This window comes from Schistocerca americana, chromosome 5, assembly GCF_021461395.2.
Source record: "Schistocerca americana isolate TAMUIC-IGC-003095 chromosome 5, iqSchAmer2.1, whole genome shotgun sequence".
NCBI classification, from domain to species: domain Eukaryota; kingdom Metazoa; phylum Arthropoda; class Insecta; order Orthoptera; family Acrididae; genus Schistocerca; species Schistocerca americana.
The window spans coordinates 758781696-759070053 of record NC_060123.1 but is presented as its reverse complement, the minus strand read 5'-3'; positions in this window follow the sequence as shown (position 1 = coordinate 759070053).

Genomic DNA, 288358 nt, shown 5'->3' with positions numbered 1-288358 from the left:
CGTGGTAAGCTGCAATTCTGTCCAATGTCAAAAGTGTTTCTTCACGAATGTGTTGTAGCTTGCCACTCTATTCATGATTTTTGTCCTTACTTGCGCTTTTTTTAGAATCATTTTTAGTAACATATATGCCTTCTGGTACCACACAAACCCTTGGAGCCAAGAAAATAACTCAAATAATTCGGAAATGAAGAAGGAAGTGGATGCAAACAAACATTATGCTTACGACGCATCTGACGTTCACCTTACCTGCCACTTGGAGCGCTAGTGTCGCTCCATCTGTCAAACGGCAACAATTTTTACAGCAGTGAGTGTCGCGACTGTTATATTAGACTGTGGATACATTTTCTAATAGTAATCAATATGCTTTTACTCTCAAAAACAGAAGTAAATTAACATATAATAAGACAAATTATAATAAATTCTGACAAAAATATAAGAAAACATTTACAATTCGGTATCGACAAATACGGTAAAAAAATAACATCTCCCAGATCCATTACAAGGTCTTGGTAGCATAACTATGACTGTGTAGCTAATATCTAAACCCCAGAAAGCACCAAGCTGGTATTCCGAAGGGGGTGTGGAATCTGAGAAACAACCAGTATTCAAGAATATTGCTATCAAAAAGATGTTTTTGGGAGTTAATTTGACAAACTTAACCACGATAGCCTCATGATACTTATTCAAGAAACTGGACTAAGCAATAAATGCTTGTGTGTGAAAAAATAAACGTGTTTGGAGTCCAGTGAACAACATGAGCCATAGGTAGCCTATATGAAATGTGATGTGATATGGCATCTAGGATATTTCGTTTGTTTCAGTGAAATATTTTGAGTGTGTGTTTTGATCATAATATGAAGTTTATTTTTTGTGGCTGGTAGCTTAGACTGTATTGTTTGCTAGGTGTACTTTAAGTCTAGGCCTACTGGAGATTGTGTTCGACTGGGGGAATGCTTGTGACATACAAGATGTATATATGTGTTCATTTACATTGACAGGCTGATCTGTAGACTGGTGTAAACATATATCTAGGATAGGTTGGGTTGGTAGGTCATTCCATAGATACATTTAAGTACCTATGTGAGGCTCCATTTTCGAATTGGGGTCTGGTATTTTCAAGTTTTTAATATATTTGAAGGACTAATAGAAAGAACATCCTGGGCCCAAAACTACCTTTTCTCACAGAGATCCTGTTAGTCCCTAGCATTTTATTTCGCTAACATTTACGTGTTATTAGTTAGGTGAGCAGTTGATCAGTTCTGTGTCTTATATCTCCACCACGTTAAGGGTGTTGTCGTTCATAAGCTTGGTATCACATTTTTAACTAATCCTGTTTTTGGCATTTCAAAGATTGATTTGGACACAACAATTCATAACCAGTTCTTTGTCTTGCCTTTCTCCAACCAGTCAGTTATAGAGAGGTCTGTGGTTTAACATGAACCCTAAAAACAGTGCAGTTTTTATATTAACAGATTGTTGCCAGAGGTTAAAGAGTGATAAATGACAGAAGAAAGGGGTTGTGACATTTTGAAAACTTAAAGTAAGTGCAATTTTAGGGTATGCCTTCTTGGTCACTGTCCACGTTCTCAGACTAACATGTAAAAATCATTTTATGTACTGTGATATCATGTCTTAGAGTTCAAGTTTGTTGTCTAGATAACAATAGGGGGAACAATCTTACACGTGAGGTGACATCAGTGCAAGAATCCAAATATTAAACAATGAAGTTATTAAGGAATTGTTTTATAAAGAAACAGTATGGCTGGTCACTACTGATAGTCAAGTAAGCAAGATCCCAGGAGGCCCTACTGCTGATTAACACTTTTAAAAGTGAAACACTAATCTTATTTTTCAGAACTATTCATTCTTGTCCTCACATCCTGTCTGTCTGCGTGAGGTAGGAACTAAGTTAAGGGGCCATTGGAAGTGTTCTATTCCACCTGTCTCCTTTGACCCATGACATAATGGTGTTGTGTGTGTGTTTTTGAATTGGTTTGTGTTTGTTGAGTTTAACATGTGATATTGGGTTCATTATCACTATGGTAACATGGGTTTATTTGAGTCTGGGTAGCCAGTGCTGCAATGTGGGTTTGGAAATCTTCATTTTTCAGTGATGGTTTTTTATGTGTGTGGCATTTTGTTAGGTTTGATTAGTTTTGTGTGTGTGTGTGTGTGTGTGTGTGTGTGTGTGTACTGGTAGCGGCGGTCAACCTAGGTGATTTTGTTGCATGCTTTTGTTGGTAATAAACTTTTATTTTGGTTTTAATCTGTAGTAATTTTGATGTTCTGTCTGTTTTACATTTATCGTACTTTGGTTGGTTTTAATTGATCTGGTGTATATACAGGTTTTTGCGTTTTCGAGTTGTTGAAGGTTTTGGTTTTTGTGGTGTTTTTTGAGTTATGTTGGTGTGTGAAGTTTACATTGTTTTCATTATTATTATAATATTATTATTATTATTGCTGGTAGGTATTGAGAGCTGCATTTGAGCTACATAGGTCAAGGGAAACGTCTGATTCCACTCTTCAGGTTGTAGCTATTGGTTCCTTGGTATCTGGGCTTCCTTTCAGCTGTATTGGTTCCTTGCTATCTGGGCTTCCTTTCAGCTGTAGAGGTCGAGGGAAACATCTGATTCTGCTTTTCGTGGCACTTAGGCAGTCTAGGGAGTACATGCGCTGATCATGAGAAAAGTACCTATTTTTGAAGGAAACACGTATTTCTGAAGATATAAGCATATATATGCGCTGAATGCCAAAAATTTTTTTATTTCAAAACTTGAGTGTTACAGTCATATCTGACGCGCTCTTCACCAAAAAAGTACTTATTTTTCATTTGGATGCAAAGAAAAAAATCAGTTAACTGTCTCAAAAAATTTTTTTGTATCAAAAATGACATATTGCATATGTATGCACGGAATTTAATTTTTTTTTTTTTCCTCCTCTCTCTCTCTCTCTCTCTCTCTCTCTCTCTCTCTCTCTCTCTCTCTCTCTCTTCTAGAAAGGTGGAATTAATAACAAAATTGTGGAATGGGTTTTCCCCAAAACGTTGACACCAGAGAAATTCCGCCAGGTAGTTATTCAGCATAGCACAGTGAGTTCTGAAAGGCCTTATAGGATTTTTTTCTTTAGCTTTTTGCCAGACTGACTCCATGTGATTTGTGGTTGCGTTTGTAAAGGGATCGAGAAAATAGAAACAGTGAAAGTAATCTTACTTCAATGATAAAATGAAACTACAGAACAACCGCGGGAAATAGGGGGTCTAGCGCAAGGACAACCTAATTTTAACAATACAAAACATCACATCACATCACCCCTAAAAAAAGTCTCACCCTACGACATAATGCTACAGCCACAAAGCCAGCAGGAATCGTACAGTTCACTCGACCTATATAGCTCTAACCAAGCCCACAATACCAAAAAACGAACATCTGCAATAACGAAAATGGCACTTACGCAGTTTAGGGGGTACATGCACTGATCATGAGAAAAATACCTATTTTTGAAGCAAACACATATTCTTAAGATATAAGCATATATATGCACAGAATACCAAAAAAGTACTTATTTTCATTGGAGGTGGGGGGGGGGGGGAAGATTAATTAACTGTCTGCTTTCACCAGCTTATTCATGTTGCTATGCCAATATGCTGCAGACATTTTAATATATTTCTTCACAGAGTTCTTTAGCCATAGGTAATGCTGACAGTTTCATACATCCTTACCATGATAGCTATTGTTGGCTTTGCATATTGTTGCATATGGTATTTGTCCCTGTTGCTCACAGTTATGCATCTTGATCAGTGCGCCCAACAACCTATATTTTTCTGTTGAGGCTGTCCGTTTTGAAGTATCGTATATTACTGCGTGTGTCAAAATGGCGAGAAATTTTCCAGATTTGAGCAATTTGGTAATGGAAGATTTATACCATGTTATGGAGAACACCCGAAGCTCAATACAATGGGCTAGGCAACAAGGTCTTATGAAGAACGATATGGTGTGTGAAAATAGGTATTGTGTTGGATACAACGAGATGAAGCTGGAGAAAACTACAGGGAAAGATGGCGAAATTTGGAGCTGCTCCATTGGCAGGGACTGTAGAAAGAAATGTTCAGTCAGGAAAATGTCATTTTTTGCTGGCAGTCATTTAGACATTTCTAAAATTGTGCAACTGTCTTACATGTGGGTTTTCGAACTCAGTAGGCAAAAGTTTTTAATAAGGGAGCTCAAAATTGGCAGTGAGCACACTGTGTTCGATTGGTGCCAATTTTGTAGAGATATCTGCCATGAATATTTCTTAATTGAGCCAATAGTTTTGGGCGGCCCTGGCCATACCGTTGAAATAGACGAGAGCTGCTTCGTCAGCACCATCGAAGTCATAGGTGCGAGAGCAATGGGTCTTTGGTGGTTATGACGTTGAGACAAAGCAAAGCTTTATGGTTGCTGTGTCACAACGTGATGCTACCCATTTGCTGCCAATTTTGCAACAGTATGTTTTGCTACTGGAAACACAGCAGTTTCTGATTTGTGGCAACGTACAACACCATAGGTAACTTGGGCTACTTGTCGTTGCAGTGTGTGGCTGATTTTGATGAGTGATTTATGTCCAGCATTTTGATGATGTGATAGGTGAAAGCAGACAGTTGGTATTGATAAAAATCAAAATTTCTGTTATGTAAGCTAGGACTAGTGGGCCAGGGAAAAAAGTAACCAGTCGCTCGGTCATTTCAGAAAAAAATTGATATTTGCTGGATGAATTCCCGAATGTTTAATGGGTTTAAAGACATTTTTAAAAAAAATTTATTCTCAACATTTAGAAACAGTGGCTATTTTTTGCTTTTACAGGCATCTGTTTTTATATAAATTATTCAGTACTGAGTTGCCCCAGAAATTTCAAATAAGAATCATTAACTGGACTATAAATTAAAAACCATGATAACCATGCTGAATGTATTCCTTAATATAGGCCCTACTTTTAATGGCTCAAACTTGTTGATTGCAAGCTAAAAAAGCTCATTCTTTAAACTATTTAATTGAATAGATAAAAATTCTACTCGTCAAGCAGCGGCAGAACACATACATAAAAGACAGCTGTAATTAGCAATCTTTTGGAGCCAGTGGCTCCTTCTTCAGGCAGGAGGGTGGAAGGGGAAGTAATCGAGTGAAGGAGAAAGACTGGAGAGGTCTAGGAAAAGGGGTAGATATTGGTTAAGTCACCCAGAACCGCGGGTCAGAGGAGACTTACCGTACGGGATGAGAAGGAAAGACATTACTTACGGCAAGTCTCCTCTGACCCGCTGTTCTGGGTGACTTTCCCGATATCTACCAATTTTCCTAGACGTCTCCAGTTCTCTTCCTTCACCCCTCTTCCGTCTTTTATGTGCGAGTTCTGCTGCCACTTGGTGAGTAGATTTTTTATCTACCCTAATTGTATTTTTCCAAAGTAAGAGTAATTTCTCAGCCTTAATATTTATTGTGCTATTTCACTATACAGTATAACTACTTCTTATAGTGAGAAGCTTACACAAAATGTACACTATTTTAAAAAATTGATTTTTTGAATTTTTTCATTCTTTGACCTACAATATCTTTGTAAGGAGAGCAGATAAAAGTCTGAAAATTACACACTTAATGGATCTTCATGATATCAAACTTAAATTGGAAGTAACAAACAGAAAATATTGTGGGGAAGTGTAATCAAAGACGGCAATTTATTGGCAGTACGAAGGAGATTGCCTACACTACGCTTGTCCGTCCTCTTTTAGAATTCTGCTGCGCGGTGTGGGATCCTTGCCACATAGGACTGACAGAGTACATTGAAAAAGTTCAAAGAAGGGCAGCACATTTTGTATTATTGTGAAATATGAGAGAGAGTGTCACAGAAATGATAATGGATTTGGGCTGGACATAATTAAAAGAAAGGCATTTTTTGTTGCAACAGAATCTTCTCATAAAATTCCAATCACCAACTTTCTCCTCTGAATGTGAAAATATTTTGTTGACACTGACCTACATAGGAAGAAACGATCACCATGATAGAATAAGGGAAATCAGAGCTCGAACGGAAAGATATATGTGTTCCTTCTTTCTGCGCTCTATACGAGATTGGAATAATAGAGAACTGCGAAGGTGGTTCGATGAACCCTCTGCTAGGCACTTAAATGTGATTTGCAGAGTATCCATGTAGATGTAGACAAGCCTGTACAAATCTGTGTGTTGTCATCCCCCTTCCACCAACATCTGTTCACTCACACTTAGTTAATAATGAGCCCTTGAAGTGTGCAGTTGAACAATCGAGTCTCAAAATAATGAGAATAGTTTTTCTAAGTGTTGGTTACTAACCTTGAAAACTCAATAGTGTGTCATTTAATTGCCAAAGTCAGGATAAATTTCTGAAGGACAAAAGCAAACCTTGGCAGTTGATGAATGTATAGTTCTTGCTGACTTTTCTGAAAACTATTCCTTTGTTGTTCAAGTGAAATACAAGGGCACCACTGGGTAAACAAACAGGCCACAGTTTGTCCATTTATGTTCTGTTATAAAGATCCAGATAAACTAGAGTCATAGTTTTTGTGTTGCAAATGATTACTTTGAGCACAAAGCTACAGCAGTGCATGCTTTTCACCTGCAGTTAACAAACTACGTAAAACAGCACGACAGTTCCATAAACAAACTGATGAACTTCTCTGATGGTGCTGCAAGCCAATATAAAAGCAAACAAATATTAATATCTCATTTCTCCAAGAAAAAAAGACCGTTGGCTTGGTGCAGAATAGCACTTTTTTGCATCATGCCCTGGGAAGAGTGAGTGTGATGGCATAAAGGGTACAACAAAGTGAGCTGTCACAAAAGCTAGTCTGCAACGGACCTATGAGAACCAAATCTGGACACGTCAAGAAATGTTCACATTCTGTATAAAGAATAGGTAAAAGGGATTACGTATGTTTCATTAAATGTGAGGAAATACGAGAACTCTATGCCAATGTCTTGGAGGAAAGATTCAAAACTTGTCAGAAGGTTAAAGGCACCTGATCTTTTCATTGTTTTATACCTTAGTCATACAACTTGCTCAACTGTATCACTGTGGAAAACTTGTACCACTGACACTTCAAAGTAAGGACATAGTGGCTTGTGTCTATGACGAACAGTGGTGGATTGCCAAAGTTGGTAACATTGCTCGTCAAAACCAAGATGTGGATGTTACATTTTACCAGCACCAAGAACCCCGTTTAAAAAATTTGAAAAGGATCAATTCGAGAGGCCCGTTAAAAATCATTAAAGGAGTTGTCTTCTCCCCTGGAATTTATGACTGTGACTAGGCGAACATTTAACCCTGTGCCCAACATGAGTGAAGAAATATCTCTGTTGTTCAATAAACAACATAGTAAAAACAAATAAGTTGAGAACGGGATAATGTAATGAATTGTCTCATTTTTTAAAGAGTTATCCTAGATATTTTTAAATTATGTAATTTATACACTGTTTCCATCAGCCCAGATATTGCAAACAGTAAGAAACATATTTTTGACTCGTATTTGAAATTTTTTTGTCCATGGAATCTCAAGGTTGAAATTTATACAGAAGTTTGATATCATAAAGGTCTATTAAATGTGTAATTTTCAGATTTATATCTGGTCCATTAACAAAGATTTGCAGACCAAAGAATGAAAAAATTCAAAACATTTGTTTTTAAAGTGTTTTTAAGTATAAGCTTGTCATAATTGTTTCTCTAAAAAAAAAAAGGTATCTATACTGAGTAGTGTAATACCACAAAATGTATTAAGGCTAAGAAACTACTCTTTGGAAAGATAGTATTAAAAATGGGTTTTTTAAATTTACAACCAACAACTTTGAGACATTAAAAGTGTATTCCCTAATACATTCAGCAGGGTGATCATGGTTTTAATTTATGGTCCAGTGTCTGCTGAAATAAATACCTCTTATATGAAAGGTCTGGCGCAATCCATTACCGAATAATTTAAAAAACCACAGACGCTTATAAAAGTGTAAGAATGCTTGCAGCCTGAAACAAAAATGGCTGCTCTTTCTAAACGATAACCAATAAATGTTTTTAAAAAATATTTTTGAGTCCACCAAACATGAAGGAATTCACCCAGCGAATTCTTTCTACGAGAATGCAGTTGTCTCTCTTTGTAATTTTATTGCTTTCTCAAGTATGTTTCCCTTTGGATACAATTAATTGATAGTTTTATGGTTTGGATGGTGTACGATCTTCCACAGAATGCTTGTATTTATTTAATAGGCACACGTTTCAAAATCCAAATATTAGATCATTATTTCTCTGAAGGAAACATTTTTTCCAGTATAAATCCTAGAGGCAGAATTGTATTGTTTACATTGTGACTGCAGCACTACTCTTCTCTCACCTGTTGTATATAAATATTTCTGGAATAATTTTATCACCTGTTTAACAGGACACTAATGACAGCAGCGGAGAAGCTTGCCGCTGTTCCTGATGTGGATATCGACCCAGAAGGAACATTTAAGTATGTTCTAATAGGTGTCTTTGGTCCAGAGGGTCCTGATGGCAAAGAACCGAGCAAATTAGTGGTCAGTAACTGGTAAACTAATATTTGGTCAACTTTGTGATACATTATTATTTGAGAGACAGTCGTTAGCATCATTTTTCAATTTTCTCAGTTGAATTTTTCTTTTGATGTCGGTGACTTCCAATGGGGAATTGTAGCCTAAGGTTGGTTGTTATCTGCATAACATAGTGTTTCAGTGTTTACTGTTAAATTGGAAGGGAGATGGTGGATGGTGATACAACTGAAAACACACAAAAAATTTTCACTGAAACACTATTGAACTACAGTTGTGGCCCTGTGTGCTATGGTATCTTTGTCAGATAGTGTTGACAGAGGACATGAAAAAGCATTCAAAGAAGAGTAACTTATGTTGTTTTATTGCTAAGAAGGGGGAGTGCGCCATGGACATGCAGGGTGTGTACGACCCGGAAGAGCCGGGGAAAAACCCGGGAAATTTTTCATTGTTTTTGTTTTCAGTTAAATTTGTGTAATTTTGATTGGTAAGAACCAATACTCTAACAAAGGATATTTCTGTGTCTCAATACTGCAGCAATAAAACATGAACAAGAGAAAAAACGAAAATAAAACTTAAATTTCAAGGGAAATGCACCATATACAGCAACAAAACGGTGCTCATACAAGTGTCCGCCAACAGTAAAATGCGTCAAAGGCCTTAGGAAGACTGTGCAATGCTTTGTAACAGCAAATTGCCTCTGCTGAGCGTGACGTCACAACTGTTTACATTAAATTCATTTTAACAGTTACGAGCTCGATCATGCACATGCACAGTTGAGTAGTACCTTCTCCCGCTTCTGGCTACAGAAATTGTTGGCTGTGTAAGCAGTCGCAGCAAGCAGCTAGATGCTACTGGGAAAAATTTTACTGGAGCGCCCAAGCTGCCAGATTTATACATGCGCAGGAGGTCCAAATCTAGGGAGGGGGGGCAAATTCATATTCTTGAGGGGGGGGGGAGGAAACCTTGTTTCACAAAGCGACTCGCATCCAGCGCACGTTAGTTTGTTAGTTTATCTATTATTCATATTACGTTGAAACTCATCCCTGTCAGTTTTTGAACATTTTTAACACATTCTAAGTTGATTTTGAATGAATCGTAAGTTGATTTGTGAATGCGTGCGTAGTGTACATGTTTCCTCTGTCAGTGGAATCTGACAGAGCTGAGCGAAGTAAGGCTGAACGGATGAATGCCAACCGCTGTCTGATTGTGTGGTTGATTGTGTTTGCGAATGATGAGCGTTGTTGTAATTACTAGCGGAATCCATAGATTCAGATTACAGGAGTGGAAATAAACGAATAACAGGTAAGAATGATTACATATTACGTTCTCGGTGTATACAAGAAAATGAAATTTTGCCAAAAAATTTTTGGGCAGATCGCTATACTAGTAAGGGCGAGTTGTACAGTCCACAGCTAGCAGCTACTTTAAGTTTCTAGTTCACCTTTATCTCTCCCCATATATTTTTATCTTTCATTTTCATTTCAACCTCATGTTACACTTTCCACCTTCTAATACCATGTCACCCCCACAAAAAAATGGTCTTTAAATATGTCTGCTTGTGTCTGTATATGTGGTCTTTAAATATGTCTGCTTGTGTCTGTGTATGTGTGGATGGATATGTGTGTGTGCGCGAGTGTATACCCGTCCTTTTTTCCCCCTGAGGTAAGTCTTTCCGCTCCCGGGAGATATATATATATAATTTTTTTTAACGTCCTATCTCAAACGCTCGAGGGGATGGCGGGGTATTGCCCCGGTTCGGAAATATTAGAGATCCGTGACCGATGCGCAGAACAGTCTGAATTACAGTTGGGAAGTGTGTAGTCTCCACGTGACCCATTTTTACATTTAGTGTTTTTGCTGTTTCCTCTTCATTTACTGCTCCCACGTCAAATGAAGACAAAACAGATTTCTGTGGCCGGGAGCTATCAAGTGAATTAAAATACATTCACATAATTATGGAAGGCTAAACTGTGTTATTAGTAGCAGATTTTATTTTATTTCCATCTTTCTGACAGTCAAGCGTTAATTGCCTTTTAGAACAATGAAGTTATTTTTGTTGGTTTGCCAAAGTTATTTTCTTTCATTGATGTTTGCCACTAAGGCAGACAATATAATTGAGACAAAGTGTTTAATTCCACACACTGTGTTTGCTGCATTTCAAGTGCACATTTTCAACTTCTAGCTTATTTGGCATTACGCCATAATAAAGAACCAAATATGAGACAGGACAGTACTGGTACTCCAAGAAAATTTACATCCCAAAAACCACATAGAAAAGCTTAATAACAGGTCGTGGGATTCTGGACATACAAATTTGCGCTTTAAATGTGAACATTTTAGTATGGGTCATGAAATTCTGATTCTCTTGGAGTATCCTCTGATGTCTTGTTTCTTACATAATGTAATATCTTTTATTGTTTCACACGTACGAACATGCGGGCTCCCTACGACATCGTAGCTGCGCTTGCGCAGTGATGCCCGTCATCTGGCGCTCTCTGGCAACTGCAGATACGAACCTATTTCTAACAGGTCGTGGGAAAATATTTCGAATGGTGGGTTGAAAATCGTTACCATCAAAGTACCATTCTAGCAGTTACACCAGAACTATGTGAGATAATATACGATGAATTTCTTAAATCACAAAGTGTTTGACTCTCATTTAAAAATCAACTCTTTGATGATGAGCCATTTAGATGAATTTTGAGCCTGGAAGATCAGACATTTATGTCGTTATTAAAAATTTTACTGGCACCTTTGTGTGATACATCTTAAATTGTAATACGCGCATAAAAGACCAACATTTTATGTGAAAGCTTAGCTTCTCTTGCAGCGTATTAATCTGATAGACCAATATTATATGTGAAGGCTTTGCGTTTCGTTTAGCAACACTATTTACATTAATTTGAACCATTAACTTTTTCTGTTTGTGTGTTCGCGCTACTTAACAGTGATGTTGCTGTTGGTTGACTACATCACGTGTCCTAAGCTCTGAATACCTGCTGTGATCGGCTGGCGAAATCGCGTGAAATGAGCTATGACTAACTTACAAAAGCACATCCCAATCTCAATTTCAATGCTTTGGAAAGTAACATGCGGTGTTTGGTGGAATTAGAGTTCATACTTTCCTAATACAAAAATATGCAGCATACATGTTGCTGCACATCAAAGATCTTTCCAAAATGCGTGTTTTTTTTATTTTTTTCCCTAAAGCGCCAGGACATTCTACGCCCGTGTATAAAACCATAATCAAAGGACTTATAAGTTATACAGTTCCAAGAGAAAATATACCGTCAGTTAACAGGGAAAAAGTATGTTTTCACTTGGGAGAAAGTGTATTTTTGACTGAGAAAACTGGGAATTTTTTTTCCTTGTCCGCGTATACCCTGACATGATATACAAGTTGGGGTGACAGTCATTAAAACAAAGGTGTTTTTTGTTATGATGAGATGTTTTCAGGAAATTTCCTCTGAATGGCAAAATATTTTGTTGGCACCCACGTACATAGGGAGAAATTATTATCGTGATAAAGTAAGAGAAATCAGAGCTCCCACAGAAAGATTTAAATGATATTTTTCCCCAGTGCTGTTGAAGAGTGGAATGTTACAGAAATAGTCTGAAGGCTTTTCGATGAATCCTCTGCCGAACACTTAAGGATACAGGATACTTATAAATGGTGGAAAAATCAAAATTTTTTAAATGACTTTATTAAATTCTATAGTCTTTCCTGATTACATTGATATATACACTGTAGGGTTTGAAATGAAAAAAGACCTATACATACCAAATTTTAAAGTTACGGTCATGTACGAGGTGCGACAATAAAGTAATGAGACTGATTTTCTTTGCAAGGTGTGGCACCCCTGCAGGCTTGCGTAGGCACAATATCTGTGACCTTGGTCTATAAGCCGCTTCTAGTCCAAGCGGCATGTTGAAGCAACTGCTCAGTCACGAGTTGTGCTGTAATAAGTTAACACGTGTTAGTGTCTCTCATCACAGAAATGGAACTGCATAATATTGCGCAACAGTATGCCATTTCTTTTTGCGTTAAATTGAGTGAAAACGCGACGACAACTTACGGTAAGCTTAAGAAGGCTTTTGGAGAGGAGGTTATGTCAAAAGCTCAAGTTTTTGATTGGCATAAAATGTTTAGTGAAGGCAGAACAAATGTTGAAGATGAAGACTGCAGTGGACAACTGTCAACCTCACGGATGGGTGCATGAACTCGTAAAATCTGATAGAAGTTTATCCATGAAAATGATTGCAGGAGAACTGCACATCAATCGAGGAACGGTTCGTCTAATAATAACATTGCTGATAATTGGATTCTGCATCACGATAATGCACTATCCCATACTGCTCTGTCAGTACAGTAATTTCTAACCTCAAAACAAATTTCGGTACTACCAGAGCCACCTTATTCACCAAATATTGCTCCGTGCAACTTTTGTAGTGGATTTGTTGTTGTTGGTGTGGGTATCTTATCTTCTTTGATAAAGGAAGTGGAAAAATGTAAACAATGTGATGGTGTAGGCTGTCTGGAACTAACTGAACAACAAAGTAGCAGGAAGGGTTTAGCGCCAAAATTAGTTGGTCTGTGTAGATCCTGTAATAAATCTACCTCGAAAATGACTTCGAACATTGTGCATAATTCATATGATGTGAATTTGAAGTTCGTGTACGCAATGCGTGCAATAGGAAAAGGAAAAAAAGGCTGCACAAACGTTCTGTCATTTGATTGATCTTCCTCCTCCCAGTAGGTTCAGCAAGTACATAAGAATACTTTTAGGTGCCTTGACGGTTGTGTCTAAAGCATCTATGAAATGTGCAGTAGAAAAAACTGTTAATATTAGTGAAACAAGGGACATTGCTGTTGCACTTGATGGGACATGGCAACATCGAGGACATCGTTCCTTGAATGGTGTTTTAAGTGCTACTTCTGTGGAGAATGGAAAAGTTTTTGATGTTGAGTGCTTATCTATTGCCACACCTGCCATAGTAACACTGAAGGACATATTGAACATCAGTGTTATAATAATTATGATGGTTACAGTAGAGGTATGGAGAGTGATGGAGCTCTAAAATTATTTCAGAGGTCAGTGCCCGTTCATAACCTTAGATATACAAAGTACCTGGGTGATGGGGAATCTAAAGCTTTCAATAAAATTAATGAGTTCAATGTTTATGGTGATAGCTTCGTAACAAAACTGGAGTGTTGTGGACATGTGCAAAAGAGGATGGGTGCTAGATTGAGGAAGCTAAGAAGAGAAATGAAAGGAAAATTGCTATCTGATGGAAAATCTCTGTCTGGCTGAGACAGATTGACAAAAACTGAAATAGACCTCCTTCAGAGGTATTAAGGACTGGCCATTAGACAAACTGCACCTCTGAATGATGATACAGCAATGAGGAAAGCTGTATGGGCCACCTACTTTCATAAGTTGTCCACAGATGACCACACTGTTCATGGACTTTGCCCTAAAGGAGTAGATTCTTAGGTGTGCTTACCAAAAAGCAAAAGAAAGTGGTCAAATATACTATCAAAATATCATAAGCATTATCTTCTTGAGCCTGTTATGAATGAAATAAAACCAAGTTTTAGAGACCTGAGTGGACCCTGTTTTGCTTAGTACCACATTTACTAGAATCTAAGACGCACCTGAAAAATGAGACTCGAAATCCAGGAAAAAAAAATTTCCCGAATCTAAGCCGCACCTGAAATTTGAGACTTGAAATTCAAGGGGAGAGAAAAGTTTTAGGCCGCACCTCCAAATCGAAACAAAGTTGGTCCATTGTAATATGAGACACAATTTAGGTCAAATGAATGACGATACAGCTACAGTAGTTTGGTTCGAGTCGTAAGCTCAGTAGTTAAGCTTTACCTGGTAGCCATTACTATGCGTCAGGCGCTCCGTCCGTATTATACGGGTACCCTTCCTCTTTCGCGTACTTCGTTAGCGAAACAATGGCAAGAGACTGCTATTTACTGTTACCTACACTCCTGCTTTCTTTGAGAATGATCAACAAGAACCAAATAATAGACAGCGTACGATAGAAGATATTCTGAACGGGAGTTTAGCGAAAATTTTTCTCCGTTTGAAAATCTTTGCAGGCACCTCGTTAGTACATTACATTCTGCACTGAAATTAGTCATCTTCGATTTAAAAATCTAGTCAATTGCCGTGCTTCATTTCTGACTGTATCACTATTAGGCATAAGAATAATACAAATATAAATATGGGATGATATCTATATTTTTCCGTGTTTGCTGTTGTCTCACTCTAGTTTCGTAGTTTATTAGGCAGACAGGATTTAAATGAGTTAGCAGCAAACACGAAAGAATACATGGCAAAATGTTTATATTCTAATTATTCTTATGTGAAGAGAATACTGCATGCTATTCACAATTCATAAAAGTTCCTATAAGGAACCATCTCTTCTCACAGTTAGGAAAAAATTCAGAACGTAGAGTTGGCCATATTGACAAACATCCCAAACAGTCTTGCCAGTCGGATTTTCGTAGTGCATTGAAATGCTGCTACATTCAAAGGTGCACAATACGGAATTTGTATTTACTTCGTTGGATAATGTACGAAAATGCAGTGGTCGAAACTCGAGGCGGAGGAAAAACTTGTCTGCCACCCCTTTTTCTTTTTCTTTTTTTTTTTTAATACACTCATGCAGAGGGTTTGGCGCCAGTATTTATCTTTGTGCCTGCAAAGCATGCCTGTGTAGCGCTACGTATATTCGACAGCAGAAGTTAGTTGTGGCGGCACCTACCAACATTTTCCAGAACTTCCGCTTACTTTGCACTCAATTCTAAGCCGCAGGCGGTTTTTTGGATTACAAAAACTGGAAAAGAAGTGCGGCTCAGATTCGAGTAAATACGGTAAATGTCTTCATGGGGGCACTCAGAATACAAATGAAAGTTTCAACCATTCCATACGGGAAAGATTACTCAAGAATGTTTTTGTAGGAATAAATACATTAATAGTTGGTGTACTAGATGGTGTGCTATGTTTCAATGATGGAGTGATAGGAAGGTAGGAAGTCCTGAGAAATTTAGGCATAAAATGTGGCTCTAATATGAAAGATCAATTTCTTCTGTGTGACAGACAACGGGTGCATGAAGCTGAGAGATTCGCTCTTAAAGTTACCAAAGAAGCAAGAAGTGCTAAAAGGAATGCCAAGAGGAAGCTTGAAGATGAAGAAAGGCTGCAGGATGTAGACTATGCTTCAGGAATGTTCTGAGGCACAGTTTAATTGGACTCATATGTTCATTCGCAATTTCCCGCTAGTTGTTTTCTTCAGAATTCAGGTACAAATATTTCCTAAAGTTTATAAAGCATTGCTCTCATTTTTTCTGTAACTTTCGGTAGTCCATACTTATGTAGTAGACCTAAGCTTTATTGCAGAATCAGCTAAATCATAGAAAAAATAACATTTTTACTAGGAAAAAATTATAAATATTAAATGTAAGATGTGATACTTTTTTATCCTTGTAATATACGTAATAGGTGGAATTAAATAGGTCTAGTACCTCAGCCATGTCATGCATGTCTGGTAAAAATTTGGTCTCCTTCAAATGTATAACATTGGATCAAATGGTACCTCAGTTTGAGGAAGAATTTCCTTGTTACTTTTTTTAAATAACTCTAAGCAGGTTCAAAAATATTCAAAATACTTCTAATTTGTTTAGAAAGTGTGATCTATTACCTGATATCAACAAAAAAATCTTAAAACATTTACATTATAAACAGTGCCTGAAAGAAATAGGTGTTGATTTTTACATAATATTGAGCTGGAAAAATGCCGTGTATCCTTAAGTGTGAACTGCCAGATAGCTGTGTAGATTTACACGAGAAATATCGTCTGGTTTGCACTGATGATGTAATGATGTGAGGGGGCTGAATGCATTTTTTTTTTCCAAATTTAATGTGCCATTATCAACAGAATGATTGCATGCAGATCATTATATTGGCGTGTGAGGTTTTGGGATTGACATTTATTTTTTTATCGCGTATCTTGAGACTTTGAGCCAAAGCTCATGGGATGAGGTGGTACCTAGTTTACAGAAAGCTGAATATATAATTTATAAACAAAAAATTACAGAATTAATAAAATATGAAATTAAGAGAAATTAGGATAAATTACATGTTGCATAGAGAAGTTCTCATGTATTGTGAGGGTCTCCTGTGTGGAATTCTAGCATACCACAAGGTAACCTTTGTGTGTGGATTTGAATACTCAGGTGTATCACTCTTTTTTTCTGCCCTGCTGGGAAATTTGGAAAACAAACCCTGGAGAAATCTTGTTTTTTGTCTCAGTAGATGAAACAGTTTGTTTACTGGGATTTCCTGCATCGTCGCTGGCTGGGTGCAGCTTAATACATGCACCGCTTCCCTACTCCCTCATTCTTACTGCTTCTCCACTTCCTACCACTCCCCTCAGCTTGCAGTCAGTGCTGCCACCACTTCTTGCCATTAGCCTAGTAGCTGCCGATGGGTGGCGTGAGGGGTGGTTTGTTTTGATATGATTCTTGGAGATTGTTGACCCAGTGGCTGGAGACAACGGTCATATGTGCACGAGTTGTGTCTGAGTGATTGTGTGAATATGTGTGTGTGTGTTATTTTCCAAGAAAGGCTATGGCCAAAAATTTAGTTGTGAGAGTGTGATTGTCTTTTCTACGTGTCTGTCCATGGTTCAGCGATCATCTTTACGTTGAGTTGCTACCTATCTTCATTAGCATTAATTCTCAGAGTATTTGCACAAATTGATGGATTTATCACCACCATCTCATTTTGTCAACATAATGTCAGTGACTTGTGTAAAGCTGGCCACATGAATGGACTTCCATGATGGGCCAAAACCACAGGCCATTTCTGTGGGTCTCTCTAACGGATTGGGTCTGCCGATTTGAAGCCCATCGTTTCCCAATAATGTGCAAGCCCTGCCCATCGGATCTAGTCTCGCCGATCTGCTCCCAGGCCGGCTCTGTTTGTGTGTGGTATAATGCAGTGGGTTTTCGTGATTTATCCGAGGACTCAGGACTGTGGTGCTCCTCGGCAGGCCAGAGGCCACGGGCGATGGAGTTCAGGAATTGTGACTTTCTCACTGCAAGTACAGTGTGCGGTACATTGTTTTATAAACATTTTATTTATTCTAGTACATTTTGGGGCTTAGAAAATAATTTATACAGGATGTACATATCCTTTTTTTTTTTTTTTTTTTTTTTTTACAAACATTCAGTACGCGAATCATGAGTGACCCGGCAGACATCAATACAATAATCGAATTCGTGCCATACCTGTCCCAGCATGGCATCGTCGATTGTGATATTTGTTTCTCGTATTCTCTCCCGGAGCTCCGCTACATCACGTGGTAGAGACCATACGTACACCGGATCTTAAATGTGTCCCCACAGAAAAAAAGTCACACGGAGTGAGGTCTGGTGATCAGGGAGGCCATTTCATGAAACAGTTGTTCCCTTCTGTAGCACGGCCAGTTCATCGATGTGGCAGCTCCGTATTCAGGTACCCGCAAACTTCACGATGAAAATGGGGGGGAGCCCCATCCTGCTGAAAGATGAACGGAGAGCCCAATTGCATCTGAAGCATCAGCCATTGCTGCAACAAATCCGAGTAGGAATATCCAGTGACAGTTCTCTTGGCGAAGAAGAATGGCCCGTACAGTTTTCGACACAACAAAGCACAAAAAACATTTACATTTAGCGAATCACACCCAAATTCAATGCATTCGTGTGGATGCTTTGCACCCCAGATTCGACAATTATGCCTGTACACTTTCCCATTAGTGTGAAAAGTGGCTTCATTGCTAAAACTTAAGCGATCAAAAATTCCATCCCCGTCCTTATTCAATTGTTGCAACTGTGAACAAAACTCAAAACACTTGTCTTTGTTGTTGTTATTGACCTTCTACCCTAGCTCCAATCTGAATGGTTTCATAGACAACTTCTGTCGCATGACTTGCCACAGTCAGTGGAGCCATTTCGAGTTCATGGGATGCAAGACGCACCAAATTCACTTCACTCACACTGGGATGTCTGCTTCTCTGTGCTGGGCACAAGCAACCCGTCATAATAAATTTGTTGTGCCTTCCTTATTGGTGGTTTCTTACCGTACTTTGTTCTAAACATCCATTGAACAGCTGTAGCAAACACTTTGTTTGTCGAACTCCAACACGCAGAAAGCTCGCTCCGCACCTGAACTTGCAATGTTTATGACTGGTGTTATCGGCAAATCACCAAAGTATGCTGCGGTGGTATACATGAAAAAGAACTTTCAGGGTTTCCTTCAAAAAGACATATGTGTGATATCTGTGCTATGTTTGGTTCTTGTGCAATAAATAATTGAAAGTGTTCCCAGATGTAATGTACACCCTGTATATTAGAAAGTATGAGCGATAGGAAGAACAACTTGTGGCAGTCACAGGCGGTTTGTATGCTATGTACCTGTATATTTTGGCCTGCCTTATATACTACTTTCAATAGGCCTACTTTTTTCTGAGGTTATTTCTGAAATCAGTGTAGGTATTTTAAATCTGTCTTGCGACTCCAAGGAAATGCGTATTTGTGTCACCAAATATGTTTAGTTTTATTGAAATAAAATAACATCAGTGCTCTTCATGGAATATTATATACCATTGTCTTTCTTTCTCCATCTAAAAACTGTTCATTACAAAAGATGCTGACATTAGTACTTAAGATTTTTGCTCATGAGGGGAAGAAATACAGAAGTCCTTACATTTTTTTTGTGAACTTATGTCTTTACTTGCCCTTGAGACCTCGAAATTTGTCAGGGAAAAATGCTAAAACTTGCTGGAAATCAGGGAACGTCACTTGGGGAAACTTGCGGCAACCCTGAATGTTCACAAGCTGGCACTGCAGACCTTGCTGACTGCATTTTTCAGGGATGAGAATATTCTTGCCAAGTGCACAGAATTGCCCCAAACTATAACACCATATGAGATAACAGAGCAAAAGTAAACAAGCTTTTGTGTTTGTGTCCAAGACATAGTGTATAGTGAAGACAGAAGTGTTCATTTTCTGCTTAAGGTGTTGAACATGATACTTCTGAGAGAGCTTTTCATCTATTTTCAGTCTTAAGAATTTAAAATGTCTGTTCGACCAGCTCAGGACAAGACTATTTCTATTTTACAAGAGTTCAGTTGTTGGCAGTGAAGTATTAATCCGTTCTCCAAAAGCCATGTGCTGATGTTGCCAACTACCTTGTCAGCTAGATGATTTACGTTATGTTCAGTGTTTTCCGAGAGAACACATGTCCGAATATACAAAAGCTTTCGTTTGCATTTGCAGTAGGTATGGAAAAAAAAAAAACAGAAGCCCCTGTTTGTGTTTCCTATAGATAGTGGATATAACAACAGCTCCTTTAAGTTATGTTTTCAGATTATTTTTGATGCCACAATTTCCACTCACGTTGCTACTTTTGTGTTTTCTTCTTGCTTAGTACTCTTGATACATTTTGTTGAAAGTTTGACTATGGTTCCTGCTACTAGGTGCGAGGATACAAGTGAGTTGGCTTCCATTCAGACGTCTACGATGAGACGATGGACAGGGTGAAAGGCCTCGGCGTTGATACCGAGTGCACTGGTGGTGGTAGAATACAGCACGACCCCAGTGCCAACGTCATCAAAGCGTACAGCTACTCACAGGTGATACCAAAAGCAGTGAGTTGTAGAAATGACAGTATGTGTCATCTTGAGCTGTTATTCAACTTAATTTTTTACTGTGTGACTGGTTTCAGTTGAAGACCATTTTCAGGCACCTGTTGTATATACATCGTGGATACGGGAAAATTTGGGATGAAAAGAATGTTTGAAAATTATAGTAACAATACAAGCAACACTTACAGAATTTGATTACCAGCAAAAACTATATATATCAAAAGAATACAATGTCAGAAATATAAATTAAATATCCACAAGCATTGTATGTATTGTTACTACAATTTTGAAGTATCCATTTTGCCTGAATTTTTCCTGTTTCCATGCTGTGGGTACAACAGGTCCTCAAAAATGGTCTTTGACCAAAACTGGTTGCATCATAAAAAAAAATATCAACAGCTTAAGATTAAAAGAATCGATTTCTGTGATTTTATCCTTGCTCAAATGGAAACAGATGAATCTTTCATTTCAAAGATTGTGTTTAGTGATGAAGCAACTTTCCACACTAACGGGAAAGTCAACCGTCACAATGTCTGTGTATGGGGCACTGAGAATCCGCGGGAAACAACTCAGTATGAACATGACTCGCCTAAGGTGAACGTTTTCTGTGCCATTTCAGCCAATAAAGATTTTGGTCCCTTTTTCTTCGAAGGTGCTACTGTAACTGGACTACAGTATCTGGAGATCTTACAGAATTGGCTGTTCCCTCAGCTCGAACAAGAAGCACAATAATTCGTATTTCAGCAGGATGGAGCGCCACCACATTGGCACTTATCTGTCTGTAACTACCTGAACGTCAACTACCCCAGGCGATGGATCGGCCGCCAGGCAGCCCGTGACAGAGCACTTCGTCACTGGCCTCCAAGAAGCCCTGATCTTACCCCCTGCGATTTTTTCTTATGGGGGTATGTTAAGGATATGGTGTTTCGGCCACCTCTCCCAGCCACCATTGATGATTTGAAATGAGAAATAACAGCAGCTATCCAAACTGTTACGCCTGATATGCTACAGAGAGTGTGGAACGAGTTGGAGTATCGGGTTGATATTGCTCGAGTGTCTGGAGGGGGCCATATTGAACATCTCTGAACTTGTTTTTGAGTGAAAAAAACCTTTTTAAATACTCTTTGTAATGATGTATAACAGAAGGTTATATTATGTTTCTTTCATTAAATACACATTTTTAAAGTTGTGGTATTCTTTTTGAATCACCCTGTAGAGTTAGTTCTGGCCCAAAAAGCCATTTTAAATGTTTTTAAAGTACAACAAACAGTAGCATTTCTACTGTAATTTGTAAGCCATGATGAACAGTAGCACATAGTGTGAGTTTGCTGCCTTTTTATTTCTGTGGGACCTCGCTATGTGTGTAAACCGAAAAATGGCTTTTCGAGCTGAAACTAGTTGCTTAATTAAAAATATTTTTAGTAACTCTATTATCTTAAGCTGAAAAATATCATTTTCATCCAATGACATTAATAATTTTTGTGTCCTCTTTTTCACTTTTGCCATATGGGTGTGTTCTGAGAAGGTCTATCACATGTTTGTTTCTAAGATTGGTACAGTTGTTTTCTGTCATTAGTTATTGTATGCTGCTTTTGACCACTGAGAATCAAATTTTTCAACTGTTTAATATCAGGATTTAGCAGCAAGTTTTTTTACTCAAGTGTTAAAAGGTGTTGTATCTAACAACTATTTTTCTGATCTTCACAACTATTTTTCTGATCTGAAGATTGCCATGCAGGAACTCAACAAACTAGTTCTGATCTGATTCAAAGACTGCATTCATTTTGTTGGTAGAGACAGTGGGGAGCTGTCCTCTTCAGTCATCATTATCCAGAGGTGAAGCTAGTTTCTTTCAGTAGTGGCTGTCATTATTGACTTCAGTCTTCAAGAGTGTGTCTCAGAAATCATTAAATCAGCAGCAGACTGTTGGTTTATTGCATGAAGAGATTCCAAATACTGCTTTAAATTCACTTCTATCTTAAATTCAGTGCCATTTATGAATGTTTGCTTTTAAACTCCATTGCTACCTCAGTCTAACTGATGTGTGTACAAAAGGAGTGAACAAGTGGCCCTTGTAATATGCCTAGTGTGTTAACAGTGTACACCACTACACATTGTCTATTTTAAAAAATGAATCACTCTGCAGCAACCCAGAATGTCTCAGAATTCCCACACTATGCAGTACAGTATCCAAAGATTGTTATTCTGTGAACAGAAATCCATTGGTGTTAATTAGATGTGTACTGTACTCTCCATTTAATGTACAAAAGCAGTTGTCCAGTAGCAATTCATTGCAAGAGGAGGGACAATTTCCAGTTTTGTTATTTATTTTATTTGCCCATTTAAATAAAGCTGACTTAGGAATTTTCCCTTATGTGGGGACTGTTTGTACTAGATAATGTGTCTGTTTGAAGTTCTATATTTGTATATTTTGCTGTTCATGTCACTTCTGCGTAATTTTTCATTGATTGTATCGATACTTGTTTGAATTCTGATATGTTGTGAAATTTCAAACATTTGGGAATCCCGTGATAAACCAGTACTATTACCGTCAATTGTAGGCTTAAACTAAACTGTGTTCTTTCAAAAATTTTTAGAACAGTATGCCTATCATCCTCATTCAAAATAGTCTGTCTCTTATTTTGTTGTCCAACTATGTGAGAAATAGTTTAGTTTCAGAATTTTGAGATGCCTGCAAAACTATACTTTGTAAGTTAGTGCTACCAGTGTTTTGTATACGTAATTTACGTAGCAAATCAATGCTTTGTGGTTCACAGCTCAGCCAAAGTATACATCACCCCTGAATTTCATTGTATATCGATGCAAATAAATGTGTATTTTTGAGAATTTTCGGAAGTTACCATTGTCCTGTGCATAACCTGTGAGCAGTCGGGGTTTGTGATGTAGTTCCTGTAGCAGATTTTCTGCCAGACATTTTGTGTTACATCTGGTTTTCCCTTAACCCTTTGCTGGCCAAAACTCTATTGGATCTTTTTTTTGCAAACTTTTATACATAAATATGTTACATTGAGTGATAAATTGAATAAAAAGTTGTTTTGAAAAGTTTCAGTTTATTAGAACAAAAACTACAGAAGTCCTCATTTTTGGGACATTGGCCAAATGCGCTATCCAAATTCACAATCTTATTCTCCATGCATAATATTGTAAGAAGCAACACAAACATTAAATAAAGAATATTGTAATGTTATGGAATGTATATTGTACTGGTTGTTACCTATCTCGTTTCTTGATAACTGAATGATGTGGAATCTTACGCGGTATATTGTGGTAGGACCACATTCGCACCACGTGTTTGTAATTGATAATAATATGAGTAGTTCCAGCACAATTTCAGCAAGGCTTATTTATTAGTAGCTGCTGAAAGATTACACACTGCAGATCTCGTTTGTCTAGGGGTTTTGTCTGCAAAACATTACTCTAACAAGCCTGGCCTGGGTTTTCTTCTTGTTTGAAATAAACACTACCGGGTTCGAATTACTTTCGGCTAAAAATAATATTTATTCGTACTCTTTGTTTAGTAACTACAATATTTTCACTTCGAACATTGATACCCTAAAAATGCATTATACTGTACTGGTCACTTAAACACGTCCATCTCCCTCCAATACCGACAAAGAATTGGCGTGCAAGCCAACATGTGCCCGGAAGTTGCAGACATTCCTGCATTCCAGATTCTTTGGTCTTCTGACCTTAATACACTCCAAAGACACATATAAATAAATACATATAAATATACCACATTTATCATCTCAAACAAATCCATTATTTATCATAAAAGAAAATATTCATAAATAAATAAATTAAACACATTGTATGGCAACATAATGAAGTTACCTTAACTCTCTACTGTGGGCATCGTACTTTTCGCATGAGATAAACTTTATCTCTGACAGTTAATTACATTACAATAGCCCACCAGGACTTGCAAGTGTACCTTGGTCCACTTGTCAGTCTGATACAGAAATTGCATCATTGTCTTGGCTTGTATACAACTTTTTATCACAACTGTAGTAAACTGTTTATTCTTTCATCAACCATTGACTTCTTCCTTTGTCTCACAACATAAATACATATGTCGATTTGTTGCCCAGAAATTTACTATAAAATAATACTAAAGTTAAAACATTTTCTCATATTAGAACAAACATAGTACTAACTCCTATATCATCAGTGAGTTTGCAAAAGTATTTCAATTCAACAACACTATTCTCTCATGAGCCTTGTGAATTATGTTATATCAAAATTAAGAGGCAAAATAAGCCAACAAAGTATCTTTATGGGGTTATAAACAGAGCTGAATAAAACCAGTTATGGTGAGCATGATGTAAAACAAAGGCACACTTGCATATACAAGAAAATATATTCTATTAACTATACAATTATTTTTATTTATTTATTTTTTTTTTTTTTTAGCATTATGGTCTATTTAAGTGAATGAACAAATTTCAAAATTTATGAGATTTGCTATTCTCAAACTGTGAGGGTGGGTGACATGTCTTGTCTCCTAGCATCATCAATAAAATAAAATCCCTTATTTATCAAGTTTACATATTTTGCAATTCATTAAATACTGTAAAATTACTTTAAAAAACACATAGGAATCATGAAATCTAATCTTATAATATAATTACGTGACAATCAGTCTAGATACAACATCGTTTTGCATGAGATGTGTTACATGGCATAGTATGGTGACTGCATTTTTTTTCTTTCTTTCTTTACTTCCAGTAAAGTTCTTTCCAGATAAAGGCATGTTTTTAGGCTCAGTTTGCTCTTTTCTCAATATACGGCTTCAAAGAAACAACATTCCTAAGACCAAACAGCTTTCTCGACTTGGGATATACTAATCGGTACGCATTTGGATGGGGTTCTCAATAATCTCAAATGGCCCAATGTAAATGTCAAAGAACTTCTTGAGTTCTGCTGTTAGTAACTTTGATCGTTCGTGGGATTTCACTAAGACATGGTCACCTACTCTGAATGTGGTAGCCTTTATTTTCCTATTATGTCTGCTTTTCCTAGCTTCACCTAGTTTCTTCATGGTTTTCTTTACAATCTCTTCACGTTCTTTCATTGATATTAAGCTACATTGTGGAAAGTCTATTAATTCAGAAATAAGATTTGCTGGTCTGAGGTGAAACATAATTTCATATGGTGAAAACCCAGTAGAGCTATGCTGCAAGCTGTTCATGATATCCTCGAAGTTGTTTACATGGTCGGACCAACTAGGATGTTTGTGACTACAATATGTCCTACAAAGTCTCCCTATTTCTCTCATGTACCTTTCTGCTGGGTTTGAAGATGGGTTGTACACGGATATCAAGATATGTTTTGTGTTAGTTTTTTTCCATGAATGCTTTCCAGTTTTTTGAAACAAATTGTGAACCATTATCAGATAGTATAGCTTTAGGTTTCCCTACACTCTTGAAGTAATCTCTCTCAATTTTTGCAATGATCTGTTTACTTGTAGCTTTTCGCACAGAATAAAGTTTAATTAGTTTGGAAAATACATCAACCATGACGAATATAAAACAATGGCCACCTTTGCTTTTAGGTAAAGGTCCATAAAAGTCTACAGCTACTAAATCTAATGGTTTATCTGGAATGATGTTCTGCATTTCTCCCTGACATGTTCTGTTGCTTACTTTTACTCTTTGACATTTGTCACATGTTGATATTTCGTTCCTCACCTTCTTTACCATGTTATAAAAGTAGATATTTTCTTGTAACTTTTTTTACACATTTCTGTATTCCACAGTGACCATAACTCTCATGGGTGTACTTCATTAATTTGTCTGCCTCACACTCTGGCCAACATAGCTTCCAATTGTCAGAGTCCACATCTGTTCTTCTAAAGAGTGTTCCCTTAAAGACCTTATAGTACTTGTCAAGTTTATCATACCCTCTTTTGCCTAAACAGTCCTTAACCAATTTCCAATTAGGATCGTTATTCTGTCCCCTCCTGATGTTATTGCAAAGTGTCTTTATGAGCTTTTCATCCTGGATTCCCTTCATGTATCTTATTTTAAATTCCTTTTCTTCCTCTTGATCAAACATTTCCTGATCTCCTCCTACTGGTAACCTGGATAAAGCATCAGCTACTACGTTTTCTGATCCCTTAATATACACAATTTCGTAATCAAACTGTTGCATGAACATTGCCCACCTGGTTAATCTACTGTGATATAGTCTACACTCCTGCAAGTAACTTAAAGCTTTGTGGTCTGAATAGACTTTTATCTTGTGTCCTAACAGGTATGTTTTAAATTTTGTAAACGCCCAGTGTACTGCGAGTAATTCTTTTTCTGTGACAGTGTACGTTCTCTCATGTTTAAGTAACATTCTGCTGGCAAATGCAATTGTACAATGAAGATTTTTTTCATTCACAATTTTCTCCTGAAATAGTTCTGCTCCTAGTCCATAATCACTACTGTCAGTGTGAAGACAAAATGGCAAACTAAAATCTGGTCTGTGTAAAAGACTGTTCTTACAAAGGTCATTCTTAATTTTATCAAATGCTTTCTGGCACTCTTCAGACCAATTCCATGGAGTATTTTTTCTAAGTAAGTTGCTTAAACATGTTACATTAAGGCATTGTCCATTTACATATTTTCGATAGAATCCACAGAGTCCGTAGAAAGACTTTAATTGTTTCCGGTTTCTAGGAGATGGAAAGTTTACGATAGATTTTATTTTCTCCGGATCTGCACTTATCCCTTCCTTAGTAATGACATGACCTAAAAATTTTAGTTCTGACACACCAAATTTACATTTTTCCAGTTTTAATGTCATACCACCTCTTCTGAGTTTCTCACACACCTTCTTCAATAACTTCAAATGATCCTCCCAACTTTGATTTGAAACTAATATATCGTCTACATAAATTGTTAATTCTGACACAACTTCTTGGCCAAGTACATAGTCTAGTGCCCTTATAAATTCGGCGACTGATGAGTTTAATCCGAAAGGCACTACACAATACTGGTAACATCTCCCATTGTATAAGAAAGCAGTGTACTTTCTAGAACTAATTGCAAGAGGTACTTGATGAAAACCTGAAGTTAGGTCAAGGCTTGACATAATTTGGATATTTTTAAATTTATATAACAACTCATCGATGTTCTCTGGGTGGTCAGTTTCTCTGTATAAACATTTGTTTAACTGTCTGGAATCTAGTACTAATCTGACTTGTCCATTAGGTTTATTTACAGTGACTAAGGGATTATTATAAGGGCTTATACTCCTCTCAATGATTTCACACACTTCCATCTTTTGCAATTCTTTCTCCACTGCTACCCTTTTCGAGATTGGAATACTGTATGGTTTTGTAAAGAAAGGTTCATGTGGCTTCAACTGTAAAGTACATTGGTATCAAATTACTTTACCTGGTATATTGCTAAATACATCACTATATTCTCACAAAAATAATTTCAAATCTTGTTTCTGGTTCTCAGTTAGTTCTCTAGCCTCGACTACTTTTTCATTTACTAACTTTTCAAACTCTATCTCATCTGTATCGAAATCTGTGACATGGCTTTCAATGTACTCACCTTCTTTTGTAAATTCAATACTGTTCACAGTCTTATTCATACAAAACACATTTGATTGAAGAAGTTTCGTAGTGATGACTTCACCACTTGGTAGAGTCATCATTAATTTCTGCCCTGCCCAATCAAATGCTGCACTTACTTTTGTTATCCAAGACATGCCTAGGATAAAATCCTCTGTGAGATCAGGAATGACGAGACACCCATGTGACCATGATACTCCTTCAATTTCAAAAGTAATAAAAGCCTGACTCCTTATTGATTTACTGTGCTTCCCGGTAGCACCTCTTATTTTAATTCCTACCACAGGTAACTCGACATAATCCTTATTAGTTTTCAGTTTTTTACTTAATGATTCTGATATCCCAGATACTTGACTTCCTGTGTCTACTAAACACTTTCCTTTCCATGATCCTATCTGCACATCAATAAACGGACTGCTTACATCAAAGTCAAATTTTTTGTTAATATTCTCATGTAATAAGTCATCTTCAATTTCACTGAATCCATATCCCTTTCCAGTATCCTTACCTGTATCATTACTACCAGAGTTATATGCTGTTATTACCCTAATTGCATTTTCTTTGGCCTGATTACTATTTCTGAATATTTCATTAAGCCAACTACATTCATTTGTGCTATTGTGTGTCTCTCCTTTATATTTCTGTCTTAACATTTGTGCAATGTGATACTTAATTCTATGCCACCAGTCTGGATACAAAGTTTCACATATATCAAGTGTTACCTTTCTGAAATTTTCATCATCCTTAATGGCACTACTGTTAACCCATAAGTTAAACAAAAATTGCTCACTATCTGACATTTCATCATCTACTCCCCTAATGCTGTTAAGATTACCTGCTGTCAATTCCTTCTCATTTTTCTTCCATGTATTAAGATCAAATAACTCATTGGCTGAAATTCTGGCATCCTTATCATTGAAATTGTCAACTGTGTTCATGTGTACCTCGCTAATTTCATTACTATCCTCTTTTATATTAGTAATCCCTAAAGCTTCCAACTCCTCACTTACACCAATAAAACATCTATCTTCACTACTATCCTCAATTTCCTTTTCTTCCCAATCAACATCACAAAAATTATCATCTTTATCCTCTGCACTCTTACCTTCAGTATGCAGATACACATTTAAATCATCCTTACTAGGTGCTCTTTTCATTCCTAGCCCACCAGACTCTTCCATAAGTTCTCTAATTCCTAATACACTTTGATCATTTGAACAACTATTTTCCAGCAAGGTGCTCCTCTCAGCCCACTCATAGAATGAATCTAAGTTTAAGTCTTCACAGTTTTCTAAGCAATCAGTGTCTTTAAATAACTTACCTTTTGTTTCTGGTTTATTTGTATGTCATATATTATTTGTAACAGATACTACATTAATGGGATAACACTCCTCTTTGAAATAATTACTCATTATGTCACAGGTATCTTTCTGTTTAGTTAGACAGTTTGGGTTGGCCCTTTCCATTTGTGTATAAGTAGCTCCTACCTTGCGGACCGCCAATGGAGCCTCATTCAGTTTTTTAACTCCTGTTCAGTTCTCCCCATACCATTATGACTATTCCACTCCTTTGGTTTATTTCCAAAGTGTCTGTTACCAGATTGGTTATGATTATTTCCATACTGACCTTTGTAATGGAAATTGTGTCCTTGTGATCCCTTGAAGTTGTACTGGTGATTTCTCTTATGAGAATCACTACTTCCAAAATTGTGTGTTTCCTTTTTATCATGTTGTGTGTTTCCCCAAATTGTATGCCCTGTCCTTTGAAAATGGTTTTGACTATGGTGTGGTGGTTTACCCGTTTTCTCAATAATTCTGTCTAGTTTGTCAACATATTTCAAAAACTGATCTATTGTGTCATCTGGACCATAAGCTAACTCCCACTGTAGTTCACATGGTAGCCTCCTTTTGAGTGCATCAATTTGAGTGAGTTCATCAAAAGGTTTGCTTAGGCGAGTGAGTTTCCTTAACTGATTTCTGCAAAATTGCTTCATGCTACGAAATTCATGTTTATAAACAGGTCCATTCAAGAATTCGCTTTTTATTCTTGCCTGTTCTGTCTCTGACCAGAATTTACTTAAGAACCTCTCCTCGAACTCTGCAAAAGACATTCCCTCAGTACAATAATGATTAGTCCATGACAATGCTTCACCTTCTAGAAATCTTTTCACAAATTTAATTTTCAAATTATCATTCATATTTGGAAAAAAGTTATCCTTGCAATGCTGCAGGAAATCTACCGGATGCATACTGCTCTCATCTGAAAAGTTTTGTACTGGAATATTGTACCACAAAGTGCCAATATTGTTCGGCAAACTATTGCTGACCATATTGCTACTAACACTTTCAAGTTTCTTAGTGATGTCATTAATACTACTTTCTAAACTCTTGACTTCATTTTTGTTTATCTGATTATTTACATCTATTTTTTCAGTAATAATTCCTATCTTTTGTTCAAATTTGCTTTCTACTTTAACAATTTTATCGTCTACAAGAGAAATACGCTCAGATACTGTTTCTTCTACATGTTTGATATCTGAATGCACAACTTTAAACGCATTATGGATTTTCTCTCTACCTGTACTTGCTTCAGTTTTCAGATTTTTTACTTTTGCATCTACATTTTTAACTTTTCTCCCGACATAATTGACCTTACCCGTGATCTTAACCATATTACGACTCAAACTGGAAATTTTTGCTTCTACTTTTTGAAAGTGATTGTCATTTTTCTTTTCATATTCTTTGAATTGTTTTTCAAATTTATCACTCATGAGCTTGAGAGTCTGGTCTAACTGAGCAGCGTTGTTTTGCTCCATTTGATCCAAACGAATCTCATTAGCATCGAGTCTGTCTTTAATATTTCCTAACCACTGTCCGTTTTGTCTGTTAGTGTCATCAATTGCCTTAAATTTTCCCTCCATATAATTCATTATTTTTGATAGCATGTCTTTAACTTCATTCTGTCTTTCCGTATGAGTTCTCCATTTGATCCAAACGAATCTCATTAGCATCGAGTCTGTCTTTAATATTTCCTAACCACTGTCCGTTTTGTCTGTTAGTGTCATCAATTGCCTTAAATTTTCCCTCCATATAATTCATTATTTTTGATAGCATGTCTTTAACTTCATTCTGTCTTTCCGTATGAGTTTCAACTTTGTCTACAGGATTCGGACTATTACTGTTGCATTCACTTTCGTATGATAAATTCACATCTGTACTAGCGTTGGCGACACCGTCGTCAATACCTTCGTCTTTTACAATAGTGATCTTTTTACACAGGAATAAACAAAACACAACAAATTTATCTTTTCTAAAGGATACTAAACTATTTTACTCACAGTTTACTTATTTTCTTATAAGGTCTTCTTTGTTGATTGGTGTGTGATGGAATTCACAACACTGAAACACTACACTTGTATGAATATTGCTTTTTTGGTTGCACAACACTTTACACTTTTTTCTTCTTTCGTGACTTATTGCGCCGTTATTCTTGCTCCAGTAACTGCATCCTGTTGTCTTGAAGGTATCAGCATTCGACTTCCTTTGTCTTGAAGGTATCAGCATTTGACTTCCTTTAACATTTTCAGCCAGGATGTACGAATTCTGTCGTTTTCTTCGCAATCTCGGTGGTAGTTCATTTCGGTAACATTTTCAATAATCCCGGACGACGCCACCATATTGTACTGGTTGTTACCTATCTCGTTTCTTGATAACTGAATGATGTGGAATCTTACGCGGTATATTGTGGTAGGACCACTTTCGCACAACGTGTTTGTAATTGATAATAATACGAGTAGTTCCAGCACAATTTCAGCAAGGCTTATTTATTAGTAGCTGCCGAAAGATTACACACTGCAGATCTCGTTTGTCTAGGGGTTTTGTCTGCAAAACATTACTCTAACAAGCCTGGCCTGGGTTTTCTTCTTGTTTGAAATAAACATTACCGGGTTCGAATTACTTTCGGCTAAAAATAATATTTATTCGTACTCTTTGTTTAGTAACTACAATATTTTCACTTCGAACATTGATACCCTAAAAATGCATTATACTGTACTGGTCACTTAAACACGTCCATCTCCCTCCAATACCGACAAAGAAGTGGCGTGCAAGCCAACATGTGCCCGGAAGTTGCAGACATTCCTGCATTCCAGATTCTGTGGTCTTCTGACCTTAATACACTTCAAAGACACATATAAATAAATACCTATAAATATACCACATTTATCATCTCAAACAAATCCATTATTTATCATAAAAGAAAATATTCATAAATAAATAAATTAAACACATTGTATGGCAACATAATGAAGTTACCTTAACTCTCTACTGTGGGCATCGTACTTTTCGCATGAGATAAACTTTATCTCTGACAGTTAATTACATTACAATATTCAGTATGAAATGAAGCAAAACACTTGTCATGTCCACCAACATTGCACCTATCACAAATTTTTGTTGTTTTTTTCTTGCAGTAAGCACATTTCTTCTGTGTTTTACTTGGCACAAAGAAATGATTTCCTGGATCTAGTCGTACATCTGTGCTCACCCGTCCTCCCATCAATTTGCTTCCTTGTGCTCCTCTTTGTTTTGGTACTGATCCTTTTTCCTTTGATAGAAAAAACATCACTATTCTCTGTCGGACATCCAAAAGTAAGAGCTTCTCATTAGAGTTAGCAATTTGGTATGCACGCCATGTGTTTACTATGCAGATATATATCATCTGTGTGAATAATGGCCACCACCATTTCTTTGACCTTATCCTCGTCCTATAAAGTGATATCTGCTTGTCCAGTAGATATATGGCACCCATGTGGGCATTGTATTCTTCAATGATATGTGGCAGTGTAACAGATATTTCCTTTTTTTTGCCCGTGAATATATTTTAGTAGAACTCAAGGAATAATAGTACTGTTATTTGTCACTACACATACTGGTTTGTTGTCACTCCATTTCACAACCAGAACTTCATTCTCTTTGTCAAATATGTAGTCATAGAATCCTCGTTCCTTCCTTTTGCCATTCTTTTCGAGTCAATCAAAGGACATGCATTAGTTCGGATCTCTGTTATTGTTCCTGCAGCTTTCATTTTACTCTTTCCGAGTGTGATCAGTGTGTCAACACTGGTGAAAAAGTTGTCAAAGAAAAGCTTATAATTCGGATACTCTGATTCTGGAATCATGGTGGTTAGTTCATTTATTACCCTTGCACCTAAAGGCTCCTGTTTGTTGTCAGTCTTGCTACAGTATGGTGAAAAATTGTAAAGAAAGCCATTGGAACTTGTAAGACACCAAATTTTATATCCAAATTTGATAGGCTTTTCCCTCAGAAACATTTTAGCTGAATGTTTGCCATAATAATGTACCATTATTTCATCAGTTGAGAGTTCTGAATGAAATACGCCAAATTTACCAAATTCCTATTTCAGCATTTCAAATTATAACCTCAGTTTGTACATCTTGTCGTTTCTGTCTATTTTGGAGTTGTCATTGAGATGAATGAATCTCTTTATTTCCCAAAACCTATTTCTTGACACGGAGTTGAAGACTAAAGGAACACCGACGTCAGGAGCCTGTTCCCAGTACTTATTCTTGTGGGGAAGCTTATGATAACCACTCAGAAGTAGTACGCCAATAAATAATTTTAGTTCTTCTTTGGTTAGCAGAAAATTTATTCTGTTATGTTGGCAAGCATAAATTTCGCTTTGTTCAATAATAGTATCCATTAGTTTCTTAGAAAAAAAAATCCTCAAACACCTGGGGCACTGTGTTATTTGCTAGACATTCTGCATCATAATGTTTGTTGCTCTTCCCTGGTTCACTATTGTTTGTGTACGTTGGTTGACATTTATACCACTTACATATATATTTTTTTGTAGATAACATACCACTTTCTCCTCCACCTCCCAACGCTTTCCTTCTTTTGGCTTCTGGATGTACAACTGTAGCATTAACTTCATCTCAGCTGGTTGTGAGCTCTAAAGTACCGGCGTCATCTTGTACAACAGTACATTTTCGTCAGTGTCTTCTTCATCTGTTATTACATCTGCATTGGGTGGAATAATTGCCAATTCTGTATATCATCTTCATCGTCACTCTCTTGATGGTTCTCTAGTTCTGCTAGAATTTCTTCAAATGTAAGTTCACGTGGCATGTTTTTGTCCTGTTGGAATCGTAAAATTCGAATAGAATATGAAAAAAGCAGATATAAAGAACATAAAATGCAATTCTTCTCTGTATATTATGTGTATACAAGAATAGGGCACATCAACAATAAATGATATTTTTTTATATACACACACACACACACACACACACACACACACACGAAAGGATGTGCGTTTTAAGGGAGAGGGTAAGGAGTCATTCCAATCCCCGGAGCGGAAAGACTTACCTTAGGGGGAAAAAAGAACAGGTTTACACTTGCACACACACCCATATCCAACCACACATACACAGACACAAGCAGACATTTGTAAAGGCAAAGAGATTCGGCAGAGATGTCAGTCAAGGCAGAAGTACAGAGGCAAAAATGATGTTGAAAGACAGGTGAGGTACGAGTGGCGGCAACTTGAAATTAGCGGAGGTTGAGGCCTGGCGGATAACGAGAAGAGAGGATATACTGAAGGGCAAGTTCCCATCTCTGGAGTTCTGACAGGTTGGTGTTAGTGGGAAGTATCCAGATAACCCGGACGGTGTAACACTGTGCCAAGATGTGCTGGCCGTGCACCAAGGCAAGTTTAGCCACAGGGTGATCCTCATTACCAACAAACACTGTCTGCCTGTGTCCATTTCCCCCCTGCGGGTTCGGGGGTTAGAATAGGCCCGCGGTATTCCTGCCTGTCGTAAGAGGCGACTAATAGGAGTCTCAACTGTTTCGGCCTTTAATGTGATGGTCCCCATTAGGGTTTGACCTCCATTTTTCCAAATTCAACAGAAGTAAGAGCCTTTTGGGGAAGGACCCCTTACGTGGTGCACCATCAGTCCTCTGTGCCCTAAGACCTTGGCACTCTTTATCGTCTGGGTGTCGTAACTGCACCCTCCATCCCTCATTTTGGGCATACACACCTGATGGATTGTGTAAGTTACGCCCTTAGTGCATCATCATCTGCACCCACGATCACTGTGGACTACCCATGGCACCCAAAATCCAGCACGGTAGCCAGCCCGTTGTGGTGGGGTCGTCATGTACCCTCTAGGTTGTAGCCCCCTGACAACACAGGGATCGTACTGCCGATGCCTGAACTGCCGCCTCCCCACGTAAGCCTAGGAGTAGATGCCCGTCTCTCCGGGGCATCAGGACTCCCGGCAACGGCCATCCTGCTAGGTGGCCTTTGCTGTGGCTGGGTGCCACCCGTGGGGAGAGCCCCTGGTCGGAGTGGGTGGCATCGGGGCGGATACCCCGCAATGAAATGGGTACAATCTCAATCCGGTGCTCGCACGACCACCAACGTCTCTAAGCGCAATAAAGTAGACTTTAACGCTGTGGCATATAACCCCAAATCGTCCCCTTCCCTAGCCACGCCCTGGGAGGGACGCAGGGCTGCGGACAGACAGGAGCCATATTCACCGCGATATCTTGTGTGCAGCAGAACTGATGGGGATTCATTTTTGGGGACTAAGCCTCTGTTCTTTGTGACCCATCTTGAATATAAGTTCGGGAAAGTGGCCCCTCTTTCCAAAATGCGGAGCGGGGCCATTTTGATACAAGCACCTTCCTCTGCACAGTCAAGGGCGTTGCTCGCCTGTGAGAAGCTTGGTGACATACCTGTTAACATCACTCCCCATAAGTCACTAAATTTGGTCCAGGGGATTATCTTTCATAAAGATCTTCTGCTACCATCTGATGACGAGCTACGGGAGAACCTGGCACGACGAGGTGCACACTTCGTTCGTCGTGTCTTTAGGGGACCCAAGAATAATAGGATCGCTTCCGGTGCTTTCATCCTGGCCTTTGAGGGCAACTGCTTGCCTGAGAAGGTCAAGGTCATGATCTACCGGTGCGATTTCAAGCCCTATGTCCCGCCCCCTATGCGATGCTTCCAGTGCTGGAAATTCGGGCACGTGTCCTCCAGATGCACTGCCAGCCCCACATGTCGCGATTGTGGACGACCTTCGCATCCAAATGCTCCGTGTGCTCCACCTCCCACCTGCGTTAACTGTGGGGAGCATCATTCTCCCTGCTCGCCAGATTGTGCAGTCTACCAACGAGAGCGGAAGATACAAGTAATTAAGACCCTGGACCGTTTAACTTACCAAGAGGCGAGGAAGAAATTAGAATGGCTCAACCCCACACCTATGTTGAGGAGTTATGCTGCTGTAACACTGCAGCCACCAGTTCCTGCAAAGACTCCTTTGACAGTTGGCCCACCGAACAGTCATGTTTCGCCTGCCCCACCACTGGTGGGGGCCACTCTCTCTTCCACTGCTCCCAAAACACACAGTTCGGGAGCAGTGCGCCCCAAGCAACCGAGGACGTCGGTCCCCACCTCTCAGCCGGAGCGGCGACAGCCCTCTCCGGCTTCTCAGCCGGGGAAGCGACAGCTCTCTCCGGCTGCTCAGCCGGAGACGCAACAGCCTCCTCTGGCCTCACTTGTTCGGAAGGGATCCCTTGGGGGAGTCCCTTCCAAGGACTTCCCCAGTGTCTCACAAGACACTAGCCAGTGGCTGAAGAAGCCACCAGCTGCTGGTCGAAGGGCTTCACGCTCTTCCTCTGTTCCTGATAATGCGTCAGGAAAGCCCTCCCAGCATGCCAACCCTCCTCTGAAAGACAAGAGAGAGAAGAGGAAGCTCTCCAAGAAGGATAAGGACCCAGTGGTTCCCGCACCAACACTTCCTGTCAGCTCAGCCTCTGAGGATGAGGTCGAGCTCTTTGCGTCCCCTGATGACCTGGATCTCGCCGTCTCCTCAGAAACGATGGCCGTAGCGACGTCCGTCACTCAGTCGGTGGCAGCATGTGACCCTGCCCAGTAATTTGCCTTTTCAGTGCCTGAATGCCTCTACAGGACACGCTTTGTACAATCCTCCAGTGGAATTGTGGCGGTTATTTTAGCCATCTACCTGAGCTGCGTCAGCTTGTAAGCTTGACACCTGCTTTATGCATTGCTCTCCAGGAAACCTGGTTCCCGGCAATGCGGACCCCTGTCCTCCGTGGATACAGGGGTTATTACTGCAACCGAAGCACTTACAATAGTGTGTCAGGTGGAGCCTGCGTGTATGTCCTTACCTCTGTATATAGTGCTCCTGTGCCCCTTCAAACATCTTTGGAAGCTGTGGCTGTCCGCGTAAGGACTACCCAGGACATAAACGTCTGCAGTGTCTATCTCCCTCCAGGTGGTACAGTCTCCCTGACCGAATTGGCTGCACTTGTCGCCCAACTTGCCACGCCTTTTCTTCTCCTTGGGGATTTTAACGCCCACAATCCCCTGTGGGGTGGATCGAAGATTACTGGCCAAGGCAGAGATGGCGAGAATCTCATCTCCCAACTTGATCTCTGCCTCTTAAACACTGGCGCTGCCACGCATTTCAGTGTGGCGCATGGCACGTTCTCGGCCATAGATCTGTTGTTGTGCAGCCCAGGGCTTTTACCATCGGTCCACTGGAGAGTCCATGATGACTTGTGTGGTAGTGACCATTTTCCCATCTTCCTTTCACTACCCCAGCGTCGATCCCATGAACGCCTGCCTAGGTGGGCATTTAGCAAGGCAAACTGGGAAACATTCTCCTCTGCTGCCACTGTTGCATCTCTCCCCCACAGTACCATCGATGTGGCGGTTGAGACACTGACTGCAGCGATTGTTTCCGCTGCAGAACGTACCATTCCTCGTTCGTTAGGGTGCCCCCGGCAAAAGGCAGTGCCTTGGTGGTCTCCGGAGTTCGCTGAATCCATTAAAGAACGTCGGCGGGCTCTTCAGCGACATAAGTGGCACCCGTCTTTGGAGAACCTCATTTTCTTCAAATGTCTCCGTGCTCAGGCACGGCGGCTCATCAAGAGGCGGAAACAGGAGCGCTGGAAGAGGTTCGTTTCCACCATTGGTTCCCGTACTTCACCCTCCCAGGTGTGGATGAAGATTCGGCGCATCTTTGGAGTGCAGCACTCTACAGGTGTCCCAGGGCTTACCATCAACGGGGCGGTATCCACCGATGCTGATGCAATCGCCGAGCATTTCGCACAGCAGTATGTTCGGGCCTCTGCGTCGGGGAATTACCCGCCTGCGATTCGCGCGCTTAAACGCCAGGAGGAAGGCAAACGGCTTTCTTTTGCTTCTCGCCACCCTGAGACATATAACGCCCCATTTAGTTTGTGGGAGCTCCAAAGCGCCCTGGCACAGTGCCCCGATACGGCCTCTGGGCCAGATGGCATCAACAATCAGATGCTCAAACACCTGTCCCCGGTCTGTCAGCGATGTGTTCTTGCCATCTTCAACCGCATATGGGGCGATGGTGTCTTTCCGTCGCAGTGGCGAGAAAGTACCATCATTCCGGTGCTGAAGCCTGGTAAGGACCCGCTTACTGTGGATAGCTATCGACCCATCAGCTTGACAAATACTCTGTGCAAGCTACTGGAACGTATGGTGAGTCGACGGCTGTGTTGGCTGCTCGAGTCTCGGGGTCTTCTGGCTCAGTGCCAGAGCGGCTTCCGTCAGGGCCGTTCCACCGCCTATACTTTGGTCTTTCTTGAGTCTGCAATCCGCACTGCTTTTTCCAGGCGCCAACACCTTGTCTCCCTCTTTTTCGACCTCTCCAGAGCATATGACACGACGTGGTGGCACCATATACTCGCCACGTTGCACGGATGGGGTCCCCGGGGCTCTCTCCCCATTTTTATTCAGAATTTTTTATCTGTTCGGACATTCCGCGTTTTAATTGGCACATCCCATAGTTCACTTCATATCCAGGAGAATGGCGTTCCACAGGGCTCAGTATTGAGTGTGCCCCTTTTCCTTGTGGCCATAAATGGCCTTGCAGCAGCAGTTGGGTCGTCTGTCTCACCCACGTTATATGCTGATGATTTCTGCATCTTGTTCAGCTCCTCCACCATTAGTGTTGCAGAACGTGGGTTGCAGGGAGCCATACGCAAGGCGCAGGCATGGGCCCTATCTCATGGGTTTCAATTTTCTCCTGCAAAGACTTTTTTTTATGCATTTTTGTCGGTGCCGAACTGTCCATCCCCACCCTGAGCTCTATCTTCAGGATGCCATTCTCAGGGTTGTTGACACTTACCGTTTTCTGGGATTGCTGTTCGATGCCCGGCTTACTTGGCTTCGACATATTCATCAGCTCACGCGTCAGTGCTGGCAGCATCTGAATGCCCTTCGCTGCCTCAGCAACACAACTTGGGGTGCCAATCGTAATACGCTGCTGCAGCTCTACAAAGCCCTTGTGCTGTCCCGGCTTGATTATGGGAGTGTGGCGTATGGCTCAGCGTCGCCCTCAGCATTGCAACTGCTGCACCCCGTTCACCACTGTGGGGTTCGACAGGTGACAGGAGCATTCCGCACCAGCCCTGTGGACAGCATACTTGTGGAGGCAGGTGTACCTCCACTGCGATTGAGGCACCAACATTTACTGGCCGCTTATGCTGCCCATGTTTATAGCTTGCCTGGGCATCCAAACTATCGTCTCCTGTTCCCACAATCGGTCGTCCATCTTCCTGAACGTCGGCCCCGGTCAGGTTGTACGATCGCGGTCCGCGTCAAAGAGCTTCTCTCTGGGCTTAGGGTTTTTACAGTTCCACCTCCTTTCCGGGCCACTTTGCGGACACCCCCATTGTGTGTTCCTCACCCTTGCCTTCGGCTCGACTTGGCACAGGGCCCGAAGGACTCCGTCCCTCCAGAGGCCTTCCGCTGCCGTTTTTATTCCATCTTGGCCACGTATCAGGGCTCTGGCATTGTATACACTGACGGTTCAATGGTTGCTGGTCGTGTCGGATATGCGCTTACTCTAGGGGACCATTCTGAACAACGTTCCTTGCTGGATGGCTGCAGCGTTTACACAGCTGAGCTGGTCGCCATCTTTTGTGCCCTAGAGTATATCCGCTTCTGCTCAGGTGAGTCCTTTGTTATCTGTAGCAATTCCCTGAGCAGTTTACGAGCTCTCGACCAGTATTTCCCTCGTTCTCGTCTGGTGATGGCTGTCCATGAGTCCCTGCATACTCTTGCACGTAACGGCCGCTCTGTGGTCTTTGTGTGGACCCCAGGCCATGTTGGGATCCCCAGCAATGAGAATGTTGACCGCCTGGTGAAAGAGGCCATCAGTAAACCACCTCTGGAGATTGGCCTCCCGGCGACTGATTCGCGGGCACTATTACGCCGCAAAGTTTTCGAATTCTGGGACACTGAATGGCGCGACCTGCCCGTGCCAAACAAACTCCGTCATATCAAGGAGATGACGACTGTTTGGCGGTCATCCCTGCGAGCCACCCGCAGGGACTCAGTCGTCGTTTGTCGGCTCCACATTGGCTACACCCGACTGACGCACAGTTATTTACTGTGTCGTGAGGATCCTCTTATTATGCGTTCAGTTAACTAAGTAGAAATTAGTAATATCTTATCTCAGTGAGGAACTTGAAACTTTCAGGACAGGTCAGGAGCATGTAGAGGTGCTCTTCCTCTACTTGAAAAGAACAGTTGACCACACACTGAGTAGATAGGTTCCTAGTAGAACAGTTCATAATGGGATGGAACCTCCGTGGTATACAGTCACTGTAAAGAAAACGTCTAAAGGAAGAGAGATTACTGCATAATAGGTGTAAAACAAAGTGTAGGATTATAGATTGAGAGACGCTGGATGAAACATGTTTGGCTGTCAAGAGAGCAATGCATGAAGCCTTCAATGGCTACTGTAGCAGAATATTGTCAAATTACATTTCACAAAATCCAAATAAATTCTGGTCGTATGTAAGGGCTGTTAGTGGCACAAAAGTTAGTGTCCAGTCCCTAGCAAGTGAGACAGGAACTGAAATTGAGGGTAGCAAAGTAAAAGCTGAAATTCTGAACTCGATTTTCAAATGTTCCTTTGCAAATAAAAACCCAGGAGAACTGCTCCAATTCAATCCTCGTACACTGAAAAAATGAACGAAATAGGTATTAGTGTCAGTTGTGTTGAGAAACAGTTGAAATCATTAAACAAAGCTCCAGACCCCGATGGAATCGCAGTCAGATTCTATATTGAATTTGTGGCTGAGCTATCCTCTCTTCTCACTGTAATCTATCCAAAAAACCTTACCCAGTTTTTGGAAAAAGTTACAGATCACACCCGTCTACAAGAAGGGTTGTAGGAGTGACAAAACTACCATCCAGTAGCCTTGACATCGATTTGTTGTAGATTCTTAGAAAATATTTTGAGCTCAAACATAATGAGGTATCTCGAACGGAACTACCTTCTCAATATCAACCAGCATGGTTTTCAAAAACATAGATGATATGAAATCCAACTCTCACTTTTCTCACATAACTTGCTGAAAGCATTGGATCAAGGCAACAGGTAGATAGTGTTTTTTGATTTCCTAACAGTATTTGACTCTGTTCCACACCTACACTGACTGTGAAAAGTATGATCATATGGGGTATCAAGTGAAATTCATAACTGGACTGAGGACTTTTTGATAGGAAGGACACAGCATGTTACCTTGGATGGAGAGTCATCATCAGATGTAGAAGTAACTTCAGGTGTGCCCCAGGGAAGTGTGTAAACTATCCCAAGAAAGTGTATTAGCAAAGTTTCAAGAACTGTCTTTAAATGATTACTCTAGGGATATACCACAACCCCCCCCCCTCCCCCCCCCCCCCCCCCCCCCCCCCACATATTGCTCTCACAGGGGTCGTGAAGATAAGATTAGGATGATTACTGCTCACACAGAGGCATTCAGACAAATTCAGACAATCATTCTTCCACGCTCCATACATGAATGAAACAGCAAGAAACCCTGATAACTGGTACAATGGGACTTACCCTGTACCATGCACCTCCTGGTGGATTGCAGATTACAAACATAGATGTGAACTGACAGTCTCTTACATGTGCATGAGGGAAACATCTAATCACCTTTATTTTACCAAGACAAAAATTATGATTTACTAAAGTTTCAAACCTTGACAGGAAATAATGGATTAGGCTGTCCATAAATTATAAACTAACATTATTGTGATGATGGAAAGTGAAACAAATACTAACAAAGAGATAGAGGGGCTGGCCAGTACAGCCAATAGATACACAAAACATAACAGAAAATTTACGTATCCTAGCTTTTGGAACTTTGTTCCTTCATCAGGGAGGAGAGAGGGGAAAGAAGGGGAAGAAGAGAAAGTGGATTCAGTTACTCACAACCCAGGTTATGAAGCAACAGGGTAGAGGTAAACAGGAAGGGTAGCAAAGATGGAGGCATGGGTGTATACTCTACAGTATGTCAACATGTTGCCTTGACCTGTTTGATCACCAGGTCTGGCTCCAAATCAGTGCACACGGGACATCATCGAACAACTCCAGTGTCTCCCAAAAACAGCATTAACCATCCCTGTTTCGATGACAATGTGAAACAGGCATGGAACTTCATCCCACAAACTCATATCCAGCACAATGCATGCATGTTTGCATGCTTACATTTTGGCAGTTACACTGGATTTCAATGTATTAGTGTATCACATTTGCAATGGTGTATCTCGCACTTATATTATCCTGTGATCTTGCAACATTAATCACTTAAATAAGTTACTTAGACATATATGTTCCTGAAATTTCATTACTCTACGTTAATTACTTTTTGGTGTTGCAAATTTTTTTTTTTTTGCAGTGTACATGATGACTGCAATAATACATTATAATGTTTCTCCAGTGGTTTCAACATTAACTTTTTAACAGAAAAGATTTTGCTTACAGTTCATTTTTTAGTTAACATTTCTAAACTTTTTAACAATCCATATTAAAGCTAGCAATAGTAACTATATTAATAATTGCTGCTGTAAACAGTTACACATATGGACATCAGTTTTGAATAATGGGTTTTGAGTGTAAATAATGTTTTATGTGTAAGTGTTTGTATTGATACTTAAAATTAAATGTCATGTAATGAATGTCCAGATACTCATATAAAAAGTTTTGTTGGATCAAGTTATTTACGAACGCGATGTACTGTGTTCTTCCATTAGAGAATGAGACTGTATTGTTTATCGGTTTCATTACAAAATGCTAATAAGCTTTTAGTTAGAAAACCTTCTATAACTAGAATTATTAATATGAGAAAAATAGGAACAGTGAAAGAACGGAAGATCAGTTGCAGAAACAAGAGTAGCTCTGAGTTGAAAGAGTGGTTGCTTTTCCCACACATGTAATTAACTGGCATTATCGCCACTATTAACTTACCATGGTTTCACATCTCATCTGTTCATTGTTCCCCATGTCCTGCCCTTCTGTTCCCCCTTCCTATTAGATCATATATGCCTCTGTTACTGTAATCGGTATGTAAACAATAATTATCACATGACCTTTTTTTGTTACAGGTTGTAATATTTGACATTGCAGCTTTTGAAAATGGAGCAGGATGTTGTGCCCTCTTTCCTATTGGAGTGTTTCTCTGTGATCAGAATTGGAGGCAGACAATTCACTTGAACGTCTCGACGCGCAGGTCACCGAAGTGGCGTCAAATCGAAAGACCTGCACCAGGCGAACGGTCTACCCGACGGGAGGCCCTAGCCACACGACACTTCCATTTTTACTTGAACGTCCATTGCTGTTGTTGATGTCTTTGAATCATGTTGGTTCTTTGTGATTAATAAAAAAATTATACAATCCAATGGTTTCTTCGCCTTGTCTTTAAAAATTCCAGACCTATTGTGCAAACACATATTTTGAGAGTTATGCATCTGAGCCTTTTTGTGGAAAGTGCGTTTCACACATACTTTCAAGATAAATTGAATAATGACCCCCATTTTGTGTGTTGGGGAAGATAATTTGATACAGCTAAATGCATATACGGGTACACACATTTGATCGCGCCTGAGACAAAGTGAGAGTGATTCAAAGGAAGAATTCACTACTTTTTACCTACTTTCTGAATAACTCGTACTTTCGTCAGAAATGTCACACTGCAAAGTTGATTAGGTAAAGGGACAAAAATGAGAGTAAAATATAATTTGAATATCAGAAAAAATAACCACTTAGTTTCCAGAATGAGATTTTCACTCACCACTTAGTGTTTGTGTAATACTTTACGGCAAGCGTAAAATTAATTTTTAAACATTGGGAAATCTGGGATGGAATAACAATAATATGAAATAGGATAGCTTTCTGCTCCCCACCTAGAGAAGACACTGAGTGGCAGACTGGCACATTCAAGGAAGATTTTTAGATATTAGAAAGTATGGGACAGCCCTCATCAAGCAGGTGTGGTGGTGTGAGGCTGGGGTGGGAGCAGGTAAAGGCCTAGATATGTGAGACAGAGAGACTAGCAAAGGTTTAGGTAACGGGGTTTACAGGAGTGAAGAATATGCCGCAGCTAAAGTTTCTAGGTTTCGTTCCTGTGGCCCCACACCTCAATGCCCTCCCCTGCTCCCATTCCAATCTCACACACTGTTACTGTCCCCCTAGTACACTTCTCTCTGTTTGTCCACCTCCACACTCCCAACCAGCAGAGACTCCCTATGCTGAGGTGGGCTCTGTCCATTCGATTACACTCGTAAGATAAAAATAAACATTATGCAGCATGAAAGAATTATCTGTGTGGGATGGAAATATGTAGATGTGATGTACGTGCACACACAAAAAAAAAAAAAAAAAAAAAAAATTACAATGTCAGAAAAATTGATTGATTAATTCAAGATAAAGAGCTTCACAAATTGAGCAAGTTGGTTCACCTCTGACTCTTGAGCAAGCTTGGCATTGATAGATTTGTTGGATGTCCTACTGAGTGACATCAAGCCAAATTCTATCCAAGTGGCGCATTGTATTGTCTAAATCATGAGCTGGTTGGGTGGCCCTGCCCATAATGCCCCAGACATACTCAGTTGGGGAGAGATCCCGTGACCTTGCTGGCAAAGATAAGGTGTGGCAAGTATGAAGACGAATTGTGTGTGGGCAGGCATTATCTTGCTGAAATGTAAGCAAATGATGGCTTGTCATGAAAAGAAACAAAATGGGGTTTATAATATCGTCAACAGATGTCTGTGTTGTAATGGTGACACAGATGACAACCAAAGGGGTCCTGTTATGAAAAGAAATGGCACAGTAGACCATCAGTCCTCGTTTGGCTGTATGGCAGCCAGCAGCCAGGTTGGCATCGCACTGCTATCTGGTGTGCCCCCAGGCACGTCCCTGGTCTGGAATTGCATTGACTGGAATATAATTGGCTTCAGTGATGAATCCCACTATGAACTGAGCCCCAATGATCAGCACAGATGTGTCTGAAGACGCCCCAGACGGTGGGATGCCACCGTGAATGTCACATCCCATACGGTCCAACTACCAGGACTGATGATCTGGGGTGCGATTTCTTTTCCTAACAGATCCCTTTTGGTCAACAGACGACTATGCTGTAGGGGTGGCATGGATGCCCCCCCTACAGCATAGTCGTCTGTTGACAATACTGTACATCCTATTTTGTTTCCCTTCTTGGCAAGCCATACATTGCTTACATTTCAGCAAGATAATGCCTGTCCGCACACAGCTTGTCCTCCTGCTTGCCAAACCCTAGCTTGGCCAGCAAAGTTGCTGGATCTCTCCCCAATTGAGAATGTAAGGAGCATTATGGGCAGGGCCGTTAGACCACCTCGGGATTTTGACTATCTACCGTGACATTTGAATAGAATTTGGCATGATGTCCCTCTGTTGGACATCCAACAACTCTATCAGCCAGAGCCAAGCTTGTATAAGGGCCAGAGGTGGACCATCTCATCCAATTTGTGATGCTCTTTCTCTTGAATAAATCATCCAGTTTTTTCTGAAACTGTAATTATTTTTCTGTCTTCACATGTATGTCACATTTACTGATTTCAGCCCTATTTGGTATTTGGATAATTCCTTCAGTACCTAAGTGTTTTTTTTGAGTATATAGTATCTGACAGTTTTTTTTTTTCAGTATGCTTGTCTGCTGCCCATTGCCTGCTCTAACTGGTGAGTAGCAATCTGTCCTATTTCATATTGTTGGAATTAACTTTTGACACTCAATATTTATGATGCAAGCAAACTGTTATTGCCACTTGACATGATGGTGAATGGTACTCTGTTAGCCATTGGCACAAATGGATTGACATGATAAAACAAGGGTCCACAGCTTTTACAAACTTTTTGGATGTGATAAATACAGCTTACTGCTGTCAATACTTTTGTTAATTACAATATTGATCGTTTGTTATTTTCAAGCATACATGTCAGGTGCCACGACACCTTTGAATTACTGCAAATGGACAAAGATGACCAGACTCATTTCTCTTCAGTAGAAACAACTATTGACAAGAGAAGAAACTTGATGTCATTCAAATCTACTTTTTCATTGGTAGAGATCTTTCACTCATGGGATTAGCAGCAGAGATTAAAAAGAAGCAGCAGCAAACAGATCCAAGGCATCCATTGTTTGGAACTCATGTTCTTCCATCACAACTCCTTATAATAGTATCAGCTCTGGAGAACTAAGTCCCGATTCATTTTCTTGTAACAAAATAGACTGCCATTACCTTGCAGTTAAAAATGGGAAGCTTTACATGAATGTCCTACATGCAGTTTTTTTATACTTGTGCTCTTTGAGTTCCTGTCCTAGAATACATTAAAATATTAAAAAATGTGTAAATTAATCTTTGAAACAATCCAAACCTTTCAATGGAAACCAGGAAAGACTTAGAAACATTATCATTAAAAAAAATCAAGGAAAGGTAATGTAAGGAACAATCAGGGAAAGTCCGCTGTACCTTTCCTGTTGTGTACTGTGTTATTGTTATTCTTAATTTTTTAAAATTTGATAATGGCCATTAAAGACCATGCAGAATAGCAATTGCACATTACTAGAAGCTGCCTTTGCATTCTTCCTCCAACAGCCCGTTGTATTTGCTCAGCGTAGAAGCCTTTAAAGTTGTAACTCTGGTCGGTCTGAGACGCCGCCTAGATTTAATCCAGCCTGTCAAAGATCCCTTTGTCATTCCCCTGAACTATGTCAGAAACTTTAGGGTTCTTTCCAAGAGTATTAAAAATCTGTTTTGTCAACCTGACCTTCAAACTTTCATCTTCCTGACTCGACAGGTGCAGGCAGTATTTCTCGATTTCTGAACAGCTTTTGACTTAGTGCCAGATTGATGCTTATTATCAAAATTGCTACCGTGAGGGGTATCGAGTGAAATTTGTCACTGTAATTGAGGATATTTTGGTAGGAATGACTTACATGTTATCTTGGCTGGGGAGTCATCATCTGATGTAGAAGTAACCTCAGATGTGTCATAGAGAGGTATGTTGTGACCATTGCTGTTCATGTTCATGTACATTAATGACTTTGCAGACAATATTAATAGTAAAGCACTCTCTTCACAGATAGTGCATTTATCTATAATAAAGTGCAGTCTGAAAGAAATTGTACAAACATTCGTCAGATCTTGATAATTTCAAACTTTCTTTTAAATGTTCAGACATGTAAAATCGTGCATTTTGCAAAGTGAAGAAAACGCAGTGTGGTATGACTACAGTATCAGGGTGTCTTGCTTGGATTAAGTCTATTTGTACAATTACCTGGGTGAAGCACTTTGTAGGGATATGAAATGAACAGTCATATGGGCCTACTCAGGGGTAAGGCAGGCGAAAGAGTGAGATTTTTTTTTTGTAGAATACCATAGAAATGCAGTCATTCTACAAATCGTTTGTATGATCCATCCTAGAATATTGCTCAAATGTGTGGGACCTGTATCAAAATGGATTAATGGGGAATTGAACGCATGCAGAGAAGGGCAGATCAAATGGTCACAGGTTTGTTTGACCCAAGGGAGAGTGTCACAGAGATGCTGAAATAACTGAATTGGCAGACGCTTCAGGATAAGATGTACACTATCCTAAGAAAGTATGCTTACCAAAAGACGACTCTAGGAATATGCTACAACCTTGTAACTATTGCTCCCATAGGAACCATGAGGACAATATTAGATTAATTACAGCATGCAGAGAAAGATTTAAATGGTCTTGAAACATGAACAAGCTTTAATATCTGGTACAGTGAGATGTACCCTCTGTCATACTCTTCATAGTGGTTTGCAGAGTGTGGATGAACATGTGGATAGCATCATCAAGAACGCAATCAATGTGTATCTGAAACTTGAGCTTCTCCTAGTGTGTAGTGTCACAAACGTTTTGACATTATTATACATACGTCTGCCACTGGGGCAATCACAGGTAATTTGGCAGTAATATGCAGTGCTAGATTTGTTAAAAGAAAAAAAATAGACTTCTTAACATGTATTTATGGTAAGTAGCACTCTATCATTTCCTATATTTCTAAGTTCCTACCGAGAGTTTCCGTAGTTTGATTTAGACTTCTGAAAAAGTTATAACACTTTTCTGAGCTTTTTAAAAGTGTGAATACAACATTTGCATCTTACCGCTTCAACTAGAGCAAAAGTTCTATTGTACCACATCTCAAAATCTTTGGGTCCAATTTTTTTCGTCATCAGCGGTATACTGTCACAAATCAAGCCTTGGTTATGTGTATTGTTAGATTTTGTTTATTATTATTTATGTGGGGTGCATGAACAATGCAGCTGACGGGGATTCACCTGCTGCAAGTCATAGACTGACCGCTGCTGTGTTCACTGCCTGGGTCAAAGGTGCTGAAAGGATGTGCTCATTGATGCTATGGAGACACTGTTCTGTGTTTTATTTTAACGACAATTATTGTCAGTTTTTTCTTGTTTTGTTTATAAGAAAGGAATGAGGACATCATTAGATCTTTTGAAGAGTACACAACATAAATCACAAAATGTTATTTCTGTATTAGCAAAAAATTGGACTACATTGTATGATAGAGATGAAAAAGAAACCGTGATTAAATTCTTTCTGTGTTAGATTCCTGAACCTGCCGATCTTTGAGAGAGAGAGAGAGAGAGAGAGAGAGAGAGAGAGAGAGAGAGAGAGAGAGAGAGAGAGAGAGAGGGGGGGGGGGGGGGGGATGGGATTTAATTGTATCTCCCCATGCAGCCGTAGCATTTTGGCATGTCGTACATTGGTCAGATCATCAGTAGCTTGGAGGACTCGTATGTAGGACAAAAATCAGCAGCTGTAAAAGGCAGATTTTTTTTCCAACTACAACCAATTCCTCCATTTTACAACAGCATAAATGAATGCAGCTCTTTTTCCCCAAATTTGCTGCTTCAGAGTATTAGTGTCATAATGAAGTCTTTTAAGAATTAGGGGCACAGACAGATTAATAAATACAAACAAAAGCAGGAATATTCAATTTGCTCGAGGCTACCAAATGAAAGAAGAAAGGGGGGTAGGGAGGAGAAAACAAGATCACGTAAGAAAGAAATAAACTGCTGATTGTTTGCATCATTCCTAGACTCAAAACCCTAAGCAAAAGAAACAGTGATGATAGCATTGATTTAAAATGATGTCAGAAAAGACGGCAGCTAATTCTAGGTGATGCTCCATAAAGCCATGGTCTCACGTTGTCAAACCCCTGCAGGATTGTTTGAGGGACAATGATTTGACATTGATTGTTAAGTCAAAAAGGCAATGCATCTTTGACTGAAGAAACAATCAAAAATATATTCTTTTAATGGAATATTTACATTGCAGTGTACTGATCTGAGAAACTTACTGAAAAGAAACATGACTATGTTGAGAAATTTTCATTTTGTATTTTCTTATATTTGTAACCACAGTACATGAAAAAAGTGACACTCGACATTTGAGTTAACTGAAAGATGAAAGATTAGGGTTTCATGCCCTGCCGATCCTTGTCCCCAAACGGGGACAGCCCGCAAACAGAATTCTACCAACTAGCTTGGACTGAAAACATAACACACAAGAATCGTGCCCGTGAGTGTAGATGACACTCGGAATATCACGCAACACGGATACCCGAGGATGGTGTCTATCAGAGCAGATTGCAGATGAAGCACGAAGGCAGAGGGAACGAATTACAGACCTGCTCCATCTGACGGTCAGTCTCAAGTAGCACTTTGTAAAAGCAACAACTAATGTCACCGAAATATGCGAGGAAGACAATGATGTCCGACTGTGCAAAGGACAACTCAGGAATTTCAGCAAACTTCTGGAAAAACCTGAAGAATTAAATTGACAGAAACCTGTTCTGGATTGGTAACTTACAAAATAAAACATTTTCAATCTCTGGACAAGTCACACACAAGAAAGATAATAGGCCTTTAAAAAAGAGGATACCATACAGTGTAAAGCTGAAACATGTAAATTGGTCTGGCCAATATGCTCTACACCTGAGCAAAAATGTCAATGAAGTGGTGCACCTTTTAGGAACTGTTAAAAAAGTGTCATTTTACAACAATGACAACCTGATCCTAGGAGAAAAGAGCTGATACACACTATTTATTTAAGAATGAACACTTCACCTCAACTTTTCACAGCACGGGACTATCAAAAATTGAAACAATAGAGCAACACAGAGGACACTACCACACAGCTGGGGGAGGGCACAGAGAGAGAGAGAGAGTTTAATGACCTACTTACTTACTTTTTACTGGCAACAAGATAAGAGTGCAGGTGGTGTCATATCAAAATTGTAGAGAACATGCACGAGAAAAAGTTTTAACAATAGCAAATTAACGTACTTGCTAGTGCTTATTTTTTGTTTTAAATATCTCTCTCAAACTGATCAGGTATTGGAAAAAGAAAGATAAATATTTTGAATTAAGACTTAAAACAGGATGGAAACGGGTACCATACTGGCCTGAATATAAGATACACCATTTCTACAAAAAATCTCCCATAAAAACTGGGACTTTTATGAATCATAGAAACCTCAACTGTAGTGCTTTTTCTTAAGTTTGAAATGAAACAAAAATATCACTACAGTTTGTAAATCAATTGTTGTGTATGAGGTAGCAATGCAAACATTCTCTTTGTTGCTATCTCATTTAGGTAGTGACTACAGAGGGATCCAGAGAAGTGTAGACATTTTCTGATTGTTATTACCTTTGGAACAAAGTGTTATATGGCTGCAATTTTGAGTGGTAGCATAAACCACTGTTTTCCCAACAGATCTTGTCGTGTGGGTTTCCAGCAGATGACAATGCAGCACTGAATGAAATACAACTATTGTTTGAGCAATGCAAGGCTGTACTGAAACAACAATTTATTGTATTTGGTATAAATTTTAAGCAGACAATACTGTTTAAAATGTGCACAAGGAAAGGTCCTCCGAACAAGAACATCAACCTCCAGGTTCCAGCACTGCTGTATTGCAACATTTTTCTAGATCATCTCAAAAATCTATGAAGCAGGATGTATGGGGAAGTGGGGTAAGCTGATCAAGTGCATGATAAATTCTGAAGACTGCAAAGTGGAAAGTGTACATTCCAAGATTATTTCACACTATGAATGAGGACAACCCGAATCGAAGGATGGAGCACTACGAGTGGTCTGAAGGCATGCTTCACGAAGATGATGGTTTGCAGGGAAGGTTATCTGGCCTAATGAGGCACAATTCAACCTGAATGGTAATGTAAACTGTCATAGCTGCATGTATTGGGCTGCTGAAAATCCTCATGTTCACATGGACAAACATGTTACTTCACATGGTGTTAATGTGTGGTGCGGTCCGTCATAGTATTGTTTCTCTGACCCATTCTTCTTTGAAGGTACATAACTGGTGAGGTGTATCATATGCTGCAAACATTGATTTTATTAGCCATCCGAGAGGTGTTTGGAAACAAAAGATTTTTACCTACAAGACTGTACTCCGCCTCACCACCACAGAGATATCAGATTCTACTTAGATGAAAATCTACCTGGACGACGGATAAGTCGAAGAGGAGCTGTCAAGTGCCCACCAAGGTCACGGGACCTTACAATTCTCGACTTCTACCAATGGGGGACCTCGACAAACAAAGTTTACCAACAGAACCCAGCTACACTGAATGAGATATGAGAAACCATCAAGACATTCTGTGCAGCTACCACACTGGCAACACTGACAGCTGTACTTCAGTCAACAATTCAGCAACATTGATGTTGCTTGGCTGCTAACAGGTGTCACTTTGAACACACAAAATGATCTTCCTCCCATGCAAGAATTTTGACACTATGCCATTTTGTTCCATCAATATTGACTATCAAAGAGAGTCTACATTTTTCTGGACCCCTCTGTATTACCATTCTCACAGTTTCACTATTTTAGACAATGGGACAGGCACAGTTTTTCTCTAACTAAAGAATATAATTTATTCTTCACCAATGAAGCACAACATTGAGAGAAAATTTTGGAATTCCATACAGTTACGTTGCAAATTTCAAACTCACAGTTATTCATCTAACAGATGTGCTTTTTAAAGGTACGGTTCAAGAAATGCTGCACATGCAATGCCCGGGATGTAGCGACGCCACTGTACTTTGGGAGGAGAGTGACAAAAATACTGACAGTGACAAAACAATGAATGTTAGTGAAGTTAAGAGTGTCTTACATGAAAACTGCAACTGAAAGCTTTGTTTTGGTGTGTAATTTATCTACAGTGTACTACAAAAAAAAGTGGTTAAGGGTAAATCACATTTTGAAAAGCTTTTGTAAATGGGCAACTTGACAAATTATTTTTAATTAAGTTTCTCTCTTTTTCGAAATTAAAGGTGCAACTTATATTCAGGCCAATTCGATGTGTATATAATTTATGATAACTACGAACAGACTTTGAAATTTGCCTACGTCACACCAGGTATACTTAACTTATTTCACTGACCCACACAGATGCTCATGTCCGGTGGAAGTCTCCTCTAGTTCCCCCACTTTTGGTCAGAAGCATTATTTCAGATATCACAATGTCATGACTCACAGCTTTGCACATATCGTACACTGCTAAGGCAGACACCGATACAGCAGTGAGAGCTTCCATCTCCACTCCCGTCTGCCCTCTACACTTTGCCGTGCCAGTTATAATCACACAGTTGAGAGCAGAGTCCAGTTCAATGTCCACAGCCACAGAGGAGAAAGATATATTATGACACAGAGGGATAAAACTGGACGTCTGCTTGGACCCCACAATTCCCGCCAGGCGAGCAACGCTAAGTACGTCACCTTTCTTCAGGCCATTTTCTCGTACGAGTTTCATCAGTTCGGGTCCCACAAAAACCTTTGCTCATGCTGTAGCAGTCCGTTCTGTCACCAGCTTCGAACCCATGTCGACCATTTTCGCCCTGCCGGTCCGGTCAACATGAGTCAGACTTCCAGACTGTGCTCCCAAACTGCAGAAACGGCAAGAGAAGACAGAGGGCTGTGCTCTGTGTGTTTGTCTTGTTAGGAGTCCTGCATTGCACATAATGCTTGGGGTACAGGGAAGCAAAAGAAACTGTTTTCTAGATTCAGTCACTACACTCAAATTATGTGACAACAACTGAGACATCTGTGTATCCAACACAAACAGGGGCGAAATGTTGGTGTCTGAGAAGAAGTACTTTTGAAAATCTTGTTTCTGAAGGTTTAACAACTTCCAACTCTGTGCCTTCACGACATCACTACAGCCATCAAGTTCAGTGCCACCTGGAACAAAAATACAAGCTGTAACAAAGAACTCTTCATAATCTGAAAATAGGTTAACTACAAAAGAATTTTTAAGCATTTGTGTTGAAACACCCCCGATTAATTCCTTTACTGGATTTTGGGTAATTTACCGAAGCCACCAAACAGTTAATTATTATGATATATGACCGTGTGCTTAATGGATGAAAGGCTATTGGTTGTTCTGCGAATGCGGCTGTTCTGAGACAGAATAGCTAATGATTGAAAGTTTGTCTATTATTAAGTATCACAAAGGTTGCGATGTACAACTGATATATATTTCCTACTAACACACAAATTCTGAGGCAGTTGCTACCTTTGCCTTACACGTCTAATTGCGGTTATCTCTTTTTACTGATTGCTGATTTTCAGTACTTTGTCACACGCAATGCTGATGGTTAACATTCACAACAATCCTCACTGCAATCCATGGTTGTTGCTGGCCGACGCGGTTGACGTGAAACACGTAATTTGGCACTTGTCACTTTCTGTTTCTTATCACTCGCGAATCGGCGTTAGTGAGAGTCAACCCCACGACGATCAGGGGGACGTGCTCACTCGTCATACTCCAGTGAATTTTACCGTTTACAACTCACTCGACCACCATTCTTCCCCATCTTTCCTGCTCTACTGCTCACTTGACACTCTACCATACTACTGCGCACTCAGCACTAGTCTCACTGCCTACTGCAGCGCTCGACAATCTACTCCTGTCCGCTATCGACCTGGGCGTCGGATACTAGCATCTATGTTTGTGGGATCACGGATCCCTTACAGTGTTCAAGACAAGTTCTTTGAACCTTAATGATCTGTGATGATTCTTTTCTTTCCTAAGCTAAGGTCGAAAATCTGTTTTGTCTGCAGAAGTGTGCAATATGAATATTACATAAAGTTGATAGGAACATCTCACATAAATCTCCTCAGTGGCTGTAGATTTCACAATCTTGCAGGAGTGGATACAAGTGGAGGTCATAGCAATGATGATAACTACCAAACACTTCCCAAACAACATATTATACTGGGGTGCCCTTAAGAAGGCAGCAGTGTGGTGCATTCTGTGCAGAAAGAGATGGGGAATGTTTTATGGTGCTGTCTGTGTGTTCTCTCTCTCTCTCTCTCTCTCTCTCTCTCTTTCTCTCTGTCCCACAACTCACATTTCAGCCACTTCCAACCCTCGTATCTGGCACAGGCCACTGTGTCTGCTTCTGACTCTGCCTAGTAGAATTTATGCAGTCGGAAAGCTATCGCTGTTGCTTTCTAATGTAATACTTGTCATGTTTCCTTTATGCCAGCCATTGTGAACACTAATGGCTAAGTAACCTCACCATACCTAAATGCCTTGTATCGTACACGCACTGCAAAATGCACACTACAGACAGATGTGACAGAATGACACGATGTCTTTATATTTTTTACTTCACCAATTTCCAAATGCACACATAACTTTTGGAGAAGGAGGTAGCGTGGAAACAGAAGTGTGTCAAAAATGCCAAGTTCTTCCAGCAATGACAAGCTACATGTAATAAAGGACACTTTTCAGTTGCTCGTGCTAGGGTCTGCCCACAAGGACATGCTTTTGGTCTGATTGACAACATTCCAGCTGGGTAAAGCTGCACACCACTGGGTTGAACATACCAGCTGTCAACCAGAGATCCGATACAACAACAACAGAAAGAATGACTTCCCGAACACAGTTGGAAATCACTGATAGAAACAGTATTCCCCTCATTCACATGTGTTTGCAGACCTCTGTTCAGTCATAATGTTTATTGAAATAATGATGGTGAGCACACACTTTGACAGAGTTCAACTTGGTTGTTACGTGATTGTTCAGCTTTTTCCTTCTTTCCTCCTCCCTTTTCTCTTCCCAAAATCTTTTCATTCTTTGACTGTGTTCTTGTTTCCTTTGATATGTACATATTTTCTCTGTTTTCTTCCTTTCCTTTACTTCAAGTTTTATGTTCATAATTTTGTTTCTGAATTTGTCTCTTTCATTCATCATTTCCATTCTGATTCCTGCTTGTTTGTAGCCTTCTTCTATTTCTTGAAACCAACTGGTTTTTTTGATTAAGGCATTTACTACATCCTAAATCCCTTTGTGAATCTGTCGCTATTCATTGTGTGTATGTGTCCACAGAATGTCAGTCGGTGTTTTCTGATTGTGACTGAGTCTGCCTCTGTGTTCATATAATTCTCTGGTTGATCTCTTCATTCATATACCATCTCTGTGCACTGCTCCTAAAAATTTTCTGAGGATTTTGCATTGTATTCTTTCTGCTTTGTGGTGCCTGGTCCTCAGATTGTGGTCATTTCTGATGCGAAGAGTGCTTCTGATACTATAACTGTATTGTAGTGCATGTGTTTGCCTTGTACTGAAATGTTTCTTTTATTATAGTGTGTCCATGTCAGTTTGTACACTTTCTGAAGTTCTTTTGTTTGTTCTATGTTTTCTTCCTTCTTTGATCCACCTATTTGTATTGTTACTATTATATTGAATAATTTAATATATTTTTGTGTGTTTATTATTGTTATTAAAATTGTAGATGTCTGTCGTATGCTAACAGCGAGGTTGCTAGCGAGTTGCATTTTTGAGGGAAGCTGGGCGAGGGAGGGTGGAAACAATAACAAATCGTCACTCCCCCCCCAAAATAACCAAACCCTGGATGCCAATACATTTGCTCTGTATAGGTGTTTGTGTCCAGAAGTAAGAGTCAATTTAGCAAAAAAAAAAAGCAAAGGAAAGCTTCATGTTCTGGCCCACATCAAAACCAGATGACCAACCACAGTGTAATCCTCTGCAATGGCATCACAGAAAGCAGAAGGCGGGGGGGGGGGGGGGGGGGGAGGGGGTTACCACACCCTGTTCTGGTCACTGCCAGCTTTCTTGACCTCAGAGTCACTACGCCTCAGTCCAACAGTTCCTCAATAGGCATCACAAGGCTTGGTGCACCTCGTTCCAGTCCTCCCACCAAGGAAAACCACAGGCAGTACTACGGGTGAGTCGCAGCTGAGCAGCTGCCTTCCCCCTGTACCTGCAGTAGCTGCGAGCGAGAGGAAATTTGTGTTACACATACGCTAAAACTGGCGTAGATGCCACAGGACACTCTTTGGAGTGTCACTAACAAGCACACGCTGCTACACACTTGACAGTGCTAGGTGGCCAAGAGTTCTGGTTCAAAGTTCCTACAAATGTGGTTGGAACTTCCCCAGTGTGACTCTCCCATTCTTTAATAGGGTATTTCAGTGTCCGGGTCACGTTCACATTGGACAACACTGTCCAGTACAGGCTGCTGTCTTCCACCCGTGCTCTCTTGCAGTGTGCATTGCATCTTGCACAAGTGAGTCATAAGGACTCCCCTCTTCTTTATGTACACTAAAAAAGTAAAATTGTCTTTTCAGACGAAAAAGTAAAATTGTCTCATATCCACATTCTATCCTTAAAAGTATCCTTATGTCTGGGAGACGGCAGATCCACCAAGCAGATCCCACCCGACGACCCGTAGCAAGACTGCAGCACAAGAGGCAGGAGTGCCATCTGTTCCCTTCGACGTTTCTGTCTTGCTTTGCCACCTATCAGTAAGTGATGAACCAGCTAAATCTGGACTTTGCTGCCACAAATCAAGAAGCAATGGCTCGGAGACAGCATGAGCTCATTGTCCAACTGACGGGTGGAAGCAACACAACAGCAACAGCAACACCAACACCAGTCACACCACCAGTGAATATACTAGAGAGGCCCTCAATATCACCGCAGTAGTCCTCGAGCTGGAAGTGAGAGCTCCGTGGAACAAAGATGGACCTTGGAAGCTGGTGGGTCCAAAATGCAATCAGCAGCAACATACACGAACAACTGAGCCTACTGACTCACACGGCAAATGCAGCGTGCTTTTACCAACACCAGTTCCGAGCATCGGTAATATGAGGGACCATACAAACAATTCTGCAGCACCTCAACTACACAACACTACCCCAGCCGCTACACAGAACACTACACCGACTGGCTTCCCACTGGTCAAAGTACACAATTACACTTGCCTCGGCAAGCTAAACAATACATTTGTAGAATGTCACTCCCCACCATATACCAAACACAAAACTCACAAGGGACCATGTATCACGGTATGTATGCAACAAAACAGATTGCACAAATCTCCTGAAATTCGTCAAAGCTGGGGGAATTGAGTATCATAAATATAGCACCCAAGGGGAAAAAACTCGAATGTACATCGTGAAAGGAGTTGACAAAACAACCCTCAATGACATTCTTCATGGTATAATCACAGCTCTCAGCTGGGACTGTGAGAGCATGAGATGAATTCTGGGATTCATGACACACAGATTGCAGCCAAACTATTTAGTGGAGTTGGACAACGCAGCTTACTCCTGCAACTTTCTGACGCAGATGCTCCTGCTTCACATGGTTGTAGTAGAAATATACACACCTCCGTGTGTCCCCCAACAGTGCCACCACTGCCAGCAGTTTGGCCATGCGGCACCCGATGTGATCTTGCACACGGTGCCGCAAATGCACTGGTAACCGTGTAGCACGACACTTTAAACTTGGTACAACTATCAAATGTACCAAATGTGGAGGGGTCCATGTGCAAACTACAGATGGTGTGCAGCATACAAAGAAGCTCTAAGGTGCAAAAGTGCCAAAGACAGACAAGTGGTAACCAGAACAGCTCCAAGACACTCCCCACCCCCCAACCAGTAAGGTGTGGAATCTCTTTTACTGGCATTGTCAGTGGAAGTGGATGAACTGAGGATGCACAGAGCTCCACAAACTCATGGCACACTCCCACAACAACAGAGCCACAACCCACACATGCAATGCTAGAAACTGCCCCTATACTGACAACACTGCCGGTCCCAGACAACACCAAGTCAACTCTGTCTGGGCCAGATTGTGACACTCGTGATATCACAGAAGACACACCCAAACTAGGGCAACCACAAACACACGAAATGAAACGGAGGTACCCAAAAAACAAAAGAGGGGACACTATCACACCACAACAAATACACCAACAACAGACCAGACAAACATAGGAACACATTCAAAGGAACAATGTAACTGTAACTCACACTCTTGCCCCCCTCACCACAGCAATAACACAGGTGACCCCAGATGAAATACGAACCATGAATAACACACAAGCCAGCCCATCCAGTACACCAACATAAGGACCACCAGCCACCAACACCACCGCCAACACTTTGGCTGACATAACAAACATTCTCACCACAATCAGAGGCATAGTGGAGACACTATTCCCCACTCACGTGGCTTAAGATCCTCTTGAGGCTCTTCATCGTAACACATGCACAAACTCATGACGGCTACACCCAGCCAGTGCATGGCTGCTATACAAACTGCTATCACCACACTGCCCACACTCTTCCATAGATAATACACCACAAAACACAAACAACAATACTTTGACCCAGATGCTATTCTGGAATGCAGATGGGATTGGCAACAAAAGGGCAGAGCTAGCTGCATTTATGGAGGAGAAGGAAATCTGGATTGCTCTCATGAACGAAGCTGAGCTCCAGTCACACAAACAACTACTCTTCCCAAGATATTACATCTACTGTACTGACCACCTGAAGGCACAACTGTGGGTGGAACAGCAATCATCATATATTGAGACAAAGAATACACAATTATTAAGATCCCTGAACCTGAAAGACTAGAAGCCACAGCTGTTAGGGTCAAGTCAACTGAGTGAACACTACATTGATATCGATATACAATTGATGTGGTAACATCATAACAAGCGATATCAGCACAATACTCAACATTGCATAGTGACCAATAGCCACTGGTGATCTTAATGCTAAACACTCTGCTTGGAACTAACAAAGATCAAACACCAATAGCAAAAAAACTATGCGAACATGCACTGCGCCCAAACTACATTACACTAGTGCCAGCTGAGGTGACACTTAAAACAGGGAACAGAGACTAGATGTGATAGGCATTATAGTCACAATCAACATTGAAATTATACATGATTTGGCCTCACCAAACACCTGTAATACTTTACTCGGAAGAAACACACCAGTATGATGAATCTCACAGGATACTGACCAACAAGCGTGTGAATTGGGCATTGTTCAAGGAAATGCTTGAAAAGTCGTATCCCACAAATTCCCAAAATTACACAAAGCAGGAAACTTGTTGAAGCTGTCGAAGCCCTTACCACCGCAGTTCAGGATGCAATAGCATTTACCATTACAGTACTTATACCACAAGAATGCTCAATGGCCCTGCTCCCAGAAATACAGGGGCCGATGTCAATGAGAGATCATCTCGGGAGATACTGACTGTACAAACAGCATATTAGCAGGCTCCAGGGGATCATACAGGCTAAATTAAAACTTTTAAAACCACAAACTGGGACAATACACTCGCAGGGCTGCACACCACATGACCTGGAGTGTGGCAAATAGCTGTCCACTCCACGAAGAAGAAATACTACACACCAAGCTTACAAATACCTTACAGACCAGCATACTCCATGGAGGAGAAGCATGAGCCGATGACCAGAACACTAGCAACATCATTCACACTGAATCTGGCTCCTTCCAATCCAGCACTGCTACTTGAAATGGACCAGGAGGTTACATGGCTTGTAACCCAGCCCAAGTGCAATGTAACAATACATACTGCTACACATGAAATTACACAGGTTATTAAGCACAAAACAGCTAGAAAAGCTCCTGGTCCCAATCACTTTCAAAACCGTGTCACCCAGGAGTTCACGAATAAAGCTATAGAGCATCTCACACATATGACGAATACCATTCTACAATATCAACACTTCCCTGTCCTGATGTTCAGGAAGCCAGGGAAATACCACTCTCTACCACAAAATTACAGAGCCGTTAGCTTGCTGAGCTCCCTGAATAAGATTGTTGAGAAGATGATTCTCAGACATCTTACTATGCACTGCATCACCAATGACTCGCTGAGACTGGAGCAATTTGAATTCAGCAATCACCACTCCACAACACAACAACTCCTCCGTGTAGTAGAACATATTACACACACCCCCAACACCAACAAAGCTACAGGAGCGCTGTTCCTGGTCTTCAGTCATCTACGGCACAATCGTCTCATTCGCAAACTCTGCACTGCTAGTCTCTCCGACGAGCTCATACATCTTACACACTCATATCTCACCCACAGAAGCTTCAACACCGACGTTCAGGGCAAACTGTCAACACAACACAGTATACAAGTGGGAGTTACCCAAGGCAGCATCCAAGGGCCCCTCTTGTTTAATCTCTACGTCAATGACTTTCCAACTGAACAAAACACAATGGCAACCATCTACGCAGATGACACTACCATCCTAGTGCAAGACTGGAAACCATCAGGCATAGTTCGCAACGGCAAACAAAACTGCCTAGCTGGAACGACAGTGTGTTAAAGCAAATGCTGACAAGTGTGAAGCAGTTCTGTTCACTGACAACCATAACAACTGCACAAACATTACGTGTTCTGGCATACCCACAAGCTCTGGAATGAAAATTAAGATCACAAGAGCAAAGAAGGCAGTGAACACACCGTCAGCCAATAGCCCACTGGCAAGGACCACACCACGACGGCGGACGTTTTCCTTTTGTACCGTTTACACTCCATCGTCATCTGCCGTTACCAGGGCAGACGTGATGCAACTTATTGCTCAGCTACCTGCACCATTTTTGTTAACTGGAGACTTTAATGCCCACCATCCCCTTTGGGGCTCTCCAGCATCGTGCCCGAGGGGCTCCTTGTTAGCAGACCTTTTCAACCAGCTCGATCTTGTCTGCCTCAATACTGGCGCCCCTACTTTTCTTTCGGACACATCTCACACCTATTCCCATTTAGACCTCTCTATATGTACTCCCCAACTTGCACGCCGGTTTGAGTGGTATGCACTTTCTGATACATATTCGAGCGACCACTTCCCGTGTGTTATCCATCTCCTGCAGCATACCCCCTCTCCGTGCTTCTCTAATTGGACCATCTCCAAGGCAGACTGGGGGCTCTTCTCTTCCAGGGCGACCTTTCAGGATCAAACCTTTACAAGCTGTGATCGTCAGGTCGCACACCTCACGGAAGTCATTCTCGCTGCTGCTGAATATTCCATCCCTCACCCTCCTTCTTCTCCACGTCGCGTACCGGTCCCCTGGTGGACCGCAGCATGTAGAGACGCTTTACGTGCTCGTCGACGTGCTTTACGCACATTTAAATGCCACCCTACAGTGGCGAATTGTATCAATTATAAATGATTACGTGCTCAGTGTCGTCGTATTATCAAAGAAAGCAAGAAAGCCAGCTGGGCTGCTTTCACAAGCACCTTCAACAGTTTTACTCCTTCTTCTGTTGTCTGGGGTAGCCTGCGCCGGCTATCTGGCACTAAGGTCCACTCACCAGTTTCTGGCTTGAAGGTCGCGAATGACGTCCTTGTGGCCCCTGAGGCTGTCTCCAATGCCTTCGGCCGCTTTTTCGCAGAGGTTTCGAGCTCCGCTCATTACCACCCTGCCTTCCTCCCCCGCAAACAGGCAGAGGAGGCTAGGCCACCTAACTTCCGCTCCTCGAATTGTGAAAGTTATAATGCCCCATTCACCATGCGGGAACTCGAAAACGCACTTGGCCGATCACGGTCCTCTGCTCCAGGGCCAGATTCTATTCATATTCAGATGCTGAAGAACCTTTCTCCTGCGGGTAAAGGTTTTCTTCTTCGTACATACAATCGCATCTGGATTGAGGGACATGTTCCCGCATGCTGGCGCGAGTCTATTGTTGTCCCGATTCCTAAGCCGGGGAAGGACAAGCACTTGCCTTCCAGTTGTCGACCTATCTCGCTTACCAGCTGTGTCTGTAAAGTGATGGAGCGAATGGTTAACTCTCGATTGGTTTGGCTGCTCGAGTCTCGACGCCTACTTACCAATGTACAATGTGGATTTCGTAGGCGCCGCTCTGCTGTTGACCATCTGGTTACCTTGTCGACCTTCATTATGAATAACTTCTTGCGGAAGCGCCCGACCGCGGCTGTGTTCTTTGATTTGGAGAAGGCTTACGACACCTGTTGGAAGGCGGGCATTCTCCGCACCATGCATACATGGGGCCTTCGCGGTCGCCTCCCTCTTTTTATTCGTTCCTTTTTAATGGATCGACAGTTCAGGGTACGTGTGGGTTCTGTCCTGTCCGACACCTTTCGCCAGGAGAATGGGGTGCCACAGGGCTCAGTTTTGAGCGTCGCTCTCTTCGCCATCGCGATCAATCCAATAATGGATTGCCTCCCAGCTGATGTATCAGGCTCCCTTTTCGTGGACGATTTTACCATCTATTGCAGCGCGCAGTGTACACGTGTCCTGGAGTGCTGTCTTCAGCGTTCTCTTGACCGTCTTTACTCCTGGAGTGTCGCCAATGGCTTCCGTTTTTCTGCCGAGAAGACGGTCTGTATTAACTTCTGGCGCTACAAAGAGTTTCTCCCACCGTCCTTACGGCTCGGTCCCGTTGCTCTCCCAATCGTGGAGACAACCAAATTTTTAGGCCTTACATTTGACAGGAAACTTAGCTGGTCTCCACATGTGTCATATTTGGCCGCCCGTTGTACCCGTTCTTTAAATGTCCTCCGTGTTCTCAGTGGTCTGTCGTGGGGAGCGGATCGAACCGTCCTACTTCGTCTATATTGGTCGATCGTCCGCTCCAAGCTGGATTATGGGAGCTTCGTATACTCCTCTGCACGGCCATCCATCTTACACCGCCTCAACTCCATACAACATCGGGGTTTATGACTTGCGATCGGAGCATTTTATACCAGTCCCGTAGAGAGTCTTCATGCTGACGCTGGCGAATTGCCACTCACCTACCGGCGCGATATACTGCTTTGTCGGTATGCCTGTCGGCTACTGTCAATGCCCGACCATCCGTCTTATCGTTCCTTTTTTGACGACTCTCTTGACCGTCAATACGGGTTGTATGTCTCTGCCCTGCTACCCCCTGGAGTTCGCTTTCGTCGCCTCCTTCAACACCTTAATTTTTCACTCCCTGCAACCTTTCGAGTGGGCGAGAGCCGCAAGCCACCTTGGCTCCAGGCTCAGGTCCGCGTTCACCTTGACCTCAGCTCGCTCCCAAAAGAGGTCACCCCCGGTTCGGTCTACCACTCCCGTTTTTTGGAACTTCGTTCGAAGTTCATCGACATGACTTTCATTTATACAGATGGCTCTAAGACCAATGACGGGGTCGGGTGTTCCTTTATTGTCGAGGCACAAAGTTTCAAATACCGGCTCCATGGCCATTGTTCGGTCTTCACAGCTGAGCTCTTTGCCCTCTACCAGGCTGTTCTTTACATCTGCCGCCACCGACATTCTGCTTATGTCATCTGCTCAGATTCCCTGAGCGCCATCCAGAGCCTCAGTGATCCGTACCCGGTTCACCCCTTCGTACACCGGATCCAACGCTCTCTTCAGCAGCTGGTGGACGTCGGTTCTCCAGTTAGCTTTATGTGGGTTCCTGGCCATGTCGGTATCCCTGGGTACGAAGCTGCAGATGCCGCGGCCAAGGCTGCGGTCCTCCAGCCTCGGACAGCTTCTTGTTGCGTCCCTTCGTCCGATTTTAGCAGGGTGATTTGTCGGCGCATCTTATCTCTGTGGCATACCGATTGGGCTGCACTTACCGACGACAAGCTTCGGGCCTTAAAACCTCTTCCCGTGGCTTGGACGTCCTCCTCACGCCCTTCTCGGCGGGAGGAGGTCGTTTTAGCCCGGTTAAGAATTGGACACTGCCGGTTCAGCCATTGCCATCTGCTGACGGCTGCGCCGGCGCCGTTCTGCCCATGTGGGCACTTGCTGACGGTTACACACATTTTAATGTCCTGTCCAGATCTTAACACACTGCGCCTCGATCTTAACCTGCCAAATACTTTCGATGCCATTTTAGCGGATGACCCACGAGCAGCTGCTCGTGTTCTTCGTTTTATCAATTTGACACACCTCGCTAAGGACATTTGATGATGCTGTTTTTTAATCCTATGCCTGTCAGTCTGTCTTTTATCGTGTTTTCCCTTTTAGTTGTTGTGGTGAACTTGTGCCTCGCGGTGCATTCTTAGAGTAGTCAGGGCGCTAATGACCATTGAAGTTGTGCGCCCTAAAACCACAAAAAAAAAAAAAAAAAAAAAAAAAAAAAAAAACACCACGACGGGAGCAGGCCCCTAGACAAAGAGAATATAAGTGCCGCTCCTGCCAGCCTCGGCCACTCAGTATTTGGACAGGATTAGGACAGTATACGGACAGGCCTAGCGCAGAATGCTACAATAACAGTTATTAGTGATCCACAAGCTGTGTGTCAAACTTGCACGAACATTGTATATAGCAAAGGACTCGGATTTATACTGCATGTCGCCTATTGCTTGCGACACCATTGTAAATTCCAGGTTAAGCATTGTCAAGCTTCTTATTTGTAATAAAAACTATTAATGTTGTTTGCTTGAATTGTTGTATAGCATTTTGAGAATGCAGCATCCTTTAGGCACCCTATACGAGATTAGTGGGCAGGACCCCACATTAAGACTGCAGACAAATAACACTACACACACGCCCAATACGTTTCAGTGTGAAAGTCAAATACTTCAGTGACAGGCCAACTGAGCAAATGCAAGGCTCAAACACTGTTACTCTAAGCTCAACAGGTAAAGCACACTGAATAGGATTGTATCGAGGTCCGTGTACATGATACTGATTAGACCCATGATGATGCATGCAGCTGCAGTCTGGGGTTACGTGGCTCTGACCGGCTGTGCCGCCTACAGGTGATACAGAACAAAGTGCACCACAGTCCACACACACTGTCGACCTTCACAGAGAATACTGCCTTGAGACTCACACACAGATATTCAAAAAACTCACCACATGACTGTACAGGAACTTGAGACACTCTGACAATCACTTCATTCTTAACCTGGGAAACTATGACCACAACCACGGATGAAAACACAACTGCTGAAAAACACTTCTATCTAGGGACAATTAATCACTTGTGGACAGCACAAGCTCACAGACAAAATAAACACTGGTGAATCCCTGCATTACAGCAAAACTAAATGGCATTGCCAGCTGCAAATATCTAGCTGACCAACTGTCAATACGGGAAAGCAGTATTGCACACTAAACATAAACATATCCAACCAAACCTCTTTATGGCCAATTGACCACTCATATAACGACCTTGGCATGTTACAAGTACAGATGCTGCAGGTGGCCCAGGAGACACTCAGGAGCACAGCCCAGGAGTACCCCTCCTCAATAGGACTGACACTCGTAAAGAGTGTTTTAAGCTGCGACAATGGTATCGAGCATCGCACGATACCCAAAACTAACGATAACCTCACCCTTGCAGACAGAAAGAAACTGCTACTGCTCTTACTATCTGTCCAGACTATTGCAGAAGTTTTGGTGCTTGCCTCAGCACTTTTCTCCCTCTGCCCTTAAAACTGCTACCTTCTGCTCACTTCTCGACCACTTCTATCGCCTCAAAGTGCCTGTATTAGTGGGTAATCCTACGGACAACATCATGACCCCACATCCTGTGCACTTCTCAATTGTAACGAAGCAAACGGAGGTGATGGTAGAACTTTGGTGATGGTCACTATGTCAGTGTGGGTGTGGAGTAGCTTCGCCCTTTAAAAAAAAGGCATTACCACGAATTGGACCTGGGTCCTCCACATAGCAGCAAGATATGCTAACCTCTGAGCTGCTCAAATGGACAAGAGAGAATTTAGCATTAATTGCAAAGCTTGCAACCATAACAATCACAATATAAATAATTTCCATAGAGAATATGCATTGAAGCTTAGGATTAAGAAAACTGTTTTATATTCAGGTGCAGCACCCTTTTAACATCTGCCAGCCAACATTAGGAGCAATCTGGAAATCCCCAAATATTCAAAATTAAAGCAAAAAATGTTTTATTAGCCAGTCCACCAATAATTTACCTGGATATGTGAATTTACCTACCTGTCCCACCTCAGATACACAACGCACAAACACTTTCTAACAGAAGACCATATTTAGCAATGCAACATATTCTCTAGGAGCAGACAGGAATGGTAGATGGTTTACTCCACAGAGGGAAGCTGGCAGCAGCTTTGGAATGCCTTTTGAAGTGGTGATTCCATCATAATAATAGCCTATGTGCAGGTACGGTTGGTTCTCCACGGAACAGAAACTACTGTACCGGTCCCAACGTGGCGTTGACAGCATAAAGGGCATTGCACAGGAAGGAAGTATATGAATTTATCAGAATAAGTTTAGATGACAGTGTCCTGTGTAAAATTAAATGCCCATTTAGCATGAAGTATTAAATCAAAATAGTGGCAGAGCAGTTTAAGTAGCAGAGCATTGGCTTTTTTTAAGTAGTTGCTTCTCTGTATATTTATAAAAATAAAATGATGTAGAACTGATCCCCTTGAATAATGATTAATGTGAGCAGATTAGTAGTAGATGAAAATGGTTGTTAGTAGTTCAGTGGCACTTCTCACTTACTCGTTTTATGCCCCTGAAGGCTCTCATCGGTGTTGGAGCTGTTGGAATATTACATGTGAATGAATGGCTGAACTCGATAATTTTCAAGGTATTCAGTATTCTTGTACAGTGCATTCAAAACAAAGTTATATAAAAATGAAGAGGGATGTGGACTTCATAAACTGGCTTGACAACAAGCACACAACAAAGCAGTGTGATGTAGTTTACTCAAGCACCTCAGTTTCGCAGGAGACCCTGAGGCAACAAGTACACACATCATGTTTGCTCACTGTTTTTTATTGCCTGTGCTCGAGCACAGTATGAAATGTATTAATTTTTATGGAGTCAGCTATCCGTCCAATTTCCTTCCCCAATCTGGGGCTGCTTCGCATCTCTAATTAATTTGTCGTTAACAGGATGTTAATTGTAATACTCCCTTTAATGAACTCATTTTCAGCAAATTGCTAAGCTGGTAATCTTCCTTTCTGTATTGAATAATAATAGTAACTCTGACATTTACATGAAGAGGCATACCAGCAGTAGCAGTTAGCTGTCTTTTAAACTTCATTTGATGCATCCAGAACATTGGAGATATACTGCAACGTCAGTAGGACATATTTACTGAGAAAAATCATACACGACACACTTGCCTCCACTGAACGCATCCACACCCATTAATGTACAGGCAAAAATCCACAAAACCTAACGTTCTGGAAGTGGAACAAAATGAATAATATTTTTCAAATACAGTGCTTAAAAAAGTTTCACACTGCCCCCACAGCTTGCATACTTTGTTTTTAACCCATTTGTGGGCACATTTTTTGTAGCAGCCCTGTAAAGTTAATTGTTTTGGTATCATTTTAGAAGTGTCAACTACATTTAATTTTTGATTATTTTATTTTTGTGGTTTAGGAGCAAAAAGCTACTGTCTTTAGTAAGCTGTTATGAGTTCCTACTAGATGTGAAAAAAGGAATTTTCTGTTTTTATTTGACTATCTATTTTACAATCCTAGAAACTTCATTTAACACTACATAAAGAAACGAGCTGAGACAAGTCACAATAGCATATATTGCAGAATGAAACAATGTGTTCTGTTGTAACAAGTGACAACAGCACTGATGTCATGACAAACAGACACCAGTTGTTTAGCATATTATCACAAAAAGTGAACCACATCCAGAGGAGGTAAAACATTTTCCCAAGAGCATAGTAAAACAACTAAATTAGTGGTAAGTATGGTCAGTTGGTGGTAAGTATCCTTTCTGCAGTCCAAAAAAAGAAATTAATTTTGTGGTAAGTATATTCCCCTTGTATCATGGAAAAATTACTTTGGTAGTAAGCATACTTCCCAGTGGCCTTCAAAACAACATTATTTGGTGGCACATATAGTAGCAACTGCTTCTGAAAGGAACAAGTGACATTTAATGACAATTAAAAGCTACATTTCATAACAGACAGAAAGTTCAGCTGGTGCAGCAAACTAACATCAGGTGCCACGTGCATACAGAGCTCGTATGATGTGTTCTCAGGAATACAGTAAAGAAATACAGTTGATGGTAAGTACACTTCCCACATACTGTGAAATGGTTAAATCAGGAACTTCTCTCACAATATATCGAGCGAGGTGGCACAGTGGTGAGCTCACTGGACTCACATTCAGGGCGACTAACAGTTAAAGTCCATGCATTACTCTCCTGAGGCAACCTGTTCATCTCAGAGTAGCCCTTTCAACCTACAGCCTCAATTATCTGCTGGATGTATTCCAATCTCTGTTTTCCTCTACAGTTTTTGCTCTCTACAGCTCCATCTAGTCCACCCAGACTTGGGTTTTCTGAGCTTTCTCTAAATCAGTATAGGCAAATGCCGAGATGGTTTCTCTGAAAGGGCACTATAAATAGCCTTCCCATCCTTGAAACAATCAGAGTTTGTGCTCAGACACTAAAGACCTCAATGTTTATGGGACATTAAACACTTATCTTCCTTCATTTCTCCTTTCTCAATATTCTTTTGTCTACCAGAAATCACTAAGTACAACTGACTGTGTAATGTAGGTGAAAGCAAACCTGCACTCTCATTTACTTTAGCAGAGTGCACTGTGTCTCCATTCGTTAATGGGACAGTGTGACTCACGTGGGCTGTACAGTCTGTCGACCTGCTGCAAAGAGGCACTTAAGGCTTTTACTGGTCATAAGAGATATACTTAGCAATAGCTGTGTTTCTTTACTGCATTTATGGGAATACATTGAACCACTTCTGCATGCTCCTGGCATCCAGTGATAGTCCGCTGCACCAGTTTACTTCCTTTTTGTTATGAAATATAGCTTTTAGGGCTGTGAGAAGTATACAGCCCACCAAATAGCAGTGTTTTAATCGCTCTTGGAAAATATGCTTTCCATCAAAATAGTTTCTCAAAATGGTTTGGGAAGTACACTTACTGTATTTACCCGAATCTAAGCTGCACTCGAATGTAAGCCGCACCTGATAAATGAGACTCGAAATCAAGGAAAAAAAAAATTTTCTTGAATCTAAGCCGCACTTGAAATTTGTGACTCGAAATTCAAGGGGGAGAAACGTTTTAGACCACATCTCCAAACCGAAACAAAGTTGGTCCATTGTAATATGAGACAATTTAGGTCGAATGAATGACGATACAGCTACAGTAGTTTGGTGCGTGTGGTAAACTTAGCAGTTAAGCTTTACCACGTAGTCATTGCTATGCGTCAGGCTCTCCATCCGTATTTATACTAGAGAGCCTTTCTCATATGCTTCGTCTGGTTGGAATTGATTGCTTACTTTTCTTTGATCTGATAAGTGCCGTTCTCTTTGTTATAGGTGTTTCCGTCACTCTAAGCTCAAAATGCATTATCGTACTGTGCCATGCATTGTTTGTCACATTCTGATTATGCGTGTTTACGGCCTGTCGCCGCTCATGGGATGGCTTGCTTTTGCGCACGCTACCACCGCTTACAATTTTTAAAAAAAAAGAGAGAGGAATCGTCTCATCAGCGAAACAATGGCAAGAGACCACTATTTGTTGTTACTTACACTGCCGCTTTCTTTGATAATGATCAACAAGAACCATATAATAGACTGCATATGATAGATGTTCCAAACAAAAGTTTAGCGAAAAATTTTCTCCGTTTGAAAATTTTTGCAGACGCCTCTTTAGTGCATTACATTCTGCACAGAAATTAGAGCCATCTTAGGTTTAAAAATCTAGTCAGTTGCTGTGCTTCATTTCTGACTGTATCACTATTCAGCATAGGAATAATACGAATATAAACATGACATGATATATATATTCTTCCGCGTTTGCTGTTGTCTCTCTCTAGTTTTGTAGTTTATTAGGAAGACAGGATTTAAATGAGATAGCAGGAAACACGTAGGAATACATGGCAAAATGTTTACATTCGAATTATTCTTATGGTGAAGAGAATACTGCATGTGATTCACAATTCATAAAAATTGCTATTAACAACCATCTCTTGTCACAGGTGGGACAAAAATTCAGAACGTAGACTTGGCCATATTGACAAACATCCCAAACACTCTTCCAGTTGGATTTTCGTAGTACATTGAAAGGCTGCAACATTCGGAGATGAAGAATACGGAATTTGTATTTACTTTGTTGGATAAAGTATGAAAATGCAGTGGTCGAAACTCGGGGCAGAGAAAAAAGCTCATCTTCCACCCCCCACCCCCGTTTTCTTTTCATTTGTTTACTGACGCAGAGGTTTTGGCGCCAGTATTTATCTTTGTGCCTGCAAAGCATGCCTGTGTAGTGCTACATATATTCAATGGCAGAAGTTAGTTGTGGCAGCACCTACCAACATTTTTCAGAACTGCCGCTTACTTTGCACTTGATTCTAAGCCGCAGGCGGTGTTTTGGATTACAAAAACCGGAAAAAAGTGCAGCTTAGATCCGAGTAAATACGGTATTACTCAATTATGTCTTTTGTGAATCTTGGGAAGCATACTTGCCAATCACTTAGTGGTTTTACAAAGCTTTTGGGAATATATATTACCATCTGTAGATGTACCTGGTATCTTGTGATAGTACACTGTACCAGATGCATAAAAATTGCTACAACAAACAGTTTGTGGCTATTCTAACAGATATACATAAGGCACTACATTCTAAAATATTTGCATCTTTCACTGAAAAGCAAGCAACTAGAGGTAAAGTTCTCTTGCCATTTGTAAAAACAGTTGCAGATCGCGACCTCCGAGTGCTATGAAGAGAAGGTATTGACGCAGTGCTTAAACCAAACTGAAGACCAAAACAGCAGCCATACCCAAGTAAACTGCTATGCAGTAGTTTCAGTGAATTTGACAATGATGTGGCTGCTTTCATTGTGGCCCAGTCATATTGTGGGGTAGAAATACGTTTTGTTTATAACAAGTTGTATACCAATAAAAACATCACACACAGATACTCTTTATAAAATTATTTAATTGGATAGATAAAAAATCTACTCACCAAGCAGTGGCAGAGCACACACATAAAAGACTGTTGTGATAGGCAAGCGTTTGGACCCAGTGACTCCTTCTTCAGGCTGAAGGGTTGCAGGGGAAGCAAGAAGGGTGAAGGAAAAGGACTTGGAGAGGTCTAAGAAAAGGGGTAGATTTTGGGAAAGTTACCCAGAACCGTGGGTCATGGATGACTTACAGTACAGGATGAGAAGGAAAGACTAATTGTTGGGGACTGCATCGGGCAAGATTCGGAAACCTGAGAGCTTAAAGGTGGAAGACAGGGTAATATGCAAGACAGAGATTACTACTAAAACTGTACATGAGTTAATAAGAGTGAGAAGCTAAGTGTATTGTATGCAACAGCTGTTGGTGGGGGCAGTGAAAATAGACAGGAAAGACAATGAAAGATGTAGAAAGCTAAAATGGAGTGAAGCAAAGAGTAATTACAGTGAAGAAAAGCTGAAACAGGAGAAATTAACGTAAATTAAGGCAAGGTGGGTGGTGAGAACCAAGGACACGTAGTGCTAGTTCCCACCTGCGGAGTTCTGAGAAACTGGTGTCTGGCGGAAGAATCCAGGTGGCATGTGTGGTGAAACAAGTGTCGAGGTCACGTATGCCATGTTGTAGAGCATGCCCTGCAACAGGATATTGTGAGTTTCCAGTATATACACTATGCCTATGCCCATTTATCGTAACTGATAATTTGGTGGTAGTCATGCAGATGTAGAAAGCTGAACAGTGTTTACATAATAGCTGGTATATGACATGTGTCGTTTCTATTTTTCGCCTGATCCGCAGTTCTGGGTGACTTTCCCAAAATCTACACCTTTTCCTGGAACTCTCCAGGCCTTTTCCTTTACCCTTCTTTCTTCCCCTTCAATGCTTCTGTCTGGAGGAGCCACTGGCTCCGAAAGCTTGCCAATAACAACAGTCTTTTATGTGTATGTTCTGCTGCCACTTGGTGAATAGATTTTTTATCTATTCAATTAAATAATTTTATCAATAATTTATTGCTTTTGTTGTTATAGTTACTCTTTATAACCTACTTAAAATACATCATGTACCCTCCTCTCCACAATTCTTCGAACACATAGTTTTGCCTTTTGTAAAAAATCACTGCGTTTCTGTATAACATACTTGGAATCAAAGTGTCCAACATCTATTACAATCATAAACAGAAGAAAGAAAGTCATTGTATTTATTGGCAGTATTACGCAATCAAATATTTTGAAAGAGTTCCAGTGGTATAAATTTACAAAATCTTATAAATAAATATATACGTTTATTCTTTAAATCAATTCTTAGCAATAACATAATAGTATAAATTGCAGAATCGATATAGCCAATTTTAATGTAATGACTGCAATACAAATACAAAATAACAGCGGTAAGTTATAACAAATGAGAGAGAGAGAGAGAGAGAGAGAGAGAGAGAGAGAGAGAGAGAGAGGCATTTAGACAATGTTTCATTACAGTGTGAAACTTATTAGAATTAAAATGAAGCCATAGTGAATTATTACATTCCAAAAATAATAATTATTGTGCTCTTTCACCCCAAAATACTACCTTCATTAGGTAATATATACTTTTAATTTCAGAAATTTTTACAACAGCTCTGGACTTCACTGCCTCGATGAATTTATTACATGTGTCAATGAATGAGGGTTGATAACACTGCTTTAGTCATTCAATTGTTCATCATGTGATATTCACAATGTTCTTAATAACTTCTTATGTAAAGTTCTATCATGAAAAAGATAATCTACGTAAGTTTTAAAAGTCGCGAATCTTTAAACAACAACTTGATAATGGGTATATCAGTATTTTGTATACATTCTAGCATTGCTAGATTTACTTTTAAATTTTAAAGTGTATGAGCAGATTGGCAACTTTCCATCCAGAAAATTTGCTGTTGGCAAGACCTCACTACAAAGAAAAATGGTCTTTCCGGAGTCAAATGCTAAAGAATTCATAAATACCAGCATTGTAAGTGATACAAACAGGTATTAAGCAACGGTCATAAATATCGTTCTGCTAGACGAGAAAAAAAGTAGGTAGATGAAAGAGTAAATTGGGTGCAAGGATTGAACATAAACTCACCCAAATTGTAAAGGTTAAAGAAAACAAAAAAAAAACAAGAGGGTCACTGCTCAAGAATTGAGAACTGCCCCCCCCCCCCCCCCTTTCTTTTACAGGCTTGCTTTCACTTTTCAGATGAGACCATGTCCCCCATATGTGAAGAAAATAGCCAATATGTAAAGAGAATTACACTTAAAGAGTTTTCTAGAATGAGACTTTCACTCTGCAGCATAGCGTGCACTGATATGAAACTTCCTGGCAGATTAAAACTGTGTGCTGGACCAAGGCTCAAACTTGGTGATCGTCACCCCAGACCTGTGTTGCCGTTTTTGGAGGTAAATCTCGTATCTGGAAAGAGGAGATGACAGTTAGGGTACTATGGGCGAGCAGCTGCCATCAATTTTTGATGGTGCAGAACCCACAATAGTGGAACTGCTGCCTAGTCCAAAGGCACCTGTTACCAGTCTTACCCCGCAATAGTGTATCGAATCCAGGCGTAATGTCGTAGCTGATAAAAAGTCATATGAGAGATTCCTGTAATCTAGGTGTGACTGCACCAATGCTGCATACAGCCATACCAAACTAGAGTGGACCACACCGCGGTCGGTGTCGCTGAGGCATAGAAGAGCATTCAGGTGCGACCTACATGTCTGCTTTAGTTGACAAAGACGGGGAAGCCATGTCAACTAGGCATCAAAGACCGGTCCTAAAAAACACAATGACAGAAATGCATAACGTAAGTCATGGCAGCCAAAAAATGGATGCTATGAGTGAAAGCCCAGGATTGTGCTTGGTGTATTGCTCCCTGCATTCTGCCTCCAGCAATAGCCGTCGCGGACGAACAGAAAAGATGGGGACACCATATGTCATGCAGCTGCCGCCAGATCATTGCTAGCCACAAAAAGGAGAGCGACACTCAAAACAGAACCTTGTGCAAGCCCCTTCTCCTGCAGACGGGGATGCTACAGGAGGCACCAACCTGTACCCAAAAAGTGAGACATGGAAGAAAGTTCTGGATAAAAATCAGGAGTGGGCCATGGAGTCCCCACTCCTTTAAGGTGGCAAGGACGTTATGGCACCATGTGGTATCATAGGATATATACGCAGATCAATGAAAACTGCAACAAGGAACTGATGCTGAGCAAAAGCTGTTCAGATAGCACACTTCAAGTGGACTAAATTATCTTCAGTAGAGCGCCCTTGGCGAAAAGCACCCTGGATCGAAGCCAAAAGATCCGGGGATTCAAGGACACAATACAGCTTTCGACTAACCATATGTTCAAGTAACTTGCAGGACACTGAGTAAACAGTCTGGACGACAGCTGTCCGTTTGAAGAAGCAATTTATCAGATTTCAAAATTGGAATAATGGCATTTTCTCGCTACTGGGAAGAGAATTCTGCATTGCACCAGGGATGGTTAAAGAAAGGCCAGGTACACTGACGGAAAAATTTGCAACACCAAAAAATAATTAATGTAGAGTAATGAAATACCAGGAATATATTTGTTGAGACAACGTATGTAAAGTGATTAATGTTGCAGGATCAGAAAACAATGTAAGTGTGAGATAAGCCACAGCAAATGTAAAAGTAAATGCTGGTACACTGATGTACACGTGTCATGTGTCAGTTTATGGGATGGAGTTCCATGCCTGTTGCACTTGGTTGACCAATAAAAGGACAGTTAATGATGTTTGTGGATGGGTTGAAGCTGTCATCAGATAATGTCCAATATGTGCTCGATTGGAGGTAGAGCTGGTTATCAAGCAAGCCAAGGCAATATGTTGACACACTATAGCATGTTGGCTTACAACAGCAGTATGTGAGCAAGTGTTATCCTGTAGGAAAACACCTCCTGGAATGCTGTTTGTGAATGGCAGCACAACAGGTCAAATAACCAGACGGACATACAAATTTGCAGTCAGCGTTCGTGGGATTCATACAGACAGTTTTGTCAGTGGAAAAGTGAAAGCCATTGTCGATGCTCCAGGAGTAAAGACAATAAAGACATTGCTGAAGATGCCACTAAGTGAGACAGGTTCATAGAGAACTGCAATAGAAGGCAAAATCGTCAAAAAAAAGGGAGCTGGAGATGCCCAGTGGGAGACAGGCCATTATAGGGTTTATGGTGATAGCAAAGAGAATGACACTCAGAATGGAACCCTGAGACACACCATTTTCCTGGATAAAGGTGTCCGACAAGGCAGACCCTTCATGCACCTCGAAAACTCGGTCTTTTAAAAATGTCTGAGGGAAACAGGGTAGGTGGCCACGGAAGCCCCACATGTGAAGAGTATGGAGGGTACTAGCTCTCTAGCAGGTGTCATAGGCCTTCTCCAAATCGAAAAACACGGCGACAGTCTGGGATTTCTGCAGAAAACCATTCATGACATGGGTGGGCAAAATAATGAGATGGTCAACTGCAGTATGCCGTGTTGAAAGCCACACCGTGCATTCATCAAAAATTGTGAGACTTGAGCCACCATATCATCCGGGCATGAATCATATGTCCCAACACCTTGCGAACACACTGGTAAGAGAGATGGAGTGGTAGCTAGAAGGAAGAGTGTGTGTGTGTGTGTGTGTGTGTGTGTGTGTGTGCAGATGCAATCGAACTGCAGTATTGATCATCTAGACATTGTTGAACTACAGACAACATGCCCTGGATTCCTCTTGTTGACAGCAGAAGAAAGCCGACACTTCTGTAGGACCTCATGGAGCAGGATCCTCTTGCCTCTGTGCCCTGTAGCAGCGAGTTTTTGCAGACTGGCACTCGGCAGCTGCCAAGGTGACACCCCTTTGTATTGTCCTCATCGTGACTGTCCTCCAATGCAACTTTTGCAGCCTTTGATCCAACAAAGAGGATTTATAACTGCTTTTAGAATCGCAGCTTCTACTTGTACTCTGCCTTCAGGAAACAAAATTGCATCCTCACGACTGCTTTGAGCTTTCGCATTTCTTCCTGGTCTGTTTTGACCTTCTGTTCGAGGTTGGCATTCTGTCTCATGGGGAAGTCATGCTGCTCATATGGGATGACATTCATAGTCAACCCATCCATCTCCCTGACTACCAGTCATCAAGCTGTTGCAGTTTGTCTTTTCCTTCCTCACTTGAGTTTTTCCCTTTCTACCATTTACATCCCACCGTCATTCGATGTCACCAGGTTCGATTTCCTCCAGCTTATTGGACAGCTTCCTCGCCGATTTCTGCTGCTTGGGGACTTTAATGCACACCATCCCATTTGGGGCTCTTCCAGAACCTATCCGAGAGGTGCCCTCTTTGCTGCCATTCTTAATCAACTTAACCTTTTCTTCTTTAACACAGAAGCACCCATGTTGCTTTCAGACTCGTCACACACCTATTCCCATTTGGACCTTTCCTTCTTCACTGCCCGTCCTGCACATCATCTTGAACGGTCCGTTCTTTCTGACACCTACTCGAGCGACCATTTCCTGTGTGCTATCCATTTGCTGACTCCTACCCCACCTCCGTGCACATCGAAATGGCAGCACACTAAGGCTGACTGGAGACTTTACTCCTCCCTGGCGACCTTCAACGAACACGATTTCCGCAGTTGTCATGACCAGGTGGAATTTCTTACAAACATTATCCTTACCATCGCAGAACATTCCATTCCTCACACTTCCTCTTTACCATGCTGTGTCCCAGTCCTTTGGTGGACTGAAGCCTGCAGCGATGCAATTCGCATTCTTCGGGATAACCAAAAAGGTAGCTGAACTTCATTCACTAGTTCTTTTAACAGTTTCACCCCCCTTCTACCATCGTGTGCACCAACCTCCGACGGTTCTCTGGAAACAAGATCCATTCCCCAATTTTCGGCCTGACAGTAGCAGACAATATCATCGTGTACCCTATTGCTATCTCCAACACCTTGGGTCGCCATTTTGCAGAAATTTTGAGCTCCTCCCACTATCGTCCTGCCTACCTCTATTGGAAATGAGCAGAGAAGACTCGGGCAATACCCTTCTCTTCTCAGAATCGTGAGTGTTACTGTGCTGCCTTTACTATGAGGAAGCTAGATCACGCTCTCACTTCATCTCAATCCTCCGCCCTGGACCAGACACTGTTAACTTTCAAATGTTGCAGCACCTTTCTCTTGTGGGCAAGCACTTTTTGCTTAATACGTACAACCGGACCTGGGTAGAGGGCATGTTTTCCAGCCACTGTCGTGAAGCAACTGTCATACCCACACCTAAGCCCGGTAAGGACAAACAACTTCCTTCTGGCTATCACCCAATTTGTTTACCCATGTCATGAATGGTTTTCTGTGGAAATCCCAGACTGGCTGTGTTTTTCAATTTGGAGAAAGCCTATGACATTTGTTGGAGGACTAGTATTGTTTGTACTCTCTACACATGGGACCAACTGCCCCATCTCCTTGAGGAACTTTTAAAAGACGAGTTTTCGAAGTACGTATGGGGTCTGCCTCCTCGGACACCTTTATCAAGGAAAATGGTGTACCTCATGGTTCTGTCCTGAGTGTCGTCGTCTTTGCTGTCGCCATTAACACTACAATGGCCTGTCTCCTGCTGGGCATCTCCGGCTCTCTTTTTGTTGATAATTTTGCTATCTACTGCTGCTCTCCATGAACCTGTCTCATTGAGTGGTGTCTTCAGCAATGTCTCGATCATCTTTACTCACGGAGCATCGACAGTGGCTTTCGTTTTTCTACTTACAAAAACATTTGTATGAATTTCTGGCAGCACAGCTGGTTTCTCCCACCATTTCTACATCTTGGGCCTGTTGCTCTTCCATTCATTGAAACTACAAAATTCCTGAGGCTCCTGCTTTATACAAAACTATCTTGGTCCTCCCACTTCATGCTCCCTGCAGCTTTTTCGATGGGTGTGAACCATTCACCATCTTGGCTTCGTGCGGCAGTCCATCTTCACCTTGACCTTCATTCACTTTCTAAAGACACTGCACCAGGCTAGGTCTATTGCCTTCAGTTTCACGACCTATGCATGGAATTTTGCAATAGTATCTTTGTGTACACTGATGGCTCTTTGACTGACCGTGGGGTCGGGTGTGCCTTCAACGTCAACCAACATTTTTTGGTACTGACTTCTGGCACATTGCTCAGTATTTACAGCAGAGCTCTTCACCCTGTATCAGATCATGGAGTACATCTGGTGACATACTCTTTTCAACTGTGTCACTGCTCAGACTCTCTCAGCACCCTTCAAAGCCTCTGTGCACTGTAGACTGTCCGTCCCTTAATGCACCGGTTCCAGGAAAGCTTCCACTTGCTCACTTTTTATGGAGCCACTGTGATGTTTATGTGGGTTCCAGGTCATATCGGTCCAAGAGGTTGGTGACACTGCTGCCAAAGCTGCATTCCTCGTACTTCAGCCCAATAATTCTTGCATTCCCTCTGATGATCTCTTGTAGCTTTCTGTCAGGAGGTGGTGTCACTTTGGCATCGCCACTGGTCCTCCATTCATAGGAATAAGCTCTTGGTTATTAAGCCTCTCCCAGTGGCTTGGACAACCTCCTCTCAGTCCTCCTGCGGCGAGGAGGTCATTTTAACTAGGTTGCATATTGGGCACTGCCTTTTTAGCCATCACCATTTGTTAAGTGGTGCTCCCCCACTACTTTGTGCACATTGCACCCAACTTTTAACTGTCTGCCGTTTCCTGAGGGAATGCCCTTTTTTTTTACCGTTTACATTCCCGTTTGGGTTTGCCACCTGAGTTATTGGCCGTTTTAGTGAACAATGCGTGGGCTGTCGACCGTGTTTTACTTTTTATCAGTTGTAGCAATATGGTGAAGGCCATTTAATTTTTAGTTCTGGGCCTCAATTTCCCTATTGCGTAGTTCGTAGACCTTTCTCCACGTCCCTGTTTATAGCTGTCCTCTCTTCTGTCATTAAACGTTGACATGTAATCATTTTTAACTCCTCTCTTTATCTTTGTGTTTCACAGTTTTGGCATGGACACATATGACCCTAGTTGTTTTTGCGCCCTAAAACAAAATGGGGGAGAAATACAAAGCTCTTACATTCTTTTGTCAACTTATGTCCTTACCTCCCCTTGAGACCTCAAAATTTGTCGGGGAAAAATTCTAAAATGTGTCTGTGGAATCAGAGAAATATCAGGGAATTTCACTTGGAGAAACTTGCGGCAACCCTGATTTCAGGTTTTTATATATGGAAATTATTTTTGCTTCTAGTATTGCAGTTCTGAATTGCTGAGTTCATCTTAAACTAACTCTTGTTATTAATCACAAATACCATTAGGGAATATAACTTCTACAGGCATGTAAGTGTGAGAATCCATGGGTCCCTGAAGAAGCTTTTTCAAGATGTAGAATAAATATTTTTTTCTGCTTAGCTGAAGTACCTCAGAAGATTATGCCATATGAGTAAACTGAGTGAAAGTGTGTTAGCAATCCTTTGTCCAGTTTCATACAGTAAGAGATTTCTAAGCACAAAATGGGCGGAACTAGCTCCTCGGTTAACTGACCCACATGTTGGTCTCACACGTGAGTGGTATCTGCATACCCAGGAACTTAGAACACGGGAGCCTAATTGCCCATTTATCCCTACTTTTGATATTCATATCTGTAAGTCGCTTTTATTTCTTTAGAACTGCACAATACAAGTTTTTAGGCATTAAGCTGGTACCTGTGGATCAGTACAAGCCTGTTCTGTTATTCTCCTGGATGTTTCTGGTATGGATGAGTTTTGATCTTGCATCAATAAGTTTGTGACAGTGCAAAACATTAGAGTTTTTCCAAAGCCCTCCAGTGCCCCAAGTAAATCATTTTTGTGGAATTGGCAGCAAACACTGTGTGCCACACCATATTTTATGTTCTCCCTTTTTGAGTTTAATCTTATTCCTGTCTTATCATTTGTTAATGTGACCTTCCATTTTCTGTAGTTAAAGTACAACTCAATCCATGCAAGGGGAAGACTTTTAATGCCATACTATTTTAGCTTCCCCTCACAAAATTACACTCCTGGAAATTGAAATAAGAACACCATGAATTCATTGTCCCAGGAAGGGGAAACTTTATTGACACATTCCTGGGGTCAGATACATCACATGATCACACTGACAGAACCACAGACACATAGACACAGGCAACAGAGCATGCACAATGTCGGCACTAGTACAGTGTATATCCACCTTTCGCAGCAATGCAGGCTGCTATTCTCCCATGGAGACGATCGTAGAGATGCTGGATGTAGTCCTGTGGAACGGCTTGCCATGCCATTTCCACCTGGCGCCTCAGTTGGATCAGCGTTCGTGCTGGACGTGCAGACCGCGTGAGACGACGCTTCATCCAGTCCCAAACATGCTCAATGGGGGACAGATCCGGAGATCTTGCTGGCCAGGGTAGTTGACTTACACCTTCTAGAGCACGTTGGGTGGCACGGGATACATGCGGACGTGCATTGTCCTGTTGGAACAGCAAGTTCCCTTGCCGGTCTAGGAATGGTAGAACGATGGGTTCGATGGCGGTTTGGATGTACCGTGCACTATTCAGTGTCCCCTCGATGATCACCAGTGGTGTACGGCCAGTGTAGGATATCGCTCCCCACACCATGATGCTGGGTGTTGGCCCTGTGTGCCTCGGTCGTATGCAGTCCTGATTGTGGCGCTCACCTGCACGGCGCCAAACACGCATACGACCATCATTGGCACCAAGGCAGAAGCGACTCTCATCGCTGAAGACGACGCGTCTCCATTCGTCCCTCCATTCACGCCTGTCGCGACACCACTGGAGGCGGGCTGCACGATGTTGGGGCGTGAGCGGAAGACGGCCTAACGGTGTGTGGGACCGTAGCCCAGCTTCATGGAGACGGTTGCGAATGGTCCTCGCCGATACCCCAGGAGCAACAGTGTCCCTAATTTGCTGGGAAGTGGCGGTGCAGTCCCCTACGGCACTGCGTAGGATCCTACGGTCTTGGCGTGCATCTGTGCATCGCTGCGGTCCGGTCCCAGGTCGACGGGCACGTGCACCTTCCGCCTACCACTGGCGACAACATCGATGTACTGTGGAGACCTCACGCCCCACGTGTTGAGCAATTCGGCGGTACGTCCACCCGGCCTCCCGCATGCCCACTATACGCCCTCGCTCAAAGTCCGTCAACTGCACATACGGTTCACGTCCATGCTGTCACGGCATGCTACCAGTGTTAAAGACTGCGATGGAGCTCCGTATGCCACGGCAAACTGGCTGACACTGACGGCGGCGGTGCACAAATGCTGCGCAGCTAGCGCCATTCGACGGCCAACACCGCGGTTCCTGGTGTGTCCGCTGTGCCGTGCGTGTGATCATTGCTTGTACAGCCCTCTCGCAGTGTCCGGAGCAAGTATGGTGGGTGTGACACACCGGTGTCAATGTGTTCTTTTTTCCATTTCCAGGAGTGTATTTAATCTAAACAGTCAAAGGCTTTGGCAAGATGACAGAGGGGATAATTTCCACTATTTAATTCTACTGGAATTGAATTTGTGAGATATTATGTTGGATTCTCAGTATAGAAGCCTTTACAGAAGTCAAACTGTGTTGTTAAAAAGTTATTCTCTGAATGGTGGTTCACCATTCTAAGTGGATTTAGGTTGAAATACTATGCAGAGATGAAGAGGCTTACAAAGGCTGGTGAGATGCACCAAAGCAGTAGTTGGATGAAGACCACAACAGCAGACTTCAACTCAGTTTATTGATGGAAATCCAGCTCTTGCCGAAATTAGCTCTCTCTCTCTCTCTCTCTCTCTCTCTCTCTCTCTCTCTCTCTCTGACACACACACACACACACACACACACACACACACACACACACACACACACACACTCTTCCTTCTAGCTACCACTCCATCTCTCTTACCAGTGTGTTCGCAAGGTGATGGGACATATGATTCATGCCCGGATGATATGGTGGCTCGAGTCTCACAATTTTTGATGAATGCACAGTGTGGCTTTCAACACGGCATACTGCAGTTGACCGTCTCATTATTTTGCCCACCCATGTCATGAATGGTTTTCTGCAGAAATCCCAGACTGTCGCCGTGTTTTTCGATTTGGAGAAGGCCTATGACACCTGCTAGAGAGCTAGTACCCTCCATACTCTTCACATGTGGGGCTTCCGTGACCACCTAACCTGTTTCCTTCAGACATTTTTAAAAGACCGAGTTTTCGAGGTGCATGAAGGGTCTGCCTTGTTGGACACCTTTATCCAGGAAAATGGTGTGTCTCAGGTTTCCATTCTGAGTGTCATTCTCTTTGCTATCGCCATTAACCCTATAATGGCATGTCTCCCACTGGGCATCTCCGGCTCCCTTTTTTTTGATGATTTTGCCTTCTATTGCAGTTCTCTGTGAACCTGTCTCACTTAGTGGCATCTTCAGCAATGCCTTGATTGTCTTTACTCCTGGAGCATCGACAATGGCTTTCACTTTTCCACTGACAAAACTGTCTGTATGAATCCCACGAACGCTGACTGCAAATTTGTATGTCCGTCTGGTTATTTGACCTGTTGTGCTGCCATTCGCAAACAGCATTCCTGGAGGTGTTTTCCTACAGGATAACACTTGCTCACATACTGCTGTTGTAAGCCAACATGCTATAGTGTGTCAACATATTGCCTTGGCTTGCTCGATAACCAGCTCTACCTCCAATCGAGCACATATTGGACATCATCTGATGACAGCTTCAGCGCATCCACAAACATCATTAACTGTCCTTATATTGGCCAACAAAGTGCAACAGGCATGGAACTCCATTCCACAAACTGACACATGACACGTGTACTACAGCGTACCAGAATTTACATTTACATTTGCTGTGGCTTATCTCACACTTACATTGATCCCTGATCCTGCAACATTAATCACTTTACATATGTTGTCTCAACAAATATATTCCTGGTATTTCATTACTCTACATTAATTATTTTTTGGTGTTGCAAATTTTTCCGTCAGTGTACCTGGCCTTTCTTTAACCATCCCTGGTGCAATGCAGAATTTTCTTCCCAGTAGCGAGAAAATGCTGTTATTCCAATTTTGAAATCAGATAAATTGCCTCTTCAAACGGACAGCTGTCATCCAGATTGTTTACTCAGTGTCCTGCAAGTTACTTGAACATATGGTTAGTCGAAGGCTGTATTGTGTCCTTGAATCCCCGGGTCTTTTGGCTTCTATCCAGTGTGCTTTTCGCCAAGGGCGCTCTACTGAAGATAATTTAGTCCACTTGAAGTGTGTTATCTGAACAGCTTTTGCTCAGCATCAGTTCCTTGTTGCAGTTTTCATTGATCTGCATATATATCTTATGATACCACATGGTGCCATAACGTCCTTGCCACCTTAAAGGAGTGGGGCCTCCATGGTCCACTCATGATTTTTATCCAGAACTTTCTTCCATGTCACACTTTTTGGGTACAGGTTGGTGCCTCCTGTAGCATCCCCGTCTGCATTAGAAGGGGCTTGCACAAGGTTCTGTTTTGAGTGCCGCTCTCCTTTATGTGGCTATCAATGATCTGGCGGCAGCTGCATGACATATGGTGTCCCCATCTTTTTTGTTCGTCCGCGACGGCTATTGCTGGAGGCAGAATGCAGGGAGCAATACACTAAGCACAATCCTGCGCTTTCACTCATAGCATCCATTTTTTGGCTGCCATGACCTACGTTATGCATTTCTGCCATTGTGTTTTTTAGGACCGGTCTTTTATGCCTAGTTGACCTGGCTTCCCCGTCTTTGTCAACTAAAGCAGACATGTAGGTCGCACCTGAATGCTCTTCTATGCCTCAGCGACACCGACCGCGGTGTGGTCCACTCTAGTTTGGTATGGCTGAATGCAGCATTGGTGCAGTCACACCTAGATTACAGGAATCTCTCATATGACTTTTTATCAGCTACGACATTACGCCTGGATTCGATACACTATTGCGGGGTAAGACCGGTAACAGGTGCCTTTGGACTAGGCAGCAGTTCCACTATTGTGGGTTCTGCACCATCAAAAATTGATGGCAGCTGCTCGCCCATAGTACCCTAACTGTCATCTCCTCTTTCCAGATACGAGATTTACCTCCGAAAACGGCAACACAGGTCTGGGGTTACGATCACCAAGTTTGAGCCTTGGTCCAGCACACAGTTTTAATCTGCCAGGAAGTTTCATATCAGTGCACGCTATGCTGCAGAGTGAAAGTCTCATTCTAGAAAACTCTTCAACTGTAATTCCCTTTACATATTGGCTATTTTCTTCTTATATGGGGGACATGGTCTCATCTGAGAAGTGAAAGCAAGCCTGTAAAAGAAAGGGGGGTGGGGGCAGTTCTCAATTCTTGAGCAGTGACACTCTTTTTTTTTTTTTTTTTTAAAAAAAAAAGAAAGATCCTTTGTAATTTGGGTGAGTTTATGTTCAATCCTTGCACCCAATTTACTCTTTCATCTACCTACTTTTTTTCTCGTCTAGCAGAACGATATTTATGACCGTTGCTTAATACCTGTTTGTATCACTTACACTGCCGGTATTTATGAATTCTTTAGCATTTGACTCTGGAAAGACCATTTTTCTTTATAGTGAGGTCTTGCCAACAGCAAATTTTCTGGATGGAAAGTTGCCAATCTGCTCATATACTTTAAAATTTAAAAGTAAATCTAGCAATGCTAGAATGTATACAAAATACTGATATACCCATTATCAAGTTGTTGTTTAAAGATTCGCGACTTTTAAAACTTACGTAGATTATCTTTTTCATGATAGAACTTTACATAAGAAGTTATTAAGAACATTGTGAATATCACATGATGAACAATTGAATGACTAAAGCAGTGTTATCAACCCTCATTCATTGACACATGTAATAAATTCATCGAGGCAGTGAAGTCCAGAGCTGTTGTAAAAATTTCTGAAATTAAAAGTATATATTACCTAATGAAGGTAGTATTTTGGGGTGAAAGAGCACAATAATTATTATTTTTGGAATGTAATAATTCACTATGGCTTCATTTTAATTCTAATAAGTTTCACACTGTAATGAAACATTGTCTAAATGCCTCTCTCTCTCTCTCTCTCTCTCTCTCTCTCTCTCTCTCTCTCTCTCTCATTTGTTATAACTTACCGCTGTTATTTTGTATTTGTATTGCAGTCATTACATTAAAATTGGCTATATCGATTCTGCAATTTATACTATTATGTTATTGCTAAGAACTGATTTAAAGAATAAACGTATATATTTATTTATAAGATTTTGTAAATTTATACCACTGGAACTCTTTCAAAATATTTGATTGCGTAATACTGCCAATAAATACAATGACTTTCTTTCTTCTGTTTATGATTGTAATAGATGTTGGACACGTTGATTCCAAGTATGTTATACAGAAACGCAGTGATTTTTTACAAAAGGCAAAACTATGTGTTCGAAGAATTGTGGAGAGGAGGGTACGTGATGTATTTTAAGTAGGTTATAAAGAGTGACTATAACAACAAAAACAATATATTATTTATAAAATTATTTAATTGAATAGATTAAAAATCTACTCACCAAGTGGCAGCAGAACATACACATAAAAGACTGTTATGATTGGCAAGCTTTCGGAGCCAGTGGCTCCTCCAGACAGAAGCATTGAAGGGGAAGAAAGAAGGGTAAAGGAAAAGGCCTGGAGAGTTCCAGGAAAAGGTGTAGATTTTGGGAAAGTCACCCAGAACTGCAGATCAGGCGAAAAATAGAAACGACACATGTCATATACCAGCTATTATGTAAACACTGTTCAGCTTTCTACATCTGCATGACTACCACCAAATTATTAGTTACAATAAATGGGCATAGGCATAGTGTATATACTGGAAACTCACAATATCCTGTTGCAGGGCATGCTCTACAACATGGCATACGTGACCTCGACACTTGTTTCACCACACATGCCACCTGGATTCTTCCGCCAGACACCAGTTTCTCAGAACTCCGCAGGTGGGAACTAGCACTACAACGTGTCCTTGGTTCTCACCACCCACCTCGCTTTAATTTACGTTAATTTCTGCTGTCTCAGCCTTTCTTCACTGCAATTACTCTTTGCTTCACTCCGTTTTAGCTTTCTACATCTTTCATTGTCTTTCCCGTCTATTTTCACTACCCCCTTCCGCAGCTGTTGTATACAATACGCTTAGCTTCTCACTCTTATTAACTCATGTACAGTTTTAGTAGTAATCTCTGTCTTGCATATTACCCTGTCTTCCACCTTTAAGCTCTCAGGTTTCCGAATCTTGCCCGATGCAGTCCCCAACAATTAGTCTTTCCTTCTCATCCTGTACGGTAAGTCACCCATGACCCACGGTTCTGGGTAACTTTCCCAAAATCTACCCCTTTTCTTAGACCTCTCCAGTCCTTTTCCTTCACCCTTCTTGCTTCCCCTGCAACCCTTTAGCCTGAAGGAGGAGTCACTGGCTCCAAACGCTTGCCTATCACAACAGTCTTTTATGTGTGTGTTCTGCCACTGCTTGGCGAGTAGATTTTTTATCTATCCAATTAAATAATTTTATAAAGAGTATCTGTGTGTGATGTTTTTATTGGTATACAACTTGTTATAAACAAAACTTATTTTTACCATTTAATATGTTTCCAGATATTTACCAGTGGGAAAGATGAAATTGGGTTGATTGTACTTGGTTCTGACAAGACACAGACTCTACTTGATTACCCAAATGTGAGTGTGGAATTTCCTCTTGCACTGCCTACATGGCAGATGATACCCTTTGTGGAGAAATCTTTACATGAAAGAGAAATAAAAACAGATTGGATAGATGGTGTTGTTGTTGGCATGCAAGTCTTGAAAGATGAGCTAGAGTAAGTATTTAAAGCTGTCTGTTTCATGACATTCCTGGAACATGTTCCAGAATGTGTGTTACACAAATCACAGCGACATAGTTGTGACTTTATAAATTTGAATCAATATGTTTTTGTAATGAAAAGGAAACAGAAGGCACAATACCTGCAGAAATAGGAAATTTTTTTGTGTGATTTTACTGTATGAATGTTTTTTACAGTTTTTCAGCTCAATAATTAAGGAGGTATTGATACAAGGCTTTGCCAAAAATCAATCTGTCACCTACAATTCCAGCCCTGTCACTGGCATTCCCTATCCCCACAACATGACTGGGCCACCATGAAAGCAGCCACATCATTGTCAAATTCACTGAAACTACTGCATAGCAATTTACTTGAGTATGGCTGCTGTTGTGGTCTTCAGTTTGGTTTAAGCACTGCGTCAATACCTTCTCTTCATAGCACTCGGAGGTCGCGATCTGCGACTGTTTTTACAAATGGCAAGAGAACTTTTCCTCTAGTTGCTTGTTTTTCAGTGAAAGATGCAAATATTTTAGAATGTAGTGCCTTATGTATATCTGTTAGAATAGCCACAAGGTCTGAAAGTTATTTTCAAATGATTGAGCTCTTCTACAGAGTATTGAAATTCACAGATTCTTCCAACCTGGTCCACCAATGTCTTACATACTCCTCTTCCTCCATGGATTGTTTCCAGCATTTGGAGATGAAACATTAGGCAGCAAAACGTGCCTTATAACCAAAATCTAATGAACATATAATTAAATTAACCAAAGATGTAATGTTGCGCTCTCAGGTAAGACTGATCTTGAATGCAAAGCCTAAGTGGAAATTAAATGTACGCTGCAACATTCATCACACTTTTTGTTATTGAAATTATTCACAGTGCCATAGGGAGAACTGAGTTTATGTGTTTTGTAGAGTCAGATACACGCTGTGGTGCAGGGTGCTGTCCGTTATTCTCCTGACTATGATGTGCAGGAATGGTAGTCTTCCTTCTTCTTTGGTCTCCATAGTGAATTTGATTTTGTGGCGTGTGGAGTTCAGATGTACAAAGAAGTCAAGAAGTTTGTCTCTTCCATGAGGCCAGATGACAAGTGTGTTATCCACATAACAGAAGAAGAAGAAGAGGAAGAAGAAGAAGGATTTCCATTTGGATGACATCAGGGCCTCTTCCTCGAAGTGCACCGTAAATATATTCACAATCTCTGGTCAGAGTGGGCTGCCTATTGTGACTCCATCTGTTTGCGGGAGGGGGGTGTGCCACGAGTCAGTGAAGTGGGAAAGCTGACCAAGTAATATGTGTGACGTGTCATACCTCGACCGATATTGAGAACAGAATAAAAAATTCAGAGGCATTACTTTTCAGCACTCCCATGCATATTCTGTATGCAAGATAAGCTTATGGAGCAGGTTTCTCATTCAGAAATTCTATTTCGGTGTTGATTGTTTACACGAAGACCGTGTTAAGCATAATGGAAGAAGGAGAAATGTTTATCAGCATTCCAGATTTGGCAGTGGCAGGCTCATGGTCTGCTGAGACTCTGGTTTATTGTTTCACTATATTGCTGCTTGCATTGCTCAGAATCTCATTTTGTGCGAACATAGAATTGGTAGGTTCAGGAGGGCCATGCTAAATGCCTTGCAGGGCCTCAGTAGTGCCACCCAACTAGCACCTGAGAGGGCAGACAAGTGTTTGCTCATGCGTACGTGATCCTGCAGTGAAGTTGTGTACATTTAGTCAGGAAGTGGGCTTGTATACAGTGAGACAAGTATCCACACAGACAATGTGATGGCATCTGGAGCAGCACAGACTGTCAAGCCCTTAATGCAGCTCTAGAGAGAGGTGAACTGACAGTGGTGCAACTAACAACAATGCCAGACACAGGAATGGCACTGTGTCATCGTATCAGATGAGTCTCGGTTCTGTAACATCGTCACAATTGATGTACTTGTGTGTGGAGGCTCTGATGCCAACAGACCTGGCCAGATTGTACCTGTCATTCCCATGCGGGTCCAGCATGTGATGTGATGGTATGGGGTGCAACTGGATACATGTCACAACCTCTGGTTCACATAGCCAGTAATTTGGACAGCAGCCATTGCATTTGTGTTTTGTTAAGGCCTATCGCTGTGCCGCATTTTCAAGGGCTCCGTGATGTTATCTTTTAACAAGATAATGCAAGACTACACATCACCTGAGCTGTACTGAGCTACCTCGATACAGAGAGTGTTCCACTGTTGCCATATCCAGCATTTTCTTCAAACCTGTCACCTGTGGAGAACATCTGTTCACAGGATGCCAAGAGATGGGTATGCCACCAGTCGCCAGCCACCAGTCGCCAACCACTACAGTTGATGAACTCTGACATATGACATACAGTTGAGTAGCATGAATTAATGTACCCATGGCTGTAATCCAACCTCGATTTGATATCCAGTGTGATGAGAGCTGTTCTGCTGTTCCAGTTTCAATACTGAAATTCATATATTATTTTTATGCTATCCTTACCAGATTGGACTGTGGTGTCATACAGCATAAAATACCTTACAACATGTTGAATCAGTGATGAGAAGTGTAGAACAGCCAGCAGGGGAAAGATGTTGGCAATGCGACAGCTTTTATGTAGAACAGCAGTACAGTGTTTTACAGTGCATAATGCTTCCTCAGATTGAGAACAAAATGTGCGGTTTGCTGTCATCCATTTTCACAAACATAGCCTTGAAAAATAATGTTGACATTACTGTGCATTTCACTCTGAGGCATATTGCACTCTGAGAATGTTCATCGAATTCAGTTACTTTGTATTATATTTCAGTAACAGTGACATAATAGCAAATTGGACTGTATGAGTTTTTATGGATTTTTTTTCCAGAGACACACTACCATTTCTTCAGATTTATTTTATTTGGGTATAAATCCTTTCCAGCATATATGCTGTACACAAAATGTTGAACATAAAATATAGCTATCTGCTGATTTAACATCTTGCTGAGTATACCAGTACAATGTTTTGTTGTAACAAATAGTTCAATGTATTTTACACACTTATAAACTTATTTATACAGTTATAGTAATTTATACCATTACATTAATGTTGTACCTTAATGTTCTGGAAGATGATATTATAAGGAACCTCATACTTTTCCTGGATGATAGAGTTGTCTATAATGAATTATTGCCTGAAAAAGATCTGTACAAATTTGAGTCAGATCATAACATTTCAAATTGGTCCAAAGATGGGCAACTGAGTTTAAGTTTTCAGAAATGTAAATTGGAGCACATCACAAAACAAATAAAAGACAGTATTGTATGACTACATTATCAAATAATCACAGTTTTAATTGGTCAACTCATACAAATATCTGGATGAAATGAAATGGTGACATAGACTCACTTGTAGGCAAAGCAGAATGCAGACTTCAATTCGTTGGTAAGATACTGGAAAATGCAATCAGTCGATAGAGGACATTGCTTACAAAATACTTGTGTGGCCCATTCTAGAATATTGCTTAAGTATGACCCATAACAAATAAGGGTAATGGCAGACATTGAATGTATACAAAATAGTGTAGCATGAATGATCATAGATTTATTTGATGCATGGGAGAGCATCAAGAAGCTACTAAAAATTGGAAATGCCAGACAAGTGAAGATAGACGCCAAATATATGACAAAACCCAACTTATGAAATTTCAGGAACATGTATTAAGCGAGGTATTTAGGGATTATACAATAACCGCATATGTATCACTCCTATAGGGGCCATGAAGGCAAGATTAATTACAGCATGCACAGAACCATTTAAAGAATCATTCTTCCCACACTCCACATGAGCACTGAATGGGGAAAAACCATAATGTGTGGTACAACAATGTACTTTGTCGGACAAACCCACAGTGGTTTATACAGTGTGCATGGAGACATGGAATCAGTTGACAGTAGTGGTAATGGTTCATATTGATTCCCATTTCTCTGTTTCAGTAGGTGATCTTATGCCTCTAATTATTTTTTCATTGCTATCTTAACTTGCATTCTTCAATTCAGTTTATTAACCCTTCTTATCTCTTTGTATTAGGGCAAATGTACAGTTAACTTTTAAGGAATTTGTATTTTCAATTTATCAACTGGAGTTTTGTTTCATATGCAGCAGAAATGTTACAAATTATTTGTTTCAGTTTGTTTAGAATAATTTGCTGTTTCACAGGTGCCCTGAAAAAAATAAAAGATCGCGAAAGTGTCTTAATGACAACCGATGGCCTCATATTGACAAGACAGCTGGTTGCCTTACAGAGGGCAGGGCTTGACGGTCTGAACATCTGCTTAGACACCCTGCAGTCCCAATGCTACAACCAGATCACGAGGAGGAAAGGCTGGGAGCGTGCCATGGCTGGCATAGATCTAGCCTTGCAACTTGAATACGACCCTGTGAAGGTATTACTAGTGCAGCTGTCATCGCATGCAGACTTTCATAAGCAAGAGATATAAATCTGTTGTTAAGAATATCAATACAAGAATCACCATTTTAAAGCAGTACGCCCTCGCCCTCGACTCCATCCCCGCTCCCACCCTCACCCCTGTCTCCACACTGCAGCTGAAAGTGAAGGAAGGTATATTAAGACAGAAGAAGTAAATTTTAGCTGAAGATGCTAACAGTTTCGTAGTTTATACAACATAAAAAAGTATGCCTTGCAAGTTTACCAATTAAATATCTTATATTTTCCTCCCAAGAGAGTCTTATGAGACTCAAGATCTTTACAGTTTCTCTTTTTTTCTTTTGTGTCTTTAGTTTAAAATAAGTTTCCTCTATTGTGGTGTTGTTTTGAAAAAAATACTCAATTGTTTGGAAAAATTATTCTTAATTCTGTAGTCACACTTTTGTTGTGTCTAAGTACTACTGGTTTCAGTAGCGAGTACCAGCATCAGTTCATCTTATTATCAAAAATTTCTTTGCAAAATAAAAGCTGACCACTGTGGCCGAGCGGTTCTAGGCACTTCAGTCCGGAACCATGCTGCTGCTACGGTCGCAGGTTCGAATCCTGCCTCATTCAGGGATGTCCTTAGGTTAGTTAGGTTTAAGTACTTCTAAGTCTGGGGGACTGATGACCTCAGATGTTAAGTCCCATAGTGCTTAGAGCCATTTGAACCATTTTGCAAAATAAAAAGCTTCTGTACAACTGCAAACTAGACATACCATTTTCAGGGTGCAGTTCACATCTATTGAAAGCACAACAGTGACCTTTACTTTTAGTAGATAAGACACCTACTGGGGTAAGTGACTTGATGAATGCACACAAGAAGTTGTCATTTATTCCATATGTGGCTGCCATGCAGAATCATATTTTGTATTAGTTTGTCCTTACTCTTCCAAAAGGTTAAACCTTGTCTCTGCAGCCACAGCTTCCTCTCTTCAGCAGTTGTTTTCATCTCCATGTGTGAAGAAAATCCCATTCATTGATCATATTGTTTAAGTAGGATGTTCTCAGTCATCCCCTTGTTTTCTTACCTATGATCTTGCCTTCAGAAATGTTTTTTAAAAGATTATCATCTCCAGTTAAGTGTCCAGTGTATTTTGCTTTGCTCTGGCCTATAACTTTCAGTGGTTCCTTCTTCTCTCCTATTTCCTTTAATTTTTCTGTCAATGCAGCTAGTTCTTGTACTTCTCCTCCAGAACCACATTTCAGCAGGTTTGAGGTGAGCTTCCTTTGGCTTTTCTAATGTACAGATTTTGCATCTGTGTGTCAGAACACTCCACACAAAGGTCTTTACAAATATTTTCTTAATGTGGGAGCTGATATGTTTATTCAGTTGCAGCTTCTTCTTATTTTGGAAGGAGCTCTTCACCTGTGCTATTCTTTTCTTGAATGCCTTGAAATATTGATTGTTTTCTTGCAAAATGCTACTGAGATAGTGAATTTCAGTTCCTTTCTTGAGTTGCTCATTGCCTGTTCTTGCGTCAGTCCTGCCTCCACCTCCTTTCTTGTTTGTAGCCATAACTTTTGTCTTCTTTGTATTCATTTTTAGCTTTAGTTTTACCATTTCTTGATTTAAGGCCTGAAACATTTTATTTAGTTCCTACTCTGATTTACTATTGTGATGTCGTCAATCTGCAGTGTATATGCATGCAATTAAATTTCCATATCGACATCATGCTCCAAAAACCACCTAACTGTGTGTGACAGGGTGTACGTCTCATGCCACCAACTGACCCCCTCTGCCTTGTTCCACTTGTGAACAGTGTTTGGGAAGAATGACTGTCAGTACGCTTCTGTATTATCTCTAACTTCTCAAATTTTCTTCTCGTGATCATTTCGTGAATTGTATATGAGAGAAACTATTATGTTGTCAGACTCTTCTCGGAAACTACTCTCTCGAAACATGGGTAGTAAATCTTTCCGTGATGCACAACTGCTCTCTTATGGCATCTACCGCTGGAGTTGCTGAGCATCTCTGTAATGATCTCACAGTGACTAAATGATTCTGTGACAAAACACTCCGCACTTCATTGGATCTTCTTTCTCTCTTCTGTCAGTCGTACTGGGTAAGGACACAGGGGTAATTTACATTCACTTAAGATTCTTCCTGTGGATGTTAGTCTGGCATCTGCTTTTCTATTGCTGTTTTGTGTGATCATTCCACTTTAAGGTTGCTCTGAATAGTTACTTCTAGATATTTTATGGTAGATTCTGTTTCCAGCAATTTGTCATTAATAGTGTAGTTGTACAGTATTGGATTTCTTTTCCTGTGTGTGTGTGTGTGTGTGTGTGTGTGTGTGTGTGTGTGATATGTTACATTTATTTATGTGCAGGGTCAACTGCCAGAGCCTGCATCATTCACCAATCCTTTGCAGGTCATTGTGCAAATTGATACTGTCTTCTGTTGTTGACACTTTCTTATGGACAAGTGTAATACCTGTGAACAATATTAAGGAGCCTCTGACACTTTCTACTGGATCATTTATATACATTGTAAATGTAATGGCCCTATCACATTTCCTTGGAGTATTCCAGAAATTACCTTTTGATTCTTGTCATCTTTTCTTTGTTGTTGTTATTACTTCCTTGATGAACATATTAAGGAAGTAAGGTGATAGAAGGCACCCGTCTCTCACTGCCCTTCTGGTTTTCCTTCTTTCATATCCGGTTCAGTACTCTGACTTTTGTATATACTCAAAATTAATCATCTGTCCTTCCAGTTTGGACATTACTTTAAGGAATGATGATATAATGGTAATCTGTTTATTAAACAATATTTTAATGATACACCATGCTTTCTGATGATGGAATTTGATACTGAAATTAGTAATCATTAGACAAAATAAAAGTGAAGCTATAATAAAAGAAAGTAATATTTTGGATCATGTCAGTCGTTGTTCCAAACAACTGCACGTCAGGAATAGGTTCAAATGGCTCTGAGCACTATGCAACTTAACTTCTGAGGTCATCAGTCGCCTAGAACTTAGAACTAATTAAACCTAACTAACCTAAAGACATCACACACATCCATGCCCGAGGCAGGATTCGAACCTGCGAACGTAGCGGTCACTCGGTTCCAGACTGTAGCGCCTAGAACCGCATGGCCACTCCGGCTGCCTAGGAATAGGTACTAAATTATTTGTCCGCTGATGACCTCACAGCTTAGAACACTAAAAAACAAATGTTAATTGTTTGTTATGTGCCCTGGTAGAGTGTACAACTGTTTACAGTTCACAATTGGTTGTTGGAGCTTGGGCGTTACTCACATAGTGTATTTGGTGCACAGTGCAGAAAAAGGCAGTGTCCAGAAAAGTAAACAAATGTAAAGGCAAAAGTTTCATGACAGGATGTTGTGTCACCATACTTGGAAGACAATTATAGCCAAAGACAGAAATTTAAAGGAACTGGCTCATTTGAGCTGTGGAGACCTAGTCGGGGATTCTCAATAGATAATTGTTAGCACAGTAGAATTTATAAAGAGACAATGTCAGTTCATGTGAGGGAAGGTTGATTGGTAAGTACCTATCAGCTTTCTCATAAAACTCACAATTTGAAGAATACACATCAAGGAAAAGGTAGAAGTCCAACAGTGTCAAATCTAGACAATAATATCGATCATCCAACAGTTTTGCAAAATCCCCAGTTGTACTTACTTTACTTACTTACTTACTAACTTACTCAGATTTGCTGTGTACCATACAAGGAACTGGTTTCCACTAGTTCACTCGATCAGCTGCCAAGTTCTCACCTTCCTCCAAGTTTGTGTCCATGCATTGAAGATTCATTGCAAAAGTTCCAGGTGTTAAAAGGTCTTCCTGTACATCTGTATCAGTCCATTGATTTCCACAACAGTGTTGATTTTGGGATTCTTCCACCTTACATGTGTAGAACATAACCTGCAATCTTCAGTCTTCTTTCAACAATAATTTTGTGCAGGCTGTGTAGACCTCGTATTCTCAGCACTACATCGTTTGTAACTTGGTCGGGTTAACATCTTCAGAATTCATCTCTAGCATTGTTGGTGAAAAATATGGAGACTGTGTGCTGATTTTAATGACATTTTCCAAGTCTCACAAATATAAACAATAAAGGAGTACAGGCAAAGCTTTGTTGACATATTACAGACCTAATTGCCATATGGACTGATTTTCCAGTTCTGCTGGTGATTTCTGCATCTGTGACCTCATTATTACATATAATGCTACCGAGATATGGCAATCTGTCAACATCTTGTAGTATCTTCTATTGCACTGTAATCGGGGAAGAGACGAGTAATTTCCACTTACTTTGCACATTCTGTTTGCCTTATCTCTATTAATTTTCAGCCGTACACAATAGGGCATTTAATGAGAAAGCAGATAAAAATTAACTTGATGCCTTCCAAGGTGACGGTCTCTACTAAGTCTCTACTCCTTCAAGTCTGACTATGTAAGTGTAGACCAGAGATGGTTTAAATTCAGAGAAATAGTATCGACATCAATTAAGAGATATATACCAAATAAATTGAATGGATACCAAATAAATTAAAAGGGTGGTGCACAAAATATGTCAAAACTCAGCTGCAGAAGCAATGAAAAAAAGCATGTCAAAATTTAAAAGAATGCAAAATCTCCAAGATTAGCGATGTTTTACTGAAGCTCGAAACTTAGGGTGGGTTTCAGTGGAAGATGTGTTTAATAATTCCCATAGTGAAACTTCGTTTTGAAATCTGGAAGAAAATCCAAAGAGGTTCTGGTTGAATGTATAGTACACCAATGGCAAGACACAACCAATACCTTCACTGCGCAATAGCTGTGGTAATGTTACTGATGACAGTGCTACTAAAGCAGAGTTACTAAACACGGATTTCTGAAATTTCTTCACCAAAGACAACAAAGTAAATATTGCAGTATTCAAATCAAGAACAACTGCAACTGTGAGTAACTTAGTAGTAGCTCTCCTCAGTGTCATAAACCATTTATGTTTCTTTCAGAGAATGTTGATACAATAGCTCCATTAGAAATCATATATAGCCGCTCATTTGATAAAGATCCATACCTAGAGACTGAAAAGTTGCTCAGGTCACACCAATGCTCAAGAAAGAAAACAGGAGTAATCTACTAAATAACAGACTCATATCACTAAAGTTGATTTGCATTAGGATTTTGGAACATATATTGTGTTTGAATATTTTGAATTATCTCAAAGGTAATGATTCATTGATAAATAGCTAAGATAGATTCAGAAATATCGACCTTTTAAAACACAGCTAGCTCTTTAGTCACACAAAGTAATAAGTGCTGTCGACTGGGGATCTCAAATTGATTCCATATTTGTAGATTTCCAGAAGACTTTTTGAAACAGTTCCTCACAAGCATTTTCTAATCATATTGTGTGCCTATGGAGTATTGTCTGAGTTGTACAACTGGATGTGTGGTTTCCTGTCAGAAAGGTCACAGTTCATAGCTATTGATGGAAAATCGTCAAGTAAAACAGAAGTGATATCTGACATTCCTCAAGGAAGTGTTATAGACCACCTGCTGTTGCCGATCTACATTAACAATTTAAGAGAGAATCTGAGCAGTCCTCTTAGATGATGCTATCATTTACAGTCTCGCAAATCATTTACTGTCTTGTAAAGTGATCAGATGATCAAAATGAACTGCAAAATGATTTAGGCTACCTATCCATATGATGCAAAAAGTGGTAACTGACCTTAAATAATAAAAATTTTTATGTCATCTGCACGAGTAGTAAAAGGCATCTACTAAATTTTGTTTACATGATAATTCACACAGATCTAAAGGCTGTGAAGTCTACTGAATACTTAGGAATTACATTTACAAATAACTTAAATTGGAATGCTCGCATAGATAATGCGGTGGCAAAGCAAACAAAAGACTGTGATTTAATAGTAAAACATTTAGAAGATTAGGATTACTAAAGAGACTATCTACAACTATACTTGTCTGTCCTCTTTTGGAGTATTCTGCATGGTGTGGGATCCTTACCAGATAGGACTGACAGAGGACATCATTTAAAAGTTCAAAGAAAGGCAGCTCATTTTGTATTATTGGGAAACAGGAAAGTGCATGCCACAGATATCACATGTGAATTGGGGTGGCAGTCATTAAAGCAAAAGCATTTTGCTGGAGCAGGTTCTTAAAATTTCAATCATCAACTTTCTCCTCCGAATGTGAAAATATTTTGTTAGAGCCCTCTTACATAGGGAGAAATGATCATTGTAATGAAATAAGAGAAATCAGAGCTTGTACGGAAGTATTGAAGTGTTTGTTTTTCCTCAAATGCTGTAGGGGAGTGGAATGGTAGATAAATAGGTTGAGGGTGGTTCTCTGAACCCTCTGCCAGCATTCAATTGTGAATTACAGACTAGTCATGCAGATATAGATAATGTAGATAGGCTTTCAATATTGTGCACCGATTCTCTAATTTTATACATTGCTCAAATACTTTCGTGGCGCTTTGGAGTGACCCCTTTAAAATAAAAATTTACCAGTCTTCTTAATATGTATTTTGGTAATGAGGTTGATAAGAAGTTACAACAATACTTTCTTATTACTCCCCAGTTTTGGGTTTTATTAATGAACAAAATCGCCGCAGTGTTCCATAACAATTACGGGTTGAAGTTTCCTGCTGATGGAACCAATATGATTTTCTGTGTTTCTGAGCATACAGGTTGTGTACGCTGTTTGGAGTCTGGTGTATGCTGAATCAAATGTTTTTATTGTTGTGATCTTCCATCTGAAGATTGGTTTCATGGAGTTGCCCATGCTAGCCTATCCTGTGTGACCCTCTTCACCTCTGCGTAACTACTACAGCGTACAATAACTTGAACTTGTTTACTGCAGTCAGTTTTTGGTCTCCTACAGTTGTTACCCCCATTATATTCACAGATGACCACATATTGTGGAAATTGCATATTGTAATGTAGGATGCAATAATAACGTACGGAAAGTTTCTGTTGAAAATTACGAATTATTTAGGAATAAAGCAGATGGCTCACCAAAAGGCAGAAGCACTGTCTCATTGATAGGCACACAAACAAAAGGTTTGTAGAATGAGATTTTCACTGTGCAGTGGAGTGTGCACTGATATGAAACTTCGTGGCAGATTAAAAGTGTGTGCCGGACTAAGAGTCAAACTTGGGACCTTTGCCTTTTGTGGGCAAGTGCTCTACCATCTGAGCTATCCATGCATGACTCACGACCCGTACTCACAGCTTTACTTCCACCAGTACCTCGTCTTCTACCTTCCAAGCTAAAAGGTACGTTGCTTGGCGAGCTTCCAGAATGCACTTTCTTTTTCTAGCTGTAGGGAAAACATGCGCGCGCGTGCACACACACACACACACACACACACACACACACACACACACACACACACACACACACTCACTCACATGCACATGCATGTCTCCTTATGTTGTGGTCGCTCAACTGCCAGCTCTTTACTGGCCCATGGTGAGTGTTCTGGAGTGAGGTGGGGCTTTAGAGTGGTGTAGGATGGGGTGGGTTGAGGCAATGTGAGGGATGGAGAGAGATGGGAGGGGTTTGGAGGGCAGCATTTAGTGGCTCGTGGGAGAGTGGGGAGCCATCTGTGGGCTATCTAGGGGTGCAGGTAGAGGGGTCAGGCTACAGACAGCTGGGCACTCATAGACTAGGGTGTGACGTGAGATAACAGCACACAACTAGCTGATTGGTAAGGGAGGAGAGGGGGGGGGGGGGAGGGGTGGGGCAGGGGCGTGTGTGTGTGTGTGTGGGGGGGGGGGGGCAGGGGGGCTGGTAGTTAACTTGGATTTAGGCCAGGAAGCAAAGGATGTGCTGTAAGTATGGCTACGAAAGTTGAGTATTCTTAAATAAGATCAGCTGGTGGCAATGTACTGGAAAGTAACTGGCACACAAAGTGCAATTTTGGCTCCTTTTTCTTTGTGAATTTTAAATAGTCTGCAGAGCAAATTGAATTAGGAGGATCAGGCATTTGTGTGGGTCAAGGAAAGTAAATTGTAGAGCCAGATAAAAGGCGCGCAAGACAGGAGGGGTACTACTGCTCATCACTGCTGTATCGTGCTACTAGTACATGTCAGTGTGAGTGCACCGAGAGTGGTGTTGCCGTACATGCGTCTTTAAATTGGTCACCCACTGATCATTGCAGGCTGGCTGCTGGATTCTGTCTCTGGGAGCCAAGCGTGTGGCGCGGTCGCTGCCATGCCATCTGCTGGTGACTCGCACATATATTAGTGTGGAACAGTGCTGACTGATTCTCTGTGTGATTCTAGTTTGTAATGTGCACATCAGTGTTCTGTGCCTTGTTGAGTCCTTAGAGGCATATTGTTCGGAGGTTATTATTAAAGCCATATTTGTGTGACTTGGATCACACTTCAGTATTACTTGGTTATTACATCACCACAAACATATGGACCGGGAATGTACATGCTTTGACAGTTTGCTACGTCTCTCTCTTCTAGGACTGACATGGTAGCTGCCTTGCATTTCTTAATGACTCTGACCTTGTCAACCACAAACCGAATCTTAGTACAGTCATGATTTCCCTGAAGAGATTACATGACAGCAGAGACTTGTAAAATTGTGTTACTCATTTCTCTAGCCAGTGAAGATTCATTCTGTACCTTCAGATACAGTGTCATGTAGGAGTAGAACAGCAAGAAATACGTAGCTCCTCTAACCGTAATGACAGTTTATCACCTCCCAACACTACATGTGCCAATGTTTCAGTGCATTTTTGAATATGTTTGTTAACAGATTCATCAACACAACAAAAATTTACGATCTCAGTAGCATCTTATTTCTTAACTCATACTTTACTATTCATCAGAATCTTCATCGCTGCTCTTTGATTCGTCAGAGCTCCCTGCCATACTTTGTTTTATTTCATAGTCAGAATTAGGTGAAATACCACCTACCGTATTTACTCAAATCTAAGCTGCACTCAAACCTGAAAAATGAGACTCGAAATAAAGAAAGGAAAAAAAAAAAAAAAAATTCCCGAATCTAAGCCGCACCTGAAATTTGAGACTCGAAGTTCAAGGGCAGAGAAAAGTTTTAGGCTGCACCTCCAAATCGAAACAAAGTCGGTCCATTGTAATATGAGACACAATTTAGGTCGAATGAATGACGATACAGCTACAGTAGTTTGGTTTGAGTCGTAAGCTTAGCACTTAAGCTTTACCAGGTAGCCTTTGCTATGCGTCAGGCCCTCCGTCCGTATTTATACTGGTACCCTTCCTTTTTCACGTGCTTCGTCTGGTTTGAATCAATTACTTATTTTGCTTTGATCTGATAAGTGCCGTTTTCCTTGTTATAGGCGTTTATGTCACTCTAAGCTGAAAATACATTACTGTACTGTGTCATGCATTGTTTGTCGCATTCTGATAGTGCGTGTTTGCGGCCTGTCGTCGCTCGCGGCATGTCTTGCTTTTATGCACGCTACCACCGCCTACAATTTAAAAAAAAAAAAAAAAAAAAAAAAAAAAAAAAGAGAGGGAAATCATCTCATTAGCGAAACAATGGCAAGAGACTATTTGTTGTTACTTACACTGCTGCTTTCTTTGATAATGATCAACAAGAACCAAATAATAGACTGTGTATGATAGAACATGTTCTGAACGAGAGTTAGGCGAAAATTTATCTCCGTTTGAAAATCTTTGCGGCCGCTTCTTTAGTACATCAAATTCTGCACAGAAATTAGAGTCATCTTAGATTTAAAAATCTAGTCAGTTGCCGTGCTTCAGTTCTGACTGTATCACTATTAGGCATAAGAATAATACGAATATAAACATGACATGATACGTATATTCTTCCACATTTGCTGTTGTCTCACTCTAGTTTCGTAGTTTATTAGGCAGACAGGATTTAAATAAGATAGCAGCAAACACGAAAGAATACGTGGCAACATGTTTATATTCGTATTACTCTTATGATGAAGAGAATACTGCATGTGATTCACATTTCATCAGGTTCCTATAAGCAACCATCTCTTCTCACAGGTAGGAAAAAATTCAGAACGTAGAGTTGGCCATATTGACAAACATCCGAAACAGTCTTGCCAGTCGGATTTTCGTAATACATTGAAGTTCTGCTACATTCGAAGATGAACAATACGGAATTTATATTTACTTCATTGTATAATGTATGAAAATCGTCTTCCACCTTTTTTTTTTAATTTATTTACTGACGCAGAGGTTTTGGCGCAAGTATTTATCTTTGTGCCTACGAAGCATGCCTGTGTAGCGCTACATATATTCGACGGCAAAAGTTAGTTGTGGCAGCACCTACCGACATTTTTCAGAACTTCCACTTGCTTTGCACTCGATTCTAAGCTGCAGGCGGTTTTTTGGATTACAAAAACCAGAAAAAATGCGGCTTACATTTGAGTAAATACGGTACATCCTCTCCTTTGGATTCAACTTCTTAAGTATTATCTTTCAAGTCAACACCTGCTAATCTGTGAGACCGAAATGATGAGCCATACTACTCTATTTCACTGTGCCTGTTTGTTTCATTTGTATAACATTTTATTCCATCATAGATGCTGCACTTACAGTTTCATATATGCATTGCAGCAGCAGACACAATAAAAGTAGCAATCAGCAGTGCTTAGTTTGTGAATGGGTAAAAAATATGCCGTTGTCCCAGTTCCACATATCCCCAAAATTTGATTCTGCCAAATTCTGTACTCTCTGAAATCGAATGTTTAATCCAAAGATGAAAGTGAACAAGTTTGATGCAGTATTGCTAATATTGTTTATTACTCATCTTGCTGGATGAAGTGCATACTGTGTCCTTTCTGAAAGGTTTGCAGAAGTAATGCACATACCAGTTTTCTAAAAACTTACATTGAGATTGTGCTCTCCTTCCTCTTGTACAAATTAGTAGAGCCCTTCGGATTACTCCACAATATGCCTCTTGGCAAGGTGGTAACGACAGTATTATGAAAAGGATAGATTGGCACTCACTGTATAGTGTAGATGTTGTGTTGCAGGCAGGGGGGAAAAAAAAAAAAAAAATACACCACCCATTAAACACGTAAGCTTTTGGTGCAAACCTCCCCCCCCCCCCCCCCCCCCCTTCCCACACACACACGCACACACACACACACACACACACACACACACACACACACACACACACACACACACACTCACACACACACACACATGCGCGCAAATGCAGATCACACATACATGACCACGGTCTCTGGCTGCTAGGGCCAGACTGGGAGCAACTGCGCATCATGGGAGAAACAACAGTCATATGTGTGTGTGTGTGTGTGTGTGTGTGTGTGTGTGTGTGTGTGTTTTGTCCACTTACGAAGAAGACTTTCTGATCGAATGCTTACGTGTTTAGTAGTCTTTTTGTTGTGCTTGTCTGTGACCTAACATTTCCTGTGTACAGTGAATAGCAATGTATCTTTTTTATAATATGGTCATTATTCCAGCCTAGATTTTCTATTGTTTGTTTCCTTTTAAGACCTTATAGAGACAGTTACTGACAATTTCTTTTTTCTTATTGGAGAAAAGTAAAACCATATGGGGGCAGACGTAGATTGTGAATGAATATGGAATAGAGTATTTTTATTCTCCCTGTATGCAGTGTCAATATCGTCACCTCACACACTTCATTTCTGGCAGCACCTCCTCCTCAACACATGACTGTCCCCCACCACCTCACCATAGTCTTCAAGTTACATCCTATAGCACTTCTGGGTGGACAAATAGATGAAGGATGTAGTTTAAAACAGTATAACTAAACTTAAAAGCCGAACTGCCCTTTTATAGAGACTGCCATCATTATTTAAACATACGAAACAACATCAAAACAGTCAAAAGAAATTGTTTTTCAAAAGAGCAGAAAATTGTAGTGAAATTCATGAAAGGATTGCTTTAAATTGTTATATCTTAAATCTGTCAGCATTTCCCAAGATTTTCTGGCTTAATTAAGACTAGGTCATGCCACCACAGTGGTCAAACAGTGGACTTGCCTTCGAGAGGACAACGGACCCGAGTCCCATCGGGCCACCAAAATTTGGGTTTTCCTTGATTTCCCTAAATGATTTAAGACAAATTCTGGGATGGTTCCTTTGAAAAAGATGACATTCAGCTGAGGAAGCTACACAGTGCTGGTGGAAGCACGAGTATTTCAGAGCACACCATCCATTGCACATTGTTAAACATAGGGCTCTGCTGCAGACAACCCCTGTATGTTCCCATGTTGACAACACAGTTGAATTACAATTTCTGTGGCTCAGGAGCATTGAGATTGGGCAGTGAATCAATAGAAATGTGTCATCTGGTTGAATCATTCGAGTTTCGCATTACACCTGCGTGACGGTTTTGTGCACATACACTGTCAACAGAGTGAATTGGTGCTTGAAAGGTGCACTTTGCTACAGACTTAGGCCAGTGGGAGCAATATTATGCTATGGAGGACATTCACCTGGTCTTCTATGGGTCCTGTGGTAGTAACTGAAGGCTCCATAACAGCTTTGTTCTGTGTGAACATTATTGTGCACTGTCCGCACCCTGTCCCTAATGAAGGTGACATGTTTCAACAATATGACTTTCAGTGTCACGAGGCCAGAATCAAATTCACCCCTTCTGAATCTGATGGAATACATCTGCAATGCTATCAGATACCAGTTCTGCACCCAGAAACCACTGATCTGCAATTTATGGGAATTACATGACCTGTGCTTAGACATGCGGTGCTGCATAATGCTGGGAACATACCTCACATAATGCTGGGAACATACCTGAAATTTGTTGAACTTGTCCCACACAAAATCACTGCTGTATTGTGTTCCAACAGTGGACAAACACATTATCAAACAGGAGGTCATAGTGTTTTGTCTCATCAGTTTATATATTCAATGCTTGAATGAAAGGTGTGCTCTTTTCCTTTTTTCTGCCATTGCGTGTATGTGTAAAGCAGGATGTTCTACCATTTGGGCTTGTTTATATGATGGCTGTCAGTATTACCACCTGCACAGATACTAAATGCTCCTTTTGTGAAGACCTTTTATCTTGAGAACACTTTCAACTTTGTTTCACAAATGGCAGCACAGTTTCATGTAATAGTTAAAATAATACCTTCAGCAAAAGATGTGTGCGTTGGAGTGGGGAAAAAGATTGGAGATGTATGTAGTTTAATTTTCATAAATTGTTAAGAAGGTTAACAGCTTGGCATGCTAAGATAAATTCAGACATTCTCTAAAAAGAGAGAAAAAGATTAATTTAACAGAATCAGTGAGGTATACAAATATAACAACAGACTTGTAGAACCATTATTTTGTAGGTTAGATTAGATTAGATTCAGCTTTTGTTCCAAGACCCAAAACATGAGACGATTCTCATGGGTGAGTAACATGCCAGAAAGTATAACATAAAAAATATAAAACATTTGAATACCCTGATCATTTGTCAGGAGATTGTCAAACTAGGTGAATACAATACAAACTGGAACAGCTAATATTTTCAGAATTGATACGCTGTCAGACTGAAACATCGTTATGCACTATTAATAAATTTATCAAACAAAAAGTACATAATCTTGACTGTTATGGCAAAGTGCTCTCAGAACTGAAATCTAACAGACATTCTTATTTAAGCTGGCCTAACAGCCACTGTTAAGATATTCATCTATTGAGTAGGATGAGTTACCTATCAAAAAGTCTTTCAAACTCTGTTTAAACCATGCTTTATCTGATACCAAGTTTTTAATGGTGTCTTTCTTCCACAGATAAATTGTGTTGTAATGCGAGGTTTTAATGAAAATGAAGTGTGCAGTTTTGTGGAGTTAACAAAAGAGAAAAATGTTGATGTAAGATTTATCGAGTACATGCCTTTCAGCGGCAACAAATGGAATGATGGGAAGATGGTCTCATTTTGTGAAATGCTCCAAATAATTAGAAAGCAGTGGCCTAATTTTGATCCTCTTCCCAATGGGCCCAATGATACCTCAAAGGTACGTGCAGTATTACGTATGAACATACATTGAAAATAATTTAATGTTTATGACTTACTACCAATCACAAGAATACTTCACATCTGCTGGTGGTATGAGAGATGGACTGGTTTAGTTACATATTTCTCATCCCATTCAGTAAGTCTGTCCTGGCCTGGGTTTCTCTGCAGCTTTTCTGCAACTCTCCCCATTTCCTAAACCTTGACAATCCTTTTCTTTCTTCCCTTTTCCTTCCCCTTATTGTTTCTGCCAGAAGAAGAAGCCACTGGCTCCGAAAGCTTACACATTTCCATAACTTTAAGGGAAGTTAGAAGGGGAAAACATTCTTTTTCACTTTTTCGGGTTTTTAGCTGATTATAAAATTTGCCATTTTCCAAATAAAATGATATGTATATTACTTATAAACTTGCGTGAGAAGTATTTTATTTTATTTTCTAAAATATAATCTACACCAGTTGAAAATGTTAAAATTTTTACATGCATTACTTCAAGACCTAATAAAATCGGTAATTTTTTATATACAGGGTAGTCCATTGATCGTGACCGGGCCAAATATCTCACGAAATAAGTGTCAAACGAAAAAACTACAAAGAACGAAATTTGTCTAGCTCGAAGGGGGAAACCAGCTGGCGCAATGGTTGGCCTGCTATAAGGCGCTGCCATAGCTCAAACTGATATCAACTGTGTTTTTTAAAATAGGAACCCCATTTTTTATTACATATTCGTGTAATACATAAAGAAATATGAATGTTTTAGTTGGACCACTTTTTTCAGTTTGTGATAGATGGCACTGTAAAAGTCACAAACATATGTCTCATAATTTTAGACGAACAGTTGGTAACAGGTAGGTTTTTTAAATTAAAATACAGAACCTAGGTACATTTGAACATTTTATTTCGGTTGTTCCAATGTGATACATGTACCTTTGTGAACTTATCATTTCTGAGAACGCATGCTGTTACGGCGTGATTACCTGTGAATACCACATTAATGCAATAAATGATCAAAATGATGTCTGTCAACCTCAATGCCTTTGGCAATACGTGTAATGACATTCCTCTCAACACTGAGTAGTTTGCCTTCCGTAATGTTCGCACATGCATTGATAATGTACTGACGCATGTTGTCAGGCATTGTCGGTGGATCACGATAGCAAATATCCTTCAACTTTCCCCACAGAAAGAAATCCGGGGACGTCAGATCCGGTGAACGTGCGGGCCATGGTATGGTGCTTTGATGACCAATCCACCTGTCATGAAATGTGCTATTCAATACTGCTTCAACCGCACGCAAACTATGTGCCGGACATCCATCATGTTGGAAGTACATCGCCATTCTGTCATGCAGTGAAACATCTTGTAGTAACATTGGTAGAACATTACGCAGGAAATCAGCATACATTGCACCATTTAGATTGCCATGGATAAAATGGGGGCCAATTAACCTTCCTCCCTTAATGCCACACCATACATTAACTTGCCAAGGTCGCTGCTGTTCCACTTGTCGCTGCCATCGTAGATTTTCCGTTGTCCAATAGTGCATATTATGGCGGTTTAGGTTACCGCTGTTGGTGAATGATGCTTCATCGCTAAATAGAACACATGCAAAAAATCTTTCATCGTCTCGTAATTTCTCTTGTGCCCAGTGGCAGAACTGTTCATGACATTCAAAGTCATTGGCATGCAATTCCTGGTGCATTGAAATATGGTACGGGAGCAATCAATGTTGATGTAGCATTCTCAACACCGACGTTTTCGAGATTCCCAATTCTCGCGCAATTTGTCTGCTACTGATGTGTGGATTAGCTGCCCCAGCAGCTGAAACACCTACTAGGGCATCATCATTTGTTGCAGGTCATGGTTGATGTTTCACATGTGACTGGACACTTCCTGTTTCCTTAAATAATGTAACTATCCGGCGAATGGTCCCGACACTTCAATGATGTTGTCCAGGATACCGAGCAGCATACATAGCACACGCCCCTTGGGCATTTTGATCACAATAGCCATACATCAACACGATACCGACCTTTTCCGCAATTGGTAAATGGTCCATTTTAACACGGGTAATGTATCACGAAGCAAATACCGTCCGCACTGGCGGAAAGTTATGTGATACTACATACTTATATGTTTGTGACTATTACAGCAGCTGGCCAAAGTGGCCGAGCGGTGCTAGGCGCTACAGTCTGGAAACGCACGACCGCTACGGTCGCAGGTTCGAATCCTGCCTTGGGCATGGATGTGTGTAATGTCCTTAGGTTAGTTGGGTTTAAGTAGTTTTAAGTTCTAGGGGACTGATGACCTCAGAAGTTAAGTCCCATAGTGCTCAGAGCCATTTGAACCATTTTTGACTATTACAGCTTCATCTATCCCAAAGTGAAAAAGTGGTCCAGCTAAAACATTCACATTTCTTTACGTACTACATGAATATTTAATAAAAAATGGGGGCTCCTATTTTTAAAAAAATGCAGTTGATATGAGTTTGACCTATGGCAGTGCCATTTAGCAGGCCAACCATAGCGCCATCTGGTTTCTCCCTTCAAGCTAGACGAATTTCGTTCTTTGTAGTTTTTTCATTTCATGCTTATTTCGTGAGATATTTGGCCCGGTCACTATCAATGGACTACCCTGTAGAAAGCTGTGGATTGCTGTGTTATAAAGGTTAAATTATGTGTTTGCATTGGTAGCACTGTCAAAAATAGTATCGTATCTTTTCATAGTATAAGCATGCTTTGTATATCAAAGTGCTAACGTTTTTCCAAGGAGAAGTGATGAATAGACTGGTAAATCTCTCAAAAAGTATGACTCCAAAATGAAGTGTTTTTAAGAAATGTGGGTTTCATGGTAATAAATTTTTGAATAAAGAGAAACATTGTGTTCAGCATGTGGTGTGTGAAGTTGCAGACAATGAAATACTGGCAAACTCATGAGTATCTAGCGAAACACCCATTAGTGCTTCGAAGATTAAAATAAAACATAGTGATAACACAGTTATCTCAAAACAAAACTCATGTAAACGGTAGGTTAGGTTATATTCTGATACATTTACACATCCTAACAGGGGTGTTATGTGAATGTGTGTGCTGTATGTATGTAGAGGGCCAGTTAGTTTACATGAAGACATTGAGGTATCAAATGGACTAGCCAGGAAACTTACCATTAATTCTGCCATTTGTAAATACACTCATTCATTTTGGAATTCTGATAAGTGTAAAGATAATTATTTTGACATAAATGTTAGGTGGTTTTATGGATTGAGAGCTATTGGCAAAGGACACACTGCAGCAGAAACAATGTGTGTCGTGATGTATATGCCACGCCCACTTTGTAAAATGGACAAGTATGCAGGATTTATTGGAGCTGCTGTGAAATCCACTGCATGTGAGTCAATTAAGGGTGCTACAAATGAAGCTGCTGAAATAATCGATGGTATGATTGTCATATCAGTAGCTTTTGGGGCACTTGGTAGAAGCGCAGCTGCAGTTCTAAGAATTCTGTTGCTACAGTGACCAGTGTTGATACTGGAAAGCTAATAGATTTCCAGATTTTAACCAAACATTGTTATAAGTATAAATCAGGGAATGAAGAAGGGCATATCTGTGACAGAAATTATGAAGGACAACTAGTCGTACGGAGGCCTGTGCAGCTGTTGAAATTTATAATCGATCTGTAAACTAAAGGGGAGTGTGTTACACTAAGTTCTTAGGTTATGCAGACTCAAATGCATATAACAGTGTAGTAGCCACTCAGCCTTATGGTGAGAAGCTTATCACAGAACTGGAATGTGTTGCTCATGTCCAGAAGAGGATGGATACCAGATTGAGGAAGTTGAAACAAAGTTTGAGAGACAAGAAACTTTCAGGTGGTAAGACCATAAGAAGCAGGCTGACAGACAACATGATTGATGAACTACAACAGTATTATGAGATTGCCATTAGAAATAATACTGAGGATTTGTTGAAAATGAAGCAGGCAGTATGGGCTACCTTCTTCCAGAGACTGTCAGCTGATGATAAACCAGTACACCATCTTTGCCCTCCTAGATCTGGTTCATGGTGCAATTACCACAATGCCCAGTACTCAAACAGGTCATACAGCCATAAACATTCTATCCCAGCAGCAGTTGTGGATATCATAAAACCTGTTTACAGAGACCTGGCAATCCTGAATTATTGAGGAAGTGTCTGCATTGTCAGACTCAAAATCCCAGTGAGTCGTTCAATAATCTTATTGTGTCAGTGTCGTTGTAACTGCCATCTGCGTCACGTCTGCTGTGCAGCGAGCTATGCTAATTGAAGTATTAACTCTATTTTTCTTACTTGTCACTTCCTTTTCCGTGTGTTTTTGCTTTTAGGAAGCTTTAATTGTCGGGTGCTAGTAATAGTGTTCCATAGATTTCGTGTTTGTTTTGAATACAGTCAGAGAGAGTCCGTTTAGTCAGCCATAGTGCCAGTAGTGCTAGTGTTTGTTTTCAATACAGTCCAGAGACAGGTAGTGCTATTTTCATTGTTTTCCACAGGAAGTGTCTAGTAACCACAGTTTAGTCAACTATCAGCCACCTTTAGTGAATTAGCAGTCTAGTTATAAGTTGATTAACTCTCTACAGTAAATTGATTTCTTATGATGGATAGGATGTGTGACTGCTGTGTACGGACACAGGAGGAGCTGGCCACTGTTCGCAAACAGCTGAATGTGTTGAAGCCGCGGTTAGCCATCTTCAGGCTGCTGCCTCAGAGTGTAGCGGCAGTGGGGAGTCTGGTGCGTTGCATGGTACACCCCAGGTGTTACATTACATGCTTCACCCACTGACCCTGCTGTCAAGACATCTTTGCGGCTACCGGGCACGGTTGGGCCACCCTCTTCCCAAGGGGAGTGGCGGGTTCAGCGGCATTCGCGGTGCATGAGGCGGAGGGTCAGTGTGGAGGCTGGCCGTGTGGCATAGCCCGTTCTGCCTGTGAGTGGACATGTGGCCACTCAGGTCCGAGCAGGCACATGGGGGGAGGGGTATATTAGTTATTGGGAGCTCCAACGTTAGGCGGGTGATGGAGCCCCTTAGGGAAATAGCGGAAAGGTCGGGGAAGAAGGTCAGTGTTCACTCTGTCTGCTTGCCGGGGGTCTCATCTGAGATGTGGAGGAGGCCGTGCTGGCAGTGATAGAGAGCACTGGGTGCACCCGACTGCAAACTGTTGCTCATGTCGGCACCAATGACTCCTGCCGTATGGGTTCAGAGGTCATCCTCAGTTCGTACAGGCAGTTAGCGGAGTTGGTGTAGGCGGAACGCCTCGCGGGGTGGAATCTGAGCTAGCTACTTGTTGTATCGTTCCCAGAACTGATAGTGGTCCTCTGGTTTGGAGCCGAGTGGAAGGCTTAAACCAGGGGCTCAGACGATTCTGCGGAGATCTGGGGTGCAAATTTCTCGACCTCCGCTATCGGGTGCAGAAATGTAGGGTCCCCCTGAATAGGTCACGCGTGCACTACATGCAGGAAGCGGCTACAAGGGTAGCGGAGTATGTGTGGAGTGCACATGTGGGTTTTTTAAGTTAGAGAACTCCCTCCCTAGGCCCGACAAGACACCTCCTGAGATGCGGCAAGGTAGGAGTAGACAAAATGCAGCAGGGAATAACAATATTAATGTGCTAATAGTAAACTGCAGGAGCGTCTATAGAAAGGTCCCAGAACTGCTCTCATTAATAAATGGTCACAATGCCCACATAGTACTAGGGACAGAAAGTAGGCTGAAACCAGATGTAAACAGTAATGAAATTCTATACTCAGATTGGAATGTATACCGCAGAGACAGGCTGGACAGTGAAGGGGGAGGCATGTTTAATGCGATAAGAAGTGCAATAGTATCGAAGGAAATTGATGGAGATCCGAAATGTGAAATAATTTGGGTGAAGGTCACGGTTAAAGCAGGCTCAGACATGGTAATTGGATGTCTCTATAGGCCCCCTGGCTCAGCAGCTGTTGTGGCTGAGCACCTGAAGGATAATTTGGAAAATATTTCGAGTAGATTTGCCCACCATGTTATAGTTCTGGGTGGAGATTTTAATTTGCCGGATATAGACTGGGAGACTCAAACTTTCATAATGGGTGGCAGGGACAAAGAATCCAGTGAAATTTTTTAAGAGCTTTATCTGAAAACTACCTTGAGCAGTTAAACAGAGAACTGACTCGTGGCGATAACGTATTAGACCTTCTAGTGACAAACAGACCCGAACTATTTGAAACAATTAACGCAGAACAGGGAATCAGCGATCATAAAGCGGTTACTGCAGCAATGATTTCAGCCGTAAATAGAAATATTAAAAAAAGGTACGAAGATTTTTGTGGTTAGCAAAAGTGACAAAAATCAGATATCAGAGTACCTAACGCCTCAACACAAAAGTTTTGTTTTAAGTACAGATAGTGTTGAGGATCAGTGGACAAAGTTCAAAACCATCGTACAATATGCGTTAGATGAGTATGTGCCAAGCAAGATCGTAAGAGATGGAAAAGAGCCAGCGTGGTACAACAACCGAGTTAGAAAACTGCTGTGGAAGCAAAGGGAACTTCACAGCAAACATAAACGTAGCCAACACCTTGCAGACAAACAAAAATTACGTGAAGTGAAATGTAATGTGAGGAGGGCCATGCGAGAGGCGTTAAATGAATTCGAAAGTAAAGTTCTATGTACTGACTTGGCAGAAAATCCTAAGAAATTTTGCTCTTATGTCAAAGCGGTAGGTGGATCAAAACAAAATGTCCAGACACTCTGTGACCAAAAAGGTACTGAAACAGAGGCTGATGGACTGAAGGCCGAAATACTAAATGTCTTTTTCCAAAGCTGTTTCACAGAGGAAGATTGCACTGTAGTTCCTTCTCTAGATTGTCGCACAGATGACAAAATGGTAGATATTGAAATAGATGACAGAGGGATAGAGAAACAATTAAAATCACTCAAAAGAGGGAAGGCCGCTGACCTGATGGGATACCAGTTCAATTTTACACAGAGTATGCGAAGGAACTTACCCCCCTTCTTGCAGCAGTGTACCGTAGGTCTCTACAAGAGCGTAGCGTTCCAAAGAATTGGAAAAGGGCACAGGTCATCCCCGTTTTCATGAAGGGACGTCGAACAGATGTGCAGAACTATAGACCTATATCTCTAATGTCGATCAGTTGTAGAATTTTAGAACATGTATTATGTTCAAGTATTATGATTTTTCTGTAAACTAGAAATCTACTCTGTAGGAATCAGCATGGGTTTTGAAAAAGACGATCGTGTGAAACCCAGCTCGCACTATTCGTCCACGAGACTCAGAGGGCCATAGACACGGGTTCCCAGGTAGATGCTGTGTTTCTTGACTTCCGCAAGGTGTTCGATACAGTTCCCCGCAATCATTTAATGAACAAAGTGAGAGCATATGGGCTATCAGACCAATTATGTGATTGGATTGAAGAGTTGCTAGATAACAGAACGCAGCCTGTCATTCTCAATGGAGAGAAGTCTTCCGAAGTAAGAGTGATTTCAGGTGTGCTGCAGGGGAGTGTCGTAGGACCGTTGCTATTCACAATACACATAAATGACCTTGTGAATGACATCAGAAGTTCACTGAGGCTTTTTGCGGATGATGCTGTGGTATATCGAGAGGTTGCAACAATGGAAAATTGCACTGAAATGCAGGATGATCTGCAGCGAATTGATGCATGGTGCAGGGAATGGCAATTGAATCTCAATGTAGACAAGTGTAATGTGCTGCGAATACATAGAAAGAAAGATCCCATATCATTTAGCTACAATATAGCAGGTCAGCAATTGGAAGCAGTTAATTCCATAAATTATCTGGGAGTATGCATTAGGAGTGATTTAAAATGGAATGATCATATAAAGTTGATCATCGGTAAATCAGATGCCAGACTGAGATTCATTGGAAGAATCCTAAGGAAATGCAATCCAAAAACAAAGGAATTAGGTTACAGTACACTTGTTCCCCCAATGTTTGAATACTGCTCAGCAGTGTGGGATCTGTACCAGATAGGGTTGATAGAAGAGATAGAGAAGATCCAACAGAGAGCAGCATGCTTCGTTATAGGATCATTTAGTAATCATGAAAGCATTACGGAGATGTTAGATAAACTCCAGTGGAAGACTCTGCGGGAGAGACGCTCAGTAGCTCGGTATGGGCTTTTGTTGAAGTTTCGAGAACATACCTTCACTGAGGAGTCAAGCAGTATATTTCTCCCTCCTACGTATATCTCACGAAGAGACCATGAGGATAAAATGAGAGAGATTAGAGCCCGCACAGAGGCATACCGACAATCCTTCTTTCCACGAACAATACGAGACTGGAATAGAAGGGAGAACCAATAGAGGTACTCAAGGTAGCCTACACCATCAGGTGGCTTGAGGAGTATGGATGTAGATGTAGATGTAGACCAAAAAATGTTTTTCTTGTAATGAAGACACTAAAGTGGGGGTGAGTCATGCTGTTATTGCTTTTAATGATGGCAACATTGGTAGCGTGAAAGTGCTACAACATATGGGAATTAATTCTGGAGCAAACTGCATCAGAGAATTTGAAGGGATGGACAAGGTTTGCACTGGTAAAGCAGAGTATGCAGCACAGTTGGCCACTACGGAGTCCAGAAAGAAGAAAACAAAAAAAAACTTAAAAAAGATCAAGAGGATGATATACAGTATGGTGCAGGGTGCTTCTGAGTGACTAAAAATAAAATGTTAAGCATATATTGAGTTACAGTCTATTGAAACTTTAAAAACTCTTCCTGAAAATTTACATTTTCTCTTGCATTTTTCCCTAAATCTCAGAAACTACGGCAAGTAGCGAATTCAAATTTTCAGGGAGTAATGACATATGTATCCTGAGTCTTCTGAACTAAAAGAAAAACATAATGTTATGTATAAATAAAATTATTTAGAATAACATACAAAAAGGTACACAAAATTTTAACTGTGTAATTAAAAAATTGTATTTCCAAAAGCAGTGGCTGAAATGCAATTATTGTAAGACTCAGAACATATAGTTTAATGTCCTGTAAAAGTTTCTTGTCAATGGCTACAGTTGTTCCTGAAGTACGGGGAAGTTAAGTCACTAAATGTAACATTGTCAGGATAGGGCGTTCAAACTCCCCTTAATGCACATTTTCTCCTTCCTCCACTTGGTGAGCAACACATTTATAGTATTTTCACAACAGCAGTACCTATTTTCTTACAATTTCTTTTTGCAGGCATACCATGTCCCGGGCTTCAAGGGACGTGTGGGATTTATTACCTCAATGAGTGAACACTTCTGTGGCACGTGCAACCGTTTACCGATAACAGCTGATGGCAATTTGAAGGTGTGTCTCTTTGGGAATTCAGAGATATCTCTCAGGTGAGTGATGAAACATAGAATAATCATGTCCAAGTGAAAATTCATGTGAGGAAACCATAAAATTACTAGAAGACTGACAGACTGATCAGTATTTTACCTTCAGGAGGTGAAATTCCAAAACTTCTTATAGACACATTTGTTCCTCTTGTCCTCACATTAGTTGTGGAGTCCGAGTGACCTTTCAGACCTTCAGAAACTTATCCCTCTTTCCTCTCTCATGAAGGAACTGATAGTTCCAAATGCTGAGTATAGAATAATACTTTCAAACTGTTTGCCATGCACATTAGGTATGTGGTTGGTATATGGAAGAGATAAACTGCAGTTAAATCCAGCAGGTATGAAATGAGTAATCTTTTCTTGAAGTTTTCAGCTTGCACCCTCCTCCCTCCCAGACATACAAACCAGATACCTCTAGCTAAATAATTTGTGAGTATATATAATTTGCCTCTGTCAACATCATGTTACACTAACCTATTTGTTAGATTAAATTAAAGGAAAGTAATCAGAACTGGAAATTATGTAAAGACATTTTTAGCTATGTCCCTATGTTGTATTAAAGTTAACACAGTATTTCTGTCTGTGTGATGGTAACTATGATTCGCCAGCCACCGTTGCCGAGCGGTTCTAGGCGCTTCAGTCCAGAACTGCGCGACTGCTACGGTCGCAGGTTTGAATCCTGCCTTGGCTCAAATGTTAAGTCCCATAGTGCCCAGAGCCATTTGAACTGTGATTCATGATTATCAGAGTCTATATGTTCCAAATAAAAATTGGAACTTCATGTGTATAAATGTACAAGTTATTAGACAATGGGACCAACAACTGACACTTTTAACTTGATGACTAGACTAAGAGATTAATAATAGGAAAAAAACTGCAAGATACTTGGCGAAAAGTTTGTTTCCGGACAAGGTAAGGGGGGTGAGGGGTGGGAAAATCAGCTCTCTCTTTGTGAGCATACCAGAAATCCTTTATCAACCGAAGGTAAAATAAGATATAAAAATACAGGGTCAAACAATTAATTTAAGTATCTTAAAAACCAAATGACTAATAAAATTGGAAGCTAAGAAAAGTAAGTTCGTAGTAAGTAGGGTGAAACACAGGGGGCTGCAACATATTGCCATTGTTGTTTGACTTGTCTATCAAAGAAAAAAGAAATGGATCAAAAGAAAATAAAAGTGAGAATGGAAATGTATCAGAAGCAAATAGGAATAAGCAAGGAACATATTCTTTAATAAAAAAAAAAAAAAAAAGTGACATGTGAGGCAGATGTTCCTACAATTTTATGTTCAAAGCACAGCAGTCTGTGAAAGCAAAATATTTATGACATTGAAAAAAGAAAATCAATGAGTGAAAAGTGTGTGTAGGTGAATTGTGGTGAAAGACTGGATATTGGAACTTCTGTTAGGCTGCCCAGTATTAGTTAACTTGGTAGTAAAGGAGCAAGTTTGCAAGGGCAGATAACTGTTTGGCTACGTAAAATAGAGTGGGAGTATGGAAAAGCTAGTCCAAGATAGGATGAAAAAGATAACAGCAACTTAAAAAATGAATTGATAAGTTACCATGAACCCCATTCCAATCTAGTGAATCCAGTGGTTGACAATATCTTGTGACATTCGCCTATAAGGCTCAAACAATAATTGCTAAATAAAATTACAAAATGTTGACAAGACTGTATCTAAGCTGTCACTCTCTTTTGAAACAAGGGTGTTTAAACCAAGAAACACGCAGGAAAGCAGGGACAACTCGCACACTAGAGGAGGATGGGAAGTATCATTGAAGGAGTGAGCATAAACCGTGTGGAATATGTGTGGTACAAGTAATGATAGTAAAAAAAAAAAAAAAAAAAAAAAAAAAGAAGAAGAAGAAGAAGAAGAGGAAGAGGAAAAGTCTTGATCTGGAAACAAGGGAATAAAAATTTGCCACGTGAAGAGACAATATGATACTGTGCTGATGAGTGTGTACAAGTGGTGATATACAATATACATAGATAATGGAACTCTGCATTGGGCCCAGAAGACCACGCAATGCTCTTCGAGAGATGTCCTCTACTATAAATCTATGGAGAGTTAGGGGGTCAGTATACAACTCTCCAGGCTGTTATCAACTTCCAGAAGTTGAAGACACTACTTCTCACTTGAGTATCTCCTCAGCTGGAACTACAAGCAGAGTGTACCCTATTCCAGTCTGTCCACCGAGCAGAATTTCCCGGCTCTACAAGGAATTGAACCTGATCGCTTTCTATGGCACGCCTGTGGCATACTGACTGCGTGGCTGTGGCAAGAGTCATAATATACACTTGTGAACAATTGAGTTATAACTATTCTGTTTATTGGGGAGAGAGTATGTATATAGCCACTGTGAATGAAACAGTTTAGTGTATCATAACTGGAATGTATTCAGACCTCGTACTTGTTGTGTGAGAGCGCAGTGTCTTAGACACTTGTAGTGTTTGTCTTAGCATGTACTAACCGGTGTGCCTTACTTTCTAGTATTTTTAATTGTATATCATTACTGGTGCCTCTGGCACTTTTGTGTTGCAATAGCAATAGCTTGCAATAGCAAACATTGAGTCAACCATGGTTTTTGGATTAGAAGTAGAGGTCAGCTGGGTTGACATTGGGAATAGAGTGATGGGAAGTGGACAATAAGCAGTTATATCGAAGGGTGCATTATTTGATATGTTAAGGTTAATTACAAAATGTGAATTGGAGAATTTTTCACGTTGAGCAGAAGTAACTTTACAGGACCAGGTGTCAAATTACACATGATCAGTGTGAATCCCTATAGTCAGCATGAACACTGGCACACAGAATAATTTATAGGTAGCCTTGCTGTATATAAAAAATCAGATTTGTGCTGAACTGTCATGAACAAACTGTCACTTCTCTGGAATAAATAGACTCTGATTTGTTAATTACATCTGTGTAAATGAAAAATACAGGAAAACATAGATTGCTGCTTACTGTAAAGGAGACATGTTACATTGTAGACAGGCACAATTAAAAAGGCACTTACACAAAGCTTTCGGCCACAGCCTTCATCAGCAAAAGAGATACAGAGAAACACACACATTCATACACACAGGCAAGCACATGTCACACACATATGACTGCCAACTCCAGCAGCTTGCCCCTAGCTGCTGGACTTGGCAGTTTTTTTTCTCTGTGTGTGTGCAGGGAAAGATAGATCACTATTTACCATAAAGAAAACAAAGTTGCACCAGGCACAACACACAAGCAATCATTACGTATCCTGTTTCAGACCTCACGCCCTCCTTTTTTAACTTAGCGCGTGCCTTTCGGCTTCCTCTCATTGTGTCTAGGCTGTCTTGTCTAGACACAACAATTTTTGGCGACAAGTCAATGGAAAGGGTCTTGTTCTTTCAAATTGCTTACATTTACTTGTGTCATGGCTTCGCCAGATGTACTGTCCGAATTTTATGACTTGCAGAATCAGCAGACGCAGGCGTTATTGGATGCCCTTGGACGGCTCATCCAGGGTCAACGTGAACTGCACAACGATGCGGCAGCCACCGCTCTACTACTACCGCAGCCACAACTCGCAGTTGCACCACCTTTTAGGCCGTTTGACCCAGCTAAGGAAACATGGACGGAGTGGTCACGCCAGTTTGGATTTCATCTCGCCGCCTACAGAATTCAAGGTAACGAGCGGCAGCAAACGTACCGTGTGATAGTGAAATTATTTCCCCAATGCGACGTAGCAACTCTGTCCTACGAAGAACTTTTGTCTGCTTTAGATGCCTATTTCAAGGAAACAGTTAATGTAGTTGCAAAAAGGTATACGTTCTTTCGTACAAAACGTACGGCCGGTCAAACTAATAATGAGTGGGTTGCAACATTGCAAGGCCTTACAAGGGATTGTGCTTTTGAGTGTGAATGTGGACTCCCTTATTCAGATACAATGGTCCGTGATGCAATTGCACAGAACGTTTCTGATGTTCGTATATGGGAACAGATTTTGAAACTAGTTAATCCCTCCCTTCAGCAAGTGATAGACATATTAGATAGACAAGACACACTTCACTTTGCTCAGGAATCATTTGCAACTTTGCCAGCCGTGTGTAACATTAACCAGCCCGCCGGGCGCGCTGCACGGCCCGGTAAACTGCCCTCGCGCACGTCCACGCAGCTGCCACTACGCTCTAAACCAGGTGTGCCGCGACAGCATACAACTGCAGTAAAATCATGCCCACGGTGTGCTACTAGACATTCGCGTGAAAATCGCCCGTCACGCCAAGCTATTTGCTTTTTCTGTAATAAGAAAGGACATGTTCAAAGTGTTTGCCAGAAAAAGCTCAGATCAGACAATCACAACCATTCCAGGCCTTTTGCTTCGCGCCGGAATCGAACCAAGGACACTCAGGCTCATGGACCTTCGCCCATGGACATTCATGTAGTGAATTCCACCCTGTCCAGTGCCACTTTCTCAAACAGTGACAGTGTTCGTCCCACACAAAGCGTGCGTCGATGTCGCCGGAAATCACGTCAATTAGCAAGTGATGCTGTACCTGTATCAGTTCAAATTGCACGAGACAGTTGCTCTTGTCGTCAGCAGGACAATAAACTTTTCGTAGATTTGGATTTTAATGGAATGGTCATACCATTCCAGCTCAATACCGGAGCTGCAGTTTCGTTGCTCAATCACGACACGTACAAACAACTGGGCAAACCTCCGTTGCGTGCCGCAAATGTTAAGTTAAATAGTTATTCAGGTCAGAATATCCCCTGTGTTAGGACAGTGCAGCCTTCTTGCAACATACAAGGGACAAACAAAACTTGTCTCATTTTACGTTCTTCGTTCTTCTACTGCAGTGAACTTGTTTGGTTTCGATTTATTTCAGTTGTTTAACATGTCTATAGTAAATCAGGTCCTATCAGTGAATCAGACTGTGCCTTCAGACAGTGTTTCTCGTCTGTGTGAAGAATTTGCAGACATTTTTGCGCCGGGCTTAGGTTGCGCTAAAAACTATGAAGCACATTTGGAACTGAAAGTCAACGGGCAACCGAAATTTTTCAGAGCGTGCAATGTTCCTCACGCATTGCGTGATGAGGTTGCAAGAACATTACACGATTTAGAATCACAAGGTGTAATTGAACGTGTGCAGGCTTCTCTCTGGGCCTCACCATTAGTAATTTTGCCCAAACCTTCCGGAAAACTGAGACTTTGTGTGGACTTCAAGGCCACTGTGAATCCACAACTAGTGTTTGCAACTTTTCCATTACCCCGCCTGGAAGATCTTTTTGACAAACTGTGCCCGGGTAAATATTTTTCAAAGTTGGACGTCACAGATGCGTACTTCCAAATACCAGTGGACAAAGAATCCCAGCGCGTCTTGGTGGTTAACACGCATCTTGGTTTGTACCGATTCAAAAGACTGCCATTCGGGTGTGCATCCGCCCCTGCATTGTTTCAGCAATATTTACAAACTGTTTGTGCATCAGTCCCAACTGCTGCGAACTATCTGGACGATATTGTGATCTCCGGAAAGACAGCAGACGAGCATTTAGCACACCTACGAACATTATTTCAGGTATTGCGACAAAATGGTCTTCGCTTGCGGAAGGACAAATGTGTGTTTTTTGCTCGTGACTTACCATACCTGGGACATGTCATCAATGCCCAAGGCATACATCCGAGTCCAGAGCACCTCCGTGCCATACAAGACTTGCCTTCGCCGCAGAATTTGAAGCAGCTACAGAGTGTGTTGGGTAAAATTAACTATTATCATCGCTTTCTGCGCAATGCCTCTTCCATTTCAGCTACGATTCATAGCTTACGCCGTAAGGGTGTTCCGTTCGTCTGGACGACGGAATGCGAACGCGCCTTTCGCCAGTTGAGATCGGCGTTGCTTTCTAATACTTGCCTTACGCCATTCAATCCCCAGAAACCCCTTTTGTTGATGGTAGATGCATCGGATTTCGGGATCGGTGCTGTGCTTGCGCACAAAGATGGGTCGCATGATCGCCCTATTGCCTTTGCATCCAAATTGCTCTCGTCTGCGCAAAGAAATTATTCACAGATAGAGAAAGAAGCTTTGGCTCTCGTGTTTGGTGTTACTAAGTTCCATGATTTCTTGTATGGTCGTCACTTTACCATCATCACACACCACAAACCTTTGATGTCGCTTTTTCATCCGAACAAGCCTGTACCTCCGCGTACAGCGCAGAAATTCATTCGCTGGTCTATTTTCCTCTCGCAGTACCGCTACGATATCTTGTATCGGTCCACTGCTAAGCACGGAAACGCCGATGCGTTGTCCCGTTTGCCTGTTGCTGAGGATAAAGCATTCGATTCTTCTGAACTTGCTTGCATGTTCATTGATTCGGAAACCGATGACGTGGTCGACTCGTTTCCGATTGATTTTCGTCGTGTAGCTACAGCCACAGCTGCTGACCCGGTCCTTGCTACCGTTTTGCATTTTGTTGCTACGCAATGGCCTTTGTCAAAGTCTCGGATCGAGGATCCGTTGGTTTGCTGATTTTTTGCTCACAAGGAGAGACTTTTTGTTCGACGCGGTGTTTTGTTGTTGCGTTCTGATAATGATCAGTCCAGAATCGTGGTCCCACGTTCGTTACAGTCCTCTGTTTTACGGCTACTTCACCAAGGACATTGGGGTATAGTGCAAACGAAACAACTTCCTCGTCAGCACTGTACTTGGTTCGGAATCGATGCTGCGATTACGAATATGTGTTCTTCTTGCATGGCGTGTGCCAAAGAACAATCCGCACTGCCGCGGAAAGTCTTTGCATGGCCAAAAGCCACTTCCCCTTGGCAACGCTTGCACATCGATTTTGCTGGTCCATTCTGGTATGCTCGGTGGTTTGTTCTGGTAGATGCCTTCAGTAATTTTCCTTTTGTTGTCCGGATGTCTTCCACGACATCAACTGCCACCATCCAAGCGTTGTCTGCATCTTTTGCATTGAAGGTCTTCCGCAGACTATTGTTTCCGACAATGGCCCACAATTCATGTCCGCAGAATTTCAGTCATTCTGCCAGGCCAATGGTATTCAACATCTGACATCCGCGCCGTTTTCGCCTCAGTCAAACGGTGCCGCTGAACGATTGGTCCGGACTTTCAAGTCACAGATGTTGAAGTTGAAAGAGTCGCATTCTCGGGAGGACGCGTTGTTGCTCTTTTTGTCTTTGTATCGCTCTCAGCCCCGAGATGGTCGCTCGCCAGCTGAGTTGCTCCACAGTCGTCCTCATCGAACCTTGATGTCTTTGCTGCACCCGCCGCATCAGGTTCCTGTGCAGCGGCAGACTTCTGCTTTTGCTCCAGGCGACGTTGTATTTTATCGCAACTATCGAGGTTCACGGCGTTGGCTCGCAGTGCACATTCTTCGCTGCCTCGGCCGCGTGATGTATTTGGTTTTGGGGGCCTCTGGTGAGGTGCGTCGGCATCTCAATCAGCTGCGCCTCTGTCGTCGCACGGGTTCTGCCGCTCCCTGTCTGCTTTCAGCGACGGTGCCATCCGGTCAGCGCCCTGGGGACCCATCTACTGGCTCGCCTCATCCCCAGGTGTTACCAACGATGCCTTCCATTTTGCCCCATGGCGACGCGCCGCTGCCGCCTCCGCCGCCGCCGCCTGTCCAGCTGGTGCCGCCCGCAGTGGACGCTTCGCTGCAGCCACCAAGCGCCTCCCTGGGTCACACACCGCCGATCGCTTCCCGTGACCAGCTGTCCTCCGCCATGGAACTCTTGCCCGCTCCGGACCACATGGCGTCTTCGCGCGTCGGGTACCCCGACGCAATGGAGGTCGACCCTTCGGCCCCTCCTGTCTCTTTACGGGCACATACACCGCATGTTGACGTGCACCCTGGACTAGGTTTTCAGGTGTTTCCTAGCTCCCCTTGGACCGAATGGCCGCGTGCGGGTGGCACAGCCTCGCCTGTTGTTAGGCTCCCCACCTCATCGCATACGTCAACATGGGGTTCTCCCCACGGCGGGCGGAAGCCTTATAACACGACCATTCGCCGATTTGCAGGGGAGGAATGTGGTGTCACCGCCAGACACCACACTTGCTAGGTGGTAGCTTTAAATTGGCCAGGGTCCATTAGTACATGTCGGACCCGCGTGTCGCCACTGTGTGATTGCAGACCGAGCGCCACCACAAGGCAGGTCTCGAGATACGGACTAGCACTCACCCCAGTTGTACGGACGACTTTGCTAGCGACTACATGGACGAAGCATTGCTCATTAGCTGAGCCGATAGTTAGAATAGCCTTCAGCTAAGTCAATGGCTACGACCTAGCAAGGCGCCATTAGTAACATTGCATGTATATAAAGAGTCTCACTTGTATCACCACAATCTCCAGATGTACCAAAAGGATGGATTAAAGTTAAGTATTCCAGAAGCTACGTACTTTTCTTTATAGCATTCATTACGTATCCTGTTTCAGACCTCACGCCCTCCTTTTTTAACTTAGAGCATGCCTTTCGGCTTCCTCTCATTGTGTCTAGGCTGTCTTGTCTAGACACAACATGAAGCATGCAGGAAGGTCGTCTGTCTGATGATTTGCGGTACATATTGCCAAGGTGGCAGGGAGCAAAATAAGGAGTGATCAAAAAACTTCCATTTTAAGGCTGCATAGTTCAGATCAGATCAGTATGCCACACACACACACACACACACACACACACATATATCCATCCACACATATACCCTGCTTGTGTCTGTATATGTGCGGATGGATATATGTGTGTGTGTGTGCGAGTGTATACCTGTCCTTTTTCCCCCCTAAGGTAAGTCCTTCCACTCCCAGGATTGGAATGACTCCTTACCCTCTCCCTTAAAACCCACATCCTTTCGTCTTTCCCTCTCCTTCCCTCTTTGCTGATGAAGCAACTGTGGGTTGCGAAAGCTTGAATTTTGTGTGTGTGTTTGTTTGTGTGTCTATCAACATACCAATGCTTTCGTTTGGTAAGTTACATCATCTTTGTTTTTAGATATATTTTTCCCATTTGGAATGTTTCCCTGTATTATATTATATATCAGTGCTTTCCTCTCCCACAACTATCCTGCAGACCTTGTCCACAAACAGATCTCCCAAGCAATACATTCCTCCCCACCCAACAACAATGGTACTACCCCCAGACCACACAGAAGCATCCCCCTTGTCACCCAGTATTATCCTGGCCTCGAATACATCAACTAATTACTCCGCCAGGGATATGACTTTCTCAAGTCAAGCCCTGAAATGAGATCATCCCTTGACAATATTCTCCCCACACCACCCAGAGTTGCCTTTTGCCAACCCCCTAACCTCCGTATCATCCTTGTCAAACCCTACAATATTCCCAGACCACCTTCTCTACCCAGCGGTTCCTACCCCTGTAACCGACCCCGATGCAAAACCTGAATCCACTTTCCCTTCTTCCCCTTTTTTCCCCTCTCTCCTCCCTGATGAAGGAACGAAGTTCCGAAAGCTAGGATACGTCAATTTTCTGTTCTGTTTTGTGTATGTATCGGCTGTACTGAGCTGAGGTAAGTACTGGCCAGGCCCTCTATCTCTTTGTTAGTATTTGTTTCATATATATAAACACACACACACACACACACACACACACACACACACACACACACACACAGACAGACAGGGTGATGCGTATTAACATTTAAAAACCTCCAAAGCACTGTAGATGACCCTGAGACAAGTAATTTAATACAAGACACATGGGATCACAAATGTTGGATATGATACAAATGTTGGGAAATGTGTCAAAAGTGAATGATAAATGTCACCAGATGATGTACCTTGTCATGCTTGCAGTGGTAGAGCCTCTCGGTCTGTCACACTTGATCATCCCAACCCAAGTCAAGTATTCATATCATTGTGGCTACGGACACACATGTGCGACTTTAGTGATGGCGTTCAGGATTTGAGTCTTGCATCTGGCAGGCAGTATTTTTTCATTGTGTTTAACAATTATGTATTTATATTGAAGTTTATTATTTTATTTACCGATCTTGCAGTTTCCTTGATTTCTTGCAAAGTACAGTACAAATCAAAACCTACCGTATTGCATAAAAAGTAGATGAGTATAAACTTCAGAATAGCATCATTGCCATTAAATGACCTATGTTTTCTTTACTAACTAATGTCTGTAAACAAAAAGAGGACAGAAGCAAAAAACACAAAATCAGAACTGCTTTTGCTTGATTACAGCAGGGACAATAATTTTGTAACATCTACATTTACAACAGATCATATTTACAAAATGTTTTCGAAATTTGCTCTGTTTGCTCAAATGAAAGTATTGCACTGCTCAATCATTCCTTTACACTCAAGCCCGACTGCTGCACATGCTGTGGGGTATGTCATCTGGTTATGTCATATGTTCAGTGTTTCTCGCCAATTTTTGGGGTATTTTGAAATGTACAAAAAGGCAAATGCAGAAAATTATCACATTTGGCTGCACATTACCTGCGTCACAGAAAAATAATGTATACGAATCTTCTCAGATTTTCCACTGAATAACTTTGTGCAAGCCTCACAATATTTCACCAACACAACTGTTCGTCATCTTCAGGTAGTGGTGGGTCCTGTCATCACTGCTGCAAGATGTGACTGGTGATATCTGCACAGCAGAATTGAAATTTGTCAGGCTAGAAGCAGGAGTACGAAGGCACTCCCAGTTGGATGGAAATGCCATTCATAGTAGCCTTCTGCTTATGTGTTGTGGGCAATGACTGCACTTCTGGACACTCGTGTGGTTAAACGCTGAATTAACTCTCTGCAAGGTGCTGCATCAGGTCATACATCGGAGGATCTGGTTTCTACTGTTTTAATTTCATGGCAGTCAGTGCTGGATTCTGGGCAGTGCTTAGTCAAAATTCCATATTCCTGTTGGTAAGATTGCCCACCGTATGGATACATGCCTCATTCTTAAAAACACAATCCTAGAGTGATGATCCTGAGAATAAAATTTCAGTCCTCTTGGGAAACATGTGGTGCCCTGTATTCAGGCAGTGCTCTGCTACCACTAATTTACTGGGTGGCATTTTTGTCAGCTCTGTTGAACACAGTGTTCTTGCACAATGTGAGGTGTCTGCCCTATATAAGATTTCCCATAATGGCATCAGATCTTATATATGATCTGTGTTTTCTAAGGTCAAGATTGTCTTTAACTGAACACAAACAATTCCTTAGTTTTGCTGGTAGACAAAAAACACACTTGATTCTGTTTCTCTTAGTGATTCTTTCTATTTTTGAAAACATGCCGCTGAAATATGGTAGGAAAGCCATTTGCAGTGCTTGTCTAAGTAACTTCATTTACATCCCTACACTGAACTTGCTTTGCTCAGAACACATTGCAAATCTGTTTACAAGAATAAACATTCTGCTGGAACACTGTTCTTAGGTGTTACAGTTCACCAGGCAGACGGTCGGTATCTGAGATCACGTGTGCTCTATGTGCCAGGGAGTGTAAGACACCACCACATTGTGCAGGGTGACGGCAACTTTTGGACCGCAAATATAACTCTGCGTGTATCAGTTTGCAGTAGAGACTAAGCCCCAATGTTCTGTCAGCTTTTCTTCTAACCGTGACATCCAGGAATGGTAAGCTGCTATCTTTTTGTACTTCCACAGTGAACTGAATATTTAGATGGACCGAGTGCAAATGCTGCAGGAACATAGGTAGTGTCTGTATTATGTGGGCCACACCACAAATGTCTCTTCAGCATTCTGCCAGAAGGAGGAATGTTTGATATTTACTAAGGGAAATAGAGGATCTCCCATGGGAACACTGTCCACTTGATTAAAGTAGTTGGTGTTACATAAGAAATAGGATGAGGTATGCACATTTTTAAACAGCACCACAATTTCTTTCTCAAACTTGCTGCTAATAACCTCTAATGAGGGCTGCAGGGCACTTTTGTAAGTAATGATATAACATTTGAGCTAACTAAAAGATCTGAAAGTTCTAGTTTAAGCATTTTCAGGTATTCTATGAAATCCTCTGAATTCTAAATATGATGGTCATAGTCATCCACATGATAAATTTCAAAGCTGTCATGTGGAAATTGCCAGTTCCATCTTGCAGCAGTGATGGTGGAAATCACCATCACCTGAAGATGCCAAAACGTTGTGTCACTGAAATATTGAGGGAGGGACTTGCATAATGTTATCTGGTGGGGAACCCAAAGTGTTTTTGCAACAGATCTATCAGGCAAGCCTGAAAAGTCACATATACTCCAAGCAGTAAGTATCTGTTGTAAAATGGTCACATTAGTGAGCTTCGCAATTAATTAACAGTTTATCAATAAATTTGGCTTCATTTTGCAAGAAATTGTGCTGTGTTCCACTACTCCCTCTTCAACAAAACTAATGTCAGTTTCTGCTCCACCTCTTCAGCCCGAGATCCTATGTATACTCTTGAGCATTTGTGTAAGATACCTGTTTATTTATAAAAATAAAAGTAACTTCTATCATGACTTTCCCATTTTTGTCCAGTGGGTTTGTTATCCTGCTGTTGCCTACTGCAGACTACAAGATTACTGTTGAAGATTTCTGCAAAGTTTTTCTTCCTTTTTAGTGTACCAACATTTCACTGTGTGGTGTTGGCCTGGTACTGTTTAACAGGCGTTTTAACTGTTGTTTCAGAGATGCAATACGAAGCAAATGCAGTGAGGATGACTTGCTTGCCATGATTGGGGCAGCAGTGAGAAGAAAGAAGAAACAACATGCAGGTAAGATACATTACAGCAAATGTAACTCTATAGATAGAAAGAAAATTTCTGTTTAACAAGTCATAGCAAACATAAGAGCAAAACAGAACGAAAAACAACAGTGATAGAACCTGAGTTTTTTGTGTAAAATTGGATTTAATTTTTTATTTAGTATTCATTCTGATTAATGCCCATTGGTCAACAGTACATTTCAGCCCTAGAATTTGGTTCTGCAAGGTCCACCAGATAACCATATATGGCTGTTGTAACTCCTTTATTGGACTTCAGAAGTTTTCCAGCAACAAATCTTTTTTTTTTTCTTTCTTTCTTTTTTTTTCTTTTTTTTTTAAATAGCTAAAATGCAGAAAACATCATAAAGGAAACACTCACAGAAAAGCATCAGTGTCCTTGAAACAATGGAAACTCCAGTAGGAATACCAACAATGTTGGAAAAGACAGATTACTACTTACTGATGAAGGCTGTGGCTGAAAGCTTTGTGTAAGTGTCTTTTAATTCTGCCCATCTGCAGCCTAAGGTATCTTCTTTATGGTAAGTAACAGTCTGTCTTTTCCTTCATTATTCATTAGTGTTCTTTGTTTTTATTGCTGTTTAGCAAGCATCGTGTGGTATATAAGGGATGTGAATAGCGTCAGATGTTGAATCATCACTCTGGAGGATATGAAGGTGCTGCATATTGGTGTGAGACAGCATTATCTGATGAGAGTTTGAAAGAAACCTCATTGTGGATGTCCATTTGGTCGCCTGGTTAAACCTTGCAACATCTGTATTTTTGGAGTATTTGGATCTGACAGTGGCCTGATGTTGGAAAGTAAGGGCATACTCATCATCAATCTTCCAGTTGACTACATCAGGCCGCTACAAGGGAGCATCACTGTGTAGTGTACTGAGTACATTGTAATCTGTTCATGTCTGTGACTGCCATCTGAGAACAAGTACAGTAAACTCTCGTGCAGCTACACTTTTGGCTAGCTAGATTGACGCTTGACAAGTTTCAATTTGCATGCACCTGGAGCCAAGCATTTGCTGGTGTTTTTTGGCAATCTACTGCTAATCAGTGCACTGGTGCGTGTCAAAAGTCCAAGTATCATCAATTCGTGCGTGTGTTGGTTGAAGCTCTAGTGTGTTTCTTATTCGTATGCCACTGCCATCTATTGGAACTCCTTGGAAGTACAGTACATACAGTATTGTTCTATGCAGCGCAACGTAGCCCTGTCGAAACCAACAATTAGAGTGCGCCGCCTAACACTTTCCACTTGTTGTCGGTACACCAAAGCTGAGTGTTTAACAGTGAACGTACAACACCCTGTTGTGTTGCCACGTGGGCTTGGGTAGAACAGAGGAAATGGCATAGATGTATCGAATGCTTTCATTTGATGGCTGCCACAGCCTGGTTTCAAAAATCAAAAGTTTGTCTAGTGCATCTCGAGTGTTGTCAAGTTTTGCATCTGTGTGTTTCTGATTTGAGGTTTTGTGCTCCCACTATGTGCCTTAAAGTGTCCAGAGATAAAAGGGGCCAAAAACCATAAAGGACTCAGTCGAGTGTCTGTAAAAAGAACACTGAACGTGACTACAGGCACAAAACATAAAACGAATGTGATCTTGTTGGAAAAAGAGCTTCACACTTTGCAGATAATTGATGCTGGTGAGCCACCCACAAAAGTTGCTGCAGAGTAGGAGTACAATTACTGATCGGAAGACAAATCGATCAGGAATTGAAAAATTTTGTTCCATCCAAGCATTGGGCAGCGCAGTGAAATCTTGAAAAACAATGAGAAAAGGTGCACATCCTCAGTTAGAAGAGGCATTATTTTTGTGGCACGAATAAATAAGAGCCAAAGATGTGTCAGTTTCACGTCCTCTACTTTGTCAAAATGAGCTGATGAGCTGATTGAAGGAAAGAAGCAAGAATTCCTCGGAAGTAATGGCCGGCAGGATTGTTTCAAGAAGCAGCATGGCATTCATGAAATTGCCGTCAGTGCCAAATCATTATCTGGGGATGAAGCTGCTACGCTGATTTTAAGAAGAAATTGCACACAATCATTGACAAAGGAGGTTATACTGGCAATCAACTTTACAAATGTGATGAGACTGAGTTGAATTACAAAATGCTGCCAACGAAAACCCTTGCCTCTAAAGAAGAAGAAATGGCTTCTGGATACAAAAAAATCAAAGAAAGATTTACTGTCCTCACTTGCAGTAATGCCACTGGCAATCATAAACTGTGCCTTACTTTAATTGGCAAATCCAAAACACCAAGAGCATTTAGACACCAACCAACCAGCTTTGCCACTGAGGTACACGAATCAGTCTTAAGGCATGTATGAACAGTGCCATCTTCAGAGAGTGGTTCCAGGCAGAGTTTGTTCCAGCTGTAGTAAATTACATGGAAGGAAAAGGACTTCCTTGAAAAGCGCTACTTCTTGTGGATAATGCTCCTTATCACCCAGGTGATCTGCAAGATGGGGATATCAAAGTTGTATTTCTCCCACAAAATGTCACATCTCTATGTCAACCGATGGACCAAGGTATTCTTGAGGCGATAGAAAAACATTACAGACGCAAGATGCTGGAATACTTAATAGGTGTGATTGATGCTGCAGATGATTTTGTGGAAGCTCTTAAAAAAATCGATGTTTTAAGTGTCATTCATTGATTGCTGAAGCTTGGAATCTAATTCCTCCAGTTCCTCTTGTTAGGTCTTGGAAAAAACTCTTAGATCGTAAGGCAACCTAAGTGGTGGGAAGGAGGAGGCAACACCGAAACTCAAGCTGACATAATTTTGGTGAATTTACTGGAGAAGCTGGTTGTAAAGACACACACTTCGAAGACATTGAAGAGTGGATGGAAAATGGCATTTTTTCATGTGACTGAGGATGAAATCGTCCAAATTGTGACCGATCATAAAGCGTTAGAAGACTATGTTTCTGATGATGAATCAGAGAAAAATATTCCTCACACATTCTGTTACGAAGTGATCCAAACTGCCCTGGAGTACATCAGCCAACAGGAGGAGACGATTTATCCTGAAATAGTTTGATTTCAATGTTGGAGATGTATTGTTGCAGCAATAGTTCCTCAAGCAAAAAAACAAAAAAAAAAAAAAAAAGACATTCGTGACTTCGTTACCAAAAAATAAACTCTAATGAAGCATCCTAGAACTTCTATGTCGATAACTTAAAAGGTTTCTTTTTTTTAATTTTCTTGAAAGTTCCTCTAGACAGACTTTTCGTTCCTTTGAGTAATCTCTAGATTTGTTTCACAATTTTGTTCAGTAGTTTATTTTTTATTCAAAAGAGCAGGTAATAAAATTAAAACTCCTGTTTTTTCCTGCTGCCAAATAAGGGAGATTTTTTTCTGTAAGAATGCAAAATAAACGAGCTTTGTTATACAGCATTTAAAAACTTTGAGTTTTCAATCATAGTTTGGTGCCTTTTTAACATGTCAACTCAATTTTTTCAGTAAAAAAGTACAGGGTTATTTGCAACCGTATCAGAAACGTTTTACATACCCTACGCACGTTTTATGATTGTATTTCGCAATATTGACACAATTTGGAGTGTTCACATGTGAAAACAGGGGGACTTTGATTTATCTGAAATTTTCGTTATCGGAACCGGCCACCGTCCTGATCATTTCGGATAAACAGGAGTTCACTGTAATAGACTCCTTGCAACATGCTGTGTCATACAGCTAGGAGCAGCCAGACTATGGCATTGCCATCCTGCGCATAGGCTGCCATTAACACTCAAGCAAATGACTGCATGCGAAGTGGTGCCATGATCGAGAAGTATGGACTGCTAATGAATGGTGTCACATTATGTTCACTAATGAGTCCCAGTCCTGCACTGCTCCAAATGACTATCGTGGAGAAGTTTGACAGTGACCCGGGGAGATTGGGAGAGGTCCCATTCTTCCACATTTTTGGGGGGGGGGGGTCACAAAGGAGTCCCATGGTGTGGGGAGCCATTGGGTATGACTTCAAGTCACGGCTTGTAATGGCCGAGGGAACTCTGATGGTACAGCAGTGTGTAATAGTATTGTGGTGCTATTTTTCAACAGGCCAGTGCTTGTCCACATGTAGTATGTGTCTCTTTAAATTGTCTGTGTGATGTTGATATACTCCTGTGGCCAGCAAAATCCCCATATCTGTCCCCGATAGAACATTATGGGACCAACATGGACGTCAACTCCGTCCCACTGCCTGTATCCATGATTGCAATGTCCAGTTACAACAGTTGTGGATCACCTTTCTCAGGAGGGTATGCAGCAGCTTTACGACATCCTCCCGCACTGTCCAGGCCAGACAGGGTGCATTGCTGTATTGATAAGTGGGCTCAAACTGATAAGTTCTGTGTAAATTTGACTCTGTTTTGTTATCACTGAAATAACATCACATATCCTCTAAATTTGCTATGTTTCAATTTGTTTTCTCCCCACCTTCTGAGTGTCTCACTTTTTTTCAAGCAGTGTAATTTAAGACAGACATAAGAATATGAAAATGGGATGGCATATCACATTGCTATTCAACTATGCCCCTAAGAAAATGGTAAGGTAATGGAGAAGAGCAGGTGCACTATTACACTGACTAGAACGTAAACTTAAAGATAGAATTATATTGTGTAACCTATACCGATGACATAATACTAATTGACAAAAACATTACTGATGTGCTAAAGCAATTTGAAATATTAAGGGAGCAAGCTAGGAAAATTGGACTACTAATTTCACCTGGAGAAAAAATTCTTGGCTGATACCAAAATGGCACTAGTTGAACTTATATAGGCAACAACATAGTATTTGGTGTTAAAGAGTTTAAATAATTAGGTGAAAAAGACCACTGAACATCATAATGAAAAGAAGGCCATAGAATCCAGACTTCAGAAAATACAAACTGTCTCTCAGTTAACTAAAAGTATTTTTCCTGGAACTTTAAAATCTAACATTGTACAACAGTGATCAAATTAGAATTAGAGACTCTTTGTCCAACACAAGACATGAAAACAGCAAACTGAATTAGAAGAATGTAAAATTGTAGTAAAAATCTTAGGCCCAAGAATAAAAGATGGAACACATCACACAGAACCCAGCGTGAAATCTCCATCAAATTCCTAAAAACTCTTGTTACAATGTGTCTCCAAAGAATCCAACTTGTGGGACATACAGAAAGAATGTGTCCAAACAGGCAGCTCATTGGATTCCCACATACTTGAAAAATAAGATCCAACTGATGAAAACAAACAGGAAGAGACCTTAAGAAATTGGAATCACTACATTTACAGTATTCTGATGTAGTGATGAGTCACACAGAGTGCAGTTTCACAGTAGCTTGATCGATGCTTGTACTTGTGTATGTAGTATATGCAAGTGTGTACAGCGTCTATTCTGGTGTACTCACAATATGCTAATTTAGTGGCCGAGCAGTAAACCGGATCCCTACTCGGTTCCAGTGTGCTGTGCTAATTATTCTTCTTCACTTGACATTTATGCTTGGAGCTGCAAGAGAGGTCATTTTCCAGATAGTGCCACAAAAACAACAAATTCTCAGATATCAGTTTAACTTACACGCTTCAACATCATAGACAACATTTCACATTAATATGTAGTAGAACACTAGATTAGTGTTAAAATTGCCAGAGTAAACATTGTTCTCCATGTGACAGATTGTCACCAGACGTCCAAAATCGATAAATTTTATATCTTTGCACAGAGAAGCAGCTGGTTGGTCATTGTCATGTGTGGTGCTAATCAATGGGTCGAGCTCGTTGCTGGCACAGCGCCACCACAGAGTAAGTGGCCCCTCATCCCAGCAGGTGGCGATGTTTTAACACCCGTATAGCTCCCCAGACTTACCACGTCTGTGGATAACTCCGTCTCTGCACAGAACTTCCCACATTTCCCACACAGTGGGCCATAGTGCCTTTTACACACAATAAATCTTCAAACTTATTTCATTAGCTAAGTTAAATTTCGAGTGTGACATGCTATTTAGTAAAAAATAGCAAACGGTAGACATGGATGTTATTGTGACTCTTTCCTAAGGCAACATTTGTGTATTACACTTGTAGAAGTGCACTGCAAAATAAAACAGTAGACCGTAAGTTCAAACAATGGAAACTCCAGGTTGGAATATCAGCAGTGTAGGAAAAGATAGAGTGCTAATTACCATAAAGATAGCACGTTAAAATGCAGACAGGCGCAGTTAAGACACTTACACATAAGCTTTTGGCCACAACCTTCATCAGAAAAAGAAATAGAAATACACACCATTCATTCACACAAGCAAGCACACCTCACACACACATGACCGCCAACTCCGACAGCTCAGAGCAGAATGCTAGTCTCTAAGTTTGCTACACAATAAAATAATTATTCTGAGCTACAAGAAAAATGGATTCAAAGAACTAAACTGCTTGAAGAAAAAAAAGGGAAGCTCCCTGAAGCAACGTAGTTTCACGAGTGTGCATACCAGTGGTAAATTATGAGAGTCGCAACTCTCTGAAATGGATACAAAGGCCACCAGATTGCATTAGCTTTGTTTGTGTCTCGGATTGTTACCATGAATGGTAGGAGCTATAAGAGATGTGAAGAGTGTAAGATGTTGAGTGATCCCTGTGAAGGACACAGATGACCTGTACTTCTGTGAGTCAGCATTATCAGCATGTAACAAGATTTGAAGGGGCCTAATTGTGTGTCTCCATTTGCCAGGCTGATTGAATTATGCAATATGCAGATTTGTGAGACATTCAGATGTGGTAGTGGCCCCATGTTGGACTGCTTGGGAACGTAAGGGCAGCGTGCTTGTCAGCAAGCTTCCAGTTGACCGTGTCTGACGAGCCCATGGGAGAATCGCTGTAATGTACACCGAGCACATTGTAACCCTTTCACACCTGCACCTGTCATGTGATCAGCAGTGAGTCACATTCTGCAAGACCCACGATTGCAGTTGTCAGTCAGTATGACAACGACATAGGGAGAGGGCGTGTGGGGCAGCATCGGATATGACTTCAGGTCACTCTGACAGCACAGCAGTATGTCATGGACATCCTATATCCTCATTTGCTACCTCCATGTCCAACAGAGTTACAAGAGACAGAGCAGTGAAAACATACCCAGTTGTTGACTCACAAAATGGTTTTGAGCTGTGACGCATATGGTGTTAAGTGAATCATTCATACAAAAAGAAAAGAAGAAGAAGCTAAAGTCAGAATGTGAAAAAATTGGAGAATGGAATAGATATTTGAAGACTTCACACTTGAAACTCCCAGTTTTCCTATTGTGAAAGTGCCTTTGTGACCATATGCATTTCACTGACGATAAACTTTTTTTTTCCCCCTGGGTCTTGGCTCCATATTTTTTCATCCAGTTGAGTCAGAATACTTGCATAGTATTTGTGAGGTATTGTTTCAGTCTTGCAAGCTAATCTAAAATACAAATCCCTTTTGCATCCTAGAAAACAATGACCACTCTTTCTCTCCGATGAAGTCACCTTAGCTATTTTTGTGCAACTGCTGTTTCATTTCGGTCATCTCTCATCCACGGGAACAGATTGGTGCATAGAATCAGTTGTGTGTCAGATTGTCCCAAATTGTTTTTCACATTAGGTTGTAGTGAGGCTTCAACAGATATGCCACTCACTTTCTGGTACAGCCACAGCATCAACTGTTTTGCACATCTTTTTAATTACTGATCTTGCAATATCACACTGTGTTCTTTCTCAGCATTTTCATATTTGATTGTAATTCTAGGAAATTGTTCATGAGTCATCTTACAGACATATGCCACATATGAATTCAGCCACCCATTCCTTAACTGTTGACTATGAAGGAACTCCCCTCATGAACCATGGACCTTACCGTTGGTGGGGAGGCTTGCGTGCCTCAGCGATACAGATGGCCGTACTGTAGGTGCAACCACAATGGAGGGGTATCCGTTGAGAGGCCAGACAAACATGTGGTTCCTGAAGAGGGGCAGCAGCCTTTTCAGTAGTTGCAGGGGCAACAGTCTGGATGATTGACTGATCTGGCTTTGTAACATTAACCAAAATGGCCTTGCTGTGCTGGTACTGCGAACGGCTGAAAGCAAGGGGAAACTACAGCCATAATTTTTCCCGAGGACATGCAGCTCTACAACTAGACTAGAAGAAGAGATCGGTTGGTAGGACACGTTTTGAGGCATCAAGGCATCACAAATTTAGCATTGGAAGGCAGCGTGGAGGGTAAAAATCGTAGAGGGAGACCAAGAGATGAATACACTAAGCAGATTCAGAAGGATGTAGGTTGCAGGAGGTACTGGGAGATGAAGAAGCTCGCACAGGATAGAGTAGCATGGAGAGCTGCATCAAACCAGTCTCAGGACTGAAGACCACAACAACAACAACATGAATGAACTGACTCCTAATAAGTAAGATGATGCCTGTAGAAAAGTACAGCAAAACAGTAATCTCAAAAAAGGACAGGATAGACAGCACATTCTGTAGGACATATTAAAAATGATTGGTAAAAGAGACTTGGCGTGTTAAATGCAGCTTTTGATTACATGATAATTGAATTGGATAGATAAACAATCTACTCGCTAAGTGGCGGCAGAACACACACATAAAAGAAGATTATAATTAGGCGAGCTTTCAGAGCCAGTAGCTCATTCTTCAGGCAGAAGGGTTGAAGTGGAAGGAAGAGGGGTGAAGGATAGGTCTAGGAAAAAGGTTAGATTTTGAGAAAGTTACCCAGAACTGCAGATCAGGGGAGACTTTCCAGATGGGATGAGAAGGAAAGACTGATTCCACATTTACATACATACTCCACTAGCCATCATATGGTGCATGGCTGAAGGTACCCTGTCTCACTACAATAGTCTGAATAAAATTACTTGATAGTTGACATCAATCACTTGCTGCAACAATGTTGCCACATTGGCTACCAGCTACCGTTTGGTTACAGGTAACAACAAACAAGCAGCTCACTTCACAAATTATGTTAAATGTTTAACACAGAGCAATTTTTCTAGTGGCTGGTGCAAGGTATGTCAGAAATGTTGGATACTCTGTTGACTATTGATTTAAAGTGACCAGTGACTGAACTGGGGCAGACAACGCGTTTTGTATCCCTGACTGTAAACTTGTGTCCTAACCCAGCTGAGAAAATTGTGGTCAACAGTCTGCAGCAGTACTAATATCATTATCGCTTTGTTCATGGCGATTAAAGCTAACCCTTAAGGGTAAACTCAAGACAACAAAAACTCAATTTCAGGGCTGAAAGCAAATTGAAATTTCTCCGTGACATTTGTTACCTGTAACTATCCTTAAACTAGCTGCACATGCTGCCATGTTTGAAACCAGTGAACAGTCCGTGTGGGCCCTTAGTCGTGGATTATAGATGACTGAGACAGATTCCAAATGAAGAAATAATGACAAGATGAAAAATAAGACCAAATAGAACAGTCAAAACAATGATGAAAAATGATGCAGCGAAGTATTAAAAATAAAAAAAATACATTTAAACCAATTAATTGAATGAAAATAATAATCACACTCATTTGGTTAGATTTAGAATTAAAAATTTTGCTACATTGATGAGATTCAAACCTACGACATGCTACACATTAGATTAATCTGCCAACCATTGTGCTATGCCACAGCACTGCATGAAGTATTTATATATGTGAATGTAGTGACCCAGTTCCAACTATGAATTGCAACCTTAAAAATTTCAGTTTCACGCAGTGTAGTGAAAAGCTTATCTAATGTAAGATGATCTCTGTGAATATGATAACTATAAGTATGATACTGAATTACACTTTGTGCTGATTTATTCAGTAGTGTTTGGTTAGTGCTATGAATGAAATATGTGTCTTTCATTAGCATTGTTAATGTGTGTTGTTTTTGGTGTAGTTATCATGTGTCATGAAATACATAATAAAAGTGTCGTGCTCATAATTCGGGATACAAATACATCAAGAAAGAATGCTGTACCAGGAATTGGAAGTGACTGGCCAATTTTGGTGGAGTTTGGCAACAGCAGACAGTTCAAGTGTGACGCTGACAACTCTTATTGGCGTTTGAAGTGCCAACTATCAAGTAATTTTAATTCGACTGTAGTCAGTTCCTTTCCCGTTCCATCTGCCAATCGAGTGGGGAAAAAGTGAATGTCTATATGCCTCTCTATGAGTCCTAATTTGTCATCTCTTATCTTCGTGGTCCCTATGCGTAATGTATGTTGGTGCAAGCAGAATTGTTCTGCAGTCAGCACAGTGTTCCTCAAAATCCCTCCAGGGATTCCCATTTGAGTTCCAGAAACATCTCCATAATACTTGTATGTTGTTGTTTCAACCTACTGTTAACAAATCTAGTATCCTGCCTCTGAAATACCTCAATGTCTGCTTTAATTTGACCCCTTGCGGATCCCAGACACTCAAACTGTACTCAAGAAGAGATCACACTAGCACCCTATATGTGATGTCCATCACAGCTGAGCCACACTAGTAAAATCCACCCAACAAACGAAAGATGATTATTCACCTTCCCTACCATGACCCTCACAAGTTTGTTCCATTTCATATCACATTGCAAAGTTATGTCCAGATATTGAAACAATATGACTTCTTCATTCATGACACTACTAATGCAGGATTCTGGCATTATGGATTTGTTTTTCCAACTCATTTGCAGTAACTTATACTTTTCTACATTTAGGGTTAGCTGTCACTTATTGCACCAACTGGGAACTTTGTCCAAGTCATCTTTTATCCTCCTAAATCACTCAACAATGACACCTTCCATACACCACATCATCATCAGCAAACAACCATAGATTACTGTCCACTTTGTCCATCAGATCAGTTATGCACATAGAAAATATGAGTAATAGCGCTCCTAGCACACATCCCTGGAACGATCCTAATGATACCCTAGTCACTGATGGACACTCACCGTCGGGATAATGTAGTGGGTTCTATTACTTCAGAAGTCTTTGAGCCACTCACATGTCTGGGAACCTATTCCATGTGCTTGTACCTTTGTTAAAAGTCTGCAGTGAGGCACTATGTCAAATGCTTCTCGGAAATCAAGAACTATGGAATCTGGGTTTGTGAATTTTTGATGGCAAAGTTAGAGGAGCAATGCATCTGCATTAAATTTTGCGTGAAACTCAAGAAAACCTTTACAGAGACACACCAAATGATGCAGGGAGCCTATGGCGATGAGTGCTTAAGCCATACTCGGTGTTACGTATTATTCACACGTTTTAAAAATGGCTTTACAAAAGTCAAAAATGATCCTTGTTCAGGACGCTCTTAGATGTCCCCTGATGACGCTTGTGTCAGGAACGTCAACGAAATTGTGTGTGCCAGTCGAAGATTCACTGTCCGAGAGATTGTAGAAGAATGTAACATTTCAATTGGATCATGTTATGAAATGACACAGCATCTTGGAATGCATTGTGTTGCCGCCAAGTTCATTCCACGGCTCATGAGTCAAAACCAAAAAAACTTTTTGGATCTCACAAAAGAGAATGAGATGTTCCATGTGAGAATAGTATGACCCCTGCAGACTTCTTTTTATTTCCAAAGTTGAAAAGGATGAAGTTTTGCAATGGTAGATGAGATAAAAGAAAATTCGCAGACAGCACTTTATGCGACCCAGCAAGAGGTGTGTCAAGACTGCTCCTGGAAGTGGAAATGATATTGGGAGCAGTGTATCAATTGTGGAGGAGAGTATTTCGAAGGAGACAATCCATAGTAACTAAAAGATAAGCATAGAAAATTTTGTGGACAAAGTTCTGGAATTTTTTGAACAGACGTCGTATGACAAAAGAGCATGCTGAGTTGCCCATGAGTGATGCTTTGTACTGATTTGTGGACATAAACTTATTGGTCACTATGAAACTGATTAGATTCAAACCCAGAATATGTACAAGAATTCTGCAGCAAACTGATGTTACGGATTGGTCTGTAATTTCGTAGGTCTGTTCTTTCGCCCTTCGTATTTACAGGAGACGCCTCTGTATTTTTTTCCCCAGTTGCTTAGGTCTTTCTGCTGGGTGAGAGATTCACAATAAATACAAGCTAAGTAAGGGTCCAGTGCCATGTAGCACTCTTTGTAAAACCAAATTGAGATTCCATCTGCAACTGGCGACTTATTTGTTTTTAATTATTTCAGGTGTCAGGGATGCTTACGAGGGTGGTTTGAAAAGTTCTTGAAACAGAATAGAAAAAAAGTACTTATGTCACTGAAACTTTTTTGTTTTTCAATGTACCCTGCTTGTAGATTAATTCACTTGGTCCAACAGTGTTCCAATACCTTGATCCCATCTCGACAATGATTTTCCTCCAGGCCTACAAAATAGTTGTCAACTCAGGCTACCAATTCTTCATTTAAGTGAATCTTCATCCACAAAGAAAAATTTTCAGTTTAGGGAAGAGGCACGTGTGGCAACAATTCATACCTTAGTTTGTGTAATTTTACCATGGCGATGGCACACGCGTGTGAGCGTGCATTGGCTTGATGCTAGATGACTTTCTTCCTTATTAAACCTGGCCTTTTTCGCATACCTTTTGTTATAATTTGTCCAGAAGGTTAGCATAGTATTCTCCAGTAATTGTTTGCCCAGCGGGGAGACAATGTACAAACAGAATCCCCTTCTCATCCCAGAACACTGATGCCATGATCTTCCCCGCTGAAGGAATTTGGTGGCGCATCCCAGAACACTGACGCCAAGTCCTTCCCCGCTGAAGGAGTTTGGCGGCGGAGATTCAGCATGTTTTCACTTCTTTGATTGTTGCTTTGTCTCTGGGGTATAGTAGTAAAACAAAGTTTCTTCGTGGTCACAAACCAGCACAAAAGATCTTGTTTGTTTCTCCTAAAACAGGCCAAACATTGTTGTGATATGTCCATTCTCATGCGTTTTTGACCCAGCGTCAAGAGTCGCGGCACCCATCTTGTGAATACCTTTCAGATACATCTGGCAAGCGTGAGCAATTTCATGCCCTCTAAATTGGTGATCCTCCTTGATCATTATGCGCACTTTTGCAATGATTTCTAGAGTAGTGACACATCTTGGCTGACCTATTCATGGATGATCATCATCTAAGCTCTCCTGACCAAATTTAAATTCATTTATCCACTTGGCAACAGTTGAAGACAAAGGAGCAGAGTCCCCTGGTGTATTCTGGAAATCGGCATGAATGTCCTTCGCTTTCATACCTTTCTTTATGAAGTTCTTAATTACTGCTTGAATCTTGACCCCCCCCCCTGTACCGTCCCGTCATTGCAGATCACTACACAGGAACAACAACAGAGCCGTGTCACTGCCACAGCTCTCTTCCAAGAGCACTGACATGGCATGTGTTTACAGGCAACAGTCCAACGAATATCATGTGAACAACTTGTGCTAGCGCTGGCCTCTTGTGGTGATTGTTGTTAGGTGTCTTTGTGCTATTGTCAAATGACGGTATGTTTATATGATTCTCTTGCATGAATGATTTCTTGAATGCAAAATTTAAAACATTTATCTCCTACTGCCACACCAGACTGGTCAAGTGACTTGATGGAAAACTTTGACTCACTTAGTGATTTTACATAGGACAATAATTTCCCCTGCTTCTCAGCCAGATCTTTTGCTGAGGTATGACAGTGGTAGTAACCTTTCCTTGTTGGCATTTGGCATTCTCGTTTGAACTAAGAGTGCAGTAGCTTTTCCTTCCTCAGTATTTTCTGAATTTCATTGTTAAACCACAGTGGCTCTTTTGCATCCATAATTCGTTTACTAGGTACAGACTTGTTGAGAGTGCAATTCACGATCTATTTAAGCTTTGACCATAATCTCTCTATGTCCATCTTAATGGAACTAAGTGGGAACTAAGTGATGTCAGTTCTGTCTAAGTGAGATGCTAACATCTGCTTATCTGCTCTTTCTGGCATGAACATTTTCCTAGCCTTCTTGACTGATTTATTAATTTTTGTAATCTTTGTTGTTATGATGTTATCATGATTATTAATCCCCATCTCTATGCTGAAGTCATTGATGATATCTGGACTGTTTGTAACTACAAGGTCTAAGATATTTCCATTGCATGTGGCATGACAAACTAGGTGCTCAAGACAATTTTCGAAAACCACATTCAAAAGTGCTTCACAAGATTGACTGCACCCCCTGAAATAAAGCCATAGGCTACCATCTATACTCAGTAGGCTAAATTAACCTCCAACTAGCATTGCATGATCTAGGTATTTACGTGCTACTGTCTGTAGACTTTCTTTGAATGGCTCCAAAACTGTCATAGCAGAACCGGGTGGATGATTAAAACATCCATTAATTAACGTGATTTCACATAGACTTGTTATAGGCAACCAGGTAACTTCACTGTCACAATCAGCTTTGACCTCAATAGAGACAATGGACACTTCCTCTCCTACAGTGTCTAACCTGCCTTTCCGATATATATTCCATTAATCACTAAATATGTGAGAGCTTTCTACTCTGGGTTTCAGCCAGCTCTCAGTCTCTGAGAATAATTTGAGTGGGAGACTTTCCTGGATGGCAGTAAATTCAGAAACTGTGTTACAAGTACTTTGACAACTGATAAAATTTTGACAATCTACACTGGAGTGAATTCAAAAGATAAACCTCAACCAACATTGAATGTATCTTGGTGATAAAGAGCCAAAATAAATAAATTGATGATTTTATTCCATTTCATCTGATTGAATGAAACACACACAGCATAACTACTCAGAAAACAACTATAGTGCGGATTACATTTACTATCATACATGTAGCACTCTGAGAACATTTCACCTTGTCATAGTAGTCCTGTGTTTTGGAACTAGGCAGTGCTTCATTTCACAAAGCGAAAGGAATAGCTTGTGTAAAAAAAAAAGAAGAGGAAATAGTGGTTGCTGGTGTTTTTAACACTATCATTCAATTTAGTTCCTACTGTGAACTTTGCAGCTAGGATATGTAAATGCTCTGAGACTGCTATTGATAATATCTTTATGAACAAATCTAGGGGAAAAAAGTCATATCACAAAACCAATAGTAAATGGACTATCTGATCACGACGTGCAGCATCTTGTGTTAAATGTTGAAACTTGTCACGATAAAAAAATATTAAATCTGAGTACAGGAGGATAATAAATAAGCCAGAAATTGAGGAATTCAGGAAATTGCTCAAAGACATGAACTGGAGAGATGTTTACCTGACTCAAATGGAAAATACAAAGCATTTATTAATAAAGTTACCTCCTCTTTTGAAAATTGTTTTCCCCTAAAGGTAACTCAGGTCACACAGAAGTCAAAAGATAAACCATGGATTACACAAGGAATAAAGATATCATGTGGGGCAAAAAGGAGACTGTATCTACTATCTAGGAACATTTCTGATATTAGAATTGTAATGCATTGCAAAGAATACTGCAAAATATTGAATCAAGTAATCCAGAAATCGAAGTAGCTTTATTAAGAGAAAAAGATAATTGTATCGGGCAACAAAATAAGAACTGTATGGGATATAGTGAAGACAGAGAGAAGTGGGGCCAAAAAGGAAGTGGAACCGATAGCTCTAAAAGTAAATGAGACTTTGGTAACAAGTGCATGTAGTGCTGTAAATCTCTTAAGCAAGACTTAATTTTTGTTACTGACGGCTCGGGGTTATCAGGTTTGGTGAATGGTGCAATGGAGTATCTGGGACCAGTCTTTGAAGAACATCGTGCAGAACCTATACGAGGAACTTTGAATTCCAACCATTGCTTCTCAGTATACTTACTCCATAATGAAATTTGATGCAAGTTATATATCTATATTTCCAACAAATAGCTCAATACATATTATCAATACTAGGAATAAGAACAATCTACATAAAGACCTAAAATCACTTATGTTGGTCCAAAAGGGGGCCCAATATTCAGGAACACACATTTTCAATAAATTACCAGCAACCATTAAAAACTTGGTTTCAGATAAAGCACAGTTTAAACAGAGTTTGAATGACTTTTTGATAGGCAATGCCTTCTACTCTACAGATGAATATCCTAACAGAGACTGTTAGGCCAGCGTAAGTAAAAATATGTTAGATTTAAGTTTTGACAGTACTTGGTTGCAACAGTCAATATTAGGTATTTTGTGTATGCTAAATTTATTAATAGTGCATAACATAAATTTATTAATAGTGCATAACAATGTTCCCCCCCCCCCCATGAAGCATGGACCTTGCCGTTGGTGGGGAGGCTTGCGTGCCTCAGCGATACAGATAGCCGTACCGTAGGTGCAACCACAATGGAGGGGTATCTGTTGAGAGGCCAGACAAACGTGTGGTTCCTGAAGAGGGGCAGCAGCCTTTTCAGTAGTTGCAAGGGCAACAGTCTGGATGATTGACTGATCTGGCCTTGTAACAATAACCAAAACGGCCTTGCTGTGCTGGTACTGCGAACGGCTGAAAGCAAGGGGAAACTACAGCCGTAATTTTTCCCGAGGGCATGCAGCTTTACTGTATGATTACATGATGATGGCGTCCTCTTGGGTAAAATATTCCGGAGGTAAAATAGTCCCCCATTCGGATCTCCGGGCGGGGACTACGCAAGAGGATGTCGTTATCAGGAGAAAGAAAACTGGTGTTCTACGGATCGGAGCGTGGAATATCAGATCCCTTAATCGGGCAGGTAGGTTAGAAAATTTAAAAAGGGAAATGGATAGGTTGAAGTTAGATATAGTGGGAATTAGTGAAGTTCGGTGGCAGGAGGAACAAGACTTCTGGTCAGGTGACTACAGGGTTCTAAACACAAAATCAAATAGGGGTAATGCAGGAGTAGGTTTAATAATGAATAGGATAATAGGAATGCGGGTAAGCTACTACAAACAGCATAGTGAACGCATTATTGTGGCCAAGATAGATACGAAGCCCACGCCTACTACAGTAGTGCAAGTTTATATGCCAACTAGCTCTGCAGATGACGAAGAAACTGAAGAAATGTATGATGAAATAAAAGAAATTATTCAGATTGTGAAGGGAGACAAAAATTTAATAGTCATGGGTGACTGGAATTCGAGTGTAGGAAAAGGGAGAGAAGGAAACATAGTAGGTGAATATGGACTGGGGGACAGAAATGAAAGAGGAAGCCGCCTGGTCGAATTTTGCACAGAGCACAACATAATCATAACTAACACTTGGTTTAAGAATCATGAAAGAAGGTTGTATACATGGAAGAACCCTGGCGATACTAAAAGGTATCAGATAGATTATTTAATGGTAAGACAGAGATTTAGGAACCAGGTTTTAAATTGTAAGACATTTCCAGGGGCAGATGTGGACTCTGACCACAATCTATTGGTTATGGCCTGTAGATTAAAACTGAAGAAACTGCAAAAAGGTGGGAATTTAAGGAGATGGGACCTGGATAAACTAAAAGAACCAGAGGTTGTACAGAGATTCAGGGAGAGCATAAGGGAGCAATTGACAGGAATGGGGGAAATAAATACAGTAGAAGAAGAATGGGTAGCTTTGAGGGATGAAGTAGTGAAGGCAGCAGAGGATCAAGTAGGTAAAAAGACGAGAGGTAGTAGAAATCCTTGGGTAACAGAAGAAATATTGAATTTAATTGATGAAAGGAGAAAATATAAAAATGCAGTAAGTGAAACAGGCAAAAAGGAATACAAACGTCTCAAAAATGAGATCGACAGGAAGTGCAAAATGGTTAAGCAGGGATGGCTAGAGGACAAATGTAAAGATGTAGAGGCCTATCTCACTAGGGGTAAGATAGATACCGCCTACAGGAAAATTAAAGAGACCTTTGGAGATAAGAGAACGACTTGTATGAATATCAAGACCTCAGATGGAAACCCAGTTCTAAGCAAAGAAGGGAAAGCAGAAAGGTGGAAGGAGTATATAGAGGGTCTATACAAGGGTGATGTACTTGAGGACAATATTATGGAAATGGAAGAGGATGTAGATGAAGATGAAATGGGAGATATGATACTGCGTGAAGAGTTTGACAGAGCACTGAAAGACCTGAGTCGAAACAAGGCCCCCGGAGTAGACAATATTCCATTGGAACTACTGACGGCCGTGGGAGAGCCAGTCCTGACAAAACTCTACCATCTGGTGAGCAAGATGTATGAAACAGGCGAAATACCCTCAGACTTCAAGAAGAATATAATAATTCCAATCCCAAAGAAAGAAGGTGTTGACAGATGTGAAAATTACCGAACTATCAGCTTAATAAGTCACAGCTGCAAAATACTAACACGAATTCTTTACAGACGAATGGAAAAACTAGTAGAAGCCAACCTCGGGGAAGATCAGTTTGGATTCCGTAGAAACACTGGAACACGTGAGGCAATACTGACCTTACGACTTATCTTAGAAGAAAGATTAAGGAAAGGCAAACCTATGTTTCTAGCATTTGTAGACTTAGAGAAAGCTTTTGACAATGTTGACTGGAATACTCTCTTTCAAATTCTAAAGGTGTCAGGGGTAAAATACAGGGAGCGAAAGGCTATTTACAATTTGTACAGAAACCAGATGGCAGTTATAAGAGTCAAGGGACATGAAAGGGAAACAGTGGTTGGGAAGGGAGTAAGACAGGGTTGTAGCCTCTCCCCGATGTTGTTCAATCTGTATATTGAGCAAGCAGTAAAGGAAACAAAAGAAAAATTCGGGGTAGGTATTAAAATTCATGGAGAAGAAATAAAAACTTTGAGGTTCACCGATGACATTGTAATTCTGTCAGAGACAGCAAAGGACTTGGAAGAGCAGTTGAATGGAATGGACAGTGTCTTGAAAGGAGGATATAAGATGAACATCAACAAAAGCAAAACAAGGATAATGGAATGTAGTCTAATTAAGTCGGGTGATGCTGAGGGAATTAGATTAGGAAATGAGGCACTTAAAGTAGTAAAGGAGTTTTGCTATTTGGGGAGCAAAATAACTGATGATGGTCGAAGTAGAGAGGATATAAAATGTAGGCTGGCAATGGCAAGGAAAGCGTTTCTGAAGAAGAGAAATTTGTTAACATCCAGTATAGATTTAAGTGTCAGGAAGTCATTTCTGAAAGTATTTGTATGGAGTGTAGCCATGTATGGAAGTGAAACATGGACAATAAATAGTTTGGACAAGAAGAGAATAGAAGCTTTCGAAATGTGGTGCTACAGAAGAATGCTGAAGATTAGATGGGTAGATCACATAACTAATGAGGAAGTATTGAATAGGATTGGGGAGAAGAGAAGTTTGTGGCACAACTTGACCAGAAGAAGGGATCGGTTGGTAGGACATGTTCTGAGGCATCAAGGGATCACCAATTTAGTATTGGAGGGCAGCGTGGAGGGTAAAAATCGTAGAGGGAGACCAAGAGATGAATACACTAAGCAGATTCAGAAGGATGTAGGTTGCAGTAGGTACTGGGAGATGAAAAAGCTTGCACAGGATAGAGTAGCATGGAGAGCTGCATCAAACCAGTCTCAGGACTGAAGACCACAACAACAACAACAACAACAATATTTCATTCTGACAGCGTATTAATTCTGTAAATATTAGCTTCTCCAGTTTACTGTATTGTATTCACCTATTTTGACAATCTCGTGACAAATGATCAGGGTAGTATTCATTATATTAAAATGTTTTGTGTTATACATTCTGACATGTTCCACACCCTTGAGAATCATCTCATTTTTTCGGTGTATGTAACGAAAACTGAATCAAATCAAATGCAATCACCATCTCTCACCATGTAATAACTTCACTTCTTCTTCTTCCCTTGTCGTCTCCTGTTTTTCCAGTACTCATCCATCTCCTCCTCATGTTTTTCCCCCTTTATTCTATTCGTGTTGTTCTCAATCCCCTATTTCTTCTGCATCGAAAGCCTTTTATTTTTATTTATTTTTTTTTTTATCGAGGTGAGTCTTTATGGACTGCGTGGTAACAACCGACTTCACTGTAGTGTCCATGTCTTGTTCTTGCTCCAGCTTTGACTTCCTGCCAGTATCTTCTGAGCCCCTCCAAGAAGTACCTTTTTATGCCCTTCAGATAAGGGTCCTCACTGTCTTTCGGATGTTGATGCCATGTTAAAACCTTGGTAGTTGGTCACCAATCTTCTAAATTTGTTCCTTTCAGGAATTTCTCTCTGAGATACCAATCTGCTTAAGAACTTTTTCACATTCTTTGAACCATCTCGGCCTCGTTTTCTTAGATAGGATGAAACTCTGTATTCTTTTTGATAGTCGATCACCGTCCATTTTCATGAGATGACCATAAAATAACAATCATTTCTTTGTAATGGATGCTGTGATAGGTTCTGTCTTGCTGCACGATTCCTCATTTGCTCTCATTCGCCATTGTCCATCGACCCATCTATTACCTTAGGATTTTCCTTAATATCCTACACTCACGCTTTTCCAGCCGCTCAGCTTGACCTTGTCTATTCGTGGTCAAAGTTTTGGATGCTTATAAGCCCTCAGGTTTTACAACTGTATTATAATGTTGGAACTTGGCCCACATACTCATAGACTTTTTGTTATAAGTATTCTTTGTCAGTTGGTATGCTTGGTCTAACTTCCTCATCCTGGCAATTGCTTCTTCTTTTAATCCATTCTCCTGGTGGATGACTTCACCGAGATACCTGAAATTCTTAATTCATCCGATTTTTTCCCAGGTTGGTTATCATCCATTCAGGTCCGTTACAGATGTTCGTCATATATTTTGTCTTTTGAATAGAGATCTGGAGTCTAACTTTTTTCAGCAATTTCTGACAGCCTATTTATCTTGTTGACTGCTGACTCTATGTTGTTAGCAAAAATGGCCAGGTCAGCCGCAAAATCTAAGCAGTCAATGCACACCCCTTTGTTCTTAGGACCAAGTCTGAACCACTCTTCATTTGTTTCTTCTTGGGCTAATAACTTTCTCCACTCTCGAGTGACCTTTTCCAAGACACAATTGAAAAGGAGAGGGATAGTCCATCTCCTCGTCTTATGTCCGTTCTGATTGTAAAGGGTTTAGATACCTCACCCATAAATTTAATTTTTGACGCTGTGTTAGTAAGAGTTTGTTTGATCAGCTTTCTTGAGGTATTATCCATCCCAAACTTTTCCAAAATATTCATTAATGCCTGTCAGTCGATGGAGTCATATACTTTTTGAAAATCAACAAACATGACCACATAGTTATTTCTTCCAGTTTTTTGGACCTGATGATGTTCTTCAGGCTAAAGATCTGTTCTGCGCAAGAATCGCCCTTTCGGAAACCAGCTTGATAGTCCCCAATCAGTTGGTTACAATGACCTTCTATTCTATTCTGTATCACTTTGGAGAGAATCTTATATGGAACAGATACTAATGAGGTACCCCTATAGTTATTGACATTCTATTTATCACCTTTTTTGTGTAGACGATGGATTAAAGCTGACTGCCGTTCAGTTGGTATCATCCCAGCTCTCCAGATCTCCTCAAAAAGTTGGACTAGTATATCTAGAGTTTCATTATTTGCCAGCTTCAGTAGTTCCACCACTATTGAATCCTCTCCAGTTGCCTTATTACTCTTAAAGTTGTTGATGATCTCTTTGGTCTCCTCTTTACTAGATGGAGATTAGGGGTAGTTTGTGGATTGGGGCACATGCAGGGAATCTTTCTTTCGGTTCATCACAATTAAGTAGGTTTTCAAAGTAACGAGACATGATCTTGCAGTTTTCTTTGTTGGTCAGGCCGAGTGTGGTGTGCATACTGTAAGACCTTCAGTACACACACCATCAGATTATTTGACTTGTTGCTCTAACGAAGTAAGCGAGTGTCAGCAATATGTCTCGTGGTCTTATCATGGTGTGTTTATCTTCTGCCATTCGGTCAGATGATAGAAATGCCACTTGCATGCTTAGAGTAGCAGATTGACGGTGACCAACTTTAAACAGAATTTGATTAATTTTCACACACATTTACTAAAATAATAACAAATATAAAAATTACTTAACTTGGTTCTGGATGCTATTTACAGTTGACAATCTGAAGTTCTTTGGGATTGGTACGTTAATCTTATTCTCACATATATCTCAGATACTTGACAAAAGTGTCTATACATTTATCTTCATGGCTATGTACAGGAATATGGTAATCTTATCAGGCGCAGACTGAATCTTGACTATGGACTGGTACAGACAATTGTAGAACTCGACGGACTGGTACAGACTAATGCAGACTGGTACAGACTAATGCAGACTCATACAGACTGGTGCAGACAAATGCAGACTGACTGATCGAAGGTCTTTACACTCGTTATAATACCTCGCACGTTCATGTATCACTGCGCGAGTGTGATGCGCGAGGAGAAAATGTTCTATGTTAGCAGCAATCTCATTGGCTGCGTTACATACACTCCTGGAAATGGAAAAAAGAACACATTGACACCGGTGTGTCAGTTCCACCAGACTTGCTCCGGACACTGCGAGAGGGCTGTACAAGCAATGATCACACGCACAGCACAGCGGACACACCAGGAACCGCGGTGTTGGCCGTCGAATGGCGCTAGCTGCGCAGCATTTGTGCACCGCCGCCGTCAGTGTCAGCCAGTTTGCCGTGGCATACGGAGCTCCATCGCAGTCTTTAACACTGGTAGCATGTCGCGACAGCGTGGACGTGAACCGTATGTGCAGTTGACGGACTTTGAGCGAGGGCGTATAGTGGGCATGCGGGAGGCCGGGTGGACGTACCGCCGAATTGCTCAACACGTGGGGCGTGAGGTCTCCACAGTACATCGATGTTGTCGCCAGTGGTCGGCGGAAGGAGCACGTGCCCGTCGACCTGGGACCGGACCGCAGCGACGCACGGATGCACGCCAAGACCGTAGGATCCTACGCAGTGCCGTAGGGGACCGCACCGCCACTTCCCAGCAAATTAGGGACACTGTTGCTCCTGGGGTATCGGCGAGGACCATTCGCAACCGTCTCCATGAAGCTGGGCTACGGTCCCGCACACCGTTAGGCCGTCTTCCGCTCACGCCCCAACATCGTGCAGCCCGCCTCCAGTGGTATCGCGACAGGCGTGAATGGATGGACGAATGGAGACGTGTCATCTTCAGCGATGAGAGTCGCTTCTGCCTTGGTGCCAATGATGGTCGTATGCGTGTTTGGCGCCGTGCAGGTGAGCACCACAATCAGGACTGCATACGACCGAGGCACACAGGGCCAACACCCGGCATCATGGTGTGGGGAGCGATCTCCTACACTGGCCGTACACCACTGGTGATCGTCGAGGGGACACTGAATAGTGCACGGTACATCCAAACCGTCATCGAACCCATCGTTCTACCATTCCTAGACCGGCAAGGGAACTTGCTGTTCCAACAGGACAATGCACGTCCGCATGTATCCCGTGCCACCCAACGTGCTCTAGAAGGTGTAAGTCAACTACCCTGGCCAGCAAGATCTCCGGATCTGTCCCCCATTGAGCATGTTTGGGACTGGATGAAGCGTCGTCTCACGCGGTCTGCACGTCCAGCACGAACGCTGGTCCAACTGAGGCGCCAGGTGGAAATGGCATGGCAAGCCGTTCCACAGGACTACATCCAGCATCTCTACGATCGTCTCCATGGGAGAATAGCAGCCTGCATTGCTGCGAAAGGTGGATATACACTGTACTAGTGCCGACATTGTGCACGCTCTGTTGCCTGTGTCTATGTGCCTGTGGTTCTGTCAGTGTGATCATGTGATGTATCTGACCCTAGGAATGTGTCAATAAAGTTTCCCCTTCCTGGGACAATGAATTCACGGTGTTCTTATTTCAATTTCCAGGAGTGTATTAATACGCGGATCGGCGGAAGCAGAATTTGGTCCGTCTCTATGGCAGCGCCATCTCATAGTGCGGAGATGGACGAGCGCTGCGCCTGCGCTGTTTTGCTTAGCGGGGCGCACTCTAGTGGGAAATTTGTGTATGCGCTGAATATGCGGAACTATGTACACAACACTGAGCTTTCCATTTTCGTCTCTAAAACAAAAACTAGGGGCTTGGTATCCTTTCAAGTTCGATTTGATCGTCTGATAGAAGTCTCTGACATTGTTTATCTGGAAACACTGATCGATCTATTCTAACTGCTGTTTCTCATGCAATTGCTTAGACCTTCATAGAGTTCTGGCTGCATATTTTCGAACTTCATGGAATACATCAAAATCATCAGGACTCCTGGTAGAATTCCACTATTTCCATGCACTTGCTGTTTGGGCCACCACCTCACCACAAACCTCATTCCACCATGTATGATTCCTCTTTTTAGCTGTCAGGATTGTAGTATTAGCTGCTTGTTGGATCACGGAGGCAATGTCTGCCCATTTATGGGATTCAACTGTCAGTTACTGGTGGCATTGTTCCAATATGTTTTGATTGATTTTGATCTTCGCAATATCATATTTATGAATTTTATTTCCGGTTTTCACGGTCTTATTGAGAGGGATGAAATTAATTTTGATCTTGGAGAGGTGATGATCCTTTTAAATTCAGTATTTTATCTGTAAAAAGGTTTCTTTCTATTATTTCTGATTGTTTGATGTTGTTTCTTTCTTATTTCTGTAATCCATGCTATCATTGAGTCCTTCTTCCAGTACTACTCATTCAGTAGAGGTCTCTAAAAAAAGATTAATCTTCTTTTAGCCATTACTTCTGATATTTTCTCAAAATTTTTGTAGATCTCCTCATTACTTCTCATTTTCCAGCCATCTGTAGCTTGTATTGCAACCATTATTTTCTAATAATGCTCCTTTGAGGAACCTCTGTTCTGTCCAGCTTATAGTTCATCATTAGGCATCCTCATCCATATAAACATCCTGGTCATACCACTGTGGGATAGTGTTTTAGTTTTGTTTTTTTAGTTGTACATTTCTTGTTGTAAATATCCTTTGTAAAACGATTTGCTCTCTCCAGTTTGCTGACTCTTGCATCTACTGTTAATTCTTCTAGTCCATTTTGTTGTACAGTTTGTCCAATATATTTAAATTTACTTACTAATGCTATTTTACATTTTTGTTTTTCTAAGAATGTTGATGCATTGTTTGAAATTGTCATCAATGTTGTTTTTTCGGCTGAAATTTTGGGACCAGCTCTCTTTGCTATTTCTTCCAAAAGATTTCTTTCAATAACTGTCTGTCAGATTTTTTTGAAAGTATATCAGAATCATCTGCAGAAGCCAGGCAGTTTACCTTAATTCCATTTGTTATTCGTCCTAAAATTATTGGTTCAATTTTGTAATTTTTTTTTCTCCAAATTCCAGATACTTTCTATTTTTTCTAGAATGCAGTGTTACAGTAAAGGTGATAAACTGTCCCCTTGTCTAACACCAGTTTTTATTTCAAATGGTTGAGATACTTCTCCCATAAATTTAGCTTCAGTCATCCTATTTGCTAGTGTTTTGAAGATTATGTTTGCTTTAATACAAAATTCTTTGATGATTTTACCTATAATTTCTCTGCCTACCAAATCAAAAGTTTTCTTGAAACAAATACATGATACTATTATAGGTTTGGTGATTAGCAGTCTGTGGAGGATTATCGATTTTCTAATAAACATCTGCTCTGTGCAGGGTCTTCCCTTTCTAGAGCTCCTCGAGATTCTCCCAGTTATTTGTCTAAAGTTTCTACAACTCTGTCCAGAGAATTTTTGATAATATTTTGTATACCACTGGCAGAAGTGAGGCATCTCTGCCATTGTTGACATTTTGAGTGTCCCCTTTTTTTCATAGCTGTGGATTAATGCTTTCCATAATCTCTTCAGCTTTCCAAATGTTCTCAAACAGCAGTTGTAGATCATTTGTGTGTTCTGACTATTTCAATAATTTTGCTGTAGTGGAGTCTTCATTTGTTGCTTTGAAGTTTTGGAAGATTTGATGGCTTCATGAATTTATTGCTCTGTTAGTGGAAAATCTTCCTCCAGATGTTGTGGGACTGCTATTATATATTGCTACAATGTGCTGTTATTGTTGTTGTTGTTGTTGTTGTTGTTGTTTGGTTGCCTGTTCTTCAGCACTTTCTTTCTGTTTCCTTTATCTATTTGCCGCCATTTTAGCCCATTTACCGGTATTTTCAGCTTGTTCTTCACTTATTTGACCTTTTGGTGGCTCCTCTTGAAGAGATCTTATTTCTCAGCATTTAAAATTACATCATCTGCTGCTCTTTCGCAACTGAATTTCATCATGTCCATCTTCCTTGACTCAAGATCCTGAATTTTCATCCTTAATTCTTGAACAGTCTCATTTCTCTTTTTGTGTTTTCCAGATGAAGAAACTTTTGGTCCTCAAAGCTAAGATTAGTATCAGTTTTTTTATTTGTTTCTGCCTATGGCTGCTATATCTCTTTAGTTAGAATATTTTCTCTCTCTGTATTTGATTATAGTCTAAGTCTGAATATTTTTATAAGTACATTTATTGCTGTAGCAATGAGTAAAATAAATTGTATTGCACTGCCTGTAGCATGTAGCACCATTTTGACTTTTAGTCCTCTTGCTGTACAAAAAGTAGCTTTGATGATTACTTAATACAAGTATTTTGTAAGAGCTGTGGAACGGTTAGTATCTGTTTATATTTTTCTGATTAATTCAAGCTCGTCAATGCACATCCTGTGTTAAGGAAATATTTGCACTGAATTTACTGTGTGTTAAATATAAGCAGTGGATCCATTGGGGTAGTCTGTTTGGTAGAAATATGTCAAGGTGAACAAAACAGGAGATGGTGAAGGAAGAGAGGGAAAAGAACAACATTTGCTTCTCATCAGCATTATAACTGGGTTGCAACATTCAGTGAAAATTATCTGTGACAGGAAGTTGTCATAAATACATTTTTTGAAGAAACTTTATGTTTTTATAAGCATTTATTAAATTTAAAAAGTTGGATTTCATCTGTTAATACAAAAGATAATGTTTTGCATTGCAGGCATGATGAACCTGTCAAAGATGAAGAATCGGCCAATGATTCTTATTGGAGGATAACAGTATGTATAACTTAAACTTGAGATTCTTGAAAATAAAGCTAGTCAGTATTTCTTAACAGTACTGATTTAAATACATCTAAAAGATCGCTGTTACCTAAATGAAAGTTGATGAGCAAAGTCTTAGTGGACATTTGTATAAAATTGTCATAGGTGTTATTTACAAGAAGAGTAAATAGTTTCAATAGGAATGTGGTGAGACATTTAACAAATGTCATGACCACACATTAATAGGACCTTATAACACTACCATTATGATATTAGTATGCTTTTACGTAAATAACAGAAACCCTGTCTCTATGTTGCCACGTATAACCCTCTTACTAAAATTTAGTTTAGTTTTAAAATAAAATACACTATCGAAGGATAGTCCTGTTTACAGGAAAAGATAATCAATAGAGTTATCCTTCTTACAGGATTTACCGTGTGTTGCGTCTAATGGATAAGTAAATTGGACTATTCACTTCTTTTCCTAAGATCTTACCCAGTGGCTAGATAGGAACACAGTATGAATAATAATATACTGAAGCTAGGAAAACTCATTTCCAAGTTCATTTAGTGGTTTAAAACATGTACTTAATGGTCACCAACCTATCCTGGCAATGAAATAGTGAAGTATTGGAGAAGCAGAAATGTGAATTTTGCCTACTTTCTTGCTACTGTTTAGTTTGGCTCTTCAAATAAATTACCCCACTTAAACAATTTTGGGCTACATCTTTATACATTATGTTTTTAAAAAAGAAAAAGCCCAGTAGATAACTTCAAGGAAGGTAAAAAAAATTAGCCGGGGTGGGGGGGACTACCTTTAGAAAAGCACTTTCCATAATCAAGAAACTTAAATACTTAGACACTAAAGCACGCACTTTTTAACTGAACATTTCACTTAAAGAAAACCTCTTTCTTGGTGGAATTTACATTCAAAAGCTATTATTCTTTGAAATAATTCTGTGTAGCCATCTAACAGGTTCTAGTAACTTGGCTTCACTCTGATTGAATTTTATGTAAGCAAACCATAACACTTTACAATAGTTAAGAAAACATTTTTATTATTTACACTAAAGCAATTTAAATGGTGCCTCTTTATATTAACTTGGCACTTCATAAGTCTGTAAAACAGGACACTCGGATTAATCAAACACCAGGAAGGAACCCTATACAGATGTATGATTAGGATGAAATAACAGGGTGAGCCAGTTTCCGTAAAGTTCAAGAATGATTATTAAAACACATTTTAAATTAATGGTTCATGCTGTACAAAGGTAAAAATAGAAAAAAATCTTATCTGGTGGCTGTAGGCTTGAGTGTGGTGAACAGTTATGATGGCTACACTACCCACACTACGGCCTGCAAGTTTCTTGCTGTATGGGCTCAATTTCTCTTCTTGGCTTCATTCAGTTTTACATACAGTAGCTCAACAACTCGCAGCTATGCTGTAAGCTGTTTGCAGTCTTCAACCGAGGCATTTTTATGAAAATTTGCAGGCAAAGCTTCTGCTCCACAAAGGAGTTACCTCAATCACTGCTGCCTTCAGACTGTGTGACTTACTTCCCGAACTTGCTCAAGGTAGCACGCCAGTTCGCCTTTCGCACCTCTTCCGTGCGCCACAGCCATTTTCGTTTCAAACAAAAGCACACTGGTTTTTACATAACACCTATTTCTTACATTGTTCCTAAGCATGACCATTTCTTAAATTGTCAAATATACATCAACATGAACAATTTATACACACACATATTTTTAAATACAAAATGTTATCAAAACATTATTTAGACACTTGGTATCCTTTGTAGAGGACTTGGGCAGGTTTGTCCCATCCTAGTACACATTATTTTGTTACTTCCCTTCAGATATTCCATTTAGCTACATCTACAATAATTCCCAATGTTCTGACTTTTGAGGTGTCCAGTGTGGGTTGCTCGCCACTTCCTGGGTGTATTGTATCGAGTTAGCTTTTTCAAATTTCCATGAGGGTTTATCAATGTATTTTGTAACTGATATTTCAGCACCAATGATAACTTTTGTGAGCCAATGTACACTCCTTGAAAAATGTTTAGGTACTACTATTGAGTGATTCAGTGGTAATTTGTTCTCATCAGTGGAAAAGATGGATGGGTCAGGTTTTGTATCAGTTTCCATCTGCCTGCCCAAAACTTTTTAAATTCCTTGGCATCAAACTTAGATAATTTCTTGTGTGTTGATCCATTCGAACAATGGTTCTCTATTTTTGTCTCTATTTATGTATCTCCAGGTTGTGTTTTGGAATTAAAATCTTAAACATATACGTGCTGTCTAGTTGCTGTGTGTAAGACTAGTGTCAGACACTTTCCGTTAGGTGATTTGTGGACTGATGTAATAACCAGGCCTTTGAGTTTTATCCTAATTACTTCTACATCACTAATTTTCTGACAGCTTAAGCCAGCATAATCCAAGAGCTGTTTCTTTTTTCATTTATTGTGGATGCACCTAACAATTGAGAGGAGTATTGATATTGCTTTATATTGCGTAATCTTGCATGTAGCTGCTGAATTATCACCTAAATGCATTTCCTTTAGAGCTATAATACTGATGGCATGCTCATCATTTAATTTGCTTTGGTAACTGCATTTGTCACTTGTTAATCCTACATTAATTTGCATAATATGGACACCTTGCCTGATAATGTTTGACTGTAAGCTCTGAGACGTGCTGGACCATCTTTTGTGTAGAGTTTTTGCTGTCTGCTCCTGCAGTCACACAGCCTTGGTGCACCATCTCAGGGGTTGTCTACATGCCCCACAACAGTCTTTTTGGTGTCCAGTGTGAATGATTCACTGGTAAATATCCTGTCCCATACACTTTTGTTTGTAGACAATACTACTGTGTTAGCTGAAAATAGAAACCCTGAGCCAGGAAGCAGTAGTCTCAGTACCTCAGAGAATTAGTTTCAGGTAAAGTATATGGATCTAACATATCTAAAATGCACATGGTTTAGTTTGGAAACCACACAGACAGCCAAATGTACACACTCGCAGTAGCTGCTAGGGGTGGGGGGGCAGAGTGATTGGAGAAGACAGTACATGGTCTGAATGGGAAAAGATTGGTGGGTACAGAAGAGAGAAGGTAAAAGGTAAAGTGATACAGTGGGAAACAAATTAGCAGAGGTTTAGGTCAGGTGGATGGCACTAGATGTGCTGGAGAGACAATTTCCACCTGTGTAGTTCAGAGAAACTTGCACTGGAAGGGAATATCCAAATGGTATGTCTAGTGAAGCAGTTGTTGAAGTGGTGTACAGCCTCTTGGCAACTGCAATGTCAAGTCTGTGGTTTCCACAGTTTGATGCTAGACATTACTGCGAGTGAACAGTTGGTTACTTGTCATCCCTACATGGAAAATTGTATGGTAATTGCAGCATAGCTGATTTTTAACAGGTTGCTTTTGCACATGATCGTGCCTTTTATATGGTGGGAGATGCCTGCGACTGGACTGCTGTAGGAGGTGGTGGGTGGATTTGTGGGACAGGTCTTGCACCTGGGTCACTCACAGGATTAGTGGCGGACAAGTATGTTCTCTAGATTGTGCAGGCCGTGGAACACTACTTTGCAGGACATTGACTGTGAAAAACAGAGATTGCATCGGGATTGAATACAAAACACACAATGCCAAGTTAAGCACAAGAAGAGTGAATCTTCTAAGAGTTTGTGCTTCCAGCGGCTCCTGGGAGACCAGTATTAGATTCCGATGCACCAGTGCAGGTTTACTGTATCCTTTATACCTTCACATTGACCATGAAACACAGAAATTCGATCGGGACTGAATACAAAATGCACAATGCCGTCTTAAGTACATTAGGAGTGAATCTTCTAAGAGTTTGTGCTTTGAGTTTCTCCTGGGAGACCAGTATTAGACTCCGATGCACCAATGAAGGTTTACTGTATCCCTTGGTCTTTCACATTGACCACGAAACACAGAAATTGCATCGGGATTGAATACAATTGGCACAATGCAGACTTAAGTACAAGAAGAGTGAATCATCTAAGAGTTTGTGATGTGGGCGTCAACTGGTAGACCAGTATTAGATTCCGATGCACCAGTGCAGGTTTACTGTATCCCTTGGACTTTCATATTGACCATGAAACACAGAAATTGCATCGTGATTGAATAAAAATGGCACAATGCCGACTTAAGTACAAGAAGAGTGAATCTTCTAAGACTTTGTGATTTGAGCGGCTCCTGGGAGACCAGTAATAGATTCCGATGCACCAGTGCAGGTTTACTGTATCCCTTGGACTTTCATATTGACCATGTAACACAGAAATTGGATCGGGATTGAATACAAACGGCTTAATGCCGACCTAAGTACAAGAAGAGTAAATCATCTAGGAATTTGAGTTTTGAGCGGCTCCTGGGAGACCAGTATTAGATTCCAATGCATCAATGCAGGTTTACTGTATCCCTTCGACTTTCACATTGACCATGATACACAGAAAATGCATCGGGATTGAATTGAAATGGAACAATGCCGACTTAAGTACAGGAAGAGTGTATCTTCCATGCGTTTCTGCTTTGAGCGTATCCTGGGAGACCAGTATTACATTCCGATGCACCAGTTCAGGTTTACTGTATCCGTTTGACCTTCATATTGACCATGAAACGCAGAAATTGCACCGCAATTGAATACAAAAAATACACAATGCCGAATTAAGTACAAGAAGAATGAATCTTCTAAGAGTTTGTGATTTGAGCGGCTCCTGGGGGACCAGTATTAGATTCCGATGCACCAGCGCAGGTTTACTGTATCCTTTCGACTTTCACATTAACCACGAAACACAGAAATTTCATCTGCATTGAATACGATAGGCTCTACGCCGCCTTATGTACATGATGAGTGAATCTTCTAAGAGTTTGTGCTTTGAGCGACTCCTAATGGGTAAAGTATTAGATTCAAATGCTCCAGTGCAGGTATACTGTATACCTTGGACCTTCACATTGACCATGAAACACAGAAATTGCATCGGGATTGAATACAAAAGGCTTAATGCCGACATAAGTACAAGAAGAGTGAATCATCTAAGAATATGAGTTTTGAGCGACTACTGGGAGACCAGTATTGGATCCCGATGCACCAGTGCAGTTTTACTGTGTCCCTTGGACCTTAACATTGACCATGAAACACAGAAATTGCATCATAATTGAATACAAAACACCGAATGCCGACTTAAGTACAAGAGGAGTAAATCTCCTAAGAGGTTGTGCTTAAAGCGTCTCCTGCGAGACCAGTATTAGATTCCGCTGCACCAATGCAGGTTTACTCTATCCCTTGGACTGTCACATTGACCATGTAACACAGAAATTGGATCGGGATTGAATACAAACGGCTTAATGCCTCTTAAGTACAAGAAGAGTGAATCATCTAAGAATTTGAGTTTTGAGCGGCTCCTGGCAGACCAGAATTAGATTCCAATGCATCAATGCAGGTTTACTCTATCCCTTCGACTTTCACATTGACCATGAAACACAGAAATTGCATCGGGATTGAATTCAAATGGAACAATGACGACTTAAGTACTAGAAGAGTGAATCTTCTAAGAGTTTGTGATTTGAGCGGCTCCTGGGGGACCAGTATTAGATTCCGAAGCACCAGTGCAGGTTTATCGATTCCCTTGGACTTTCACATTGATCATGAGACATAGAAATTACATCGGGATTGAATACAAAACACACAATGCCGACATAAGTACAAGAAGAGTGATTCTTCTAAGATTTTGTGTATGAGCGGCTCCTTGGGGACCAGTATTAGATTCCGATGCACCAATGCAGGTTTACTGTATCCCTTGTACCTTCACATTGACCATGAGACACAGAAATTGCATCGGGATTGAATACAAAAGGCACAATGCCGACTTAAGTACAAGAAGAGTGAATCATCTAAGAGTTTGAGCTTTGAGCGTCAACTGGTAGACCAGTATTAGATTCCGATGCACCAGTTCAGGGTAACTGTATCCCTTGAACACTCACATTGATCATGAATTTGAGCAAATGGCATCGCGATTGAATACAAAAGGCACAATACCGGCTAAAGTGCAAGAAGAGTGAATCTTCTAAGAGATTGTGCATGAGCGGCTCCTGGGAGACCAGTATTAGATTCCGATGCACCAATGCAGGTTTACTGTATCCCTTGGACCTTCGCATTGACCATGAGGCACAGAAATTGCATCGGGGTTGAATACAAAATGCAAAATGCCGACTTTAGTACAAGAAGAGTGAAGCTTCTAAGAGTTTCTGCTTTGAGCGGCTCGTGGGAGACCAGTATTAGATTCTGATGCACCAGTGCTGGTTAACTACATCCCTTGGACTTTCAAATTGAGCATGAAACACAGATAGTGCATCGGTATTGAATACAAAAGGCAGAATGCCGACTTAAATACAAGAAGAGTGAATCATCTAAGAGCTTGTGCTTTGAGCGGCTGCTGGGAGACCAGTATTAGATTCCGATGCACCAGTGCAGGTTTATTGAATCCCTTGGACCTTCAAATCGAACATGAAACACAGAAATTGCGTCGGGATTGAGAACAAAAGGCACAATGCCGAATTAAGTACAAGGAGAGATAATCTTCTAAGAGTTTGTGCTTTGAGAATCTCCTGGAGTCCTGTATTAGATTCCGATGTACCAGTGCAGGTTTAGTGAATCCCTTGGACCCTAACATTGACCATGAAACACTGAAAATGCATCGGTATTGAATACAAAAGTCACAATGCCGATTTAAGTACAAGAATAGTGAATCTTCTAATAGTTTGTGTTTTGAACGGCTCCTTGGTGAACAGTAGTAAATTCCTATGCACCGGTGATGGTTTACTGTATCCCTTCGACTTTCGCGTTTACCATGAAACACAGAAATTGCATCGGGATTGAATACATAAGGCACAATGCCGACTTAAGTACAAGAAGTGTGAATCTTCCAAGTGTATGTGCTTTGAAAGGCTCCTGGGTGACCAGTATTAGATTCCAATGCACCAATTGAGGTTAACTGTATCCCTTGGAACTTCACATTGATCATGAATCACAGAAATTGCATCGAGATTGAATTCAAGAGGCAAAATGCCGACTTAAGTGCAAGAAGAAAGAATGGTTTAAGAGTTTGTGCTTTGTGCGGCTCCTGGGAGACCAGTATTAGTTTCCGATGCATCAGTGCTGGTTTACTTTATCCCTTGGACCTTCACATTGACCTTGAGAGACGTAAATTACATCGGGATTGAATACAAAAGGCACAATGCCGACTTAAGTAAAAGAAGAGTGAATCTTCTAAGAGTTTGTGGTTTGAGCGCTCCCTGGGAGAGCAGTATTATATTCCAATGCACCACTGCAGGTTTGCTGTATCCCTCCGACTCTCACATTGACTATGAAGCACAGAAATTGCATTGGGATTGAATACTAAATGCACAATGCCGACTTAAGTACAAGAAGAGTGAATCTTTTACGACTTTGTGCTTTGAGCGGCTCCCTGGAGACCAGTATTAGAATCCGATGCACTATTCTAGCTTTACAGTATCCCTTGGACCTTCATATTGACCATAAAACACAGAAATTGCACCGCGATTTGATACAAAAGACACAATGCCGTATTAAGTACAAGAAGAGTGAATCTTCTACGAGTTGGTGATTTGAGCGGCTCCTGGGAGACCAGTATTAGATTCCGATGCACCAGTGCAGGTTTAATGAATCCCTTAGACCTTCACATTGACCATGAGAGACAGAAACTACATCGGCATTGAATACAAAAATCACAATGCAGACTTAAGTACAAGAAAAGTGAATCTTCTAAGAGTTTCTGCTTTAAGCGACTCTTGGGAGACCAGTGTCAGATTCCAATGCGCCAGTGCAGGTTTACGGTACACCTTGGACCTTCACATTGACCATGAAACACAGAAAAACATCGGGATTGAATACAAAAGGCACAATGCAGACTTAGGTACAAGAAGAGTGAATCTTCCAAGAGCTTGTGTTTTGAGCTGCTCCTGGGAGACAAGAATTAAATTCCGATGCACAAGTGCAGGTTTGCAGCATTCCTTGGACCTTCTCATTGACCATGAGACACTGAAAATGCATCGGGATTCAATACAAAATGCACAATGCCGACTTAAGTACAAGAAGAGTGAATCTTCTAAGAGTTTCTGCTTTAAGCGACTCCTGGGAGACCAGTGTTAGATTCCAGTGCACCAGTGCACGTTTACAGTATACCTTGGACCTTCACATTGACCATGAAACACAGAAAATGCATCGGGATTGAATACAAAAGGCACAATGCCGACTCAAGTACAAGAAGAGTGAATCTGCTAAGAGCATGTGTTTTGAGCTGCTCCTGGGAGACCAGTATTAGTTTCCGATGCACCAGTGCAGATTTACTGTATCCCTTCGACTGTCACAGTGACCATGAAAAACAGAAATCGCATGGGGATTGAATACCAAATCCTTAATGCCGACCTAAGTACAAGAAGAGTGAATCTTCTAAGAATTTGTGCTATGGGCAACTCCTGCGAGACCAGTATAAGATTCCGAAGCACCAGTTCAGGTTTACTGTATACTTTGGAGCTTCCTATTGACCATGAAACGCTGAAATTGCATCGCGATGAAATACAGAAGGCACAATGCCGACTTAAGTACAAGAACAGTGAATCTTCTAAGCGTTTGTGGTTTGAGCGGCTCCTGGGAGACCAGTTATTGATTCCGATGCACCAATGCAGGTTTAGTGTATCCCTCGGACCTTCACATTGTGCATGAAACACAGAAATTGCATCGCGATTGAATACCAAAGGCACAATGCCGACTTTAGTACAATTAGAGTTAATCTTCTAAGAGTTTGTGTTTGAGCGGACCCTGGGGGTCAAGTATTAGATTCCGATGCACCAGTGCAGGTTACTGTATACCTTGGACCTTCGCATTGACCATGAGACACTGAAAATGCATCGGGATTGAATACAAAATGCACAATGCCCACTTAAGTACAAGAAGAGTGAATCTTCTCAGGGTTTGTGTTTTGAGCTGCTCCAGGGAGACCAGAATTAAATTCCGTTGCACAAGTGCAGGTTTGCAGCATTCCTTGGACATTCTCATTGACCATGAAACACAGGAATTGAATCGGGATTGAATACAATAGGCACAATGCCGACTTAAGTACAAGAAGAGTGAATCTTCTAAGTGTTTGTGCTTTGAGCGGCTCCTGGGAGACCAGTATTAGATTTAGATGCACCAATACAGGTTTACTGTATCCCTTGGACCTTCACATTGACCGAGGAACACAGAAATTGGATCAGGATTGAATACAAAAGGCACAATGCCGACTTAACTACAAGAATAGTGAATCTTCTAAGAGGTTGTGCTTTGAGCGCCTCCTGGGAGACGAGTATTAGATTCCATTGCACCAGTGCTGTTTTACTGTAGCGCTTAAACATTCACATTGGCCATGAAACACAGAAAATGCATCAGGATTGAATACAAAAGGCCTATTCGGACTTATGTACATGAAGAGTGAATCGTCTAAGAGATTGTGCTTTGAATATGTCCTGGTATACCAGTATTAGATTCCGATGCACCAGTTCAGGTTTACTGAATGTCTTGGACCTTCACATTGGGCATGAAACACAAAAATTGCATCGCGATTGAATGCCAATGGCACAATGCCTACTTACCTACAATTGTAGTTAATCTTCTAAGTGTTTGTGCTTTGAGCGGTCCCTGTAGGGCAAGTATTAGATTCCAATGCACCAGTGCATGTTACTGTATACCTTGGACCTTCAAATTGACCATGAAGCACAGAAAATGCATCAGGATTGAATACAAAAGGCACAAAGCCGACTTAAGTACATGAAGAGTGAATCTTCTAAGAGTTTGTGCTTTGAGCGGCTCCTTGGAGACCAGTATTAGATTCCAATGCACCAGTGCAGATTTACTGTATCCCTTGGACTTTCACAGTGCCCATGAAACACAGAAAATTCATTGGGATTGAAAACAAAAGGCACACTGCCGATTTAAGTACAAGAAGTGTGAATCTTCCAAGTGTTTGTGGTTTGAGTGGCTCCTGGGAGACCTGTATTAGGTTCCCATATACCAGTGCAGGTTTACTGAATCCCTTGGACCTTCACATTGACCATGATGCACAGAAATTTCATCGGGATGGAATACAAAAGGCTCAATGCCGACTTAAGTACAAGAAGAGTGAATCTTCTAAGAGCTTGTGCTTTAAGCTGCTCCTGGCAGACCAGTATTAGTTTCCGATGCACCAGTGCAGGTTTACTGTATCCCTCGGATGGTCACATTGTGCATGAAACACAGATAATGCATCGCGATTGAATACCAAAGGCATAATTCCGCTTTAAGTACAATTAGAGTTAATCATATAAGAGTTTGTGCTTTGAGCGGCCCCTGGGGGTCAAGTATTAGATTCCTATGCACCAGTGCATGTTTCTGTATACCTTGGAGCTTCACATTGACCAAAAAACACAGAAATTGGATCAGGATTGAATACAAAAGGCACAATGCCGACTTAACTACAAGAATACTGAAACTTCTAAGAGTTTCTGCTTTGAGCGGCTCGTGGGAGACCAGTATTAGATTCTGATGCACCAGTGTGGGTTAACTAAATCCCTTGGACTTTCACATTGAGCATGAAACACAGATAGTGCATCGGGATTGAATACAAAATGCAGAATGCCGACTTAAATACAAGAAGAGAGAATCTTCTACGAGTTTGTGCTTTGAGCAGCTGCTGGGAGACCAGTATTAGATTCCGATGCACCAGTGCAGGTTTATTGAACTCCTTGGACCTTCAAATTGAACATGAAACACAGAAATTGCGTCGGGATTGAAAACAAAAGGCACAATGCCGACTTAAGTACAAGGAGAGTGAATCTTCTAAGAGTTTGTGCTTTGAGCATCTCCTTTGGTCCAGTATTAGATTCCGATGCACCAGTGCAGGTTTGGTGAATCCCTTGGACCCTAACATTGACCATGAAACACTGCAAATGCATCGGGATTGAATACAAAAGTCACAATGACGACTTAAATACAAGTATAGTGAATCTTCTAAGAGTTTGTGCTTTGAGCGGCTCCTTGGTGACCAGTATTAGATTCCTATGCACCAGTGCTGGTTTACTGTATCCCTTCGACTTTTGCGTTTACCATGAAACACAGAAATTGCATCGGGATTGAATACATAAGGCACAATGCCGACTTAAGTACAAGAAGTGTGAATCTTCCAAGTGTATGTGCTTTGAGTGGCTCCTGGGAGACCAGTTTTAGATTCCCATGCACCGTTGCAGGGTTACTGAATCCCTTGGACCTTCACATTGACCGTGATGCACAGAAAATGCATCGGGATTGAATACAAAACGCTCAATGATTTAAGTAGGAGTAGAGTGAATCTTCTAAGAGTTTCTGCCATGTACGGCTGCTGGGAGACCAGTATTAGATTCCGATGCACCAATGCAGGCTTACTGTCTCCCCTGGACCTTCACATTGACCATGAAACACAGAAATTGCACCGCGATTGAATACAAAAGACACAATGCCGCATTAATTACAATAACAGTTAATCTTCTAAGAGTATCTGATTTGAGCGGCTCCTGGGAGACCAGTATTAGATTCCGATGCACCAGTGCAGGTTTACTGAATCCGTTGGACCCTCACATTGACCATGAAACACAGAAATTGAATCGGGATTGCATACAAAGGCACAATGCCGACTTAAGTACAAGAAGAGTGAATCTTCTAAGAGTTTGTGCTTTGAGCGGCTCCTGGGAGACCAGTATTAGATTCCAATGCACCAATCGAGGGTTACTGTATACCTTGGAACTTCACATTGATCATGAAACACAGAAATTGCATCGAGATTGAAATCCAAAGGCAAAATGCCGACTTAAGTGCAAGAAGAGTGAATGTTTCAAGAGTTTGTGCTTTGTGCGGCTCCTGAGAGACCAGTATTAGTTTCCGATGCATCAGTGCTGGTTTACTTTATCCCTTGGACTTTCACATTGACCATGAAACATAGAATTTGCTTCGGGATTGAATACAAATGGCACAATGCCGACTTAAGTACAAGAAGAGTGAATCTTCTAAGAGTTTGTGCTTTGAGCTGCTCCTTGGTGACCAGTGTTAGATGCCGATGTACCAGGGCTGGTTTACTGTATCCCTTCGAGTTTCGCGTTTAATACAGAAGGCTCAATGCCGACTTAAGTACAAGAATAGTGAATCTTCTAAGAGTTTCTGCCATGTTCAGCTACTGGGAGACCAGTATTAGATTCCGATGCACCAATGCGGGCTTACTGAATCCCTTGGACTTTCACATTGACCATGAAACACAGAAATTGCACCGCGATTGAATACAAAAGGCACAATGCCGCATTAATTACAATAAGAGTGAATCTTCTAAGAGTTTGTGATTTGAGCGGCTCCTGGGAGACCAGTATTAGATTCCGATGCACCAGTGCAGGTTTACTGAATCCCTGGGACCTTGACATTGACCTTGAGAGACATAAATTACATCGGGATTGAAAACAAAAGGCACAATGCCGACTCAAGTACAAGAAGTGTGAAGCTTCTAAGAGTTTCTGCTTTGTGCGGCTCCTGGGATACCAGTATTACATTCCGATGCACCAGTGTAGGTTTACTGTATCCTTTGGACCTTCACAATGACCATGAAACACAGAAATTGAATCGGGATTGCATACAAAGGCACAATGCCGACTTAAGTACAAGAAGAGTGAATCTGCTATGAGTTTGTGCTTTGAGCGTCTCCTGGGAGACCAGGATTAGATTCCGATGCACCAGTGCAGGTTTACTGAATCCCTTGGACCTTCACATTGACCATGAAACACAGAAACTACATCGGGATTGAATACAAAATGCACAATGCCGACTTATGTACAAGAAGAGTGAATCTTGAAAGAGTTTCTACTTTAAGCGACTCCTGGGAGACCAGTATTAAATTCCGATGCACCAGTGCAGGTTTACTGTATCCCTTTGACTTTCACATTGACCATGAAACACAGAAATTTCATCGGGATTGAATACAATAGGCTCTATGCCGCCTTGTGTACAAGATGAGTGAATCTTCTAAGAATTTGTGCTTTGAGCGATTCCTGATGGGTAAAGTATTAGATTCCGATGCACCTGTGCAGCTATACAGTACACCTTGGACCTTCACATTGACCATGAAACACAGAAAATGTATCAGGATTGAATACAAAAGGCACAATGCCGACTTAAGTACATGAAGAGTGAATTGTCTAAGAGTTTGTGCTTTGAGTTTGTCCTGGTAGACCAGTATTAGATTCCGATGCACCAGTGCAGGATTACTGAATGTCTTGGACCTTCACATTGGGCATGAAACACAGAAATTGCATCGCGATTGAATACCAATGGCACAATGCCGACTTATCTACAATTGTAGTTAATCTTCTAAGTGTTTGTGCTTTGAGCGGCCCCTGGGGGGCAAGTATTAGATTCCAATTCACCAGTGCATGTTACTGTATACCTTGGACCTTCACATTAACCATGATGCACTGAAAATGCATCGGGATTGAATACAAAAGGCACAATGCCGACTTAAGTACAAGAAGAGTGAATCTTCTCAGAGTTTGTGGTTTGAGCTGCTACTGGGAGACCCGATCTAAATTCCGAAGCACAAGTGCTGGTTTAAAGCATTCGTTGGACATTCACATTGACCATGAAACACAGAAATTGAATCGGGATTGAATACAATATGCACAATGCCGACTTAAGTACAAGAAGTGTGAATCTTCTAAGAGTTTGTGCTTTGAGCGGCTCCTTGCAGACCAGTATTAGATTCCAATGCACCAGTGCAGATTTACTGTATCCCTTGGACCTTCACAGTGCCCATGAAACACAGAAAATGCATTGGGATTGAAAACAAAAGGCAGAAAGCCGATTTAAGTACAAGAAGATTGAAACTTCTAAAAGTTTCTGCTTTGAGCGGCTCCTGGCAGACCAGTATTAGATTTCGATGCACCAGTGCTGGTTTACTGTATCCATTCGACTTTCGCGTTGACCATGAAACACAGAAATTGTATCGGGATTGAATACATAAGGCACAATGCCGACTTAAGTCCAAGTAGTGTGAATCTTCCAAGTGTTTCTTCTTTGAGACACTTCTGGGAGACCTGTATTTGATTCCCATGCATCAGTGCAGGTTTACTGAATCCCTTGGACCTTCACATTGCCCATGATGCACCGAAATTGCATCAGGATTGAATACAAAAGGCTCAATGCCGACTTAAGTACAAGAAGAGTGAATCTTCTAAGAGTTTGCGCTTTGAGCGGCTCCTGGGAGACCAGTATTACATTCCGATGCACCAGTGCAGGTTAACGGAATCCCTTGGACCTTCACATTGACCATGAGACACAGAAATTGCATTTGGGTTGAATACAAAATGCACAATGCCGACTTAAGTACAAGAAGATTGAATCTTCTAAGAGTTTGTGCTTTGAGCGGCTCCTGGGGTCCAGTATTAGATTCCGATGCACCAGTGCAGGTTTAGTGAATCCCTTGGACCCTAACATTGACCATGAAACACTGAAAATGCATCGGGATCGAATACAAAAGTCACAAAGCCGACTTAAATACAAGAATAGTGAATCTTCTAAGAGTTTGTGCTTTGAGCGCCTCCTTGGTGACCAGTATTAGATTTCGATGCACCAGTGCTGGTTTACTGTATCCCTTCGACTTTCGCGTTTACCATGAAACACATAAATTGCATTGGGATTGAATAGATAAAGCACAATGCCGACTTAAGTACAAGAAGTGTGAATCTTCCAAGTGTATGTGTTTTGAGTGGCTCCTGGGAGACCAGTTTTAGATTCCCATACACCAGTGCAGGGTTACTGAATCCCTTGGACCCTCACATTGACCATGATGCACAGAAAATGCATCGGGATTGAATACAAGAGGCTCAATGATTTAAGTACAAGACGAGTGAATCTTCAAAGACTTTCTGCCATGTACGGCTGCTGGGAGACCAGTATTAGATTCCAATGCACCAATGCAGGCTTACTGTATCCCTTGGACTTTCACATTGACCATGAAACACAGAAATTGCACCGTGATTGAATACAAAAGACACAATGCCGACTTAAGTACAAGAAGAGCGAATCTTCTAAGAGTTTGTGATTTGAGCGTCTCCTAGGGAAAGAGTATTTGATTCCGATTCACTATTCCAGCTTTACTGTATCCGTTGGACCTTCACATAGACCATGGAACACAGAAATTGCATCGGGAATCAAAACAAAACGCACAACGCCGACTTATGTACAAGAAGAGTGAATCTTCTAAGATTTTGTGCTTTTAGTGACTCCTGATGGGTAAAGTATTAGAGTCCGATGCACCAGTACAGGTATACGGTATACCTTGGACCTTCACATTGTCCATGAAGTGCAGATAATGCATCGGGATTGAATACAAATGGCACAATGCCGACTTAAGTACAAGAAGAGCGAATCTTCTAAGAGTTTGTGCTTTGAGCGTCTCCTAGGGGAAGAGTATTTGATTCCGATTCACTATTCCAGCTTTACTGTATCCCTTGGACCTTCACATTGAGCATGAGACACAGAAATTACATCGGGATTGAATACGAATTGCACAATGCCGACTTAAGTACAAGAAGAGTGAATCTTCTAAGAGTTTCTGCTTTGAGCGACTCCTGGGAGACCAGTATTAGATTCCGATGCTTCAGTGCAGGTTTACTGTATACCTTCGACTTTCACATTGACCATGAACTACAGAAATTTCCACGGGATTGAATACAAAAGGCACAATGCCGACTTATGTACAAGAAGAGTGAATCTTCTAAGAGTGCCCGCTTTGTGAAGCTCCTGGGAGACCAGTATTAGATTCTGATGCACTATTCCAGCTTTAATGTATCCCTTGGACCTTCACATTGACCATGAAACACACAAATTGCTTCGCGATTGAAAACAAATTGCACTATGCCGACATAAGTACAAGAATAGTGAATCATCTAAGAATTTGAGCTTTGAGCGGCTCCTGGGTGACCAGTATTGGATTCCGATGCACCAGTGCAGTTTTACTGTATCCCTTGGACCTTAACATTGACCATGAAACACAGAAATTTCATCGGGATAGAATACAAAAGACAGAATGCCGACTGAAGTACAAGAGGAGTGAATCTCCTAAGAGGTTGTGCTTATAGCGGCTCCTGGGAGACCAGTATTAGATTCCGATGCACCAGTGCAGGGTTACTGTATCCCTCAGACCTTCACATTGTGCATGAAACACAGAAATTGCATCGCGATTGAATACCAAAGGCACAATGCCTACATAACTGCAATTAGAGTTAATCTTCTAAGAGTTTGTGCTTTGAGCGGCCCCTGTGGGTCAAGTATTAGATTCCGATGCACCAGTGCAGGTTACTATATACCTTGGACCTTCACATTGACCATGAAGCACTGAAAATGCATCGGGATTGAATACAAAATGCACAATGCCGACTTAAGTACAACAAGAGTGAATGTTCTAAGAATTTGTGTTTTGATCGGCTCCTGGGTGACCAGTATTAGATTCCAATGCACCAGTGCAGATTTACTGTATCGCTTGGACTTTCATATTGACCATGAAACACAGAAAATGCATCGGGATTGAATGTAAAAGGCACAGTGCCGACTTAAGTACAAGAAGAGTGAAACTTCTAAAAGTTTCTGCTTTGAGCGGCTCCTGGGAGACCAGTATTAGATTCCGATGCACCAGTTCAGGTTTATTGTATCCCTTTGACCTTCATATTGACCATGAAACATAGAAATTGTACCGCGGCTGAATACAAAAGGCAGAATGCCGACTTAAGTACAAGAAGAGTGAATTTTATAAGAGTTCGTAATTTGAGCGGCTCCTGGGTCACCAGTATTAGAGTCTGATGCAGCAGTGCAAGTTTACTGTATCCCATGGACCTTCCCATTGACCATGAAACACAGAAATTGCATCGGGATTGGATACAAAAGGCACCAACCAATTAGCATACTGCCTGCTGTTTCCAAAGCACTCGAATATATTGTTCATGACCAAATCACTGAACACTTGCATGAATTCAGCCTATATCACAAATTTCAATCTGGTTTCCGTAAACATCACAGCACAAACACTGCTCTAATTAAAGTTTTAGATGACCTGAAATGTGCCATCGACAATCGAAAGGCAGCAATATTGACGCTACTGGACTTCAGCAAAGCTTTTGACACTGGTAACTTTGACATATTGCTCAAAAAAATGCAACAGCTTAATTTCTCTGTTAGTGCAGTGAGATGGTTTGAAAGCTACTTAAAAGACAGACAGCAATGTGTTGTCTGCGTAAATGAAAAATCTTCCTGGAAACATCTTTCCTCGGGACTGCCACAAGGATCAGTCTTAGGACCACTTTTGTTTTCTTTATATGTCAACTATATTTCGTCGGTTCTGTCCTGTAAATATCATTTCTATTCCGACGACCTCCAGCTCTACCTAAGCGTCAGACCTGAAGACGTAAACACTGCAAACGCTCAGATGAATGATGATCTGTCTTCGGTAGTGACATGGGCGAAAAGCCTGGGGCTTAAACTAAATGCAAAGAAGACGCAAGTAATCTTAATAGCCCATCAGAAATTAATAAGTTCAGATCTCCGCGAATGGCTACCTTCTATTCTGCTCGATGGTACTCCAATACCATATCAGAAAACAGTGAAAAATTGGGTGTAACTTTGGATGAGCATCTCAACTGGGCGGAGAATACAGTCGCAGTGTGGCGAAAGACGTCTGCTTGTCTCTATGCTCTCAAAAAGTTTCAGAACATATTTCCACTGGACTTGAAACGCCAGCTCGTGCAAGCACTCTTTCTACCAAACCTCCACTATTGTGATGTGATTCAACAAGGCACGGGTAGTGAAAAGAAAAAAAGGCTAGAGATAACCATGAATGCCTGTGTGCATTACACCTGCAACATTCGCCGATATGATCATGTTAGTGCTTCATACTCCGAGCTAAAGTGGCTGCGGCCGGACAAATTGCGTGACTACCACACTCTATGTCTACTTCACAAACTCTTCGTCGCGCAAGCACCCCAGTACCTTGCTTCAGAGATTAAAAACCTGTCGTGCCATCATAATCGAAACACGAGGTCACTCTTATTTGGTATCCTAACTGTGCCCTCTCACAAAACAAAAACTTTTGCAAACTCCTTCTCAGTTGCCGCTGTCAGCATCCGGAACAAACTGCCCCTTACCTTGCGCAAAATTCAATCTCCTGCTGCTTTTAAGAAGAAGTTGAAGCATTTCGTACTATCATCCTCATAAAGTTCTCCACAAAATTAATGTACCAGGCCAATCCTCTCATCTGTCAAATAGCAAAGCTAGCGTCTCCCATCTTGCTCCTGAGATGCCTTCCCATTCATCTATCTCTATTAGCCAGGCAATCTTCTTTTCCTTTATATTTCCTTAATTATGTTTCATCATGTGTATTCTTCTCCTCCGTTCACAATGAGTGTCCCTCATACTCCCTGCTGCCAGCACTCCTACCTAAAATTTGTCTCTTCAATAATGTCTAATTATAACAGTACCTATGATCTACGAATATAAACTCTATATGTATATATTTTTCCAGGTGTACCTTTTTAATTGTTTATTTCACTTTTTGTAGAAATGTAGTTTAACATGCCTACTTAAACATATGAATGTAATATAAGTGGGATGCCTGGTTAGATGTAAGAGAGGGCCTGATGGCCCTAATCTTGCAAGGTTTAATAAATAAATAAATAAATAAATTAAGTACAAGAAGAGTGAATCTTCTAAGAGTTTCTGATTTCAGCGGCACCTGGGAGACCAGTATTAGATATCGATGCACCAGTGCAGGTTTACTGTATCCCATGGACTTTCACATTGACCATGAAACACAGAAAATGCACCGGGATTGAATACAAAAGGCACAATGCCGACCTAAGTACAAGAATAGTGAATCATCTAAGAATTTGATCTTTGAGCGGCTCCTGGGTGACCAGTATTGGATTCCGATGCACCAGTGCAGTTTTACTGTATCCCTTGGACCTTAACATTGACCATGAAACACAGAAATTTCATCGGGATTGAATACAAAAGACAGAATGCCGACTGAAGTACAAGAGGAGTGAATCTCCTAAGAGGTTGTGCTTAGAGCGGCTCCTGGGAGACCAGTATTAGATTCCGATGCACCAGTGCAGGGTTACTGTATCCCTCGGACCTTCACATTGTGCATGAAACACAGAAATTGCATCGCGATTGAATACCAAAGGCACAATGCCTACATAACTGCAATTAGAGTTAATCTTCTAAGAGTTTGTGCTTTGAGCGGCCCCTGTGGGTCAAGTATTAGATTCCGATGCACCAGTGCAGGTTACTGTATACCTTGGACCTTCACATTGACCATGAAGCACTAAAAATGCATCGGGATTGAATACAACATGCACAATGCCGACTTAAGTACAACAAGAGTGAATCTTCTAAGAATTTGTGTTTTGAGCGGCTCCTGGGAGACCAGTATTAGTTTCCAATGCACCAGTGCAGATTTACTGTATCGCTTGGACTTTGATATTGACCATGAAACACAGAAAATGCATCGGGATTGAATGTAAAAGGCACAATGCCGACTTAAGTACAAGAAGAGTGAAACTTCTAAAAGTTTCTGCTTTGAGCGGCTCCTGGGAGACCAGTATTAGATTCCGATGCACCAGTTCAGGTTTACTGTATCCTTTTGACCTTCATAGTGACCATGAAACACAGAAATTGCACTGCGGTTGAATACAAAAGGCACAATGCCGACTTAAGTACAAGAAGAGTGAATTTTATGAGTTTGTAATTTGAGCGGCTCCTGGGACACCAGTATTAGAGTCCGATGCAGCAGTGCAAGTTTACTGTATCCCATGGACCTTCACATTGACCATGAAACACAGAAATTGCATCGGGATTGGATACAAAAGGCACCAACCAATTAGCATACTGCCTGCTGTTTCCAAAGCACTCGAATATATTGTTCATGACCAAATCACTGAACACTTGCACGAATTCAGCCTATATCACAAATTTCAATCCGGTTTCCGTAAACATCACAGCACCAACACTGCTCTAATTAAAGTATTAGATGACCTGAAATGTGCCATTGACAATCTAAAGGCAGCAATATTGACGCTACTGGACTTCAGCAAAGCTTTTGACACTGGTAACTTTGACATATTGCTCAAAAAAATGCGACAGCTTAATTTCTCTGTTAGTGCAGTGAGATGGTTTGAAAGCTACTTAAAAGACAGACAGCAATGTGTTGTCTGCGTAAATGAAAAATCTTCCTGGAAACATCTTTCCTCGGGACTGCCACAAGGATCAGTCTTAGGACCACTTTTGTTTTCTTTATATGTCAACTATATTTCGTCGGTTCTGTCCTGTAAATATCATTTCTATTCCGACGACCTCCAGCTCTACCTAAGCGTCAGACCTGAAGACGTAAACACTGCAAACGCTCAGATGAATGATGATCTGTCTTCGGTAGTGACATGGGCGAAAAGCCTGGGGCTTAAACTAAATGCAAAGAAGACGCAAGTAATCTTAATAGCCCATCAGAAATTAATAAGTTCAGATCTCCGCGAATGGCTACCTTCTATTCTGCTCGATGGTACTCCAATACCATATCAGAAAACAGTGAAAAATTGGGTGTAACTTTGGATGAGCATCTCAACTGGGCGGAGAATACAGTCGCAGTGTGGCGAAAGACGTCTGCTTGTCTCTATGCTCTCAAAAAGTTTCAGAACATATTTCCACTGGACTTGAAACGCCAGCTCGTGCAAGCACTCTTTCTACCGAACCTCCACTATTGTGATGTGATTCAACAAGGCACGGGTAGTGAAAAGAAAATACGGCTAGAGATAACCATGAATGCCTGTGTGCATTACACCTGCAACATTCGCCGATATGATCATGTTAGTGCTTCATACTCCGAGCTAAAGTGGCTGCGGCCGGACAAATTGCGTGACTACCACACTCTATGTCTACTTCACAAACTCTTCGTCGCGCAAGCACCCCAGTACCTTGCTTCAGAGATTAAAAACCTGTCGTGCCATCATAATCGAAACACGAGGTCACTCTTATTTGGTATCCTAACTGTGCCCTCTCACAAAACAAAAACTTTTGCAAACTCCTTCTCAGTTGCCGCTGTCAGCATCCGGAACAAACTGCCCCTTACCTTGCGCAAAATTCAATCTCCTGCTGCTTTTAAGAAGAAGTTGAAGCATTTCGTACTATCATCCTCATAAAGTTCTCCACAAAATTAATGTACCAGGCCAATCGTCTCATCTGTCAAATAGCAAAGCTAGCGTCTCCCATCTTGCTCCTGAGATGCCTTCCCATTCATCTATCTCTATTAGCCAGGCAATCTTCTTTTCCTTTATATTTCCTTAATTATGTTTCATCATGTGTATTCTTCTCCGCCGTTCACAATGAGTGTCCCTCATACTCCCTGCTGCCAGCACTCCTATCTAAAATTTGTCTCTTCAATAATGTCTAATTATAAGAGTACTTATGATCTACGAATATAAACTCTATATGTATATATTTTTCCAGGTGTACCTTTCTAATTGTTTATTTCACTATTTGTAGAAATGTAGTTTAACATGCCTACTTAAACATATGAATGTAATATAAGTGGGATGCCTGGTTAGATGTAAGAGAGGGCCTGATGGCCCAAATCTTGCCAGGTTAAATAAATCAATAAATAAATAAATTAATTAATTAAGTACAAGAAGAACGAATGTTCTAAGAGTTTCTGATTTCAGCGGCACCTGGGAGACCAGTATTAGATATCGATGCACCAGTGCAGGTTTACTGTATCCCATGGACTTTCACATTGACCATGAAACACAGAAATTGCATTGTGATTGAATACAAAAGGCACAATGCCGACTTAAGTACAAGAAGAAAGAATCATCTAAGAGTTTCTGCTTTGGGCGGCTCCTGTGAAACCAGTATTAGATTCCGATGCACCAGTACAGGTTTACTGTATCCCTTGGACCTTAACATTGACCATGAAACACAGAAATTCCATCGGGATTGAATACAAAAGGGACAATGCCAACATAAGTACAAGAAGAGTGAATCTTCTAAGAGCTTGTGCTTTGACTGGCTCCTGGGAGACCAGTATTAGATTCCGATGCACCAGTACAGGTTTAGTAAATCCCTTGGACACTCACATTGACCATGAGACACAGAAATTGCATTGGGATTGAATACAAAAGGCACAATGCCGCCTTAAGTACAAGAAGAGTGAATCTTCGAAGAATTTGTGCTTACAGCGGCTACTGAGAGTCCAGTATTAGATTCCAATACACCAGTGCAGGTTTCCTGTATCTCTTGGACCTTCACAATTACCATTAAATTCAAAAACTGCATCGGGATTGAATACCAAAGGCACAATGCTGACTTTAGTACTAGAAGAAAGAATCTTCTAAGAATTTGTGCTTTGTGCGGCTCCTGGGAGACCAATATTAGATTTCGATCCACCAGGCAGGTTTAATGTATCCCTTGGATCTTCGCAATGACCATGAAACACAGAAATCGCATTGGGATTGAATGCAAAAGGCACAATGCCGACTTAAGGACCAGAAGAGTTAAACTTCTAAGAGTTTGTCCATTGAGCTGCTCCTGGGAGACCAGTATTAGATTCTGATGCACCAGTGAGGGTTTACTGTATTCCTTAGACCTTCAAATTGACCATGAAACACAGAAATAGCATCGGGATTGAATACAAAAATCACAATGCCGACTTAAGTACAAGAGGACTGACTCTTCTTACATTCCATGAATTGAACCATTCGTGTGAGATCAGTTTTAGATTCCGATGCTTCAATTCAGGCTCACTGTATTCCTTGGACCTGCTTATTGACGATGATACACAGAAATTGCATCGGAATTAAATACAAGACGCACAATGCCGACATAGGTACAAGAAGACTGACTCTTCTTACTGTCTATATTTTGAACCTTTCCGGTGAGACCAATTTTAGATTCCTATGCTTCATTTCAGGTTTACTGTATCCCTTGGAACTTCTTATTGACGATGAAACACAGAAATTTTATTGGAAATTAATATAAAAGTCACAATGCCGACCTAAGTACAAGACGACTGACTCGTCTTACTCTCTATGTTTTGAACCTTTCCTGTGGGACCAGTTTTGATTACGATGCTTCACTTCAGGTTTACTGTATCCCTTGGACCTTCTTATTGACGAAGAAACACAGAAATTGCATCGGCATTAAATACAAAATGAACAATGCCGATTTAAGTCAAGAAGACTGACTCTTCTTACTGTCTATGATTTGAACCTTTCCTGTGAGACCTGTTTAAGATTATGGTGCTTCACTTCAGGTTTACTGTATCCCTTGAACCTTCTTATTGACGATGAAACACAGAAATTGAATTGGTATTAAATACAAAAAGCACAGTGCCGACTTAAGTACAAGAAGACTGACTCTTCATGATGTCTATGCTTTTGAACCTTTACTGTGAGACCAGTTTTAGATTCCGATGCTTCACTTCAGTGTTAATGTATCCCTTGGACCTTCTTATTGACTATGAAACACAGAAATTGCATCGGAATTAAATACAAAAGCCAAAATGCAGACCTAACTACAAGAAGACTTACTCTTCTTACAGTCTATCCTTTGAACCTTTCCTGTGAGACCAGTTTTAGATTCCGATGCTTCACTTTGGTTTACTGTATCCCTTGCACATTCATATTGATGATGAAACACAGAAATTGCATCGGAAATAAATACAAAAGGAACATTGCCGACCTAAGTACAAGAAGACTGAGTCTTCTTACTGTCTATGATTTAAACCTTTCCTGTGAAACCAGTTTTAGATTCCTATGCTTCATTTCAGGTTTACTGTATCCCTTGGACCTTCTTATTGACGATGGAACACAGAAATTGCATCGGAATTAAATACAAAAGGCACAATGCCGACTTAAGTACAAGAAGACTGACTCTTCTTACTGACTATATTTTGATCCTTTCCTGTGAGACCTATTTTAGATTACGGTGCTTCACTTCAGGTTTACTGTATCCCTTGGACCATCTTATTGACGATGAAACACAGAAATTGCTTCGGAGTTAATACAAAAGGCACAATGCCGACTTAAGTACAAGAAGACTGACTCTTCTTACTGTCTATGTTTTGAACCTTTCCTGCGAGACCTCTTTTAGATTACGATGATGCACTCCAGGTTTGCTGTATCCCTTGGACCTTTTGACTGACGATGAACCAGAGGAGTTGCATTGGAATTAAATACAAAAGGCACAATGTCGACTTAAGTACAGGAAGACTGACTCTTCTTACGTTCTATGTTTTGAATCTTTACTGTGAGACCAGTTTTAGATTCCGATGCTTCACTTCAGGTTTACTGTATCCCTTGGACCCTCTTATTGACCATGAAACACAGATATTGCATCGGAATTAAATAGAAAAGTCAAAATGGCGACTTAAGTACAAGAAGGCTAGCTCATCTTACTGTCTTTATTTTGAACCTTTCCTGTGAGACCCGTTTTATATTCTGATGCTTCACTTTGGTTTACTGTATCCCTTGGACCTTCATATTGACGATGAAACACAGAAATTGCATCGGAATTAAATACAAAAGGCACAATGCCGACATAAGTACAAGAAGACTGAGTCTTCTTACTGTCTATGATTTAAACCTTTCCTGTGAGACCAGTTTTAGATTCGTATGCATATTTTCAGGTTTACTGTATCCCTTGGACCTTTATATTGACGATGAAACACAGAAACTGCATCGGAAAAAAATATAAAAGGCACAATGCCGACTTAAGTACAAGAGACTCTTCTTACGTTTTATGATTTGAACCTTTCCTGTGAGACCAGTTTTGATTCCGATGTTTCACTTCAGGTTTACTGTATCCCTTGGATCTTCATATTGACGATGAATCACAGAAATTGCATCGGAATTAAATACAAAATGTACAACGCCGACTTAAGTACAAGAGGACTGACTCTTCTTACATTCTATGAATTGAGCCTTTACTGTGAGACCAGTTTTAGATTCCGATGCTTCACTTCAGGGTTAATGTATCCCTTGGACCTTCTTATTGACGATGAAACACAGAAATTGCGTCGGAATTAAATACAAATTTCATAATGCCCACTTAGAAACAAGAAGACTGACTCTTCTCACTGTCTATGATTTGAACCTTTCCTATGAGACCAGTTTTAGATGCCGATGGTTTACTTCAGGTTTACTGTATCCCTCGGACCTTCTTGTTGACGATGAAACACAGAAATTGCGTCGGAATTAAATACAAAAGGCACAATGCCGACATAAAAACAAGAAGACCGACTCTTCTTGCTGACTATGTTTTGAACCTCTCCTGTGAGACCAGTTATAGATTCCGATGCTTTACTTCAGGTTTACTGTATCCCTTGGACCTTCTTATTGACAATGAAACACAGAAATTGCATCGAAGTTAAATACAAAAGGCACAATGCCAACTTAAGTACCAGAAGACTGACTCTTCTTACATTCTACGATTTGAACCTTTCCTGTGAGACCAGTTTTGATTCCGATGCTTCACTTCAGGTTTACTGTATCCCTTAGATCTTCATATTGACGATGAAGCACAGAAACTGTATCGGAAGTAAATACAAAAGGCACAATGCCGACTTAAGTACAAGAGGACTGACTCTTCTTACAATCTGTGAATTGAACCTTTACTGTGAGACCAGTTTTAGATTCCGATGCTTCACTTCAGGTTTACTGTATCCCTTGGACCTTTTTATTGACGATGAAACAAAGAAATTGCATCGGCAGTAAATACAAAAGTCACAATGCCGACTTATGTACAAGAATACTGAGTCTTCTTACTGTCTATGATTTGAAACTTCCCTGTGAGACCAGTTTTAGATTCCTATGCTTCATTTCAGGTTTATTGTATCCCTTGTACGTTCTTATTGACGATGAAACACAGAAATTGCATCGGAATTAAATACAAGAGGCACAATGCCGAGTTTAGTACAAGAAGACTGACTCCTCTTACTGTCTATGTTTTGACCTTTCCTGTGAGACCAGTTTTTATTCCTATGCTTCATTTCAGGTTTACTGTATCCCTTGTACCTTCTTATTGACGATAAAACACAGAAATTGCATCGGAATTAAATACAAGAGGCACAATGCCGAGTTTAGTACAAGAAGACTGACTCCTCTTACTGTCTATGTTTTGACCTTTCCTGTGAGACCAGTTTTTATTCCTATGCTTCATTTCAGGTTTACTGTATCCCTTGTACCTTCTTATTGACGATAAAACACAGAAATTGCATCGGAATTAAATACAAGAGGCACAATGCCGAGTTTAGTACAAGAAGACTGACTCCTCTTACTGTCTATGTTTTGAACCTTTCCTGCGAGAACTGATTTAAATTACGATGCTTCGCTTCAGGTTTACTGTATCCCATGGACCTCCTGACTGACGATGAACCACAGAAGTTGCATTGGAATTAAATACAAAAGGTACAATTCCGACTTAAGTGCAAGAAGACTGACTCTTCTTACTGTCTATGTTTTGAATCTTTACTGTGAAACCAGTTTTAGATTCAGATGCTTCACTTCAGGTTTACTGTATCCCTTGGACCTTCTTATTAACGAGGAAACAAAGAAATTGCAACGGAATTAAATACAAAAATCAAAATGCCGACTTAAGTACAAGAAGACTGACTCATCTTACTGTCTATACTTTGAACCTCTCCCGTGAGACCAGTTTTAGATTCCGATGCTTCACTTTGGTTTACTGTATCCCTTGGACCTTCACATTGACGATGAAACACAGAAATTGCATCGGAATTACATACAAAAGGCACAATGCCGACTTAAGTACAAGAAGACTGACTCGTGTTACTATGTATGTTATGAACCATTCCTGTGGGACCAGTTTTGATTCCGATGCTTCACTTAGGTTTACTGTATCAATTGGCCTTTCATGTTGAGGATGAAACACAGAAATTGCGTCGGAATTAAATACAAAAGGCACAATGCCCACTTAAAAACAAGAAGACTGACTCTTCCTACTCTCTATGCTTTGAACCTTTCCAGTGTGACCAGTTTTAGATTCCGATGCTTCACTTCAGGTTTACTGTATCCCTCAGACTTTCTTATTGACGGTGAAACACAGAAACTGCATCGGAATTAAATACAAAAGGCACAATGCCGACTTAAGTACAAGAGGACTGACTCTTCATACTTTCTACGATTTGAACCTTTCCTGTGAGACCAGTTTTGATTCCGATGCTTCACTTCAGGTTTACTGCATCCCTTGGATCTTCATATAGACGATGAAACACAGAAATTGCATCGGAATTAAATACAAAAGGCACAATGCCGACTTAAGAACAAGAAGACTGTTCTTCTTACTGTCTATGTTTTGAACCATTCCTGTGAGACCAGTTTAGATACCGATGCTTAACTTCAGGCTTACTGTATCCCTTGGACCTTTTTATTGACGATGAAACACAGAAATGCGTCGGTATTAAATACAAAAGGCACAATGTCCACTTAAAAACATGAAGACTGACTCCTCTTACTGTCTATGTTTTGAACCTTTCCTGTGTGATCATTTTTAGATTCCGATGCTTTAGTTCAGGTTTACTGTATTCCTTGCACCTTCTTATTGACGATGAACCACAGAAGTTGCATTGGAATTAAATACAAAAGGAACAATGCCGACTTGAGTACGAGAAGACTGACTCTTCTTAATGTCTATATTTGAATCTTTACTGTGAGACCAGTTTTAGATTCCGATGCTTCACTTCAGGTTTACTGTATCCCTTGGACCTTCTTATTGACGATGAAACACATAAATTGCATCGGAATTAAATACAATAGGCACAATGCCGACTTAAGTACATAAAAATTGACTCTTGTTACTGTCTATGTTTTGAACCCTTCCTGTGAGACCAGTTTTGATTGCGATGCTTCACTTCAGGTTTACTGTATCCCTCAGACTTTCTTATTGACGATGAAACACAGAAATTGCATCGGTATTAAATACAAAAGGCACAATGCCGACTTAAAAACATGAAGACTGACTCCTCTCACTGTCTATGTTTTGAACATTTCCTGTGTGATCAGTTTAAGATTCCGATACTTAGTTCAGAATTACTGTATCCCTTGGACCTTCTTATTGACGATGAAACACAGAAATTGCATCGTAATTAAATACAAAATGCACAATGCCGACTTAAGTAAAAGAAGACTGACTCTTCTTACTGTCTATGTTTTGAACCTTTCCTGCGAGACCTGATTTAAATTACGATGCTTCGCTTCAGGTTTACTGTATCCCATGGACCTCCTGACTGACGATGAACCACAGAAGTTGCATTGGAATTAAATACAAAAGGTACAATTCCGACTTAAGTGCAAGAAGACTGCCTCTTCTTACTGTCTATGTTTTGAATCTTTACTGTGAAACCAGTTTTAGATTCAGATGCTTCACTTCAGGTTTACTGTATCCCTTGGACCTTCTTATTAACGAGGAAACAAAGAAATTGCAACGGAATTAAATACAAAAATCAAAATGCCGACTTAAGTACAAGAAGACTGACTCATCTTACTGTCTATACTTTGAACCTCTCCCGTGAGACCAGTTTTAGATTCCGATGCTTCACTTTGGTTTAAAGTATCCCTTGGACCCTCATATTGACGTTGAAACACAGAAATTGCATCGGAATTAAATACAAAAGGCACAATGCCGACTTAAGAACAAGAAGACTGTTCTTCTTACTGTCTATGTTTTGAACCATTCCTGTGAGACCAGTTTAGATACCGATGCTTAACTTCAGGTTTACTGTATCCCTTGGACCTTTTTATTGACGATGAAACACAGAAATTGCGTCGGTATTAAATACAAAAGGCACAATGTCGACTTAAAAACATGAAGACTGACTCCTCTTACTGTCTATGTTTTGAACTTTTCCTGTGTGATCAGTTTTAGTTTCCGATGCTTTAGTTCAGGTTTACTGTATCCCTTGGACCTTCTTATTGACGATGAAACAAGAAATTGCATCGGATTTAAATACATAAGGCACAGTGCCGATTTAAGTACAAGAGGACTGCCTCTTCTTACATTCTATGATTTGAACCTTCCTGTGAGACCAGTTTTAGTTTCCGATGCTTCACTTCAGGTTTACTGTATCCCTTGGACCTTCTGACTGACGATGAATCACAGAAGTTGCATTGGAATTAAATACAAAAGGAACAATGCCGACTTGAGTACAAGAAGACTGACTCTTCTTAATGTCTATATTTGAATCTTTACTGTGAGACCAGCTTTAGATTCCGATGCTTCACTTCAGGTTTACTGTATCCCTTGGACCTTCTTATTGTCGATGAAACACGGATATTGCAACGGAATTACATACAAAAATCAAAATGCCGACTTAAGTACAGGAAGAGTGACTCATCTTACTGTCTATATTTTGAACCTTTCCTGTGAGACCAGTTTTAGATTCCGATGCGTCACTTTGGTTTACTGTATCCCTTGGACCTTTATATTGTCAATGAAACACAGAAACATCATCGGAATAAAATACAAAAGGCACAATGCCGACTTAAGTACAAGAAGACTGACTCTTTTTACTGTCTATGTTTTGAACCATTCCTGTGAGACCAGTTTTAGATTCCTATGCTTCATTTCAGGTTTACTGTATCCCTTGTACCTTCCTGTTGGCAATGAAACACAGAAATTGGATCGGAATTAAATACAAGAGGCACAATGCCGACTTAAGTACAAGAAGACAGATTCCTCTTACTGTCTATGTTTTGAACCTTCCCTGTGAGACCAGTTTTGATTCCGATTCTTCACTTCAGGTTTACTGTATCCCTTGGACCTTCTTATTGACGCTGAAACACAGAAATTGCATCGGAATTAAACACAATATGCACAATGCCGACTTAAGTACAAGAAGACTGACTCAGTTTACTGTCTTTGTTTTGAACCCTTCCTGTGAGACCAGTTTTGATTCCGATGCTTCACTTCAGGTTTACTGTATCCATCAGACTTTCTTATTGACGGTGAAACACAGAAATTGCATCGGAATTAAACACAATATGCACAATGCCGACTTAAGTACAAGAAGACTGACTCAGTTTACTGTCTTTGTTTTGAACCCTTCCTGTGAGACCAGTTTTGATTCCGATGCTTCACTTCAGGTTTACTGTATCCATCAGACTTTCTTATTGACGGTGAAACACAGAAATTGCATCGGAATTAAATACAAAAGGCACAGTGCCCACTTAAAAACAAGAAGACCGACTCTTCTTACTGTCTATGTTTTGATCCTCGCCCGTGAGACCAGTTTTAGATGCCGATGCTTTACTTCAGGTTTACTGTATCCCTTGGACCTTCTTATTGACGATGAAACACAGAAATTGCATCGGAATTAAATTCAAAAGGCACAATGCCGTCTTAAGTACAAGAGGACTGACTCTTCTTATTTTCTACGATTTGAACCTTTCCTGTGAGACCAGTTTTGATTCCGATGCTTCACTTCAGGTTTACTGTATCCCTTGGATCTTCATATTGACGATGAAACGCAGATATTGCGTCGGTATTAAATACAAAAGGCACAATGTCGACTTAAAAACATGAAGACTGACTCCTCTTACTGTCTATGTTTGAATCTTTCCTGTGTGATCAGTTTTAGATTCCGATGCTTTAGTTCAGGTTTACTGTATTCCTTGGACATTCTTATTGACGATGAAAAACAGAAATTGCATCGGATTTAAATACAAAATGCACAATGCCGACTTAAGTACAAGAGGACTGACTCTTCTTACATTCCATGATTTGAACCTTTCCTGTGAGACCAGTTTTGATTCCGATTCTTCACTTCAGGTTTACTGTATCTCTTGGACCTTCTTATTGACGATGAAACACAGAAATTGCACCGGAATTAAACACAATATGCACAATGCCGACTTAAGTACAAGAAGACTGACTCAGTTTACTGTCTTTGTTTTGAACCCTTCCTGTGAGACCAGTTTTGATTCCGATGCTTCACTTCAGGTTTACTGTATCCCTTGGATCTTCATATTGACGATGAAACACAGATATTGCGTCGGTATTAAATACAAAAGGCACAATGTCGACTTAAAAACATGAAGACTGACTCCTCTTACTGTCTATGTTTGAATCTTTCCTGTGTGATCAGTTTTAGATTCCGATGCTTTAGTTCAGGTTTACTGTATCCCTTGGACATTCTTATTGACGATGAAAAACAGAAATTGCATCGGATTTAAATACAAAATGCACAATGCCGACTTAAGTACAAGAGGACTGACTCTTCTTACATTCCATGATTTGAACCTTTCCTGTGAGACCAGTTTTGATTCCGACTCTTCACTTCAGGTTTACTGTATCCCTTGGACCTTCTTATTGACGATGAAACACAGAAATTGCAGCGGAATTAACCACAATATGCACAATGCCGACTTAAGTACAAGAAGACTGACTCAGTTTACTGTCTTTGTTTTGAACCCTTCCTGTGAGACCAGTTTTGATTCCGATGCTTCACTTCAGGTTTACAGTATCCCTTGTACCTTCTTATTGACGATGAAACACAGAAATTGCATCGGAATTAAATACAAAAGGCAGAATGCCGACTTAAGTACAAGAACACTGACTCTTCTTACTGTGTATGTTTTAAACCTTTTCTGTGTGACCAGTTTTAGAATCCGATGTTTCATTTCAGGTTTACTGTATCCCTTGTACCTTCTTATTGACGATGAAACACAGAAATTGCATCGGAAATAAATACAAATGGTAGAATGCCGACTTAAGTACAAGAACACTGACTCTTCTTACTGTGTATGTTTTAAACCTTTCCTGTGTGACTAGTTTTAGAATCGGATGTTTCATTTCAAGTTTACTGTATCCCGTGGACCTTCTTATTGACGATGAAACACAGAAATTGCATCGGAATTAAATATAAAATGCACATTGCGACCTAAGTACAAGAGGACTGATTCTTCTTACTGTCTATGATTTAAACCTTTATAGTGTGACCAGTTTTAGAATCCGATGTTTCATTTCAGGTTTACTGTATCCCTTGGACCTTCTTATTGACGATGAAACACAGAAATTGCATCGGAATTAAATACAAATGCACATTGCGACCTAAGTACAAGAGGACTGATTCTTCTTACTGTCTATGATTTAAACCTTTCCTGTGAGACCAGTTTTAGAATCCGATGTTTCATTTCAGGTTTTGCTGTATCCCTTGGACCTTCTTATAGACGATGGAACACAGAAATTGCATCGGAATTAATTACAAAAGGCACAATGCCGACTTAAGTACAAGAAGACTGACTCTTCTTACTGCCTATGCTTGGAACCTTTCCTGTTAGACTAGTTTTAGATTCCGATGCTTTACTTCAGGTTTACTGTATGCCTAGGACCTTCTTAATGACGATGAAACACAGAAATTGCATCGGAATTAAATACAAAAGGCACAATGCCAACTTAAGTGCAAGATGACTAACTCCTCTTACTGTCTCTGTTTTGAACCATTCCTGTGAGACCAGTTTAGATTCCGATGCTTCACTGCAGGTTTACTGGATCCCTTGGACTTTCTTATTGACGATGAAACACAGAAATTGCGTCGGAATAAAATACAACTGGCACAATGCCCACTTAAAAACAAGAAGACTGACTCTTCTTACTGTCTATGTTTTTAACCTTTCCTGTTAGACCAGTTTTAGATTCCGATGCTTCACTTCAGGTTTACTGTATCCCTTGGACCTGCTTATTGACGATGAAACACATAAACTGCATCGGAATTAAATACAAAAGGCACAAAGCAACTTAAGTACAAGAGGACTGACTCTTCTTACTGTCTATGCTTGGAACCTTTCCTGTTAGACCAGTTTTAGATTCCGATGCTTTACTTCAGGTTTACCGTATGCCTAGGACCTTCTTATTGACGATGAAACACAGAAATTGCATGGGAATTAAATACAAAAGCCACAATGCCGACTTAAAAACAAGAAGACTGACTCTTCTTACTGTCTATACTTTGAACCTCTCCCGTGAGACCAGTTTTAGATTCCGATGCTTCACTTTGGTTTACTGTATTCCTTGGACCCTCATATTGACGTTGAAACACAGAAATTGCATCGGAATTAAACACAAAAGGCACAATGCCGACTTAAGAACAAGAAGACTGTTCTTCTTACTGTCTATGTTTTGAACCATTCCTGTGAGACCAGTTTAGATACCGATGCTTAACTTCAGGTTTACTGTATCCCTTGGACCTTTTTCTTGACGATGAAACACAGAAATTGCGTCGGTATTAAATACAAAAGGCACAATGTCGACTTAAAAACATGAAGACTGACTCCTCTTACTGTCTATGTTTTGTACCTTTCCTGTGTGATCATTTTTAGATTCCGATGCTTTAGTTCAGGTTTACTGTATCCCTTGGACCTTCTTATTGACGATGAAAAAGAAATTGCATCGGATTTAAATACATAAGGCACAATGCCGATTTAAGTACAAGAGGACTGCCTCTTCTTACATTCTATGATTTGAACCTTCCTGTGAGACCAGTTTTAGAATCCGATGTTTCATTTCAGGTTTTGCTGTATCCCTTGGACCTTCTTATAGACGATGGAACACAGAAATTGCATCGGAATTAATTACAAAAGGCACAATGCCGACTTAAGTACAAGAAGACTGACTCTTCTTACTGTCTATGCTTGGAACCTTTCCTGTTAGACTAGTTTTAGATTCCGATGCTTTACTTCAGGTTTACTGTATGCCTAGGACCTTCCTAATGACGATGAAACACAGAAATTGCATCGGAATTAAATACAAAAGGCACAATGCCAACTTAAGTGCAAGATGACTAACTCCTCTTACTGTCTCTGTTTTGAACCATTCCTGTGAGACCAGTTTAGATTCCGATGCTTCACTGCAGGTTTACTGGATCCCTTGGACTTTCTTATTGACGATGAAACACAGAAATTGCGTCGGAATAAAATACAACTGGCACAATGCCCACTTAAAAACAAGAAGACTGACTCTTCTTACTGTCTATGATTTGAACCTTTCCTGTGAGACCAGTTTTGATTCCGATGCTTCACTTCAGGTTTACTGTATCCCTTGGACCTTCTGACTGACGATGAATCACAGAAGTTGCATTGGAATTAAATACAAAAGGAACAATGCCGACTTGAGTACAAGAAGACTGGCTCTTCTTAATGTCTATATTTGAATCTTTACTGTGAGACCCGTTTTAGATTCCGATGCCTCACTTCAGGTTTACTGTATCCCTTGGACCTTCTTATTGTCGATGAAACACGGAAATTGCAACGGAATTACATACAAAAATCAAAATGCCGACTTAAGTACAGGAAGATTGACTCATCTTACTGTCTATATTTTGAACCTTTCCTGTGAGACCAGTTTTAGATGCCGATGCGTCACTTTGGTTTACTGTATCCCTTGGACCTTTATATTGTCAATGAAACACAGAAACATCATCGGAATAAAATACAAAAGGCACAATGCCGACTTAAGTACAAGAAGACTGACTCTTTTTACTGTCTATGTTTTGAACCTTTCCTGTGAGACTAGTTTTAGATTCCTATGCTTCATTTCAGGTTTACTGTATCCCTTGTACCTTCCTGTTGGCAATGAAACACAGAAATTGGATCGGAATTAAATACAAGAGGCACAATGCCGACTTAAGTACAAGAAGACAGATTCCTCTTACTGTCTATGTTTTGAACCTTTCCTGTGAGACCAGTTTTGATTCCGATGCTTCACTTCAGGTTTACTGTATCCATCAGACTTTCTTATTGACGGTGAAACACAGAAATTGCATCGGAATTAAACACAATATGCACAATGCCGACTTAAGTACAAGAAGACTGACTCAGTTTACTGTCTTTGTTTTGAACCCTTCCTGTGAGACCAGTTTTGATTCCGATGCTTCACTTCAGGTTTACTGTATCCATCAGACTTTCTTATTGACGGTGAAACACAGAAATTGCATCGGAATTAAATACAAAAGGCACAGTGCCCAATTAAAAACAAGAAGACCGACTTTTCTTACTGTCTATGATTTGATCCTCGCCCGTGAGACCAGTTTTAGATGCCGATGCTTTACTTCAGGTTTACTGTATCCCTCGGACCTTCTTATTGACGATGAAACACAGAAATTGCATCGGAATTAAATTCAAAAGGCACAATGCCGACTTAAGTACAAGAGGACTGAGTCTTCTTATTTTCTACGATTTGAACCTTTCCTGTGAGACCAGTTTTTATTCCGATGCTTCACTTCAGGTTTACTGTATCCCTTGGATCTACATATTGACGATGAAACACAGATATTGCGTCGGTATTAAATACAAAAGGCACAATGTCGACTTAAAAACATGAAGACTGACTCCTCTTACTGTCTATGTTTGAATCTTTCCTGTGTGATCAGTTTTAGATTCCGATGCTTTAGTTCAGGTTTACTGTATCCCTTGGACATTCTTATTGACGGTGAAAAACAGAAATTGCATCGGATTTAAATACAAAATGCACAATGCCGACTTAAGTACAAGAGGACTGGCTCTTCTTACATTCTATGACTTGAAGTTTCCTGTGAGACCAGTTTTAGTTTCCGATGCCTCACGTAAGGTTTACTGTATCCCTTGGCCCTTCTTATTGACGATGAAACACAGAAATTGCATCGGAATTGAATACAAAAGCCAAAATGGCAACTTAAGTACAAGAAGACTGACCGATCCTACTGTCTTTATTTTGATCCTTTCCTGTGAGACCCGTTTTAGATTCCGATGCTTCACTTTGGTTTACTGTATCCCTTGGACCTTCATATTGTCGATGAAACACAGAAATTGCATCGGAATTACATACAAAAGGCACAATGCCGACTTATGTACAAGGAGACTAAGTCTTCTTACTGTCTATGATTTAAACCTTTCCTGTGAGACCAGTTTCAGAATCCTATGCTTCATTTCAGGTTTACTGTATCCCTTGTACCTTCTTATTGACGATGAAACACAGAAATTGCATCGGAATTAAATACAAAAGGCAGAATGCCGACTTAAGTACAAGAACACTGACTCTTCTTACTGTGTATGTTTTAAACCTTTCCTGTGTCACCAGTTTTAGAATCCGATGTTTCATTTCAGGTTTACTGTATCCCTTGTACGTTCTTATTGACGATGAAACACAGAAATTGCATCGGAAATAAATACAAATGGCAGAATGCCGACTTAAGTACAAGAACACTGACTCTTCTTACTGTGTATGTTTTAAACCTTTCCTGTGTGACCAGTTTTAGAATCGGATGTTTCATTTCAGGTTTACTGTATCCCGTGGACCTTCTTATTGACGATGAAACACAGAAATTGCATCGGAATTAAATATAAAATGCACATTGCGACCTAAGTACAAGAGGACTGATTCTTCTTACTGTCTATGATTTAAACCTTTATTGTGTGACCAGTTTTAGAATCCGATGTTTCATTTCAGGTTTACTGTATTCCTTGGACCTTCTTATTGACGATGAAACACAGAAATTGCATCGGAATTAAATACAAATGCACATTGCGACCTAAGTACAAGAGGACTGATTCTTCTTACTGTCTATGATTTAAACCTTTCCTGTGAGACCAGTTTTAGAATCCGATGTTTCATTTCAGGTTTTGCTGTATCCCTTGGACCTTCTTATAGACGATGGAACACAGAAATTGCATCGGAATTAATTACAAAAGGCACAATGCCGACTTAAGTACAAGAGGACTGACTCTTCTTACATACCATGATTTAAACCTTTCCTGTGAGACCAGTTTTAGATTGCGATGCTTCACTTCAGGTTCACTGTATCCCTTGGACCTGCTTATTGACGATGATACACAGAAATTGCATCGGAATTAAATACAAAAGGCACAATGCCGACTTAAGTACAAGAAGACTGACTCTTCTTACTGTCTATGCTTGGAACCTTTCCTGTTAGACTAGTTTCAGATTCCGATGCTTTACTTCAGGTTTACTGTATGCCTAGGACCTTCTTAATGGCGATGAAACACAGAAATTGCATCGGAATTAAATACAAAAGGCACAATGCCGACTTAAGTGCAAGATGACTAACTCCTCTTACTGTCTCTGTTTTGAACCATTCCTGTGAGACCAGTTTAGATTCCGATGCTTCACTGCAGGTTTACTGGATCCCTTGGACTTTCTTATTGACGATGAAACACAGAAATTGCGTCGGAATAAAATACAACTGGCACAATGCCCCCTTAAAAACAAGAAGACTGACTCTTCCTACTGTCTATGTTTTGAACCTTTCCCGTTAGACCAGTTTTAGATTCCGATGCTTCACTTCAGGTTTACTGTATCCCTTGGACCTGCTTATTGACGATGAAACACATAAACTGCATCGGAATTAAATACAAAAGGCACAGAGCCACTTAAGTACAAGAGGACTGACTCTTCTTACTGTCTATGCTTCGAACCTTTCGTGTGAGACCAGTTTTAGATTCCGATGCTTCATTTCAGGTTTACTGTATCCCTTGTACCTTCGAATTGACGATGATACACAGAAATTGCATCGGAATTAAATACAAGAGGCACGATGCCGACTTGAGTACAAGAAGACTGACTCCTCTTACTGACTATGTTTTAAACCTTTCCTGTGAGACCAGTTTTGATCCGATGCTTCACTTCAGATTTACTGTATCCTTTGGACCTTCTTATTGACGATGATACACAGAAATTGCATAGGAATTAAATACAATACGCACAATGCCGACTGAAGTACAAGAAGACTGACTCTTCTTACTGTCTATGTTTTGAACCCTTCCTGTGAGACCAGGTTTGATTCCGATGCTTCACTTCAGGTTTACTGTATCCCTCAGACTCTCTTATTGACGATGAGACACAGAAATTGCTTCGGAATTAAATACAAAAGGCACAGTGGCGACATAAAAACAAGAAGACCGACTCCTCTTACTGTCTATATTTTGCACTTCACCCGTGAGACCAGTTTTAGCTTCCAATGCTTTACTTCAGGTTTACTGTATCCCTTGGAGCTTCTTATTGACGATGAAACACAGAAATTGCATCGGAATTAAATACAAAAGGCACAATGCCGACATAAGTACAAGAGGACCGACTCCTCTTACTGTCTATGTTTTGAACCTTTCCTGTGATACCAGTTTTAGATTCCGATGCTTCACTTCAGGTTTACTGTATCCCTTGGACCTCCTTATTGACGATGAAACACATATATTGCATCGGAATTAAATACAAAAGGCACATTGCCGACCTAAATACAAGAAGACTGAGTCTTCTTACTGTCTATGATGGAAACCTTTCCTGTGAGCCCAGTTTTAGAATCCTATGCTTCATTTCAGGTTTACTGTATCCCTTGTACCTTCGTATTGTCTATGAAACACAGAAATTGCATCGGAATTAAATACAAAAGGCACAATGCCGACTTAAGTACAAGAGGACTGACTCTTCTTACATTCCATGATTTGAACCTTTCCTGTGAGACCAGTTTTAGATTCCGATGCATCACTTCAGGTTTACTGTATCCCTTAGACCTGTTTATTGACGATGTTACACAGAAATTGCATCGGACATAAATACAATACGCACAATGCCGACTTAAGTACAAGAAGACTGACTCTTCTTACTGTCTATGTTTTGAACCTTTCCTGTGAGACAAGTTTTAGATTCCTATGCTTCATTTCAGGTTTACTGTATCTCTTGGACCTTCTTATTGACTATGATACACAGAAATTGCATCGGAATTAAATACAAGAGGCACAATGCCGATTTGAGTACAAGAACACTGACTCTTCTTACTGTCTATGTTTTGAACCTTTCCTGTGAGACCAGTTTTAGATTCGGTTGCTTTACTTCAGGTTTATTGTATCCCTTGGACCTTCTTATTGACGATGAAACACAGAAATTGCATCGGATTTAAATACAAAAGGCACAATGCGGACTTAAGTACAAGAGGACTGACTCTTCTTACATTCCATGATTTGAACCTTTAATATGAGACCAGTTTTAACTTTCCGATGCTTCACCTCAGGTTTACTGTATCCCTTGGGATTGCTTATTGACGATGAAACACAGAAATTTCATCGGAATTAAGTACAAAACGCACAATTCCGACTTAAGTACAAGAAGACTGACTCTTCTTACTGTCTATGTTTTGAAGGTTTCCTGTGAGACCAGTTTTGATTCCGGTGTTTCACTTCAGGTTTACTGTATCCCTTGGACCTTCTTATTGAAGATGGAACACAGAAATTGCATCAAAATTAAATACAAAAGGCACAATGCCGACATAAGTACAAGAAGACTGACTCTTCTTACGGTCTATGTTTGAACCTTTCCTGTGAGACCAGTTTTAGATTCCGATGTTTCATTTCAGGTTTAATGTATGCCTTAGACCTTCTTATTGACGGTGAAACACAGAAATTGCATCGGAATTAAATACAAAAGGCACAATGGCGACTTAATTACAAGAAGACTGACTCTTCTTACTGTCTATATTTTGAACATTTCTTGTGAGACCAGTTTAGATTCTGGTGCCTCACTTCAGGTTTACTGTATCCCTTAGACCTTCTTAATGACGATGAAACACAGAAATTGCGTCGGTATTAAATACAAAATGCACAATGCTGACTCAAAAACAAGAAGACTGACTCCACTTACTGTCTATGTTTTGAACCTTTCCTGTGAGATCAGTTTTAGATTCCGATGCTTTACTTCAGGTTTACTGTATCCCTTGGACCTTCTTATTGACGATGAAACACAGAAATTGCATCGGAAATATATACAAAGGGCACAATGCCGACATAAGTACAAGAAGACTGGCTCTTCTTACTGTCTATGATTTGAACCTTTCCTGTGAGACCAGTTTCAGATTCCTATGCTTCACTTCAAGTTTACTGTGTCCGTTGGACCTTCTTATTGACGATGAAACACAGAAATTGCATCGGAATTAATTACTAAACGCACAATGCCTACTTAAGTACAAGAGGACTGACTCTTCTTACGGTCTATACTTTGAACCGTTCCTCTGAGACCAATGTAAGAATCCGATGCTTCACTTCAGGTATACTGTATCCCTTGGAGCTTCATATTGACGATGAAACACAGAATTTCGATCGGAACTAAATACAAAAGGCACCATGCCGAATTAAGTACATGATGTCTGACTCATCTTACTGTCTATGTTTTGAACCTTCCCTATGAGACCTGTTTTAGATTCCTATGCTTCATTTAAGGTTTACTGTATCCCTTGGACTTTCGTATTGACGATGAAACATAGAAATTGCATCGGAATTAAAGAAAAAGGCACAATGCCGACTTAAGTACAAGAAGACTGACTCTTCTTACCGTCTATGTTTTGAACCTTTACTGTGAGACCAGTTTTAGATTCCGATGCTTCACTTCAGGTTTACTGTATCCGTTGGACCTTCTTATTGACGATGAAACACAGAAATTGCATCGGAATTAAATACAAAAGTCAAAATGCCGACTTAAAGACATTAATACCGACTCTTCTTACTGTCTATGTTTTGATCCTTTCCTGTGAGACCGGTTTTAGATTCCTATGGTTCACTTCAGGTTTACTGTATCCCTTGCACCTTCTAATTGGCGATGAAACACAGAAATTGCATCGGAAATAAATACAAAAGGCACAATGCCGACTTAAAGACAAGAACACTGACTCTTCTCACTGTCATTGTTTTGAACCTTTCCTGTGTGACCAGTTTTAGATTCCGACGCTTTACTTCAGGTTTACTGTATGCCTTGGACCTTCTTATTGACGATGAAACACTGAAAGTGCATCGGAATTAAATACAAAAGGCACAATGCCGACTTAAGTACAAGAAGACTGACTCTTCTTACCGTCTATGTTTTGAATCTTTACTGTGAGACCCGTTTTAGTTTCCGATGCTTCACGTCAGGGTTACTGTATCCCTCCGACCCTCTTACTGACGATGAAACACAGAAATAGCATCGGAATTAAATACAAAAGTCAAAATGCCGACTTAAAAACCAGAAGACTGACTCTTCTTACTGTCTATGTTTTGAAGCTTTCCAGTGAGACCAGTTTTGATTCCGGTGCTTCACTTCAGGTTTACTGTACCCCTTGGACCTTCTTAGTGACGATGAAACACAGAAATTGCGTCGGAATGAAATACAAAAGGCACAATGAAAACATAAAAACAAGAATACTGACTGTTCTTACTGTCTGTGATTTGAACTTTCCTGTGAAACCATTTTTGATTGCGATGCTTCACTTCAGGTTTACTGAATCCCACAGACTTACTTATTGACGATGAAACACAGAATTTGCATCGAAATTAAATACAAAAGGCACAATGCCGACTTAAAGACAAGAAGACCGACTCTCCTTACTGTCTATGTTATGAACCTTTCCTGTGTGAACAGTTTTAAATTCCGATGCTTTACTTCAGGTTTACTGTATGCCTTGGACCATCTTATTGACGATAAAACACAGAGAGTGCATCGGAATTAATTACAAATGGCACAATGCCGACTTTAGTACAAGAAGACTGTCTCTTCTTACTGTCTATGTTTTGACCCTTTCCTGTGAGACCAGTTTTAGTTTTCGATGCTTCACTTCAGGTTTACTGTATCCCTTGGACCTTCTTATTGACGATGAAACACAGAAATTGCATCGGAATTAAATACAAAAGTCAAAAAGCCGACTTAAGTACAAGAAGACTGACTCTTCTTACTGTCTATGTTTTGAATCTTTAAGTGAGACCAGTTTTAGATTCCGATGCTTCACTTCAGGTTTACTGTATCCCTTGGACCTTTTTATTGACGTTGAAACACAGAAATAGCATCGGAATTAAATACAAAATGCACAATTCCGACTTAAGTACAAGAAGACTGACTCCTCTTACTGTCTATGTTTTGAAGATTTCCTGTGAGACCAGTTTCGATTCCGGTGCTTCACGTCAAGTTTACTGTATCCCTTGGACCTTCTTATTGACGTGAAACACAAACATTACATCGGAATTAAATACAAAAGCCACAATGCCGACTTAAGTACAAGGAGACTGACTCTTCTTACTGTCAATTATTGTAACCTTTCCTGTGAGACCAGCTTCAGATTCCTAGGTTTCCTTTCAGGTTTACTGTATCCCTTGGACCTTCTTATTGACGATGAAACACAGATTTTGCATCGGAATTAAATACAAAAGGCAGAATGCCGACTTCAGTACATGAAGACTGACTCTTCTTACTGTCTATGTTTTGAACCTTTCCTGTGAGACCAGTTTTAGATTCCGATGCTTCATTTCAGGTTTACTGTATCCCTTGGACCTTCTTATTGACGATGAAACACAGGAATTGCATCGGAATTAAATACAAAATGCACAATGCCGACTTAAGTACAAGAAGACTGAGTCTTCTTACTGTCTATGCTTTGAATCTTTCCTGTGAGACCAGTTTTACATTCCGATGCTTTACTTCATTTTTACTGTATCCCTTGGACATTCTTATTCACGACAAAACACAGAAATGGCATCGGAATTAAATACAAAAGGCACAATGCCGACTGAAGTACAAGAGGACTGACTCTTCTTACATTCTATGATTTGAACCTTTCCTGTGAGACCAGTTCTAGTTTCCGAAGCTTCACTTCAGGTTTACTGTATCCCTTGGACCTTCTTTTTGACGATGAAACACAGTAATTGCATCCGAATTAAATTCAAAAGGCACAAATGCCGACTTATGTACAACGAGATTGTTTCTTCTTACTGACTATGATTTGAACTTTTCCTGTGAGACCAGTTTTAGATTCCGATGCTTCATTTCAGGTTTACTGTACCCCTTGGACCTTCTTATTGACGATGAAACACAGAAATTGCATCGGAATTAAATACAAAAGCAAAATGCCGACTTAAGTACAAGAAGGCAAACTCTTCTTACTGTCAATAAGTTGAACCTCTCCTGTGAGACCAGTTTTAGCTTCCGATGCTTCACTTCAGGTTTACTGTATCCCTTGGACCTTCATGTTGACGATGAAACACACAAATTGATGTGTCGACAGAAGTGCCGACACAGTGTTATTTTGAGGGGGCCGATGGGCACGCTATCTATCGCAGACGGGCGTGAAGTCTGGAACAGGATGACTATTGAATGGTAGCAAGAAAAGTACGTAGCTGGAATATACTTAACTTTATTCACTCCTGGTGATACATCTCTCTCGACTATACTAATGCGACTCGTAAGATACATGCACTGTTACAATTGGCGCCTTGCTAGGTCGTAGCCATGGACTTAGCAGAAGGCTATTCTAACTGTCTCTCGGCAAATGAGAGGAAGGCCTCGTCCGTATTGTCGCTAGCAATGTCGTCGAATAACTGGGGCGAGTGCTCTATCGTATATCGAGACCTGCCTTGTGGTGGCGCTAGGTCTGCGATCACACAGTGGCGACACGCGGGTCCGACATGTACTAAAAATACCGCGGCCGATTTAAGCTACCACCTAGCAAGTGTGGTGTCTGGCGGTGACACCACACAAATTGCATCGGAACTAAATACAAAAGGCACAATGCCGACTTAAGTACAAGATGACTAAATCTTCTTACTGTCTATGATTTGAACCTTTCCTGTGCGACCAGTTTTAGATTCTTATGCTTCATTTCAGGTATACTGTATCCCTTGGACCTTCTTATTGACGATGAAACACAGATATAGCGTCGGAGTTAAATACAAAAGGCACAATGCCGACTTAAGTACAAGATGTCTGACTCTTCTTACTGTCTATGTTTTGAACCTTTCCTGTGAGACCAGTTTTACATTCCGATGTTTCATTTCAGGTTTACTGTGTCCCTTGGACCTTCTTATTGACGATGAAACACAGAAATTGCATCGGAATTAAATACAAAAGGCACAATGCCCACATAAAAACAAGACGACTGACTCTTCTTAATGTCTATGGTTTGAACCTTTCCCATGAGACCAGTTTTAGATTCAGATGCTTTACTTCAGGTTTACTGTATCCCTTGGACCTTCTTATTGACGATGAAATACAGAAATTGCATCGGAATTAAATACAAAAGGCACAATGCCGACTTAAGTACATGAAGACTGACTCTTCTTACTGTCTATGTTTTGAACGTTTCCTGTGAGACCAGTTTTAGATTCCGATGCTTTACTTCAGGTTTACTGTATCCCTTGGATCTGCTTATTGACGATGAAACACAAAATTGCATCGGAATTAAATACAAAAGGCACAATGCCGACTTAAGTACAAGATGACTGACGCTTCTTACTGTCTATGATTTGAACTTTTCCTGTGAAACCAGTTTTACATTCCGATGTTCTATTTCAGGTTTACTGTGTCCCTTGGACCTTATTATTGACGATGAAACACAGAAATTGCATCGGAATTAAATACAAAAAGCACAATGCCGACTTAAGTACAAGAAGACTGACACTCCTTACTGTCTATGTTTTGAACCTTGCCTGTGAGACCAGTTTTAATTTCCGATGCTTCACTTCAGGTTTACAGTATCCCTTGGACCTACTTATTGACGATGAAACACAAAAATTACATCGGAATTAAATACAAAAGGCACAATGCCGACTTAAGAACAAGATGACTCTGTCTTCTTACTGTCTATGATTTGAACCTTTCCTGTGAGACGAGTTTTAGATTCCGATGCCTTACTTCAGGCTTACTGTATCCCTTGGACCTTCTTATTTACGATGAGACACAGAAATTGCATCGGAATTAAATGCAAAAGGCACAATGCCGACTTTCGTACAAGACAACTGACTCTCCTTACATTCTATGATTTGAACCTTTCATGTGAGACCAGTTCTAGATTCCGATGCTTTATTTCAGGTTTACTGTATCCCTTGGACCTTCTTATTGTCGATGAAACACAGATATTGCATCGGAATTAAATACAAAAGGCACAATGCCGACTTAAAAACAAGAAGACTGGTTCTTCTTACTGTCTATGCTTCGAACCTTTCGTGTGAGACCAGTTTTAGATTCCGATGCTTCACTTCACGTTTACTGTATCGCTTAGACCTGCTTGTTGACGATGATACACAGAAATAGCATCGGACGTAATACAAAACGCACAATGCCGACTTAAGTACAAGAAGACTGACTCTTCTTACAGTCTATGTTTTGAACCTTTTTTGTGAGACCAGTTTTAGATTCCTATGCTTCATTTCAGGTTTACTGTATCCCTTGTACCTTCGAATTGACGATGATACACAGAAATTGCATCGGAATTAAATACAAGAGGCACAATGCCGACTTGAGTACAAGAAGACTGACTCCTCTTACTGACTATGTTTTAAACCTTTCCTGTGAGACCAGTTTTGATCCGATGCTTCACTTCAGATTTACTGTATCCTTTGGACCTTCTTATTGATGATGAAACACAGAAATTGCATAGGAATTAAATACAATACGCACAATGCCGACTCAAGTACAAGAAGACTGACTCTTCTTACTGTCTATGTTTTGAACCCTTCCTGTGAGACCAGGTTTGATTCTGATGCTTCACTTCAGGTTTACTGTATCCCTCAGACTCTCTTATTGACGATGAGACACAGAAATTGCTTCGGAATTAAATACAAAAGGCACAGTGACGACATAAAAACAAGAAGACCGACTCCTCTTACTGTCTATATTTTGCACCTCACCCGTGAGACCAGTTTTAGCTTCCAATGCTTTACTTCAGGTTTACTGTATCCCTTGTAGCTTCTTATTGACGATGAAACACAGAAATTGCATCGGAATTAAATACAAAAGGCACAATGCCGACATAAGTACAAGATGACCGACTCCTCTTACTGTCTATGTTTTGAACCTTTCCTGTGATCCCAGTTTTAGATTCCGATGCTTCACTTCAGGTTTACTGTATCCCTTGGACCTCCTTATTGACGATGAAACACATATATTGCATCGGAATTAAATACAAAAGGCACATTGCCGACCTAAATACAAGAAGACTGAGTCTTCTTACTGTCTATGATGGAAACCTTTCCTGTGAGCCCAGTTTGAGAATCCTATGCTTCATTTCAGGTTTACTGTATCCCTTGGACCTTCTTATTGACGATGAAACACAGAAATTGCATCGGAATTAAATACAAAAGGCACAATGCCGACTTAAGTACAAGAGGACTGACTCTTCTTACATTCCATGATATGAACCTTTCCTGTGAGACCAGTTTTAGATTCCGATGCATCACTTCAGGTTTACTGTATCCCTTAGACCTGTTTATTGACGATGATACACAGAAATTGCATCGGACATAAATACAATACGCACAATGCCGACTTAAGTACAAGAAGACTGACTCTTCTTACTGTCTATGTTTTGAACCTTTCCTGTGAGACAAGTTTTAGATTCCTATGCTTCATTTCAGGTTTACTGTATCTCTTGGACCTTCTTATTGACTATGATACACAGAAATTGCATCGGAATTAAATACAAGAGGCACAATGCCGATTTAAGTACAAGAACACTGACTCTTCTTACTGTCTATGTTTTGAACCTTTCCTGTGAGACCGGTTTTAGATTCGGTTGCTTTACTTCAGGTTTACTGTATCCCTTGGAATTGCTTATTGACGATGAAACACAGAAATTAAATCGGAATTAAGTACAAAACGCACAATTCCGACTTAAGTACAAGAAGACTGACTCTTCTTACTGTCTATGTTTTGAAGGTTTCCTGTGAGACCAGTTTTGATTCCGGTGTTTCACTTCAGGTTTACTGTATCCCTTGGACCTTCTTATTGAAGATGGAACACAGAAATTGCATCAAAATTATATACAAAAGGCACAATGCCGACATAAGTACAAGAAGACTGACTCTTCTTACGGTCTATGTTTGAACCTTTCCTGTGAGACCAGTTTTAGATTCCGATGTTTCATTTCAGGTTTAATGTATGCCTTAGACCTTCTTATTGACGGTGAAACACAGAAATTGCATCGGAATTAAATACAAAAGGCACAATGCCGACTTAATTACAAGAAGACTGACTCTTCTTACTGTCTATATTTTGAACATTTCTTGTGAGACCAGTTTAGATTCTGATGCCTCACTTCAGGTTTACTGTATCCCTTAGACCTTCTTAATGACGATGAAACACAGAAATTGCGTCGGTATTAAATACAAAATGCACAATGCTGACTCAAAAACAAGTAGACTGACTCCACTTACTGTCTATGTTTTGAACCTTTCCTGTGAGATCAGTTTTAGATTCCGATGCTTTACTTCAGGTTTACTGTATCCCTTGGACCTTCTTATTGACGATGAAACACAGAAATTGCATCGGAAATATATACAAAGGGCACAATGCCAACATAAGTACAAGAAGACTGGCTCTTCTTACTGTCTATGATTTGAACCTTTCCTGTGAGACCAGTTTCAGATTCCTATGCTTCACTTCAAGTTTACTGTGTCCGTTGGACCTTCTTATTGACGATGAAACACAGAAATTGCATCGGAATTAATTACTAAACGCACAATGCCTACTTAAGTACAAGAGGACTTACTCTTCTTACGGTCTATACTTTGAACCGTTCCTCTGAGACCAATTTAAGAATCCGATGCTTCACTTCAGGTATACTGTATCCCTTGGAGCTTCATATTGACGATGAAACACAGAATTTCGATCGGAACTAAATACAAAGGGCACCATGCCGAATTAAGTACATGATGTCTGACTCATCTTACTGTCTATGTTTTGAACCTTCTCTATGAGACCTGTTTTAGATTCCTATGCTTCATTTAAGGTTTACTGTATCCCTTGGACTTTCGTATTGACGATGAAACATAGAAATTGCATCGGAATTAAAAAAAAAAAGGCACAATGCCGACTTAAGTACAAGAAGACTGACTGTTCTTACCGTCTATTTTTGAACCTTTACTGTGAGACCAGTTTTAGATTCCGATGCTTCACTTCAGGTTTACTGAATCCCACAGACTTACTTATTGACGATGAATTACAGAATTTGCATCGAAATTAAATACAAAAATCACAATGCCGACTTAAAGACAAGAAGACCGACTCTCCTTACTGTCTATGTTATGAACCTTTCCTGTGTGAACAGTTTTAAATTCCGATGCTTTACTTCAGGTTTACTGTATGCCTTGGACCATCTTATTGACGATAAAACACAGAGAGTGCATCGGAATTAATTACAAATGGCACAATGCCGACTTAAGTACAAGAGGACTGACTCTTCTTACATTCCATGATTTGAACCTTTCCTGTGACACCAGTTTTAGATTCCGATGCTTCAGTTCAGGTTTACTGTATCCCTTGGACCTTCTCATTGACGATGAAACACAGAAATTGTGTCGGAATTAAATACAAAAGGCACAATGCCGACTTTAGTACAAGAAGACTGTCTCTTCTTACTGTCTATGTTTTGACCCTTTCCTGTGAGACCAGTTTTAGTTTTCGATGCTTCACTTCAGGTTTACTGTATCCCTTGGACCTTCTTATTGACGATGAAACACAGAAATTGCATCGGAATTAAATACAAAAGTCAAAAAGCCGACTTAAATACAAGAAGACTGACTCTTCTTACTGTCTATGTTTTGAATCTTTAAGTGAGACCAGTTTTAGATTCCGATGCTTCACTTCAGGTTTACTGTATCCCTTGGACATTTTTATTGACGTTGAAACACAGAAATAGCATCGGAATTAAATACAAAATGCACAATTCCGACTTAAGTACAAGAAGACTGACTCCTCTTACTGTCTATGTTTTGAAGATTTCCTGTGAGACCAGTTTCGATTCCGGTGCTTCACGTCAAGTTTACTGTATCCCTTGGACCTTCTTATTGACGTGAAACACAAACATTACATCGGAATTAAATACAAAAGCCACAATGCCGACTTAAGTACAAGGAGACTGACTCTTCTTACTGTCAATTATTTTAACCTTTCCTGTGAGACCAGCCTCAGATTCCTAGGTTTCCTTTCAGGTTTACTGTATCCCTTGGACCTTCTTATTGACGATGAAACACAGATTTTGCATCGGAATTAAATACAAAAGGCAGAATGCCGACTTCAGTACATGAAGACTGACTCTTCTTACTGTCTATGTTTTGAACCTTTCCTGTGAGACCAGTTTTAGATTCCGATGCTTCATTTCAGGTTTACTGTATCCCTTGGACCTTCTTATTGACGATGAAACACAGGAATTGCATCGGAATTAAATACAAAATGCACAATGCCGACTTAAGTACAAGAAAACTGAGTCTTCTTACTGTCTATGCTTTGAATCTTTCCTGTGAGACCAGTTTTACATTCCGATGCTCTACTTCATTTTTACTGTATCCCTTGGACATTCTTATTCACGACAAAACACAGAAATGGCATCGGAATTAAATACAAAAGGCACAATGCCGACTGAAGTACAAGAGGACTGACTCTTCTTACATTCTATGATTTGAACCTTTCCTGTGAGACCAGTTCTAGTTTCCGAAGCTTCACTTCAGGTTTACTGTATCCCTTGGACCTTCTTTTTGACGATGAAACACAGTAATTGCATCCGAATTAAATTCAAAAGGCACAAATGCCGACTTATGTACAACGAGATTGTTTCTTCTTACTGACTATGATTTGAACTTTTCCTGTGAGACCATTTTTAGATTACGATGCTTCACTTCAGGTTTACTGTACCCCTTGGACCTTCTTATTGACGATGAAACACAGAAATTGCATCGGAATTAAATACAAAAGCAAAATGCCGACTTAAGTACAAGAAGGCAAACTCTTCTTACTGTCAATAAGTTGAACCTCTCCTGTGAGACCAGTTTTAGCTTCCGATGCTTCACTTCAGGTTTACTGTATCCCTTGGACCTTCATGTTGACGATGAAACACACAAATTGATGTGTCGACAGAAGTGCCGACACAGTGTTATTTTGAGGGGGCCGATGGGCACGCTATCTATCGCAGACGGGCGTGAAGTCTGGAACAGGATGACTATTGAATGGTAGCAAGAAAAGTACGTAGCTGGAATATACTTAACTTTATTCACTCCTGGTGATACATCTCTCTCGACTATACTAATGCGACTCGTAAGATACATGCACTGTTACAATTGGCGCCTTGCTAGGTCGTAGCCATGGACTTAGCAGAAGGCTATTCTAACTGTCTCTCGGCAAATGAGAGGAAGGCCTCGTCCGTATTGTCGCTAGCAATGTCGTCGTACAACTGGGGCGAGTGCTCTATCGTATATCGGGACCTGCCTTGTGGTGGCGCTAGGTCTGCGATCACACAGTGGCGACACGCGGGTCCGACATGTACTAAAAGGACCGCGGCCGATTTAAGCTACCACCTAGCAAGTGTGGTGTCTGGCGGCGACACCACACAAATTGCATCGGAACTAAATACAAAAGGCACAATGCCGACTTAAGTACAAGATGACTAAATCTTCTTACTGTCTATGATTTGAACCTTTCCTGTGAGACCAGTTTTAGATTCTTATGCTTCATTTCAGGTATACTGTATCCCTTGGACCTTCTTATTGACGATGAAACACAGATATAGCGTCGGAGTTAAATACAAAAGGCACAATGCCGAATAAGTACAAGATGACTGACTCTTCTTACTGTCTATGTTTTGATCCTTTCCTGTGAGACCAGTTTTACATTCCGATGTTTCATTTCAGGTTTACTGTGTCCCTTGGACCTTCTTATTGACGATGAAACACAGAAATTGCATCGGAATTAAATACAAAAGGCACAATGCCCACATAAAAACAAGACGACTGACTCTTCTTAATGTCTATGGTTTGAACCTTTCCCATGAGACCAGTTTTAGATTCAGATGCTTTACTTCAGGTTTACTCTATCCCTTGGACCTTCTTATTGACGATGAAATACAGAAATTGCATCGGAATTAAATACAAAAGGCACAATGCCGACTTAAGTACATGAAGACTGACTCTTCTTACTGTCTATGTTTTGAACGTTTCCTGTGAGACCAGTTTTAGATTCCGATGCTTTACTTCAGGTTTACTGTATCCCTTGGATCTGCTTATTGACGATGAAACACAAAATTGCATCGGAATTAAATACAAAAGGCACAATGCCGACTTAAGTACAAGATGACTGACTCTTCTTACTGTCTATGATTTGAACTTTTCCTGTGAAACCAGTTTTACATTCCGATGTTCTATTTCAGGTTTACTGTGTCCCTTTGACCTTATTATTGACGATGAAACACAGAAATTGCATCGGAATTAAATACAAAAAGCACAATGCCGACTTAAGTACAAGAAGACTGACACTCCTTACTGTCTATGTTTTGAACCTTGCCTGTGAGACCAGTTTTAATTTCCGATGCTTCACTTCAGGTTTACAGTATCCCTTGGACCTACTTATTGACGATGAAACACAAAAATTACATCGGAATTAAATACAAAAGGCACAATGCCGTCTTAAGAACAAGATGACTCTGTCTTCTTACTGTCTATGATTTGAACCTTTCCTGTGAGACGAGTTTTAGATTCCGATGCCTTACTTCAGGCTTACTGTATCCCTTGGACCTTCTTATTTACGATGAGACACAGAAATTGCATCGGAATTAAATGCAAAAGGCACAATGCCGACTTTCGTACAAGACGACTGACTCTCCTTACATTCTATGATTTGAACCTTTCATGTGAGACCAGTTCTAGAATCCGATGCTTTATTTCAGGTTTACTGTATCCCTTGGACCTTCTTATTGTCGATGAAACACAGATATTGCATCGGAATTAAATACAAATGGCACAATGCCGACTCAACTACAAGAAGACCGACTCTTCTTACTGTCTATGCGTTGAACCTTTCCTGTGAGAGCAGTTTTACATTCCGATGCTTTACTTCAGTTTTACTGTATCCCTTGGACCTTCTTATTCACGATGAAACACAGAAATGGCATCGGAATCAAATACAAAAGTCACAATGCCGACTTAAGTACAATAGGACTGACTCTCTTTACATTCTATGATTTGAACCTTTCCTGTGAGACCAGTTCTAGATTACGAAGCTTCACTTCAGGTTTACTATATCCCATGGACCTTCTTAATGACGATGAAACACAGATATTGCATCGGAATTAAATACAAAAGGCACAGTGCCGACTTCAGTACATGAAGACTGACACTTCTTAATGTCTATGTTTTGAACCTTTCCTGTGTGACCAGTTTTAGATTCCGATGCTTTACTTCAGGTTTACTGTATCTATTGGACCTTCTTATTTGCGATGAGACACAGAAATTGCATCGGAATTAAATGCAAAAAGCACAATGCCGACTTTCGTACAAGACGACTAACTCTTCGTACATTCTATGATTTGAACCTTTCATGTGAGACCAGGTTTATATTCCGATGCTTCATTTCAGGTTTACTGTATCCCTTGGACCTTCTTATTGACGATGAAACACAGAAATTGCATCAGAATTAAATACAAAAGGCACAATGCCGACTCAAGTACAAGAAGACTGACTCTTCTTACTGTCTATGCTTTGAACCTTTCCTGTGAGACCAGTTTTAGATTCCGAAGCTTCTCTTCAGGTTTACTGTGTCCCTTGGACCTTCTTATTGATGATGAAACACAGTAATTGCGTCCGAATTAAATAGAAAAGGCACAATGCCGACTTAAGTACAAGAAGATTGACTTTTCTTACTGACTATGTTTTGAACCTTTCCTGTGAGACCATTTTTAGATTACGATGCTTCACTTTAGGTTTACTGTATCCCTTGGACCTTCTTATTGACGATGAAGCACAGAAATTGAATTGGAATTAAATACAAATGGCACTATGCCGACTTCAGAACAAGAAGATTGACTCTTCTTGCTGTCTATATTTTGAACCTTTCCTGTTCGACCAGTTATAGATTCCGATGCTTCACTTCAGGTTTGCTGTATCCCTTGGACCTTCATATTGACGATGAAACACAGAAATTGCATCGGAATTAAATACAAAAGTCAAAATGCCGACATAAGTACAAGAAGACTGACTCTTCTCACTGTCTATAATTTGAACTTTTCCTGTGAGACCACTTTTAGATTCCGATGCTTCACTTCAGGTTTACTGTATCCCTTAGACTTTCATGTTGACGATGAAACACACAAATTGCATCGGAACTAAATACAAAAGGCACAATGCCGACTTAAGTACGAGATGACTGAGTCTTCTTACTGTCTATGATTTGAACCTTTCCTGTTCGACCAGTTATAGATTCCGATGCTTTACTTCAGGTTTGCTGTATCCCTTGGACCTTCTTATTGACGATGAAACACAGAAATAGCATAGGAATTTAATACAAAAGGCACAATGCTGACTTAAGTACAAGAAGACTGACTCCTCTTACTGTCTATGTTTTGAACCAATCCGGTGAGACCAGTTTTGATTCCGGTGTTTCACTTTAGGTTTACTGTATCCCTTGGACCTTCTTATTGAAGATGAAACACCGAAATTGCATCGGAATTAAATACAAAAGTCAAAATGCCGACTTAAGTACGAGTAGACTGACTCTTCTTACTGTCTATAATTTGAACCTTTCCTGTGAGACCAGTTTTAGATTCCGATGCCTCACTTTAGGTTTACTGTATCCCTTGGACTTTCTTATTGACGATGAAACACAGAAATTTGTCGGAATTAAATACAAAAGGCACAATGCCCACTTAAAAACAAGAAGACTGACTCTTCTTACTGTCTATGTTTTGAACCTTTCCTGTGAGACCAGTTTCAGATTCGGTTGCTTTACTTCAGGTTTACTGTATCCCTTGGACCTTCTTATTGACGATGAAACACAGAAATTGCATCGGATTTAAATACAAAAGGCACAATGCGGACTTAAGTACAAGAGGACTGACTCTTCTTACATTCCATGATTTGAACCTTTCCTATGAGACCAGTTTTAACTTTCCGATGCTTCACCTCAGGTTTACTGTATCCCTTGGAATTGCTTATTGACGATGAAACACAGAAATTTCATCGGAATTAAGTACAAAACGCACAATTCCGACTTAAGTACAAGAAGACTGACTCTTCTTACTGTCTATGTTTTGAAGGTTTCCTGTGAGACCAGTTTTGATTCCGGTGTTTCACTTCAGGTTTACTGTATCCCTTGGACCTTCTTATTGAAGATGGAACACAGAAATTGCATCGGAATGAAATACAAAAGGCACAATGCCGATTTAATTACAAGAAGACTGACTCTTCTTACTGTCTATATTTTGAACATTTCTTGTGAGACCAGTTTAGATTCTGATGCCTCACTTCAGGTTTACTGTATCCCTTAGACCTTCTTAATGACGATGAAACACAGAAATTGCGTCGGTATTAAATACAAAATGCACAATGCTGACTCAAAAACAAGAAGACTGACTCCACTTACTGTCTATGTTTTGAACCTTTCCTGTGAGATCAGTTTTAGATTCCGATGCTTCACTTCAAGTTTACTGTGTCCGTTGGACCTTCTTATTGACGATGAAACACAGAAATTGCATCGGAATTAATTACTAAACGCACAATGCCTACTTAAGTACAAGAGGACTGACTCTTCTTACGGTCTATACTTTGAACCGTTCCTCTGAGACCAATTTAAGAATCCGATGCTTCACTTCAGGTATACTGTATCCCTTGGAGCTTCATATTGACGATGAAACAAAGAATTTCGATCGGAACTAAATACAAAAGGCACCATGCCGAATTAAGTACATGATGTCTGACTCATCTTACTGTCTATGTTTTGAACCTTCCCTATGAGACCTGTTTTAGATTCCTATGCTTCATTTAAGGTTTACTGTATCCCTTGGACTTTCGTATTGACGATGAAACATAGAAATTGCATCGGAATTAAAAAAAAAGGCACAATGCCGACTTAAGTACAAGAAGACTGACTCTTCTTACCGTCTATGTTTTGAACCTTTACTGTGAGACCAGTTTTAGATTCCGATGCTTCACTTCAGGTTTACTGTATCCGTTGGACCTTCTTATTGACGATGAAACACAGAAATTGCATCGGAATTAAATACAAAAGTGAAAATGCCGACTTAAAGACATTAATACCGACTCTTCTTACTGTCTATGTTTTGATCCTTTCCCGTGAGACCGGTTTTAGATTCCTATGGTTCACTTCAGGTTTACTGTATCCCTTGCACCTTCTAATTGGCGATGAAACACAGAAATTGCATCGGAAATAAATACAAAAGGCACAATGCCGACTTAAAGACAAGAACACTGACTCTTCTTACCGTCTATGTTTTGAATCTTTACTGTGAGACCCGTTTTAGTTTCCGATGCTTCACGTCAGGGTTACTGTATCCCTCCGACCCTCTTACTGACGATGAAACACAGAAATAGCATCGGAATTAAATACAAAAGTCAAAATGCCGACTTAAAAACCAGAAGACTGACTCTTCTTACTGTCTATGTTTTGAAGCTTTCCAGTGAGACCAGTTTTGATTCCGGTGCATCACTTCAGGTTTACTGTACCCCTTGGACCTTCTTAGTGACGATGAAACACAGAAATTGCGTCGGAATGAAATACAAAAGGCACAATGAAAACATAAAAACAAGAATACTGACTGTTCTTACTGTCTGTGATTTGAACTTTCCTGTGAAACCATTTTTGATTGCGATGCTTCACTTCAGGTTTACTGAGTCCCACAGACTTACTTATTGACGATGAAACACAGAATTTGCATCGAAATTAAATACAAAAGGCACAATGCCGACTTAAAGACAAGAAGACCGACTCTCCTTACTGTCTATGTTATGAACCTTTCCTGTGTGAACAGTTTTAAATTAAGATCCTTTACTTCAGGTTTACTGTATGCCTTGGACCAATTTATTGACGATAAAACACAGAGAGTGCATCGGAATTAAATACAAATGGCACAATGCCGACTTAAGTACAAGAGGACTGACTCTTCTTGCATTCCATGATTTGAACCTTTCCTGTGACACCAGTTTTAGATTCCGATGCTTCAGTTCAGGTTTAGTGTATCCCTTGGACCTTCTCATTGACGATGAAACACAGAAATTGTGTCGGAATTAAATTCAAAAGGCACAATGCCGACTTTAGTACAAGAAGACTGTCTCTTCTTACTGTCTATGTTTTGACCCTTTCCTGTGAGACCAGTTTTAGTTTTCGATGCTTCACTTCAGGTTTACTGTATCCCTTGGACCTTCTTATTGACGATGAAACACAGAAATTGCATCGGAATTAAATACAAAAGTCAAAAAGCCGACTTAAGTACAAGAAGACTGACTCTTCTTACTGTCTATGTTTTGAATCTTTAAGTGAGACCAGTTTTAGATTCCGATGCTTCACTTCAGGTTTACTGTATCCCTTGGACCTTTTTATTGACGTTGAAACACAGAAATAGCATCGGAATTAAATACAAAATGCACAATTCCGACTTAAGTACAAGTAGACTGACTCCTCTTACTGTCTATGTTTTGAAGATTTCCTGTGAGACCAGTTTCGATTCCGGTGCTTCACGTCAAGTTTACTGTATCCCTTGGACCTTCTTATTAACGTGAAACACAAACATTACATCGGAATTAAATACAAAAGCCACAATGCCGACTTAAGTACAAGGAGACTGACTCTTCTTACTGTCAATTATTTTAACCTTTCCTGTGAGACCAGCCTCAGATTCCTAGGTTTCCTTTCAGGTTTACTGTATCCCTTGGACCTTCTTATTGACGATGAAACACAGATTTTGCATCGGAATTAAATACAAAAGGCAGAATGCCGACTTCAGTACATGAAGACTGACTCTTCTTACTGTCTATGTTTTGAACCTTTCCTGTGAGACCAGTTTTAGATTCCGATGCTTCATTTCAGGTTTACTGTATCCCTTGGACCTTCTTATTGACGATGAAACACAGGAATTGCATCGGAATTAAATACAAAATGCACAATGCCGACTTAAGTACAAGAAGACTGAGTCTTCTTACTGTCTATGCTTTGAATCTTTCCTGTGAGACCAGTTTTACATTCCGATGCTTTACTTCATTTTTACTGTATCCCTTGGACATTCTTATTCACGACAAAACACAGAAATGGCATCGGAATTAAATACAAAAGGCACAATGCCGACTGAAGTACAAGAGGACTGACTCTTCTTACATTCTATGATTTGAACCTTTCCTGTGAGACCAGTTCTAGTTTCCGAAGCTTCACTTCAGGTTTACTGTATCCCTTGGACCTTCTTTTTGACGATGAAACACAGTAATTGCATCCGAATTAAATTCAAAAGGCACAAATGCCGAGTTATGTACAACGAGATTGTTTCTTCTTACTGACTATGATTTGAACTTTTCCTGTGAGACCATTTTTAGATTACGATGCTTCACTTCAGGTTTACTGTATCCCTTGGACCTTCTTATTGACGATGAAACACAGAAATTGCATCGGAATTAAATACAAAAGCAAAATGCCGACTTAAGTACAAGACGACAAACTCTTCTTACTGTCAATAAGTTGAACCTCTCCTGTGAGACCAGTTTTAGCTTCCGATGCTTCACTTCAGGTTTACTGTATCCCTTGGACCTTCATGTTGACGATGAAACACACAAATTGATGTGTCGACAGAAGTGATGACACAGTGTTATTTTGAGGGGGCCGATGGGCACGCTATCTATCGCAGACGGGCGTGAAGTCTGGAACAGGATGACTATTGAATGGTAGCAAGAAAAGTACGTAGCTGGAATATACTTAACTTTATTCACTCCTGGTGATACATCTCTCTCGACTATACTAATGCGACTCGTAAGATACATGCACTGTTACAATTGGCGCCTTGCTAGGTCGTAGCCATGGACTTAGCAGAAGGCTATTCTAACTGTCTCTCGGCAAATGAGAGGAAGGCCTCGTCCGTATTGTCGCTAGCAATGTCGTCGTACAACTGGGGCGAGTGCTCTATCGTATATCGGGACCTGCCTTGTGGTGGCGCTAGGTCTGCGATCACACAGTGGCGACACGCGGGTCCGACATGTACTAAAAGGACCGCGGCCGATTTAAGCTACCACCTAGCAAGTGTGGTGTCTGGCGGCGACACCACACAAATTGCATCGGAACTAAATACAAAAGGCACAATGCCGACTTAAGTACAAGATGACTAAATCTTCTTACTGTCTATGATTTGAACCTTTCCTGTGAGACCAGTTTTAGATTCTTATGCTTCATTTCAGGTATACTGTATCCCTTGGACCTTCTTATTGACGATGAAACACAGATATAGCGTCGGAGTTAAATACAAAAAGCACAATGCCGACTTAAGTACAAGATGACTGACTCTTCTTACTGTCTATGTTTTGATCCTTTCCTGTGAGACCAGTTTTACATTCCGATGTTTCATTTCAGGTTTACTGTGTCCCTTGGACCTTCTTATTGACGATGAAACACAGAAATTGCATCGGAATTAAATACAAAAGGCACAATGCCCACATAAAAACAAGACGACTGACTCTTCTTAATGTCTATGGTTTGAACCTTTCCCATGAGACCAGTTTTAGATTCAGATGCTTTACTTCAGGTTTACTCTATCCCTTGGACCTTCTTATTGACGATGAAATACAGAAATTGCATCGGAATTAAATACAAAAGGCACAATGCCGACTTAAGTACATGAAGACTGACTCTTCTTACTGTCTATGTTTTGAACGTTTCCTGTGAGACCAGTTTTAGATTCCGATGCTTTACTTCAGGTTTACTGTATCCCTTGGATCTGCTTATTGACGATGAAACACAAAATTGCATCGGAATTAAATACAAAAGGCACAATGCGACTTAAGTACAAGATGACTGACTCTTCTTACTGTCTATGATTTGAACCTTTCCTGTGAAACCAGTTTTACATTCCGATGTTCCATTTCAGGTTTACAGTGTCCCTTGGACCTTATTATTGACGATGAAACACAGAAATTGCATCGGAATTAAATACAAAAAGCACAATGCCGACTTAAGTACAAGAAGACTGACACTCCTTACTGTCTATGTTTTGAACCTTGCCTGTGAGACCAGTTTTAATTTCCGATGTTTCACTTCAGGTTTACAGTATCCCTTGGACCTACTTATTGACGATGAAACACAAAAATTACATCGGAATTAAATACAAAAGGCACAATGCCGACTTAAGGACAAGATGACTCTGTCTTCTTACTGTCTATGATTTGAACCTTTCCTGTGAGACGAGTTTTAGATTCCGATGCCTTACTTCAGGCATACTGTATCCCTTGGACCTTCTTATTTACGATGAGACACAGAAATTGCATCGGAATTAAATGCAAAAGGCACAATGCCGACTTTCGTACAAGACGACTGACTCTCCTTACATTCTATGATTTGAACCTTTCATGTGAGACCAGTTCTAGATTCCGATGCTTTATTTCAGGTTTACTGTATCCCTTGGACCTTCTTATTGTCGATGAAACACAGATATTGCATCGGAATTAAATACAAAAAGCACAATGCCGACTCAACTACAAGAAGACTGACTCTTCTTACTGTCTATGCGTTGAACCTTTCCTGTGAGAGCAGTTTTACATTCCGATGGTTTACTTCAGGTTTACTGTATCCCTTGGACCTTTTTATTCACGATGAAACACAGAAATGGCATCGGAATCAAATACAAAAGTCACAATGCCGACTTAAGTACAATAGGACTGACTCTTTTTACATTCTATGATTTGAACCTTTCCTGTGAGACCAGTTCTAGATTCCGAAGCTTCACTTCAGGTTTACTATATCCCATGGACCTTCTTAATGACGATGAAACACAGATATTGCATCGAAATTAAATACAAAAGGCACAATGCCGACTTCAGTACATGAAGACTGACACTTCTTAATGTCCATGTTTTGAACCTTTCCTGTGAGACCACTTTTAGATTCCGATGCTTTACTTCAGGTTTACTGTATCTATTGGACCTTCTTATTTGCGATGAGACACAGAAATTGCATCGGAATTAAATGCAAAAGGCACAATGCCGACTTTCGTACAAGACGACTAACTCTTCGTACATTCTATGATTTGAACCTTTCATGTGAGACCAGGTTTAGATTCCGATGCTTCATTTCAGGTTTACTGTATCCCTTGGACCTTCTTATCGACGATGAAACACAGATATTGCATCGGAATTAAATACAAAAGGCACTATGCCGGCTTCAGAACAAGAAGACTGACTCTTCTTGCTGTCCATTTTTAAAAACCTTTCCTGTGAGACCAGTTATAGATTCCGATGCTTCACTTCAGGTTTGCTGTATCCCTTGGACCTTCTTATTGACGATCAAACAAAAAAATTGCATCGGAATTAAATAATAAATGAACAATACCGACTTAAGTACAAGAAGACTGACTCTTCTTACTGTCGACGATTTCAACGATTCCTGTGAGACGAGTTTCAGATTCCTATGTTTAGTTTCAGATTTACTGTATCCCTTGGACCTTCTTATTGACGATGAAACACAGAGATTGCATCGGAATTAAATGCAAAAGGCACAATGCCGGCTTTCGTTCAAGACGACTGACTCTTCTTACATTCTATGATTTGAACCTTTCATGTGAGACCAGTTTTAGATTCAGATGCTTCATTTCCGGTTTACTGTATCCCTTGGACCTTCTTATTGACGATGAAACACAGAAATTGCATCAGAATTAAATACAAAAGGCACAATGCCGACTCAAGTACAAGAAGACTGACTCTTCTTACTGTCTATGCTTTGAACCTTTCCTGTGAGACCAGTTTTAGATTCCGAAGCTTCTCTTCAGGTTTACTGTAATCCTTGGACCTTCTTATTGATGATGAAACACAGTAATTGCATCCGAATTAAATAGAAAAGGCACAATGCCGACTTAAGTACAAGAAGATTGACTCTTCTTACTGACTATGTTTTGAACCTTTCCTGTGAGACCATTTTTAGATTACGATGCTTCACTTTAGGTTTACTGTATCCCTTGGACCTTCTTATTGACGATGAAGCACAGAAATTGAATTGGAATTAAATACAAATGGCACTATGCCGACTTTAGAACAAGAAGACTGACTCTTCTTGCTGTCTATATTTTGAACCTTTCCTGTTCGACCAGTTATAGATTCCGATGCTTCACTTCAGGTTTGCTGTATCCCTTGGACCTTCATATTGACTATGAAACACAGAAATTGCATCGGAATTAAATACAAAAGTCAAAATGCCGACATAAGTACAAGAAGACTGACTCTTCTCACTGTCTATAATTTGAACTTTTCCTGTGAGACCACTTTTAGATTCCGAAGCTTCACTTCAGGTTTACTGTATCCCTTAGACTTTCATGTTGACGATGAAACACACAAATTGCATCGGAACTAAATACAAAAGGCACAATGCCGACTTAAGTACGAGATGACTGGGTCTTCTTACTGTCTATGATTTGAACCTTTCCTGTTCGACCAGTTATAGATTCCGATGCTTCACTTTAGGTTTGCTGTATCCCTTGGACCTTCTTATTGACGATGAAACACAGAAATAGCATAGGAATTTAATACAAAAGGCACAATGCTGACTTAAGTACAAGAAGACTGACTCCTCTTACTGTCTATGTTTTGAACCAATCCGGTGAGACCAGTTTTGATTCCGGGGTCTCACTTCAGGTTTACTGTATCCCTTGGACCATCTTATTGAAGATGAAACACCGAAATTGCATCGGAATTAAATACAAAAGTCAAAATGCCGACTTAAGTACGAGTAGACTGACTCTTCTTACTGTCTATAATTTGAACCTTTCCTGTGAGACCAGTTTTAGATTCCGATGCCTCACTTTAGGTTTACTGTATCCCTTGGACTTTCTTATTGACGATGAAACACAGAAATTTGTCGGAATTAAATACAAAAGGCACAATGCCCACTTAAAAACAAGAAGACTGACTCTTCTTACTGTCTATGTTTTGAACCTTTCCTGTGAGACCAGTTTTAGATTCGGTTGCTTTACTTCAGGTTTACTGTATCCCTTGGACCTTCTTATGGACGATGAAACACAGAAATTGCATCGGATTTAAATACAAAAGGCACAATGCGGACTTAAGTACAAGAGGGTTGACTCTTCTTACATTCCATGATTTGAACCTTTCCTATGAGACCAGTTTTAACTTTCCGATGCTTCACCTCAGGTTTACTGTATCCCTTAGAATTGCTTATTGACGATGAAACACAGAAATTTCATCGGAATTAAGTACAAAACGCACATTTCCGACTTAAGTACAAGAAGACTGACTCCTCTTACTCTCTATGTTTTGAAGGTTTCCTGTGAGACCAGTTTTGATTCCGGTGTTTCACTTCAGGTTTACTGTATCCCTTGGACATTCTTATTGAAGATGGAACACAGAAATTGCATCAAAATTATATACAAAAGGCACAATGCCGACTTAAGTACAACTAGACTGACTCTTCTTTGTGTCTATATTTTGAACCTTTCCTGTGAGACCAGTTATAGATTCCGATGCTTCACTTCAGGTTTACTGTATCCCTTGGACTTTCATAATGACGATGAAACACAGAAATTCGATCGGAATTAAATACAAAAGGCACAATGCCGACTTAAGTACAAGATGACTGAGTCTTCTTACTGTCTATGATTTGAACCTTTCCTGTGAGACCATTTTTAGATTCCTATGCTTCATTTCAGGTTTACTGTATCCCTTGGGCCTTCTTATTGACGATGAAGCACAGAAATGGCATCGGAATTAAATACAAAAGGCACGATGCCCACTTAAGTACTAGAAGACTGACTCTTCTTACTGTCTATGCTTTGAACCTTTCCTGTCAGACCAGTTTTACATTCCGATGCTGTATTTCATTTTTACTCTATCCCTTGGACCTTCTTATTCACGATGAAAAACAGAAATGGCATCGGAATTAAATACAAAAGGCACAATGCCGACTTAAGTACAAGAGGACTGACTCTTCTTACATTCTATGAATTGAACCTTTCCTGTGAGACCTTTTTTAGATTCCGAAGTTTCACTTCAAGTTTACTGTATCCTTTGGACCTTCTTATTGACGATGAAACACAGTAATTGCATCCGAATTAAATACAAAAGGCACAATGCCGACTTAAGTACAAGAAGACTGACTCTTCTTTCTGTCAATGTTTTGCACCATTCCTGTGAGACCAGTTTTTGATTCCGATGCTTTACTTCAGGTTTACTGTATCCCTTGGACCTTCTTATTGATGATGAAACACAGAAATTGCATCGGAATTAAATACAAAATGCACAATGCCGACTTAAGTACAAGAAGGCATACTCTTTTTACTGTCTATGTTTTGACGCTTTCCTGTGAGACCAGTTTTGATTCCGGTGCTTCACGTCAGGTTTGCTGTATCCCTTGGAACTTCTTATTGACGTGAAACACAAAAATTACATCGGAATTAAATACAAACGCCACAATGCCGACATAACTACAATGAGTCTGACTCTTCTTACTGTCTATGATTTGAACCATTCCTGTTAGATCAGCCTCAGATTCGTAGGTTTTCTTTTCAGGTTTACTGTATCCCTTGGACCTTCTTATTGACGATGAAACACAGATATTGCATCGGAATGAAATACAAAAGGCACAATTCCGACTTAAGTACAAGAAGACTGTCTCTTCTTACTGTCTATGTTTTGAACGTTTCCTGTGAGACCAGTTTTGGATTCCGATGCTTTACTTCAGGTTTACTGTATATCTTGGACGTTCTTATTGACGATGAAGAACAAAAATTGCATTGGAATAAATACTGAATGAAGAATGCCGACTTAAGTACAAGAAGACTGAATCTTCTTACTGTCTATATTTTGAAGCATTCCTGTGAGACCAGTTTTGATTCCGGTGCTTCACTTCAGGTTTACTGTACCCCTTGGACATTCTTATTGACGATGAAAGACAGAAATTACATCGGAATTAAATACAAAAGGCGCAATGACGACCTGAGTACAAGAAGACTGACTCTTCTTACTGTCTATGATTTGAACCTTTCCTGTGAGACCAGTTTTAGATTCCGATGATTTACTTCAGGTTTAATATATCCCTTGGACCTTCTTATTTACGATGAGACACAGAAATTGCATCGGAATTAAACGCAAAAGGCACAATGTTGACTTTCGTACAAGACGACTGACTCATCTTACATTCTATGATTTGAACCTTTCATGTGAGACCAGTTTTAGATTCCGATGCTTCATTTTAGGTTTACTGTATCCTTTGGACCTTCTTATTGACGATGAAACGCAGAAATTGCACCGGAATTAAATACAAAATTCAAAATGCCGACTTCAGTACAAGTAGACTGTTTTTTCTTACTGTCTGTGCTTTTAACCTTTCCTGTGAGACCAGTTTTAGATTCTTATGCTTCATTTCAGGTATACTGTATCCCTTGGATCTTCTTATTGACGATGAAACACAGAAATAGCATCGGAATTAAATACAAAAGGCACAATGCTGACTTAAGTACAAGAGGACTGACTCATCTTACATTCTATGATTTGAACCTTTCCTGTGAGACAAGTTTTAGATTCCGATGCTTCACTTCAGGTTTACTGTATCCCTTGGACCTTCATGTTGACGATGAAATACACATATTGCATCGGAACTAAATACAAAAGGCACAATGCTGACTTAAGTACAAGATGACTGAGTCTTCCTACTGTCTATGATTTGAAGCTTTCCTCTGAGACCAGTTTTAGATTCTTATGCTTCATTTCAGGTATTCTGTATCCCTTGGATCTTCTTATTGACGATGAAACACAGAAATAGCATCGGAATTAAATACAAAAGGCACAATGCTGACTTAAGTACAAGAGGACTGACTCATCTTACATTCTATGATTTGAACCTTTCCTGTGAGACCAGTTTTAAGATTCCGATGCTTCACTTCAGGTTTACTGTATCCCTTGGAATTGCTTATTGACGATGAAACACAGAAACAGCATCGGAATTTAATACAAAAAGCACTATGCCGACGTAAGTACAAGATGACTGACTCTTCTTACAGTCTATGTTTTGAACGTTTCTTGTGAGACCAGTTTCAGATTCCGATGCTACATTTCTGGTTTACCTTATCCCTTGGACCTTCTTATTGACGATGAAACACAGAAATTGCATCGGAATTAGGTACAAAACGCACAATTCCGACGTAAGTACAAGAAGTCTGCCTCTTCTTACTGTCTTTGTTTTGAATGGTTGCTGTGAGACCAGTTTTGATTCCGGTGTTTCACTTCAGGTTTACTGTATCCCTTGTCCCCTTCTTATTGAAGATGAAACACAGAAATTGCATCATAAACAAATGCAAAAGGCACAATGCCGACTTAAGTACAAGAAGACTGACTCTTCTTAGTGTCTATATTTTGAACCTTTCCTGTGAGACCAGTTATAGGTTCCGATGCTTCACTTCAGGTTTACTGTATCCCTTGGACTTTCATAATGACGATGAAACACAGAAATTACATCGGAATTAAATACAAAAGTCAAAATGCCGATTTAAGTACAAGAAGACTGACTCTTCATACTGTCTATAATTTAAACCTTTCCCGTGAGACCAGTTTTAGAATCCGGTGCTTCACTTCAGGTTTAGTGTATCCCTTGGACCTTCATATTGACGATGAAACACAGAAATTCTATCGGAATTAAATACAAAAGGCACATTGCCGACTTAAGTACAAGATGACTGAGTCTTCTTACTGTCTATGAATTGAACCTTTCCTGTGAGACCATTTTTAGATTCCTATGCTTCATTTCAGGTTTACTGTATCCCTTGGACCTTCTTATTGAAAATGAAACAAAGAAATTGCATCGGAATTAAATAGTAATGGCACAATGCCATCTTAAGTACAAGAAGACTGACTAATCTTACTGTCTATGTTTTGAACCATTCCTGTGAGACCCCATTTGATTCTGATGCTTCACTTCAGGTTGACGGTATCCCTTGGACTTTCTTATTGACGATGAAACACAGAAATTTGGCCGGAATTAAATACATACGGCACAATGCCCACTTAAAAACAAAAAGACTGACTCTTCGTACTGACTGTGTTTTGAACCTTTCCTGTGATCTCAGTTTAAGATTCCGATGCTTTACTTCAGGTTTACTGTATCCCTTGGACGTTCTTATTGACGATGAAACACAGAAATTGCATCGGAATTAATTACAAAGGGCACAATGCGGAATTAAGTACAAGAAGACTGACTCTACTTACATTCCGTGATTTGAACCTTTCCTGTGAGACCAGTTTTAGATTCCGCTGCTTCACTTCAGGTTTACTGTATTCCTTGGACCTGCTAATTGACGATGAAACACAGAAATTGCACCGGAATTAATTACAAAAGGCACATTGCCGACTTAAGTACAAGAAGACTGACACTTCTTACTGTCTGTGGTTTGAATCTTTCCTGTGAGACCAGTTATAAATTCCGATGCTTCATTTCAGGTTTAATGTATCCCTTGGACCTCCTTATTGACGATGAAACACAGAAATTGCATCGCAATTAAATACAAAATGCACAATGCCGACTTAAGTACAAGAAGACTCACTCTTCTTATTGTCTATGTTTTAAAGCTTTCGTGAGAGACCAGTCTTGATTCCGGTGCTACACTTCAGGTTTACTGTATCCCTTGGACCTCCTTATTGATGTGAATCACAAAAATTACATCGGAATTAAATACAAAACCCACAATGCCGACTTAGGTACAAGGACACTGACTCTTCTTACTGCCTACGATTTGAACCTTTCCTGTGAGACCAGCTTCAGATTCCTATGTTTCCTTTCAGGTTTACTGTATCCGTTGAACCTTCTCATTGACGATGAAACACAGATATTGCATCGGAATGAAATACAAAAGGCACAATGCCGACTTAAGTACAAGAAGACTGACTCTTCTTACTGTCTATATTTTGAACGTGTCCTGTGAGACCTGTTTTAGATTCCGATGCTTTACTTCAGGTTTACTGTATCCCTTGGACCTTCTTATTGACGATGAAGCACAGAAATGGCATCGGAATTAAATACAAAAGGCACGATGCCGACTTAAGTACTAGAAGACTGACTCTTCTTACTGTCTATGCTTTGAACCTTTCCTGTCAGACCAGTTTTACATTACGATGCTGTATTTCATTTTTACTCTATCCCTTGGACCTTCTTATTCACGATGAAACACAGAAATGGCATCGGAATTAAATACAAAAGGCACAATGCCGACTTGAGTACAAGAGGACTGACTCTTCTTACATTCTATGAATTGAACCTTTCCTGTGAGACCTGTTTTAGATTCCGAAGTTTCACTTCAAGTTTACTGTATCCTTTGGACCTTCTTATTGACGATGAAACACAGTAGTTGCATCCGAATTAAATACAAAAGGCACAATGCCGACTTAAGTACAAGAAGACTGACTCTTCTTTCTGTCAATGTTTTGCACCATTCCTGTGAGACCAGTTTTTGATTCCGATGCTTTACTTCAGGTTTACTGTATCCCTTGGACCTTCTTATTGATGATGAAACACAGAAATTGCATCGGAATTAAATACAAAATGCACAATGCCGACTTAAGTACAAGAAGGCATACTCTTTTTACTGTCTGTGTTTTGACGCTTTCCTGTGAGACCAGTTTTGATTCCGGTGCTTCACGTCAGGTTTGCTGTATCCCTTGGACCTTCTTATTGACGTGAAACACAAAAATTACATCGGAATTAAATACAAACGCCACAATGCCGACATAAGTACAATGAGTCTGACTCTTCTTACTGTCTATGATTTGAACCATTCCTGTAAGATCAGCCTCATATTCGTAGGTTTTCTTTTCAGGTTTACTGTATCCCTTGGACCTTCTTATTGACGATGAAACACAGATATTGCATCGGAATGAAATACAAAAGGCACAATTCCGACTTAAGTACATGAAGACTGTCTCTTCTTACTGTCTATGTTTTGAACGTTTCCTGTGAGACCAGTTTTAGATTCCGATGCTTTACTTCAGGTTTACTGTATATCTTGGACCTTCTTATTGACGATGAAGAACAAAAATTGCATTGGAATAAATACTGAATGAAGAATGCCGACTTAAGTACAAGAAGACTGAATCTTCTTACTGTCTATATTTTGAAGCATTCCTGTGAGACCAGTTTTGATTCCGGTGCTTCACTTCAGGTTTACTGTACCCCTTGGACATTCTTATTGACGATGAAACACAGAAATTACATCGGAATTAAATACAAAAGGCGCAATGACGACCTGAGTACAAGAAGACTGACTCTTCTTACTGTCTATGATTTGAACCTTTCCTGTGAGACCAGTTTTAGATTCCGATGATTTACTTCAGGTTTACTATATCCCTTGGACCTTCTTAATTACGATGAGACACAGAAATTGCATCGGAATTAAATGCAAAAGGCACAATGTTGACTTTCGTACAAGACGACTGACTCATCTTACATTCTATGATTTGAACCTTTCATGTGAGACCAGTTTTAGATTCCGATGCTTCATTTCAGGTTTACTGTATCCTTTGGACCTTCTTATTGACGATGAAACGCAGAAATTGCACCGGAATTAAATACAAAATTCAAAATGCCGACTTCAGTACAAGTAGACTGTTTCTTCTTACTGTCTGTGCTTTTAACCTTTCCTGTGAGACCAGTTTTAGATTCTTATGCTTCATTTCAGGTATACTGCATCCCTTGGATCTTCTTATTGACGATGAAACACAGAAATAGCATCGGAATTAAATACAAAAAGCACAATGCTGACTTAAGTACAAGAGGACTGACTCGTCTTACATTCTATGATTTGAACCTTTCCTGTGAGACCAGTTTTAAGATTCCGATGCTTCACATCAGGTTTACTGTATCCCTTGGACCTTCTTGTTGACGTTGAAACACAGAAATTGAATTGGAATTAAATAAAAATGGGACTATGCCGACCCAGAACAAGAAGACTCACTCTTCTCACTGTCTATAATTTGAACTTTTCTTGTGAGACAAGTTTTAGAATCCGATGCTTCACTTCAGGTTTACTGTATCCCTTGGACCTTCATGTTGACGATGAAACACACATATTGCATCGGAACTAAATACAAAAGGCACAATGCCGAATTAAGTACGAGATGACTGAGTCTTCCTACTGTCTATGATTTGAAGCTTTCCTCTGAGACCAGTTTTAGATTCTTATGCTTCATTTCAGGTATTCTGTATCCCTTGGATCTTCTTATTGACGATGAAACACAGAAATAGCATCGGAATTAAATACAAAAGGCACAATGCTGACTTAAGTACAAGAGGACTGACTCATCTTACATTCTATGATTTGAACCTTTCCTGTGAGACCAGTTTTAAGATTCCGATGCTTCACTTCAGGTTTACTGTATCCCTTGGAATTGCTTATTGACGATGAAACACAGAAACAGCATCGGAATTTAATACAAAAAGCACTATGCCGACGTAAGTACAAGATGACTGACTCTTCTTACAGTCTATGTTTTGAACCTTTCTTGTGAGACCAGTTTCAGATTCCGATGCTTCATTTCTGGTTTACCTTATCCCTTGGACCTCCTTATTGACGATGAAACACAGAAATTGCATCATAAACAAATGCAAAAGGCACAATGCCGACTTAAGTACAAGAAGACTGACTCTTCTTAGTGTCTATATTTTGAACCTTTCCTGTGAGACCAGTAATAGATTCCGATGCTTCACTTCAGGTTTACTGTATCCCTTGGACTTTCATAATGACGATGAAACACAGAAATTACATCGGAATTAAGTACAAAAGTCAAAATACCGATTTAAGTACAAGAAGACTGACTCTTCATACTGTCTATAATTTAAACCTTTCCCGTGAGACCAGTTTTAGATTCCGGTGCTTCACTTCGGGTTTAGTGTATCCCTTGGACCTTCATATTGACGATGAAACACAGAAATTCTATCGGAATTAAATACAAAAGGCACATTGCCGATTTAAGTACAAGATGACTGAGTCTTCTTACTGTCTATGAATTGAACCTTTCCTGTGAGACCATTTTTAGATTCCTATGCTTCATTTCAGGTTTACTGTATCCCTTGGACCTTATTATTGACGATGAAACAAAGAAATTGCATCGGAATTAAATACTAATGGCACAATGCCGTCTTAAGTACAAGAAGACTGACTAGTCTTACTGTCTATGTTTTGAACCATTCCTGTGAGACCCCATTTGATTCCGATGCTTCACTTCAGGTTGATGGTATCCCTTGGACTTTCTTATTGACGATGAAACACAGAAATTTGGCCGGAATTAAATACATACGGCACAATGCCCACTTAAAAACAAAAAGACTGACTCTTCGTACTGTCTGTGTTTTGAACCTTTCCTGTGATCTCAGTTTAAGATTCCGATGCTTTACTTCAGGTTTACTGTATCCCTTGGACGTTCTTATTGACGATGAAACACAGAAATTGCATCGGAATTAGTTACAAAGGGCACAATGCGGAATTAAGTACAAGAAGACTGACACTTCTTACATTCCGTGATTTGAACCTTTCCTGTGAGACCAGTTTTAGATTCCGATGCTTCACTTCAGGTTTACTGTATTCCTTGGACCTGCTTATTGACGATGAAACACAGAAATTGCACCGGAATTAATTAGAAGAGGCACATTGCCGACTTAAGTACAAGAAGACTGAGACTTCTTACTGTCTGTGGTTTGAATCTTTCCTGTGAGACCAGTTATAAATTCCGATGCTTCATTTCAGGTTTACTGTATCCGTTGGACCTTCTCATTGACGATGAAACACACATATTGCATCGGAATGAAATACAAAAGGCACAATGCCGACTTAAGTACAAGAAGACTGACTCTTCTTACTGTCTATATTTTGAACGTGTCCTGTGAGACCTGTTTTAGATTCCGATGCTTTACTTCAGGTTTACTGTATCCCTTGGACGTTCCTATTGACAATCAAACACAGAAATCGCATCGGAAATAAATAGTAAATGAACAATGTTGACTTAAGTACAAGAAGACTGACTCTTCTTACTGTCTATCTTTTGAAGCTTTGCTGTGAGACCAGTTTTGATTCCGGTGCCTCACTTCAGGTTTAGTGTATCCCTTGCACCTTCATATTGACGATGAAACACAGAAATTCAATCGGAATTAAATACAAAAGGCACAATGCCGACTTAAGTACAAGATGACTGATTCTTCTTACTGTCTATGTTTTGAACCTTCCCCGTGTAACCAGTTTTAGATTCCGTTGCTTTACTTCAGGTTTCCTGTATCCCTTTGACCTTCTTATTGACGATGAAACACAGAAATTGCATCGGAATTAAATGCAAATGGCACAATGCCGACTTTAGTACAAGAGGACTGACTCCTCTTACATTCTATGATTTGAACCTTTCCAGTGGGAAGACTTTTAGATTCCGATGCTTCATTTCAGGTTTACTGTATTCCTTGGACCTTCTTATTGACGATGAAACACAGAATTTGCATCGGAATTAAATACAAAAGGCACAATGCCGACTTAAGTACACGAAGACTGACTCTTCTTACTGCCTATGCTTTGAACCATTCCTGTGAGATCAGTTTTACATTCCGATGCTTTACTTCAGGTGTACTGTATCCCTTGGACCTTCTTGCTGACGATGAAACACAGAAATTACATCGGAATTAAGTACAAAAGGCGCAATGACGACTTAAGTACAAGAAGACTGACTCTTCTTACTGTCTATGACTAGAACCATTCCTGTGAGATCAGTTTCAGATTCCTATGGTTCCTTTCGGGTTTACCTTATCCCTTGGACCTTCTAATTGACGATGAAACACAGAAATTGCATCGGAATTAAATACATAAGGCACAATGCCGACATTCGTACGAGACGACTGTCTCTTCTCACATTCTATGATTTGAACCTTTCATTTGGGACCAGTTTTAGATTCCGTTGCTTTACTTCAGGTTTACTATATCCCTTGGACCTTCTTACTTACGATGACACACAGAAATTGCATCGAAATTGAATGCAAAAGGCACAATGCCGACTTTCGTACAAGACGACTGACTCTTCTTACATTCTATGATTTGAACCTTTTATGTGGGACCAGTTTTAGATTCCTATGCTTCATTTCAGGTTTACTGTATCCCTTGGACCTTCTTATTGACGATGAAACACAGATATTACATCGGAACTAAATACAAAAGGCACAATGCCGACTCAAGTACAAGAGGACTGACTATTCTTACTCTCTATGTTTTGAACCTTTCCTCTGAGACCAGTCTTAGATTCCGATGCTTTACTTCAGGTTTACTGTATCCCTTGGGCCTTGTTATTGACGATGAAACACAGAAATTGCATCGGAATTAAATGCAAAAGGCACAATGCCGACTTCAGTACAAGAGGACTGACTCCTCCTACTTTCTATGTTTTGAACCTTTCCTGTGAGACCAGCTCTAGATTCCGAAGCTTCACTTCAGGTTTGCAATGTCCCTTGGACCTTTTTATTGAAGATGAAACACAGAAATTGCATCGGAATTAAATACAAAAGGCACAATGCCGACTTAAGTACAAGAAGACTGACTCTTCTTACTGTCTATGCTTTGAACCTTTCCTGTGAGACCAGCTTTACATTCCGATGCTTTACTTCAGGTTTACTGTATCCCTTGGACCTTTTTATTCACGATGAAACACAGAAATGGAAACGGAATTAAATTCAAAAGGGAAAATGCCGACTTAAGTACAAGAGGCATGACTCTTCTTACATTCTATGAATTGAACCTTTCCTGTGAGACCAGTTTTAGATTCCGATGCTTCACTTCAGATTTACTGTATTCCTTGGATCTGCTTATTGACGATGAAACACAGAAATTGCACCGGAATTAAATACAAAAGGCACATTGCTGACTTAAGTACAAGAAGACTGACACTTCTTACTGTCTATGGTTTGAACCTTTCCTGTGAGACCAGTTATAAATTCCGATGCTTCATTTCAGGTTTAATGTATCCCTTGGACCTCCTTATTGACGATGAAACACAGAAATTGCATCGCAATTAAATACAAAATGCATAATGCCGACTTAAGTACAAGAGGACTGACTCCTCTTACATTCTATGATTTGAACCTTTCCTGTGGGAAGAGTTTTAGATTCCGATGCTTCATTTCAGGTTTACTGTATTCCTTGGACCTTCTTATTGACGATGAAACACAGAATTTGCATCGGAATTAAATACAAAAGGCACAATGCCGTCTTAAGTACAAGAAGACTGACTCTTCTTACTGCCTATGCTTTGAACCATTCCTGTGAGATCAGTTTTACATTCCGATGCTTTACTTCAGGTGAACTGTATCCCTTGGACCTTCTTACTGACGATGAAACACAGAAATTGCAACGGAATGCAATGCGCAAGGCACAATGCCGACTTTAGTACAAGAGGACCGACTCCTCTTACATGCTATGATTTGAACCTTTCCTGTGAGACCAGTTTTAGATTCCGATGCTTCATTTCAGGTTTACTGTATCCCTTGGACCTTCTTATTGACGATGAAACACAGAAATTGCATCGGAATTAAATACAAAAGGCACAATGCCGACTTAAGTACAAGAAGACTGACTCTCTTTACTGTCTATGCTTTGAACATTTCCTGTGAGACCAGTTTTACATTCCGATGCTTTACTTCAGGTTTACTCTATCCCTTGGACCTTCTTATTGACGATGAAACACAGAAATTACATCGGAATTAAATACAAAAGGCGCATGACGACTTAAGTACAAGAAGACTGACTCTTCTTACTGTCTATGACTAGAACCATTCCTGTGAGACCAGTTTCAGATTCCTATGGTTCCTTTCAGGTTTACTTTATCCCTTGGACCTCCTTATTGACGATGAAACACAGAAATTGCATTGCAATTAAATACAAAATGGACAATGCCGACTTAAGTACAAGAAGACTGACTCTTCTTATTGTCTATGTTTTGAAGCTTTCATGTGAGACCAGTCTTGATTCCGGTGCTACACTTCAGGTTTAGTGTATCCCTTGGACCTTCTTATTGATGTGAATCACAAAAATTACATCGGAATTAAATACAAAACCCACAACGCCGACTTAGGTACAAGGACACTGACTCCTCTTACTGCCTACGATTTGAACCTTTCCTGTGAGACCAGCTTCTGATTCCTATGTCTCCTTTCAGGTTTACTGTATCCCTTAGACCTTCTCATTGACGATGAAACACAGATATTGCATCGGAATGAAATACAAAAGGCACAATGCCGACTTAAGTACAAGAAGACCGACTCTTCTTACTGTCTATATTTTGAACGTGTCCTGTGAGACCTGTTTTAGATTCCGATGCTTTACTTCAGGTTTACTGTATCCCTTGGACGTTCTTATTGACAATCAAACACAGAAATCGCATCGGAAATAAATAGTAAATAAACAATGCCGACTTAAGTACAAGAAGACTGACTCTTCTTACTGTCTATGTTTTGAAGCTTTGCTGTGAGACCAGTTTTGATTCCGGTGCCTCACTTCAGGTTTAGTGTATCCCTTGCACCTTCATATTGAAGATGAAACACAGAAATTCTATCGGAATTAAATACAAAAGGCACAATGCCGACATAAGTACAAGAGGCATGACTCCTCTTACATTCTATGAATTGAACCTTTCCTGTGAGACCAGTTTTAGATTCCGATGCTTCACTTCAGATTTACTGTATTCCTTGGACCTGCTTATTGACGATGAAACACAGAAATTGCACCGGAATTAAATACAAAAGGCACATTGCCGACTTAAGTACAAGAAGACTGACACTTCTTACTGTCTATGGTTTGAACCTTTCCTGTGAGACCAGTTATAAATTCCGATGCTTCATTTCAGGTTTAATGTATCCCTTGGACCTCCTTATTGACGATGAAACACAGAAATTGCATCGCAATTAAATACAAAATGCACAATACCGACTTAAGTACAAGAGGACTGACTCCTCTTACATTCTATGATTTGAACCTTTCCTGTGGGAAGAGTTTTAGATTCCGATGCTTCATTTCAGGTTTACTGTATTCCTTGGACCTTCTTATTGACGATGAAACACAGAATTTGCATCGGAATTAAATACAAAAGGCACAATGCCGACTTAAGTACAAGAAGACTGACTCTTCTTACTGCCTATGCTTTGAACCATTCCTGTGAGATCAGTTTTACATTCCGATGCTTTACTTCAGGTGTACTGTATCCCTTGGACCTTCTTACTGACGATGAAACACAGAAATTGCAACGGAATTCAATGCACAAGGCACAAGGCCGACTTTAGTACAAGAGGACCGACTCTTCTTACATCTTATGATTTGAACCTTTCCTGTGAGACCAGTTTTAGATTCCGATGCTTCATTTCAGGTTTACTGTATCCCTTGGACCTTCTTATTGACGATGAAACACAGAAATTGCATCGGAATTAAATACAAAAGGCACAATGCCGACTTAAGTACAAGAAGACTGACTCTTCTTACTGTCTATGCTTTGAATCATTCCTGTGAGACCAGTTTTTATTCCGGTGCTTCACTTCAGGTTTACTATATCCCTTGGACCTTCTTATTGACGATGAAACACAGAAATTACATCGGATTAAAATACAAAAGGCACAATGACGGCTTAAGTACAAGAAGACTGACTCTTCTTACTGTCTATGACTAGAACCATTCCTGCGAGACCAGTTTCAGATTCCTATGGTTCCTTTCAGGTTTACTTTATCCCTTGGACCACCTTATTGACGATGAAACACAGAAATTGCATCGCAATTAAATACATAAGGCACAATGACGACTTTCGTACAAGACGACTGTCTCTTCTTACATTCTATGATTTGAACCTTTCACTTGAGACCAGTTTTAGATTCCGATGCTTCATTTCATGTTTACTGTATCCCTTGGATCTTCTTATTAACGATGAAACACAGATAATGCAGCGGAATGTAATACAAAAGGCACAATGCCGACTTAAGTACATGAAGACGGACACTCCTTACTGTCTATGTTTTGAACGTTTCCTGTGAGACCAGGTTTAGATTTCGATGCTTTACTTCAGGTTTACTGTATATCTTTGACCTTCTTATTGACGATGAAGAACAAAAATTACATCGGAATTAAATACTAAATGAACAATGCCGACTTAAGTACAAGAAGACTGAGTCCTCTTACTGTCTATGTTTTGAAGCATTCCTGTGAGACCAGTTTTGATTCCGGTGCTTCACTTCAGGTTTACTGTATCCCTTGGACCTTCGTATTGACTATGAAACACAGAAATCACATTGGAATTAAATACAAAAGGCGCAATGACGACCTAGGTACAAGAAGACTGACTCTTCTTACTGTCTAGGTTTTGAACCTTTCCTGTGAGTTCAGTTTTAGATTCCGATGCTTCACTTCAGGTTTACTATATCCCTTGGGCCTTCTTATTTACGATGAGACACAGAAATTGCATCGAAATTGAATGCAAAAGGCACAATGCCGAATTTCGTACAAGACGACTGACTCTTCTTACATTCTATGATTTGAACCTTTCATGTGGGACCAGTTTTAGATTCCTATGCTTCATTTCAGGTTTACTGTATCCCTTGGACCTTCTTATTGACGATGAAACACAGATATTACATCGGAACTAAATGCAAAAGGCACAATGCCGACTCAAGTACAAGAGGACTGACTATTCTTACTCTCCATGTTTTGTACCTTTCCTCTGAGACCAGTCTTAGATTCCGATGCTTTACTTCAGGTTTACTGTATCCCTTGGACCTTCTTATTGACGATGAAACACAGAAATTGCATCGGAATTAAATGCAAAAGGCACAATGCCGACTTCAGTACAAGAGGACTGACTCCTCCTACTTTCTATGTTTTGAACCTTTCCTGTGAGACCAGTTCTAGATTCCGAAGCTTCACTTCAGGTTTGCAATGTCCCTTGGACCTTTTTATTGAAGATGAAACACAGAAATTGCATCGGAATTAAATACAAAAGGCACAATGCCGACTTAAGTACAAGAAGACTGACTCTTCTTACTGTCTATGTTTGAACCTTTCCTGTGAGACCAGTTTTACATTCCGATGCTTTACTTCAGGTTTACTGTATCCCTTGGACCTTTTTATTCACGATGAAACACAGAAATGGAAACGGAATTAAATTCAAAAGGCAAAATGCCGACTTAAGTACAAGAGGCATGACTCTTCTTACATTCTATGAATTGAACCTTTCCTGTGAGACCAGTTTTAGATTCCGAAGCTTCAATTCAGTCTTACTGTATCCCTTGGACCTTCTTATTGACGATGGAACACAGTAATTGCATCCGAATTGAATACAAAAGGTACAATGCCGACTTAAGTACAAGAAGACTGACTCTTCTTACTGTCAATATTTTGAACCATTCCTGTGAGACCAGTTTTAGATTCCGATGCTTTACTTCAGGTTTACTGTATCCCTTGGACCTTATTATTGACGATGAAACACAGAAATCGCATCGGAATTAAATACAAAATGCACAATGTCGACTTAAGTACAAGAAGACTGACATTTCTTACTTACTATGTTTTGAAGCTATCCTGTGAGACCAGTTTTGATTCCGACCCTTCACGTCAGGTTTACTGTATCCCTTGGACCATCTTATTGACGTGAAACACAAATATTACATCGGAATTAATTACAAACGCCACATTGCCGACTGAAGTACAAGGAGACTGGCTCTTCTTACTGAATATGATTTGAACCTTTCCTGTGAGATCAGCCTCAGACTCCGAGGTTTCTTTTCAGGTTTACTGTATCCCATGGACCTTCTTATTGACGATGAAACACAGATATTGCATCGGAATTAAATACAAAAGGCACAATGCCGACTTAAGTACGTGAAGACTGACTCTTCTTACTGTCTATGTTTTGAACGTTTCCTTTGAGACCAGTTTTAGATTCCGATGCTTTACTTCAGGTTTACTGTTTATCTTGGACCTTCTTATTGACGATGAAACACGAAAATTGCATCGGAATTAAATACTACATGAACAATGCCGACTTAAGTACATGAAGACTGACTCTTCTTACTGTCTATGTTTTAAAGCTTTCCTGTGAGACCAGTTTTGATTCCGGTGCTTCACTTCAGGTTTACTGTATCCCTTGGACCTTCTTATTGACGGTGAAACACAGAAATTACATCGGATTTAAATACTAAAGGCACAATGACGACATAAGTACATGAAGGCTGACTCTTCTTACTGTCTATGATTTGAACCATTCCTGTGAGACCACTTTAAGTTTTCTATGTCTCGTTTCAGGTGTACTGTATCCCTGGGACCTTCTTATTGACAATGAAACACAGATATTGCATCGGAGTTAAATACAAAAGGTACAATGCCGACTTAAGTACTAGAAGACTGACTTTTCTTACTGTCTATATTTTGAACCTTCCCTCTGAGACCAGTCTTAGATTCCGATGCTTTACTTCAGGTGTACTGTATCCGTTGGACCTTCTTATTGACAATGAAACACAGAAATTGCATCGGAATTATGCCGACTTAAGTACAAGACGACTGACTCTTCTTACATTCTATGAATTGAACCTTTCCTGTGAAACCTGTTTTAGACTCCGAAGCTTCACGTCAAGTTTACTGTATCCCTTGGACCTTCTTATTGACGATGAAACACAGAAATTGCATCGGAATTAATTACAAAATGCACAATGCCGACTTAAGTTCAAGAAGACTGACTCTTCTTACTGTCTGTGTTTTGAAGTTATCCTGTGAGACCAGTTTTGATTCCGATGCTTCACGTCAGGTTTGCTGTATCCCTTGGACCATCTTATTGACGTGAGGCACAAAAAATTCATCGGAATTAAATACAAACGCCACATTGCCGACTTAAGTACAAGGAGACTGGCTCTTCTTACAGTCTATGATTTGAACCTTTCCTGTGAGATCAGCCTCAGATTCCTAGGTTTCCTTTCAGGTTTACTGTATCCTTTGGACCTTCTTATTGACGATGAAACACAGATATTGCATCGGAATGGAATACAAAAGGCACAATGCCGACTTAAGGACATGAAGACTGACTCTTCTTACTGTCTATGCTTTGAACGTTTCCTTTGAGACCAGTTTCAGATTCCGATGCTTCACTTCAGGTTTACTGTATATCTTGGACCTTCTTATTGACGATGAAACACAAAAATTGCATCGGAATTAAATACTAAATGAAAAATGCCGACTTAAGTACAAGAAGGCTGACTCTTCTTACTGTCTATGTTTTGAAGCTTTCCTGTGAGACCAGTTTTTATTCCGGTGCTTCACTTCAGGTTTACTATATCCCTTGGACCTTCTTATTGACGATGAAACACAGAAATTACATCGGATTAAAATACAAAAGGCACAATGACGACTTAAGTACAAGAAGACTGACTCTTCTTACTGTCTATGATTTGAACCTTTCCTGTGAGACCAATTTCAGATTCCGAAGCTTCATTTCAGGTTTACTGTGTCCCTTCGACCTACTTATTGACGAAAAAACACAGAAATTGCATCTGAATTATGTACAAAATGCACAATTCCGACTTAAGTACAAGAAGACTGACTCTTCTTACTGTCTATGTTTTGAAGCTTTCCTGTGAGACCAGTTTTGATTCCGGTGTTTCACTTCAGGTATACTGTATCCCTTGGACCATCTTATTGAAGATGAAACACAGAAACTACATCGGAATTAAATACAAAAAGCACAACGCCGACTTAAGTACAAGAAGACTGACTCTTCTTATTGTCTATGTTTTGAACCTCTCCTGTGAGACCAGTTTTAATTTCCGATGCTTCACTTCAGGTTTACCATATCTCTTGGACCTACTTATTGACGATGAAACACAGAAAATGCATCAAAATAAAACACAAAATGCACAATGCCGACTTAACTACAAGAAGACTGACTCTTCTTACTGTCTATATTTTGAAACTTTCCTTTGAGACCAGTTTTAGATTCTGATGCTTCACTTCAGGTTAATTGTATCCCTTGGACCTTCATATTGACGACGAAACACAGAAATTCTATCGGCATTAAATACAAAAGGTACAATGCCAACTTAAGTACAAGATGACTGAGTCCTCTTACTGTCTATGATTTGAACCTTTCCTGTGAGGCCAGCTTCAGATTTCGATGCTTCATTTCAGGTTTACTGTATCCCTTGGACCTTTTTATTGACGATGAAACACAGAAATTGCATCGGAATTAATTACAAAAGGCACAATGCCGACTTAAGTACAAGAAGACTGACTCTTCTTACTGTCTATGTTTTGAACCTTTCCTGTGAGACCAGTTTTACATTCCGATGCTTTACTTCAGGTTTACTGTATCCCTTGGAAGTTTTTATTCACGATGAAACACAGAAATGGCAACGGAATTAAATACAAAAGGCAAAATGCAGACTTAAATACAAGAGGACTGACTCTTCTTACATTGTATGAATTGAACCTTTCCTGTGAGACCAGTTTTAGATTCCGAAGCTTCACTTCTGGTTTATTGTATCCCTTGGACCTTCTTATTGACGATGAAACACAGTAATTGCATCCGAATTAAATACAAAAGGCACAATGCCGACTTAAGTACAAGAAGACTGACTCTCCTTACTGTCAATGTTTTGAACCATTCCTGTGAGACAAGTTTTAGATTCCGATGCTTCACTTCAGGTTTACTGTTTCCCTTGGACCTTCTTATTGACGATGAAACACAGAAATTGCATCGGAATTAATTACAAAATGCTCAATGCCGACTTAAGTTCAAGAAGGCTGACTCTTCTTACTGTCTATGTTTTGAAGCTATCCTGTGAGACCAGTTTTGATTCCGATGCTTCACGTCAGGTTTGCTGTATCCCTTGGACCATCTTATTGACGTGAGGCACAAAAAATTCATCGGTATTAAATACAAACGCCACATTGCCGACTTAAGTACAAGGAGACTGGCTCTTCTTACTGTCTATGATTTGAACCTTTCCTGTGAGATCAGCCTCAGATTCCTAGGTTTCCTTTCAGGTTTACTGTATCCCTTGGACCTTCTTATAGACGATGAAACACAGATATTGCATCGGAAATAAATGCAAAAGGCACAATGCAGACTTCAGTACATGAAGACTGACTCTTTATACTGTCAATGCTTTGAACCTTTCCTGTGAGACCAGTTTTAGATTCCGATGCTTTGTTTCAGGTTTACTGTATCCCTTGGACCTCCTTATTTACGATGAGACACAGAAATTGCATCGGAATGGAATACAAAAGGCACAATGCCGACTTAAGGACATGAAGACTGACTCTTCTTACTGTCTATGCTTTGAACGTTTCCTTTGAGACCAGTTTCAGATTCCGATGCTTTACTTCAGGTTTACTGTATATCTTGGACCTTCTTATTGACGATGAAACACAAAAATTGCATCGGAATTAAATACTAAATGAAAAATGCCGACTTAAGTACAAGAAGGCTGACTCTTCTTACTGGCTATGTTTTGAAGCTTTCCTGTGAGACTAGTTTTTATTCCGGTGCGTCACTTCAGGTTTACTATATCCCTTGGACCTTCTTATTGACGATGAAACACAGAAATTACATCGGATTAAAATACAAAAGGCACAATGACGACTTAAGTACAAGAAGACTGACTCTTCTTACTGTCTATGATTTGAACCATTCCTGTGAGACCAGTTTCAGATTTCTATGTTCCCTTTCAGGTTTACTGTATCCCTTGGACCTTCTTATAGACGATGAAACACAGATATTGCATCGGAAATAAATGCAAAAGGCACAATGCAGACTTCAGTACATGAAGACTGACTCTTTATACTGTCAACGCTTTGAACCTTTCCTGTGAGACCAGTTTTAGATTCCGATGCTTTGTTTCAGGTTTACTGTATCCCTTGGACCTCCTTATTTACGATGAGACACAGAAATTGCATCGGAATTAAATGCAAAAAGCACAATGCCGACTTTCGTACAAGACGACTGAGTCTTCTTACATTCTATGATTTGAACCATTCATGTGAGACCAGTTTTAGATTCCGATGCCTCATTTCAGGTATACCGTATCCCTTGGACCTTCTTATTGACGATGAAACACAGATATTGCATCGGAATTAAATACAAAAGGCACTATGATGACTTCAGAACAAGAAGACTGACTCTTCTTGCTGTCAATATTTTGAAGCTTTCCTGTTAGTCCAGTTTTAGATTCCGATGATTCACTTCAGGTTTACTGCATCCTTTGGTCCTTCATGTTGACGATGAAACACACAAATTGCATCGGAACTAAATACAAATGGCACAATGCCGACTTAAGTACTAGATGACTGAGTCTCCTTACTGTCTATGATTTGAACCTTTCCTGTGAGACCAGTTTTAGATTCTTATGCTTCATTTCAGGTATGCGGTATCCCTTGGACCTTCTTATTGACGATGAAACACAGAAATTGCGACGGAATTAAATACAAAAGCCACAAGGCACAATGCCCACATAAAAACAAGAAGACTGACTCTTCTTACTATCTATGTTTTGAACCTTTCCTGTGAGACCAGTTTTAGATTCGGATGCTTCACTTCAGGTTTACTGTATCCCTTGGACCTGCTTATAGGCGATGAAACACAGAAAGTGCATCGGTATCAAATACAAAAGGCACAATGCCAACTTAAGTACAAGATGACTGACTCTTCTTACTGTCTATGATTTGAACCTTTCCTGTGAGACCAATTTCAGATTCCGAAGCTTCATTTCAGGTTTACTGTGTCCCTTGGACCTACTTATTGACGATAAAACACAGAAATTGCATCTGAATTAAGTACAAAATGCACAATTCCGACTTAAGTACAAGAAGACTGACTCCTCTTACTGTCTATGTTTTGAAGATTTCCTGTGAGACCAGTTTTGATTCCGGTGTTTCACTTCAGGTATACTGTATCCCTTGGACCATCTTATTGAAGATGAAACACAGAAACTACATCGGAATTAAATACAAAAAGCACAATGCCGACTTAAGTACAAGAAGACTGACTCTTCTTATTGCCTATGTTTTGAACCTCTCCTGTGAGACCAGTTTTAATTTCCGATGCTTCACTTCAGCTTTACCATATCTCTTGGACCTACTTATTGACGATGAAACACAGAAAATGCATCAAAATAAAATACAAAATGCACAATGCCGACTTAAGTACAAGAAGACTGACTCTTCTTACTGTCTATATTTTGAAACTTTCCTTTGAGACCAGTTTTAGATTCTGATGCTTCACTTCAGGTTAATTGTATCCCTTGGACCTTCATATTGACGACGAAACACAGAAATTCTATCGGAATTAAATACAAAAGGTACAATGCCAACTTAAGTACAAGATGACTGAGTCCTCTTACTGTCTATGATTTGAACCTTTCCTGTGAGACCAGCTTCAGATTCCGATGCTTCATTTCAGGTTTACTGTATCCCTTGGACCTACTTATTGACGATGAAACACAGAAATTGCATCGGAATTAAATACAAAATGCAAATTCCGACTTAAGTACAAGAAGACTGAATCTTCTTACTGTCTATGTTTTGAGGCTTTCCTGTGAGACCAGTTTTTGATTCCGATGCTTCACTTCAGGTTTACTGTATCCCTTGGACATGCTTATTGACGATGGAACACAGAAACTGCATCGGAATTAAATACAAAAGGCACAATGCCGACTTAAGTACAAGATGACTGACTCTTCTTATTGTCTATGTTTTGAACCTTTCCTGTGAGACAGGTTTCAGATTCCGATGCTTCATTTCAGGTTTACTGTATCACTTGGACCTTCTTATTGACGATGAAACACAGAAATTGCATCGGAATTTAATGCAAAAGGCACAATGCCGACTTTAGTACAAGAGGTCTGACTTCTATTACATTCTACGATTTGAACCTTTCCTGTGAGACCAGTTTTAGATTACAGTGCTTCACATCAGGTTAACTGTATCCCTCGGACCTTCTTATTCACGATGAAACACAGAAATTGCATTGGAATTAAATACAAAAGGCATAATGCCGACATAAGTACGAGAAGACTGACTCTGCTTACTGTCTATGTTTAGAAGCTTTCCTGTGAGACCAGTGGTGATTCCGATGCTTCACTTCAGGTTTACTGTATCCCTTGGACCTTATTGACGATGAAACACAGATATGTATCGGAATTAAATACAAAAGGCACAATGCCGACGTAAGTTGAAGAGGACTGACTCTTCTTACATTCCATGATATGAACCTATCCTGTGAGACCAGTTTTGGATTCCAATGCTTCACTTCAATTTTACTGTATCCCTTGGACTTGCTTATTGACGATGAAACACAGAAACTGCATCGGAAATAAATACAAAAGGCTCAATGCCGACCTAAGTACAAGAAGACTGACTCTTGTTACTGTCTATGTTTTGAAGCTTTCCTGTGGGACCAGTTTTGATTCCGATCCGTCACTTCAGGTTTGCTGTATCCCTTGGACCAACTTCTTGACGATGAAACACAGAAATTACATCGGAATTAAATACAAAAGGCGCAATGCTGACTTAAGTACAAGAAGACTGACTCTTCTTACTGTCAATGATTTGAACCTTTCCTGTGAGACCAGTTTTAGATTCCGGTGCTTCACATCAGGTTTACTGTGTCCCTTGGTCCTTCTTATTGACGTGAAGCACAAAAATTGCATCGGAATTAAATACAAAAAAGCACAATGCCGACATAAGTACAAGAAGACTGACTCTTCATACTGTCTATGCTCTGAACCTTTCCTGTGAGACCAGTTTTACATTACGAAGCTATACTTTTGGTTTACTGTATCAATTGGACCTACGTATTCACGATGAAACACAGAAATGGCATCGGAATTAAATACAAAAGTCACAATGCCGACTTAAGTACAAGAGGACTGACTCTTCTTACATTCTAAGAATTTTACGTTTCCTGTGAGACCAGTATTAGATTCCGAAGCTGCACTTCAGGCTTACTGTATCCCTTGGACCTTCTTATTGACGATGAAACACAGAAATTGCATCGGAATTAAATACAAAAGTCACAATGCCGACATCAGTACATGAAGACTGACTCTTCTTACTGTCTATGTTTTGAACCTTTCCTGTGTGACCAGTTTTAGATTCCGATGCTTTACTTCAGGTTTACTGTATCCCTTGGACCTTCTTATTGTCGATGAAACACAGAAACTGCATCGGTATCAAATACAAAAGGCACAATGCCAACTTAAGTACAAGATGACTGACTCTTCTTACTGTCTATGATTTGAACCTTTCCTGTGAGACCAGTTTCAGATTCCGATGCTTCAATTCAGGTTTACTGTGTCCCTTGGACCTACTTATTGACGATGAAACACAGAAATTGCATCGGAATTAAGTACAAAATGCACAATTCTGACTTAAGTACAAGAAGACTGACTCTTCTTACTGTCTATACTTTGAACCTTTCCTTTGAGACCAGTTTTAGATTCTCATGCTTCACTTCAGGTTTACTGTATCCCTTTGGACCTTCATATTGACGACGAAACACAGAAATTCTATCGGAATTAAATACAAAAGGTACAATGCCGTCTTAAGTACAAGATGACTGAGTCCTCTTACTGTCTATGATTTGAACCTTTCCTGTGAGACCAGTTTCAGATTCCAATGCTTCATTTCGGGTTTACTGTATCCCTTGGACCTACTGATTGACGATGAAACACAGAAATTGCATCGGAATTAAACACAAAAGTCAAAATGCCGACTTAAGTACAAGAAGACTGACTCTTCTTACTGTCTATAATTTGAACCTTTCCTGTGAGACCAGTTTTAGATTCCGATGCTTCACTTCAGGTTTACTGTATCCCTTGAACTTTCTTATTGACGGTGAAGCACAGAAGTTGCGTCGGAATTAAATACAAAAGGCACAATGCCCACTTAAAAACAAGAAGACTGACTCTTCTTACTGTCAATGTTTTGAACCTTTCCTGTGTGACCAGTTTTAGCTTCTGATGCTTCCCTTCAGGTTTACTGTATTCCTTGGACTTTCTTATTAACGGTGAAACACAGAAATTGCGTCGGAATTAAATGCAAAAGGCACAATGCCCACATAAAGACAAAAAGACTGACTCTTCTTACTGTCTATGTTTTGAACCTTTCCTGTGAGACCAGTTTTAGATTCCTATGTTTTACTTCAGGTTTACTGTATCCCTTGGACCTTCTTATTGACAATGAAACACAGAAATTGCATCGGAATTAAATACAAAAGGCACAATGCCGACTTAAGTATAAGAGGACTGACTCTTCTTACATTCCATGATTTGAACCTTTCCTGTGAGACCAGTTTTCGATTCCGATGCTTCACTTCTGGTTTATTGTATCCCTTGGACCTTCTTATTGACGATGAAACACAGTAATTGCATCCGAATTAAATACAAAAGGCACAATGCCGACTTAAGTACAAGAAGACTGACTCTCCTTACTGTCAATGTTTTGAACCATTCCTGTGAGACAAGTTTTAGATTCCGATGCTTCACTTCAGGTTTACTGTTTCCCTTGGACCTTCTTATTGACGATGAAACACAGAAATTGCATCGGAATTAATTACAAAATGCTCAATGCCGACTTAAGTTCAAGAAGACTGACTCTTCTTACTGTCTATGTTTTGAAGCTATCCTGTGAGACCAGTTTTGATTCCGTAGCTTCACGTCAGGTTTGCTGTATCCCTTGGACCATCTTATTGACGTGAGGCACAAAAAATTCATCGGTATTAAATACAAACGCCACATTGCCGACTTAAGTACAAGGAGACTGGCTCTTCTTACTGTCTATGATTTGAACCTTTCCTGTGAGATCAGCCTCAGATTCCTAGGTTTCCTTTCAGGTTTACTGTATCCTTTGGACCTTCTTATTGACGATGAAACACAGATATTGCATCGGAATGGAATACAAAAGGCACAATGCCGAGTTAAGGACATGAAGACTGACTCTTCTTACTGTCTATGCTTTGAACGTTTCCTTTGAGACCAGTTTCAGATTCCGATGCTTTACTTCAGGTTTACTGTATATCTTGGACCTTCTTATTGACGATGAAACACAAAAATTGCATCGGAATTAAATACTAAATGAAAAATGCCGACTTAAGTACAAGAAGGCTGACTCTTCTTACTGGCTTTGTTTTGAAGCTTTCCTGTGAGACTAGTTTTTATTCCGGTGCTTCACTTCAGGTTTACTATATCCCTTGGACCTTCTTATTGACGATGAAACACAGAAATTACATCGGATTAAAATACAAAAGGCACAATGACGACTTAAGTACAAGAAGACTGACTCTTCTTACTGTCTATGATTTGAACCATTCCTGTGAGACCAGTTTCAGATTTCTATGTTCCCTTTCAGGTTTACTGTATCCCTTGGACCTTCTTATAGACGATGAAACACAGATATTGCATCGGAAATAAATGCAAAAGGCACAATGCAGACTTCAGTACATGAAGACTGACTCTTTATACTGTCAATGCTTTGAACCTTTCCTGTGAGACCAGTTTTAGATTCCGATGCTTTGTTTCAGGTTTACTGTATCCCTTGGACCTCCTTATTTACGATGAGACACAGAAATTGCATCGGAATTAAATGCAAAAGGCACAATGCCGACTTTCGTACAAGACGACTGAGTCTTCTTACATTCTATGATTTGAACCATTCATGTGAGACCAGTTTTAGATTCCGATGCCTCATTTCAGGTATACCGTATCCCTTGGACCTTCTTATTGACGATGAAACACAGATATTGCATCGGAATTAAATACAAAAGGCACTATGATGACTTCAGAACAAGAAGACTGACTCTTCTTGCTGTCAATATTTTGAAGCTTTCCTGTTAGTCCAGTTTTAGATTCCGATGATTCACTTCAGGTTTACTGCATCCTTTGGTCCTTCATGTTGACGATGAAACACACAAATTGCATCGGAACTAAATACAAATGGCACAATGCCGACTTAAGTACTAGATGACTGAGTCTCCTTACTGTCTATGATTTGAACCTTTCCTGTGAGACCAGTTTTAGATTCTTATGCTTCATTTCAGGTATGCGGTATCCCTTGGACCTTCTTATTGACGATGAAACACAGAAATTGCGACGGAATTAAATACAAAAGCCACAAGGCACAATGCCCACATAAAAACAAGAAGACTGACTCTTCTTACTATCTATGTTTTGAACCTTTCCTGTGAGACCAGTTTTAGATTCGGATGCTTCACTTCAGGTTTACTGTATCCCTTGGACCTGCTTATAGGCGATGAAACACAGAAAGTGCATCGGTATCAAATACAAAAGGCACAATGCCAACTTAAGTACAAGATGACTGACTCTTCTTACTGTCTATGATTTGAACCTTTCCTGTGAGACCAATTTCAGATTCCGAAGCTTCATTTCAGGTTTACTGTGTCCCTTGGACCTACTTATTGACGATAAAACACAGAAATTGCATCTGAATTAAGTACAAAATGCACAATTCCGACTTAAGTACAAGAAGACTGACTCTTCTTATTGTCTATGTTTTGAACCTCTCCTGTGAGACCAGTTTTAATTTCCGATGCTTCACTTCAGCTTTACCATATCTCTTGGACCTACTTATTGACGATGAAACACAGAAAATGCATCAAAATAAAATACAAAATGCACAATGCCGACTTAAGTACAAGAAGACTGACTCTTCTTACTGTCTATATTTTGAAACTTTCCTTTGAGACCAGTTTTAGATTCTGATGCTTCACTTCAGGTTAATTGTATCCCTTGGACCTTCATATTGACGACGAAACACAGAAATTCTATCGGAATTAAATACAAAAGGTACAATGCCAACTTAAGTACAAGATGACTGAGTCCTCTTACTGTCTATGATTTGAACCTTTCCTGTGAGACCAGCTTCAGATTCCGATGCTTCATTTCAGGTTTACTGTATCCCTTGGACCTACTTATTGACGATGAAACACAGAAATTGCATCGGAATTAAATACAAAATGCAAATTCCGACTTAAGTACAAGAAGACTGAATCTTCTTACTGTCTATGTTTTGAGGCTTTCCTGTGAGACCAGTTTTTGATTCCGATGCTTCACTTCAGGTTTACTGTATCCCTTGGACATGCTTATTGACGATGGAACACAGAAACTGCATCGGAATTAAATACAAAAGGCACAATGCCGACTTAAGTACAAGATGACTGACTCTTCTTATTGTCTATGTTTTGAACCTTTCCTGTGAGACAGGTTTCAGATTCCGATGCTTCATTTCAGGTTTACTGTATCACTTGGACCTTCTTATTGACGATGAAACACAGAAATTGCATCGGAATTTAATGCAAAAGGCACAATGCCGACTTTAGTACAAGAGGTCTGACTCCTATTACATTCTACGATTTGAACCTTTCCTGTGAGACCAGTTTTAGATTACAGTGCTTCACATCAGGTTAACTGTATCCCTCGGACCTTCTTATTCACGATGAAACACAGAAATTGCATTGGAATTAAATACAAAAAGCATAATGCCGACATAAGTACGAGAAGACTGACTCTGCTTACTGTCTATGTTTAGAAGCTTTCCTGTGAGACCAGTGGTGATTCCGATGCTTCACTTCAGGTTTACTGTATCCCTTGGACCTTATTGACGATGAAACACAGATATGTATCGGAATTAAATACAAAAGGCACAATGCCGACGTAAGTTGAAGAGGACTGACTCTTCTTACATTCCATGATATGAACCTATCCTGTGAGACCAGTTTTGGATTCCAATGCTTCACTTCAATTTTACTGTATCCCTTGGACTTGCTTATTGACGATGAAACACAGAAATTGCATCGGAAATAAATACAAAAGGCTCAATGCCGACCTAAGTACAAGAAGACTGACTCTTGTTACTGTCTATGTTTTGAAGCTTTCCTGTGGGACCAGTTTTGATTCCGATCCGTCACTTCAGGTTTGCTGTATCCCTTGGACCAACTTCTTGACGATGAAACACAGAAATTACATCGGAATTAAATACAAAAGGCGCAATGCTGACTTAAGTACAAGAAGACTGGCTCTTCTTACTGTCTATGATTTGAACCTTTCCTGTGAGACCAGTTTTAGATTCCGGTGCTTCACATCAGGTTTACTGTGTCCCTTGGTCCTTCTTATTGACGTGAAGCACAAAAATTGCATCGGAATTAAATACAAAAAAGCACAATGCCGACTTAAGTACAAGAAGACTGACTCTTCATACTGTCTATGCTCTGAACCTTTCCTGTGAGACCAGTTTTACATTACGAAGCTATACTTCTGGTTTACTGTATCAATTGGACCTTCGTATTCACGATGAAACACAGAAATGGCATCGGAATTAAATACAAAAGTCACAATGCCGACTTAAGTACAAGAGGACTGACTCTTCTTACATTCTAAGAATTTTACGTTTCCTGTGAGACCAGTATTAGATTCCGAAGCTTCACTTCAGGCTTACTGTATCCCTTGGACCTTCTTATTGACGATGAAACACAGAAATTGCATCGGAATTAAATACAAAAGTCACAATGCCGACATCAGTACATGAAGACTGACTCTTCTTACTGTCTATGTTTTGAACCTTTCCTGTGTGACCAGTTTTAGATTCCGATGCTTTACTTCAGGTTTACTGCATCCCTTGGACCTTCTTATTGTCGATGAAACACAGAAACTGCATCGGTATCAAATACAAAAGGCACAATGCCAACTTAAGTACAAGATGACTGACTCTTCTTACTGTCTATGATTTGAACCTTTCCTGTGAGACCAGTTTCAGATTCCGATGCTTCAATTCAGGTTTACTGTGTCCCTTGGACCTACTTATTGACGATGAAACACAGAAATTGCATCGGAATTAAGTACAAAATGCACAATTCTGACTTAAGTACAAGAAGACTGACTCTTCTTACTGTCTATATTTTGAACCTTTCCTTTGAGACCAGTTTTAGATTCTCATGCTTCACTTCAGGTTTACTGTATCCCTTTGGACCTTCATATTGACGACGAAACACAGAAATTCTATCGGAATTAAATACAAAAGGTACAATGCCGTCTTAAGTACAAGATGACTGAGTCCTCTTACTGTCTATGATTTGAACCTTTCCTGTGAGACCAGTTTCAGATTCCAATGCTTCATTTCGGGTTTACTGTATCCCTTGGACCTACTGATTGACGATGAAACACAGAAATTGCATCGGAATTAAATACAAAAGTCAAAATGCCGACTTAAGTACAAGAAGACTGACTCTTCTTACTGTCTATAATTTGAACCTTTCCTGTGAGACCAGTTTTAGATTCCGATGCTTCACTTCAGGTTTACTGTATCCCTTGAACCTTCTTATTGACGGTGAAGCACAGAAGTTGCGTCGGAATTAAATACAAAAGGCACAATGCCCACTTAAAAACAAGAAGACTGACTCTTCTTACTGTCAATGTTTTGAACCTTTCCTGTGTGACCAGTTTTAGCTTCTGATGCTTCCCTTCAGGTTTACTGTATCCCTTGGACTTTCTTATTAACGGTGAAACACAGAAATTGCGTCGGAATTAAATGCAAAAGGCACAATGCCCACATAAAGACAAAAAGACTGACTCTTCTTACTGTCTATGTTTTGAACCTTTCCTGTGAGACCAGTTTTAGATTCCTATGTTTTACTTCAGGTTTACTGTATCCCTTGGACCTTCTTATTGACAATGAAACACAGAAATTGCATCGGAATTAAATACAAAAGGCACAATGCCGACTTAAGTATAAGAGGACTGACTCTTCTTACATTCCATGATTTGAACCTTTCCTGTGAGACCAGTTTTCGATTCCGATGCTTCACTTCCGGTTTACTGTATCCCTTGGACCTGCTTATTGACGATGAAACACAGAAACTGCATCGGAATTAAATACAAAAGGCACAGTGCCGACTTAAGTACAAGATGACTGACTCTTTTTATTGTCTATGTTTTGAACCTTTCCTGTGAGACAGGTTTCAGATTCCGACGCTTCATTTCAGGTTTACTGTATCCCTTGGATCTTCTTATTGACGATGAAACACAGAAATTGCATCAGAATTAAGTACAAAATGCACAATTCCGACTTAAGTACAAGAAGACTGACTCTTCTTACTGTCTATGTTTTGAAGCTTTCCTGTGAGACCAGTTTTCATTCCGGTGATTGACTTCAGGTTTACTGTATCCCTTGGACCATCATATTGAAGATGAATCACAGAAATTCCATCGGAATTAAATACAAAAGGCACAATGCCGACTTAATTACAAGAAGACTAACTCATCTTATTGTCTATGTTTTGAACCTTTCCTGTGAGACCAGTTTTAATTTCCGATGCCTCACTTCAGGTTTACTGTATCTCTTGGACCTACTTATTGACGATGAAACACAGAAATTGCATCGGAATTAAGTACAAAATGCACAATTCCGACTTAAGTACATGAAGAGTGACTCTTCTTACTGCCTATGTTTTGAACCTTTCCTGTGTGACCAGTTTTAGATTCCGATGCTTTACTTCAGGTTTACTGTATCTCTTGGACCTTTTTATTGACGATGAAACACAGAAATTGCATCGGAATTTAATGCAAAAGGCACAATGCCGACTTTAGTACAAGAGGACTGACTCCTATTACATTCTACAAATTGAACCTTTCCTGTGAAACCAGTTTTAGATTACAGTGCTTCACATCAGGTTAACTGTATCCCTCGGACCTTCTTATTCACGATGAAACACAGAAATTGCATTGGAATTAAATACAAAAGGCATAATGCCGACATAAGTACGAGAAGACTGACTCTGCTTACTGTCTATGTTTTGAAGCTTTCCTGTGAGACCAGTGGTGATTCCGATGCTTCACTTCAGGTTTACTGTATCCCTTGGACCTTATTGACGATGAAACACAGATATGCATCGGAATTAAATACAAAATGCACAATGCTGACTTAAGTACAAGAAGACTGACTCTTCTTACTGTCTATGATTTGAACCATTCCTGTGAGACCAGTTTTAGATTCCGGTGCTTCACATCAGGTTTACTGTGTCCCTTGGTCCTTCTTATTGACGTGAAGCACAAAAATTGCATCGGAATTAAATACAAATAAGCACAATGCCGACTTAAGTACAAGAAGACTGACTCTTCATACTGTCTATGCTTTGAACCTTTCCTGTGAGTCCAGTTTTACATTACGAAGCTATACTTCTGGTTTACTGTATCCCTTGGACCTTCTTATTCACGATGAAACACAGAAATGGCATCGGAATTAAATACAAAAGTCACAATGCCGACTTAAGTACAAGAGGACTGACTCTTCTTACATTCTATGAATTTTACGTTTCCTTTGAGACCAGTTTTAGATTCCGAAGCTTCACTTCAGGTTTACTGTATCCCTTGGACCTTCTTATAGACGATGAAACACAGATATTGCATCGGAAATAAATACAAAAGGCACAATGCCGACTTCAGTACATGAAGACTGACTCTTTTTACTGTCTATGTTTTGAACCTTTCCTGTGAGACCAGTTTTAGATTCCGATGCTTTGTTTCAGGTTTACTGTATCCCTTGGACCTCCTTATTTACGATGAGACACAGAAATTGCATCGGAATTAAATGCAAAAGGCGCAATGCCGACTTTCGTACAAGACGACTGAGTCTTCTTACATTCTATGATTTGAACCATTCATGTGAGACCGGTTTTAGATTCCGATGCCTCATTTCAGTTATACCGTATCCCTTGGACCTTCTTATTGACGATGAAACACAGATATTGCATCGGAATTAAATACAAAAGGCACTATGATGACTTCAGAACAAGAAGACTGACTCTTCTTGCTGTCAATATTTTGAAGCTTTCCTGTGAGTCCAGTTTTAGATTCCGATGATTCACTTCAGGTTTACTGCATCCCTTGGTCCTTCATGTTGACGATGAAACACACAAATTGTATCGGAACTAAATACAAATGGCACAATGCCGACTTAAGTACTAGATGACTGAGTCTCCTTACTGTCTATGATTTGAACCTTTCCTGTGAGACCAGTTTTAGATTCTTATGCTTCATTTCAGGTATGCTGTATCCCTTGGACCTTCTTATTGACGATGAAACACAGAAATTGCGACGGAATTAAATACAAAAGCCACAAGGCACAATGCCCACATAAAAACAAGAAGACTGACTCTTCTTACTGTCTATGTTTTGAACCTTTCCTGTGAGACCAGATTTAGATTCGGATGCTTCACTTCAGGTTTACTGTATCCCTTGGACCTGCTTATTGGCGATGAAACACAGAAACTGCATCGGTATCAAATACGAAAGGCACAATGCCAACTTAAGTACAAGATGACTGACTCTTCTTACTGTCTATGATTTGAACCTTTCCTGTGAGACCAATTTCATATTCCGAAGCTTCATTTCAGGTTCACTGTGTCCCTTGGACCTACTTATTGACGATAAAACACAGAAATTGCATCTGAATTAAGTACAAAATGCACAATTCCGACTTAAGTACAAGAAGACTGACTCTTCTTACTGTCTATGTTTTGAAGCTTTCCTGTGAGACCTGTTTTGATTCCGGTGTTTCACTTCAGGTGTACTGTATCCCTTGGACCATCTTATTGAAGATGAAACACAGAAACTACATCGGAATTAAATACAAAAGGCACAATGCCGACTTAAGTACAAGAAGACTGACTCTTCTTATTGTCTATGTTTTGAACCTCTCCTGTGAGACCAGTTTTAATTTCCGATGCTTCACTTCAGGTTTACCATATCTCTTGTACCTACTTATTGACGATGAAACACAGAAAATGCATCAAAATATAATACAAAATGCACAATGCCGACTTAAGTACAAGAAGACTGACTCTTCTTACTGTCTATACTTTGAAACTTTCCTTTGAGACCAGTTTTAGATTCTGATGCTTCACTTCAGGTTAATTGTATCCCTTGGACCTTCATATTGACGACGAAACACAGAAATTCTATCGGAATTAAAAAAAAGGTACAATGCCAACTTAAGTACAAGATGACTGAATCCTCTTACTGTCTATGATTTGAACCTTTCCTGTGAGACCAGCTTCAGATTCCGATGCTTCATTTCAGGTTTACTGTATCCCTTGGACCTACTTATTGACGTTGAAACACAGAAATTGCGTCGGAATTAAATACAAAATGCAAATTCCGACTTAAGTACAAGAAGACTGAATCTTCTTACTGTCTATGTTTTGAGGCTTTCCAGTGAGACCAGTTTTGATTCCGGTGTTTCACATCAGGTTTACTGTATCCCTTGGACCATCTTATTGACGATGAAACACAGAAATTGCATCGGAATTTAATGCAAAAGGCACAATGCCGACTTTAGTACAAGAGGACTGACTCCTATTACATTTTATGATTTGAACCTTTCCTGTGAGACCAGTTTTAGATTCCGGTGCCTCACATCACGTTTACTGTATCCCTTGGAAATTCTTATTGACGATGAAACACAGAAATTGCATCGGAATTAAATACAAAAGTCAAAATGCCGGCTTAAGTACAAGAAGACTGACTCTTTTTAAAGTCTATAATTTGAACCTTTCCTGTGAGACCAGTTTTTGATTCCGATGCTTCACTTCAGGTTTACTGTATCCCTTGGTCCTGCTTATTGACGATGGAACACAGAAACTGCATCGGAATTAAATACAAAAGGCACAATGCCGACTTAAGTACAAGATGACTGACTCTTCTTATTGTCTATGTTTTGAACCTTTCCTGTGAGACAGGTTTCAGATTCCGATGCTTCATTTCAGGTTTACTGTATCACTTGGACCTTCTTATTAACGATGACATACAGAAATTGCATCGGAATAAAGTACAAAATGCACAATTCCGACTTAAGTACAAGAAGACTGACTCTTCTTACTGTCTATGTTTTGAAGCTTTCCTGTGAGGCCAGTTTTCATCCGGTGATTCACTTCAGGTTTACTGTATCCCTTGGACCATCATATTCAAGATGAATCACAGAAATTCCGTCGGAATTAAATACAAAAGGCACAATGCCGACTTAATTACAAGAAGACTAACTCTTCTTATTGTCTATGTTTTGAACCTTTCCTGTGAGACCAGTTTTAATTTCCGATGCCTCACTTCAGGTTTACTGTATCTCTTGGACCTACTTATTGACGATGAAACACAGAAATTGCATCAAAATCAAATACAAAAGGCACAATGCCGACATCAGTACATGAAGACTGACTCTTCTTACTGCCTATGTTTTTAACATATCCTGTGTGAGCAGTTTCAGATTCCGATGCTTTACTTCTGGTTTACTGTATCCCTTGGACCTTCTTATTGACGATGAAACACAGAAATTGCATCGGAATTTAATGCAAAAGGCACAATGCCGACTTTAGTACAAGAGGACTGACTCCTATTACATTCTACGATTTGAACCTTTCCTGTGAGACCAGTTTTAGATTACAGTGCTACACATCAGGTTAACTGTATCCCTCGGACCTTCTTATTCACGATGAAACACAGAAATTGCATTGGAATTAAATACAAAAGGCATAATGCCGACATAAGTACGAGAAGACTGACTCTGCTTACTGTCTATGTTTAGAAGCTTTCCTGTGAGACCAGTGGTGATTCCGATGCTTCACTTCAGGTTTACTGTATCCCTTGGACCTTATTGACGATGAAACACAGATATGCATCGGAATTAAATACAAAAGGCACAATGCCGACGTAAGTACAAGAGGACTGACTCTTCTTACATTCCATGATATGAACCTATCCTGTGAGACCAGTTTTGGATTCCAATGCTTCACTTCAATTTTACTGTATCCCTTGGACTTGCTTATTGACGATGAAACACAGAAATTGCATCGGAAATAAATACAAAAGGCTCAATGCCGACCTAAGTACAAGAAGACTGACTCTTGTTACTGTCTATGTTTTGAAGCTTACCTGTGGGACCAGTTTTGATTCCGATCCGTCACTTCAGGTTTGCTGTATCCCTTGGACCAACTTCTTGACGATGAAACACAGAAATTACATCGGAATTAAATACAAAAGGCACAATGCTGACTTAAGTACAAGAAGACTGACTCTTCTTACTGTCTATGATTTGAACCTTTCCTGTGAGACCAGTTTTAGATTCCGGTGCTTCACATCAGGTTTACTGTGTCCCTTGGTCCTTCTTATTGACGTGAAGCACAAAAATTGCATCGGAATTAAATACAAAAAAGCACAATGCCGACTTAAGTACAAGAAGACTGACTCTTCATACTGTCTATGCTCTGAACCTTTCCTGTGAGACCAGTTTTACATTACGAAGCTATACTTCTGGTTTACTGTATCCCTTGGACCTTCTTATTCACGATGAAACACAGAAATGGCATCGGAATTAAATACAAAAGTCACAATGCCGACTTAAGTACAAGAGGACTGACTCTTCTTACATTCTGTGAATTTTACGTTTCCTTTGAGACCAGTTTTAGATTCCGAAGCTTCACTTCAGGTTTACTGTATCCGTTGGACCTTCTTATTGACGATGAAACACAGAAATTGCATCGGAATTAAATACAAAAGTCACAATGCCGACATCAGTACATGAAGACTGACTCTTCTTACTGTCTATGTTTTGAACCTTTCCTGTGTGACCAGTTTTAGATTCCGATGCTTTACTTCAGGTTTACTGTATCCCTTGGACCTTCTTATTGTCGATGAAACACAGAAACTGCATCGGTATCAAATACAAAAGGCACAATGCCAACTTAAGTACAAGATGACTGACTCTTCTTACTGTCTATGATTTGAACCTTTCCTGTGAGACCAGTTTCAGATTCCGATGCTTCAATTCAGGTTTACCGTGTCCCTTGGACCTACTTATTGACGATGAAACACAGAAATTGCATCGGAATTAAGTACAAAATGCACAATTCTGACTTAAGTACAAGAAGACTGACTCTTCTTACTGTCTATATTTTGAACCTTTCCTTTGAGACCAGTTTTAGATTCTCATGCTTCACTTCAGGTTTACTGTATCCCTTTGGACCTTCATATTGACGACGAAACACAGAAATTCTATCGGAATTAAATACAAAAGGTACAATGCCGACTTAAGTACAAGATGACTGAGTCCTCTTACTGTCTATGATTTGAACCTTTCCTGTGAGACTAGTTTCAGATTCCGATGCTTCATTTCAGGTTTACTGTATCCCTTGGACCTACTTATTGACGATGAAACACAGAAATTGCATCGGAATTAAATACAAAAGTCAAAATGCCGACTTATGTAAAGAAGACTGACTCTTCTTACTGTCTATAATTTGAACCTTTCCTGTGAGACCAGTTTTAGATTCCGATGCTTCACTTCAGGTTTACTGTATCCCTTGGACTTTCTTATTGACAGTGAAACACAGAAATTGCGTCGGAATTAAATACAAAAGGCACAATGCCCACTTAAAAACAAGAAGACTGACTCTTCTTACTGTCAATGTTGTGACCCTTTCCTGTGTGACCAGGTTTAGCTTCTGATGCTTCCCTTCAGGTTTACTGTATCCCTTGGACTTTCTTATTAACGGTGAAACACAGAAATTGCGTCGGAATTAAATACAAAAGGCACAATGCCCACATAAAGACAAAAAGACTGACTCTTCTTACTGTCTATGTTTAGAAGCTTTCCTGTGAGACCAGTGGTGATTCCGATGCTTCACTTCAGGTTTACTGTATCCCTTGGACCTTATTGACGATGAAACACAGAAATTGCATCGGAATTAAATACAGAAGGCACAATGCCGACGTAAGTACAAGAGGACTGACTCTTCTTACATTCCATGATTTGAACCTTTCCTGTGAGACCAGTTTTCCATTCCGATGCTTCACTTCCGGTTTACTGTATCCCTTGGACCTGCTTATTGACGATGAAACACAGAAACTGCATCGGAATTAATTACAAAAGGCACAGTGCCGACTTAAGTACAAGATGACTGACTCTTTTTATTGTCTATGTTTTGAACCTTTCCTGTGAGACAGGTTTCAGATTCCGATGCTTCATTTCAGTTTTACTGTATCCCTTGGACCTTCTTATTGACGATGAAACACAGAAATTGCATCAGAATTAAGTACAAAATGCACAATTCCGACTTAAGAACAAGAAGACTGACTCTTCTTACTGTCTATGTTTTGAAGCTTTCCTGTGAGACCAGTTTTCATTCCGGTGATTGACTTCAGGTTTACTGTATCCCTTGGACCATCATATTGAAGATGAATCACAGAAATTCCATCGGAATTAAATACAGAAGGCACAATGCCGACTTAATTACAAGAAGACTAACTCATCTTATTGTCTATGTTTTGAACCTTTCCTGTGAGACCAGTTTTAATTTCCGATGCCTCACTTCAGGTTTACTGTATCTCTTGGACCTACTTATTGACGATGAAACACAGAAATTGCATCGGAATTAAGTACAAAATGCACAATTCCGACTTAAGCACATGAAGACTGACTCTTCTTACTGCCTATGTTTTGAACCTTTCCTGTGTGACAAGTTTTAGATTCCGATGCTTTACTTCAGGTTTACTGTATCTCTTGGACCTTTTTATTGACGATGAAACACAGAAATTGCATCGGAATTTAATGCAAAAGGCACAATGCCGACTTTAGTACAAGAGGACTGACTCCTATTACATTCTACAAATTGAACCTTTCCTGTGAAACCAGTTTTAGATTACAGTGCTTCACATCAGGTTAACTGTATCCCTCGGACCTTCTTATTCACGATGAAACAGAGAAATTGCATTGGAATTAAATACAAAAGGCATAATGCCGACATAAGTACGAGAAGACTGACTCTGCTTACTGTCTATGTTTAGAAGCTTTCCTGTGAGACCAGTGGTGATTCCGATGCTTCACTTCAGGTTTACTGTATCCCTTGGACCTTATTGACGATGAAACACAGATATGCATCGGAATTAAATACAAAAGGCACAATGCCGACGTAAGTACAAGAGGACTGACTCTTCTTACATTCCAAGATATGAACCTATCCTGTTAGACCAGTTTTGGATTCCAATGCTTCACTTCAATTTTACTGTATCCCTTGGACTTGCTTATTGACGATGAAACACAGAAATTGCATCGGAAATAAATACAAAAGGCTCAATGCCGACCTAAGTACAAGAAGACTGACTCTTGTTACTGTCTATGTTTTGAAGCTTTCCTGTGGGACCAGTTTTGATTCCGATCCGTCACTTCAGGTTTGCTGTATCCCTTGGACCAACTTCTTGACGATGAAACACAGAAATTACATCGGAATTAAATACAAAAGGCACAATGCTAACTTAAGTACAAGAAGACTGACTCTTCTTACTGTCTATGATTTGAACCTTTCCTGTGAGACCAGTTTTAGATTCCGGTGCTTCACGTCAGGTTTACTGTGTCCCTTGGTCCTTCTTATTGACGTGAAGCACAAAAATTGCATCGGAATTAAATACAAAAAAGCACAATGCCGACTTATGTACAAGAAGACTGACTCTTCTTACTGTCTATGCTTTGAACCTCTCCTGTGAGACCAGTTTTACATTACAAAGCTATACTTCTGGTTTACTGTATCCCTTGGACCTTCTTATTCACTATGAAACACAGAAATGGCATCGGAATTAAATACAAAAGTCACAATGCCGACTTAAGTACAAGAGGACTGACTCTTCTTACATTCTATGAATTTTACGTTTCCTGTGAGACCAGTTTTAGATTCCGATGCTTCAGTTCAGGTTTACTGTATCCCTTGTACCTTCTTATTGACGATGAAACACAGAAATAGCATCGGAATTAAATACAAAACTCAAAATGCTGACTTAAGTACAAGTACACGGACTCTTCTTACTGTCTATGTTTTGGACCTTTCCCATGAGACCAGTTTTAGATTCCGATGGTTCTAATCAGGTTTACTGTATCCCTTGGACCTTCTAATTGACGATGAAGCACAGAATTTGCATCGGAATTAAATACAAAAGGCACAATGCCGTCTTAAGTACAAGAAGACTGACTCTTCTCTCAGTCTATGTTTTCAATCTTCCCTGTGAGACAAGTTGTAGATTCCTATGCTTCATTTCAGGTTTACTGTATCTCTTGGACCTTCATATTGACGATGAAACACAGAAATTGCATCGGAATTAAATACAAAAGGCATAATGCCGACATATGTACGAGAAAACTGACTTTTCTTACTGTCTATGTTTTGAAGCTTTCCTGTGAGACCAGTGTTAATTCCGATGCTTCACTTCAGGTTTACTGTATCCCTTGGACCTTCTTGTTGACGATGAAACACAGAAATTGCATCGGAATTAAATACAAAAGGCACAATGCAGACATAAGTACAAGAGGGCTGACTCTTCTTACATTCCATGATATGAACCTTTCCTGTGAGACCAGTTTTAGATTCCAATGCTTCACTTCAGGTTTACTGTATCCCTTGGACCTGCTTATTGACGATGAAACACAGAAATTGCATCGGAATTACATACAAAAGGCACAATGCCATCTTAAGTTCAAGAAGACTGAGTCTAGTTACTGTCTATGTTTTACAGCTTTCCTGTGAGACCAGTTTTGATTCCGATGCTACACTTCAGATTTACTGTATCCCTTGGACCTTCTTATTGACGATGAAACACAGAGATTACATCGGAATTAAATACAAAAGGCTCAATGCCGACTTAAGTACAAGTAGACTGACTCTTCTTACTGTCTATGTTTTGAACCTTTCCTGTGAGACCAGTTTTAGATTCCGATGGCTCTCATCAGGTTTACTGTATCCCTTGGAACTTCTAATTGACGATGAAACACAGAAATTGCATCGGAATTAAATACAAAAGGCACAATGAGGACTTAAGTGCAAGAAGTCTGACTCTTCTTACTCTCTATGATATTAACCTTTCCTGTGAGACCAGTTTCAGATTCCTATGCGTCATTTCAGGTTTACTGTATCCCTTGGACCTTCTTATTTACGATGAAACACAGATATTGCATCGGAATTAAATACAAAAGGCACAATGCCGACCTAAGTACATGAAGACTGACTCTACTTACTGTCTATGTTTTGAACCTTTAGGGTGAGACCAATTTTAGATTCCGATGCTTTACTTCAGGTTTACTGTATCCCTTGGACCTTCTTATTGTCGATGAAACACAGAAATTGCATCGGAATTAAATGCAAAAGGCACAATGCCGACTTAAGTACAAGAGGACTGACTCTTCTTACAATCTATGATTTGAACCTTTCCTGTGAGACCAGTTTTAGATTCCGATGCTTCATTTCAGGTTTACTGTATCCCTTGGACCATCTTAATGACGATGAAACACAGAAATTGCATCGGAATTAAACACAAACGGCACAATGCCGACTTAAATAGAAGAGGACTGACTGTTCTTGTCGTCTATGCTTTGAACCTATCCTGTGAGACCTGTTTTACATTCCGATGCTTTACTTCAGGTTTACTGTATCCCTTGGACCTTCTTATTCACGATGAAACACAGAAATGGCGTCGGCATTAAATACAAAAGGCACAATGCCGACTAAAGGACAAGAGGACTGACTCTTCTTACATTCTATGAATTGAACCTTTCCTGTGAGACCAGTTTTAGATTCCGAAGCTTCACTTCAGGTTTACTGTATCCTTTGGTCCTTCTTATTGACGATGAAACACAGTAATTGCATCCGAATTTAATACAAAAGGCACAATGCCAACTTAAGTACAAGAGGATTGATTCTTCTTACTGTCTATGCTTTGGACCTTTCCTGTGATACCAATTTTAGATTACGTTGCCTCACTTCAGGTTTACTGTATCCCTTGGACCTTCTTATTGACGATGAAACACAGAAATTGAATTGGAATTAAATACAAAAGGCACTATGCCGTTTTCCGAACAAGAAGACTGACTCTTCTTGATGTCTATGATTTGAACCTTTCCTGTGAGACCAGCTTCAGATTCCGATGCTTCATTTCAGGTTTACTGTATCCCTTGGACCTACGTATTGACGATGAGACACAGAAATTGCATCGGAATTAAATACAAAATGCAAAATCCGACTTAAGTACAAGAAGACTGAATCTTCTTACTGTCTATGTTTTGAGGATTTCCTGTGAGACCAGTTTTGAATCCGGTGTTTCACATCAGGTTTACTGTATCCCTTCGACGATCTTATTGACGATGAAACACAGAAATTGCATCGGAATTTAATGCAAAAGGCACAATGCCGACTTTAGTACAAGAGGACTGACTCCTATTACATTTTATGATTTGAACCTTTCCTGTGAGACCAGTTTTAGATTCCGGTGCCTCACATCACGTTTACTGTATCCCTTGGAAATTCTTATTGACGATGAAACACAGAAATTGCATCGGAATTAAATACAAAAGTCAAAATGCCGACTTAAGTACAAGAAGACTGACTCTTTTTAAAGTCTATAATTTGAACCTTTCCTGTGAGACCAGTTTTAGATTCCGATGCTTCACTTCAGGTTTGCTGTATCCCTTGGACCTGCTTATTGACGATGGAACACAGAAACTGCATCGGAATTAAATACAAAATGCACAATTCCGACTTAAGTACAAGAAGACTGAGTCTTCTTACTGTCTATGTTTTGAAGCTTTCCTGTGAGACCAGTTTTCATTCCGGTGATTCACTTCAGGTTTACTTTATCCCTTGGACCATCATATTCAAGATGAATCACAGAAATTCCATCGGAATTAAATACAAAAGGCACAATGCCGACTTAATTACAAGAAGACTAACTCTTCTTATTGTCTATGTTTTGAACCTTTCCTGTGAGACCAGTTTTAATTTCCGATGCCTCACTTCAGGTTTACTGTATCTCTTGGACCTACTTATTGACGATGAAACACAGAAATTGCATCAAAATTAAATACAAAAGGCACAATGCCGACATCAGTACATGAAGACTGACTCTTCTTACTGCCTATGTTTTTAACATATCCTGTGTGACCAGTTTCAGATTCCGATGCTTTACTTCAGGTTTACTGTATCCCTCGGACCTTCTTATTGACGATGAAACACAGAAATTGCATCGGAATTTAATGCAAAAGGCACAATGCCGACTTTAGTACAAGAGGACTGACTCCTATTACATTCTACGATTTGAACCTTTCCTGTGAGACCAGTTTTAGATTACAGTGCTTCACATCAGGTTAACTCTATCCCTCGGACCTTCTTATTCATGATGAAACACAGAAATTGCATTGGAATTAAATGCAAAAGGCATAATGCCGACATAAGTACGAGAAGACTGACTCTGCTTACTGTCTATGTTTTGAAGCTTTCCTGTGAGACCAGTGGTGATTCCGATGCTTCACTTCAGGTTTACTGTATCCCTTGGACCTTATTGACGATGAAACACAGATATGCATCGAGATTAAATACAAAAGGCACAATGCCGACGTAAGTACAAGAGGACTGACTCTTCTTACATTCCATGATATGAACCTATCCTGTGAGACCAGTTTTGGATTCCAATGCTTCACTTCAATTTTACTGTATCCCTTGGACTTGCTTATTGACGATGAAACACAGAAATTGCATCGGAAATAAATACAAAAGGCTCAATGCCGACCTAAGTACAAGAAGACTGACTCCTGTTACTGTCTATGTTTTGAAGCTTTCCTGTGGGACCAGTTTCGATTCCGATCCGTCACTTCAGGTTTGCTGTATCCCTTGGACCAACTTATTGACGATTAAACACAGAAATTACATCGGAATTAAATACATAAGGCACAATGCTGACTTAAGTACAAGAAGACTGACTCTTGTTACTGTCTATGATTTGAACCTTTCCTGTGAGACCAGTTTTAGATTCCGGTGCTTCACATCAGATTTACTGTGTCCCTTGGTCCTTCTTATTGACGTGAAGCACAAAAATTGCATCGGAATTAAATACAAAAAAGCGCAATGCCGACTTAAGTACAAGAAGACTGACTCTTCATACTGTCTATGCTTTGAACCTTTCCTGTGAGATTAGTATTACATTACGAAGCTATACTTCTGGTTTACTGTATCCCTTGGACCTTCTTATTCACGATGAAACACAGAAATGGCATCGGAATTAAATACAAAAGTCACAATGCCGACTTAAGTACAAGAGGACTGACTCTCCTTACATTCTATGAATTTTACGTTTCCTGTGAGGCCAGTTTTAGATTCCGAAGCTTCACTTCAGGTTTACTGTATCCCTTGGACCTTCTTATTGACGATGAAACACAGAAATTGCATCGGAATTAAATACAAAAGTCACAATGCCGACATCAGTACATGAAGACTGACTCTTCTTACTGTCTATGATTTGAACCTTTCCTGTGTGACCAGTTTTAGATTCCGATGCTTTACTTCAGGTTTACTGTATCCCTTGGACCTTCTTATTGTCGATGAAACACAGAAACTGCATCGGTATCAAATACAAAAGGCTCAATGCCAACTTAAGTACAAGATGACTGACTCTTCTTACTGTCTATGATTTGAACCTTTCCTGTGAGACCAGTTTCAGATTCCGATGCTTCAATTCAGGTTTACTGTGTCGCTTGGACCTACTTATTGACAATGAAACACAGAAATTGCATCGGAATTAAGTACAAAATGCACAATTCTGACTTAAGTACAAGAAGACTGACTCTTCTTACTGTCTATATTTTGAACCTTTCCTTTGAGACCAGTTTTAGATTCTCATGCTTCACTTCAGGTTTACTGTATCCCTTGGACCTTCATATTGACGACGAAACACAGAAATTCTATCGGAATTAAATAGAAAAGGTACAATGCCGACTTAAGTACAAGATGACTGAGTCCTCTTACTGTCTATGATTTGAACCTTTCCTGTGAGACCAGTTTCAGATTCCGATGCTTCATTTCAGGTTTACTGTATCCCTTGGACCTACTTATTGACGATGAAACACAGAAATTGCATCGGAATTAAATACAAAAGTCAAAATGCCGACTTAAGTACAAGAAGACTGACTCTTCTTACTGTCTATAATTTGAACCATTCCTGTGAGACCAGTTTTAGATTCCGATGCTTCACTTCAGGTTTACTGTATCCCTTGGACTTTCTTATTGACGGTGAAACACAGAAATTGCGTCGGAATTAAATACAAAAGGCACAATGCCCACTTAAAAACAAGAAGACTGACTCTTCTTACTGTCAATGTTTTGAACCTTTCCTGTGTGACCAGTTTTAGCTTCTGATGCTTCACTTCAGGTTTACTGTATCCCTTGGACTTTCTTATTAACGGTGAAACACAGAAATTGCGTCGGAATTAAATACAAAAGGCACAATGCCCACTTAAAGACAAAAAGACTGACTCTTCTTACTGTCTATGTTTTGAAACTTTCCTGTGAGACCAGTTTTAGATTCCTATGTTTTACTTCAGGTTTACTGTATCCCTTGGACCTTCTTATTGACGATGAAACACAGAAACTGCATCGGAATTAAATACAAAAGGCACAATGCCGACTTAAGTACAAGATGACTGACTCTTATTATTGTCTATGTTTTGAACCTTTCCTGCGAGACAGGTTACAGATTCCGATGCTTCATTTCAGGTATACTGTATCCCTTGGACCTTGTTATTGACGATGAAACACAGAAATTGCATCAGAATTAAGTACAAAATGCACAATTCCGACTTAAGTACAAGAAGACTGACTCTTCTTACTGTCTATGTTTTGAAGCTTTCCTGTGAGACCAGTTTTCATTCCGGTGATTGACTTCAGGTTTACTGTATCCCTTGGACCATCATATTGAAGATGAATCACAGAAATTCCATCGGAATTAAATACAAAAGGCACAATGCCGACTTAATTACAAGAAGACTAACTCATCTTATTGTCTATGTTTTGAACCTTTCCTGTGAGACCAGTTTTAATTTCCGATGCCTCACTTCAGGTTTACTGTATCTCTTGGACCTACTTATTGACGATGAAACACAGAAATTGCATCGGAATTAAGTACAAAATGCACAATTCCGACTTAAGTACATGAAGACTGACTCTTCTTACTGCCTATGTTTTGAGCCTTTCCTGTGTGACCAGTTTTAGATTCCGATTCTTCACTTCAGGTTTACTGTATCCCTTGGACCTTATTGACGATGAAACACAGAAATTGCATCGGAAATAAATACAGAAGGCTCAATGCCGACCTAAGAACAAGAAGACTGACTCTTGTTACTGTCTATGTTTTGAAGCTTTCCTGTGAGACCAGTTTTGATTCCGATCCGTCACTTCAGGTTTGCTGTATCCCTTGGACCTACTTATTGACGATGAAACACAGAAATTACATCGGAATTAAATACACAAGGCACAATGCTGACTTAAGTACAAGAAGACTGACTCTTCTTACTGTCTATGCTTTGAACCTCTCCTGTGAGACCAGTTTTACATTACGAAGCTATACTTCTGGTTTACTGTATTCCTTGGACCTTCTTATTCACTATGAAACACAGAAATGGCATCGGAATTATATACAAAAGTCACAATGCCGACTTAAGTACAAGAGGACTGACACTTCTTACATTCTATGAATTTTACCTTTCCTGTGAGACCAGTTTTAGATTCCGATGCTTCAGTTCAGGTTTACTGTATCCCTTGTACCTTCTTATTGACGATGAAACGCAGAAATTGCATCGGAATTAAATACAAAACTCAAAATGCTGACTTAAGTACAAGTACACTGACTCTTCTTACTGTCTATATTTTGGACCTTTCCCATGAGACCAGTTTTAGATTCCGATGGTTCTAATCAGGTTTACTGTATCCCTTGGACCTTCTTATTGACGATGAAACACAGAAATTGCATCGGAATTAAATACAAAAATCATAATGCCGACATATGTACGAGAAGACTGACTCTTCTTACTGTCTATGTTTTGAAGCTTCCCTGTGAGACCAGTGTTAATTCCGATGCTTCACTTCAGGTTTACTGTATCCCTTGGACCTTCTTGTAGACGATGAAACACAGAAATTGCATCTGAATTAAATACAAAAGGCACAATGCAGACATAAGTACAAGAGGGCTGACATTTCTTACATTCCATGATATGAACCTTTCCTTTGAGACCAGTTTTAGATTCCAATGCTTCACTTCAGGTTTACTGTATCCTTTGGACCTGCTTATTGACGATGAAACACAGAAATTGCATCGGAATTACATACAAAGGGCACAATGCCAACTTAAGTACAAGAAGTCTGAGTCTTGTTACTGTCTATGTTTTACAGCTTTCCTGTGAGACCAGTTTTGATTCCGATGCTACACTTCAGATTTACTGTATCCCTTGGACCTTCTTATTGACGATGAAACACAGAAATTACATCGGAATTAAATACAAAAGGCACAATGCCGACTTAAGTACAAGAAGACTGACTCTTCTTACTGTCTATGATTTTAACCTTTCCTGTGAGACCAGTTTTAGATTCCGGTGCTTGACATCAGGTTTGCTGTATCCCTTGGACCTTCTTATTCACGATGAAACACAGAAATGGGATCGGAATTAAATACAAAAGGCTCAATGCTGACTTAAGTACAAGTAGACTGACTCTTCTTACTGTCTATGTTTTGAACCTTTCCTGTGAGACCAGTTTTAGATTCCGATGGCTCTCATCAGGTTTACTGTATCCCTTGGACCTTCTAATTGACGATGAAACACAGAAATTGCATCGGAGTTAAATACAAAAGGCACAATGCGGACTTAAGTACAAGAAGTCTGACTCTTCTTACTGTCTAGGATATTAACCTTTCCTGTGAGACCAGTTTCAGATTCCTATGCTTCATTTCAGGTTTACTGTATCCCTTGGACCTTCTTATTTACGATGAAACACAGATATTGCATCGGAATTAAATACAAAAGGCACAATGCCGACCTAAGTACATGAAGACTGACTCTTCTTACTGTCTATGTTTTGAACCTTTAGGGTGAGACCAATTTTAGATTCCGATGCTTTACTTCAGGTTTACTGTATCCCTTGGACCTTCTTATTGACGATGAAACACTGAAATTGCTTCGGAATTAAATGCAAAAGGCACAATGCCGACTTAAGTACAAGAGGACTGACTCTTCTTACAATCTATGATTTGAACCTTTCCTGTGAGACCAGTTTTAGATTCCGATGCTTCATTTCAGGTTTACTGTATCCTTTGGTCCTTCTTATTGACGATGAAACACAGTAATTGCATCCGAATTTAATACAAAAGGCACAATGCCAACTTAAGTACAAGAGGACTGACTATTCTTACATTCTATGATTTGAACCTTTCCTGTGAGACCAGTTTCAGTTTCTTATGCTTCATTTCAGGTTTACTGTATCCCATGGACCATCATATTGATGATGAAACACAGAAATTGCGTCGGAATGAAATACAAAAGCACAATGCCAACTTATAAACAAGAAGACTGACTCTTCTTACTGTCTATGATTTGAACCTTTCCTGTGAGACCAGTTTTAGTTTACGATGCTTCTCTTCAGGTTTACTGTATCCCTTGGACCTTCTTATTGACGATGAAACACAGACATTGCATCGGAAATAAATAAAAATGGCACAATGCCGACTTAAGTACAGAGGAATGACTCTTCTTACATTCTATGATTTGAACCTTTCCTGTGAGACCTGTTTTAGATTCCGATGCTTTACTTCAGGTTTACTGTATCCCTTGGACTTTCCTATTGACGATGAAACACAGAAATCGCATCGGAATTGAATACAAAAGGCACAATGCCGATTTAAGTCCAAAAAGATTGACTCTTCTTACTGTCTATGTTTTGAGCCTTTCCTGTGAGTCCAATTTTAGATTACGATGCTTCACTTCAGGTATACTGTACCAGTTGGACCTTATTGTTGACGATGAAACACAGAAATTGAATTGGAACTAAATACAAAAGGCACACTACCGACTTCAGTACAAGAAGACTGACTCTTCTTGCTGTCTACGCTATGAATCTTTACTGTGAGACCAGTTTTAGATTCCGATGCTTTACTTCAGGTTTACTGTATCCCTTGGACCTTCCTATTGACGATGAAACACAGAAAGTACCTCGGAATTAAATACAAAAGGTGCAATGCCGACTTAAGTACAAGAAGACTGACTCTTCTAACTGTCTACGTTGTGAACCATTCCTGTGTGACCAGTTTTAGTTTCCGATGCTTCATTTCGGGTTTACTGTATCCCTTGGACCGTCTTATTGACGATGAAAAACAGAATTAGCATCGGAATTAAATACAAAAGGCACAAAGCCGACTTAAGTACAAAAAGACTGACTCTTCTTACTGTCTATGATTTGAACCTTTCCTGTGAGACAAGTTTTAGATTCCGATGCTTCACTTCAGGTTTACTGTATCCCTTGGACCTTCTAATTGACGATGAAACACACATATTGCATTGCAATTGAATACAAAAGGCACAATGCCGTCTTAAGTACAAGAAGGCTGAATCTTCTTCTGGCTATGTTGTGAACCTTTCCTGTGAGACCAGTTTAGTTTCCGATGCCTCACTTCGGGTTTACTGTATCCCTTGGACCTTCATATTGACGATGAAACACAGAATTAGCATCGGAATTAAATACAAAAGGCACAATGCCGACTTAAGTACAAGAGGACTGACTATTCTTACATTCTATGATTTGAACCTTTCGTGTGAGACCAGTTGCAGAGTCCGATGCTTCACTTCAGGTTTACTGTATCCCTTGCACTTTCTTATTGACGATGAGACACAGAAATTGCGTCGGAATTAATTAAAAAAGGCACAATGCCGACTTAAGTACAAGAAGACTGACTCTTCTTACTGTCTATGTTTTGAACCTTACCTGTGAGACCAGTCGTAGTTTCCGATGCTTCACTTCAGGTATACTGTATCCCTTGGACCTTCTTATTGACGTTGGAACACAGAAATTGCATCGGAAATAAATACAAAAGGCACAATGCCGGCTAATGTACAAGAAGACTGACCCATCTTACTGTCTATAATTTGAACCTTTCCTGTGAGACCAGTTTTATATTCCGATGCTTCACTTCAGGTTTACTGTATCCTTGGACTTTCATATTGACCATGGAACACAGAAATTGCATCGGAATTAAATACAAAAATCATAATGCCGACTTAAGTACATGATGACTGAGTCTACTTACTGTCTATGATTTGAACCTTTCCTGTGAGACCAGTTTTAGATTCCTAAGCTTCATTTCAGATTTACTGTAACCCTTGGACCTTCTTTTGTACGATGAAACACAGAAATTGCATCGGAATTAAATACAAAAAGCACAATGCAGACTTAAGTACAAGATGACTGACTCTTCCTACTGTCTATGTTTTGAACCTTCCCTGTGAGACCAGTTTAGGTACCTGTGCTTCATTTCCTGTTTATTGTATCCCTTGGACCTTCTTATTGACGATGAAACACAGAAATTGAATCGTAATTGTATACAAAAGGCACAATGCCGACTTAAGTACAAGAAGACTGACTCTTACTACGGTCTATGTTTTAAATCTTTTCTGTGAGACAAGTTTTAGATTCCGATGCTGCATATCAGGTTTAATGTATGCCTTGGACGTTCTATTTGACAATGAAACACAGAAATTGCATCGGAAGGAAATACAAAAGGCACAATGCCGACTTAAGTACAATAAGACTAACTCCTCTTACAGTCTATGTTTTAAACGTTTCCTGTGAGACCAGTTTTGATTCGGGTGCTTCACATCAGGTTTACCGAATCCCTTGGACCTTCTTATTGTCGATGAAACACCGATATTACATCGGAATTAGATACAAAAGGCACAATGGCGACGTAAGTGCAAGACGACAGACTCTTCTTACTGTCTATGTTGTGAACCATTCCTGTGAGACCAGTTTTGGTTTCCGATGCTTCCCTTCGGGGTTACTGTATCCCTTGGACCTTCTTATTGACGATGAAACACAGAAATTGCATCGGAATTAAATACAAAACGTATAATGCCGTCTTAAGTACAAGAAGTCTGACTCTTCTTACTGTCTATGATTTGAACCTTTCCTGTGAGACCAGTTTTAGATTCCGATGCTTTTCATCAGGTTTACTGTATCCCACAGACGTACGTATTAACGATGAAACACAAAATTTGCATCGGAATTAATTACGAAAAGCACAGTGCCGACTTGAGTTCAAGAAGACTGACTCCTCTTACTGTTTACGTTTTAAACCTTTCTTGTGAGACTAGTTTTGATTCCGATGCTTCACTGCAGGTTTACTGTATCCCGCAGAGTTACTTATTGACGATGAAACACAGAAATTGCATCGGAATTAAATACAAAAGCCAGAATGCCGACTTAAAGACAAGAAGACCGACTCTTCTTACTGTCTATGTTTTGAACCTTTCCTGTGAGACCAGTTTTGGATTCCGATGCTTTACGTCGGGTTTACTGTATCCCTTGGACCATCTAATTGACGATGAAACACAGAAATTGCATCGGAATTAAATACAAAGGGCACAATGCCGACTTAAGTACAAGAAGACTGACTCTTCTTACGGTCTATGGTTTGAACCTTTCCTGTGAGACCAGTTTTTGATTCCGATGCTTCACTTTCGGTATACTGTATACCTTGGACCTTCATATTGACGATGAAACATAGAATTTGCATCGGAATTAAATACAAAAGACACAATGCCGACTTAAGTACAAGATGACTGACTCTTCTTACTGTCTATGTTTTGAACCTTCCCTGTGAGACCAGTTTTAGGTTCCTGTGTTTCATTTCCTGTTTACTGTATCCCTTGGACATTTTTTATTGACGATGAAACACAGAAATTGCATCGTAATAATATACAAAAAGCACAATGCCGACTTAAGTACAAGAAGACTGACTCTTACTACGGTCTATGTTTAGAATCTTTCCTGTGAGACCAGTTTTAGATTCCGATGCTTCATATCAGGTTTAATGTATGCCTTGGATCTTCTATTTGATAATGAAACACAGAAATTGCATCGGAAGTAAATACAAAAGGCACAATGCCTACTTAAGTACAAGAAGACTGACTCTTCTTACTGTCTATGTTTTGAACCTTTCCTGTGAGACCAGTCTTAGTTTCCGATGCTTCACTTCAGGTATACTGTATCCCTTGGACCTTCTTATTGACCATAAAACACAGAAATTGCATCGGAATTAAAAACAACAAGCATAATGCCGAATTAAGTACAAGATGACTGAGTTAACTTACTGGCTATGATTTGAACCTCTCCTGTGAGACCAGTTTTAGATTCCTATGCTTCATTTCAGGTTTACTGAAACCCTAGGACCTTCTTTTGTACGATGAAACACAGAAATTGCATCGGAATTAAATACAAAAGGCACAATGCCGACTTAAGTACAAGATGACTGACTTTTCTTACTGTCTATGTTTTGAACCTTCCCTGTGAGACCAGTTTCAGGTAGCTGTGCTTCATTTCCTGTTTACTGTATCCCTTGGACCTTCTTACAGACGATAAAAAACAGAACTTGCATCGGAATTAAATACAATAGGCACAATGCCGACTTAAGTACAAGAGGACTAACCCTTGTTACATCACGCGATTTGTACCTTTCGTGTGAGACCAGTTCTGATTCCGATGCTTCACATCAGGTTTACTGTATCTCTTGGATCTTCCCATTGACGATGAAACACAGAAAATGCATCGGAATTAAATACAAAAGGCATAATGCCAACTTCAGTACAAGAAGACTGACTCTTCTTACTGTCTATGATTTGAAACTTTCCTGTGAGTGCAGTTTCAGATTCCTATGTTTCAATTCAGGTTTACTGTATCCCTTGGACCTTCTTATTGACGATGAAACACAGAAATTGCATCGGAATTAAATACAAAAGGCACAATGCCGACTTAAGTACAAGAAGACTGACTCTTCTTACTGTCTATGTTTTGAACCATTCCTGTCAGACCAGTTTGGATTCCGATGCTTCGCTTCAGGTTTACTGTATCCTTTGGACCTGCGTATTGACGATGAAACACAGAAATTGCGTCGGAATAAAATACAAAAGGCACAATGCCGATTCAAGTACAAGAGGACTGACTCTTCTTACATTCTATGATTTATACCTTTCCAGTGAGACCAGTTTTAGATTACGATGCTTCACTTCAGGTTTAATGTATCCCTTGGACCTTCATATTGGCGATGCAACACAGAAATTGCATCGGAATTAAAATCAAATGTCACAATGCCGACTTAAGTACAAGAAGACTGAATCTTCTTACTGTCTATGTTTAAACCTTCTCTGTGAGACCAGTTTTAGATTCCTATGCTTCATTTCAGTGTTACTGTATCCCTTGGACCTTCTTATTGACGATGAAACACAGAAATTGCATCGGAATTAAATACAAAAGGCACGATGCCGACTTAAGTACAAGAAGACTGGCTCCTCTTACTGTCTATGTTTTGAACCCTTCCTGTGAGACCAGTTATAGATTCCGATGCTTTACTTCAAATTAACTGTATCCCTTGGACCTTCTTATTGACGATGAAACACAGAAATTCGACCGAACGAAATACAAAAGGCACAATACCGACTTAAGTACAAGAGGACTTTCTCTTCTTACATTCTATGATTTAAACCTTTCCTGTGAGACCAGTTTTAGGTTCCGATGCTTCACTTCATGTTTACTGTATCCCGTTGACCTTGTTATTGACGATGAAACACAGATATTGCATCGGAATTAAATTCAAAAGTCAAAATGCCGTCTTAAGTACAAGAAGACCGACTCTTCTTACTGTCTATGATTTGAACTTTTCCTGTGAGACCAGTTTTAGATTCCGATGCGTCACTTCAGGTTTGCTGTATCCCTTGGACTTCCATATTGACGGTGGAACATAGCAAATTACATCGGAATTAAATACAAAAGGCACTATGTCGACTTAGGTACAAGAAGACTGACTCTTCTTAAAGTCTACGTTTCGAACCTTTCCTGTGAGACTAGTTTTGATTCCGATGCTTCACTTCAGGTTTACTGAATCCCTCTGACTTACTTGATGACGATAAAACACAGAAACGCATCGGAATTAAATACAAAAAGCACAATGCCGACTTAAGTCCAAGATGACTGACTCTTCTTACTGGCTAAGTTTGGGATCTCTCCTGTGAGACCAGTTTTAGTCTCCGATGCTTCACTTCAGGTTTACTGTATCCCTTGGACCTTCATATTGACGATGACACAGAAATTGCATCGGAATTAAACACAATAAGCACAATGCCGACTTAGGTACAAGAGGACTGACTCTTCTTACATTCTTTGATTTGAACCTTTCCTATAGGACCAGTTTTAGATTCCGATGCTTCACTTCAGGTTTACTGTATCCCTTGTACCTGCTTATTGACGATGAAACACAGAAATTGCATCGGAATTAAATACAAAAGGCACAATGCCAACTTAAGTACAAGAAGACTGACTCTTCTTACTGTCTATGTTATGAACGTTTCCTGTGAGACCAGTTTTATAAATCGAAGCTTCACTTCAGTTTTACTGTATCCCTTATACCTTCTAATTGACGATGAAACACAGAAATTGCATCGGAATTAAATACAAAAGGCACAATGCCGACTTAAATACAAGAGGACTGACTCTTCTTAAAGTCTATATTTAGAACGTTTCCTCTGAGACCAGTTTTAGATTCCGATGCTTCACTTCAGGTATACTGTATCTCTTGGCCCTTCAAATTAACGATGAAACACAGAATTTGCATCGGAATTAAATACAAAAGGCACAATGCCGACTTAAGAACAAGAAGTCTGACTCTTCTTACATTCTTTGATTTGAACCTTTCCTATTTGACCAGTTTTAGATTCCGATGCTTCACTTCAGGTTTACTGTATCCCTTGGACTTTGTTATTGACGATAAAACCCAGAAATTGCATCGGAATTAAACACAATAAGCACAATGCCGACTTAAGTACAAGAGGACTGACTCTTCTTACATTCTTTGATTTGAACCTTTCCTATTTGACCAGTTTTAGATTCCGATGCTTCACTTCAGGTTTACTGTATCCCTTGTTGCTTATTGACGATTAAACACAGAAATTGCATCGGAATTAAATACAAAAGGCACAATGCCAACTTAAGTACAGGAAGACTGACTCTTCTTACTGTCTATGTTTTGAACCATCCCTGTGAGACCAGTTTTAGATTCCTATGCTTGAATTCAGGTTTACTGTATCCCTTGGACCTTCTTATTGACGATGAAACATAGAAATTGCATCGGGATTAAATACAAAATCTAAATGCCTACTTAAGTACAAGGACACTGACTCTTCTTCCTGTCTATGTTTTGAACCTTAGCTGTGAGACGATTTTTGATTCCGAGGCTTCACTTCAGGTTTACTGTATCCCTTGGACCTTCTTATTGACGATGAAACACAGAAATTGCAATGGAATGAAATACAAAAGGCACAATGACAATGTAAATACAAGAAGACCGACTCTTCTAATTGTCTATGTTTTGAACCTTTCCTGTGAGACCAGTGTTAGTTTCCGATGCTTACCTTCAGGTTTACTGTATCCCTTGGACCTTCTTATTGACGATGAAACACAGAAATTGCATCGGAATTAAATACAAAAGGCACAATGCCGATTTCAGTACAAGAGGACTGACTCTTCTTACATTCTATGATTTGAACCTCTCCTGTGAGACCAGATTTAGATTCCTATGCTTCATTTCCGTTTTACTGTATCCATTGGACCTTGTTATTGACGATGAAACACAGAAATTGCACCGGAATTAAATACAAAATGCACAATGCCGATTTAAGTACAAGAAGACTGACACTTCTTACTGTCTATGATTTGAACCTTTCCTGTAAGACCAGTTTCAGGTTCCTATGCTTCATTTCCGTTTTACTGTATCCATTGGACCTTCTTATTGACGAAGAAACACAGAAATTGCACCGGAATTAAATACAAAAGGCACAATGCCGATTTAAGTACATGAAGACTGACTCTTCTAACTGTCTATGTTTTGAATCTTTACTGTGGGACCAGTTTTAGATTCCGATGCTTCACTTCAGGTTTACTGTATCCCTTGGACATTCTTATTGACGATGAAACACAGAAATTGCGTCGGAATTAGATACAAAATCAAAATGCCGACATAAGTACCAGAAGACTGACTCTTCTTACTGTCTATGTTTTGAACCTTTCCTGTGAGACCAGTTTTAGTTTCCGATGCTTTACTTCAGGTTTACTGTATCCCTTGGACCTTGTTATTGACGATGAAACACAGAAATTGCATTGGAATTAAATACAAAATTCACAATGCCGCCTTAAGTACAAGAAGACATACTCTTCTTACTGTCTATGTTTTGAACCTTTACTGTGAGACCATGTTTAGATTCCGATGCTTCACTTCAGGTTTACTGTATCCCTTGGACCTTCTTATTGACGATGAAACACAGAAATTGCATTGGAATTAAATACAAAAGGCACAATGCCGATTTAAAAACAAGAAGTCTGACTTTTCTTACATTCTATGACTTGAACCTTTCCTGTGAGATCAGTTTTAGATTCCGATGCTTCACTTCAGATTTACTGTATCGCGGACCTTCTCATTGACGTTGAGTCACTGAAATTGCATCGGAATTAAACACAAAAGGCACAATTCCGACTTAAGTACAAGAAGACGGACTCTTCTTACTGTCTATGTTTTGAACCTTTCCTGTGGGTCCAGTTTTAGATTCCGTTGCTTCACTTCAGGTTTACTGTATCCCTTGGACCTTCTTTTTGACGATGAAACACAGAAATTGCGTCGGAATTAAATACAAAATCAAAATGCCGACATAAGTACAAGACGACTGACTCTTCTTACTGTCTATACTTTGAACATTTCCTCTGAGACCAGTTATAGATTCCGATGCTTTACTTTAGGTTTACTGTATCCGTTGGACCCTCATATTGACGATGAAACACAGAAATTGCATCGGAATTAAACACAATAAGCACAATGCCGACTTAAGTACAAGAGGACTGACTCTTCTTACATTCTTTGATTTGAACCTTTCCTATAGGATCAGTTTTAGATTCCGATTCTTCACTTCAGGTTTACTGTATCCCTTGTACCTGCTTATTGACGATGATACACAGAAATTTCATCGGAATTAAATACAAAAGGCACAATGCCAACTTAAGTACAAGAAGACTGACTCTTCTTACTGTCTATGTTATGAACCTTTCCTGTGAGACCAGGTTTATAAATCGAAGCTTCACTTCAGTTTTACTGTATCCCTTATACATTCTAATCGACGATGAAACACAGAAATTGCATCGGAATTAAATACAAAAGGCACAATGCCGACTTAAATACAAGAGGACTGACTCTTCTTATGGTCTATATTTAGAACGTTTCCTCTGAGACCAGTTTTAGATTCCGATGCTTCACTTCAGGTATACTGTATCCCTTGGCCCTTCAAATTAACGATGAAACACAGAATTTGCATCGGAATTAAATACAAAAGGCACAATGCCGACTTAAGTACAAGAAGACTGACTCTTCTGACATTCTTTGAATTGAACCTTTCCTATTTGACCAGTTTTAGATTCCGATGCTTCACTTCAGGTTTACTGTATCCCTTGGACTTTGTTATTGACGATAAAACCCAGAAATTGCATCGGAATTAAACACAATAAGCACAATGCCGACTTAAGTACAAGAGGACTGACTCTTCTTACATTCTTTTATTTGAACCTTTCCTATTTGACCAGTTTTAGATTCCGATGCTTCACTTCAGGTTTTCTGTATCCCTTGTTGCTTATTGACGATGAAACACAGAAATTGCATCGGAAATAAATACAAAAGGCACAATGCCAACTTAAGTACAAGAAGACTGACTCTTCTTACTGTCTATGTTTTGAACCATCCCTGTGAGACCAGTTTTAGATTCCTATGCTTGAATTCAGGTTTACTGTATCCCTTGGACCTTCTTTTTGACGATGAAACACAGAAATTGCATCGGGATTAAATACAAAATCTAAATGCCTACTTAAGTACAAGGACACTGACTCTTCTTCCTGTCTATGTTTTGAACCTTAGCCGTGAGACGATTTTTGATTCCGAGGCTTCACTTCGGGTTTACTGTATCCCTTGGACCTTCTTATTGACGATGAAGCACAGAAATTGCAATGGAATTAAATACAAAAGGCACAATGACAATGTAAATACAAGAAGACTGACTCTTCTTGCTGTCTATGTTTTGAACCTTCCCTGTGAGACCAGTCTCATATTCCAATGCTTAAATTCAGGGTTACTGTATCCCTTGGACCTTCTTATTGACGATGAAATACAGAAATTGCATCGGAATTAAATACAAAAGCACAATGCCGACTTAAGTACAAGAAGACCGACTCTTCTTACTGTCTATGTTTTGAACCTTAGCTGTGAGACCAGTTTTGATTCCGAAGCTTCACTTCAGGTTTACTGTATCCATTGGACCTTCTTGTTGACGATGAAACACAGAAATTGCATTGGAATTAAATACAAAAGGCACAGTGGCGATTTAAATACAAGAAGACTGACTCTTCTTGCTGACTATGGTCTGATCCTTTTAAGTGAGACCAGTTTTAGATCCCGATGGTTTACTTCAGGTTCACTGTATCCCTTGGACCACCTTATTGACGATGAAACACAGAAATTGCATTGGAATTAAATGCAAAAGGCACAATGCCGACTTACGTCTAGGAAGACTGACTCTTCTTACTGTCTATAATTTGAACCTTTCCTGTGAGACCAGTTTTGATTCCGATGCTTCACTTTAGGTTTACTGTATCCCTCAGACTTACTTATTGACCATGAAACGCAGAAATTGGATCGGAATTAAGTACAAAAGGCACAATGCCGGCTTCAGTACAAGAAGACAGACTCTTCATACTGTCTATGCTTTGAACCTTTACTTTGAGGCCAGTTTTAGTTTCCGATGCTTCACTTCAGGTTTACTGAATCCCTAGGGCCTTCTTATTGACGATGAACCACAGATATTGCATCGGGATTAAATACAAAAGGCACAATTCCGACTTAAGTACAAGAAGACTGACTCTTCTTACTGTCTATGTTCTGAATCTCTAGTGTGAGACCAGTTTTAGATTCCGATGCTTTACTTCAGGTTTACTGTATGCCTTGGACCTTCATATTGACGATGAAACACAGAAATTGCATCGGAATTAAATACAAATGTCAAAAAATGCCGGCTTAAGTACAAGAAGACAGACTCTTCTAATTGTCTGTGTTTTGAACCTTTCCTGTGACACCAGTGTTAGTTTCCGATGCTTACCTTCAGGTTTACTGTATCCCTTGGACCTTCTTATTGACGATGAAACACAGAAATTGCATCGGAATTAATTACAAAAGGCACAATGCCGACTTTAGTACAAGAAGACTCACTCTTCTTACTGTCTATGTTTTGAACCTTTCCTGTGTGACCAGTTTTAGATTCCGATGCTTTATTTCAGGTTTACTGTGTCATTTGGACCTTCTTATTGACGATAAAACCCAGAAATTGCATCTGAATTAAATACAAAAGGCACAATGCCGATTTCAGTACAAGAGGACTGACTCTTCTTACATTCTAAGATTTGAACCTTTCCTGTGAGACCAGATTTAGATTCCTATGCTTCATTTCTAGTTTACTGTATCCCTTGGACATTCGTGTTGACGATGAAACACAGAAATTGCATCGAAATTAAATACAAAAAGCACAATGCCGACTTTAGTACAAGAAGACTGACTCTTCTTACTGTCTATGTTTTGAACCATTCCTGTGAGACCAGTTTTGATTCCGATGCTTCACTTCAGGTTTACTGTATCCCTTGGACCTTGTTATTGACGATGAAACACAGAAATTGCATTGGAATTAAATACAAAATTCACAATGCCGCCTTAAGTACAAGAGACATACTCTTCTTACTATCTATGTTTTGAACCTTTACTGTGAGACCAGGTTTAGATTCCGATGCTTCACTTCAGGTTTACTGTATCCCTTGGACCTTCTTATTGACGATGAATCACAGAAATTGCATCGGAATTAAACACAAAAGGGACAATTCCGACATAAGTACAAGAAGACGGACTCTTCTTACTGTCTATGCTTTGAACCTTTCCTGTGGGACCAGTTTTAGATTCCGATGCTTCACTTCAGGTTTACTGTATCCCTTGGACCTTCTTTTTGACGATGAAACAAAGAAATTGGTCGGAATTAAATACAAAATCAAAATGCCAACATACGTACAAGACGACTGACTCTTCTTACTGTCTATACTTTGAACATTTCCTCTGAGACCAGTTATAGATTCCGATGATTTACCTTAGGTTTACTGTATCCGTTGGACCCTCATATTGACGATGAAACACAGAAATTGCATCGGAATTATATACAAAAGCACAATGCCGACTTAAGTACAAGAGGACTGACTCTTCTTACATTCTATGATTTGAACCTTTCCTGCGAGACCAGTTTTAGATTCCGATTATTCACTTCAGGATTACTGTATCCTTTGGATCTGCTTATTGACGATGAAACACAGAAATTGCATCGGAATTAAATACAAAAGCACGATGCCGACTTAAGTACAAGATGACTGACTCTTCTTACTGTCTATGTTTTGAACCTTTTCTGTGACTCCAGTTTTAGATTCCGCTGATTTACTTCAGGTTTACTGTATCCCTTGGACCTTCTTATAGACGATAAAACCCAGAAATTGCATCGGAATTAAACACAATAAGCACAATGCCGACTTAAGTACAAGAGGACTGACTCTTCTTACATTCTTTGATTTGAACCTTTCCTATAGGACCAGTTTTAGATTCCGATGCTTCACTTCAGGTTTACTGTATCCCTTGTACCTGCTTATTGATGATGAAACACAGAAATTGCGGCGGAATTAAATACAAAAGGCACAATGCCCACTTAAAAACAAGAAGACTGACTCTTCTTACAATCTATGTTTTGAACCTTTCCTGTGTGACTAGTTTTAGATTCCGATTCTTTACTTTAGGTTTACAGTTTCCCTTGGACCTTCTTATTGACGATAAAACCCAGAAATTGCATCGGAATTAAATACAAAAGGCACAATGCCGACTTCAGTACAAGAGGCCTGACTCTTCTTACGTTCTACGATTTGAACCTTTCCTGTGAGACCAATTATAGATTCCGATGCTTCACTTCAGGATTACTGTATCCCTTGGATCTGATTATTGACGATGAAACACAGAAATTGCATCGGAATTAAATACAAAAGGCACACTGCCGACTTAAGTATAAGACGACTGACTCTTCTTACTGTCTATGATTTGAACCTTTCCTGTGAGACCGGTTTTAGTTTCTGATGCTTAATTCCTGGTTTACTGTATCCCTTGGACCTTCTTATTGTCGATGAAACACAGAAATTACATCGGAATTAAATACAAAACGCACAATGCCGACTTAAGTACAAGAAGACTGCCTCTTCTTACTGGCTATGCTTTGAAAGTATCCTGTGAGACCAGTTTTAGATTGCGATACTTCACTTCAGGTTTACTGTATCCCTTGGACTTTCTTATTAACGATGAAACACAGAAATTGCGTCGGAATTAAATGCAAAAGGCACAATGACCACTTAAAAGCAAGAAGAATGACTCTTCTTACTGTCTATGTTTTGAACCTTACCTGAGAGACCAGTTTTAGATTCCGATGCTTTACTTCAGGTTTACTATATCCCTTGGACCTTCGTATTGACGATAAAACCGAGAAATTGCATCGGAATTAAATACAATAAGCACAATGCCTACTTATGTACAAGAGGACTGACTCTTCTGACATTCTTTGATTTGTACCTTTCCTGTGGGACCAGTTTTAGATTCCGATACTTCACTTCCGGTTTACTGTATCCCTTGGACCCGCTTATTGACGATGAAACACAGAAATTGCATCGGAATTAAATACAAAAGGCACAATGCCCTCTTAGGTACAAGAAGACTGACTTTTTATACTGTCTATGTCATGAACCTTTCATGTGAGACCTGATTTGGAAATCGTAGCTTCACTTCCGGTTTACTGTATCCCTTGGACCTTCTTTTTGACGATGAAACACAAAAATTGCATCGGAGTAAAATACAAAGGGCACAATGCCGACTTAATTACAAGAGGGCTGACTCTTCTTACATTCTATGATTTGAACCTTTCCTGTGAGACCAGTTTTAGATTCCTATGGTTCTCTTCAGGTTTACTGTATCCCTTGGACCTTCTTATTGACGATGAAAGACAGAAAGTGCATCGGAATCGAATACAAAAGGCACAATGCCGACTTAAGTACAAGAGGACTGACTATTCTTACATTCTATGATTTGAACCTTTCGTGTGAGACCAGTTGCAGAGTCCGATGCTTCACTTCAGGTTTACTGTATCCCTTGCACTTTCTTATTGACGATGAGACACAGAAATTGCGTCGGAATTAATTAAAAAAGGCACAATGCCGACTTAAGTACAAGAAGACTGACTCTTCTTACTGTCTATGCTTTGAACCTTACCTGTGAGACCAGTCTTAGTTTCCGATGCTTCACTTCAGGTATACTGTATCCCTTGGACCTTCATATTGACGTTGGAACACAGAAATTGCATCGGAATTAAATACAAAAGGCACAATGCCGGCTAATGTACAAGAAGACTGACTCATCTTACTGTCTATAATTTGAACCTTTCCTGTGAGACCAGTTTTATATTCCGATGCTTCACTTCAGGTTTACTGTATCCTTGGACTTTCATATTGACCATGAAACACAGAAATTGCATCGGAATTAAATACAAAAATCATAATGCCGACTTAAGTACATGATGCCTGAGTCTACTTACTGTCTATGATTTGAACCTTTCCTGTGAGACCAGTTTTAGATTCCTTAGCTTCATTTCAGATTTACTGTAACCCTTGGACCTTCTTTTGTACGATGAAACACAGAAATTGCATCGGAATTAAATACAAAAAGCACAATGCAGACTTAAGTACAAGATGACTGACTCTTCCTACTGTCAATGTTTTGAACCTTCCCTGTGAGACCAGTTTAGGTACCTGTGCTTCATTTCCTGGTTATTGTATCCCTTGGACCTTCTTATTGACGATGAAACACAGAAATTGCATCGTAATTATATACAAAAGGCACAATGCCGACTTAAGTACAAGACAACTGACTCTTACTACGGTCTATGTTTTAAATCTTTTCTGTGAGACAAGTTTTAGATTCCGATGCTGCATATCAGGTTTAATGTATGCCTTGGACGTTCTATTTGACAATGAAACACAGAAATTGCATCGGAAGGAAATACAAAAGGCACAATGCCGACTTAAGTACAATAAGACTAACTCCTCTTACAGTCTATGTTTTAAACGTTTCCTGTGAGACCAGTTTTGATTCGGGTGCTTCACATCAGGTTTACCGAATCCCTTGGACCTTCTTATTGTCGATGAAACACCGATATTACATCGGAATTAAATACAAAAGGCACAATGGCGACTTAAGTGCAAGACGACAGACTCTTCTTACTGTCTATGTTGTGAACCATTCCTGTGAGACCAGTTTTGGTTTCCGATGCTTCCCTTCGGGGTTACTGTATCCCTTGGACCTTCTTATTGACGATGAAACACAGAAATTGCATCGGAATTAAATACAAAACGTATAATGCCGTCTTAAGTACAAGAAGTCTGACTCTTCTTACTGTCTATGATTTGAACCTTTCCTGTGAGACCAGTTTTAGATTCCGATGCTTTTCATCAGGTTTACTGTATCCAACAGACGTACGTATTAACGATGAAACACAAAATTTGCATCGGAATTAATTACGAAAAGCACAGTGCCGACTTGAGTTCAAGAAGACTGACTCCTCTTACTGTTTACGTTTTAAACCTTTCTTGTGAGACTAGTTTTGATTCCGATGCTTCACTGCAGGTTTACTGTATCCCGCAGAGTTACTTATTGACGATGAAACACAGAAATTGCATCGGAATTAAATACAAAAGCCACAATGCCGACTTAAAGACAAGAAGACCGACTCTTCTTACTGTCTATGTTTTGAACCTTTCCTGTGAGAGCAGTTTTGGATTCCGATGCTTTACGTCGGGTTTACTGTATCCCTTGGACCATCTAATTGACGATGAAACACAGAAATTGCATCGGAATTAAATACAAAGGGCACAATGCCGACTTAAGTACAAGAAGACTGACTCTACTTACGGTCTATGGTTTGAACCTTTCCTGTGAGACCAGTTTTTGATTCCGATGCTTCACTTTCGGTATACTGTATACCTTGGACCTTCATATTGACGATGAAACACAGAATTTGCATCGGAATTAAATACAAAAGACACAATGCCGACTTAAGTACAAGATGACTGACTCTTCTTACTGTCTATGTTTTGAACCTTCCCTGTGAGACCAGTTTTAGGTTCCTGTGCTTCATTTCCTGTTTACTGTATCCCTTGGACCTTTTTATTGACGATGAAAAACAGAAATTGCATCGTAATAATATACAAAATGCACAATGCCGACTTAAGTACAAGAAGACTGACTCTTACTACGGTCTATGTTTTGAATCTTTCCTGTGAGACCAGTTTTAGATTCCGATGCTTCATATCAGGTTTAATGTATGCCTTGGATCTTCTATTTGATAATGAAACACAGAAATTGCATCGGAAGTAAATACAAAAGGCACAATGCCGACTTAAGTACAAGATGACTGACTTTTCTTACTGTCTATGTTTTGAACCTTCCCTGTGAGACCAGTTTCAGGTACCTGTGCTTCATTTCCTGTTTACTGTATCCCTTGGACCTTCTTATTGTCGATGAAACACCGATATTACATCTGAATTAAATACAAAAGGCACAATGGCGGCTTAAGTGCAAGACGACAGACTCTTCTTACTGTCTATGTTGTGAACCTTTCCTGTGAGACCAGTTTTAGTTTCCGATGCTTCACTTCAGCATTACTGTATCCCTTGGACCTTCTTACAGACGATAAAACACAGAAATTGCATCGGAATTAAATACAATAGGCACAATGCCGACTTAAGTACAAGAAGACTAACCATTGTTACATTCTGCGATTTTTACCTTTCGTGAGAGACCAGTTCTGATTCCGATGCTTCACATCAGGTTTACTGTATCTCTTGGATCTTCACATTGACGATGAAACACAGAAATTGCATCGGAATTAAATACAAAAGGCATAATGCCAACTTCAGTACAAGAAGACTGACTCTTCTTACTGTCTATGATTTGAACCTTTCCTGTGAGTGCAGTTTCAGATTCCTATGTTTCAATTCAGGTTTACTGTATCCCTTGGACCTTCTTATTGACGATGAAACACAGAAATTGCATCGGAATTAAATACAAAAGGCACAATGCCGACTTAAGTACAAGAAGACTGACTCTTCTTACTGTCTATGTTTTGAACCATTCCTGTCAGACCAGTTTGGATTCCGATGCTTCGCTTCAGGTTTACTGTATCCTTTGGACCTGCGTATTGACGATGAAACACAGAAATTGCGTCGGAATAAAATACAAAAGGCACAATGCCGATTCAAGTACAAGAGGACTGACTCTTCTTACATTCTATGATTTATACCTTTCCAGTGAGACCAGTTTTAGATTCCGATGCTTCACTTCAGGTTTAATGTATCCCTTGGACCTTCATATTGGCGATGCAACACAGAAATTGCATCGGAATTAAAATCAAATGTCACAATGCCGACTTAAGTACAAGAAGACTGAATCTTCTTACTGTCTATGTTTAAACCTTCTCTGTGAGACCAGTTTTAGATTCCTATGCTTCATTTCAGTGTTACTGTATCCCTTGGACCTTCTTATTGACGATGAAACACAGAAATTGCATCGGAATTAAATACAATAGGCACAATGCCGACTTAAGTACAAGAAGACGGTCTGTTCTTACTGTCTATGATTTGAATATTTACTGTGAGACCAGTTTTAGATTCCGATGCTTTACTTTAGGTTTACTGTATGCCTTGGACCATCTTATTGACGATGAAACACAGAAATTGCATCGGAATTAATTACAAAAGACACAATGCCGACTTAAGTACAAGAGGACTGACGCTTCTTACATTCTATGACTCGAACCTTTCCTGTGAGACCAGTTTTAGATTCCGATGTTTCACTTCAGGTTTACTGTATCCCTTGGACTTTGTTATTGACGATGAAACACAGAAATTGCATCGGAATTAAATTCAAAAGTTACAATGCCGACTTAAGTACAAGAAGACTGACTCTTCTTACTGTCTATGGTTTGAATCTTTACTGTGAGACCAGTTTTAGATTCCGATGCTTCACTTCAGGTTTACTGTATCCCTTGGACCTTCATATTGACGATGACACAGAAATTGCATCGGAATGAAACACAATAAGCACAATGCTGACTTAGGTACAAGAGGACTGACTCTTCTTACATTCTTTGATTTGAACCTTTCCTATAGGACCAGTTTTAGATTCCGATGCTTCACTTCAGGTTTACTGTATCCCTTGTACCTGCTTATTGACGATGAAACACAGAAATTGCATCGGAATTAAATACAAAAGGCACAATGCCAACTTAAGTACAAGAAGACTGACTCTTCTTACTGTCTATGTTATGAACGTTTCCTGTGAGACTAGTTTTATAAATCGAAGCTTCACTTCAGTTTTACTGTATCCCATATACCTTCTAATTGACGATGAAACACAGAAATTGCATCGGAATTAAATACAAAAGGCACAATGCCGACTTAAATACAAGAGGACTGACTCTTCTTAAAGTCTATATTTAGAACTTTTCCTCTGAGACCAGTTTTAGATTCCGATGCTTCACTTCAGGTATACTGTATCCCTTGGCCCTTCAAATTAACGATGAAACACAGAATTTGCATCGGAATTAAATACAAAAGGCACAATGCCGACTTAAGAACAAGAAGTCTGACTCTTCTTACATTCTTTGATTTGAACCTTTCCTATTTGACCAGTTTTAGATTCCGATGCTTCACTTCAGGTTTACTATATCCCTTGGACTTTGTTATTGACGATAAAACCCAGAAATTGCATCGGAATTAAACACAATAAGCACAATGCCGACTTAAGTACAAGAATACTGACTCTTCTTACATTCTTTGATTTGAACATTTCCTATTTGACCAGTTTTAGATTCCGATGCTTCACTTCAGGTTTACTGTATCCCTTGTTGCTTATTGACGATGAAACACAGAAATTGCAACGGAATTAAATACAAAAGGCACAATGCCAACTAAAGTACAGGAAGACTGACTCTTCTTACTGTCTATGTTTTGAACCATCCCTGTGAGACCAGTTTTAGATTCCTATGCTTGAATTCAGGTTTACTGTATCCCTTGGACCTTCTTATTGACGATGAAACATAGAAATTGCATCGGGATTAAATACAAAATCTAAATGCCTACTTAAGTACAAGGACACTGACTCTTCTTCCTGTCTATGTTTTGAACCTTAGCTGTGAGACGATTTTTGATTCCGAGGCTTCACTTCAGGTTTACTGTATCCCTTGGACCTTCTTATTGACGATGAAACACAGAAATTGCAATGGAATGAAATACAAAAGGCACAATGACAATGTAAATACAAGAAGACTGACTCTTCTTGCTGTCTATGTTTTGAACCTTCCCTGTGAGACCAGTCTCAGATTCCAATGCTTAAATTCAGGGTTACTGTATCCCTTGGACCTTCTTATTGACGATGAAATACAGAAATTGCATCGGAATTAAATACAAAAGCACAATGCCGACTTAAGTACAAGAAGACCGACTCTTCTAATTGTCTATGTTTTGAACCTTTCCTGTGAGACCAGTGTTAAGTTCCGATGCTTACCTTCAGGTTTACTGTATCCCTTGGACCTTCTTATTGACGATGAAACACAGAAATTGCATCGGAATTAAATACAAAAGGCACAATGCCGACTTTAGTACAAGAAGACTGACTCTTCTTACTGTCTATGTTTTGAACCATTCCTGTGAGACCAGTTTTGATTCCGATGCTTCACTTCAGGTTTACCGTATCCCTTGGACTTTCTTATTGACGATGAAACATAGGATTTGCGTCGGAATTAAATACAAAAGGCACAATGCCCGCTTAAAAACAAGAAGACTCACTCTTCTTACTGTCTATGTTTTGAACCTTTCCTGTGTTACCAGTTTTAGATTCCGATGCTTTACTTCAGGTTTACTGTGTCATTTGGACCTTCTTATTGACGATAAAATCCAGAAATTGCATATGAATTAAATACAAAAGGCACAATGCCGATTTCAGTACAAGAAGACGGTCTGTTCTTACTGTCTATGATTTGAATATTTACTGTGAGACCAGTTTTAGATTCCGATGCTTTACTTTAGGTTTACTGTATGCCTTGGACCATCTTATTGACGATGAAACACAGAAATTGCATCGGAATTAATTACAAAAGACACAATGCCGACTTAAGTACAAGAGGACTGACGCTTCTTACATTCTATGACTCGAACCTTTCCTGTGAGACCAGTTTTAGATTCCGATGTTTCACTTCAGGTTTACTGTATCCCTTGGACTTTGTTATTGACGATGAAACACAGAAATTGCATCGGAATTAAATTCAAAAGTTACAATGCCGACTTAAGTACAAGAAGACTGACTCTTCTTAATGTCTATGGTTTGAATCTTTACTGTGAGACCAGTTTTAGATTCCGATGCTTCACTTCAGGTTTACTGTATCCCTTGGACCTTCATATTGACGATGACACAGAAATTGCATCGGAATTAAACACAATAAGCACAATGCCGACTTAGGTACAAGAGGACTGACTCTTCTTACATTCTTTGATTTGAACCTTTCCTATAGGACCAGTTTTAGATTCCGATGCTTCACTTCAGGTTTACTGTATCCCTTGTACCTGCTTATTGACGATGAAACACAGAAATTGCATCGGAATTAAATACAAAAGGCACAATGCCAACTTAAGTACAAGAAGACTGACTCTTCTTACTGTCTATGTTTTGAACCATTACTGTGAGACCAGGTTTAGATTCCGATGCTTCACTTCAGGTTTACTGTATCCCTTGGACCTTCTTTTTGACGATGAAACACAGAAATTGCGTCGGAATTAAATACAAAATCAAAATGCCGACATAAGTACAAGACGACTGACTCTTCTTACTGTCTATACTTTGAACATTTCCTCTGAGACCAGTTGTAGATTCCGATGCTTTACTTTAGGTTTACTGTATCCGTTGGACCCTCATATTGACGATGAAACACAGAAATTGCATCGGAATTATATACAAAAGCACAATGCCGACTTAAGTACAAGAGTACTGACTCTTCTTACATTCTATGATTTGAACCTATCCTGTGAGACCAGTTTTGATACCGATGCTCCACTTCAGGTTTACTGTATCCCTTGTTCCTTCTTACTGACGATTAGACACAGAAATTACATCGGAATTAAATACAAAAAGCGCAATGCCGACTTAAGTAAAAATTGACTGACTCTTCTTACTGTCTATGTTTTGAACCTTTCCTGTGACTCCAGTTTTAGATTCCGCTGATTTACTTCAGGTTTACTGTATCCCTTGGACCCTCTTATTGACGATAAAACCCAGAAGTAGCATCGGAATTAAGCACAATAAGCACAATGCCGACTTAAGTACAAGAGGACTGACTCTTCTTACATTCTTTCATTTGAACCTTTCCTATAGGATCAGTTTTAGATTCCGATTCTTCACTTCAGGTTTACTGTATCCCTTGTACCTGCTTATTGACGATGAAACACAGAAATTTCATCGGAATTAAATACAAAAGGCACAATGCCTACTTAAGTACAAGGAGACTGACTCTTCTTACTGTCTATGTTATGAACCTTTCCTGTGAGACCAGTTTTATAAATCGAAGCTTCACTTCAGTTTTACTGTATCCCTTATAGCTTCTAATTGACGATGAAACACAGAAATTGCATCGGAATTAAATACAAAAGGCACAATGCCGACTTAAATACAAGAGGACTGACTCTTCTTATGGTCTATATTTAGAACGTTTCCTCTGAGACCAGTTTTAGATTCCGATGCTTCACTTCAGGTATACTGTATCCCTTGGCCCTTCAAATTAACGATGAAACACAGAATTTGCATCGGAATTAAATACAAAAGGCACAATGCCGACTTAAGTACAAGAAGACTGACTCTTCTGACATCCTTTGAATTGAACCTTTCCTATTTGACCAGTTTTAGATTCCGATGCTTCACTTCAGGTTTACTGTATCCCTTGGACTTTGTTATTGACGATAAAACCCAGTAATTGCATCGGAATTAAACACAATAAGCACAATGCCGACTTAAGTACAAGAGGACTGACTCTTCTTACATTCTTTTATTTGACCCTTTCCTATTTGACCAGTTTTAGATTCCGATGCTTCACTTCAGGTTTTCTGTATCCCTTGTTGCATATTGACGATGAAACACAGAAATTGCATCGGAATTAAATACAAAAAGCACAATGCCAACTTAAGTACAAGAAGACTGACTCTTCTTACTGTCTATGTTTTGAACCATCCCTGTTTGACCAGTTTTAGATTCCTATGCTTGAATTCAGGTTTACTGTATCCCTTGGACCTTCTTATTGACGATGAAACACAGAAATTGCATCGGGATTAAATACAAAATCTAAATGCCTACTTAAGTACAAGGACACTGACTCTTCTTCCTGTCTATGTTTTGAACCTTAGCTGTGAGACGATTTTTGATTCCGAGGCATCACTTCAGGTTTACTGTATCCCTTGGACCTTCTTATTGACGATGAAACACAGAAATTGCAATGGAATTAAATACAAAAGGCACAATGACAATGTAAATACAAGAAGACTGACTCTTCTTGCTGTCTATGTTTTGAACCTTCCCTGTGAGACCAGTCTCATATTCCAATGCTTAAATTCATAGTTACTGTATCCCTTGGACCTTCTTATTGACGATGAAATACAGAAATTGCATCGGAATTAAATACAAAAGCACAATGCAGACTTAAGTACAAGAAGACCGACTCTTCTTACTGTCTATGTTTTGAACCTTAGCTGTGAGACCAGTTTTGATTCCGAAGCTTCACTTCAGGTTTACTGTATCCATTGGACCTTCTTGTTGACGATGAAACACAGAAATTGCATTGGAATTAAATACAAAAGGCACAATGCCGATTTAAATACAAGAAGACTGACTCTTCTTGCTGACTATGTTCTGATCCTTTTAAGTGAGACCAGTTTTAGATCCCGATGGTTTACTTCAGGTTCACTGTATCCCTTGGACCACCTTATTGACGATGAAACACAGAAATTGCATTGGAATTAAATGCAAAAGGCACAATGCCGACTTACGTCTAGGAAGACTGACTCTTCTTACTGTCTATAATTTGAACCTTTCATGTGAGACCAGTTTTGATTCCGATGCTTCACTTTAGGTTTACTGTATCCCTCAGACTTACTTATTGACCATGAAACGCAGAAATTGGATCGGAATTAAGTACAAAAGGCACAATGCCGACTTAAGTACAAGAAGACAGACTCTTCATACTGTCTATGCTTTGAACCTTTACTTTGAGACCAGTTTTAGTTTCCGATGCTTCACTTCAGGTTTACTGAATCCCTAGGGCCTTCTTATTGACGATGAACCACAGATATTGCATCGGGATTAAATACAAAAGGCACAATTCCGACTTAAGTACAAGAAGACTGACTCTTCTTACTGTCTATGTTCTGAATCTCTAGTGTGAGACCAGTTTTAGATTCCGATGCTTTACTTCAGATTTACTGTATGCCTTGGACCTTCATATTGACGATGAAACACAGAAATTGCATCGGAATTAAATAAAAAAACCACAATGCCGACTTAAGTACAAGAAGACAGACTCTTCTAATTGTCTATGCTTTGAACCTTTCCTGTGAGACCAGTGTTAGTTTCCGATGCTTTCCTTCAGGTTTACTGTATCCCTTGGACCTTCTTATTGACGATGAAACACAGAAATTGCATCGGAATAAATTACAAAAGGCACAATGCCGACTTTAGTACAAGAAGACTGACTCTTCTTACTGTCTATGTTTTGAACCATTCCTGTGAGACCAGTTTTGATTCCGATGCTTCACTTCAGGTTTACCGTATCCCTTGGACTTTCTTGTTGACGATGAAACACAGAATTTGCGTCGGAATTAAATACAAAAGGCACAATGCCCGCTTAAAAACAAGAAGACTCACTCTTCTTACTGTCTATGTTTTGAA